Source organism: Phyllobates terribilis, unplaced genomic scaffold (genome assembly GCF_046119375.1).
Source record: "Phyllobates terribilis strain yellow unplaced genomic scaffold, ASM4611937v1 Scaffold_5__5_contigs__length_657084704, whole genome shotgun sequence".
Taxonomy (NCBI): Eukaryota; Metazoa; Chordata; class Amphibia; order Anura; family Dendrobatidae; genus Phyllobates; species Phyllobates terribilis.
In genome coordinates, this window is record NW_027362765.1 from 335,793,163 (window position 1) to 336,081,520 (window position 288,358).

The window sequence follows — 288,358 nt, forward strand, 5'->3', positions numbered from 1 at the left end:
TTCCAAGGTGAATTTAAACCGTCTTGTTAAGCCACTGCGACCTGCAAGTCTCTTCCAAGGGTCATTTAAACCGTCTTTTTAAGCTGCTGCGACCTGCATGTCTCTTCCAATGGCATTTAAACCGTCTTCTTCAACTACTACGACCTCCACCGCTCTTCCAAGGGGCATTTAAACCATCTTGGTAAACTACTGCGACCTGCAAGACTATTCCAAGGAGCATTTAAACCCTCTTGTTAAGCTACTGCAACCTGCACGTCTCTTCCAAGGGGGACTTAAACTGTCTTGTTAAGCTACTGAGACCTGCACGTTTCTTCCAGGGGCATTTAAACCGTCTTGGTAAGCTACTGCGACCTGCAAGACTATTCCAAGGGGCATTTAAACCCTCTTGTTAAGCTACTGCAACCTGCGCGTCTCTTCCAAGGGGGATTTAAACTGTCTTGTTAAGCTACTGCGACCTGCACGTCTCTTCCAAGGGGCATTTAAACCGTCTTGTTAAGCTACTGCGAACTGCACGTCTCTTCCAAGGGGCATTTAAACCTTCTTATTAAGCTACTGCGACCTGCACGTCTCTTCAAAGAGGTATTTAAACTGTCTTGTTAAGCTACAGCGACCTGCACGTCTCTTCCAAGGGGCATTTAAACCGTCTTGTTAAGCTACTGCGACCTGCACGTCTCTTCCAAGGGGCATTTAAACCTTCTTATTAAGCTACTGCGACCTGCACGTCTCTTGCAAAAGGTATTTAAACCGTCTTGTTAAGCTACTGCGACCTGCACTTCCCTTCCAAGTGGCATTTAAACCGTGTTGTTAAGCTACTGCAACCTGCACGTCTCTTCCAAGGGGGACTTAAACTGTCTTGTTAAGCTACTGCGACCTGCACGTTTCTTCCAAGGGGCATTTAAACCGTCTTGGTAAGCTACTGCGACCTGCAAGACTATTCCAAGGGGCATTTAAACCCTCTTGTTAAGCTACTGCAACCTGCACGTCTCTTCCAAGGGGGATTTAAACTGTCTTGTTAAGCTACTGCGACCTGCACGTCTCTTCCAAGGAGCATTTAAACCGTCTTGTTAAGCTACTGCGACCTGCACGTCTCTTCCAAGGGGCATTTAAACCTTCTTATTAAGCTACTGCGACCTGCACGTCTCTTTAAAGAGGTATTTAAACTGTCTTGTTAAGCTACTGCGACCTGCACGTCTCTTCCAAGGGGCATTTAAACCGTCTAGTTTAGCTACTGCGACCTGTACGTCTCTTCCAAGGGGCATTTAAACCTTCTTATTAAGCTACTGCGACCTGCACGTCTCTTGCAAAAGGTATTTAAACCGTCGTGTTAAGCTACTGTGACCTGCACTTCCCTTCCAAGTGGCATTTAAACCGTGTTGTTAAGCTACTGCGACCTGCACGTCTCTTCCAAGGGACATTTAAACCGTCTTATTAACCTACTGCGACCTGCACTTCTCTTCCAAGGGGTATTTAAACTTTCTTGTTAAGCTACTGTGACCTCCACCGCTCTTCCAAGGGGCATTTAAACCATCTCGTTAAGCTACTGCGACCTGCACGTCTCTTTCAAGGGGCATTTAAACCGTCTTGTTAAGCTACTGCGACCTGCACGTCTCTTCCAAGGGGCATTTAAACCGTCTTGTTAAGCTACTGCGACATGCACGTCTCTTCCAAGGGGCATTTCAACCGTCTTGTTAAGCTACTGTAACCTCCACCACTTTTCCAAGGGGCATTTAAACCGTTTTGTTAAGCTACTGCGACCTGCATGTGTCTTCCAAGGGGCATTTAAACCGTCTTTTTAAGCTACTGGGACCTGCTCGTCTCTTCCAAGGGGCATTTAAACCGTCTTGTTAAGCTACTGCGACTTGAACGTCTCTTCCAAGGGGCATTTAAACCATCTTGTTAAGCTACTGCGACCTGCACGTCTCTTCCAAGGCACATTTAAACCGTCTTTTTAAGCTACTGCGACTTGCACGTCTCTTCCAAGGGGCATTTAAATTGTCTTTTTAAGCTACTGCGACCTGCACGTCTCTTCCAAGGGGCATTTAAACCGTCTTATTAAGCTACTGCGACCTGCACGTCTCTTCCAAGGGGTATTTAAACTGTCTTGTTAAGCTACTGCAACCTCCACCTCTCTTCCAAGGGGCATTTAAACCATCTTGTTAAGCTACTGCGACCTGCATGTCTCTACCAAGGGGCATTTAAACCATCTTGTTAAGCTACTGCTACCTGCACGTCTCTTCCAAGTGGCATTTAAACTGTCTTATTAAGCTACTGCGACCTGCACGTCTCTTCCAAGGGGCATTTAAACTGTCTTGTTAAGCTACTGCGACCTGCACGTCTCTTCCAAGGGGCATTTAAACCGTCTTGTTAAGCTACTGCGACCTGCACCTCTCTTCCAAGGGGCATTTAAACCGTCATTTTAAGCTATTGTAACCGCCACCACTTTTCCAAGGGGCATTTAAATAGTATTGTTAATCTACTGCGACCTGCATGTCTCTTCCAAGAGGCATTTAAACCGTCTTGTTAAGCTTCTGCTACCTGCATGTCTCTTCCAAGGGGCATTTAAACCGTCTTGTTAAGATACTGCGAACTCCACCGCTCTTCCAAGGGGCATTTAAGCTGTCTTGTTAAGCTACTGCGACCTGCATGTCTCTTCCAAGGGCCATTTAAACCGTCTTGGTAAGCTACTGCGACCTGCACGTCTTTTCCAAGAGGCATTTAAACCATCTTGTTAAGCTACTGCGACCTGCACGTCTTTTCCACGGGCATTTAAACCGTCTTGTTAAGCTACTGCGACCTGCACGTCTCTTCCAAGGGGCATTTAAACCGTGTTATTAAGCTACTGCGACCTGCAATTCTCTTCCAAGGGGCATTTAAACTGTCTTGTTAAGCTACTGCGACCTCCACCGCTCTTTCAAGGGGCATTTAAACCGTCTTGTTAAGCTAATGCTACCTGCACGTCTCTTCCAAGGGGCAATTAAACTGTCTTGTTAAGCTGCTGCGACCTCAACCGCTCTTCCAAGGGGCATTTAAACCGTCTTGTTAAGCTACTGCGACCTGCTCGTCTCTTCCAAGGGGCATTTAAACCATCTTGTTAAGCTACTGCGACCTGCATGTCTCTTCAAAGGCGCATTTAAACCGTCTTTTTAAGCAACTGCGACTTGCACGTCTCTTCCAAGGGGCATTTAAACCGTCTTGTTAAGCTACTGTAACCTCCACCACTTTTCCAAGGAGCATTTAAACCGTGTTGTTAAGCTACTGCGACCTGCACGTCTCTTCCAAGGGGCATTTAAACCGTCTTGTTAAGCCACTGCGACCTGCACGTCTCTTCCAAGGGGCATTTAAACCGTCTATTTAAGCGGCTGCGACCTGCATGTCTCTTCCAATGGGCATTTAAACCGTCTTGTTAAGCTACTGTGACCTCCACCGCTCTTTCAAGTGGCATTTAAACCACCTTGTTAAGCTACTGCGACCTGCACGTCTCTTCCAAGCGGCATTTAAACCGTCTTGGTAAGCTACTGCAACCTGCAAGCCTATTCCAAGGGGCATTTAAACCCTCATGTTAAGCTACTGCAACCTGCACGTCTCTTCCAAGGGGGATTTAAACTGTCTTTTTAAGCTACTGCTATCTGCACGTCTCTTACAAGGGGCATTTAAACCGTCTTGTTAAGCTACTGCGACCTGCACGTCTCTTCCAAGGGGCATTTAAACCGTCTTTTTAAGCTACTGCGACCTGCACATCTCCTCCAAGGGGCATTTAAACCGTCTTATTAAGCTACTGCGACCTACACGTCTCTTCCAAGGGGCATTTAAACCTTCTTTTAAAGCTACTGTGACTTGCACGTCTCTTCCAAGGGGCATTTAAATCGTCTTGTTAAGCTACTGTAACCTCCACCTCTTTTCCAAGGAGCATTTAAACCGTCTTGTTAAGCTACTGCGACCTGCACGTCTCTTCCAAGGGGCATTTAAACCGTCTTGTTAAGCTTCTGCGACCTGCATGTCTCTTCCAAGGGGCATTTAAACTGTCTTGTTAAGCCACTGCGACCTGCACGTCTCTTCCAAGGGGCATTTAAACCGTCTGTTTAAGCGGCTGCGACCTGCATGTCTCTTCCAATGGGCATTTAAACCGTCTTGTTAAGCTACTGCGACCTCCACCGCTCTTCCAAGGGGCATTTAAACCATCTTGTTAAGCTACTGCGACCTGCACGTCTCTTCGAAGTGGCATTTAAACCGTCTTGGTAAGCTAATGCGACCTGCAAGCCTATTCCAAGGGGCATTTAAACCCTCATGTTAAGTTACTGCAACCTGCATGTCTCTTCCAAGGGGGATTTAAACTGTCTTGTTAAGCTACTGTGACCTGCACGTCTCTTCCAAGGGGCATTTAAACCTTCTTTTAAAGTTACTGTGACTTGCACGTCTCTTCCAAGGGGCATTTAAACCATCTTTTTAAGCTACTGTAACCTCCACCACTTTTCCAAGGGGCATTTAAACCATCTTGTTAAGCTACTGCGACCTGCACTTCTCTTGCAAGGTGCACTTAAACTGTCTTATTAAGCTACTGCGACCTGCACTTCTCTTCCAAGGGGCATTTAAACTGTCTTGTTAAGCTACTGCGACCTGCACGTCTCTTCCAAGGGGCATTTAAACTGTCTTGTTAAGCTACTGCGACCTCCACTGCTCTGTCAAGAGGCATTTGAACCTTCTTGTTAAGCTACTGCTACCTGCACGTCTCATCCAAGGGGCATTTAAACCGTCTTGTTAAGCTCCTGCAACCTGCTCGTCTCTTCCAAGGGGCATTTAAACCGTCTTGTTAAGCTACTGCGACCTGCACGTCTCTTCCAAGGGTCATTTAAACCGTCTTTTTAAGCTACTGCGACTTGCACGTCTCTTCCAAGGGGCATTTTAACCGTCTTATTAAGCTACTGTAACCTCCACCACTTTTCCAAGGGGCATTTAAACCACCTTGTAAGGTACTGCGACCTGCATATCTCTTCCAAGGTGAATTTAAACCGTCTTGTTAAGCCACTGCGACCTGCACGTCTCTTCCAAGGGGCATTTAAACCGTCTTTTTAAGCTGCTGCGATCTGCATGTCTCTTCCAATGGCATTTAAACCGTCTTCTTAAGCTACTACGACCTCCACCGCTCTTCCAAGGGGCATTTAAACCATCTTGGTAAACTACTACGACCTGCAAGACTATTCCAAGGGGCATTTAAACACTCTTGTTAAGCTACTGCAACCTGCACGTCTCTTCCAAGGGGTACTTAAACTGTCTTGTTAAGCTACTGCGACCTGCACGTCTCTTCCAAGGGGGATTTAAACTGTCTTGTTAAGCTACTGCGACCTGCACGTCTCTTCCAAGGGGCATTTAAACCTTCTTGTTAAGCTACTGCGACCTGCACGTCTATTCCAAGGGGCATTTAAACCTTCTTATTAAGCTACTGCGACCTGCACGTCTCTTCAAAGAGGTATTTAAACTGTCTTGTTAAGCTACTGCGACCTGCACGTCTCTTCCAAGGGGCATTTAAACCGTCTTGTTAAGCTACTGCGACCTGCACGTCTCTTCCAAGGGGCATTTAAACCTTCTTATTAAGCTACTGCGACGTGCACGTCTCTTGCAAAAGGTATTTAAACCGTCTTGTTAAGCTACTGCGACCTGCACTTCCCTTCCAAGTGGCATTTAAACCGTGTTGTTAAGCTACTGCGACCTGCACGTCTCTTCCAAGGGACATTTAAACCGTCTTATTAAGCTACTGCGACCTGCACTTCTCTTCCAAGGGGTATTTAAACTGTCTTGTTAAGCTACTGTGACCTCCACCGCTCTTCCAAGGGGCATTTAAACGATCTTGTTAAGCTACTGCGACCTGCACGTCTCTTTCAAGGGGCATTTAAACCGTCTTGTTAAGCTACTGCGACCTGCACGTCTCTTCCAAGGGGCATTTAAACCGTCTTGTTAAGCTACTGCGACATGCACGTCTCTTCCAAGGGGCATTTCAACCGTCTTGTTAAGCTACTGTAACCTCCACCACTTTTCCAAGGGGCATTTAAACCGTCTTGTTAAGCTACTGCGACCTGCATGTCGCTTCCAAGGGGCATTTAAACCGTCTTTTTAAGCTACTGCGACCTGCTCGTCTCTTCCAAGGAGCATTTAAACCGACTTGTTAAGCTACTGCGACTTGCACGTCTCTTCCAAGGGGCATTTATACCATCTTGTTAAGCTACTGCGACCTGCACGTCTCTTCCAAGGCGCATTTAAACCGTCTTTTTAAGCTACTGCGACTTGCACGTCTCTTCCAAGGGGCATTTAAACTGTCTTTTTAAGCTACTGTAACCTTCACCACTTTTCCAAGCGGCATTTAAACCGTCTTGTTAAGCTACTGCGACCTGCACGTCTCTTCCAAGGGGCATTTAAACCGTCTTATTAGGCTACTGCGACCTGCACGTCTCTTCCAAGGGGTATTTAAACTGTCTTGTTAAGCTACTGCAACCTCCACCTCTCTTCCAAGGGGCATTTAAACCATCTTGTTAAGCTACTGCGACCTGCATGTCTCTACCAAGGGGCATTTAAACCATCTTGTTAAGCTACTGCTACTTGCACGTCTCTTCCAAGGGGCATTTAAACTGTCTTATTAAGCTACTGCGACCTGCACGTCTCTTCCAACGGGCATTTAAACTGTCTTGTTAAGCTACTGCGACCTGCACGTCTCTTCCAAGGGGCATTTAAACCGTCTTGTTAAGCTACTGCAACCTGCACCTCTCTTCCAAGGGGCATTTAAACCGTCATTTTAAGCTATTGTAACCTCCACCACTTTTCCAAGGGGCATTTAAACGGTATTGTTAATCTACTGCGACCTGCATGTCTCTTCCAAGGGGCATTTAAACCGTCTTGTTAAGCTTCTGCGACCTGCATGTCTCTTCCAAGGGGCATTAAAACCGTCTTGTTAAGATACTGCGAACTCCACCGCTCTTCCAAGGGGCATTTAAGCTGTCTTGTTAAGCTACTGCGACCTGCACGTCTCTTCCAAGGGCCATTTAAACCGTCTTGGTAAGCTACTGCGACCTGCAAGCCTCTTCCAAGAGGAATTTAACCCGTCTTATTAAGCTACTGTGACCTGCACGTCTTTTCCAAGAGGCATTTAAACCATCTTGTTAAGCTACTGCGACCTGCACGTCTTTTCCACGGGCATTTAAACCGTCTTGATAAGCTACTGCGACCTGCACGTCTCTTCCAAGGGGCATTTAAACCGTCTTATTAAGCTACTGCGACCTGCAATTCTCTTCCAAGGGGCATTTAAACTGTCTTGTTAAGCTACTGCGACCTCCACCGCTCTTTCAAGGGGCATTTAAACCATCTTGTTAAGCTACTGCTACCTGCACGTCTCTTCCAAGGGGCATTTAAACTGTCTTGTTAAGCTGCTGCGACCTCAACCGCTCTTCCAAGGGGCATTTAAACCGTCTTGTTAAGCTACTGCGACCTGCTCGTCTCTTCCAAGGGGCATTTAAACCATCTTGTTAAGCTACTGCGACCTGCATGTCTCTTCAAAGGCGCATTTAAACCGTCTTTTTAAGCAACTGCGACTTGCACGTCTCTTCCAAGGGGCATTTAAACCGTCTTGTTAAGCTACTGTAACCTCCACCACTTTTCCAAGGAGCATTTAAAACGTCTTGTTAAGCTACTGCGACCTGCACGTCTCTTCCAAGGGGCATTTAAACCGTCTTGTTAAGCTACTGCGACCTGCATGTCTCTTCCAAGGGGCATTTAAACTGTCTTGTTAAGCCACTGCGACCTGTACGTCTCTTCCAAGCGGCATTTAAACCGTCTGTTTAAGCGGCTGCGACCTGCATGTCTCTTCCAATGGGCATTTAAACCGTCTTGTTAAGCTACTGCGACCTCCACCGCTCTTCCAAGTGGCATTTAAACCACCTTGTTAAGCTACTGCGACCTGCACGTCTCTTCCAAGCGGCATTTAAACCGTCTTGGTAAGCTACTGCAACCTGCAAGCCTATTCCAAGGGGCATTTAAACCCTCATGTTAAGCTACTGCAACCTGCACGTCTCTTCCAAGGGGGATTTAAACTGTCTTGTTAAGCTACTGCGACCTGCACGTCTCTTCCAAGTGGCATTTAAACCGTCTTTTTAAGCTACTGCGACCTACACGTCTCTTCCAAGGGGCATTTAAACCGTCTTGTTAAGCTACTGCGAACTGCACGTCTCTTCCAAGGGGCATTTAAACCTTCTTTTAAAGCTACTGTGACTTGCACGTCTCTTCCAAGGGGCATTTAAACCATCTTGTTAAGCTACTGTAATCTCCACCACTTTTCCAAGGGGCATTTAAACCGTCTTGTTAAGCTACTGCGACCTGCACTTCTCTTCCTAGGTGCACTTAAACCGTCTTATTAAGCTACTGCGACCTGCACTTCTCTTCCAAGGGGCATTTAAACTGTCTTGTTAAGCTACTGCGACCTGCACGTCTCTTCCAAGGGGCATTTAAACTGTCTTGTTAAGCTACTGCGACCTCCACCGCACTTCCAAGGGGCATTTAAACCGTCTTGTTAAGCTACTGCAACCTGCTCGTCTCTTCCAAGGGGCATTTAAACCGTCTTGTTAAGCTACTGCGACCTGCACGTCTCTTCCAAGGGGCATTTAAACCGTCTTTTTAAGCTACTGCGACTTGCACTTCTCTTCCAAGGGACATTTTAACCGTCTCATTAAGCTACTGTAACCTCCACCACTTTTCCAAGGGGCATTTAAACCATCTTGTTAAGCTACTGCGACCTGCATATCTCTTCCAAGGTGCATTTAAACCGTCTTGTTAAGCCACTGCGACCTGCACGTCTCTTCCAAGGGGCATTTAAACCATCTTGTAGGTACTGCGACCTGCATATCTCTTCCAAGGTGAATTTAAACCGTCTTGTTAAGCCACTGCGACCTGCATGTCTCTTCCAATGGCATTTAAACCGACTTCTTAAGCTACTACGACCTCCACCGCTCTTCCAAGGGGCATTTAAACCATCTTGGTAAACTACTGCGACCTGCAAGACTATTCCAAGGGGCATTTAAACCCTCTTGTTAAGCTACTGCAACCTGCACGTCTCTTCCAAGAGGGACTTAAACTGAATTGTTAAGCTACTGCGACCTGCACATTTCTTCCAAGGGGCATTTAAACCGTCTTGGTAAGCTACTGCGACCTGCAAGACTATTCCAAGGGGCATTTAAACCCTCTTGTTAAGCTACTGCAACCTGCACGTCTCTTCCAAGGGTGATTTAAACTGTCTTGTTAAGCTACTGCGACCTGCACGTCTCTTCCAAGGGGCATTTAAACCGTCTTGTTAAGCTACTGCGACCTGCACGTCTCTTCCAAGGGGCATTTAAAACTTCTTATTAAGCTACTGCGACCTGCACGCCTCTTCAAAGAGGTATTTAAACTGTCTTGTTAAGCTACTGCGACCTGCACGTCTCTTCCAAGGGGCATTTAAACCGTTTGTTAAGCTACTGCGACCTGCACGTCTCTTCCAAGGGGCATTTAAACCTTCTTATTAAGCTACTGCGACCTGCACGTCTCTTGCAAAAGGTATTTAAACCGTCTTGTTAAGCTACTGCGACCTGCACTTCCCTTCCAAGTGGCATTTAAACCGTGTTGTTAAGCTACTGCGACCTGCACGTCTCTTCCAAGGGACATTTAAACCGTCTTATTAAGCTACTGCGACCTGCACTTCTCTTCCAAGGGGTATTTAAACTGTCTTGTTAAGCTACTGTGACCTCCACCGCTCTTCCAAGGGGCATTTAAACCATCTTGTTAAGCTACTGCGACCTGCACGTCTCTTTCAAGGGGCATTTAAACCGTCTTGTTAAGCTACTGCTACCTGCACGTCTCTTCCAAGGAGCATTTAAACCGTCTTGTTAAGCTACTGCGACATGCACGTCTCTTCCAAGGGGCATTTCAACCGTCTTGTTAAGCTACTGTAACCTCCACCACTTTTCCAAGCTGCATTTAAACCGTCTTGTTAAGCTACTGCGACCTGAATGTCTCTTCCAAGGGGCATTTAAACCGTCTTTTTAAGCTACTACGACCTGCTCGTCTCTTCCAAGGGGCATTTAAACCGTCCTGTTAAGCTACCGCGACTTGCACTTCTCTTCCAAGGGGCATTTAAACCATCTTGTTAAGCTACTGCGACCTGCACGTCTCTTCCAAGGCGCATTTAAACCGTATTTTTAAGCTACTGCGACTTGCACGTCTCTTCCAAGGGGCATTTAAACTGTCTTTTTAAGCTACTGTAACCTCCACCACTTTTCCAAGCGGCATTTAAACCGTCTTGTTAAGCTACTGCGACCTGCACGTCTCTTCCAAGGGGCATTGAAAGCGTCTTATTAAGCTACTGCGACCTGCACGTCTCTTCCAAGGGGTATTTAAACTGTCTTGTTAAGCTACTGCAACCTCCACCTCTCTTCCAAGGGGCATTTAAACCATCTTGTTAAGCTACTGCGACCTGCATGTCTCTACCAAGGGGCATTTAAACCATCTTGTTAAGCTACTGCTACCTGCACGTCTCTTCCAAGGGGCATTTAAACTGTCTTATTAAGCTACTGCGACCTGCACGTCTCTTCCAAGGGGCATTTAAACTGTCTTGTTAAGCTACTGCGACCTGCACGTCTCTTCCAAGGGGCATTTAAACCGTCTTGTTAAGCTACTGCAACTTGCACCTCTCTTCCAAGGGGCATTTAAACCGTCATTTTAAGCTATTGTAACCGCCACCACTTTTCCAAGGAGCATTTAAACAGTATTGTTAATCTACTGCGACCTGCATGTCTCTTCCAAGGGGCATTTAAGCCGTCTTGTTAAGCTTCTGCGACCTGCACGTCTCTTCCAAGGGGCATTTAAACCGTCTTGTTAAGATACTGCGAACTCCACCGCTCTTCCAAGGGGCATTTAAGCTGTCTTGTTAAGCTACTGCGACCTGCACGTCTCTTCCAAGGGCCATTTAAACCGTCTTGGTAAGCTACTGCAACCTGCAAGCCTCTTCCAAGGGGCATTTAACCCGTCTTATTAAGCTACTGCGACCTGCACGTCTTTTCCAAGAGGCATTTAAACCATCTTGTTAAGCTACTGCGACCTGCACTTTTTTTCCACGGGCTTTAAACCGTCTTGTTAAGCTACTGCGACCTGCACGTCTCTTCCAAGGGGCATTTAAACCGTTTTATTAAGCTACTGCGACCTGAAATTCTCTTCCAAGGGGCATTTAAACTGTCTTGTTAAGCTACTGCGACCTCCACCGCTCTTTCAAGGGGCATTTAAACCGTCTTGTTAAGCTACTGCTACCTGCACGTCTCTTCCAAGGGGCATTTAAACTGTCTTGTTAAGCTGCTGCGACCTCAACCGCTCTTCCAAGGGGCATTTAAAGCGTCTTGTTAAGCTACTGCGACCTGCTCGTCTCTTCCAAGGGGCATTTAAACCATCTTGTTAAGCTACTGCGACCTGCATGTCTCTTCAAAGGGGCATTTAAACCGTCTTGTTAAGCTACTGCGACCTGCTCGTCTCTTCCAAGGGGCATTTAAACCGTCTTGTTAAGCTACTGCGACCAGCTCGTCTCTTCCAAGGGGCATTTAAACCGTATTTTTAAGCAACTGCGACTTGCACGTCTCTTTCAAGGGGCATTTAAACCATCTTGTTAAGCTACTGTAACCTCCACCACTTTTCCAAGGAGCATTTAAACCGTCTTGTTAAGCTACTGCGACCTGCACGTCTCTTCCAAGGGGCATTTAAACCGTCTTCTTAAGCTACTGCGACCTGCATGTCTCTTCCAAGGGGCATTTAAACTGTCTTGTTAAGCCACTGCGACCTGCACGTCTCTTCCAAGGGGCATTTAAACCGTCTGTTTAAGCGGCTGCGACCTGCATGTCTCTTCCAATGGGCATTTAAACCGTCTTGTTAAGCTACTGCGACCTCCACCGCTCTTCCAAGTGGCATTTAAACCAACTTGTTAAGCTACTGCGACCTGCACATCTCTTCGAAGCGGCATTTAAACCGTCTTGGTAAGCTACTGCAACCTGCAAGCCTATTCCAAGGGGCATTTAAACCCTCATGTTAAGCTACTGCAACCTGCACGTCTCTTCCAAGGGGGATTTAAACTGTCTTGTTAAGCTACTGCGACCTGCACGTCTCTTCCAAGGGGCATTTAAACCATCTTGTTAAGCTGCTGCTATCTGCACGTCTCTTACAAGGGGCATTTAAACCGTCTTGTTAAGCTACTGCGACCTGCACGTCTCTTCCAAGGGGCATTTAAACCGTCTTTTTAAGCTACTGCGACCTGCACGTCTCTTCCAAGGGGCATTTAAACCGTCTTGTTAAGCTACTGCGACATGCACGTCTCTTCCAAGGGGCATTTAAACCTTCTTTTAAAGCTACTGTGACTTGCACGTCTCTTCCAAGGGGCATTTAAACCATCTTGTTAAGCTACTGTAACCTCCACCACTTTTCCAAGGGGCATTTAAACCGTCTTGTTAAGCTACTGCAACCTGCACTTCTCTTCCTAGGTGCACTTAAACCGTCTTATTAAGCTACTGCGACCTGCACTTCTCTTCCAAGGGGCATTTAAACTGTCTTGTTAAGCTACTGCGACCTGCACGTCTCTTCCAAGCGGCATTTAAACTGTCTTGTTAAGCTACTGCGACCTCCACCGCACTTCCAAGGGGCATTTAAACCGTCTTGTTAAGCTACTGCAACCTGCTCGTCTCTTCCAAGGGGCATTTAAACCGTCTTGTTAAGCTACTGCGACCTGCACGTCTCTTCCAAGGGGCAGTTAAACCGTCTTTTTAAGCTACTGCGACTTGCACGTCTCTTCCAAGGGGCATTTAAACCGTTTTATTAAGCTACTGCGACCTGAAATTCTCTTCCAAGGGGCATTTAAACTGTCTTGTTAAGCTACTGCGACCTCCACCGCTCTTTCAAGGGGCATTTAAACCGTCTTGTTAAGCTACTGCTACCTGCACGTCTCTTCCAAGGGGCATTTAAACTGTCTTGTTAAGCTGCTGCGACCTCAACCGCTCTTCCAAGGGGCATTTAAATCGTCTTGTTAAGCTACTGCGACCTGCTCGTCTCTTCCAAGGGGCATTTAAACCATCTTGTTAAGCTACTGCGACCTGCATGTCTCTTCAAAGGGGCATTTAAACCGTCTTGTTAAGCTACTGCGACCTGCTCGTCTCTTCCAAGGGGCATTTAAACCGTCTTGTTAAGCTACTGCGACCAGCTCGTCTCTTCCAAGGGGCATTTAAACCGTATTTTTAAGCAACTGCGACTTGCACGTCTCTTTCAAGGGGCATTTAAACCATCTTGTTAAGCTACTGTAACCTCCACCACTTTTCCAAGGAGCATTTAAACCGTCTTGTTAAGCTACTGCGACCTGCACGTCTCTTCCAAGGGGCATTTAAACCGTCTTCTTAAGCTACTGCGACCTGCATGTCTCTTCCAAGGGGCATTTAAACTGTCTTGTTAAGCCACTGCGACCTGCACGTCTCTTCCAAGGGGCATTTAAACCGTCTGTTTAAGCGGCTGCGACCTGCATGTCTCTTCCAATGGGCATTTAAACCGTCTTGTTAAGCTACTGCGACCTCCACCGCTCTTCCAAGTGGGATTTAAACCATCTTGTTAAGCTACTGCGACCTGCACATCTCTTCGAAGCGGCATTTAAACCGTCTTGGTAAGCTACTGCAACCTGCAAGCCTATTCCAAGGGGCATTTAAACCCTCATGTTAAGCTACTGCAACCTGCACGTCTCTTCCAAGGGGGATTTAAACTGTCTTGTTAAGCTACTGCGACCTGCACGTCTCTTCCAAGGGGCATTTAAACCATCTTGTTAAGCTGCTGCTATCTGCACGTCTCTTACAAGGGGCATTTAAACCGTCTTGTTAAGCTACTGCGACCTGCACGTCTCTTCCAAGGGGCATTTAAACCGTCTTTTTAAGCTACTGCGACCTGCACGTCTCTTCCAAGGGGCATTTAAACCGTCTTGTTAAGCTACTGCGACATGCACGTCTCTTCCAAGGGGCATTTAAACCTTCTTTTAAAGCTACTGTGACTTGCACGTCTCTTCCAAGGGGCATTTAAACCATCTTGTTAAGCTACTGTAACCTCCACCACTTTTCCAAGGGGCATTTAAACCGTCTTGTTAAGCTACTGCAACCTGCACTTCTCTTCCTAGGTGCACTTAAACCGTCTTATTAAGCTACTGCGACCTGCACTTCTCTTCCAAGGGGCATTTAAACTGTCTTGTTAAGCTACTGCGACCTGCACGTCTCTTCCAAGCGGCATTTAAACTGTCTTGTTAAGCTACTGCGACCTCCACCGCACTTCCAAGGGGCATTTAAACCGTCTTGTTAAGCTACTGCAACCTGCTCGTCTCTTCCAAGGGGCATTTAAACCGTCTTGTTAAGCTACTGCGACCTGCACGTCTCTTCCAAGGGGCAGTTAAACCGTCTTTTTAAGCTACTGCGACTTGCACGTCTCTTCCAAGGGGCATTTTAACTGTCTTATTAAGCTACTGTAACCTCCACCACTTTTCCAAGGGGCATTTAAACCATCTTGTTAAGCTACTGCGACCTGCATATCTCTTCCAAGGGGCATTTAAACCGTCTTGTTAAGCTACTGCGACATGCACGTCTCTTCCAAGGGGCATTTAAACCATCCTGTTAAGCTACTGCTACCTGCATGTCTCTACCAAGGGGCATTTAAACCGTCTTTTTAAGCTACTGCGACCTGCACATCTCTTCCAAGGAGCATTTAAACCGTCTTTTTAAGCTACTGCGACCTGCACGTCTCTTCCAAGGGGCATTTAAACCGTCTTGTTAAGCTATTGTAACCTCCACCACTTTTCCAAGGGGCATTTAAACCGTCTTGTTAAGCTACTGCGACCTGCACGTCTCTTCCAAGGGGCATTTAAACCGTCTTATTAAGCTACTGCGACCTGCACTTCTCTTCCAAGGGGTATTTAAACTGTCTTGTTAAGCTACTGCGACCTCCACCGCTCTTCCAAGGGGCATTTAAACCATCTTGTTAAGCTACTGCGACCTGCACGTCTCTTTCAAGGGGCATTTAAACCGTCTTGTTAAGCTACTGCGGCCGGCACGTCTCTTCCAAGGGGCATTTAAACCGTCTTGTTAAGCTACTGCGACATGCACGTCTCTTCCAAGGGGGATTTCAACAGTCTTGTTAAGCTCCTGCTACCTGCATGTCTCTACCAATGGGCATTTAAACCGTCTTTTTAATCTACTGCGACCTGCACATCTCTTCCAAGGAGCATATAAACCGTCTTTTTAAGCTACTGCGACCTGCACGTCTCTTCCAATGGGCATTTAAACCGTCTTGTTAAGCTATTGTAACCTCCACCACTTTTCCAAGGGGCATTTAAACCGTCTTGTTAAGCTACTGCGACATGCTCGTCTCTTCCAAGGGGCATTTTAATCGTCTTATTAAGCTACTGCGACCTGCACGTCTTTTCCAAGCGGTATTTAAACTATATTGTTAAGCTACTGCGACCTCCACCTCTCTTCCAAGGGACATTTAAACCGTCTTGTTAAGCTACTGCGACCTGCACGTCTCTTCCAAGGGGCATTTAAACCGTCTTGTTAAGCTACTGCGACCTGCACGTCTTTTCCAAGGGGCATTTAAACTGTCATGTTAAGCTACTGCGACCTGAACGTCTCTTCCAAGGCGGATTTAAACTGTCTTATTAAGCTACTGTGACATGCACGTCTCTTCCAAGGGGCATTTAAACCATCTTGTTAAGCTACTGTAACCTCCACCACTTTTCCAAGGGGCATTTAAACCGTCTTGTTAAGCTACTGCGACCTGCTCGTCTCTTCCAAGGGACATTTAAACCGTCTTGTTAAGCTACTGCGACCTGCACGTCTCTTCCAAGGGGTATTTAAACTATATTGTTAAGCTACTGTGACCTCCACCTCTCTTACAAGGGACATTTAAACCGTGTTGTTAAGCTACTGCGACCTGCACGTCTCTTCCAAGGGGCATTTAAACCGTCTTGTTAAGCTACTGCGACCTGCACTTCTCTTCCAAGGGGCATTTAAACTGTCTTGTTAAGCAACTGCGACCTCCAACGCTCTTTCAAGGGGCATTTAAACCTTCTTGTTAAGCTACTGCTACCTGCACTTCTCTTCCAAGGGGCATTTAAACTGTCTTGTTAAGCTACTGCGACCTCCACCGCTCTTCCAAGGGGCATTTAAACCGTCTTGTTAAGCTACTGCGACATGCACGTCTCTTCCAAGAGGCATTTTAACCGTCTTGTTAAGCTACTGCTACCTGCATGTCTCTACCAAGGGGCATTTAAACTGTCTTTTTAAGCTACTGCGACCTGCACGTCTCTTCCAAGGAGCATTTAAACCGTCTTTTTAAGCTACTGCGACCTGCACGTCTCTTCCAAGGGGCATTTAAACCGTCTTGTTAAGCTATTGTAACCTCCACCACTTTTCCAAGGGGCATTTAAACCGTCTTGTTAAGCAACTGCGACATGCTCGTCTCTTCCAAGGGGCATTTTAATCGTCTTATTAAGCTACTGCGACCTGCACGTCTCTTCCAAGGGGTATTTAAACTATATTGTTAAGCTACTGCGACCTCCACCTCTCTTCCAAGGGACATTTAAACCGTCTTGTTAAGCTACTGCGACCTGCACGTCTCTTCCAAGGGGCATTTAAACCGTTTTGTTAAGCTACTGCGACCTGCACGTGTCTTCCAAGGGGCATTTAAACTGTCTTGTTAAGCTTCTGCGACCTCCACCGCACTTCCAAGGGGCATTTAAACCATCTTGTTAAGCTACTGCAACCTGCTCGTCTCTTCCAAGGGGCATTTAAACCGTCTTGTTAAGCTACTGCGACCTGCACGTCTCTTCCAAGGGGCATTTAAACCGTCTTTTTAAGCTACTGCGACTTGAACGTCTCTTCCAAGGGGCATTTTAACCGTCTTATTAAGCTACTGTAACCTCCACCACTTTTCCAAGGGGCATTTAAACCATCTTGTTAAGCTACTGCGACCTGCATATCTCTTCCAAGGTGCATTTAAACCGTCTTGTTAAGCCACTGCGACCTGCACGTCTCTTCCAAGGGGCATTTAAACCGTCTTGTTAATCTGCTGCGACCTGCATGTCTCTTCCAATGGGCTTTAAACCGTCTTCTTAAGCTACTACGACCTCCACCGCTCTTCCAAGGGGCATTTAAACCATCTTGGTAAACTACTGCGACCTGCAAGACTATTCCAAGTGGCATTTAAACCCTCTTGTTAAGCTACTGCAACCTGCACGTCTCTTCCAAGGGGGACTTAAACTGTCTTGTTAAGCTACTGCGACCTGCACGTTTCTTCCAAGGGGCATTTAAACCGTCTTGGTAAGCTACTGCGACCTGCAAGACTATTCCAAGGGGCATTTAAACCCTCTTGTTAAGCTACTGCAACCTGCACGTCTCTTCCAAGGGGGATTTAAAATGTCTTGTTAAGCTACTGGGACCTGCACGTCTCTTCCAAGGGGCATTTAAACCGTGTTGTTAAGCTACTGCGACCTGCACGTCTCTTCCAAGGGACATCTAAACAGTCTTATTAAGCTACTGCGACCTGCACTTCTCTTCCAAGGGGTATTTAAACTGTCTTGTTAAGCTACTGCGACCTCCACCGCGCTTCCAAGGGGCATTTAAACCATCTTGTTAAGCTACTGAGACCTGCACGCCTCTTTCAAGGGGCATTTAAACCGTCTTGTTAAGCTACTGCGGCCGGCGCGTCTCTTCCAAGGGGCATTTAAACCGTCTTGTTAAGCTACTGCGACATGCACGTCTCTTCCAAGGGGCATTTCAACCGTCTTGTTAAGCTACTGCTACCTGCATGTCTCTACCAAGGGGCATTTAAACCGTCTTTTTAAGCTACTGCGACCTGCACATCTCTTCCAAGGAGCATTTAAACCGTCTTTTTAAGCTACTGCGACCTGCACGTCTCTTCCAAGGGGCATTTAAACAGTCTTGTTAAGCTATTGTAACCTCCACCACTTTTCCAAGGGGCATTTAAAACATCTTGTTAAGCTACTGCGACCTGCACGTCTCTTCCAAGGGGCATTTAAACCTTCTTATTAAGCTACTGCGACCTGCACGTCTCTTCCAAGAGGTATTTAAACTGTCTTGTTAAGCTACTGCGACCTCCACCGCTCTTCCAAGTGGCATTCACACCGTCTTGTTAAGCTACTGCGACCTGCACTTCTCTTCCAAGTGGCATTTAAACCGTGTTGTTAAGCTACTGCGACCTGCACTTCTCTTCCAAGGGACATTTAAACCGTCTTATTAAGCTACTGCGACCTGCACTTCTCTTCCAAGGGGTATTTAAACTGTCTTGTTAAGCTACTGCGACCTCCACCGCTCTTCCAAGGGGCATTTAAACCATCTTGCTAAGCTACTGCGACCTGCACGTCTCTTTCAAGGGGCATTTAAACCGTCTTGTTAAGCTACTGCCGCCGGCACGTCTCTTCCAAGGGGCATTTAAACCGTCTTGTTAAGCTACTGCGACATGCACGTCTCTTCCAAGGGGGATTTCAACCGTCTTGTTAAGCTACTGTTACCTGCATGTCTCTACCAAGGGGCATTTAAACCGTCTTTTTAATCTACTGCGACCTGCACATCTCTTCCAAGGAGCATTTAAACCGTCTTTTTAAGCTACTGCGACCTGCACGTCTCTTCCAAGGGGCATTTAAACCGTCTTGTTAAGCTATTGTAACCTCCACCACTTTTCCAGGGGGCATTTAAACCGTCTTGTTAAGCTACTGCGACATGCTCGTCTCTTCCAAGGGGCATTTTAATCGTCTTATTAAGCTACTGCGACCTGCACGTCTCTTCCAAGGGGTATTTAAACTATATTGTTAAGCTACTGCGACCTCCACCTCTCTTCCAAGGGACATTTAAACCGTCTTGTTAAGCTACTGCGACCTGCACGTCTCTTCCAAGGGGCATTTAAACCGTCTTGTTAAGCTACTGCGACCTGCACGTCTTTTCCAAGGGGCATTTAAACTGTCATGTTAAGCTACTGCGACCTGAACGTCTCTTCCAAGGTGGATTTAAACTGTCTTATTAAGCTACTGCGACCTGCACGTCTCTTCCAAGGGGCTTTGAAACCGTCTTGTTAAGCTACTGCGACCTGCACGTCTTTTCCAAGGGGCATTTAAACTGTCATGTTAAGCTAATGCGACCTGCACGTCTCTTCCAAGGCGGATTTAAACTGTCTTTTTAAGCTACTGTGACTTGCACGTCTCTTCCAAGGGGCATTTAAACCGTCTTGTTAAGCTACTGTAACCTCCACCACTTTTCCAAGGGGCATTTAAACCGTCTTGTTAAGCTACTGCGACCTGCTCGTCTCTTCCAAGCGGCATTTAAACCGTCTTGTTAAGCTACTGCAACCTGCACATCTCTTCCAAGGGGATTTAAACTGTCTTGTTAAGCTACTGCGACCTGCACGTCTCTTCCAAGGGGCATTTAAACCGTCTTGTTAAGCTACTGCAACTTGCACCTCTCTTCCAAGGGGCATTTAAACCGTCATTTTAAGCTATTGTAACCGCCACCACTTTTCCAAGGAGCATTTAAACAGTATTGTTAATCTACTGCGACCTGCATGTCTCTTCCAAGGGGCATTTAAGCCGTCTTGTTAAGCTTCTGCGACCTGCACGTCTCTTCCAAGGGGCATTTAAACCGTCTTGTTAAGATACTGCGAACTCCACCGCTCTTCCAAGGGGCATTTAAGCTGTCTTGTTAAGCTACTGCGACCTGCACGTCTCTTCCAAGGGCCATTTAAACCGTCTTGGTAAGCTACTGCAACCTGCAAGCCTCTTCCAAGGGGCATTTAACCCGTCTTATTAAGCTACTGCGACCTGCACGTCTTTTCCAAGAGGCATTTAAACCATCTTGTTAAGCTACTGCGACCTGCACTTTTTTTCCACGGGCTTTAAACCGTCTTGTTAAGCTACTGCGACCTGCACGTCTCTTCCAAGGGGCATTTAAACCGTTTTATTAAGCTACTGCGACCTGAAATTCTCTTCCAAGGGGCATTTAAACTGTCTTGTTAAGCTACTGCGACCTCCACCGCTCTTTCAAGGGGCATTTAAACCGTCTTGTTAAGCTACTGCTACCTGCACGTCTCTTCCAAGGGGCATTTAAACTGTCTTGTTAAGCTGCTGCGACCTCAACCGCTCTTCCAAGGGGCATTTAAAGCGTCTTGTTAAGCTACTGCGACCTGCTCGTCTCTTCCAAGGGGCATTTAAACCATTTTGTTAAGCTACTGCGACCTGCATGTCTCTTCAAAGGGGCATTTAAACCGTCTTGTTAAGCTACTGCGACCTGCTCGTCTCTTCCAAGGGGCATTTAAACCGTCTTGTTAAGCTACTGCGACCAGCTCGTCTCTTCCAAGGGGCATTTAAACCGTATTTTTAAGCAACTGCGACTTGCACGTCTCTTTCAAGGGGCATTTAAACCATCTTGTTAAGCTACTGTAACCTCCACCACTTTTCCAAGAAGCATTTAAACCGTCTTGTTAAGCTACTGCGACCTGCACGTCTCTTCCAAGGGGCATTTAAACCGTCTTCTTAAGCTACTGCGACCTGCATGTCTCTTCCAAGGGGCATTTAAACTGTCTTGTTAAGCCACTGCGACCTGCACGTCTCTTCCAAGGGGCATTTAAACCGTCTGTTTAAGCGGCTGCGACCTGCATGTCTCTTCCAATGGGCATTTAAACCGTCTTGTTAAGCTACTGCGACCTCCACCGCTCTTCCAAGTGGCATTTAAACCAACTTGTTAAGCTACTGCGACCTGCACATCTCTTCGAAGCGGCATTTAAACCGTCTTGGTAAGCTACTGCAACCTGCAAGCCTATTCCAAGGGGCATTTAAACCCTCATGTTAAGCTACTGCAACCTGCACGTCTCTTCCAAGGGGGATTTAAACTGTCTTGTTAAGCTACTGCGACCTGCACGTCTCTTCCAAGGGGCATTTAAACCATCTTGTTAAGCTGCTGCTATCTGCACGTCTCTTACAAGGGGCATTTAAACCGTCTTGTTAAGCTACTGCGACCTGCACGTCTCTTCCAAGGGGCATTTAAACCGTCTTTTTAAGCTACTGCGACCTGCACGTCTCTTCCAAGGGGCATTTAAACCGTCTTGTTAAGCTACTGCGACATGCACGTCTCTTCCAAGGGGCATTTAAACCTTCTTTTAAAGCTACTGTGACTTGCACGTCTCTTCCAAGGGGCATTTAAACCATCTTGTTAAGCTACTGTAACCTCCACCACTTTTCCAAGGGGCATTTAAACCGTCTTGTTAAGCTACTGCAACCTGCACTTCTCTTCCTAGGTGCACTTAAACCGTCTTATTAAGCTACTGCGACCTGCACTTCTCTTCCAAGGGGCATTTAAACTGTCTTGTTAAGCTACTGCGACCTGCACGTCTCTTCCAAGCGGCATTTAAACTGTCTTGTTAAGCTACTGCGACCTCCACCGCACTTCCAAGGGGCATTTAAACCGTCTTGTTAAGCTACTGCAACCTGCTCGTCTCTTCCAAGGGGCATTTAAACCGTCTTGTTAAGCTACTGCGACCTGCACGTCTCTTCCAAGGGGCAGTTAAACCGTCTTTTTAAGCTACTGCGACTTGCACGTCTCTTCCAAGGGGCATTTTAACTGTCTTATTAAGCTACTGTAACCTCCACCACTTTTCCAAGGGGCATTTAAACCATCTTGTTAAGCTACTGCGACCTGCATATCTCTTCCAAGGGGCATTTAAACCGTCTTGTTAAGCTACTGCGACATGCACGTCTCTTCCAAGGGGCATTTAAACCATCCTGTTAAGCTACTGCTACCTGCATGTCTCTACCAAGGGGCATTTAAACCGTCTTTTTAAGCTACTGCGACCTGCACATCTCTTCCAAGGAGCATTTAAACCGTCTTTTTAAGCTACTGCGACCTGCACGTCTCTTCCAAGGGGCATTTAAACCGTCTTGTTAAGCTATTGTAACCTCCACCACTTTTCCAAGGGGCATTTAAACCGTCTTGTTAAGCTACTGCGACCTGCACGTCTCTTCCAAGGGGCATTTAAACCGTCTTATTAAGCTACTGCGACCTGCACTTCTCTTCCAAGGGGTATTTAAACTGTCTTGTTAAGCTACTGCGACCTCCACCGCTCTTCCAAGGGGCATTTAAACCATCTTGTTAAGCTACTGCGACCTGCACGTCTCTTTCAAGGGGCATTTAAACCGTCTTGTTAAGCTACTGCGGCCGGCACGTCTCTTCCAAGGGGCATTTAAACCGTCTTGTTAAGCTACTGCGACATGCACGTCTCTTCCAAGGGGGATTTCAACCGTCTTGTTAAGCTCCTGCTACCTGCATGTCTCTACCAATGGGCATTTAAACCGTCTTTTTAATCTACTGCGACCTGCACATCTCTTCCAAGGAGCATATAAACCGTCTTTTTAAGCTACCTCGACCTGCACGTCTCTTCCAATGGGCATTTAAACCGTCTTGTTAAGCTATTGTAACCTCCACCACTTTTCCAAGGGGCATTTAAACCGTCTTGTTAAGCTACTGCGACATGCTCGTCTCTTCCAAGGGGCATTTTAATCGTCTTATTAAGCTAGTGCGACCTGCACGTCTTTTCCAAGCGGTATTTAAACTATATTGTTAAGCTACTGCGACCTCCACCTCTCTTCCAAGGGACATTTAAACCGTCTTGTTAAGCTACTGCGACCTGCACGTCTTTTCCAAGGGGCATTTAAACTGTCATGTTAAGCTACTGCGACCTGAACGTCTCTTCCAAGGCGGATTTAAACTGTCTTATTAAGCTACTGTGACATGCACGTCTCTTCCAAGGGGCATTTAAACCATCTTGTTAAGCTACTGTAACCTCCACCACTTTTCCAAGGGGCATTTAAACCGTCTTGTTAAGCTACTGCGACCTGCTCGTCTCTTCCAAGGGACATTTAAACCGTCTTGTTAAGCTACTGCGACCTGCACGTCTCTTCCAAGGGGTATTTAAACTATATTGTTAAGCTACTGTGACCTCCACCTCTCTTACAAGGGACATTTAAACCGTGTTGTTAAGCTACTGCGACCTGCACGTCTCTTCCAAGGGGCATTTAAACCGTCTTGTTAAGCTACTGCGACCTGCACTTCTCTTCCAAGGGGCATTTAAACTGTCTTGTTAAGCAACTGCGACCTCCAACGCTCTTTCAAGGGGCATTTAAACCTTCTTGTTAAGCTACTGCTACCTGCACTTCTCTTCCAAGGGGCATTTAAACTGTCTTGTTAAGCTACTGCGACCTCCACCGCTCTTCCAAGGGGCATTTAAACCGTCTTGTTAAGCTACTGCGACATGCACGTCTCTTCCAAGAGGCATTTTAACCGTCTTGTTAAGCTACTGCTACCTGCATGTCTCTACCAAGGGGCATTTAAACTGTCTTTTTAAGCTACTGCGACCTGCACGTCTCTTCCAAGGAGCATTTAAACCGTCTTTTTAAGCTACTGCGACCTGCACGTCTCTTCCAAGGGGCATTTAAACCGTCTTGTTAAGCTATTGTAACCTCCACCACTTTTCCAAGGGGCATTTAAACCGTCTTGTTAAGCAACTGCGACATGCTCGTCTCTTCCAAGGGGCATTTTAATCGTCTTATTAAGCTACTGCGACCTGCACGTCTCTTCCAAGGGGTATTTAAACTATATTGTTAAGCTACTGCGACCTCCACCTCTCTTCCAAGGGACATTTAAACCGTCTTGTTAAGCTACTGCGACCTGCACGTCTCTTCCAAGGGGCATTTAAACCGTTTTGTTAAGCTACTGCGACCTGCACGTGTCTTCCAAGGGGCATTTAAACTGTCTTGTTAAGCTTCTGCGACCTCCACCGCACTTACAAGGGGCATTTAAACCGTCTTGTTAAGCTACTGCAACCTGCTCGTCTCTTCCAAGGGGCATTTAAACCGTCTTGTTAAGCTACTGCGACCTGCACGTCTCTTCCAAGGGGCATTTAAACCGTCTTTTTAAGCTACTGCGACTTGCACGTCTCTTCCAAGGGGCATTTTAACCGTCTTATTAAGCTACTGTAACCTCCACCACTTTTCCAAGGGGCATTTAAACCATCTTGTTAAGCTACTGCGACCTGCATATCTCTTCCAAGGTGCATTTAAACCGTCTTGTTAAGCCACTGCGACCTGCACGTCTCTTCCAAGGGGCATTTAAACCGTCTTGTTAATCTGCTGCGACCTGCATGTCTCTTCCAATGGGCTTTAAACCGTCTTCTTAAGCTACTACGACCTCCACCGCTCTTCCAAGGGGCATTTAAACCATCTTGGTAAACTACTGCGACCTGCAAGACTATTCCAAGGGGCATTTAAACCCTCTTGTTAAGCTACTGCAACCTGCACGTCTCTTCCAAGGGGGACTTAAACTGTCTTGTTAAGCTACTGCGACCTGCACGTTTCTTCCAAGGGGCATTTAAACCGTCTTGGTAAGCTACTGCGACCTGCAAGACTATTCCAAGGGGCATTTAAACCCTCTTGTTAAGCTACTGCAACCTGCACGTCTCTTCCAAGGGGGATTTAAAATGTCTTGTTAAGCTACTGGGACCTGCACGTCTCTTCCAAGGGGCATTTAAACCGTGTTGTTAAGCTACTGCGACCTGCACGTCTCTTCCAAGGGACATCTAAACAGTCTTATTAAGCTACTGCGACCTGCACTTCTCTTCCAAGGGGTATTTAAACTGTCTTGTTAAGCTACTGCGACCTCCACCGCGCTTCCAAGGGGCATTTAAACCATCTTGTTAAGCTACTGAGACCTGCACGCCTCTTTCAAGGGGCATTTAAACCGTCTTGTTAAGCTACTGCGGCCGGCGCGTCTCTTCCAAGGGGCATTTAAACCGTCTTGTTAAGCTACTGCGACATGCACGTCTCTTCCAAGGGGCATTTCAACCGTCTTGTTAAGCTACTGCTACCTGCATGTCTCTACCAAGGGGCATTTAAACCGTCTTTTTAAGCTACTGCGACCTGCACATCTCTTCCAAGGAGCATTTAAACCGTCTTTTTAAGCTACTGCGACCTGCACGTCTCTTCCAAGGGGCATTTAAACAGTCTTGTTAAGCTATTGTAACCTCCACCACTTTTCCAAGGGGCATTTAAAACATCTTGTTAAGCTACTGCGACCTGCACGTCTCTTCCAAGGGGCATTTAAACCTTCTTATTAAGCTACTGCGACCTGCACGTCTCTTCCAAGAGGTATTTAAACTGTCTTGTTAAGCTACTGCGACCTCCACCGCTCTTCCAAGTGGCATTCACACCGTCTTGTTAAGCTACTGCGACCTGCACTTCTCTTCCAAGTGGCATTTAAACCGTGTTGTTAAGCTACTGCGACCTGCACTTCTCTTCCAAGGGACATTTAAACCGTCTTATTAAGCTACTGCGACCTGCACTTCTCTTCCAAGGGGTATTTAAACTGTCTTGTTAAGCTACTGCGACCTCCACCGCTCTTCCAAGGGGCATTTAAACCATCTTGCTAAGCTACTGCGACCTGCACGTCTCTTTCAAGGGGCATTTAAACCGTCTTGTTAAGCTACTGCCGCCGGCACGTCTCTTCCAAGGGGCATTTAAACCGTCTTGTTAAGCTACTGCGACATGCACGTCTCTTCCAAGGGGGATTTCAACCGTCTTGTTAAGCTACTGTTACCTGCATGTCTCTACCAAGGGGCATTTAAACCGTCTTTTTAATCTACTGCGACCTGCACATCTCTTCCAAGGAGCATTTAAACCGTCTTTTTAAGCTACTGCGACCTGCACGTCTCTTCCAAGGGGCATTTAAACCGTCTTGTTAAGCTATTGTAACCTCCACCACTTTTCCAGGGGGCATTTAAACCGTCTTGTTAAGCTACTGCGACATGCTCGTCTCTTCCAAGGGGCATTTTAATCGTCTTATTAAGCTACTGCGACCTGCACGTCTCTTCCAAGGGGTATTTAAACTATATTGTTAAGCTACTGCGACCTCCACCTCTCTTCCAAGGGACATTTAAACCGTCTTGTTAAGCTACTGCGACCTGCACGTCTCTTCCAAGGGGCATTTAAACCGTCTTGTTAAGCTACTGCGACCTGCACGTCTTTTCCAAGGGGCATTTAAACTGTCATGTTAAGCTACTGCGACCTGAACGTCTCTTCCAAGGTGGATTTAAACTGTCTTATTAAGCTACTGCGACCTGCACGTCTCTTCCAAGGGGCTTTGAAACCGTCTTGTTAAGCTACTGCGACCTGCACGTCTTTTCCAAGGGGCATTTAAACTGTCATGTTAAGCTAATGCGACCTGCACGTCTCTTCCAAGGCGGATTTAAACTGTCTTTTTAAGCTACTGTGACTTGCACGTCTCTTCCAAGGGGCATTTAAACCGTCTTGTTAAGCTACTGTAACCTCCACCACTTTTCCAAGGGGCATTTAAACCGTCTTGTTAAGCTACTGCGACCTGCTCGTCTCTTCCAAGCGGCATTTAAACCGTCTTGTTAAGCTACTGCAACCTGCACATCTCTTCCAAGGGGATTTAAACTGTCTTGTTAAGCTACTGCGACCTGCACGTCTCTTCCAAGGGGCATTTAAACCGTCTTGTTAAGCTACTCCGACCTGCATGTCTCTTCCAAAGGGCATTTAAACCTTCTTATTAAGCTACTGCGACCTGCACGTCTCTTCCAAAGGGCATTTAAACTGTCTGGTTAAGCAACTGCGACCTGCACCGCTCTTCCAAGTGGCATTCAAACCGTCTTATTAAGCTACTGCGACCTGCACGTCTCTTCCAAGGGACATTTAAACCGTCTTATTAAGCTAATGTGACCTGCACGTCTCTTCCAAGGGGTATTTAAACTGTCTTGTTAAGCTACTGAGACCTCCACCGCTCTTCCAAGGGGCATTTAAACCATCTTGTTAAGCTACTGCGACCTGCACGTCTCTTCCAAGGGGCATTTAAACCTTCTTGTTAAGCTACTGCGACTGGCACGTCTCTTCCAAGGGGCATGTAAACCGTCTTGTTAAACTACTGCGACATGCACGTCTCTTCCAAGGGGCATTTAAACCGTCTTGCTAAGCTACTGTAACCTCGACCACTTTTCCAAGGGGCATTTCAACCGTCTTGTTAAGCTACTGCGACCTGCATGTCTCTAACAAGGGGCATTTAAACCGTCTTTTTAAGCTACTGCGACCTGCACGTCTCTTCCAAGGGGCATTTCAACCGTATTGTCAACCGTATTGTTAAGCTACTGCTACCTGCATGTCTCTACCAATGGGCATTTAAACCGTCCTTTTAAGCTACTGCGACCTGCACGTCTCTTCCAAGGAGCATTTAAACCGTCTTGTTAAGCTACTGCGACATGCACGTCTCTTCCAAGGGGCATTTTAACCGTCTTATTAAGCTACTGCGACCTGCACGTCTCTTCCAAGGGGTATTTAAACTATATTGTTAAGCTACTGCGACCTCCACCTCTCTTCCAAGGGACATTTAAACCATCTTGTTAAGCTACTGCGACCTGCACGTCTCTTCCAAGGGGCATTTAAACCGACTTGTTAAGCTACTGCGACCTGCACGTCTTTTCCAAGGGGCATTTAAACTGTCATGTTAAGCTAATGCGACCTGCACGTCTCTTCCAACGCGCATTTAAACTGTCTTTTTAAGCTACTGTGACTTGCACGTCTCTTCCAAGGGGCATTTAAACCGTCTTGTTAAGCTACTGTAACATCCACCACTTTTCCAAGGGGCATTTAAACCGTCTTGTTAAGCTACTGCGGCCGCCACGTCTCTTCCAAGGGGCATTTAAACCGTCTTGTTAAGCTACTGCGACATGCACGTCTATTCCAAGAGTCAATTCAACCGTCTTGTTAAGCTACTGCTACCTGCATGTCTCTACCAAGGGGCATTTAAACTGTCTTTTTAAGCTACTGCGACCTGCACGTCTCTTCCAAGGAGCATTTAAACCGTCTTTTTAAGCTACTGCGACCTGCACGTCTCTTCCAAGGGGCATTTAAACCATCTTGTTAAGCTATTGTAACCTCCACCACTTTTCCAAGGGGCATTTAAACCGTCTTCTTAAGCTACTGCGACCTGCATGTCTCTTCCAAGGGGCATTTAAACTGTCTTGTTAAGCCACTGCGACCTGCACGTCTCTTCCAAGGGGCATTTAAACCGTCTGTTTAAGCGGCTGCGACCTGCATGTCTCTTCCAATGGGCATTTAAACCGTCTTGTTAAGCTACTGCGACCTCCACCGCTCTTCCAAGTGGCATTTAAACCACCTTGTTAAGCTACTGCGACCTGCACGTTTCTTCCAAGCGGCATTTAAACCGTCTTGGTAAGCTACTGCAACCTGCAAGCCTATTCCAAGGGGCATTTAAACCCTCATGTTAAGCTACTGCAACCTGCACGTCTCTTCCAAGGGGGATTTAAACTGTCTTGTTAAGCTACTGCGACCTGCACGTCTCTTCCAAGGGGCATTTAAACCATCTTGTTAAGCTGCTGCTATCTGCACGTCTCTTACAAGGGGCATTTAAACCGTCTTGTTAAGCTACTGCGACCTGCACGTCTCTTCCAAGGGGCATTTAAACCGTCTTTTTAAGCTACTGCGACCTGCAAGTCTCTTCCAAGGGGCATTTAAACCGTCTTGTTAAGCTACTGCGACATGCACGTCTCTTCCAAGGGGCATTTAAACCTTCTTTTAAAGCTACTGTGACTTGCACGTCTCTACCAAGGGGCATTTAAACCATCTTGTCAAGCTACTGTAACCTCCACCACTTTTCCAAGGGGCATTTAAACCGTCTTGTTAAGCTACTGCAACCTGCACTTCTCTTCCTAGGTGCACTTAAACCGTCTTATTAAGCTACTGCGACCTGCACTTCTCTTCCAAGGGGCATTTAAACTGTCTTGTTAAGCTACTGCGACCTGCACGTCTCTTCCAAGCGGCATTTAAACTGTCTTGTTAAGCTACTGCGACCTCCACCGCACTTCCAAGGGGCATTTAAACCGTCTTGTTAAGCTACTGCAACCTGCTCGTCTTTTCCAAGGGGCATTTAAACCGTCTTGTTAAGCTACTGCGACCTGCACGTCTCTTCCAAGGGGCAGTTAAACCGTCTTTTTAAGCTACTGCGACTTGCACGTCTCTTCCAAGGGGCATTTTAACTGTCTTATTAAGCTACTGTAACCTCCACCACTTTTCCAAGGGGCATTTAAACCATCTTGTTAAGCTACTGCGACCTGCATATCTCTTCCAAGGGGCATTTAAACCGTCTTGTTAAGCTACTGCGACATGCACGTCTCTTCCAAGGGGCATTTAAACCGTCCTGTTAAGCTACTGCTACCTGCACGTCTCTACCAAGGGGCATTTAAACCGTCTTTTTAAGCTACTGCGACCTGCACATCTCTTCCAAGGAGCATTTAAACCGTCTTTTTAAGCTACTGCGACCTGCACGTCTCTTCCAAGGGGCATTTAAACCATCTTGTTAAGCTATTGTAACCTCCACCACTTTTCCAAGGGGCATTTAAACCGTCTTGTTAAGCTACTGCGACCTGCACGTCTCTTCCAAGGGGCATTTAAACCTTCTTATTAAGCTACTGCGACCTGCACGTCTCTTCCAAGAGGTATTTAAACTGTCTTGTTAAGCTACTGCGACCTCCACCGCTCTTCCAAGTGGCATTCACACCGTCTTGTTAAGCTACTGCGACCTGCACTTCTCTTCCAAGTGGCATTTAAACCGTGTTGTTAAGCTACTGCGACCTGCACGTCTCTTCCAAGGGACATTTAAACCGTCTTATTAAGCTACTGCGACCTGCACTTCTCTTCCAAGGGGTATTTAAACTGTCTTGTTAAGCTACTGCGACCTCCACCGCTCTTCCAAGGGGCATTTAAACCATCTTGTTAAGCTACTGCGACCTGCACGTCTCTTTCAAGGGGCATTTAAACCGTCTTGTTAAGCTACTGCGGCGGGCACGTCTCTTCCAAGGGGCATTTAAACCGTCTTGTTAAGCTACTGCGACATGCACGTCTCTTCCAAGGGGGATTTCAACCGTCTTGTTAAGCTCCTGCTACCTGCATGTCTCTACCAATGGGCATTTAAACCGTCTTTTTAATCTACTGCGACCTGCACATCTCTTCCAAGGAGCATATAAACCGTCTTTTTAAGCTACTGCGACCTGCACGTCTCTTCCAATGGGCATTTAAACCGTCTTGTTAAGCTATTGTAACCTCCACCACTTTTCCAAGGGGCATTTAAACCGTCTTGTTAAGCTACTGCGACATGCTCGTCTCTTCCAAGGGGCATTTTAATCGTCTTATTAAGCTACTGCGACCTGCACGTCTCTTCCAAGCGGTATTTAAACTATATTGTTAAGCTACTGCGACCTCCACCTCTCTTCCAAGGGACATTTAAACCGTCTTGTTAAGCTACTGCGACCTGCACGTCTCTTCCAAGGGGCATTTAAACCGTCTTGTTAAGCTACTGCGACCTGCACGTCTTTTCCAAGGGGCATTTAAACTGTCATGTTAAGCTACTGCGACCTGAACGTCTCTTCCAAGGCGGATTTAAACTGTCTTATTAAGCTACTGTGACATGCACGTCTCTTCCAAGGGGCATTTAAACCATCTTGTTAAGCTACTGTAACCTCCACCACTTTTCCAAGGGGCATTTAAACCGTCTTGTTAAGCTACTGCGACCTGCTCTTCTCTTCCAAGGGGCATTTAAACCGTCTTGTTAAGCTACTGCGACCTGCACGTCTCTTCCAAGGGGTATTTAAACTATATTGTTCAGCTACTGTGACCTCCACCTCTCTTACAAGGGACATTTAAACCGTGTTGTTAAGCTACTGCGACCTGCACGTCTCTTCCAAGGGGCATTTAAACCGTCTTGTTAAGCTACTGCGACCTGCACTTCTCTTCCAAGGGGCATTTAAACTGTCTTGTTAAGCAACTGCGACCTCCACCGCTCTTTCAAGAGGCATTTAAACCTTCTTGTTAAGCTACTGCTACCTGCACTTCTCTTCCAAGGGGCATTTAAACTGTCTTGTTAAGCTACTGCGACCTCCACCGCTCTTCCAAGGGGCATTTAAACCGTCTTGTTAAGCTACTGCGACATGCACGTCTCTTCAAAGAGGCATTTTAACCGTCTTGTTAAGCTACTGCTACCTGCATGTCTCTACCAAGGGGCATTTAAACTGTCTTTTTAAGCTACTGCGACCTGCACGTCTCTTCCAAGGAGCATTTAAACCGTCTTTTTAAGCTACTGCGACCTGCACGTCTCTTCCAAGGGGCATTTAAACCGTCTTGTTAAGCTATTGTAACCTCCACCACTTTTCCAAGGGGCATTTAAACCGTCTTGTTAAGCAACTGCGACATGCTCGTCTCTTCCAAGGGGCATTTTAATCGTCTTATTAAGCTACTGCGACCTGCACGTCTCTTCCAAGGGGTATTTAAACTATATTGTTAAGCTACTGCGACCTCCACCTCTCTTCCAAGGGACATTTAAACCGTCTTGTTAAGCTACTGCGACCTGCACGTCTCTTCCAAGGGACATTTAAACCGTTTTGTTAAGCTACTGCGACCTGCACGTGTCTTCCAAGGGGCATTTAAACTGTCTTGTTAAGCTTCTGCGACCTCCACCGCACTTCCAAGGGGCATTTAAACCGCCTTGTTAAGCTACTGCAACCTGCTCGTCTCTTCCAAGGGGCATTTAAACCGTCTTGTTAAGCTACTGCGACCTGCACGTCTCTTCCAAGGGGCATTTAAACCGTCTTTTTAAGCTACTGCGACTTGCACGTCTCTTCCAAGGGGCATTTTAACCGTCTTATTAAGCTACTGTAACCTCCACCACTTTTCCAATTGGCATTTAAACCATCTTGTTAAGCTACTGCGACCTGCATATCTCTTCCAAGGTGCATTTAAACCGTCTTGTTAAGCCACTGCGACCTGCACGTCTCTTCCAAGGGGCATTTAAACCATCTTGTTAAGCTGCTGCGACCTGCATGTCTCTTCCAATGGGCTTTAAACCGTCTTCTTAAGCTACTACGACCTCCACCGCTCTTCCAAGGGGCATTTAAACCATCTTGGTAAACTACTGCGACCTGCAAGACTATTCCAAGGGGCATTTAAACCCTCTTTTTAAGCTACTGCAACCTGCACGTCTCTTCCAAGGGGGACTTAAACTGTCTTGTTAAGCTACTGCGACCTGCACGTTTCTTCCAAGGGGCATTTAAACCGTCTTGGTAAGCTACTGCGACCTGCAAGACTATTCCAAGGGGCATTTAAACCCTCTTGTTAAGCTACTGCAACCTGCACGTCTCTTCCAAGGGGGATTTAAAATGTCTTGTTAAGCTACTGCGACCTGCACGTCTCTTCCAAGGGGCATTTAAACCGTCTTGTTAAGCTAGTGCGACCTGCACGTCTCTTCCAAGGGGCAGTTAAACCTTCTTATTAAGCTACTGCGACCTGCACGTCTCTTCCAAGAGGTATTTAAACTGTCTTGTTAAGCTACTGCGACCTCCACCGCTCTTCCCAGTGGCATTCACACCGTCTTGTTAAGCTACTGCGACCTGCACTTCTCTTCCAAGGGGCATTTAAACCGTCTTGTTAAGCTACTGCGACCTGCACGTCTCTTCCAAGGGGCATTTAAACCGTCTTTTTAAGCTACTGCAACTTGCACGTCTCTTCCAAGGGGCATTTTAACCGTCTTATTAAGCTACTGTAACCTCCACCACTTTTCCAAGGGGCATTTAAACCATCTTGTTAAGCTACTGCGACCTGCATATCTCTTCCAAGGTGCATTTAAACCGTCTTGTTAAGCCACTGCGACCTGCACGTCTCTTCCAAGGGGCATTTAAACCGTCTTGTTAATCTGCTGCGACCTGCATGTCTCTTCCAATGGGCTTTAAACCGTCTTCTTAAGCTACTACGACCTCCACCGCTCTTCCAAGGGGCATTTAAACCATCTTGGTAAACTACTGCGACCTGCAAGACTATTCCAAGGGGCATTTAAACCCTCTTGTTAAGCTACTGCAACCTGCATGTCTCTTCCAAGGGGGACTTAAACTGTCTTGTTAAGCTACTGCGACCTGCACGTTTCTTCCAAGGGGCATTTAAACCGTCTTGGTAAGCTACTGCGACCTGCAAGACTATTCCAAGGGGCATTTAAACCCTCTTGTTAAGCTACTGCAACCTGCACGTCTCTTCCAAGGGGGATTTAAAATGTCTTGTTAAGCTACTGGGACCTGCACGTCTCTTCCAAGGGGCATTTAAACCGTGTTGTTAAGCTACTGCGACCTGCACGTCTCTTCCAAGGGACATCTAAACAGTCTTATTAAGCTACTGCGACCTGCACTTCTCTTCCAAGGGGTATTTAAACTGTCTTTTTAAGCTACTGCGACCTCCACCGCGCTTCCAAGGGGCATTTAAACCATCTTGTTAAGCTACTGAGACCTGCACGTCTCTTTCAAGGGGCATTTAAACCGTCTTGTTAAGCTACTGCGGCCGGCACGTCTCTTCCAAGGGGCATTTAAACCGTCTTGTTAAGCTACTGCGACATGCACGTCTCTTCCAAGGGGCATTTCAACCGTCTTGTTAAGCTACTGCTACCTGCATGTCTCTACCAAGGGGCATTTAAACCGTCTTTTTAAGCTACTGCGACCTGCACATCTCTTCCAAGGAGCATTTAAACCGTCTTTTTAAGCTACTGCGAGCTGCACGTCTCTTCCAAGGGGCATTTAAACAGTCTTGTTAAGCTATTGTAACCTCCACCACTTTTCCAAGGGGCATTTAAAACATCTTGTTAAGCTACTGCGACCTGCATGTCTCTTCCAAGGGGCATTTAAACCTTCTTATTAAGCTACTGCGACCTGCACGTCTCTTCCAAGAGGTATTTAAACTGTCTTTTTAAGCTACTGCGACATGCTCGTCTCTTCCAAGGGGCATTTTAATCGTCTTATTAAGCTACTGCGACCTGCACGTCTCTTCCAAGGGGTATTTAAACTATATTGTTAAGCTACTGCGACCTCCACCTCTCTTCCAAGGGACATTTAAACCGTCTTGTTAAGCTACTGCGACCTGCACGTCTCTTCCAAGGGGCATTTAAACCGTCTTGTTAAGCTACTGCGACCTGCACGTCTTTTCCAAGGGGCATTTAAACTGTCATGTTAAGCTACTGCGACCTGAACGTCTCTTCCAAGGTGGATTTAAACTGTCTTATTAAGCTACTGCGACCTGCACGTCTCTTCCAAGGGGCTTTTAAACCGTCTTGTTAAGCTACTGCGACCTGCACGTCTTTTCCAAGGGGCATTTAAACTGTCATGTTAAGCTAATGCGACCTGCACGTCTCTTCCAAGGCGGATTTAAACTGTCTTTTTAAGCTACTGTGACTTGCACGTCTCTTCCAAGGGGCATTTAAACCGTCTTGTTAAGCTACTGTAACCTCCACCACTTTTCCAAGGGGCATTTAAACCGTCTTGTTAAGCTACTGCGACCTGCTCGTCTCTTCCAAGTGGCATTTAAACCGTCTTGTTAAGCTACTGCAACCTGCACATCTCTTCCAAGGGGGATTTAAACTGTCTTGTTAAGCTACTGCGACCTGCACGTCTCTTCCAAGGGGCATTTAAACCGTCTTGTTAAGCTACTCCGACCTGCATGTCTCTTCCAAGGGGCATTTAAACCTTCTTATTAAGCTACTGCGACCTGCACGTCTCTTCCAAAGGGCATTTAAAGTGTCTTGTTAAGCAACTGCGACCTGCACCTCTCTTCCAAGTGGCATTCAAACCGTCTTATTAAGCTACTGCGACCTGCACGTCTCTTCCAAGGGACATTTAAACCGTCTTATTAAGCTAATGTGACCTGCACGTCTCTTCCAAGGGGTATTTAAACTGTCTTGTTAAGCTACTGAGACCTCCACCGCTCTTCCAAGGGGCATTTAAACCATCTTGTTAAGCTACTGCGACCTGCACGTCTCTTCCAAGGGGCATTTAAACCTTCTTGTTAAGCTACTGCGACTGGCACGTCTCTTCCAAGGGGCATTTAATCCGTCTTGTTAAACTACTGCGACATGCTCGTCTCTTCCAAGGGGCATTTAAACCGTCTTGCTAAGCTACTGTAACCTCGACCACTTTTCCAAGGGGCATTTCAACCGTCTTGTTAAGCTACTGCGACCTGCATGTCTCTAACAAGGGGCATTTAAACCGTCTTTTTAAGCTACTGCGACCTGCACGTCTCTTCCAAGGGGCATTTCAACCGTATTGTCAACCGTATTGTTAAGCTACTGCTACCTGCATGTCTCTACCAATGGGCATTTAAACCGTCCTTTTAAGCTACTGCGACCTGCACGTCTCTTCCAAGGAGCATTTAAACCGTCTTGTTAAGCTACTGCGACATGCACGTCTCTTCCAAGGGGCATTTTAACCGTCTTATTAAGCTACTGCGACCTGCACGTCTCTTCCAAGGGGTATTTAAACTATATTGTTAAGCTACTGCGACCTCCACCTCTCTTCCAAGGGACATTTAAACCGTCTTGTTAAGCTACTGCGACCTGCACGTCTCTTCCAAGGGGCATTTAAACCGACTTGTTAAGCTACTGCTACCTGCACGTCTTTTCCAAGGGGCATTTAAACTGTCATGTTAAGCTAATGCGACCTGCACGTCTCTTCCAACGCGCATTTAAACTGTCTTTTTAAGCTACTGTGACTTGCACGTCTCTTCCAAGGGGCATTTAAACCGTCTTGTTAAGCTACTGTAACATCCACCACTTTTCCAAGGGGCATTTAAACCGTCTTGTTAAGCTACTGCGGCCGCCACGTCTCTTCCAAGGGGCATTTAAACCGTCTTGTTAAGCTACTGCGACATGCACGTCTATTCCAAGAGTCATTTCAACCGTCTTGTTAAGCTACTGCTACCTGCATGTCTCTACCAAGGGGCATTTAAACTGTCTTTTTAAGCTACTGCGACCTGCACGTCTCTTCCAAGGAGCATTTAAACCGTCTTTTTAAGCTACTGCGACCTGCACGTCTCTTCCAAGGGGCATTTAAACCATCTTGTTAAGCTATTGTAACCTCCACCACTTTTCCAAGGGGCATTTAAACCGTCTTGTTAAGCTACTGCGACATGCTCGTCTCTTCCAAGGGGCATTTTAATCGTCTTATTAAGCTACTGCGACCTGCACGTCTCTTCCAAGGGGTATTTAAACTATATTGTTAAGCTACTGCGACCTCCACCTCTCTTCCAAGGGACATTTAAACCATCTTGTTAAGCTACTGCGACCTGCACGTCTCTTCCAAGGGGCATTTAAACCGTCTTGTTAAGCTACTGCGACCTGCACGTCTTTTCCAAGGGGCATTTAAACTGTCATGTTAAGCTACTGCGACCTGCACGTCTCTTCCAAGGCGGATTTAAACTGTCTTTTAAAGCTACTGTGACTTGCACGTCTCTTCCAAGGGGCATTTAAACCGTCTTGTTAAGCTACTGTAACCTCCACCACTTTTCCAAGGGGCATTTAAACCGTTATGTTAAGCTACTGCGACCTGCTCGTCTCTTCCAAGGGGCATTTAAACCGTCTTGTTAAGCTACTGCGACCTGCACGTCTCATCCAAGGTGCACATAAACCATCTTATTAAGCTACTGCGACCTGCACTTCTCTTCCAAGGGGCATTTAAACTGTCTTGTTAAGCAACTGCGACCTCCACCGCTCTTTCAAGGGGCATTTAAACCTTCTTGTTAAGCTACTGCTACCTGCACGTCTCTTCCAAGGGGCATTTAAACTGTCTTGTTAAGCTACTGCGACCTCCACAGCTCTTCCAAGGGGCATTTACACCGTCTTGTTAAGCTACGGCAACCTGCTCGTCTCTTCCAAGGGGCATTTAAACCGTCTTGTTAAGCTCCTGCGACCTGCACGTCTCTTCCAAGGCGCATTTAAACCGTCTTTTTAAGCTACTGCGACTTGCACGTCTCTTTCAAGGGGCATTTTAACCGTCTTATTAAGCTACTGTAACCTCCACCACTTTTCCAAGGGGCATTTAAACCGTCTTGTTAAGCTACTGCGACCTACATGTCTCTTCCAAGGTGCATTTAAACTGTCTTGTTAAGCCACTGCGACCTGCACGTCTCTTCCAAGGGGCATTTAAACCATCTTTTTAAGCTTCTGCGACCTCCACCTCTCTTCCAATGGGCATTTAAACCGTCTTCTTAAGGTACTGCGACCTCCACCGCTCTTCCAAGGGGCATTTAAACCATCTTGTTAAGCTACTGCGACCTGCACGTTTCTTCCAAGGGGCATTTAAACCGTCTTGGTAAGCTACTGAGACCTGCAAGACTATTCCAAGGGGCATTTAAACCTTCTTGTTAAGCTACTGCAACCTGCACATCTCTTCCAAGGGGGATTTAAACTGTCTTGTTAAGCTACTGCGACCTGCACGTCTCTTCCAAGGGGCATTTAAACCGTCTTGTTAAGCTACTCCGACCTGCACGTCTCTTCCAAGGGGCATTTAAACCTTCTTATTAAGCTACTGCGACCTGCACGTCTCTTTCAAAGGGCATTTAAACTGTCTTGTTAAGCAACTGCGACCTCCACCGCTCTTCCAAGTGGCATTCAAACCGTCTTATTAAGCTACTGCGACCTGCACGTCTCTTCCAAGGGACATTTAAACCGTCTTATTAAGCTACTGTGACCTGCACGTCTCTTATAAGGGGTATTTAAACTGTCTTGTTAAGCTACTGCGACCTCCACCGCTCTTCCAAGGGGCATTTAAACCATCTTGTTAAGCTTCTGCGACCTGCACGTCTCTTCCAAGGGGCATTTAAACCTTCTTGTTAAGCTACTGCGACTGGCACGTCTCTTCCAAGGGGCATTTAAACCGTCTTGTTAAACTACTGCGACATGCACGTCTCTTCCAAGGGGCATTTAAACCGCCTTGCTAAGCTACTGTAACCTCGACCACTTTTCCAAGGGGCATTTCAACCGTCTTGTTAAGCTACTGCGACCTGCATGTCTCTAACAAGGGGCATTTAAACCGTCTTTTTAAGCTACTGCGACCTGCACGTCTCTTCCAAGGGTCATTTCAACCGTCTTGTTAAGCTACTGCTACCTGCATGTCTCTACCAAGGGGCATTTAAACCGTCCTTTTAAGCTACTGCGACCTGCACGTCTCTTCCAAGGAGCATTTAAACCGTCTTGTTAAGCTACTGCGACTTGCACGTCTCTTCCAAGGGGCATTTAAACCGTCTTGTTAAGCTACTGCGACATGCACGTCTCTTCCAAGGGGCATTTTAACCGTCTTATTAAGCTACTGCCACCTGCACGTCTCTTCCAAGGGGTATTTAAACTATATTGTTAAGCTACTGCGACCTCCACCTCTCTTCCAAGGGACAATTAAACCGTCTTGTTAAGCTACTGCGACCTGCACGTCTCTTCCAAGGGGCATTTAAACCGTCTTGTTAATCTACTGCGACCTGCACGTCTTTTCCAAGGGGCATTTAAACTGTCATGTTAAGCTAATGCGACCTGCATGTCTCTTCCATCGCGCATTTAAACTGTCTTTTTAAGCTACTGTGACTTGCACGTCTCTTCCAAGGGGCATTTAAACCATCTTGTTAAGCTACTGTAACATCCACCACTTTTCCAAGGGACATTTAAACCGTCTTGTTAAGCTACTGCGACCTGCTTGCCTCTTCCAAGGGGCATTTAAACCGTCTTGTTAAGCTACTGCGACCTGCACGTCTCTTCCAAGGTGCACTTAAACCATCTTATTAAGCTACTGCGACCTGCACTTCTCTTCCAAGGTTCATTTAAACTGTCTTGTTAAGCAACTGCGACCTCCACCGCTCTTTCAAGGGGCATTTAAACCTTCTTGTTAAGCTACTGCTACCTGCACGTCTCTTCCAAGGGGCATTTAAACTGTCTTGTTAAGCTACTGCGACCTCCACCGCTCTTCCAAGGGGCATTTAAACCATCTTGTTAAGCTACTGCGACCTGCATGTCTCTTCCAAGGGGCATTTAAACCTTCTTGGTAAGCTACTGCGACCTGCACGTCTCTTCCAAGGGGCATTTAAACCATCTTATTAAGCTACTGCGACCTGCACTTCTCTTCCAAGGGGCATTTAAACTGTCTTGTTAAGCTACTGCGACCTCCACCGCTCTTTCAAGGGGCATTTAAACTGTCTTTTTAAGCTACTGTAACCTCCACCACTTTTCCAAGGGGCATTTAAACTGTCTTGTTAAGCTACTGCGACCTGCACGTCTCTTCCAAGGGGCATTTAAACCGTCTTATTAAGCTACTGCGACCTGCACGTCTCTTCCAAGGGTCATTAAACTCTCTTGTTAAGCTACTGCAACCTCCACCTCTCTTCCAAGGGGCATTTAAACCGTCTTGTTAAGCTAATGCGACCTGCATGTGACGCGCCCCCTGGGCCTGTGTTGTGTAGCGTTGCGCACGCGGGGAATTCCCGGAGCCGGATCTGTTGGGGTTAGTATGCCTCGTGGCGGTGACCCGGTCCGTGCCCAGGGTGTCAAACCAAGTGGCGGAATTTAGTAGAAGATGTTATAGTGTTCGACTACGCCACCCGTTGAATGCGGTTATGAAGCCGCCGCTGCAGGGCAGACCGCTGAGGCCGGTGGTACGGTTGTTCAGCGTGGATAGTATAACCCCCAACGGGAGGGGTATGGCCTCAGGGCAGCGGACGTGGATGATGGGGATAGCAGAATTGCACGCAGGCACCAGGAACCACTCAGAGACGGTGCGGTGTAGTTCAGGGTCTTTACTGGTGGCAAAGGTAGACCCTCCCGGGAGTACTGGCTAGCGATTGGGGCCTGGTCAGTCCGTGAGCAAATAGGATCTCCCTTGGCCAGGCGAAGTTGTAGGCCTCCCCAACTAATTGTACTCTTCCTGGCTACCTTGCTAGAAGCGGTTAAAAGTAGCCCACGTCCCTAAGTGTACCGTGTGGTGCTCACCCGTATGGCCGGCGACTCGGGGCCTTCTGGTAGCCTCCGCTCCACGACGGCGGTGCTGGTCCCTTTGCGTGTGACCGTGCCTTCGGGTTTCTTGGCCAGAGGACCTGAAATCCCCTGCCGGTCGGTTTCTGCTTCTGGGTATGGATCAGTCCCCACAGCCTCGGACTCCGTGTCCGGTGAGATCTCTTTAGTCAGGATGAGCTCTACAGCTTCCAGTCCCTGACCCCTTTTATCACTGCTCCCACAGAGCTCCTGATCTTGCTCTCCCTGTATCTGCTCCACTCCAGACCAGACTGTGTCTCTGTCTGGGACTCCTCTTCTTCTCCTTAACCCCGCCTCAGCCCCAGTTTATATAGGGGAAGTTCTTCCCCTCCCAGGACTGGGCAGGAGGTGGTGCATGCTTAGGGTTCCTGACCAGGAGACCTCCCACCTGCTCTCAGACGTAATATTGCTATTACTGTGGTAACCAGACCCCTGGGGTGCCACATTCCCCCCTAGTAAAATTTAGTACTCCGGGACTAAACATATTTTTGAAAACATAACAGGGTATAAACAGGAACAATACAATAAGGAAAACACGTTAGGGTGGTCACGGCGTGTCCGCAACCGGGTGCAGTTTTTGAAGCAATAAGGGTGTCCATTTCACCAAAGAACGGGGAGCCGTAACCAGGTAGGGGTCTGTCCTGCCCCGAGTCTTTAACAGTCTTTAGTCCGTTCCTGGGTTACGCTCCAAACATATATACAACAGAGTTCCGGTTAATCCACAAAAGACACCTATAAAATAACTGGAAAAACATAATTATTTACAAGCAACAGTAAACAGGTAAATACCAATAAAACAGTCCGAACACTTTAGATCCTCCAACGTACGGGCAACTGGCCTCTAGTGGTCTTAGTAGACCTACGGAGTTTACTGACCGGTCCTGAGCTACAGGGTGTAGGAGCTGTCAAAGGTAAGCTGGGCAGCTGTCTACGGGCTCTTTGGCTCACTAGGGGCACGGCAGGCTCACTATAAGCAGAGGGTCGATTCTCCTGGTCTGCTTGTGTGGGGTCTTCTGCCTCCTGGACCGGCTGCTCTTCCAGCTCTACCTGTTTTTCCGTAGGCACTTGGAATGCTGGTTGGAGGAAGGTGAGGACGGGTACCACAACAGCGCCATTTACTTGTGTCCAAGACCGAGGAAAGTCTCCGAGTACAGTACTGACCATCTCTTCCCTTTCCTCTGTGGGTCGAGGGTTTTCTTGATCTTCTTCAGGGTTTCGTAGCTGCTCGGGACACTTCTTCAGGTGATCTCGGGAGACAATGGCTGTGGTTTCTCCTCCATCCTTACTGATTGTGCAGATTTTTGTGTTTTCATGGCTTGATGGCAGTACGGTGTACGGGTTCTTCTCCCACTGGTCGTCCAACTTGTGGCGCCGTCTTTTCCTCTTCAAGACCTGCTCTCCAGGTACCAGGGGAACAGCGGGAGCATACTGGTTGTAAGTCTTCTCCTGTCTTTCTCTTGCTTGACAGAGACTTCGCTCAACGCTCTCCTGTACTTTCCGGTACTGCTGCTGCCTCTCTGTGTCCCAATCTGCTTCTGGTGAAGTGTCCTCGGGTGTCAGGACTCCCATATCCAGATCAACAGGCAGCTTACCAGGTCTTGCTCTCATTAGGTAAGCCGGGGTACAGTTGGTAGAACCTACCGGGATGTGGTTGTATAGGTCCACCAGATCAGGCAGTTTCTCAGGCCACAGACTGCGTTCTTCCAGGGGCAATGTTTTCAGAAGGTCTATCACCACCTGGTTCATCTTCTCGCAGAGTCCATTGGTTTGCGGATGATAGGGTGTTGTTCTTATCTTCCGGCAGCCATACAGAGTGCAGAACTCCTGGAAGACTTTCGCTTCAAAGGCAGGTCCTTGGTCCGTCAGCACCTGCTCTGGGTATCCATGTGGACGGCAGAAGTGCTGCTGGAAGGCTCTAGCTGCTGTTTGAGCCGTTAAGTCCTTGACGGGGACTACAACCAAGAACCGGGAGTAGTGATCCACGATGGTTAACGCATAGACGTAGCCACTTCTGCTGGGGGTCAGTTTTACATGGTCCAAGGCTACCAGTTCCAACGGCTGCCTGGTGACGATGGACTGCAGGGGAGTCTTCTGGCTGGCACGGTCCTTCCTTCTTAGGCTGCATGGGCCACAGTCTCTGCACCACCTCTCGATGGTTCCTCTCATGCCTACCCAGTGGAACCGCCCGCGCAGCAGGAACTCCAGCTTCTTCCATCCGAAGTGCCCAGCTCCGTCGTGGTATGCCTCCAGTACCATAGCCGCTTCTCTTCTTGGCACCACTACTTGCCAGATCAGTTCATGCGTCCGAGAGTTAACCATTCTGCGGCACAACTTCCCCTTGTAAAGGAACAGTCGACTCTTCTCAGCCCACAGTTGCTTGGTCTCCTCCGGAGCGTCTGGGTCAAGGCGGGCATCTGGCTGAGTCAGCATCTCCTTCACCAGTCGGACGGCAGGGTCACTGTCTTGCGTTTCCGCCCAGTTGTAATGAGGTAAGGGGTTGAACGTAGCGGATTGCTTACCCCTTACACGGTGGGAATACTGGGTAGTCCCATGACGGTGGAACGCGGGGAGTTCAACTTCTTCCAGTTCCTCTGGATCTTCCCCTACGTCCGGTAGGTTTGGCATTCTGGACAAGGCATCCGCGTTGGTATTGGAGCGTCCTGCCCGGTATTTGATCGTGAACTCATAGTTGGACAAGCGGGCCATCCATCTCTGCTCCAGGGCATCGAGTCTTGCAGTGTCCAGGTGTGTCAACGGGTTGTTATCCGTGTACACGGTGAACCGGGAAGAGGCGAGGTAGTGCCTAAAGCGTTCGGTGACTGCCCACACCACTGCCAGGAACTCTAGCTTGAATGAGCTGTAATTCTCAGGGTTTCTTTCGGTGGGTCGCAGTTTTCGGCTGGCGTAAGCAATTACCCGTTCTCTCCCCTGCTGGATCTGGGACAGTACGGCTCCTAGCCCGATGTTACTTGCGTCGGTGTAGAGGATAAAGGGCTGGCTGTAATCAGGGTACGCCAGGATTTCATCCCCCGTGAGGGCCATCTTCAGCTGGCGGAAGGACTCTTCTTCCAGCTTCTCCCATCTGAAGGGCGGCTTCTGGTTCTTGGCCTTCCTGGACTGGCCTATCAGGAGGTCCTGCATAGGAGCTGCCTTTTTGGTGAAACCGGGAATGAATCTTCGGTAGTAGCCTACCAACCCGAGGAACTGCCGCACTTCCTTTACGCTGGAGGGTCTTGGCCATTCCTTAATCGCGGTGATCTTATCAGGGTCGGGAGCCACTCCGTCAGCACTCACCACGTGTCCCAGGTACTGCACTTTTGGTTTTAGCAGGTGACACTTCGACGGTTTCACCTTCAGACCGTAGTTTGCCAGGGCTTCAAACACTTCCGCCAGGTGTTTCAGGTGGTCCTCGTAGGTTTTGGAATAAACTATAACATCGTCCAGGTACAGCAGGACCGTCTCAAAGTTCCGGTGTCCCAGACAGCATTCCATCAATCGTTGGAAGGTTCCTGGTGCGTTGCAGAGTCCGAACGGCATGCAGGTAAACTCGCTAAGTCCCATCGGGGTGGTGAATGCGGTCTTCTCCCGGTCCGCCTCTGCTACAGGAACCTGCCAGTACCCGCTAGTGAGATCCAAAGTGGAGAAGAAGTTAGCAGATTTTAAAGCAGCCAAAGACTCCTCTATCCTTGGTAAGGGGTACGCATCTTTGTGTGTGATACGGTTGATTTTCCGGTAATCTACACACATTCTCATGGTGTTGTCTTTCTTTTTAACCAAGACTAGTGGAGCTGCCCAGGGGCTACAGCTATCCCTGATTACCCCAGCCTCCTTCATGTCTCTAAGCATCCCCTTGGCGTGTTGGTAGTGTGAAGGGGGTACGGGACGATACCTCTCCTTTATGGGAGGATGGTCTCCCGTGGGGATGTGATGTTCCACTCCCTTTACTCGCCCGAAGTCTAGCGGGTGTTTACTGAACACTCTCTCGTATTCCTGGATCACCCGGTAGACTCCCTGCTTTTGGTGAGCGGGTGTGGAGTCAGTACCCAAATGCAGTTGCTGACACCAGTCCTCCATTTGTTGCTTAGAGCCGTTACCTTCCTCTGGATGAGATGGAGGCAAGGGTTCCACGGACTGTACAGAATTTTGGTTGATGGTATACAATTTGGCTAGCGTAGCATACCGGGGCAGGTACACTTCCCTCTTCCCGATATTTATTATGCGAACGGGCACCCTCCCATGGCGTACATCAACCACCCCCCGTGCCGTCAAAATGGTGGGCCTACTGTCTGAGTAGACTGGTTCCACCATTGCCTGGTAATCTCTACCTCTCAGACCAATAGCTGCCCGGCACCAAATCATCATTTCACTTTTCGGGGGCATGGCAATAGGGAAAGGGTCACACATTCTCACTCTACCAATCTCACCACCGGAGAGTTCCACCTGTTGCCGTCGCATCAGTGCCCGGATCTCTTTTTGGAGCACTCGCTGCTGGCCGGAGCTGGCGTTCTTGGCAACCTGCTGTAAAATGAGAATCACCTCTGCAAGACAATTTTCAATCACATTAGTTCCTAGAGTTATCTTTGGGTGACTCTCGCGCTTGTCAATGTCCACAATGATCAGTCCCTGTGCTGCCAGTTCGACTTTACCGATTTTAATGGTCACCTCTTTAAATCCGATCTGTGGCACGGGCTGACCATTGCTGGCGATGATACTCAAGTCGTCGTCTGGGTAGCGGGTTATATCCGAGTCATTCCAGTACTGCTTGAAGAGCACGTACGGGATGGTGGTGACCTGTGACCCGGTGTCAAGTAGGGCACTCATAGGAATGCCATCCAGTACCACAGGCAAGACTGGACGTCCTCCCACATATTTGTCATGCCAGTTCGATGGGCCTGGTGATCTTATTCCTAGGGGTTGGCCCTCTACCCCAGGTTGTGCCAGTTTAAAGGACAGTACCTTGCCATATGTCCGGTGTTATGTTCTGCTACCAAAGCTAAGGAAAGAGAGGAGATCTGTCCCTACTATAAGACTCAGCTGAATCCCTACGATGTAACAGGGAACCTGATCCTGCGATCAGACCTGCTAAAGTCCTAATCTAGTCTGTACGGAGACCTATAGATTTGGGGAGGGAATCCCTACAAGTACTAAGGACTGGGAGGAATATGGGACACCTCCTAACAGAAATAGCAGCAGACAGAAGAACAAACAAAATAGATAGAACCTAGAGGTCCGTAGACCAAGCAAACTAACAGAGTTAGATACAGAGCACAGGCTAGCTAGAAAGTAGATATACAATGAAGTCCAGCAAAGCCAGAAGGGCGGAGCAGGATTAAATAGGCCAACAAGGTCATGTGACCAGCAAAGGAAAAAAAACCTAACAGCAAGGTTCTAACAGTACCCCCCCTTCTAAGAGGATCCTCCGGATCCCCTAGGACCAGGCTTATCAGGAAATCTCCTGTGAAACGCTCTGATAAGTCTGGACGCGGAAACATCATCTGACCTCACCCAAGAGTTATCCTCGGGTCCGAAACCTTTCCAGGCCACAAGATACTGCAAACTACCTCTATACCGTCTAGAGTCAAGGATGCGAGAAATTTCATATTCCCCGTCCTCCACCACCGGAGGAACAGAGGCAGAGGCGTCACCATCCGACACAACAGCTTTTTTTAACAGAGAGACATGAAAGACCGGATTAATTCTCCAGGAGGTAGGAACCTCCAACCTAACAGCAGATTGGTTGACAACCTGAAGCACCTTAAAGGGCCCTACAAACTTGGGACCCAATTTCTTAGAAGGAATCCTCAACCGCAGATTCCTAGAGGACAACCAAACCATGTCACCAACAGCGAACAAAACCTCCTGTCGTTTCCTATCAAAGTAGTCTTTAGATTTTCTGTTGGCCTCCTGAAGATTACCACGCACATCCGTCCAAACTCTTTCCAAATCACCGGAAAAATTCTCCTCCTCAGGCACGGCAGATCCCAACTTGGAGAACGACCCAAACGACGGATGTCTCCCAGAACAACAAAAAAAAGGCGAACAACCAGCAGAAGAAGATGTATGATTGTTCAGAGCAAATTCGGCAAGTGGCAGAAACTCAGACCACCCCTCTTGATTGTCTGCCACAAAACAACGCAAGAACTGCTCAACATCCTGGTTTTTCCTTTCTGTCTGGCCATTAGATTCAGGATGATATCCGGACGAAAACGACAAATGAATTCCCAACCTGTCACAAAAGGCACGCCAAAAACGAGCCACGAACTGAGGACCCCTATCAGAAACAATGTCAGTAGGAACGCCATGAAGTCTGACAATTTCCTTGACAAAGGCCTTAGCGAGAGTTTTAGCGCAGGGCAGTTTGACGAAGGGAACCAAGTGACACATCTTGCTAAAACGGTCCACGACCACCCAGATGACAGTAAAACCCTCAGAGGGGGGAAGGTCAGTTATAAAGTCCATAGCCAAATGTGTCCAAGGAGCACTGGGGACCTCCAAAGGACAAAGCAACCCCGCAGCAGGAGTATGTGAGGACTTAGATCTAGCACATATAGTACATTGGCGCACCCACTTAATGACTTCCTTCTGCCATCCAGGCCACCAAAAACTGCGACCCACCAGTCTCTTGGTCTCAGAGATTCCGGGATGACCTGCCAACCGAGATTCGTGACACTCAACAAACAAATCTCTCCTAAAGGTCCCAGGCACAAACAACCTCCCATGAGGAGTGTTAGATGGGGCATTCTCCTGAGCTTTAAGAATCTCATCTTCCAAAACGGAGTCTAAAGCAGCTATCACAACACCTTCTTGTAAAATGTTTTCCTCTTTCTCAGCACCGACTATGGGAGAAAAACTGCGAGACAAGGCATCCGCCTTAACATTCTTAGTACCAGGGATGTAAGTAACGGAGAAATTAAACTGCGAGAAAAACAGTGCCCACCTAGCCTGACGGGCATTCAGGCGCTTGGCAGCGTCAAGATATATCAGATTTTTATGATCCGTAAGAACCTGAACGGGAAATTCCGCACCTTCCAAGAAGTGGCGCCAGTGTTCAAATGCGAGTTTAATAGCCAATAATTCCCGATTACCAATATCGTAATTCAATTCAGTCTCCGAAAATTTTTTTGAAAAAAATGCACAGGGATGTAATCCATCCCCGTTATCCTGAGACAATACTGCGCCAACCCCCACAGAGGAAGCATCAACCTCAACCAAAAACGGCCTAGTAACATCAGGCTGCATAAGGATGGGAGCAGAGGTGAACCTCTCCTTGAGATACACAAAAGCTTCAATGGCCTCAGAAGACCACTGAACCGCATCAGCACCTTTCCTGGTGAGATCAGTCAGAGGTTTGACAATACTAGAAAAATTTTTTATGAATTTTCTATAGTAATTGGCGAAACCCAAAAACCTCTGTATTGATTTCAAACCAATAGGCCTAGGCCATTCCTGCACAGCCTGAACCTTAACCGGATCCATCTCAAAACCTTTGCTGGAGATAATGTAGCCCAAAAAACTAATTCTCTGTACAGCGAACTCACATTTCTCCAGCTTAGCAAAAAGCGAATTGTCCATTAATAACTGTAATACCTCACGCACGCTCCGCCAATGAGACTCCAGATCTGGCGAATAAATCAAAATGTCATCCAAATACACAACCACATTTTTACCGATCAAAGGTCTAAGGATGTCATTAATCAGATTCTGAAAAAATGCAGGAGCATTAGTAAGACCAAAAGGCATAACCAGATTCTCAAAATGACCCACAGGAGTGTTAAAAGCAGTCTTCCATTCATCACCCTCCTTCATGCGCAACAGATTGTATGCCCCCTTAAGGTCAATTTTAGAGAACCACTTGGCCCCCAATAACTGGTTAAACAGATCAGGAATCAATGGCAGTGGGTAAGGATTGCGTACCGTAATTTTGTTAATCTCACGAAAATCCAGACAAGGACGTAAACCGCCGTCCTTTTTTTTTACAAAAAAAAATCCAACCGCCACAGGAGACTTAGAGGGCCTAATGTGACCGGCGGCCAAACTTGTCTGTATGTATTCCTCCAAAGCCTTCCTCTCAGGAATAGTAAGGTTAAATAAACGACTTTTAGGAAGAGTCGCTCCAGGGACAAATTCAATAGAACAATCATAGTCTCTATGGGGAGGCAAAACCTGCGATTCTTTCTCAGAAAAAACTCTCCAAAAATCCTGAATAGGAACAGGCAATTCTCCCCTATCCAAAGCTGCAATACGCCCGTTACAACACTTGTCATAACATTTATGGCTCCAGGATTTAATTTCACTGGTAGACCAATCCAGTACAGGATTGTGAAATTTTAACCAGGGCAAACCCAATATTACTGGAGAAGGCAAGTTATTCAACACTACCAAATCCAATTTCTCATGGTGAACACCATTAATAGTGAGAGGAAATTCACTGACCTTGAGAGTAATATTCTTCAAAGGGGAGCCATCCACAGAAACCACAGCAATGGGGGATGATAAAGGTTCAGGTTTTAAATTGAGTTTTTCCACGAATCCCCCATCAATAACATTCAGTGTAGACCCGCAATCAACAAACACCCGAAATTCCATTAATTTTTCCTGAGCAATCGTGGAAGCAGCTAAAAATATACCCTTGGAATTTAAACAGGCAATACGGGCGTGACTGACCATTTTTTTTTCTTTCTTCATACGAAGCTCACAGCCTTTAATCAAATGACCAGATTTTCCACAATAGAAACACAAGCCTTCTGAAAAACGACGGTGTTTTTCTTGAGAGCGAGGTGCCACCGATCCAATCTCCATCGGTTCACCACTGTTAGTACACACATTATCATAACCAGAAACTGACATAGCAGAGGATTTGCTCTCATTAACCCTAGCACGCAGTCTTCTGTCCACCCGTATAGCTAATTGCATAGCCTGTTGCAAATCCTCAGGTGTAGGATAAGCAATTAGCAGGTCTTTAACCTTTTCACTGAGCCCAGCAAGAAATAGACTTTTCAGAGCAGAATCGTTCCACCCTGTTTGAGTGGACCAACGACGAAAATGTGTACAATATTTTTCCATATTACCTGATCCTTGTTTTAAACATCTCAACTCAGTCTCAGCTGATGCCACACGGTCAGGATCATCATATAATAGTCCTAAAGCAGAAAAAAAACTATCCACTGATCTGAAGCATGTATCACTAGGTTGCAAAGAAAAGGCCCACTCCTGAGGCTCTTTGCGCAAAAGTGACATTATGAACCCTACGCGCTGGGATTCATCCCCAGAGGACTTGGGTCTCAAACGAAAATACAATAAGCAAGCATTTTTAAATGAAAAAAATTCTCGATGTTCACCAAAAAATAAATCCGGCAAACATACCTTAGGCTCCAAGAAATATGCCCCAGGACAGTTACTCACGTGCTGACGGAGCTCGGCCACTTCCAGAGAGAGTCCCTGCAGGTGTTTAGCCAAATCCTGAACCGACACCATGATGGAACAAAAAAAAATCTTTCCTTAGAGAATTTACAGGCTGGACTTACTGTTATGTTCTGCTACCAAAGCTAAGGAAAGAGAGGAGATCTGTCCCTACTATAAGACTCAGCTGAATCCCTACGATGTAACAGGGAACCTGATCCTGCGATCAGACCTGCTAAAGTCCTAATCTAGTCTGTACGGAGACCTATAGATTTGGGGAGGGAATCCCTACAAGTACTAAGGACTGGGAGGAATATGGGACACCTCCTAACAGAAATAGCAGCAGACAGAAGAACAAACAAAATAGATAGAACCTAGAGGTCCGTAGACCAAGCAAACTAACAGAGTTAGATACAGAGCACAGGCTAGCTAGAAAGTAGATATACAATGAAGTCCAGCAAAGCCAGAAGGGCGGAGCAGGATTAAATAGGCCAACAAGGTCATGTGACCAGCAAAGGAAAAAAAACCTAACAGCAAGGTTCTAACATCCGGGTTGATTGCAGCGGCAGCAGATGGGTTGTCCGTCCTCGTTGTATCGGTCGCTGGGTCTTCCTCTGGCCGGTTGGGTCCTCCTTGGTCGGCGCCACGGGATGTCCTCCGGTCCGGATGCCAGCTGGATCTTCCCTGGAGTAGAAACCTGTAAAGACTGCACAGTTCGGGTTAGCGCGGCAACGCTTTTAGTTAGCTCTTGGACCTGATGGTGCAGGTCTGTAGCCGGGTCATTGTTTAAAGCCTGCGCATCAGCTCCCACAGGCCCTGCCGACAAGGGCGCCGTCTCCTGGTGATAAGTGGTAGCAGGGCGTCTGTGGGTCACAGCGCCACCTGGTGCCGGTTCTCGGAGCACCCGGATGGCTCTGTCCTTGAACTGTGCAAAGTCCAGATGAGGGTCCTGTAAGGCCATTGCCCGCAACTGGGTTCGGTGGGCATTGCAATGTAGACCCTCTATAAATTGTTCAGTCAGCAGCTTGTCTTCGTTTCCCACGCCATCAGGGTCGGCCTGCTTAATGGCTCTCAGGGCCTCTTGTAGGTTTAGTGCATAGTCCCTTATATTCTCATGTGCTCGCTGCTTGCACCCGTAGAATCTAAGCTTGATCTCGGCTGAGGTACGGGTATCAAAGGTGTCCTTCAGCCGGGCTAGTATCTCTGCGACAGTCCTCCTCCTCCCAAGTGGCCAGGACTTTACCTCCCTTTGGGCTGCCCCTGTTAATTGAGCCACCAGGATGCTCACTTTTTGCTCTTCTGTGAGGGGGTACACCTGGAAGAGGCTATCCAGCCTTTCTCTGAAGTCATTTACGGTATGTGACTCCCCTGAGTACTGGGGTAGCCAGGCTGCCCCCGGGATATAGGGCATGGTGAAAGGCATGACCGCAGCAGCGGTGGCGCTGGCGGTGGCTGTGGCAGTGAAGCTCTCCTCCGTATCCGACATCCTCCTCCCCCCTAGTGAACCGTGGCCTACCTTGCGATGATCCTCTTTCGTAGGCCGCGGCTCCGCAGTGGATCGTCAGGGTTGAGGACCTTCCGTCGCGCTCCTGTGACGTCGGCGTCTGCTGGGCTCCTTCCAGGACCTTACGCAACGTCTGGACGGGAGGCGGAGCTTCAGTTCTCGCGCGCTTTCGGAGTCCACGCCCCTCTTCTTCCCGCGCGGCGTCCTCAAGATGGCATCCAATGGCGGGAAAACTCCACGGATGGCGGGAAGAAGGCAGAAGATGTCGTCGGATGGCGGGAAAACTCCACGGATGGCGGGAAGAAGGCAGAAGATGACGTCGGATGGCGGGAATCTTCACCACAGGTAAGTTTAACAGTCTTTTTCAGGCACGCAGTACCCGGTGGTTGCGGGCACGGGATCCTGCCGACTACGCCAAAGTTGACGCGCCCCCTGGGCCTGTGTTGTGTAGCGTTGCGCATGCGGGGAATACCCGGAGCCGGATCTGTTGGGGTTAGTAGGCCTCGTGGCGGTGACCCGGTCCGTGCCCAGGGTGTCAAACCAAGTGGCGGAATTTAGTAGAAGATGTTATAGTGTTCGACTACGCCACCCGTTGAATGCGGTTATGAAGCCGCCGCTGCAGGGCAGACCGCTGAGGCCGGTGGTACGGTTGTGCAGCGTGGATAGTATAACCCCCAACGGGAGGGGTATGGCCTCAGGGCAGCGGACGTGGATGATAGGGATAGCAGAATTGCACGCAGGCACCAGGAACCACTCAGAGACGGTGCGGTGTAGTTCAGGGTCTTTACTGGTGGCAAAGGTAGACCCTCCCGGGAGTACTGGCTAGCGATTGGGGCCTGGTCAGTCCGTGAGCAAATAGGATCTCCCCTGGCCAGGCGAAGTTGTAGGCCTCCCCAACTAATTGTACTCTTCCTGGCTACCTTGCTAGAAGCGGGTAAAAGTAGCCCACGTCCCTAAGCTCCACGACGGCGGTGCTGGTCCCTTGCGTGTGACCGTGCCTTCGGGTTTCTTGGCCAGAGGACCTGAAATCCCCTGCCGGTCGGTTTCTGCTGCTGGGTATGGATCAGTCCCCACAGCCTCGGACTCCGTGTCCGGTGAGATCTCTTCAGTCAGGATGAGCTCTACAGCTTCCAGTCCCTGACCCCTTTTATCACTGCTCCCACAGAGCTCCTGATCTTGCTCTCCCTGTATCTGCTCCACTCCAGACCAAACTGTGTCTCTGTCTGGGACTCCTCTTCTTCTCCTTAACCCCGCCTCAGCCCCAGTTTATATAGGGGAAGTTCTTCCCCTCCCAGGACTGGGCAGGAGGTGGTGCATGCTTAGGGTTCCTGACCAGGAGACCTCCCACCTGCTCTCAGATGTAATATTGCTATTACTGTGGTAACCAGACCTCTGGGGTGCCACACATGTCTCTTCCAAGGGGCATTTAAACTGTCTTGTTAAGCTACTGCTACCTGCACGTCTCTTCCTAGGGGCATTTAAACCGTCTTGTTAAGCTACTGCGACCTGCATGTCTCTTCCAAGGGGCATTTAAACCGTCTTGCTAAGCTACTGCGAACTCCACCGCTCTTCCAAGGGGCATTTAAACCGCCTTGTTAAGCTACTGCGACCTGCAAGTCTCTTCCAAGGGTCATTTAAACCGTCTTTGTAAGCTACTGCGACCTGCAAGCCTCTTCCAAGGGGAATTTAAACCATCTTATTAAGCTACTGCGACCTGCACGTCTTTTCCAAGAGGCATTTAAACCATCTTGATAAGCTCCTGCGACCTGCACGTCTTTTCCAAGGGGCATTTAAACCGTCTTGTTAAGCTACTGCGACCTGCACGTCTCTTCCAAGGGGCATTTAAACCGTCTTATTAAGCTACTGCGACCTGCACTTCTCTTCCAAGGGGCATTTAAACTGTCTTGTTAAGCTACTGCGACCTCCACCGCTCTTTCAAGGGGCATTTAAACCGTCTTGTTAAGCGACTGCTACCTGCACGTCTCTTCCAAGGGGCATTTCAACTGTCTTGTTAAGCTACTGCGACCTCCACCGCTCTTCCAAGGGGCATTTAAACCATCTTGTTAAGCTACTTCGACCTGCTCGTCTCTTCCAAGGGGCATTTAAACCGTCTTGTTAAGCTACTGTAACCTCCACCACTTTTCCAAGGGGCATTTAAAACGTCTTGTTAAGCTACTGCGACCTGCACGTCTCTTCCAAGGGGCATTTAAACCGTCTTGTTAAGCTACTGCGACCTGCATGTCTCTTCCAAGGGGCATTTAAACTGTCTTGTTAAGCCACTTCGACCTGCACGTCTCTTCCAAGGGGCATTTAAACCGTCTTTTTAAGCTGCTGCGACCTGCATGTCTCTTCCAATGGGAATTTAAACCGTCTTGTTAAGCTACTGCGACCTCCACCGCTCTTCCAAGGGGCATTTAAACCATCTTGTTAAGCTACTGCGACCTGCACGTCTCTTCCAAGGGTCATTTAAACCGTCTTGGTAAGGTACTGCGACCTGCAAGCCTATTCTAAGGTTCATTTAAACCCTCTTGTTAATCTATTATAACCTGCATGTCTCCTACAAGGGGGATTTAAACTGTCTTGTTAAGCTAATGCGACCTGCACGTCTCTTCCAAGGGGCATTTAAACCGTCTTGTTAAGCTACTGCTATCTGCATGTCTCTTCCAAGGGGCATTTAAACCTTCTTATTAAGCTACTGCGACCTGCACGTCTCTTCCAAGGGGCATTTAAACTGTCTTGTTAAGCTACTGCGACCTCCACTGCTCTCCCAAGTGGCATTTAAACCGTCTTGTTAAGCTACTGCGAACTGCACTTCTCTTCCAAGGGGAATTTAAACCGTCTTGTTAAGCTACTGCGACCTGCACGTCTCTTCCAAGGGACATTTAAACCATCTTATTAAGCTACTGCGAACTGCACGTCTCTTCCAAGGGGTATTTAAACTGTCTTGTTAAGCTACTGCGACCTGTACGTCTCTTCCAAAGGGCAATTAAACTGTCTTGTTTAGCTACTGCGACCTGCACGTCTCTTCCAAGGGGCATTTAAACCGTCCTGTTAAGCTACTGAGACTTGCACGTCTCTTCCAAGGGGCATTTAAACCATCTTGTTAAGCTACTGTAACCTCCACCACTTTTCCCAGGGGCATTTAAACCGTCTTGTTAAGCTACTGCGACCTGCTCGTCTCTTCCAAGGGGCATTTAAACTGTCTTGTTAAGCTACTGCGACCTGCACGTCTCTTCCAAGGTGCACTTAAACCGTCTTATTAAGCTACTGCGACCTGCACTTCTCTAACAAGGGGCATTTAAACTGTATTGTTAAGCTACTTCGAATTCCACCGCTCTTTCAAGGGGCATTTAAACCTTCTTGTTAAGCTACTGCTACCTGCACGTCTCTTCCAAGGGGCATTTAAACTGTCTTGTTAAGCTACTTCGACCTGCACGTCTCTTCCAAGTCGCATTTAAACCGTCTTTTTAAGCTACTGCGACTTGCACATCTTTTCCAAGGGGCATTTTAACCATCTTATTAAGCTACTGTAACCTCCACCACTTTTCCAAGGGGCATTTCAAGCGACTTGTTAAGATACTGCTACCTGCACGTCTCTTCCAAGGGGCATTTAAACTGTCTTATTAAGTTACTGCGACCTGCACGTCTCTTCCAAGGGGCATTCAAACTCTCTTGTTAAGCTACTGCGACCTGCACGTCTCTTCCAAGGGGCATTTAAACCGTGTTGTTAAGCTACTGCGACCTCCACCGTTCTTCCAAGGGGCATTTAAACCGTATTGTTAAGCTACTGCAACCTGCACGTCTCTTCCAAGGGGCATTTAAACAGTCTTGTTAAGCTACTGCGACCTGCACGTCTTTTCCAAGGGGCATTTAAACTGTCTTGTTAAGTTACTGCAACCTGCACGTCTCTTCCAAGGGGCATTTAAAACGTCAAATTAAGCTACTGCGACCTGCATGTCTCTTCCAAGGGGCATTTAAACAGTCTTGTTAAGCTACTGCGACTTGCACGTCTCTTCCAAGGGGCATTTAAACCGTCTTGTTAAGCTACTTTAACCTCCACCACTTTTCCAAGGGGCATTTAAACCGTCTTGTTAAGCTACTGCGACCTGCATCTCTCTTCCAAGGGGCATTTAAACTGTCTTTTTAAGCTACTGCTACCTGCTCGTCTCTTCCAAGGGGCATTTAAACCGTCTTGTTAAGCTTCTGCGACTTGCTCGTCTCTTCCAAGGGGCATTTAAACCGTCTTGTTAAGCTATTGTAACCTCCACCACTTTTCCAAGGGGCATTTGAACCGTCTTGTTAAGCTACAGCGATATGCACGTCTCTTCCAAGGGGCATTTTAACCGTCTTATTAAGCTACTGCGACCTGCACGTCTCTTCCAAGGGGTATTTAAACTATATTGTTAAGCTACTGCGACCTCCACCTCTCTTCCAAGGGACATTTAAACCGTCTTGTTAAGCTACTGCGACCTGCACGTCTCTTCCAAGAGGCATGTAAACCGTCTTGTTAAGCTACTGCGACTTCACGTCTTTTCCAAGGGGCATTTAAACTGTCATGTTAAGCTAATGCGACCTGCATGTCTCTTTCAAGGCGCATTTAAACTGTCTTTTTAAGCTACTGTGACTTACACGTCTCTTCCAATGGGCATTTAAACCGTCTTGTTAAGCTACTGTAACCTCCACCACTTTTCCAAGGGGCATTTAAACCGTCTTGTTAAGCTACTGCGACCTGCACGTCTCTTCCAAGGTGCACTTAAACCATCTTATTAAGCTACTGCGACCTGCTCTTCCCTTCCAAGGTTCATTTAAACTGTCTTGTTAAGCAACTGCGACCTCCACCGCTCTTTCAAGGGGCATTTAAACCTTCTTGTTAAGCTACTGCTACCTGCACGTCTCTTCCAAGGGGCATTTAAACTGTCTTGTTAAGCTACTGCGACCTCCAACGCTCTTCCAAGGGACATTTAAACCATCTTGTTAAGCTACTGCGACCTGCATGTCTCTTCCAAGGGGCATTTAAACCTTCTTGGTAAGCTACTTCGACCTGCAAGCCTATTCCAAGGGGCATTTAAACCGTCATGTTAAGCTACTGCAACCTGCATGTCTCTTCCAAGGGGGATTTAAACTGTCATGTTAAGCTACGGCTATCTACACGTCTCTTCCAAGGAGCATTTAAACCTTCTTTTAAAGCTACTGTGACTTGCACGTCTCTTCCAAGGGGCATTTAAACCATCTTGTTAAGCTACTGTAACCTCCACCACTTTTCCAAGGGGCATTTAAACCGCCTTGTTAAGTTACTGCGACCTGCTCGTCTCTTCCAAGGGGCATTTAAACCGTCTTGTTAAGCTACTGCGACCTGCACATCTCTTCCAAGGTGCACTTAAACCGTCTTATTAAGCTACTGCGACCTGCACGTCTCTTCCAAGGGGCATTTAAACTGTCTTGTTAAGCTACTGCGACCGGCACGTCTCTTCCAAGGGGCATTTAAACCGTCTTGTTAAGCTACTGCGACTTGCACGTCTCTTCCAAGGGACATTTAAACCGTCTTGTTAAGCTACTGTAACCTCCACCACTTTTCCAAGGGGCATTTCAACTGTCTTGTTAAGCTACTGCGACCTGCACGTCTCTTCCAAGGGGCATTTAAACCATCTTATTAAGCTACTGCGACCTGCACTTCTCTTCCAAGGGACATTTAAACTGTCTTGTTAAGCTACTGCGACCTCCACCGCTCTTTCAAGGGGCATTTAAACTGTCTTTTTAAGCTACTGTAACCTCCACCACTTTTCCAAGGGGCATTTAAATCGTCTTGTTAAGCTACTGCGACCTGCACGTCTCTTCCAAGGGGCATTTAAACCGTCTTATTAAGCTACTGCGACCTGCACGTTTCTTCTAAGGGGCATTAAACTGTCTTGTTAAGCTACTGCAACCTCCACCTCTTTTCCAAGGGGCATTTAAACTGTCTTGTTAAGCTACTGCGACCTGCATGTCTCTTCCAAGGGGCATTTAAACTGTCTTGTTAAGCTACTGCGACTTGCACATCTCTTCCAAGGGGCATTTAAACCGTCATTTTAAGCTACTGTAACCGCCACCACTTTTCCAAGGGGCATTTAAACAGTCTTGTTAAGCTACTGCGACCTGCTCGTCTCTTCCAAGGGGCATTTAAACCGTCTTGTTAAGCTACTGCGACCTGCATGTCTCTTCCAAGGGGCATTTAAACCGTCTTGCTAAGCTACTGCGAACTCCACCGCTCTTTCAAGGGGCATTTAAACTGTCTTGTTAAGCTACTGCTACCTGCACGTCTCTTCCAAGGGGCATTTAAACTGTCTTGTTAAGCTACTGCGACCTCCACCGCTCTTCCAAGGGGCATTTAAACCATTTTGTTAAGCTACTGCGACCTGCTCGTCTCTTCCAAGGGGCATTTAAACCATCTTGTTAAGCTTCTGCTACCTGCACGTCTCTTCCAAGGGGCATTTAAACTGTCTTATTAAGCTAATGCGACCTGCACTTCTCTTCCAAGGGGCATTTAAACTGTCTTGTTAAGCTACTGCGATCTGCACGTCTCTTCCAAGGGGCATTTAAACCGTCTTGTTAAGCTACTGCGACTTGCACCTCTCTTCCAAGGGGCATTTAAACATTCATTTTAAGCTACTCTAATAACCGCCACCACTTTTCCAAGGGGCATTTAAACAGTCTTGTTAAGCTACTGCGACCTGCACGTCTCTTCCAAGGGGCATTTAAACCGTCTTGTTAAGCTACTACGACCTGTATGTCTCTTCCAAGGGGCATTTAAATCGTCTTGCTAAGCTACTGCGAACTCCACCGCTCTTCCAAGGGGCATTTAAACCGTCTTGTTAATCTACTGCGACCTGCACGTCTCTTCCAAGGGTCATTTAAACCGTCTTGGTAAGCTACTGCGACCTGCAAGCCTCTTCCACGGGGCATTTAAACCGTCTTATTAAGCTACTGCGACGTGCACGTCATTTCCAAGGGGCATTTAAACCATCTTGTTAAGCTCCTGCGACCTGCACGTCTTTTCCAAGGGGCATTTAAACCGTCTTGTTAAGCTACTGCGACCTGCACGTCTCTTCCAAGGGGCATTTAAACCGTCTTATTAAGCTACTGCGACCTGCACTTCTCTTCCAAGGGGCATTTAAACTGTCTTGTTAAGCTACTGCGACCTCCACCGCTCTTCCATTGGGCATTTATACCGTCTTGTTAAGCTACTGTAACCTCCACCACTTTTCCAAGGGGCATTTAAACCGTCTTGTCAAGCTACTGCGACCTGCACGTTTCTTCCAAGGGCATTTAAACCGTCTTATTAAGCTACTGCGACCTGCATGTCTCTTCCAAGGGGCATTTAAACTGTCCTGTTAAGCCACTTCGACCTGCACGTCTCTTCCAAGGGGCATTTAAACAGTCTTTTTAAGCTGCTGCGACCTGCATGTCTCTTCCAATGGGCATTTAAGCCGTCTTGTTAAGCTACTGCGACCTCCACCGCTCTTCCAAGGGGCATTTAAATCATCTTGTTAAGCTACTGCGACCTGCACGTCTCTTCCAAGGGGCATTTAAACCATCTTGGTAAGCTACTTCGACCTGCAAGCCTATTCCAAGGTTCATTTAAACCCTCTTGTTAAGCTATTGTAACCTGCATGTCTCCTACAAGGGGGATTTAAACTGTCTTGTTAAGCTACTGCGACCTGCACTTCTCTTCCAAGGGGCATTTAAACCATTTTATTAAGCTACTGCGACCTGCACGTCTCTTCCAACGGGTATTTAAACTGTCTTGCTAAGCTATTGCGTACTCCACCGCTCTTCCAAGGGGCATTTAAACCATTTTGTTAAGCTACTGCGACCTGCACGTCTCTTCCAAAGGGTATTTAAACTGTCTTGTTAAGCTACTGCGACCTGCACGTCTCTTCCAAGGGGCATTTAAACCGTCCTGTTAAGCTACTGCGACTTGCACGTCTCTTCCAAGGGGCATTTAAACCGTCTTGTTAAGCTACTGTAACCTCCACCACTTTTCCAAGGGGCATTTCAACCGTCTTGTTAAGCTACTGCGACCTGCACATCTCTTCCAAGGGGCATTTAAACCGTCTTATTAAGCTACTGCGACCTGCACTTCTCTTCCAAGGGGCATTTAAACTGTCTTCTTAAGCTACCGCGACCTCCACCGCTCTTTCAAGGGGCATTTAAACTGTCTTTTTAAGCTACTGTATCCTCCACCACTTTTCCAAGGGGCATTTAAACCGTCTTGTTAAGCTACTGCGACATGCACGTCTCTTCCAAGGGGCATTTAAACCGTCTTGTTAAGCTACTGCGACCTGCACGTTTCTTCCAAGGGACATTTAAACCATCTTATTAAGCTACTGCGACCTGCACGTCTCTTCCAAGGGTCATTTAAACCGTCTTGGTAAGCTACTGCGACATGCAAGTCTCTTCCAACGGGTATTTAAACTGTCTTATTAAGCTCCTGCGAACTCCACCGCTCTTCAAAGGGGCATTTAAACTATCTTGTTAAGCTACTGCGACCTCCACCGCTCTTCCAAGGGGCATTTAAACCGTCTTGTTAAGCTACTGCGACCTGCACGTCTCTTCCAAGGGTCATTTAAACCGTCTTGGTAAGCTACTGCGACATGCATGCCTCTTCCAAGGGGCATTTAAACCGTCTTATTAAGCTACTGCGACCTGCATGTCTTTTCCAAGGGGAATTTAAACCATCTTGTTAAGCTCCTGCGACCTGCACATCTCTTCCAAGGGTCATTTAAACCGTCTTGGTAAGCTACTGCGACCTGCAAGCCTCTTCCAATGGGCATTTAAACCGTCTTGTTAAGCTACTGCGACTTGCACGTCTCTTCCAAGGGGCATTTAAACCGTCTTGTTAAGCTACTGTAACCTCCACCACTTTTCCAAGGGGCATTTAAACCGTCTTGTTAAGCTACTGCGACCTGCATGTCTCTTCCAAGGGGCATTTAAACCGTCTTTTTAAGCTACTGCGACCTGCACGTCTCTTCCAATGGGCATTTAAACCGTCTTGTTAAGCTACTGCGATTTGCACGTCTCTTCCAAGGGGCATTTAAACCATCTTGTTAAGCTACTGTAACCTCCACCACTTTTCCAAGGGGCATTTCAACCGTCTTGTTAAGCTACTGCGACCTGCACATCTCTTCCAAGGGGCATTTAAACCGTCTTATTAAGCTACTGCGACCTGCACTTCTCTTCCAAGGGGCATTTAAACTGTCTTGTTAAGCTACTGCGACCTCCACCGCTCTTTCAAGGGGCATTTAAACCGTCTTTTTAAGCTACTGTATTCTCCACCACTTTTCCAAGGGGCATTTAAACCGTCTTGTTAAGCTACTGCGACATGCACGTCTCTTCCAAGGGGCATTTAAACCGTCTTGTTAAGCTACTGCGACCTGCACTTCTCTTCCAAGGGGCATTTAAACCGTCTTGTTGAGCTACTGCGACCTGCATGTCTCTTCCAAGGGACATTTAAACCATTTTATTAAGCTACTGCGACCTGCACGTCTCTTCCAACGGGTATTTAAACTGTCTTGCTAAGCTACTGCGTACTCCACCGCTCTTCCAAGGGGCATTTAAACCATTTTGTTAAGCTACTGCGACCTGCACGTCTCTTCCAAAGGGTATTTAAACTGTCTTGTTAAGCTACTGCGACCTGCACGTCTCTTCCAAGGGGCATTTAAACCGTCCTGTTAAGCTACTGCGACTTGCACGTCTCTTCCAAGGGGCATTTAAACCGTCTTGTTAAGCTACTGTAACCTCCACCACTTTTCCAAGGGGCATTTCAACCGTCTTGTTAAGCTACTGCGACCTGCACATCTCTTCCAAGGGGCATTTAAACCGTCTTATTAAGCTACTGCGACCTGCACTTCTCTTCCAAGGGGCATTTAAACTGTCTTCTTAAGCTACCGCGACCTCCACCGCTCTTTCAAGGGGCATTTAAACTGTCTTTTTAAGCTACTGTATCCTCCACCACTTTTCCAAGGGGCATTTAAACCGTCTTGTTAAGCTACTGCGACATGCACGTCTCTTCCAAGGGGCATTTAAACCGTCTTGTTAAGCTACTGCGACCTGCACGTTTCTTCCAAGGGACATTTAAACCATCTTATTAAGCTACTGCGACCTGCACGTCTCTTCCAAGGGTCATTTAAACCGTCTTGGTAAGCTACTGCGACATGCAAGTCTCTTCCAACGGGTATTTAAACTGTCTTATTAAGCTCCTGCGAACTCCACCGCTCTTCAAAGGGGCATTTAAACTATCTTGTTAAGCTACTGCGACCTCCACCGCTCTTCCAAGGGGCATTTAAACCGTCTTGTTAAGCTACTGCGACCTGCACGTCTCTTCCAAGGGTCATTTAAACCGTCTTGGTAAGCTACTGCGACATGCATGCCTCTTCCAAGGGGCATTTAAACCGTCTTATTAAGCTACTGCGACCTGCATGTCTTTTCCAAGGGGAATTTAAACCATCTTGTTAAGCTCCTGCGACCTGCACATCTCTTCCAAGGGTCATTTAAACCGTCTTGGTAAGCTACTGCGACCTGCAAGCCTCTTCCAATGGGCATTTAAACCGTCTTGTTAAGCTACTGCGACTTGCACGTCTCTTCCAAGGGGCATTTAAACCGTCTTGTTAAGCTACTGTAACCTCCACCACTTTTCCAAGGGGCATTTAAACCGTCTTGTTAAGCTACTGCGACCTGCATGTCTCTTCCAAGGGGCATTTAAACCGTCTTTTTAAGCTACTGCGACCTGCACGTCTCTTCCAATGGGCATTTAAACCGTCTTGTTAAGCTACTGCGATTTGCACGTCTCTTCCAAGGGGCATTTAAACCATCTTGTTAAGCTACTGTAACCTCCACCACTTTTCCAAGGGGCATTTCAACCGTCTTGTTAAGCTACTGCGACCTGCACATCTCTTCCAAGGGGCATTTAAACCGTCTTATTAAGCTACTGCGACCTGCACTTCTCTTCCAAGGGGCATTTAAACTGTCTTGTTAAGCTACTGCGACCTCTACCGCTCTTTCAAGGGGCATTTAAACCGTCTTTTTAAGCTACTGTATTCTCCACCACTTTTCCAAGGGGCATTTAAACCGTCTTGTTAAGCTACTGCGACATGCACGTCTCTTCCAAGGGGCATTTAAACCGTCTTGTTAAGCTACTGCGACCCGCTCGTCTCTTCCAAGGGACATTTAAACCATCTTATTAAGCTACTGCGACCTGCACGTCTCTTCCAACGGGTATTTAAACTGTCTTGTTAAGCTACTGCGAACTCCACCGCTCTTCAAAGGGGCATTTAAACTCTCTTGTTAAGCTACTGCGACCTGCACGTCTTTTCCAAAGGGCATTTAAACTGTCTTGTTAAGCTACTGCGACCTGCACGTCTCTTCCAAGGTGCATTTAAACCGTCTTGTTAAGCTACTGTAATCAACACCACTTTTCCAAGGGGCATTTAAACCGTCTTGTTAAGCTACTGCGACCTGCATGTCTCTTCCAAGGGGCATTTAAACCGTCTTTTTAAGCTACTGCGACCTGCACGTCTCTTCCAATGGGCATTTAAACCGTCTTGTTAAGCTACTGCGACTTGCACGTCTCTTCCAAGGGGCATTTAAACCTTCTTGTTTAGCTACTGTAACCTCCACCACTTTTCCAATGGTCATTTAAACCGTCTTGTTAAGCTACTGCGACCTGCATGTCTCTTCCAAGGGGCATTTAAACCGTGTTCTTATTCTACTGGGACCTGCACGTCTCTTCCAAGGAGCATTTAAAGCGTCTTGCTAAGCTACTGCGACCTGCACTACTTTACCAAAGGGTATTTAAACCATCTTGTTAATCTACTGCGACCTGTACGTCTTTTCCAAGGGGCATTTAAACCATCTTGTTAAGCTACTGCGACCTCCACCGCTCTTCCAAGGGGCATTTAAACTGTCTTGTTAAGCTACTGCGACCTGCATGTCTCTTCCAAGGGGCATTTAAACCGTCTTGTTAAGCTACTGCGACTTGCACGTCTCTTCCAAGGGGCATTTAAACCTTCTTGTTTAGCTACTGTAACCTCCATGACTTTTCCAAGGGGCATTTAAACCATGTTGTAAAGCTACTGCGACCTGCACGTCTCTTCCAAGGCGCATTTCAACCGTCTTTTTAAGCTACTGCGACTTGCACGTCTCTTCCAAGGGGCATTTAAACCGTGTTTTTAAGCTACTGTATCCTCCACCACTTTTCCAAGGGGAATTTAAACCGTCTTGTTAAGCTACTGCGACATGCACTTCTCTTCCAAGGGTCATTTAAACCGTCTTGTTAAGCTACTGCGACCTGCACATCTCTTACAAGGGGCATTTAAACCGTCTTATTAAGGTACTGCGACCTGCACGTCTCTTCCAAGGGGCATTTAAACTGTCTTGTTAAGCTTCTGCGACCTCCACCTCTCTTCCAAGGTTCATTTAAACCGTCTTGTTAAGATACTGCGACCTGCATGTCTCTTCCAAGGGGCATTTAAACCGTCTTGTTAAGCTACTGCGACCTGCACTTCTCTTCCAAGGGGCATTTAATCCGTCTAATTAAGCTACTGCGACCTGCACGTCTCTTCCAAGAGGCATTTAAACTGTCTTGTTAAGCTACTGAGACCTGCACGTCTCTTCCAAGGGGCATTTAAACTGTCTTGTTAAGCTACTGCGACCTGCATGTCTCTTCCAAGGGGCATTTAAACCGTCCTCTTAAGCTACTGCAACCTCCACCGCTCTTCATTGGGGCATTTGAACCGTCTAGTTAAGCTACTGCGACCTGCACGTCTCTTCCAAGGGCCATTTAAAAAGTCTTGTTAAGCTACTGCGACCTGCAAGCCTCTTCCAACGGGCATTTCAACCGTCTTATTAAGCTACTGCGACCTGCACGTCTTTTCCAAGAAGCATTTAAACCATCTTGTTAAGCTACTGCGAACTGCACGTCTCTTCCAAGGGCCATTTAAACCGTCTTGTTAAGCTACTGCGATCTGCACGTCTCTTCCAAGGGGCATTTAAACCGTTTTATTAAGCTACTGCGACATGCACTTCTCTTCCAAGGGGCATTTAAACTGTCTTGTTAAGCTACTGCGACCTCCACCGCTCTTCAATGGGCATTTAAATCGTCTTGTTAAGCTACTGCTACCTGCACGTCTCTTCCAAGGGGCATTTAAACTGTCTTGTTAAGCTACTGCGACCTCCACCACTCTTCCAAGGGGCATTTAAACCGTCTTGTTAAGATACTGCGACCTGCTCGTCTCTTCCAAGGGGCATTTAAACTGTCTTGTTAAGCAACTGCGACCTGCATGTCTCTTCCAAGGCGCATTTAAACCGTCTTTTTAAGCTACTGCGACTTGCAAGACTCTTCCAAGGGGCATTTAAACCGTCTTTTAAGCTACTGTAACCTCCACCACTTTTCCAAAGGGCATTTAAACCATCTTGTTAAGCTACTGCGACCTGCACGTCTCTTCCAAGGGGCATTTAAACATTCTTGTTAAGCTACTGCGACCTGCATGTCTCTTCCAAGGGGCATTTAAACTGTCTTGCTAAGCCACTGCGACCTGCACGTCTCTTCCAAGGGGCATTTAAACCGTCTTTTTAAGCTGCTGCAACCTGCATGTGTCTTCCAATGGGCATTTAAACCGTCTTGTTAAGCTACTGCGACTTCCACCGCTCTTCCAAGGGGCAGTTAAATCATCTTGTTAAGCTACTGCGTCCTGCATGTCTCTTCCAAGGGGCATTTAAACCGTCTTGGTAAGCTACTGCGACCTGCAAGCCTATTCCAAGGGGCATTTAAATCCTCATGTTGAGCTACTGCAACCTGCATGTCTCTTCCAAGGGGGGTTTAAACTGTCTTGTTAAGCTACTGCGACCTGCACGTCTCTTCCAAGGGGCATTTAAACCGTCTTATTAAGCTACTGCGACCTGCACTTCTCTTCCAAGGGGCATTTAAACTGTCTTGTTAAGCTACTGCGACCTTCACCGCTCTTTCAAGGGGCATTTAAACCGTCTTTTTAAGCTACTGTATACTCCACCACTTTTCCAAGGGGCATTTAAACCGTCTTGTTAAGCTACTGCGACATGCACGTCTCTTCCAAGGGGCATTTAAACCGTCTTGTTAAGCTACTGCTACCTGCACGTCTCTTCCAAGGGACATTTAAACATCTTATTAAGCTACTGCGACCTGCACGTCTCTTCCAACGGGTATTTAAACTGTCTTGTTAAGCTACTGTGAACTCCACCCCTCTTCAAAGGGGCATTTAAACTATCTTGTTAAGCTACTGCGACCTGCACGTCTTTTCCAAAGGGCATTTAAACTGTCTTGTTAAGCTACTGCGACCTGCACGTCTCTTCCAAAGTGCATTTAAACCGTCTTGTTAAGCTACTGTAATCTACACCACTTTTCCAAGGGGCATTTAAACCGTCTTGTTAAGCTACTGCGACCTGCATGTCTCTTCCAAGGGGCATTTAAACCGTCTTTTTAAGCTACTGCGAACTGCACGTCTCTTCCAATGGGCATTTGAATCGTCTTGTTAAGCTTTTGCGACTTGCACGTCTCTTCCAAGGGGCATTTAAACCGTGTTCTTATTCTACTGGGACCTGCACGTCTCTTCCAAGGAGCATTTAAACCGTCTTGTTAAGCTACTGGGACCTACACTACTTTACCAAAGGGTATTTAAACCATCTTGTTAATCTACTGCGACCTGCACGTCTCTTCCAAGGGGCATTTAAACCGTCTTGTTAAGCTACTGCGACCCCCACCGCTCTTCCAAGGGGCATTTAAACTGTCTTGTTAAGCTACTGCGACCTGCACGTCTCTTCCAATGGGCATTTAAACCATCTTGTTAATCTACTGTGACCTCCACCGCTTTTCCAAGGGGCATTTAAACCGTCTTGTTAAGCTACTGCGACCTGCATGTCTCTTCCAAGGGGCATTTAAACCGCCTTTTTAAGCTTCTGCGACCTGCACGTCTCTTCCAAGGGACATTTAAACCATCTTATTAAGCTACTGCGACCTGCACGTCTCTTCCAACGGGTATTTAAACTGTCTTGTTAAGCTACTGCGAACTCCACCGCTCTTCAAAGGGGCATTTAAACTATCTTGTTAAGCTACTGCGACCTGCACGTCTTTTCCAAAGGGCATTTAAACTGTCTTGTTAAGCTACTGCGACCTGCACTTCTCTTCCAAGGTGCATTTAAACCGTCTTGTTAAGCTACTGTAATCTACACCACTTTTCCAAGGGGCATTTTAACCATCTTGTTAAGCTACTGCGACCTGCATGTCTCTTCCAAGGGGCATTTAAACCATCTTTTTAAGCTACTGCGACCTGCACGTCTCTTCCAATGGGCATTTAAACCGTCTTGTTAAGCTACTGCGACTTGCACGTCTCTTCCAAGGGGCATTTAAACCTTCTTGTTTAGCTACTGTAACCTCCACCACTTTTCCAATGGTCATTTAAACCGTCTTGTTAAGCTACTGCGACCTGCATGTCTCTTCCAAGGGGCATTTAAACCGTGTTCTTATTCTACTGGGACCTGCACGTCTCTTCCAAGGAGCATTTCAACCGTCTTGTTAAGCTACTGCGACCTGCACTACTTTACCAAAGGGTATTTAAACCATCTTGTTAATCTACTGCGACCTGCACGTCTCTTCCAATGGGCATTTAAACCGTCTTGTTAATCTACTGTGACCTCCACCGCTTTTCCAAGGGGCATTTAAACCATCTTGTTAAGCTACTGCGACCTGCATGTCTCTTCCAAGGGGCATTTAAACCGCCTTTTTAAGCTTCTGCGACCTGCATGTCTCTTCCAAGGGGCATTTAAACTGTCTTGTTAAGCTACTGCGACTTGCACGTCTCTTCCAAGGGGCATTTAAACCTTCTTTTTTAGCTACTGTAACCTCCACGACTTTTCCAAGGGGCATTTAAACCATCTTGTAAAGCTACTGTGACCTGCACGTCTCTACCAAGGGGCATTTAAACCGTCTTATTAAGGTACTGCGACCTGCACTTCTCTTCCAAGGGGCATTTAAACCGTCTTGTTAAGCTACTGCGACTTGCACGTCTCTTCCAAGGGGCATTTAAACCGTCTTGTTAAGCTACTGTAACCTCCACCACTTTTCCAAGGGGCATTTAAACCGTCTTGTTAAGCTACTGCGACCTGCATGTCTCTTCCAAGGGGCATTTAAACCGTCTTTTTAAGCTACTGCGACCTGCACGTCTCTTCCAATGGGCATTTAAACCGTCTTGTTAAGCTACTGCGATTTGCACGTCTCTTCCAAGGGGCATTTAAACCATCTTGTTAAGCTACTGTAACCTCCACCACTTTTCCAAGGGGCATTTCAACCGTCTTGTTAAGCTACTGCGACCTGCACATCTCTTCCAAGGGGCATTTAAACCGTCTTATTAAGCTACTGCGACCTGCACTTCTCTTCCAAGGGGCATTTAAACTGTCTTGTTAAGCTACTGCGACCTCCACCGCTCTTTCAAGGGGCATTTAAACCGTCTTTTTAAGCTACTGTATTCTCCACCACTTTTCCAAGGGGCATTTAAACCGTCTTGTTAAGCTACTGCGACATGCACGTCTCTTCCAAGGGGCATTTAAACCGTCTTGTTAAGCTACTGCGACCCGCTCGTCTCTTCCAAGGGACATTTAAACCATCTTATTAAGCTACTGCGACCTGCACGTCTCTTCCAACGGGTATTTAAACTGTCTTGTTAAGCTACTGCGAACTCCACCGCTCTTCAAAGGGGCATTTAAACTCTCTTGTTAAGCTACTGCGACCTGCACGTCTTTTCCAAAGGGCATTTAAACTGTCTTGTTAAGCTACTGCGACCTGCACGTCTCTTCCAAGGTGCATTTAAACCGTCTTGTTAAGCTACTGTAATCAACACCACTTTTCCAAGGGGCATTTAAACCGTCTTGTTAAGCTACTGCGACCTGCATGTCTCTTCCAAGGGGCATTTAAACCGTCTTTTTAAGCTACTGCGACCTGCACGTCTCTTCCAATGGGCATTTAAACCGTCTTGTTAAGCTACTGCGACTTGCACGTCTCTTCCAAGGGGCATTTAAACCTTCTTGTTTAGCTACTGTAACCTCCACCACTTTTCCAATGGTCATTTAAACCGTCTTGTTAAGCTACTGCGACCTGCATGTCTCTTCCAAGGGGCATTTAAACCGTGTTCTTATTCTACTGGGACCTGCACGTCTCTTCCAAGGAGCATTTAAAGCGTCTTGCTAAGCTACTGCGACCTGCACTACTTTACCAAAGGGTATTTAAACCATCTTGTTAATCTACTGCGACCTGTACGTCTTTTCCAAGGGGCATTTAAACCATCTTGTTAAGCTACTGCGACCTCCACCGCTCTTCCAAGGGGCATTTAAACTGTCTTGTTAAGCTACTGCGACCTGCATGTCTCTTCCAAGGGGCATTTAAACCGTCTTGTTAAGCTACTGCGACTTGCACGTCTCTTCCAAGGGGCATTTAAACCTTCTTGTTTAGCTACTGTAACCTCCATGACTTTTCCAAGGGGCATTTAAACCATGTTGTAAAGCTACTGCGACCTGCACGTCTCTTCCAAGGCGCATTTCAACCGTCTTTTTAAGCTACTGCGACTTGCACGTCTCTTCCAAGGGGCATTTAAACCGTGTTTTTAAGCTACTGTATCCTCCACCACTTTTCCAAGGGGAATTTAAACCGTCTTGTTAAGCTACTGCGACATGCACTTCTCTTCCAAGGGTCATTTAAACCGTCTTGTTAAGCTACTGCGACCTGCACATCTCTTACAAGGGGCATTTAAACCGTCTTATTAAGGTACTGCGACCTGCACGTCTCTTCCAAGGGGCATTTAAACTGTCTTGTTAAGCTTCTGCGACCTCCACCTCTCTTCCAAGGTTCATTTAAACCGTCTTGTTAAGATACTGCGACCTGCATGTCTCTTCCAAGGGGCATTTAAACCGTCTTGTTAAGCTACTGCGACCTGCACTTCTCTTCCAAGGGGCATTTAATCCGTCTAATTAAGCTACTGCGACCTGCACGTCTCTTCCAAGAGGCATTTAAACTGTCTTGTTAAGCTACTGAGACCTGCACGTCTCTTCCAAGGGGCATTTAAACTGTCTTGTTAAGCTACTGCGACCTGCATGTCTCTTCCAAGGGGCATTTAAACCGTCCTCTTAAGCTACTGCAACCTCCACCGCTCTTCCTTGGGGCATTTGAACCGTCTAGTTAAGCTACTGCGACCTGCACGTCTCTTCCAAGGGCCATTTAAAAAGTCTTGTTAAGCTACTGCGACCTGCAAGCCTCTTCCAACGGGCATTTCAACCGTCTTATTAAGCTACTGCGACCTGCACGTCTTTTCCAAGAAGCATTTAAACCATCTTGTTAAGCTACTGCGAACTGCACGTCTCTTCCAAGGGCCATTTAAACCGTCTTGTTAAGCTACTGCGATCTGCACGTCTCTTCCAAGGGGCATTTAAACCGTTTTATTAAGCTACTGCGACATGCACTTCTCTTCCAAGGGGCATTTAAACTGTCTTGTTAAGCTACTGCGACCTCCACCGCTCTTCAATGGGCATTTAAATCATCTTGTTAAGCTACTGCTACCTGCACGTCTCTTCCAAGGGGCATTTAAACTGTCTTGTTAAGCTACTGCGACCTCCACCACTCTTCCAAGGGGCATTTAAACCGTCTTGTTAAGATACTGCGACCTGCTCGTCTCTTCCAAGGGGCATTTAAACTGTCTTGTTAAGCAACTGCGACCTGCATGTCTCTTCCAAGGCGCATTTAAACCGTCTTTTTAAGCTACTGCGACTTGCAAGTCTCTTCCAAGGGGCATTTAAACCGTCTTTTAAGCTACTGTAACCTCCACCACTTTTCCAAAGGGCATTTAAACCATCTTGTTAAGCTACTGCGACCTGCACGTCTCTTCCAAGGGGCATTTAAACATTCTTGTTAAGCTACTGCGACCTGCATGTCTCTTCCAAGGGGCATTTAAACTGTCTTGCTAAGCCACTGCGACCTGCACGTCTCTTCCAAGGGGCATTTAAACCGTCTTTTTAAGCTGCTGCAACCTGCATGTGTCTTCCAATGGGCATTTAAACCGTCTTGTTAAGCTACTGCGACTTCCACCGCTCTTCCAAGGGGCAGTTAAATCATCTTGTTAAGCTACTGCGTCCTGCATGTCTCTTCCAAGGGGCATTTAAACCGTCTTGGTAAGCTACTGCGACCTGCAAGCCTATTCCAAGGGGCATTTAAATCCTCATGTTGAGCTACTGCAACCTGCATGTCTCTTCCAAGGGGGGTTTAAACTGTCTTGTTAAGCTACTGCGACCTGCACGTCTCTTCCAAGGGGCATTTAAACCGTCTTATTAAGCTACTGCGACCTGCACTTCTCTTCCAAGGGGCATTTAAACTGTCTTGTTAAGCTACTGCGACCTTCACCGCTCTTTCAAGGGGCATTTAAACCGTCTTTTTAAGCTACTGTATACTCCACCACTTTTCCAAGGGGCATTTAAACCGTCTTGTTAAGCTACTGCGACATGCACGTCTCTTCCAAGGGGCATTTAAACCGTCTTGTTAAGCTACTGCTACCTGCACGTCTCTTCCAAGGGACATTTAAACATCTTATTAAGCTACTGCGACCTGCACGTCTCTTCCAACGGGTATTTAAACTGTCTTGTTAAGCTACTGTGAACTCCACCCCTCTTCAAAGGGGCATTTAAACTATCTTGTTAAGCTACTGCGACCTGCACGTCTTTTCCAAAGGGCATTTAAACTGTCTTGTTAAGCTACTGCGACCTGCACGTCTCTTCCAAAGTGCATTTAAACCGTCTTGTTAAGCTACTGTAATCTACACCACTTTTCCAAGGGGCATTTAAACCGTCTTGTTAAGCTACTGCGACCTGCATGTCTCTTCCAAGGGGCATTTAAACCGTCTTTTTAAGCTACTGCGAACTGCACGTCTCTTCCAATGGGCATTTGAATCGTCTTGTTAAGCTTTTGCGACTTGCACGTCTCTTCCAAGGGGCATTTAAACCGTGTTCTTATTCTACTGGGACCTGCACGTCTCTTCCAAGGAGCATTTAAACCGTCTTGTTAAGCTACTGGGACCTACACTACTTTACCAAAGGGTATTTAAACCATCTTGTTAATCTACTGCGACCTGCACGTCTCTTCCAAGGGGCATTTAAACCGTCTTGTTAAGCTACTGCGACCCCCACCGCTCTTCCAAGGGGCATTTAAACTGTCTTGTTAAGCTACTGCGACCTGCACGTCTCTTCCAATGGGCATTTAAACCATCTTGTTAATCTACTGTGACCTCCACCGCTTTACCAAGGGGCATTTAAACCGTCTTGTTAAGCTACTGCGACCTGCATGTCTCTTCCAAGGGGCATTTAAACCGCCTTTTTAAGCTTCTGCGACCTGCACGTCTCTTCCAAGGGACATTTAAACCATCTTATTAAGCTACTGCGACCTGCACGTCTCTTCCAACGGGTATTTAAACTGTCTTGTTAAGCTACTGCGAACTCCACCGCTCTTCAAAGGGGCATTTAAACTATCTTGTTAAGCTACTGCGACCTGCACGTCTTTTCCAAAGGGCATTTAAACTGTCTTGTTAAGCTACTGCGACCTGCACTTCTCTTCCAAGGTGCATTTAAACCGTCTTGTTAAGCTACTGTAATCTACACCACTTTTCCAAGGGGCATTTAAACTGTCTTGTTAAGCTACTGCGACCTGCATGTCTCTTCCAAGGGGCATTTAAACCGTCTTGTTAAGCTACTGCGACTTGCACGTCTCTTCCAAGGGGCATTTAAACCTTCTTGTTTAGCTACTGTAACCTCCATGACTTTTCCAAGGGGCATTTAAACCATGTTGTAAAGCTACTGCGACCTGCACGTCTCTTCCAAGGCGCATTTCAACCGTCTTTTTAAGCTACTGCGACTTGCACGTCTCTTCCAAGGGGCATTTAAACCGTGTTTTTAAGCTACTGTATCCTCCACCACTTTTCCAAGGGGAATTTAAACCGTCTTGTTAAGCTACTGCGACATGCACTTCTCTTCCAAGGGTCATTTAAACCGTCTTGTTAAGCTACTGCGACCTGCACATCTCTTACAAGGGGCATTTAAACCGTCTTATTAAGGTACTGCGACCTGCACGTCTCTTCCAAGGGGCATTTAAACTGTCTTGTTAAGCTTCTGCGACCTCCACCTCTCTTCCAAGGTTCATTTAAACCGTCTTGTTAAGATACTGCGACCTGCATGTCTCTTCCAAGGGGCATTTAAACCGTCTTGTTAAGCTACTGCGACCTGCACTTCTCTTCCAAGGGGCATTTAATCCGTCTAATTAAGCTACTGCGACCTGCACGTCTCTTCCAAGAGGCATTTAAACTGTCTTGTTAAGCTACTGAGACCTGCACGTCTCTTCCAAGGGGCATTTAAACTGTCTTGTTAAGCTACTGCGACCTGCATGTCTCTTCCAAGGGGCATTTAAACCGTCCTCTTAAGCTACTGCAACCTCCACCGCTCTTCATTGGGGCATTTGAACCGTCTAGTTAAGCTACTGCGACCTGCACGTCTCTTCCAAGGGCCATTTAAAAAGTCTTGTTAAGCTACTGCGACCTGCAAGCCTCTTCCAACGGGCATTTCAACCGTCTTATTAAGCTACTGCGACCTGCACGTCTTTTCCAAGAAGCATTTAAACCATCTTGTTAAGCTACTGCGAACTGCACGTCTCTTCCAAGGGCCATTTAAACCGTCTTGTTAAGCTACTGCGATCTGCACGTCTCTTCCAAGGGGCATTTAAACCGTTTTATTAAGCTACTGCGACATGCACTTCTCTTCCACGGGGCATTTAAACTGTCTTGTTAAGCTACTGCGACCTCCACCGCTCTTCAATGGGCATTTAAATCGTCTTGTTAAGCTACTGCTACCTGCACGTCTCTTCCAAGGGGCATTTAAACTGTCTTGTTAAGCTACTGCGACCTCCACCACTCTTCCAAGGGGCATTTAAACCGTCTTGTTAAGATACTGCGACCTGCTCGTCTCTTCCAAGGGGCATTTAAACTGTCTTGTTAAGCAACTGCGACCTGCATGTCTCTTCCAAGGCGCATTTAAACCGTCTTTTTAAGCTACTGCGACTTGCAAGTCTCTTCCAAGGGGCATTTAAACCGTCTTTTAAGCTACTGTAACCTCCACCACTTTTCCAAAGGGCATTTAAACCATCTTGTTAAGCTACTGCGACCTGCACGTCTCTTCCAAGGGGCATTTAAACATTCTTGTTAAGCTACTGCGACCTGCATGTCTCTTCCAAGGGGCATTTAAACTGTCTTGCTAAGCCACTGCGACCTGCACGTCTCTTCCAAGGGGCATTTAAACCGTCTTTTTAAGCTGCTGCAACCTGCATGTGTCTTCCAATGGGCATTTAAACCGTCTTGTTAAGCTACTGCGACTTCCACCGCTCTTCCAAGGGGCAGTTAAATCATCTTGTTAAGCTACTGCGTCCTGCATGTCTCTTCCAAGGGGCATTTAAACCGTCTTGGTAAGCTACTGCGACCTGCAAGCCTATTCCAAGGGGCATTTAAATCCTCATGTTGAGCTACTGCAACCTGCATGTCTCTTCCAAGGGGGGTTTAAACTGTCTTGTTAAGCTACTGCGACCTGCACGTCTCTTCCAAGGGGCATTTAAACCGTCTTATTAAGCTACTGCGACCTGCACTTCTCTTCCAAGGGGCATTTAAACTGTCTTGTTAAGCTACTGCGACCTTCACCGCTCTTTCAAGGGGCATTTAAACCGTCTTTTTAAGCTACTGTATACTCCACCACTTTTCCAAGGGGCATTTAAACCGTCTTGTTAAGCTACTGCGACATGCACGTCTCTTCCAAGGGGCATTTAAACCGTCTTGTTAAGCTACTGCTACCTGCACGTCTCTTCCAAGGGACATTTAAACATCTTATTAAGCTACTGCGACCTGCACGTCTCTTCCAACGGGTATTTAAACTGTCTTGTTAAGCTACTGTGAACTCCACCCCTCTTCAAAGGGGCATTTAAACTATCTTGTTAAGCTACTGCGACCTGAACGTCTTTTCCAAAGGGCATTTAAACTGTCTTGTTAAGCTACTGCGACCTGCACGTCTCTTCCAAAGTGCATTTAAACCGTCTTGTTAAGCTACTGTAATCTACACCACTTTTCCAAGGGGCATTTAAACCGTCTTGTTAAGCTACTGCGACCTGCATGTCTCTTCCAAGGGGCATTTAAACCGTCTTTTTAAGCTACTGCGAACTGCACGTCTCTTCCAATGGGCATTTGAATCGTCTTGTTAAGCTTTTGCGACTTGCACGTCTCTTCCAAGGGGCATTTAAACCGTGTTCTTATTCTACTGGGACCTGCACGTCTCTTCCAAGGAGCATTTAAACCGTCTTGTTAAGCTACTGGGACCTACACTACTTTACCAAAGGGTATTTAAACCATCTTGTTAATCTACTGCGACCTGCACGTCTCTTCCAAGGGGCATTTAAACCGTCTTGTTAAGCTACTGCGACCCCCACCGCTCTTCCAAGGGGCATTTAAACTGTCTTGTTAAGCTACTGCGACCTGCACGTCTCTTCCAATGGGCATTTAAACCATCTTGTTAATCTACTGTGACCTCCACCGCTTTTCCAAGGGGCATTTAAACCGTCTTGTTAAGCTACTGCGACCTGCATGTCTCTTCCAAGGGGCATTTAAACCGCCTTTTTAAGCTTCTGCGACCTGCACGTCTCTTCCAAGGGACATTTAAACCATCTTATTAAGCTACTGCGACCTGCACGTCTCTTCCAACGGGTATTTAAACTGTCTTGTTAAGCTACTGCGAACTCCACCGCTCTTCAAAGGGGCATTTAAACTATCTTGTTAAGCTACTGCGACCTGCACGTCTTTTCCAAAGGGCATTTAAACTGTCTTGTTAAGCTACTGCGACCTGCACTTCTCTTCCAAGGTGCATTTAAACCGTCTTGTTAAGCTACTGTAATCTACACCACTTTTCCAAGGGGCATTTTAACCATCTTGTTAAGCTACTGCGACCTGCATGTCTCTTCCAAGGGGCATTTAAACCATCTTTTTAAGCTACTGCGACCTGCACGTCTCTTCCAATGGGCATTTAAACCGTCTTGTTAAGCTACTGCGACTTGCACGTCTCTTCCAAGGGGCATTTAAACCTTCTTGTTTAGCTACTGTAACCTCCACCACTTTTCCAATGGTCATTTAAACCGTCTTGTTAAGCTACTGCGACCTGCATGTCTCTTCCAAGGGGCATTTAAACCGTGTTCTTATTCTACTGGGACCTGCACGTCTCTTCCAAGGAGCATTTCAACCGTCTTGTTAAGCTACTGCGACCTGCACTACTTTACCAAAGGGTATTTAAACCATCTTGTTAATCTACTGCGACCTGCACGTCTCTTCCAATGGGCATTTAAACCGTCTTGTTAATCTACTGTGACCTCCACCGCTTTTCCAAGGGGCATTTAAACCATCTTGTTAAGCTACTGCGACCTGCATGTCTCTTCCAAGGGGCATTTAAACCGCCTTTTTAAGCTTCTGCGACCTGCATGTCTCTTCCAAGGGGCATTTAAACTGTCTTGTTAAGCTACTGCGACTTGCACGTCTCTTCCAAGGGGCATTTAAACCTTCTTTTTTAGCTACTGTAACCTCCACGACTTTTCCAAGGGGCATTTAAACCATCTTGTAAAGCTACTGTGACCTGCACGTCTCTACCAAGGGGCATTTAAACCGTCTTATTAAGGTACTGCGACCTGCACTTCTCTTCCAAGGGGCATTTAAACTGTCTTGTTAAGCTTCTGCGACCTCCACCCCTCTTCCAAGGTTCATTTAAACCGTCTTGTTAAGATACTGCGACCTGCATGTCTCTTCCAAGGGGCATTTAAACCGTCCTCTTAAGCTACTGCAACCTCCACCGCTCTTCCAAGGGGCATTTGAACCGTCTTGTTAAGCTACTGCGACCTGCACGTCTCTTCCAAGGGCCATTTAAAAAGTCTTGTTAAGCTACTGCGACCTGCAAGCCTCTTCCAACGGGCATTTAAACCGTCTAATTAAGCTACTGCGACCTGCACGTCTTTTCCAAGAGGCATTTAAACCATCTTGTTAAGCTACTGCGAACTGCACGTCTCTTCCAAGGGCCATTTATACCGTCTTGTTATGCTACTGCGATCTGCACGTCTCTTCCAAGGGGCATTTAAACCGTCTTATTAAGCTTCTGCGACCTGCACTTCTCTTCCAAGGGGCATTTAAACTGTCTTGTTAAGCTACTGCGACCTCCACCACTCTTCAATGGGCATTTAAACCGTCTTGTTAGGCTACTGCTACCTGCACGTCTCTTCCAAGGGGCATTTAAACTGTCTAGTTAAGCTACTGCGACCTCCAACACTCGTCCAAGGGGCATTTAAACCGTATTGTTAATATACTGCGACCTGCTCGTCTCTTCCAAGGGGCATTTAAACCGTCTTGTTAAGCTACTGCGAACTGCATGTCTCTTCCAAGGCGCATTTAAACCGTCTTTTTAAGCTACTGCGACTTGCACGTCTCTTCCAAGGGGCATTTAAACATTCTTGTTAAGGTACTGCGACCTGCATGTCTTTTCCAAGGGGCATTTAAACTGTCTTGCTAAGCCACTGCGACCTCCACGTCTCTTCCAAGGGGCATTTAAACCGTCTTTTTAAGCTGCTGCGACCTGCATGTGTCTTCCAATGGGCATTTAAACCGTCTTGTTAAGCTACTGCGACTTCCACCGCTCTTCCAAGGGGCAGTTAAACCATCTTGTTAAGCTACTGCGACCTGCATGTCTCTTCCAAGGGGCATTTAAACCGTCTTGGTAATCTACTGCGACCTGCAAGCCTATTCCAAGGGGCATTTAAACCCTCATGTTGAGCTACTGCAACCTGCATGTCTCTTCAAGGGGGATTTAAACTGTCTTGTTAAGCTACTGCGACCTGCGCGTCTCTTCCAATTGGCATTTAAACCGTCTTATTAAGCTACTGCGACCTGCACTTCTCTTCCAAGGGGCATTTAAACTGTCTTGTTAAGCTACTGCGACCTCCACCGCTCTTTCAAGGGGCATTTAAACCATCTTTTTAAGCTACTGTATCCTCCACCACTTTTCCAAGGGGCATTTAAACCGTCTTGTTAAGCTACTGCGACCTGCACGTCTCTTCCAACGGGCATTTAAACCGTCTTGTTAAGCTACTGCGACCTGCACGTCTCTTCCAACGGGTATTTAAACTGTCTTGTTAAGCTACTGCGAACTCCACCGCTCTTCAAAGGGGCATTTAAACTGTCTTGTTTAGCTACTGCGACCTGCACGTCTTTTCCAAAGGGCATTTAAACTGTCTTGTTAAGCTACTGCGACCTGCACGTCTCTTCCAAGGTGCATTTAAACCGTCTTGTTTAGCTACTGTAATCTACACCACTTTTCCAAAGGGCTTTTAAACCGTCTTGTTAAGCTACTGCAACCTGCATGTCTCTTCCAAGGGGCATTTAAACCGTCTTTTTAAGCTACTGCGACCTGCACGTCTCTTCCAATGGGCATTTAAACCGTCTTGTTAAGCTACTGCGACTTGCACGTCTCTTCCAAGGGGCATTTAAACCTTCTTGTTTAGCTACTGTAACCTCCACCACTTTTCCAAGGGTCATTTAAACCGTCTTGTTAAGCTACTGCGACCTGCATGTCTCTTCCAAGGGGCATTTAAACCGTGTTCTTATTCTACTGGGACCTGCACGTCTCTTCCAAGGAGCATTTAAATCGTCTTGTTAAGCTACTGCGACCTGCACTACTTTACCAAAAGGTATTTAAACAATATTGTTAAGCTACTGCGACCAGCACGTCTCTTCCAAGGGGCATTTAAACCGTCTTGTTAAGATACTGCGACCTCCACCGCTCTTCCAAGGGGCATTTAAAATGTCTTGTTAAGCTACTGCGACCTCCACCGCTCTTCCAAGGGGCATTTAAACTGTCTTGTTAAGCTACTGCGACCTGCACGTCTCTTCCAAGAGGCATTTAAACCATCTTGTTAATCTACTGCGACCTCCACCGCTCTTCTAAGGGGCATTTAAACCGTCTTTTTAAGCTTCTGCGACCTGCACGTCTCTTCCAAGCGGCATTTAAACCGTCTTGTTAAGCTACTGCGACTTGCACGTCTCTTCCAAGGGGCATTTAAACCTTCTTGTTTAGCTACTGTAACCTCCACGACTTTTCGAATAGGCATTTAAACCATCTTGTAAAGCTACTGCGACCTGCATGTCTCTTCCAAGTCGCATTTAAACTGTCTTTTTAAGCTACTGCGACTTGCACGTCTCTTCCAAGGGGCATTTAAACCGTCTTGTTTAGCTACTGTAATCTACACCACTTTTCCAAAGGGCATTTAAACCGTCTTGTTAAGCTACTGCAACCTGCATGTCTCTTCCAAGGGGCATTTAAACCGTCTTTTTAAGCTACTGCGACCTGCACGTCTCTTCCAATGGGAATTTAAACCGTCTTGTTAAGCTACTGCGACTTGCACGTCTCTTCCAAGGGGCATTTAAACCTTCTTGTTTAGCTACTGTAACCTCAACCACTTTTCCAAGGGTCATTTAAACCGTCTTGTTAAGCTACTGCGACCTGCATGTCTCTTCCAAGGGGCATTTAAACCGTGTTCTTATTCTACTGGGACCTGCACGTCTCCTCCAAGGAGCATTTAAATCGTCTTGTTAAGCTACTGCGACCTGCACTACTTTACAAAAAGGTATTTAAACAATATTGTTAAGCTACTGCGACCAGCACGTCTCTTCCAAGGGGCATTTAAACCGTCTTGTTAAGATACTGCGACCTCCACCGCTCTTCCAAGGGGCATGTAAACTGTCTTGTTAAGCTACTGCGACCTCCACCGCTCTTCCAAGGGGCATTTAAACTGTCTTGTTAAGCTACTGCGACCTGCACGTCTCTTCCAAGAGGCATTTAAACCATCTTGTTAATCTACTGCGACCTCCACCGCTCTTCTAAGGGGCATTTAAACCATCTTTTTAAGCTTCTGCGACCTGCACGTCTCTTCCTAGCGGCATTTAAACCGTCTTGTTAAGCTACTGCGACTTGCACGTCTCTTCCAAGGGGCATTTAAACCTTCTTGTTTAGCTACTGTAACCTCCACGACTTTTCGAATAGGCATTTAAACTATCTTGTAAAGCTACTGCGACCTGCACGTCTCTTCCAAGTCGCATTTAAACTGTCTTTTTAAGCTACTGCGACTTGCACGTCTCTTCCAAGGGGCATTTAAACCGTGTTTTTAAGCTACTGTATCCTCCACCACTTTTCCAAGGGGCAATTAAACCGTCTTGTTAAGCTACTGCGACATGCACTTCTCTTCCAAGGGTCATTTAAACCGTCTTTTTAAGCTACTGCGACCTGCACGTCTCTTCCAAGGGGCATTTAAACCGTATAATTAAGGTACTGCGACCTGCATGTCTCTTCCAAGGGGCATTTAAACTGTCTTGTTAAGCTTCTGCGACCTTCACCTCTCTTCCAAGGTTCATTTAAACGTCTTGTTAAGCTACTGCGACCTGCATGTCTCTTCCATGGGGCATTTAAACCGTCTTGTTAAGCTACTGCGACCTGCACGTCTCTTCCAAGGGGCATTTAAACCGTCTAATTAAGCTACTGCGACCTGCACGTCTCTTCCAAGAGGCATTTAAACTGTCTTGTTAAGCTACTGCGACCTGCACGTCTCTTCCAAGGGGCATTTAAACCGTCTTGTTAAGCTTCTGCGACCTGCATGTCTCTTCCAAGGGGCATTTAAACCGTCCTCTTAAGCTACTGCGACCTCCACCGCTCTTCCAAGGGGCATTTAAACCGTCTTGTTAAGCTACTGCGACCTGCACGTCTCTTCCAAGGGCCATTTAAACCGTCTTGTTAAGCTACTGCGACCTGCAAGCCTCTTCCATGGGGCATTTAAACCGTCTTATTAAGCTACGCGACCTGCAAGTGTTTTCCAAGAGGCATTTAAACCATCTTGTTAAGCTACTGCGAACTGCACGTCTCTTCGAAGGGCCATTTAAACCGTCTTGTTAAGCTACTGCGACCTGCACGTCTCTTCCAAGGGGCATTTAAACCGTCTTATTAAGCTACTGCGACCTGCACTTCTCTTCCAAGGGGCATTTAAACTGTCTTGTTAAGCTACTGCGACCTCCACCGCTCTTCAATGGGCATTTAAACCGTCTTGTTAAGCTACTACTACCTGCACGTCTCTTCCAAGGGGCATTTAAACTGTCTTGTTAAGCTACTGCACCCTCCACCACTCTTCCAAGGGGCATTTAAACCGTCTTGTTAAGAAACTGCGACCTGCTCGTCTCTTCCAAGGGGCATTTAAACCGTCTTGTTGAGCTACTGCGACCTGCATGTCTCTTCCAAGGCGCATTTAAACCGTCTTTTTAAGCTACTGCGACTTGCACGTCTCTTCCAAGGGGCATTTAAACCGTCTTTTAAGCTACTGTAACCTCCACCACTTTTTCAAAGGGCATTTAAACAATCTTGTTAAGCTACTGCGACCTGCACGTCTCTTCCAAGGGGCATTTAAACATTCTTGTTAAGGTACTGCGACCTGCATGTCTCTTCCAAGGGGCATTTAAACTGTCTTGCTAAGCCATTGCGACCTGCACGTCTCTTCCAAGGGGCATTTAAACCGTCTTTTTAAGCTGCTGCGACCTGCATGTTTCTTCCAATGGGCATTTAAACCGTCTTGTTAAGCTACTGCGACTTCCACCGCTCTTCCAAGGGGCAGTTAAACCATCTTGTTAAGCTACTGCGACCTGCACGTCTCTTCCAAGGGGCATTTAAACCGTCTTGGTAAGCTACTGCGACCTGCAAGCCTATTCCAAGGGGCATTTAAACCCTCATGTTAAGCTACTGCAACCTGCATGTCTCTTCCAAGGGGTATTTAAACTGTCTTGTTAAGCTACTGCGACCTGCACGTCTCTTCCAAGGGGCATTTAAACCGTCTTGTTAAGCTACTGCTACGTGCAGGTCTCTTCCAAGGGGCATGTAAACCGGCTTGTTAAGCTACTGTAACCTCCACCACTTTTCCATGGGGCATTTCAACCGTCTTGTTAAGCTACTGCGACCTGCACATCTCTTCCAAGGGGCATTTAAACTGTCTTATTGAGCTACTGCGACCTGCACTTCTCTTCCAAGGGGCATTTAAACTGTCTTGTTAAGCTACTGCGACCTCCTCCGCTCTTTCAAGGGGCATTTAAACCGTCTTTTTAAGCTACTGTATCCTCCACCACTTTTCCAAGGGGCATTTAAACCGTCTTGTTAAGCTACTGCGACATGCACGTCTCTTCCAAGGGGCATTTAAACCGTCTTGTTAAGCTACTGCGACCTGCACGTCTCTTCCAAGGGACATTTAAACCATCTTATTAAGCAACTGCGACCTGTACGTCTCTTCCATCGGGTATTTAAACTGTCTTGTTAATCTACTGCGAACTCCACCGCTCTTCAAAGGGGCATTTAAACTATCTTGTTAAGCTACTGCGACCTGCACGCCTTTTCCAAAGGGCATTTAAACTGTCTTGTTAAGCTACTGCGACCTCCACGTCTCTTCCAAGGTGCATTTAAACCGTCTTGTTAAGCTACTGTAATCTACACCACTTTTCCAAGGGGCATTTAAACCGTCTTGTTAAGCTACTGCGACCTGCATGTCTCTTCCAAGGGGCATTTAAACCGTGTTCTTATTCTACTGGGACCTGCACGTCTCTTCCAAGGAGCATTTAAACCGTCTTGTTAAGCTACTGCGACCTGCACTACTTTACCAAAGGGTATTTAAACCATCTTGTTAATCTACTGCGACCTGCACGTCTCTTCCAAGGGGCATTTAAACTGTCTTGTTAAGCTACTGCGACCTCCACCGCTCTTCCAAGGGGCAATTAAACTGTCTTGTTAAGCTACTGCGACCTGCACGTCTCTTCCAATGGGCATTTAAACCATCTTGTTAATCTACTGTGACCTCCACCGCTTTTCCAAGGGGCATTTAACCCTCATGTTAAGCTACTGCAACCTGCATGTCTCTTCCAAGGGGTAATTAAACTGTCTTGTTAAGCTACTGCGACCTGCACGTCTCTTCCAAGGGGCATTTAAACCGTCTTGTTAAGCTACTGCTACGTGCAGGTCTCTTCCAAGGGGCATGTAAACTGTCTTGTTAAGCTACTGTAACCTCCACCACTTTTCCATGGGGCATTTCAACCGTCTTGTTAAGCTACTGCGACCTGCACATCTCTTCCAAGGGGCATTTAAACCGTCTTATTAAGCTACTGCGACCTGCACTTCTCTTCCAAGGGGCATTTAAACTGTCTTGTTAAGCTACTGCGACCTCCTCCGCTCTTTCAAGGGGCATTTAAACCGTCTTTTTAAGCTACTGTATCCTCCACCACTTTTCCAAGGGGCATTTAAACCGTCTTGTTAAGCTACTGCGACATGCACGTCTCTTCCAAGGGGCATTTAAACCGTCTTGTTAAGCTACTGCGACCTGCACGTCTCTTCCAAGGGACATTTAAACCATCTTATTAAGCTACTGCGACCTGTACGTCTCTTCCATCGGGTATTTAAACTGTCTTGTTAAGCTACTGCGAACTCCACCGCTCTTCAAAGGGGCATTTAAACTATCTTGTTAAGCTACTGCGACCTGCACGTCTTTTCCAAAGGGCATTTAAACTGTCTTGTTAAGCTACTGCCACCTCCACGTCTCTTCCAAGGTGCATTTAAACCGTCTTGTTAAGCTACTGTAATCTACACCACTTTTCCAAGGGGCATTTAAACTGTCTTGTTAAGCTACTGCGACCTGCATGTCTCTTCCGAGGGGCATTTAAACCGTCTTTTTAAGCTACTGCGACTTGCACGTTTCTTCCAAGGGGCATTTAAACCTTCTTGTTTAGCTACTGTAACCTCCACCACTTTTCCAATGGTCATTTAAACCGTCTTGTTAAGCTACTGCGACCTGCATGTCTCTTCCAAGGGGCATTTAAACCGTGTTCTTATTCTACTGGGACCTGCACGTCTCTTCCAAGGAGCATTTAAACCGTCTTGTTAAGCTACTGCGACCTGCACTACTTTACCAAAGGGTATTTAAACCATCTTGTTAATCTACTGCGACCTGCACGTCTCTTCCAAGGGGCATTTAAACTGTCTTGTTAAGCTACTGCGACCTCCACCGCTCTTCCAAGGGGCAATTAAACTGTCTTATTAAGCTACTGCGACCTGCACGTCTCTTCCAATGGGCATTTAAACGATCTTGTTAATCTACTGTGACCTCCACCGCTTTTCCAAGGGGCATTTAAACCGTCTTGTTAAGCTACTGCGACCTGCATGTCTCTTCCAAGGGGCATTTAAACCGTCTTTTTAAGCTTCTGCGACCTGCACGTCTCTTCCAAGGGGCATTTAAACCGTCTTGTTAAGCTACTGCGACTTGCATGTCTCTTCCAAGGGGCATTTAAACCTTCTTATTTAGCTACTGTAACCTCCACGACTTTTAAAAGGTGCATTTAAACCATCTTGTAAAGCTACTGCGACCTGCACTTCTCTTCCAAAGCGCATTTAAACCGTCTTTTTAAGCTACTGCGACTTGCACGTCTCTTCCAAGGGGCATTTAAACCGTCTTGTTAAGCTACTGCGACCTGCATGTCTCTTCCAAGGGGCATTTAAACCGTCCTCTTAAGCTACTGCGACCCCCACCGCTCTTCCAAGGGGCATTTAAACCGTCTTGTTAAGCTACTGCGACCTGCACGTCTCTTCCAAGGGCCATTTAAACCGTCTTGTTAAGCTACTGCGACCTGCAAGCCTCTTCCAAGGGGCATTTAAACCATCTTATTAAGCTACTGCGACCTGCAAATGTTTTCCAAGAGGCATTTAAACCATCTTGTTAAGCTACTGCGAACTGCACGTCTCTTCCAAGGGCCATTTAAACCGTCTTGTTAAGCTACTGCGACCTGCACGTCTCTTCCAACGGGCATTTAAACCGTCTTATTAAGATACTGCGACCTGCACTTCTCTTCCAAGGGGCATTTAAACTGTCTTGTTAAGCTACTGCGACCTCCACCGCTCTTCAATGGGCATTTAAACCGTCTTGTTAAGATACTGCGACCTGCTCGTCTCTTCCAAGGGGCATTTAAACTGTCTTGTTAAGCTACTGCAACCTCCACCACTCTTACAAGGGGCATTTAAACCGTCTTGTTAAGATACTGCGACCTGCTCGTCTCTTCCAAGGGGCATTTAAACTGTCTTGTTAAGCTACTGCAACCTCCACCACTCTTCCAAGGGGCATTTAAACCGTCTTGTTAAGATACTGCGACCTGCTCGTCTCTTCCAAGGGGCATTTAAACCGTCTTGTTAAGCTACTGCGACCTGCATGTCTCTTCCAAGGCGCATTTAAACCGTCTCTTTAAGCTACTGCGACTTGCAAGTCTCTTCCAAGGGGCATTTAAACCGTCTTTTAAGCTACTGTAACCTCCACCACTTTTCCAAAGGGCATTTAAACCATCTTGTTAAGCTACTGCGACCTGCACGTCACTTCCAAGGGACATTTAAACATTCTTGTTAAGCTACTGCGACCTGCATGTCTCTTCCAAGGGGCATTTAAACTGTCTTGCTAAGCCACTGCGACCTGCACGTCTCTTCCAAGGGGCATTTAAACCGTCTTTTTAAGCTGCTGCGACCTGCATGTGTCTTCCAATGGGCATTTAAACCGTCTTGTTAAGCTACTGCGACTTCCACCGCTCTTCCAAGGGGCAGTTAAACCATCTTGTTAAGCTACTGCGACCTGCACGTCTCTTCCAAGGGGCATTTAAACCGTCTTGGTAAGCTACTGCGACCTGCAAGCCTATTCCAAGGGGCATTTAAACCCTCATGTTAAGCTACTGCAACCTGCATGTCTCTTCCAAGGGGGATTTAAACTGTCTTGTTAAGCTACTGCGACCTGCACGTCTCTTCCAAGGGGCATTTAAACCGTCTTGTTAAGCTACTGCTACGTGCACGTCTCTTCCAAGGGGCATTTAAACCTTCTTATTAAGCTACTGCGACCTGCACGTCTCTTCCAAGGGGCATTTAAACTGTCTTGTTAAGCTACTGCGACGTCCACCGCTCTCCCAAGTGGCATTTAAACCGTCTTGTTAAGCTACTGCGACCTGCACTACTCTTCCAAGGGGCATTTAAACCGTCTTGTTAAGCTACTGCGACCTGCTCGTCTCTTAAAGGGGGCATTTAAACCGTCTTGTTAAGCTACTGCGACATGCATGTCTCTTCCAAGGCGCATTTAAACCGTATTTTTAAGCTACTGCGACTTGCACGTCTCTTCCAAGGGGCATTTAAACCGTCTTGTTAAGCTACTGTAACCTCCACCACTTTTCCAAAAGGCATTTAAACATTCTTGTTAAGCTACTGCGACCTGCACGTCTCTTCCAAGGGGCATTTAAACATTCTTGTTAAGCTACTGCAACCTGCATGTCTCTTCCAAGGGGCATTTAAACTGTCTTTTTAAGCCACTGCGACCTGCACGTCTGTTCGAAGGGGCATTTAAACCGTCTTTTTAAGCTGCTGCGACCTGCATGTCTCTTCCAATGGGCAATTAAACCGTCTTGTTAAGCTACTGCGACTTCCACTGCTCTTCCAAGGGGCATTTAAACCATCTTGTTAAGCTACTGCGACCTGCACGTCTCTTCCAAGGGGCATTTAAACCGTCTTGGTAAGCTATTGCGACCTGGAAGCCTATTCCAAGGGACATTTAAACCCTCATGTTAAGCTACTGCAAACTGCATGTCTCTTCCAAGGGGGATTTAAACTGTCTTGTTAAGCTACTGCGACCTGCACGTCTCTTCCAAGGGGCATTTAAACCGTCATGTTAAGCTACTGCTACGTGCACGTCTCTTCCTAGGGACATTTAAACCTTCTTATTAAGCTACTGCGACCTGCACGTCTCTTCCAAGGGGCATTTAAACTGTCTTGCTAAGCTACTGCGACCTCCACCGCTCTCCCAAATGGCATTTAAACCGTCTTGTTAAGCTACTGCGACCTGCACTTCTCTTCCAAGGGGCATTTAAACCGTCTTGTTAAGCTACTGCGACCTGCACGTCTCTTCCAAAGGACATTTAAACCGTCTTGTTAAGCTATTGTAACCTCCACCACTTTTCCAAGGGGCATTTAAACTGTCTTGTTAAGCTACTGCGACCTGCATGTCTTTTCCAAGGGGCATTTAAACTGTCTTATTAAGCTACTGCGACCTGCACGTCTCTACCAAGGGGCATTTAAACCGTCTTGTTAAGCTACTGCGAACTCCACCTCTCTTCCAAGGGGCATTTAAACCATCTTTTTAAGCTACTGCGACCTGCACGTCTCTTCCAAGGGGCATTTAAACCGTCTTGTTAAGCTACTGCGACTTGCACGTCTCTTCCAAGGGTCATTTAAACCGTCTTGTTAAGCTACTGTAACCTCCACCACTTTTCCAAGGGGCATTTAAACTGTCTTGTTAAGCTACTGCGACCTGCATGTCTTTTCCAAGGGGCATTTAAACTGTCTTTTTAAGCTACTGCGACCTGCACGTCTCTTCCAATGGGCATTTAAACCGTCTTGTTAAGCTACTGCGACTTGCACGTCTCTTCCAAGGGGCATTTAAACCGTCTTGTTAAGCTACTGCGACCTGCATATCTCTTCCAAGGGGCATTTAAACCGTCTTGTTAAGCTACTGGGACCTGCACGTCTCTTCCAAGGGGCATTTAAACCGTCTTGTTAAGCTACTGCGACCTCCACCGCTCTACCAAGGAGCATTTAAACCGTCTTGTTAGCTACTGCGACCTGCACTACTCTACCAAAGGGTATTTAAACCATCTTGATAAGCTACTGCGACCTGTACGTCTCTTCCAAGAGGCATTTAAACCGTCTTGTTAAGCTACTGCGACCTCCACGGCTCTTCCAAGGGGCATTTAAATCGTCTTTTTAAGCTACTGCGACCTGCACGTCTCTTCCAAGGGGCATTTAAACCATCTTGTTAATGTACTGTGACCTCCACCGCTTTCAAGGGGCATTTAAACCCTCTTGTTAAGCTACTGCGAACAGCACGTCTCTTCCAACGGGCATTTAAACCGTCTTGTAAAGCTACTGTGCCCTGCACGTCTCTTCCAAGGGGCATTTAAACCGTCTTGTTAAGCTGCTGCGACCTGCACTTCTCTACCAAGGGTCATTTAATCCGTCTTGTTAAGCTACTATGACCTCCAACGCTCTTCCGAGGGGCATTTAAACCGTCTTGTTAAACTACTGCAACCTGCAAGTCTCTTCCAAGCGACATTTAAACCGTCTTATAAAGCTACTGCGACCTGAACATTTCTTCCAAGGGGCATTAAAACCGTCTTGTCAAGCTACTGCGACCTGAACATCTCCTGCAAGGGGTATTTAAACCGTTTTGTTAAGCTACTGCGACCTGCAAGTCTCTTCCAAGGGGCATTTAAACCGTCTTGTTAAGCTACTGTGACCTCCACCGCTCTTCCAAAATGCATTTTCACTGTCTTGTTAAGCTACTGCGACCTCCACTGCTCTTCCAAGGGGCATTTAATCTGTCTTGTTAAGCTACTGCGACCTGTACGTCTCTTCCAAGGGGCATTTAAACCGTCTTGTTAAGCTACTGCCAACTGCACGTCTCTTCCAAGGGGAATTTTAACCGTCTTGTTAAGCTACTGCGACCTTCACGTCTCTTCCAAGGGGCATTTAAACTGTCTTGTTAAGCTACTGCGACCTGCACGTCTCTTCCAAGGGGCATTTAAACCGTCTTGTTAAGCTTCTGTGACCTGCAAGTCTCTTCCAAGGGGCATTTAAGCCATCTTGTTAAGCTACTGCGACTTGCATGTCTCTTCCAAGGGGCATTTAAAAAGCTTTGTTAAGCTACTGCGACCTTCATGTCTCTTCCAAGGGGCATTTAAACCGTCTTGTTAAACTGCTGCGACTTGCATGTCTCTTCCAAGGATCATTTAAACCGTGTTGTTAAGCTACTGTAACCTCCACCACTTTTCCATGGGGCATTTATACCGTCTTGTTAAGCTACTGCGACCTGCACATCTCTTCCAAGGGGCATTTTAAAAGCTTTGTTAAGCTACTGCGACCTGCATGTCTCTTCCAAGGGTCATTTAAACCGTCTTGTTAAGCTACTGTAACCTCCACCACTTTTCCAAGGGGCATTTAAACTGTCTTGTTAAGCTACTGCGACCTGCATGTCTTTTCCAAGGGGCATTTAAACTGTCTTTTTAAGCTACTGCGACCTGCACGTCTCTTCCAATGGGCATTTAAACCGTCTTGTTAAGCTACTGCGACTTGCACGTCTCTTCCAAGGGGCATTTAAACCGTCTTGTTAAGCTACTGCGACCTGCATATCTCTTCCAAGGGGCATTTAAACCGTCTTGTTAAGCTACTGGGACCTGCACGTCTCTTCCAAGGGGCATTTAAACCGTCTTGTTAAGCTATTGCGACCTCCACCGCTCTACCAAGGAGCATTTAAACCGTCTTGTTAGCTACTGCGACCTGCACTACTCTACCAAAGGGTATTTAAACCATCTTGATAAGCTACTGCGACCTGTACGTCTCTTCCAAGAGGCATTTAAACCGTCTTGTTAAGCTACTGCGACCTCCACGGCTCTTCCAAGGGGCATTTAAATCGTCTTTTTAAGCTACTGCGACCTGCACGTCTCTTCCAAGGGGCATTTAAACCATCTTGTTAATGTACTGTGACCTCCACCGCTTTTTCAAGGGGCATTTAAACCCTCTTGTTAAGCTACTGCGAACAGCACGTCTCTTCCAACGGGCATTTAAACCGTCTTGTAAAGCTACTGTGCCCTGCACGTCTCTTCCAAGGGGCATTTAAACCGTCTTGTTAAGCTGCTGCGACCTGCACTTCTCTACCAAGGGTCATTTAATCCGTCTTGTTAAGCTACTATGACCTCCAACGCTCTTCCGAGGGGCATTTAAACCGTCTTGTTAAACTACTGCAACCTGCAAGTCTCTTCCAAGCGACATTTAAACCGTCTTATAAAGCTACTGCGACCTGAACATTTCTTCCAAGGGGCATTAAAACCGTCTTGTCAAGCTACTGCGACCTGAACATCTCCTGCAAGGGGTATTTAAACCGTTTTGTTAAGCTACTGCGACCTGCAAGTCTCTTCCAAGGGGCATTTAAACCGTCTTGTTAAGCTACTGTGACCTCCACCGCTCTTCCAAAATGCATTTTCACTGTCTTGTTAAGCTACTGCGACCTCCACTGCTCTTCCAAGGGGCATTTAATCTGTCTTGTTAAGCTACTGCGACCTGTACGTCTCTTCCAAGGGGCATTTAAACCGTCTTGTTAAGCTACTGCCAACTGCACGTCTCTTCCAAGGGGCATTTAAACCGTCTTGTTAAGCTTCTGCGACCTGCACGTCTCTTCCAAGGGGAATTTTAACCGTCTTGTTAAGCTACTGCGACCTTCACGTCTCTTCCAAGGGGCATTTAAACTGTCTTGTTAAGCTACTGCGACCTCCACCGCTCTTCCAAGGGGCATTTAAACCGTCTTTTTAAGCTACTGCGACCTGCACGTCTCTTCCAAGGGGCATTTAAACCGTCTTGTTAAGCTTCTGTGACCTGCAAGTCTCTTCCAAGGGGCATTTAAGCCATCTTGTTAAGCTACTGCGACTTGCATGTCTCTTCCAAGGGGCATTTAAAAAGCTTTGTTAAGCTACTGCGACCTGCATGTCTCTTCCAAGGGGCATTTAAACCGTCTTGTTAAACTGCTGCGACTTGCATGTCTCTTCCAAGGATCATTTAAACCGTGTTGTTAAGCTACTGTAACCTCCACCACTTTTCCATGGGGCATTTATACCGTCTTGTTAAGCTACTGCGACCTGCACATCTCTTCCAAGGGGCATTTTAAAAGCTTTGTTAAGCTACTGCGACCTGCATGTCTCTTCCAAGGGACATTTAATCCGTCTTGTTAAGCTGCTGCGACCGGCATGTCTCTTTCAAGGGGCATTTAAATCGTCTTGTTAACCTACTGCGACCTCCACCGCACTTCCAAGGGGCATTTAAACCGTCTTGTTAAGCTACTGCGACCTGCACGTCTCTTTCAAGGGGCATTTGAACTGTCTTGTTAAGCTACTGCGACCTCCACCGCTCTTCTAAGGAGCATTTAAACCGTGTTTTTAAGCTACTGCGACCTGCACGTCTCTTCCAAGGGGCATTTAAACCGTCTTGTTAAGCTACTGTGACCTGCAGGTCTCTTCCAAGTTGCATTTAAACCGTCTTATTAAGCTACTGCGACCTCCACGTCTCTTCCAATGGGCATTTAAACTGTCTTTTTAAGCTATTGTGACCTCCACCGCTCTTCCAAGGGGCATTTAAACCATTTTGTTAAGCTACTGCGACCTGCACTTCTCTTGCAAGGGGTATTTAAACCGTCTTGTTAAGCTACTGAGACCTGCACATCTCTTCCAAGGGGCATTTAAACTGTCTCGTTAAGCTACTGCGACCTGCACGTCTCTTCCAATGGGCATTTAAACCGTCTTGTTAAGCTGCTGCGACCTGCACGTCTCTTACAAGGGGCATTTAAACCGTCTTGTTAAGCTACTGCGACCTCCACCGATCTTCCAAGGGGCATGTAAACCGTCTTGTTAAGCTACTGCGATGAGCACGTCTCTTACAAGGGGCATTTAAACCGTCTTGTTAAGCTACTGCGACCTGCACGTCTCTTCCAAGGGACATTTAAACCGTCTTTTTAAGCTACTGCGACCACCACCGCTCTTCCAAGGGGCATTTAAACCGTCTTGTTAAGCTACTGTGACCTGCACGTCTCTACCAAGGGGCATTTAAACCTTCTTGTTAAGCTACTGCGACCTGCACGTCTTTTTCAAGGGGCATTTAAACCGTCTTTTTAAGCTACTGCGACCTCCACCGCTCTTCCAAGGGGCATTTAAACCATCTTGTTAAGCTACTGCGACCTGCACTTCTCTTCTAAGGGACATTTAAACCGTCTTTTTAAGCTAATGCGACCTGCACGTCTCTTCCAAGGGTCATTTAAACCGTTTTGTTAAGCTACTGCGACCTGCATTTCTCTTCCAAAAGGCATTTAAACCGTCTTGTTAAGCTACTGCGAACTGCCTGTCTCTTCCAAGGGTCATTTAAACTGTCTTGTTAAGCTACTGCGATCTGCACGTCTCTTCAAAGGGGCATTTAAACTGTCTTGTTAAGCTACTGCGACCTCCACCTCTCTTCCAGGGGGCAATTAAACCGTCTTGTTAAGCTACTGCGACCTGCTCGTCTCTTCCAAGGGGCATTTAAACCGTCTTGTTAAGCCACTGCGACCTGCACGTCTCTTCCAATGCGCATTTAAACCGTCTATTTAAGCTACTGCGACTTGCACGTCTCTTCCAAGGGGGTTTAAACCATCTAATTAAGCTACTGTAACCTCCACCACTTTTCCAAGGGGCATTTAAACCGTCTTGTTAAGCTACTGCGACCTGAATGTCTCTTCCAAGGGGCATTTAAACCGTCTTGTTCAGCCACTGCTACCTGCACGTCACTTCCAAGGGGAATTTAAACCATCTTGTTACGCTACTGCAACCTCCACCGCTCTTCCAAGGGGCATTTAAACCATTTGTTAAGCTACTGCGACCTGCTCGTTTCTTCCAAGCGACATTTAAACCGTCTTGGTAAGCTACTGCGACCTGCAAGCCTATTCCAAGGGGCATTTAAACCCTCTTGTTAAGCTATTGCAACCTGCACGTCTCTTCCAAGGGGGATTTAAACCGTCTTGTTAAGCTACTGTGACCTGCTCGTCTCTTCCAATTGGCATTTAAACCGTCTTGTTAAGCTACTGCGACATGCACGTCTCTTCCAAGGGGCATTTAAACCGTCTTGTTAAGCTACTGCGACCTCCACCACTTTTCAAAGGGGCATTTAAACCGTCTTGTTAAGCTACTTGTACCTGCACGTCTCTTCCAAGGGGCATTTAAACCGTCTTATTAAGCTACTGTGAACTGCACGTCTCTACCAAGGGGCATTTAAACCGTCTTGGTAATCTCCTGCGACCTGCAAGCCTATTCCAAGGGGCATTTAAACTCTGTTGTTAAGCTATTGCAACCTGCACGTCTCTTCCAAGGGGGATTTAAACGTCTTGTTAAGCTACTGCGACCTTCTCGTCTCTTCCAAGGGACATTTAAACCGCCTTGTTAAGCTACTGTGACCTGCACGTCTCTTCCAAGGGGCATTTAAACCGTCTTGTTTAGCTACTGCGACCTGCACGTCTCTTCCAAGGGGCATTTAAACCGTCTTGTTTAGCTACTGCGACCTGCACGTCTCTACCAAGGGGCATTTAAACCGTCTTGTTAAGCTACTGTGACCTCCACCGCTCTTCCCAAGGGCATTTTCACTGTCTTGTTAAGCTACTGTGACCTGCACGTCTCTCCCAAGGGGCATTTAATCTGCCTTGTTAAGCTACTGCGACCTGTACGTCTCTTCCAAGGGGCATTTAAACCGTCTTATTAAGCTACTGCCAACTTCACGTCTCTTCCAAGGGGCATTTAAACCGTCTTGTTAAGCTTCTGCGACCTGCACGTCTCTTCCAAGGGGCATTTTAACCGTCTTTTTAAGCTACTGCGACCTTCACGTCTCTTCCAAGGGGCATTTAAACTGTCTTGTTAAGCTACTGCGTCCTCCACCGCTCTTCCAAGGGGCATTTAAACCGTCTTTTTAAGCTACTGCGACCTGCACGTCTCTTCCAAGGGGCATTTAAACCGTCTTGTTAAGCTACTGCGACCTGCACGTCTCTTCCAAGGGGCATTTAAGCCGTATTGTTAAGCTACTGCGACTTACATGTCTCTTCCAAGGGGCATTTAAACCGTCTTGTTAAGCTACTGTAACCTCCACCACTTTTCCAAGGGGCATTTAAACCATCTTGTTAAGCTACTGCGACCTGCACGTCTCTTCCAAGGGGCATTTAAACCGTCTTGTTAAGCTACTGCGACCTCCACCGCTCTTCTAAAGGGCATTTTCACCATCTTGTTAAGCTACTGTGACCTGCACGTCTCTACCAAGGGGCTTTTAAACCGTCTTGTTAAGCTACTGCGACCTCCACTGCTCTTCCAAGGGGCATTTAATCCGTCTTGTTAAGCTACTGCGACCTGCACGTCTCTTCCAAGGGGCATTTAAACCGTCTTGTTAAACTTCTGCGACCTGCACGTCTCTTCCAAGGGGCATTTTAAACGTCTTGTTAAGCTACTGCGACCTTCACGTTTCTTCCAAGGGGCATTTAAACCGTCTTGTTAAGCTACTGCGACCTCCACCGCTCTTCCAAGGGGCATTTAAACCGTCTTTTTAAGCTACTGCGACCTGCACTTCTCTTTCAAGGGGCATTTAAACCGTCTTGTTAAGCTACTGCGACCTGCACATCTCTTCCAAGGGGCATTTAAAAAGCTTTGTTAAGCTACTGCGACCTGCATGTCTCTTCCAAGGGGCATTTAATCCGCCTTGTTAAGCTGCTGCGACCTGCATGTCTCTTTCAAGGGGCATTTAAATCATCTTGTTAACCTACTGCGACCTCCACCGCACTTCCAAGGGGCATTTAAACCGTCTTGTTAAGCTACTGCGACCTGCACGTCTCTTTCAAGGGGCATTTGAACTGTCTTGTTAAGCTACTGCGACCTCCACCGCTCTTCCAAGGGGCATTTAAACAGTCTTTTTAAGCTACTGCGACCTGCACGTCTCTTCCAAGGGGCATTTAAACCGTCTTGTTAAGCTACTGAGACCTGCAGGTCTCTTCCAAGTTGCATTTAAACCGTCTTATTAAGCTACTGCGACCTCCACGTCTCTTCCAATGGGCATTTAAACCGTCTTTTTAAGCTACTGTGACCTCCACCGCTCTTCCAAGGGGCATTTAAACCGTCTTTTTAAGCTACTGCGACCTGAACTTCTCTTCCAAGGGGCATTTAAACCGTCTTGTTAAGCTACTGTGACCTGTACGTTTCTACCAAGGGGCATTTAAACCGTCTTAAAAAGTTACTGCGACCTGCACGTCTCTTGCAAGGGGTATTTAAACCGTCTTGTTAAGCTACTGAGACCTGCACGTCTCTTCCAAGGGGCATTTAAACTGTCTCCTTAAGCTACTGCGACCTGCACGTCTCTTCCAAGGGGCATTTAAACTGTCTTGTTAAGCTACTGCGACCTGCACGTCTCTTCCAATGGGCATTTAAACCGTCTTGTTAAGCTGCTGCGACCTGCACGTCTCTTACAAGGGGCATTTAAACCGGTCTTGTTAAGCTACTGCGACCTCCACCGAACCCCAAGGGGCATTTAAACCGTCTTGTTAAGCTACTGCGATGAGCACGTCTCTTACAAGTGGCATTTAAACTGTCTTGTTAAGCTACTGCGACCTGCACGTCTCTTCCAAGGGGCATTTAAACTGTCTTGTTAAGCTACTGCGACCTGCATGTCTCTTGCAATGGGCATTTAAACCGTCTTGTTAAGCTACTGCGACCTGCACGTCTCTTCCAAGGGGCATTTAAACCATTTTGTCTAGCTACTGCGACCTCCACGTCTCTTACAGGGGGCACTTAAACCGTCTTATTAAGCTGCTGCGACCTACATGTCTCTTCCAAAAGGCATTTAAACCGTCTTATTAAGCTACTGCGACCTGCACGTCTCTTCCAAGGGGCATTTAAACCGTCTTGTTAAGCTACTGCGACCTGCACGTCTCTTCCAAGGGGCATTTAAGCCGTCTTGTTAAACTACTGCGACTTGCATGTCTCTTCCAAGGATCATTTAAACCGTGTTGTTAAGCTACTGTAACCTCCACCACTTTTCCATGGGGTATTTATACCGTGTTGTTAAGCTACTGCGACCTGCACATCTCTTCCAAGGGTCATTTCAAAAGCTTTGTTAAGCTACTGCGACCTGCATGTCTCTTCCAAGGGGCATTGAATCCGTCTTGTTAAGCTGCTGCGACCTGCACGTCTCTTCCAAGGGGCATTTAAGCCGTCTTGTTAAGCTACTGCGACTTGCATGTCTCTTCCAAGGGGCATTTAAACCGTCTTGTTAAGCTACTGTAACCTCCAGCACTTTTCCAAGGGGCATTTAAACCATCTTGTTAAGCTACTGTGACCTACACGTCTCTTACAAGGGGCATTTAAACCGTCTCGTTAAGCTACTGCGACCTCAACCGCTCTTCTAAAGGGCATTTTCACCATCTTGTTAAGCTACTGTGACCTGCACGTCTCTATCAAGGGGCTTTTAAACCGTCTTATTAAGCTACTGCGACCTCCACTGCTCTTCCAAGGGGCATTTAATCCGTCTTGTTAAGCTACTGCGACCTGCACGTCTCTTCCAAGGGGCATTTAAACCGTCTTGTTAAGCTACTGCGAACTGCACGTCTCTTCCAAGGGGCATTTAAACCATCTTGTTAAGCTGTTGCGACCTTCATGTCTCTTCCAAGGGGCATTTAATCCGTCTTGTTAAGCTACTGCGACCTCCACCGCTCTTCCAAGGGGCATTTAAACCGTCTTGTTAAGCTACTGCCACCTGCTTGTTTCTTCCAAGCGGCATTTAAACCGTCTTGGTAAGCTACTGCGACCTGCAAGCCTATTCCAAGGGGCATTTAAACCCTCTTGTTAAGCTATTGCAACCTGCACGTCTCTTCCAAGAGGGATTTAAACCGTCTTGTTAAGCTACTGCGACCTGCTCGTCTCTAATTTAAACCGTCTTCTTAAGCTACTGGGACCTGCACGTCTCTTCCAAGGGGCATTTAAACTGTCTCCTTAAGCTACTGAGACCTGCACGTCTCTTCCAAGGGGCATTTAAACTGTCTTGTTAAGCTACTGCGACCTGCACGTCTCTTCCAATGGGCATTTAAACCGTCTTGTTAAGCTGCTGCGACCTGCACGTCTCTTACAAGGGGCATTTAAACCGTCTTGTTAAGCTACTGCGACCCGCACGTCTTTTCCAAGGGGCATTTTAACCGTCTTGTTAAGCTACTGCGACCTTCACGTCTCTTCCAAGCGGCATTTAAACTGTCTTGTTAAGCTACTGCGACCTCCACCTCTCTTCCAAGGGGCATTTAAACCGTCTTTTTAAGCTACTGCGACCTGCACGTCTCTTCCAAGAGGCATGTAAACCGTCTTGTTAAGCTAGTGCGACCTGCACTTCTCTTCCAAGGGGCACTTAAGCCGTCTTGTTAAGCTACTGCGACTTGCATGTCTCTTCCAAGGGGCATTTAAAACGTCTTGTTAAGCTACTGTAACCTCCACCACTTTTCCAAGGGGCATTTAAACCGTCTTGTTAAGCTTCTGCGACCTGCACGTCTCTTCCAAGGGGCATTTTAACCGTCTTGTTAAGCTACTGCGACCTGCACGTCTCTTTCAAGGGGCATTTAAACTGTCTTGTTAAGCTACTGCGACCTGCACGTCTCTATCAAGGGGCATTTAAACCGTCTTGTTAAGCTACTGCGACCTGCACGTCTCTATCAAGGGGCTTTTAAACCGTCTTCTTAAGCTACTGCGACCTGCACGTCTCTTCCAATGGGCATTTAAACCGTCTTGTTAAGCTACTGCGACCTGCAATTCTCTTCCAAATGGCATTTAAACCGTCTTGTTAAGCTACTGTGACCTGTACGTTTCTACCAAGGGGCATTTAAACCATCTTATTAAGCTACTGTGACCTGCACGTCTCTTGCAAGGGGCATTTAAACCGTCTTGTTAAGCTACTGCGACCTGCAGGTCTCTTCCAATGGGCATTTAAACCGTCTTATTAAGCTACTGCGACTTGCACGTCTCTATCAAGTTGCATTTAAACCATCTTATTAAGCTACTGCGACCTGCACGTCTCTTCCAATGGCATTTAAACCGTCTTGTTAAGCTACTGCGACCTGCACTTCTCTTCGAAGTGGCATTTAAACCGTCTTGTTAAGCTACTGTGACCTGTACGTTTCTACCAAGGGGCATTTAATCCGTCTTATTAAGCTACTGCGACCTGCACGTCTCTTCAAAGGGGCATTTAAACCGTCTTGTTAAGCTACTGCGACCTGCACTTCTCTTCCAATGGGCATTTAAACCATCTTGTTAAGCTGCTGCGACTTGCACGTCTCTTCCAAGGGGCATTTAAACCGTCTTGTTAAGCTACTGCGACCTCCACCGCTCTTCCAAGGGGCATTTAAACCGTCTTTTTAAGCTACTGCGTCGAGCACGTCTCTTCCAAGGAGCATTTAAACCGTCTTGTTAAGCTACTGCGACCTCCACGTCTCTTCCAATGGGCATTTAAACCGTCTTTTTAAGCTACTGCGACCTGAACTTCTCTTCCAAGGGTCATTTAAACCGTCTTGTTAAGCTACTGTGACCTGTACGTTTCTACCAAGGGGCATTTAAACCGTCTTAAAAAGTTACTGCGACCTGCACGTCTCTTGCAAGGGGTATTTAAACCGTCTTGTTAAGCTACTGAGACCTGCACGTCTCTTCCAAGGGGCATTTAAACTGTCTCCTTAAGCTACTGCGACCTGCACGTCTCTTCCAAGGGGCATTTAAACTGTCTTGTTAAGCTACTGCGACCTGCACGTCTCTTCCAATGGGCATTTAAACCGTCTTGTTAAGCTGCTGCGACCTGCTCGTCTCTTCCAAGGGGCATTTAAACCGTCTTGTTAAGCCACTGCGACCTGCACGTCTCTTCCAATGCGCATTTAAACCGTCTATTTAAGCTACTGCGACTTGCACGTCTCTTCCAAGGGGCATTTAAACCATCTAATTAAGCTACTGTAGCCTCCACCACTTTTCCAAGGGGCATTTAAACCGTCTTGTTAAGCTACTGCGACCTGAATGTCTCTTCCAAGGGGCATTTAAACCGTCTTGTTAAGCCACTGCGACCTGCACGTCACTTCCAAGGGGCATTTAAACCGTCTTGTTAAGCTACTGCGACCTGCACGTCTCTTCCAAGGGACATTTAAACCTTCTTATTAAGCTACCGCGACCTGCACGTCTCTTCCAAGGGGCATTTAAACCGTCTTGTTAAGCTACTGCGACCACCACCGCTTTTCCAAGGGGCATTTAAACCGTCTTGTTAAGCTACTGTGACCTGCACGTCTCTACCAAGGGGCATTTAAACCTTCTTGTTAAGCTACTGCGACCTGCACGTCTTTTCCAAGGGGCATTTAAACCGTCTTTTTAAGCTACTGCGACCTCCTCCGCTCTTCCAAGGGGCATTTAAACCATCTTGTTAAGCTACTGCGACCTGCACTTCTCTTCTAAGGGACATTTAAACCGTCTTTTTAAGCTAATGCGACCTGCACGTCTCTTCCAAGGGTCATTTAAACCGTCTTGTTAAGCTACTGCGACCAGCATTTCTCTTCCAAGGGGCATTTAAACCGTCTTGTTAAGCTACTGCGAACTGCACGTCTCTTCCAAGGGTCATTTAAACCGTCTTATTAAGCTACTGCGATCTGCACGTCTCTTCAAAGGGACATTTAAACTGTCTTGTTAAGCTACTGCGACCTCCACCTCTCTTCCAGGGGGCAATTAAACCGTCTTGTTAAGCTACTGCGACCTGCTCGTCTCTTCCAAGGGGCATTTAAACCGTCTTGTTAAGCCACTGCGACCTGCACGTCTCTTCCAATGCGCATTTAAACCATCTATCTAAGCTACTGCGACTTGCACGTCTCTTCCAAGGGGCATTTAAACCGTCTAATTAAGCTACTGTAGCCTCCACCACTTTTCCAAGGGGCATTTAAACCGTCTTGCTAAGCTACTGCGACCTGAATGTCTTTTCCAAGGGGCATTTAAACCGTCTTGTTAAGCCACTGCGACCTGCACGTCACTTCCAAGGGGCATTTAAACAGTCTTTTAAGCTGCTGCGACCTGCATGTCTCTTCCAAGGGGCATTTAAACCGTCTTGTTACGCTACTGCAACCTCCACCGCTCTTCCAAGGGGCATTTAAACCATCTTGTTAAGCTACTGCGACCTGCTCGTTTCTTCCAAGCGGCATTTAAACCGTCTTGGTAAGCTACTGCGACCTGCAAGCCTATTCCAAGGGGCATTTAAACCCTCTTGTTAAGCTTCTGCGACCCGCACGTCTTTTCCAAGGGGCATTTTAACCGTCTTGTTAAGCTACTGCGACCTTCACGTCTCTTCCAAGGGGCATTAAAACTGTCTTGTTAAGCTACTGCGACCTCCACCTCTCTTCCAAGGGGCATTTAAACCGTCTTTTTAAGCTACTGCGACCTGCACGTCTCTTCTAAGAGGCATGTAAACCGTCTTGTTAAGCTAGTGCGACCTGCACTTCTCTTCCAAGGGGCACTTAAGCCGTCTTGTTAAGCTACTGCGACTTGCATGTCTGTTCCAAGGGGCATTTAAACCGTCTTGTTAAGCTACTGTAACCTCCAAAACTTTTCCAAGGGGCATTTAAACCGTCTTGTTAAGCTTCTGCGACCTGCACGTCTCTTCCAAGGGGCATTTTAACCGTCTTGTTAAGCTACTGCGACCTGCACCACTCTTTCAAGGGGCATTTAAACTGTCTTGTTAAGCTACTGCGACCTGCACGTCTCTATCAAGGGGCATTTAAACCGTCTTGTTAAGCTACTGCGACCTGCACGTCTCTTCCAAGGGGCATTTTAACCGTCTTGTTAAGCTACTGCGACCTGCACGTCTCTTTCAAGGGGCAATTAAACTGTCTTGTTAAGCTACTGCGACCTGCACGTCTCTTCCAAGGGGCATTTAAACCGTCTTTTTAAGCTACTGCGACCTGCACGTCTCTATCAAGGGGCTTTTAAACCGTCTTCTTAAGCTACTGCGACCTGCACGTCTCTTCCAATGGGCATTTAAACCGTCTTGTTAAGCTACTGCGACCTGCACTTCTCTTCCAAATGGAATTTAAACCGTCTTGTTAAGCTACTGTGACCTGTACGTTTCTACCAAGGGGCATTTAAACCATCTTATTAAGCTACTGTGACCTGCACGTCTCTTGCAAGGGGCATTTAAACCGTCTTGTTAAGCTACTGCGACCTGCAGGTCTCTTCCAATGGGCATTTAAACCGTCTTATTAAGCTACTGCGACTTGCACGTCTCTATCAAGTTGCATTTAAACCATCTTATTAAGCTACTGCGACCTGCACGTCTCTTCCAATGGGCATTTAAACCGTCTTGTTAAGCTACTGCGACCTGCACTTCTCTTCCAAGTGGCATTTAAACCGTCTTGTTAAGCTACTGTGACCTGTACGTTTCTACCAAGGGGCATTTAATCCGTCTTATTAAGCTACTGCGACCTGCACGTCTCTTCAAAGGGGCATTTAAACCGTCTTGTTAAGCTACTGCGACCTGCACTTCTCTTCCAATGGGCATTTAAACCATCTTGTTAAGCTGCTGCGACTTGCACGTCTCTTCCAAGGGGCATTTAAACCATCTTGTTAAGCTACTGCGACCTCCACCGCTCTTCCAAGGGGCATTTAAACCGTCTTGTTAAGCTACTGTGACGCGCCCCCTGGGACATATTCCTTTTGAGGGGAATACCCGGCACCGGATCAGATGGGGGTTGTAGTCTCCGAGTGGCTGTGACCCGGCCCGTGCCCAGGGTGTCAAACTCAGTGTTATGTGGCAGTCCTACAGATGTTATTTAAAGTTCTTTTGTGTCGACTACGCCACCCGTTGTGTTGCGGTCACGGTGGCCGCCGCTGCAGCAGGGTCCACTGAGGCTGATGGTGTGGTGCAGCTTGGTAGAATAACCCCCAACGGGAGGGGTATAGCCTCAGAGGGGACAGGTGCAGAGGATGGGGGTTGTGGTGGTGCAATGCAGACGGCAAATTAACGACAGAGTCGGGTTGTGCAGTTTAGGGTATTTTACTCACTGCTGATATTCCTGGTCACTCCAGCTCCGAGTGACCGCCCGAGCCGTGCTGCGTCCACCAGGTCCTGGATCCGGCCAACCCCCAAACAAGTCCGGAGCATGGCCCTGAGCTCTCCCTCTGTCCTTTCTTCCGCCGTCCCCACCAGTGATCCACCTAGGTCCGGCTCCCTCGGGCCTTCTGTTGGGCAACCCTTGGCCTTAGGTTCCCTGACCCTCCATGTGGTATGCCTTCAGGGTGGATGTAGTGGGTGGCCGTGGCAGATGCTGCCCACGGCCTCCGGTCTCTGGCTAGGGATGTTTTTGCCCCCACCAGCTTGGGTTCCGGTACCCTTGTGCTGACTCCTCACCCGGTGCTCTAATTTGGGTTCTTGGGTCCCTTCTGCTTTCCCCCTCTGGGTCTTTCTTCACTGCTCCTCTCTCTCTCTCTCCAGGGCCACTCTTTCCTTCAGCTTCTTCTCTCTGCTTGCTGTCTGCTCCTCTCTTGCTGACTTGTTCTCTGCATCTGACCCTGATTCTAGTTGGTGCCCTCCTTATATAGCCCTCTATGTGTGAGCTCAGGTGACCAGCACCCAATGAGCTCCTATCACTACCCAGACTGCTCCCCCTATCTGCCCCTACACTACTGGGATGTACCAACCCCCTCCCACTCCAGCCAGAGACAGACTCGGTCGTACCTGCACATTTCTAAGTGGGAGTACCGTCGGCCTGCCTCTCGGAAATGGGATGTATGTAGTGCATGCAGTCTATCTGAGCTCAGTTCCACACTCCATCCTTACCCGGGAGTGGAATATCACACCTCTGGGTTGAGGTGCAATACTCCTGTAGCAGCCGAATCCTCAGGGTGCTACATTCCCCCCTGGTAAATCACAGCACGTCCTCGGGCTGTAAGACAAAAACACCACAAAAACATACATTTTTTTTTTTCCAATATAACCATATAAAACATATAAAATACTATATAAATATATATATATATATATAAACTTTTTTATGTAAACAACATTCTCGTCGTCTCTTTCCTTCTTCTCCTCCGGTCACCGTGCAACTCGTGACCAGGTTAAGTGTGACAGTCTTTTGAAAAACAGTTTCTCATAAAACCAGTAGGGGGCGCCTTAGGAAGCGCAACTATTTACAGGGAATATGGCCGCTCCCAGTCCTCGGCCAGGTTTGGGTAAGGGACACACGGGTTAAACTGTTCACTGGTCCCAACGGGGACTAAACTTCTCAGTAGTCACGGCTACTTGGGTACCCCGACGGGTAACTATATACAGTTTTTCTTTACTACTGTTCTCAATCGTAGTACCTTCTAGCCTTGAACCCGTCCGGGTCTTCTGGCTCTTCCTCCCTACACCGCAGCTCCTCCTCCGTCAGGCGGTGTACGTGGAGGGCGTAAGGTCCCTTGGCACACTTGTGCCGGGTGAACGTGACCTCGTCACCGACGTAGAGGTCACGGCCTTTGTGACCCTCTGGCAGGTGGGACTCGACGTCCCGTCGGGTAACAAAGACGTCACCGAGGTGGTTACGGTCCTTTATGAAGCCCCACCCATGCTGCGCGTTGAACTTTATTACCGTCCCGATGGTACGGGGACGATCTGCGGCACGGGGGTCCCTCCTGGTCCGGCTCTTCTGCTCCGCGCTGCGGGTCTGGGCCCATTGCTCTCTGACCCGCCTCTCCTCCCGCTCCTTGGCGAATTGCGCTAGCTGCTGACGGCAGATCTCACTGCGCTCTTCTGCGGCCGCCCGGCTCTTTTCAGTGAACCCCATCAAATCCTCCCCCGTGGGGTCCCACGCGAATTGAGCCTCTTCAAGAGGAGGCGAGACCCGAGTCACGGGCTTTGGAGCCGGAATCAGGGGCTCACACAAGGGTCCTAGTTGCTTCTGCCGCTCCAGCTCCAAAAACTCTTCGGGCCAGATGAAAGGCCGCCCGTCCGGCCATGTGTGCTGGCTGAAGGGGTCCTCTCCCAGATGTGGCACCCTTGGTGTTACGGGTGCGGGCGCGATGGTGGGGGCGCCCAGGTTACCCAGGCCTTGCGGCCAGGCCGGGGGCATCTGGAAGGTGAACGGAACTGTTAGTACGGCGGCGCCCTGGGCTACCTGGCCTTGCGACCAGGCCGGGGGCTCCGCAAAGGTAGATGGCGCTGTTGGTGACGCGGCGCCCGGAAACGCTAGGCCTTGCGACCAGGCCGGAGGCTCTTCCTGCTTAGTCACGCTCCGGGTCGAGGCGTGTGACGTCACGGGGGTCGCAGCGGCGGCTTCCGGTCGGGGCCTAGTTGGTGGCGGTGTCATGGCGGTTTCGGGTACGGCAGGGGGACTTTCGGGCTCTGCGACGGGGAGCTGGGGCAGGTGGGCGGTTTCCCGGTATGGGGTATAGGCGTCCCCTTTACCTGCCTCCTTGCGTCCGGCTCCCTTCTCTGCGCCGTCTCCGGCCTTGGGTCCTCCCGCGCCATCCTCGGAGGTGGTCTGCTTCTTCTTCCAGGGCAGCGTGCTCTGCGGACGGGTCTTAGTTTTCTGGGCCATCTCCCGGCTCCACTCCGCCAAGATCTCACGCTGCACCCGGGCCATCCTCCTTGCGAGGCCCTCCAGGGCATTTTGTGCGCACTCCCGGTCTCGGGGGAGCTGCGCCAGAACCTCCGCTAAGCCTAGCGGGGTGGTGGATTCCAGCAGGCTCCTGACCATCGGGTCGGTGCTGCGCTGCTCCTCTCCTGGCAGGCTCCTGGCCTGCGGGCCGGTGCTGCTCTGCCCTCCTTCTTCTTCCTCTAGCAGGCTCCTGGCCAGCGGGCCGGTGCTGCTCTGCTGCCTCTCCATTCCCGGGTCAACTCTTCCTCTCCTCGACTCCGGGTGCTCTCGCTCTAGACACCTTGCCTCCGGGTGCGCTCGTTCCAGACTGCACCAGGCGACACCCATCTTTTCTCTTTTCTTTAGTCTCCTCCTACTTCGAGGGCGGTCCCGGGGCAACTTGGTGACTGTCAGCTCCAGGGGCAGTTCTTTCATGCTGACAGACACCTCCAGCATCACAGTCTCTGTTGGTGGGGGCGGTTTACACTTTTGGCGCCATTTTCTGTCCTGGCCCACGATGGGAGGCGGCCTCTTGCCCTCCTTTGGCACGCCCATAATGGCGTCCGCGGCTCTTCCATGGCGGGAAAAAGCTGGAATTGGCGGGAATCGTCTCCCAGTGGCGGGAAACTCGGCAGATGGCGGGAACAAGCTGTTAATGGCGGACAACCGGCGGGAAACAACTGGTGATGGAGTCCGATGGCGTGGACCCTCCGGAACCGGCGGGAGACTTCTTTTTGAGGTAACGGTGTTCTTTCCCTCAGGCACGCAGTACCCGGGTGTTGCGGGCACGTAATCCTGCCGACTACGCCAAAGTTGACGCGCCCCCTGGGACATATTCCTTTTGAGGGGAATACCCGGCACCGGATCAGATGGGGGTTGTAGTCTCCGAGTGGCTGTGACCCGGCCCGTGCCCAGGGTGTCAAACTCAGTGTTATGTGGCAGTCCTACAGATGTTATTTAAAGTTCTTTTGTGTCGACTACGCCACCCGTTGTGTTGCGGTCACGGTGGCCGCCGCTGCAGCAGGGTCCACTGAGGCTGATGGTGTGGTGCAGCTTGGTAGAATAACCCCCAACGGGAGGGGTATAGCCTCAGAGGGGACAGGTGCAGAGGATGGGGGTTGTGGTGGTGCAATGCAGACGGCAAATTAACGACAGAGTCGGGTTGTGCAGTTTAGGGTATTTTACTCACTGCTGATATTCCTGGTCACTCCAGCTCCGAGTGACCGCCCGAGCCGTGCTGCGTCCACCAGGTCCTGGATCCGGCCAACCCCCAAACAAGTCCGGAGCATGGCCCTGAGCTCTCCCTCTGTCCTTTCTTCCGCCGTCCCCACCAGTGATCCACCTAGGTCCGGCTCCCTCGGGCCTTCTGTTGGGCAACCCTTGGCCTTAGGTTCCCTGACCCTCCATGTGGTATGCCTTCAGGGTGGATGTAGTGGGTGGCCGTGGCAGATGCTGCCCACGGCCTCCGGTCTCTGGCTAGGGATGTTTTTGCCCCCACCAGCTTGGGTTCCGGTACCCTTGTGCTGACTCCTCACCCGGTGCTCTAATTTGGGTTCTTGGGTCCCTTCTGCTTTCCCCCTCTGGGTCTTTCTTCACTGCTCCTCTCTCTCTCTCTCCAGGGCCACTCTTTCCTTCAGCTTCTTCTCTCTGCTTGCTGTCTGCTCCTCTCTTGCTGACTTGTTCTCTGCATCTGACCCTGATTCTAGTTGGTGCCCTCCTTATATAGCCCTCTATGTGTGAGCTCAGGTGACCAGCACCCAATGAGCTCCTATCACTACCCAGACTGCTCCCCCTATCTGCCCCTACACTACTGGGATGTACCAACCCCCTCCCACTCCAGCCAGAGACAGACTCGGTCGTACCTGCACATTTCTAAGTGGGAGTACCGTCGGCCTGCCTCTCGGAAATGGGATGTATGTAGTGCATGCAGTCTATCTGAGCTCAGTTCCACACTCCATCCTTACCCGGGAGTGGAATATCACACCTCTGGGTTGAGGTGCAATACTCCTGTAGCAGCCGAATCCTCAGGGTGCTACAACTGCGTCGAGCACGTCTCTTACAAGGTGAATTTAAACCGTCTTGTTAAGCTACTGCGACCTTCACGTCTCTTCCAAGGGGCATTTAAACCGTCTTGTTAAGCTACTGCGACCTCCACCGCTCTTCCAAGGGGCATTTAAACCGTCTTTTTAAGCTACTGCGACCTGCACTTCTCTTCCAAGGGGCATTTAAACCGTCTTGTTAAGCTACTGCGACCTGCACGTCTCTTCCAAGGGGCATTTAAGCTGTCTTGTTAAACTACTGCGACTTGCATGTCTCTTCCAAGGATCATTTAAACCGTGTTGTTAAGCTACTGTAACCTCCACCACTTTTCCATGGGGTATTTATACCGTCTTGTTAAGCTACTGCGACCTGCACATCTCTTCCAAGGGGCATTTCAAAAGCTTTGTTAAGCTACTGCGACCTGCATGTCTCTTCCAAGGGGCATTGAATCCGTCTTGTTAAGCTGCTGCGACCTGCACGTCTCTTCCAAGGGGCATTTAAGCCGTCTTGTTAAGCTACTGCGACTTGCATGTCTCTTCCAAGGGGCATTTAAACCGTCTTGTTAAGCTACTGTAACCTCCAGCACTTTTCCAATGGGCATTTAAACCATCTTGTTAAGCTACTGCGACCTGCACGTCTCTTCCAAGGGGCATTTAAACCGTCTTGTTAAGCTACTGCGACCTCAACCGCTCTTCTAAAGGGCATTTTCACCATCTTGTTAAGCTACTGTGACCTGCAAGTCTCTACCAAGGGGCTTTTAAACCGTCTTATTAAGCTACTGCGACCTCCACTGCTCTTCCAAGGGGCATTTAATCCGTCTTGTTAAGCTACTGCGACCTGCACGTCTCTTCCAAGGGGCATTTAAACCGTCTTGTTAAGCTACTGCGAACTGCATGTCTCTTCCAAGGGGCATTTAAACCGTCTTGTTAAACTTCTGCGACCTGCACGTCTCTTCCAAGGGGCATTTTATCCGTCTTGTTAAGCTACTGCGACCTTCACGTTTCTTCCAAGGGGCATTTAAACCGTCTTGTTAAGCTACTGCGACCTCCAGCGCTCTTCCAAGGGGCATTTAAACCGTCTTTTTAAGCTACTGCGACCTGCACTTCTCTTCCAAGGGGCATTTAAACCGTCTTGTTAAGCTACTGCGACCTACAAGTCTCTTCCAAGGGTCATTTAAGCCGTCTTGTTAAACTACTGCGACTTGCATGTCTCTTCCAAGGATCATTTAAACCGTTTTGTTAAGCTACTGTAACCTCCACCACTTTTCCATGGGGTATTTATACCGTCTTGTTAAGATACGTGAACTGCACATCTCTTCCAAGGGGCATTTTAAAAGTTTTGTTAAGCTACTGCGACCTGCATGTCTCTTCCAAGGGGCATTTAATCCGTCTTGTTAAGCTGCTGCGACCTGCATGTCTCTTCCAAGGGGCATATAAATCGTCTTGTTAACCTACTGCGACCTCCACCGCACTTCCAAGGGGCATTTAAACCGTCTTGTTAAGCTACTGCGACCTGCACGTCTCTTTCAAGGGGCATTTGAACTGTCTTGTTAAGCTACTGCGACCTCCACCGCTCTTCCAAGGAGCATTTAAACCGTCTTTTTAAGCTGCTGCGACCTGCACGTCTCTTCCACGGGGCATTTAAACCGTCTTGTTAAGCTACTGCGACCTGTAGGTCTCTTCCAAGTTGCATTTAAACCGTCTTATTAAGCTACTGCGACCTCCACGTCTCTTCCAATGGGCATTTAAACTGTCTTTTTAAGCTACTGTGACCTCCACCGCTCTTCCAAGGGGCATTTAAACCGTTTTGTTAAGCTACTGCGACCTGCACTTCTCTTCCAAGGGGCATTTAAACCGTCTTGTTAAGCTACTGCGACCTGCACGTCTCTTCCAAGGGACATTTAAACCTTCTTTTTAAGCTAGCGCGACCTGCACGTCTCTTCCAAGGGGCATTTAAACCGTCTTGTTAAGCTACTGCGACCACCACCGCTCTTCCAAGGGGCATTTAAACCGTCTTGTTAAGCTACTGTGACCTGCACGTCTCTACCAAGGGGCATTTAAACCTTCTTGTTAAGCTACTGCGACCTGCACGTCTTTTCCAAGGGGCATTTAAACCGTCTTTTTAAGCTACTGCGATCTCCACCGCTCTTCCAAGGGGCATTTAAACCATCTTGTTAAGTTACTGCGACCTGCACTTCTCTTCTAAGGGACATTTAAACCGTCTTTTTAAGCTAATGCGACCTGCACGTGTCTTCCAAGGGTCATTTAAACCGTCTTGTTAAGCTACTGCGACCTGCATTTCTCTTCCAAGGGGCATTTAAACCGTCTTGTTAAGCTACTGCGAACTGCACGTCTCTTCCAAGGGTCATTTAAACCGTCTTATTAAGCTACTGCGTCCTGCATGTCTCTTCCAAGGGGCATTTAAACTGTCTTGATAAGCTACTGCGATCTGCACGTCTCTTCAAAGAGGCATTTAAACTGTCTTGTTAAGCTACTGCGACCTCCACCTCTCTTCCAGTTGGCAATTAAACCGTCTAGTTAAGCTACTGCGACCTGCTCGTCTCTTCCAAGGGGCATTTAAACCGTCTTGTTAAGCCACTGCGACCTGCACGTCTCTTCCAATGCGCATTTAAACCGTCTATTTAAGCTACTGCGACTTGCACGTCTCTTCCAAGGGGCATTTAAACCATCTAATTAAGCTACTGTAGCCTCCACCACTTTTCCAAGGGGCATTTAAACCGTCTTGTTAAGCTACTGCGACCTGAATGTCTCTTCCAAGGGGCATTTAAACCGTCTTGTTAAGCCACTGCGACCTGCACGTCACTTCAAAGGGGCATTTAAACCGTCTTGTTAAGCTACTGCGACCTGCACGTCTCTTCCAAGGGACATTTAAACCTTCTTATTAAGCTACCGCGACCTGCACGTCTCTTCCAAGGGGCATTTAAACCGTCTTGTTAAGCTACTGCGACCACCACCGCTTTTCCAAGGGGCATTTAAACCGTCTTGTTAAGCTACTGTGACCTGCACGTCTCTACCAAGGGGCATTTAAACCTTCTTGTTAAGCTACTGCGACCTGCACGTCTTTTCCAAGGGGCATTTAAACCGTCTTTTTAAGCTACTGCGACCTCCACCGCTCTTCCAAGGGGCATTTAAACCGTCTTGTTAAGCTACTGTAACCTCCAGCACTTTTCCAATGGGCATTTAAACCATCTTGTTAAGCTACTGCGACCTGCACGTCTCTTCCAAGGGGCATTTAAACCGTCTTGTTAAGCTACTGCGACCTCAACCGCTCTTCTAAAGGGCATTTTCACCATCTTGTTAAGCTACTGTGACCTGCAAGTCTCTACCAAGGGGCTTTTAAACCGTCTTATTAAGCTACTGCGACCTCCACTGCTCTTCCAAGGGGCATTTAATCCGTCTTGTTAAGCTACTGCGACCTGCACGTCTCTTCCAAGGGGCATTTAAACCGTCTTGTTAAGCTACTGCGAACTGCATGTCTCTTCCAAGGGGCATTTAAACCGTCTTGTTAAACTTCTGCGACCTGCACGTCTCTTCCAAGGGGCATTTTATCCGTCTTGTTAAGCTACTGCGACCTTCACGTTTCTTCCAAGGGGCATTTAAACCGTCTTGTTAAGCTACTGCGACCTCCAGCGCTCTTCCAAGGGGCATTTAAACCGTCTTTTTAAGCTACTGCGACCTGCACTTCTCTTCCAAGGGGCATTTAAACCGTCTTGTTAAGCTACTGCGACCTACAAGTCTCTTCCAAGGGTCATTTAAGCCGTCTTGTTAAACTACTGCGACTTGCATGTCTCTTCCAAGGATCATTTAAACCGTTTTGTTAAGCTACTGTAACCTCCACCACTTTTCCATGGGGTATTTATACCGTCTTGTTAAGATACGTGAACTGCACATCTCTTCCAAGGGGCATTTTAAAAGCTTTGTTAAGCTACTGCGACCTGCATGTCTCTTCCAAGGGGCATTTAATCCGTCTTGTTAAGCTGCTGCGACCTGCATGTCTCTTCCAAGGGGCATATAAATCGTCTTGTTAACCTACTGCGACCTCCACCGCACTTCCAAGGGGCATTTAAACCGTCTTGTTAAGCTACTGCGACCTGCACGTCTCTTTCAAGGGGCATTTGAACTGTCTTGTTAAGCTACTGCGACCTCCACCGCTCTTCCAAGGAGCATTTAAACCGTCTTTTTAAGCTGCTGCGACCTGCACGTCTCTTCCACGGGGCATTTAAACCGTCTTGTTAAGCTACTGCGACCTGTAGGTCTCTTCCAAGTTGCATTTAAACCGTCTTATTAAGCTACTGCGACCTCCACGTCTCTTCCAATGGGCATTTAAACTGTCTTTTTAAGCTACTGTGACCTCCACCGCTCTTCCAAGGGGCATTTAAACCGTTTTGTTAAGCTACTGCGACCTGCACTTCTCTTCCAAGGGGCATTTAAACCGTCTTGTTAAGCTACTGCGACCTGCACGTCTCTTCCAAGGGACATTTAAACCTTCTTTTTAAGCTAGCGCGACCTGCACGTCTCTTCCAAGGGGCATTTAAACCGTCTTGTTAAGCTACTGCGACCACCACCGCTCTTCCAAGGGGCATTTAAACCGTCTTGTTAAGCTACTGTGACCTGCACGTCTCTACCAAGGGGCATTTAAACCTTCTTGTTAAGCTACTGCGACCTGCACGTCTTTTCCAAGGGGCATTTAAACCGTCTTTTTAAGCTACTGCGATCTCCACCGCTCTTCCAAGGGGCATTTAAACCATCTTGTTAAGTTACTGCGACCTGCACTTCTCTTCTAAGGGACATTTAAACCGTCTTTTTAAGCTAATGCGACCTGCACGTGTCTTCCAAGGGTCATTTAAACCGTCTTGTTAAGCTACTGCGACCTGCATTTCTCTTCCAAGGGGCATTTAAACCGTCTTGTTAAGCTACTGCGAACTGCACGTCTCTTCCAAGGGTCATTTAAACCGTCTTATTAAGCTACTGCGTCCTGCATGTCTCTTCCAAGGGGCATTTAAACTGTCTTGATAAGCTACTGCGATCTGCACGTCTCTTCAAAGAGGCATTTAAACTGTCTTGTTAAGCTACTGCGACCTCCACCTCTCTTCCAGTTGGCAATTAAACCGTCTAGTTAAGCTACTGCGACCTGCTCGTCTCTTCCAAGGGGCATTTAAACCGTCTTGTTAAGCCACTGCGACCTGCACGTCTCTTCCAATGCGCATTTAAACCATCTATTTAAGCTACTGCGACTTGCACGTCTCTTCCAAGGGGCATTTAAACCATCTAATTAAGCTACTGTAGCCTCCACCACTTTTCCAAGGGGCATTTAAACCGTCTTGTTAAGCTACTGCGACCTGAATGTCTCTTCCAAGGGGCATTTAAACCGTCTTGTTAAGCCACTGCGACCTGCACGTCACTTCAAAGGGGCATTTAAACCGTCTTGTTAAGCTACTGCGACCTGCACGTCTCTTCCAAGGGACATTTAAACCTTCTTATTAAGCTACCGCGACCTGCACGTCTCTTCCAAGGGGCATTTAAACCGTCTTGTTAAGCTACTGCGACCACCACCGCTTTTCCAAGGGGCATTTAAACCGTCTTGTTAAGCTACTGTGACCTGCACGTCTCTACCAAGGGGCATTTAAACCTTCTTGTTAAGCTACTGCGACCTGCACGTCTTTTCCAAGGGGCATTTAAACCGTCTTTTTAAGCTACTGCGACCTCCACCGCTCTTCCAAGGGGCATTTAAACCATCTTGTTAAGCTACTGCGACCTGCACTTCTCTTCTAAGGGACATTTAAACCGTCTTTTTAAGCTAATGCGACCTGCACGTCTCTTCCAAGGGTCATTTAAACCGTCTTGTTAAGCTACTGCGACCTGCATTTCTCTTCCAAGGGGCAATTAAACCGTCTTGTTAAGCTACTGCGAACTGCACGTCTCTTCCAAGGGTCATTTAAACCGTCTTATTAAGTTACTGCGTCCTGCATGTCTCTTCCAAGGGGCATTTAAACTGTCTTGATAAGCTACTGCGATCTGCACGTCTCTTCAAAGGGGCATTTAAACTGTCTTGTTAAGCTACTGCGACCTCCACCTCTCTTCCAGGGGGCAATTAAACCGTCTTGTTAAGCTACTGCGACCTGCTCGTCTCTTCCAAGGGGCATTTAAACCGTCTTGTTAAGCCACTGCGACCTGCAGGTCTCTTCCAATGCGCATTTAAACCATCTATCTAAGCTACTGCGACTTGCAATTCTCTTCCAAGGGGCATTTAAACCGTCTAATTAAGCTACTGTAGCCTCCACCACTTTTCCAAGGGGCATTTAAACCGTCTTGTTAAGCTACTGCGACCTGAATGTCTCTTCCAAGGGGCATTTAAACCGTCTTGTTAAGCCACTGCGACCTGAATGTCTCTTCCAAGGGGCATTTAAACCGTCTTGTTAAGCCACTGCGACCTGCACGTCACTTCCAAGTTGCATTTAAACAGTCTTTTTAAGCTGCTGCGACCTGGATGTCTCTTCCAAGGGGCATTTAAACCGTCTTGTTACGCTACTGCAACCTCCACCGCTCTTCCAAGGGGCATTTAAACCATCTTGTTAAGCTACTGCGACCTGCTCGTTTCTTCCAAGCGGCATTTAAACCGTCTTGGTAAGCTACTGCGACCTGCAAGCCTATTCCAAGGGGCATTTAAACCCTCTTGTTAAGCTACTGCAACCTGCACGTCTCTTCCAAGAGGGATTTAAACCGTCTTGTTAAGCTACTGCGACCTGCTCGTCTCTTTCAAGGGGCATTTAAACCGTCTTGTTAAGCTACTGGGACCTGCACGTCTCTTCCAAGGGGCATTTAAACCGTCTTGTTAAGCTTCTGCGACCCGCACGTCTTTTCCAAGGGGCATTTTAACCGTCTTGTTAAGCTACTGCGACCTTCATGTCTCTTCCAAGGGGCATTTAAACTGTCTTGTTAAGCTACTGCGACCTCCACCTCTCTTCCAAGGGGCATTTAAACCGTCTTTTTAAGCTACTGCGACCTGCACGTCTCTTCCAAGAGGCATGTAAACCGTCTTGTTAAGCTAGTGCGACCTGCACTTCTCTTCCAAGGGGCACTTAAGCCGTCTTTTTAAGCTACTGCTACTTGTATGTCTGTTCCAAGGGGCATTTAAACCGTCTTGTTAAGCTACTGTAACCTCCACCACTTTTCCAAGGGGCATTTAAACCGTCTTGTTAAGCTTCTGCGACCTGCACGTCTCTTCCAAGGGGCATTTTAACCGTCTTGTTAAGCTACTGCGACCTGCACCTCTCTTTCAAGGGGCATTTAAACTGTCTTGTTAAGCTACTGCGACCTGCACGTCTCTATCAAGGGGCATTTAAACCGTCTTGTTAAGCTACTGCGACCTGCACGTCTCTTCCAAGGGGCATTTTAACCGTCTTGTTAAGCTACTGCGACCTGCACGTCTCTTTCAAGGGGCAATTAAACTGTCTTGTTAAGCTACTGCGACCTGCACGTCTCTTCCAAGGGGCATTTAAACCGTCTTGTTAAGCTACTGCGACCTGCATGTCTCTATCAAGGGGCTTTTAAACCGTCCTCTTAAGCTACTGCGACCTGCACGTCTCTTCCAATGGGCATTTAAACCGTCTTGTTAAGCTACTGCGACCTGCACTTCTCTTCCAAATGACATTTAAACCGTCTTGTTAAGCTACTGTGACCTGTACGTTTCTACCAAGGGGCATTTAAACCATCTTATTAAGGTACTGCGACCTGCACGTCTCTTCCAATGGGCATTTAAACCGTCTTGTTAAGCTACTGCGACCTGCACGTCTCTTCCAATGGGCATTTAAACCGTCTTGTTAAGCTACTGTGACCTGTACGTTTCTACCAAGGGGCATTTAATCCGTCTTATTAAGCTACTGCGACCTGCACGTCTCTTCAAAGGGGCAATTAAACCGTCTTGTTAAGCTACTGCGACCTGCACTTCTCTTCCAATGGGCATTTAAACCATCTTGTTAAGCTGCTGCGACTTGCACGTCTCTTCCAAGGGGCATTTAAACCGTCTTGTTAAGCTACTGCGACCTCCACCGCTCTTCCAAGGGGCATTTAAACCGTCTTGTTAAGCTACTGCGTTGAGCACGTCTCTTACAAGGGGCATTTAAACCGTCTTGTTAAGCTACTGCGACCTTCACGTCTCTTCCAAGGGGCATTTAAACCGTCTTGTTAAGCTACTGCGACCTCCACCGCTCTTCCAAGGGGCATTTAAACCGTCTTTTTAAGCTACTGCGACCTGCACTTCTCTTCCAAGGGGCATTTAAACCGTCTTGTTAAGCTACTGCGACCTGCACGTCTCTTCCAAGGGGCATTTAAGCCGTCTTGTTAAACTACTGCGACTTGCATGTCTCTTCCAAGGATCATTTAAACCGTGTTGTTAAGCTACTGTAACCTCCACCACTTTTCCATGGGGTATTTATACCGTCTTGTTAAGCTACTGCGACCTGCACATCTCTTCCAAGGGGCATTTCAAATGCTTTGTTAAGCTACTGCGACCTGCATGTCTCTTCCAAGGGGCATTGAATCCGTCTTGTTAAGCTGCTGCGACCTGCACGTCTCTTCCAAGGGGCTTTTAAGCCGTCTTGTTAAGCTACTGCGACTTGCATGTCTCTTCCAAGGGGCATTTAAACCGTCTTGTTAAGCTACTGTAACCTCCAGCACTTTTCCAAGGGGCATTTAAACCATCTTGTTAAGCTACTGCGACCTGCACGTCTCTTCCAAGGGGCATTTAAACCGTCTTGTTAAGCTACTGCGACCTCAACCGCTCTTCAAAAGGGCATTTTCACCATCTTGTTAAGCTACTGTGACCTGCACGTCTCTACCAAGGGGCTTTTAAACCATCTTATTAAGCTACTGCGACCTCCACTGCTCTTCCAAGGGGCATTTAATCCGTCTTGTTAAGCTACTGCGACCTGCACGTCTCTTCCAAGGGGCATTTAAACCGTATTGGTAAGCTCCTGCGACCTGCAAGCCTATTCCAAGGGGCATTTAAACCCTGTTGTTAAGCTATTGCAACCTGCACGTCTCTTCCAAGGGGGATTTAAACGTCTTGTTAAGCTACTGCGACCTGCTCGTCTCTTCCAAGGGGCATTTAAACCGTCTTGTTAAGCTACTGTGACCTGCACGTCTCTTCCAAGGGGCATTTAAACCGTCTTGTTTAGCTACTGCGACCTGCACGTCTCTACCATGGGGCATTTAAACCGTCTTGTTAATGTACTGCGACATGCACGTCTCTTCCAAGGGGCATTTAAACCGTCTTGTTAAGCTACTGTGACCTCCACCGCTCTTCCAAAGGGCATTTTCACTGTCTTGTTAAGCTACTGTGACCTGCACGTCTCTCCCAAGGGGCATTTAAACTGTCTTGTTAAGCTACTGCGTCCTCCACTGCTCTTCCAAGGGGCATTTAATCTGTCTTGTTAAGCTACTGCGACCTGCACGTCTCTTCCAAGGGGCATTTAAACCGTCTTGTTAAGCTACTGTGACCTGCACGTCTCTACCAAGGGGCATTTAAACCTTCTTGTTAAGCTACTGCGACCTGCACGTCTTTTCCAAGGGGCATTTCAACCGTCTTTTTAAGCTACTGCGACCTCCACCGCTCTTCCAAGGGGCATTTAAACCATCTTGTTAAGCTACTGCGACCTGCACTTCTCTTCTAAGGGACATTTAAACAGTCTTTTTAAGCTAATGCGACCTGCACGTCTCTTCCAAGGGTCATTTAACCTTTTGTTAAGCTACTGCGACCTGCATTTCTCTTCCAAGGGGCATTTAAACCGTCTTGTTAAGCTACTGCGACCTGCACGTCTCTTCCAAGGGACATTTAAACCTTCTTATTAAGCTACCGCGACCTGCACGTCTCTTCCAAGGGGCATTTAAACCGTCTTGTTAAGCTACTGCGACCACCACCGCTTTTCCAAGGGGCATTTAAACCGTCTTGTTAAGCTACTGTGACCTGCACGTCTCTACCAAGGGGCATTTAAACCTTCTTGTTAAGCTACTGCGACCTGCACGTCTTTCCCAAGGGGCATTTAAACCGTCTTATTAAGCTACTTGGACCTGCACGTCTCTTCCAAGGGGCATATAAACCGTCTTATTAAGCTACTGTGAACTGCACGTCTCTACCAAGGGGCATTTAAACCGTCTTGGTAAGCTCCTGCGACCTGCAAGCCTATTCCAAGGGGCATTTAAACCCTGTTGTTAAGCTATTGCAACCTGCACGTCTCTTCCAAGGGGGATTTAAACGTCTTCTTAAGCTACTGCGACCTGCTCGTCTCTTCCAAGGGGCATTTAAACCGTCTTGTTAAGCCACTGCGACCTGCACGTCTCTTGCAATGCGCATTTAAACCGTCTATTTAAGCTACTGCGACTTGCACGTCTCTTCCAAGAGGATTTAAACCATCTAATTAAGCTACTGTAACCTCCACCACTTTTCCAAGGGGCATTTAAACCGTCTAGTTAAGCTGCTGCGACCTAAATGTCTCTTCCAAGGGGCATTTAAACCGTCTTGTTAAGCCACTGCGACCTGCACGTCACTTCCAAGGGGCATTTAAACCGTCTTGTTACGCTACTGCAACCTCCACCGCTCTTCCAAGGGGCATTTAAACCGTCTTGTTTAGCTATTGCGACCTGCACGTCTCTTCCAAGGGGCATTTAAACCGTCTTGTTTAGCTACTGCGACCTGCACGTCTCTACCAAGGGGCATTTAAACCGTCTTGTTAATGTACTGCGACATGCACTTCTCTTCCAAGGGGCATTTAAACCGTCTTGTTAAGCTACTGTGACCTCCACCGCTCTTCCAAAGGGCATTTTCACTGTCTTGTTAAGCTACTGTGACCTGCACGTCTCTCCCAAGGGGCATTTAAACTGTCTTGTTAAGCTACTGCGACCTCCACTGCTCTTCCAAGTGGCATTTAATCTGTCTTGTTAAGCTACTGCGACCTGTACGTCTCTTCCAAGGGGCATTTAAACCGTCTTTTTAAGCTACTGCCAACTTCACGTCTCTTCCAAGGGGCATTTAAACCGTCTTGTTAAGCTTCTGCGACCTGCACGTCTCTTCCAAGGGGCATTTTAACCGTCTTGTTAAGCTACTGCGACCTTCACGTCTCTTCCAAGGGGCATTTAAACTGTCTTGTTAAGCTACTGCGACCTCCACCGCTCTTCCAAGGGGCATTTAAACCGTCTTTTTAAGCTACTGCGACCTGCACGTCTCTTCCAAGGGGCATTTAAACCGTCTTGTTAAGCTACTGCGACCTGCACGTCTCTTCCAAGGGGCATTTAATCCGTCTTGTAAAGCTACTGCGACTTACATGTCTCTTCCAAGGGGCATTTAAACCGTCTTGTTAAGCTACTGTACCCTCCACCACTTTTCCAAGGGGCATTTAAACCATCTTGTTAAGCTACTGCGACCTGCACGTCTCTTCCAAGGGGCATTTAAACCGTCTTGTTAAGCTACTACGACCTCCACCGCTCTTCTAAAGGGCATTTTCATCATCTTGTTAAGCTACTGTGACCTGCACGTCTCTACCAATGGGCTTTTAAACCGTCTTGTTAAGCTACTGCGACCTCCACTGCTCTTCCAAGGGGCATTTAATCCATCTTGTTAAGCTACTGCGACCTGCACGTCTCTTCCAAGGGGCATTTAAACCGTCTTGTTAAACTTCTGCGACCAGCACGTCTCTTCCAAGGGGCATTTAAAAAGCTTTGTTAAGCTACTGCGACCTGCATGTCTCTTCCAAGGGGCATTTAATCCGTCTTGTTAAGCTGCTGCGACCTGCATGTCTCTTTCAAGGGGCATTTAAATCGTCTTGTTAACCTACTGCGACCTCCACCGCATTTCCAAGGGGCATTTAAACCGTCTTATTAAGCTACTGCGACCTCCATGTCTCTTCCAATGCGCATTTAAACCGTCTTTTTAAGCTACTGTGACCTGCACGTCTCTTCCAAGGGGCATTTAAACTGTCTTGTTAAGCTACTGCGACCTTCACGTCTCTTCCAAGGGGCATTTAAACTGTCTTGTTAAGCTACTGCGACCTCCACCGCTCTTCTAAAGGGCATTTTCACCATCTTGTTAAGCTACTGTGACCTGCACGTCTCTACCAAGGGGCTTTTAAACCGTCTTGTTAAGCTACTGCGAACTCCACTGCTCTTCCAAGGGGCATTTAAACCATCTTGTTAAGCTTCTGCGACCTGCACGTCTCTTCCAAGGGGCATTTTAACCGTCTTGTTAAGCTACTGCGACCTTCACGTCTCTTCCAAGGGGCATTTAAACCGTCTTGTTAAGCTACTGCGACCTCCACCGCTCTTCCAAGGGACATTTAAACCGTCTTTTTAAGCTACTGCGACCTGCACTTCTCTTCCAAGGGGCATTTAAACCGTCTTGTTAAGCTACTGTGACCTGCACGTCTCTTCCAAGGGGCATTTAAGCCGTCTTGTTAAACTACTGCGACTTGCATGTCTCTTCCAAGGATCATTTAAGCCGTGTTGTTAAGCTACTGTAACCTCCACCACTTTTCCATGGGGCATTTATACCGTCTTGTTAAGCTACTGCGACCTGCACATCTCTTCCAAGGGGCATTTAAAAAGCTTTGTTAAGCTACTGCAACGTGCATGTCTCTTCCAAGGGGCATTTAATCCGTCTTGTTAAGCTGCTGCGACCTGCATGTCTCTTCCAAGGGGCATTTAAATCGTCTTGTTAACCTACTGCGACCTCCACCGCACTTCCAAGGGGCATTTAAACTGTCTTTTTAAGCTACTGCGACCTGCACGTCTCTTCCAAGGGGCATTTAAACTGTCTTTTTAAGCTACTGCGACCTGCACGTCTCTTCCAAGGGGCATTTAAACTGTCTTGTTAAGCTAATGCGACCTGCACGTCTCTTCCAAGTTGCATTTAAACCGTCTTATTAAGCTACTGCGACCTCCACGTCTCTTCCAATGGGCATTTAAACCGTCTTTTTAAGCTACTGCGACCTCCACCGCTCTTCCAAGGGGCATTTAAACCGTATTGTTAAGCTACTGCGACCTGCACTTCTCTTCCAAGGGGCATTTAAATCGTCTTGTGAAGCTACTGTGACCTGTACGTTTCTACCAAGGGGCAATTAAAACGTCTTAAAAAGTTACTTCGACCTGCACGTCTCTTGCAAGGGGTATTTAAACCGTCTTGTTAAGCTACTGAGATCTGCACGTCTCTTCCAAGGGGCATTTAAACTGTCTCATTAAGCTACTGCGACCTGCACGTCTCTTTCAAGGGGCATTTAAACTGTCTTGTTAAGCTACTGCGACCTGCACGTCTCTTCAGAGGGGCATTTAAACCATCTTGTTAAGCTACTGCGAACTGCACGTCTCTTCCAATGGGCATTTAAACCGTCTTGTTAAGCTGCTGCGACCTGCAAGTCTCTTACAAGGGGAATTTAAACCGTCTTGTTAAGCTACTGCGACCTCCACCGATCTTCCAAGGGGCATTTAAACCGTCTTGTTAAGCTACTGCGCCTTGCACGTCTTTTCCAAGGGGCATTTAAACCGTCTTGTTAAGCTACTGCGACCTTTACCGCTCTTCCAAGGGGCATTTAAACCATCTTGTTAAGATACTGCGACCTGCACGTTTCTTCCAAGGGGCATTTAAACAGTCTTGTTAAGCTACTGCGACCTCCACCGCTCTTCCAAGGGGCATTTAACCCGTCTTGTTAAGCTACTGCAACCTGCTCGTCTCTTCCATGGGCCATTTAAACCAACTTGGTAAGCTACTGCGTCCTGCAAGCCTCTATCAAGCGGCATTTAAACCGTCTTATTAAGCTACTGCGACCTGCACGTCTTTTCCAAGAGGCACTTAAACCATCTTGTTAAGCTACTGCGACCTGCACGTCTTTTCCAAGTGGCATTTAAACCATCTTGTTAAGCTACGGCGACCCGCACGTCTCTTCCAAGGGGCATTAAAACCGTATTATTAAGCTACTGAGACCTGCACTTCTCTTCCAAGGGGCATTTAAACTGTCTTGTTAAGCTTCTGCGACCTCCACCGCTCTTTCAAGGGGCATTTAAACCGTCTTGCTAAGCTACTGCTACCTGCACGTCTCTTCCAAGGGGCATTTAAACTGTTTGTTAAGCTACTGTGACCTCCACCGCTCTTCCAAGGGGCATTTAAACCGTCTTGTTAAGCTACTGCGAACTGCTCGTCTCTTCCAAGGGGCATTTAAACCGTCTTGTTAAGCTACTGCGACCTGCACGTCTCTTTCAAGGCACATTTAAACCGTCTTTTTAAGCTGCTGTGACCTGCACGTCTCTTCGAAGGCGCATTTAAACCGTCTTTTTAAGCTACTGCGACTTGCACGTCTCTTCCAAGGGGCATTTAAACTGTCTTGTTAAGCTACTGCGACCTGCATGCCTCTTCCAAGGGGCATTTAAACCGTCTTGTTATGCTACTGCGACCTCCACCGCTCTTCCAAGGGGCATTTAAACCATCTTGTTAAGCTACTGCGACCTGCACGTTTCTTCCAAGGGGCATTTAAACTGTCTTGTTAAGCTACTGCGACCTGCACGTCTCTTCCAAGGGGCATTTAAACCGTCTTGTTAAGCTTCTGCGACCTGCATGTCTCTTCCAAGGGGCATTTTAACCATCTTGTTAAGCTACAGCGACCTTCACGTCTCTTCCAAGGGGCATTTCAACTGTCTTGTTAAGCTACTGCGACCTCCACCGCTCTTCCAAGGGGCATTTAAACCGTCTTTTTAAGCTACTGCGACCTGCACGTGTCTTCCAAGGGGCATTTAAACCGTATTATTAAGCTACTGAGACCTGCACTTCTCTTCCAAGGGGCATTTAAGCCGTCTTTTTAAGCTACTGTGACTTGCATGTCTCTTCCAAGGGGCATTTAAACAGTGTTGTTAAGCTACTGTAACCATCCACCACTTTTCAAAGGGGCATTTAAACCGTCTTGTTAAGCTACTGCGACCTGCACGCCTCTTCCAAGGGGCATTTAAAAAGCTTTGTTAAGCTACTGCGACCTGCATGTCTCTTCTAATGGGCATTTAATCCATCTTGTTAAGCTGTTGCGACCTGCATGTCTCTTCCAAGGGGCATTTAAACCATCTTGTTAACCTACTGCGACCTCCACCGCACTTCCAAGGGGCATTTAAACCTTCTTGTTAAGCTACTGCGATCTGCACGTCTCCTTCAAGGGGCATTTAAACTGTCTTGTTAAGCTACTGCGACTTCCACCGATCTTCCAAGGGTCATTTAAACCGTCTTTTTAAGCTACTACGACCTGCACGTCTCTTCCAAGAGACATTTAAACCGTCTTGTTAAGCTACTGCGACCTGCATGTCTCTTCCAAGGGGCATTTAAACCGTCTTATTAAGCTACTGCGACCTGCACGTCTCTTTCAATGGGCATTTAAACCGTCTTGTTAAGCTACTGCGACCTGCACTTCTCTTCCAAGTGGCATTTAAACCGTCTTGTTAAGCTACTGTGACCTGTACGTTTCTACCAATGGACATTTAAACCGTCTTATTAAGCTACTGCGACCAGCACATCTCTTGCAAGGGGCATTTAAACCGTCTCGTTAAGCTACTGAAACCTGCACGTCTCTTCCAAGGGGCATTTAAACTGTCTTGTTAAGCTACTGCGACCTGCACGTCTCTTCCAAGGGGCATTTAAACAGTCTTGTTAAGCTACTGCGACCTGCACGTCTCTTCCAAGGGGCATTTAAACCGTCTTGTTAAGCTACTGCGACCAGCACTTCTCTTCCAATGGGCATTTAAACCATCTTCTTAGGCTGCTGCGACCTGCACGTCTCTTCCAAGGGGCATTTAAACCGCCTTGTTAAGCTACTGCGACCTCCACCGCTCTTCCAAGGGGCATTTAAACCATCTTGTTAAGCTACTGCGACAAGCACGTCTCTTACAAGGGGCATTTAAACCGTTTTATTAAGCTACTGCGACCTGCACGTTTCTTCCAAGGGGCATTTAAACCGTCTTGTTAAGCTTCTGCAACCTGCATGTCTCTTGCAATGGGCATTTAAACCGTCTTGTTAAGCTACTGCGACCTCCACGTCTCTTACAAGGGGCATTTAAAACGTCTTGTTAAGCTACTGCGACCTGCATGTCTCTTCCAAAAGGCATTTAAACCGTCTTATTAAGCTACTGCAACCTGCGCGTCTCTTCCAAGGGGCATTTAAACCATCTTGTTAAACTACTGCCACCTACACGTCTCTTCCAAGGGGCATTTAAACCTTCTTATTAAACTACCGTGACCTGCACTTCTCTTCCAAGGGGCATTTAAACCGTCTTGTTAAGCTACTGCGACTACCACCGCTCTTCCAAGTGGCATTTAAACCGTCTTGCTAAGATACTGTGACCTGCAATTCTCTACCAAGGGGCATTTAAACCATTAAACCATCTTGTTAAGCTACTGCGTCCTGCACGTTACTTCCAAGGGGCATTTAAACCGTCTTTTAAAGCTACTTCGACCTCCACCGCTCTTCCAATCGGCATTTCAACAGTCTTTTTAAGCTACTGCGACCTGCACGTCTCCTCCAAGGGTCATTTAAACCGTATTATTAAGCTACAGCGTCCTACATGTCTCTTCCAAGGGGCATTTAAACTCTCTTGTTAAGCTACTGCGACCTCCACCGCTCTTCCAAGGGGCATTTAAACCATCTTGCTATGCTACTGCGACCTGCACGTCTCTTCAAAGGGGCATTTAAACTGTCTTGTTAAGCTACTGCGACCTCCACCTCTTTTCCAGGGGGCATTTCAACCGTCTTGTTAAGCTACTGCGACCTGCTCGTCTTTTCCAAGGGGCATTGAAACCGTCTTGTTAAGCTACTGCGACCTGCATGTCTCTTCCAACGTGCTTTTAAACCGTCTATTTAAGCTACTGCGACTTGCACGTCTCTTCCAAGGGGCATTTATACCGTCTTATTAAGCTACTGTAACCTCCACCACTTTTCCAAGGGGCATTTAAACCGTCTTGTTAAGCTACTGCGACCTGCACGTCCCTTTCAAGGGGCATTTAAACCGTCTTGTTAAGCTACTGCGACCTGCATGTCTCTTCCAAGGGGAATTTAAACCGTCTTGTGACGCTACTGCGACCTCCACCGCTCTTCCAAGGGACATTTTAACCATCTTGTTAAGCTACTGCGACCTGCACGTTTCTTCCAAGGGGCATTTAAACCGTCTTATTAAGCTACTGTGACCTGCAAGCCTTTTCCAAGGGGCATTTAAACCCTCTTGTTAAGCTGCTGCAACCTGCACGTCTCTTCTAAGAGGGATTTAAACTGTCTTCTTAAGCTACTGCGACCTGCACGTCTCTTCCAAGGGGCATTTAAACCGTCTTGTTAAGCTACTGCGACCTGCACGTCTCTTCCAAGGGGCATTTAAACCGTCTTGTCAAGCTACTGCGACCTGCACGTCTCTTCCAAGGGGCATATAAACCGTCTTTTTAAGCTACTGCGACCTACACATCGCTTCCAAGGGTCATTTAAACTGTCTTGTTAAGCTACTCTGACCTCCAACGCTCTTCCAAGGGGCATTTAAAGCGTCTTGTTAAGCTACTGCGACCTGCACGTCTCTTCCAAGGGGCATATAAACCTTCTTGTAAAGCTACTGCGACATGCACGTCTCTTCCAGGGGGCATTTAAACCGTCTTGTTAAGCTACTGCGACTTACACCTCTCTTCCAAGGGGCATTTAAACCGTCATGTTAAGCTACTGTAACCTCCACCACTTTTCCAAGGGGCACTTAAACCGTCTTGTTAAGCTACTGCGACCTGCATGTCTCTTCCAAGGGGCATTTAAACCGTCTTGTTAAGCTAATGCGACTTGAACCTCTCTTCCAAGGGGCATTTAAAGCGTCATGTTAAGCTACTGTTACCTCCACCACTTTTCCAAGGGGCATTTAAACCATCTTGTTAAGCTACTGCGACCTGCACGTCTCTACCAAGGGGCATTTAAACCATCTTGTTAAGCTACTGCGACTTGCACGTCTCTTCCAAGGGGCATTTAAACTGTCTTGTTAAGCTACTGCGACCTGCATGTCTCTTCCAAGGGGCATTTAAACCGTCTTGTTAAGCTACTGCGTCCTCCACCGCTCTTCCAAGGGGCATTTAGACCGTGTTTTTAAGCTACTGCGACCTGCTCGTCTCTTCCAAGGGCCATTTAAAACATCTTGGTAACCTACTGCGACCTGCAAGCCTCTTCCAAGGGGAATTTAAACCGTCTTATTAAGCTACTGCGACCTGCATGTTTTTTCCAAGAGGCATTTAAACCATCTTGTTAAGCTACTGTGACCTGCACGTCTATTCCAAGTGGCATTTAAACCGTCTTGTTAAGTTACTGCGACCCGCACGTCTCTTCCAAGGGGCATTTAAACAGTATTATTAAGCTACTGGGACCTGCACTTCTCTTCCAAAGGCATTTAAACTGTCTTTTTAAGCTACTGTGACCTCCACCGCTCTTCCAAGGGGCATTTAAACTGTCTTGTTAAGCTACTGCGACCTGCTCGTCCCTTCCAAGGGGCATTTAAACCGTCTTGTCAAGCTACTGTGACCTGCAAGGCTTTTCCAAGGGGCATTTAAACCCTCTTGTTAAGCTGCTGCAACCTGCACGTCTTTTCTAAGGGGGATTTAAACCGTCTTCTTAAGCTACTGCGACCTGCACGTCTCTTCCAAGGGGCATTTAAACCGTCTTGTTAAGCTACTGCGACCTGCACGTCTCTTCCAAGGGGCATTTAAACTGTCTTGTCAAGCTACTGCGACCTGCACGTCTCTTCCAAGGGGCATATAAACCGTCTTTTTAAGCAACTGCGACCTGCACATCTCTTCCAAGGGTCATTTAAACTGTCTTGTTAAGCTACTCCGACCTCCACCGCTCTTCCAAGGGGCATTTAAAGCGTCTTGTTATGCTACTGCGACCTGCACGTCTCTTCCAAGGGGCATATAAACCGTCTTGTAAAGCTACTGCGACATGCACGTCTCTTCCAGGGGGCATTTAAACCGTCTTGTTAAGCTACTGCGACTTGCACCTCTCTTCCAAGGGGCATTTAAACCGTCATGTTAAGCTACTGTAACCTCCACCACTTTTCCAAGGGGCATTTAAACCGTCTTGTTAAGCTACTGCGAACTGCACGTCTCTTCCAAGGGGCATTTAAACTGTCTTGTTAAGCTACTGCGACCTGCACGTCTCTTCCAAGGGGAATTTAAACAGTCTTGCTAAGCTGCTGCGACCTGCATATCTCTTCCAAGGGGCATTTAAACTGTCGTATTAAGCTACTGCGACCTCCACCGCTCTTCCAAGGGACATTTAAACCGTCTTGTTAAGCTACTGCGACCTGCATGTCTCTTCCAAGGGGCATTTAAACCGTCTTGTTAAGCTAATGCGACTTGCACCTCTCTTCCAAGGGACATTTAAACCGTCATGTTAAGCTACTGTTACCTCCATCTCTTTTCCAAGGGGCATTTAAACCATCTTGTTAAGCTACTGCGACCTGCACGTCTCTACCAAGGGGCATTTAAACCATCTTGTTAAGCTACTGTGACCTGCACGTCCCTTCCAAGGGGCATTTAAACTGTCTTGTTAAGCTACTGCGACCTGCATGTCTCTTCCAAGGGGCATTTAAACCGTCTTGTTAAGCTACTGCGTCCTCCACCGCTCTTCCAAGGGGCATTTAAACCGTCTTGTTAAGCTTCTGCGACCTGCTCGTCTCTTCCAAGGGCCATTTAAAACATCTTGGTAACCTACTGCGACCTGCAAGACTCTTCCAAGGGGCATTTAAACCGTCTTATTAAGCTACTGCGACCTGCATGTTTTTTCCAAGAGGCATTTAAACCATCTTGTTAAGCTACTGTGACCTGCACGTCTATTCCAAGTGGCATTTAAACCATCTTGTTAAGCTACTGCGACCTGCACGTTTCTTACAAGGGGCATTTAAACCGTCTTATTTAGCTACTGTGACCTGCAAGCCTTTTCCAAGGGGCATTTAAACCCTCTTGTTAAGCTGCTGCAACCTGCACGTCTCTTCTAAGGGGGATTTAAACCGTCTTCTTAAGCTACTGCGACCTGCACGTCTCTTCCAAGGGGCATTTAAACCGTCTTGTTAAGCTACTGCGACCTGCACTTCTCTTCCAAGGGGCATTTAAACCGTCTTGTCAAGCTACTGCGACCTGCACGTCTCTTAAAAGGGGCATATAAACCGTTTTTTTAAGCTACTGCGACCTGCACATCTCTTCCAAGGGTCATTTTAACTGTCTTGTTAAGCTAGTCCGACCTCCACCGCTCTTCCAAGGGGCATTTAAAGCGTCTTGTTAAGCTACTGCGACCTGCACGTCTCTTCCAAGGGGCATATAAACCGTCTTGTAAAGCTACTGCGACATGCACGTCTCTTCCAGGGGGCATTTAAACCATCTTGTTAAGCTACTGCGACTTGCACCTCTCTTCCAAGGGGCATTTAAACCGTCATGTTAAGCTACTGTAACCTCAACCACTTTTCCAAGGGGCATTTAAACCGTCTTGTTAAGCTACTGCGAACTGCACGTCTCTTCCAAGGGGCATTTAAACCGTCTTGTTAACCTACTGCGACCTGGAAGTCTCTTCCAAGGGGAATTTAAACAGTCTTGCTAAGCTGCTGCGACCTGCATATCTCTTCCAAGGGGCATTTAAACCGTCTTGTTAAGCTACTGCGACTTGCACCTCTCTTCCAAGGGGCATTTAAACCGTCATGTTAAGCTACTGTTACCTCCACCACTTTTCCAAAGGGCATTTAAACCATCTTGTTAAGCTACTGCGACCTGCACGTCTCTACCAAGGGGCATTTAAACCATCTTGTTAAGCTACTGCGACCTGCACGTCTCTTCCAAGGGGCATTTAAACTGTCTTGTTAAGCTACTGCGACCTGCATGTCTCTTCCAAGGGGCATTTAAACCGTCTTGTTAAGCTACTGCGTCCTCCACCGCTCTTCCAAGGGGCATTTAAACTGTCTTGTTAAGCTACTGCGACCTGCTCGTCTCTTCCAAGGGCCATTTAAAACATCTTGGTAACCTACTGCGACCTGCAAGCCTCTTCCAAAGGGCATTTAAACCGTCTTATTAAGCTACTGCGACCTGCATGTTTTTTCCAAGAGGCATTTAAACCATCTTGTTAAGCTACTGTGACCTGCACGTCTATTCCAAGTGGCATTTAAACCGTCTTGTTAAGTTACTGCGACCCGCACGTCTCTTCCATGGGGCATTTAAACCGTATTATTAAGCTACTGAGACCTGCATTTCTCTTCCAATGGGCATTTAAACTGCCTTTTTAAGCTACTGCGACCTCCACCGCTCTTTCAAGGGGCATTTAAACCATCTTGTTAAGCTACTGCTACCTGCAATTCTCTTCCAAGGGGCATTTAAACTGTCTTGCTAAGCTACTGTGACCTCCACCGCTCTTCCAAGGGGCATTTAAACTGCCTTGTTAAGCTACTGCGACCTGCTCGTCCCTTCCAAGGGGCATTTAAACCATCTTGTTAAGCTACTGCGACCTGCACGTCTCTTCCAAGGCACATTTAAACCGTCTTTTTAAGCTACTGCGACCTGCACGTCTCTTCCAAGGCGCATTTAAACCGTCTTTTTAAGCTACTGCGACTTGCACGTCTCTTCCAAGGGGCATTTAAACTGTCTTGTTAAGCTACTGTAACCTCCACCACTTTTCCAAGGGGCATTTCAACCATCTTGTTAAGCTACTGTGACCTGCTCGTCTCTTCCAAGAGGCATTTAAACCGTCTTGGTAAGCTACTGCGACCTGCACGTCTCTTCCAAGGGGCATTTAAACCGTCTTGTTAAGCTTCTGCGACCTGCATGTCTCTACCTAGGGGCAGTTAAACCGTCTTGTTAAGCTACTGCGACCTGCATCTATCTTCCAAGGGGCATTTAAACAGTCTTGTTAAGCTACTGCGACCTGCATGTCTCTTCCAAGGGGCATTTAAACCGTCTTGTTAAGCTACTGCGACCTCCACCGCTCTTCCAAGGGGCATTTAAACCGTCGTGTTAAGCTACTGCGACCTGCTCGTCTCTTCCAAGGGCCATTTAAACCATCTTGGTAAGCTACTGCGACCTGCGACCTGCACGTCTTTTCCAAGGGGCATTTAAACTGTCTTGTTAAGCTACTGCGACCCGCACGCCTCTTCCAAGGGGCATTTAAACTGTCTTATTAAGTTACTGAGACCTGCACTTCTCTTCCAAGAGGCATTTAAACTGTTTTGTTAAACTACTGCGACCTCCACTGCTCTTCCAAGGGGCATTTAAACCATCTTGTTAAGCTACTGCGACCTGCAAGTTTCTTCCAAGGGGCATTTAAACCGTCTTATTAAGCTACTGCGACCTGCAAGCCTATTCCAAGGGGCATTTAAACAATCTTGTTAAGCTTCTGCGACCTGCACGTTTCTTCCAAGGGGCATTTAAACCGTCTTATTAAGCTACTGCGACCTGCAAGCCTATTCCAAGGGGCATTTAAACTCTCTTGTTAAGCTACTGCAACCTGCACGTCTCTTCCAAGGGCGATTTAAACCGTCTTGTTAAGCTACTGCGACCTGCACGTCTCTTCCAAGGGGCATTTAAACCGTCTTGTTAAGCTACTGCGACCTGCACGTCTCTTCCAAGGGGCATATAAACCATGTTTTTAAGCTACTGCGACCTGCACATCTCTTCCAAGGGGCATTTAAACTGTCTTGTTAAGCTACTCCGACCTCCACCGCTCTTCCAAGGGGCATTTAAACAGTCTTGTTAAGCTACTGCTACCTGCACGTCTCTTCCAAGGGGCATATAAACCGTCTTGTAAAGGTTCTGCGACCTGCACGTCTCTTCCAGGGGGCATTTAAACCGTCTTGTAAAGGTTCTGCAACCTGCATGTCTCTTCCAAGGGGCATTTAAACCGTCATGTTAAGCTACTGTAACCTCCACCACATTTCCAAGGGGCATTTAAACCGTCTTGTTAAGCTACTGCGACCTGCACGTCTCTTCCAAGGGGCATTTAAACCGTCTTGTTAAGCTACTGCGACCTGCATGTCTCTACCAAGGGGCATTTAAACCGTCTTGTTAAGCTACTGCGACCTGCACGTCTCTTCCAAGGGGCATTTAAACAGTCTTGTTAAGCTGCTGCGACCTGCATGTCTCTTCCAAGGGGCATTTAAGCAGTGTTGTTAAGCTACTGTAACCTCCACCACTTTTCCAAGGGGCATTTATACCGTCTTGTTAAGCTACTGCGACCTGCACGTCTCTTCCAAGGGGCATTTAAAATGCTTTGTTAAGCTACTGCGACCTGCATGTCTCTTCTAATGGGCATTTAATCCATCTTGTTAAGCTGCTGCGACCTGCATGTCTCTTCCAAGGGGCATTTAAACCATCTTGTTAACCTACTGCAACCTCCACCGCACTTCCAAGGGGCATTTAAACTGTCTTGTTAAGCTACTGCTACTTCCACCGCTCTTCCAAGGGTCATTTAAACCGTCTTTTTAAGCTACTGCGACCTGCATGTCTCTTCCAAGGGACATTTAAACCGTCTTGTTAAGCTACTGCGACCTGCACGTCTCTTCCAAGGGGCATTTAAACCGTCTTGTTAAGCTACTGCGACCTGCATGTCTCTTCCAAGGGGCATTTAAACCGTCTTGTTAAGCTACTGCGACCTCCACCGCTCTGCCAAGGGGCATTTAAACTGTCTTGTTAAGCTACTGCGACCTGCTCGTCTCTTCCAAGGGCCATTTAAACCATCTTTGTAAGCTACTGCGACCTGCAAGCCTTTTCCAAGGGGCATTTAAACCGTCTTATTAAGCTACTGCGACCTGCACGTCTTTTCCAAGAGGCATTTAAACCATCTTGTTAAGCTACTGTGACTTGCACGTCTTTTCCAAGGGGCATTTAAACCGTCTTGTTAAGCTAGTGCGACCAGCACGTCTCTTCCAAGGGGCATTTAAACCGTCTTGTTAAGCTTCTGCGACCTGCATGTCTCTTCCAAGGGGCATTTTAACCATCTTGTTAAGCTACAGCGACCTTCACGTCTCTTCCAAGGGGCATTTAAACTGTCTTGTTAAGCTACTGCGACCTCCACCGCTTTTCCAAGGGGCATTTAAACCGTCTTTTTAAGCTACTGCGACCTGCACGTGTCTTCCAAGGGGCATTTAAACCGTCTTGTTAAGCTACTGCGACCTGCACTTCTCTTCCAAGGGGCATTTAAGCCGTCTTTTTAAGCTACTGTGACTTGCATGACTCTTCCAAGGGGCATTTAAATAGTGTTGTTAAGCTACTGTAACCTCCACCACTTTTCCAAGGGGCATTTATACCGTCTTGTTAAGCTACTGCGACCTGCACGTCTCTTCCAAGGGGCATTTAAAAAGCTTTGTTAAGCTACTGCGACCTGCATGTCTCTTCTAATGGGCATTTCATCCATCTTGTTAAGCTGCTGCGACCTGCATGTCTCTTCCAAGGGGCATTTAAACCATCTTGTTAACCTACTGCGACCTCCACCGCACTTCCAAGGGGCATTTAAACCGTCTTGTTAAGCTACTGCGATCTGCACTTCTCCTTCAAGGGGCATTTAAACTGTCTTGTTAAGCTACTGCGACTTCCACCGATCTTCCAAGGGTCATTTAAACCGTCTTTTTAAGCTACTGCGACCTGCATGTCTCTTCCAAGGGACATTTAAACCGTCTTGTTAAGCTACTGCGACCTGCACGTCTCTTCCAAGGGGCATTTAAACCGTCTTATTAAGCTACTGCGACCTGCACGTCTCTTCCAATGGGCATTTATACCGTCTTGTTAAGCTACTGCGACCTGCACTTCTCTTCCAAGTGGCATTTAAACCGTCTTGTTAAGCTACTGTGACCTGTACGTTTCTACCAATGGGCATTTAAACCGTCTTATTAAGCTACTGCGACCAGCACGTCTCTTGCAAGGGGCATTTAAACCGTCTCGTTAAGCTACTGATACCTGCACGTCTCTTCCAAGGGGCATTTAAACTGTCTTGTTAAGCTACTGCGACCTGCACGTCTCTTCCAAGGGGCATTTAAACAGTCTTGTTAAGCTACTGCGACCTGCACGTCTCTTCCAAGGGGCATTTAAACCGTCTTGTTAAGCTACTGCGACCAGCTCTTCTCTTCCAATGGGCATTTAAACCATCTTGTTAGGCTGCTGCGAACTGCATGTCTCTTCCAAGGGGCATTTAAACCGCCTTGTTAAGCTACTGCGACCTCCACCGCTCTTCCAAGGGGCATTTAAACCATCGTGTTAAGCTACTGCGACCTGCTCGTCTCTTCCAAGGGCCATTTAAACCATCTTGGTAAGCTACTGCGACCTGCAAGCCTCTTCCAAGGGGCATATAAACCGTCTTATTAAGCTACTGCGACCTGCACGTCTTTTCCAAGGGGCATTTATACCGTCTTGTTAAGCTACTGCGACCTGCACGTCTCTTCCAAGGGGCATTTAAAAAGCTTTGTTAAGCTACTGCGACCTGCATGTCTCTTCTAATGGGCATTTCATCCATCTTGTTAAGCTGCTGCGACCTGCATGTCTCTTCCAAGGGGCATTTAAACCATCTTGTTAACCTACTGCGACCTCCACCGCACTTCCAAGGGGCATTTAAACCGTCTTGTTAAGCTACTGCGATCTGCACTTCTCCTTCAAGGGGCATTTAAACTGTCTTGTTAAGCTACTGCGACTTCCACCGATCTTCCAAGGGTCATTTAAACCGTCTTTTTAAGCTACTGCGACCTGCATGTCTCTTCCAAGGGACATTTAAACCGTCTTGTTAAGCTACTGCGACCTGCACGTCTCTTCCAAGGGGCATTTAAACCGTCTTATTAAGCTACTGCGACCTGCACGTCTCTTCCAATGGGCATTTATACCTTCTTGTTAAGCTACTGCGACCTGCACTTCTCTTCCAAGTGGCATTTAAACCGTCTTCTTAAGCTACTGTGACCTGTACGTTTCTACCAATGGGCATTTAAACCGTCTTATTAAGCTACTGCGACCAGCACGTCTCTTGCAAGGGGCATTTAAACCGTCTCGTTAAGCTACTGATACCTGCACGTCTCTTCCAAGGGGCATTTAAACTGTCTTGTTAAGCTACTGCGAGCTGCACGTCTCTTCCAAGGGGCATTTAAACAGTCTTGTTAAGCTACTGCGACCTGCACGTCTCTTCCAAGGGGCATTTAAACCGTCTTGTTAAGCTACTGCGACCAGCTCTTCTCTTCCAATGGGCATTTAAACCATCCTGTTAGGCTGCTGCGAACTGCACGTCTCTTCCAAGGGGCATTTAAACCGCCTTGTTAAGCTACTGCGACCTCCACCGCTCTTCCAAGGGGCATTTAAACCATCGTGTTAAGCTACTGCGACCTGCTCGTCTCTTCCAAGGGCCATTTAAACCATCTTGGTAAGCTACTGCGACCTGCAAGCCTCTTCCAAGGGGCATATAAACCGTCTTATTAAGCTACTGCGACCTGCACGTCTTTTCCAAGAGGCATTTAAACCATCTTGTTAAGCTACTGCGACCTGCACGTCTTTTCCAAGGGGCATTTAAACTGACTTGTTAAGCTACTGCGACCCGCACGCCTCTTACAAGGGGCATTTAAACCGTCTTATTAAGCTACTGAGACCTGCACTTCTCTTCCAAGGGGCATTTAAACTGTTTTGTTAAACTACTGCGACCTCCACTGCTCTTCCAAGGGGCATTTAAACCATCTTGTTAAGCTACTGCGACCTGCAAGTTTCTTCCAAGGGGCATTTAAACCTTCTTATTAAGCTACTCCGACCTGCAAGCCTATTCCAAGGGGCATTTAAACAATCTTGTTAAGCTTCTGCGACCTGTACGTTTCTTCCAAGGGGCATTTAAACCGTCTTATTAAGCTACTGCGACCTGCAAGCCTATTCCAAGGGGCATTTAAACTCTCTTGTTAAGCTACTGCAACCTGCACGTCTCTTCCAAGGGCGATTTAAACCGTCTTGTTAAGCTACTGCGACCTGCACGTCTCTTCCAAGGGGCATTTAAACTGTCTTGTTAAGCTACTGCGACCTGCACGTCTCTTCCAAGGGGCATATAAACCGTCTTTTTAAGCTACTGCGACCTGCACATCTCTTCCAAGGGGCATTTAAACTGTCTTGTTAAGCTACTCCGACCTCCACCGCTCTTCCAAGGGGCATTTAAACAGTCTTGTTAAGCTACTGCTACCTGCACGTCTCTTCCAAGGGGCATATAAACCATCTTGTAAAGGTTCTGCGACCTGCACGTCTCTTCCAGGGGGCATTTAAACCGTCTTGTAAAGGTTCTGCGACCTGCATGTCTCTTCCAAGGGGCATTTAAACCATCATGTTAAGCTACTGTAACCGCCACCACATTTCCAAGGGGCATTTAAACCGTCTTGTTAAGCTACTGCGACCTGCACGTCTCTTCCAAGGGGCATATAAACCATCTTTTTAAGCTACTGCGACCTGCACATCTCTTCCAAGGGGCATTTAAACTGTCTTGTTAAGCTACTCCGACCTCCACCGCTCTTCCAAGGGGCATTTAAACAGTCTTGTTAAGCTACTGCTACCTGCACGTCTCTTCCAAGGGGCATATAAACCGTCTTGTAAAGGTTCTGCGACCTGCACGTCTCTTCCAGGGGGCATTTAAACCGTCTTGTAAAGGTTCTGCGACCTGCATGTCTCTTCCAAGGGGCATTTAAACCGTCATGTTAAGCTACTCTAACCTCCACCACATTTCCAAGGGGCATTTAAACCGTCTTCTTAAGCTACTGCGACCTGCACGTCTCTTCCAGGGGGCATTTAAACCGTCTTGTTAAGCTACTGCGACCTGCATGTCTCTACCAAGGGGCATTTAAACCATCTTGTTAAGCTACTGCGACCTGCACGTCTCTTCCAAGGGGCATTTAAACAGTCTTGTTAAGCTGCTGCGACCTGCATGTCTCTTCCAAGGGGCAATTAAACCGTCTTGTTAAGCTACTGCGACCTCCACCACTCTTCCAAGGGGCATTTAAACCGTCTTGTTAAGCTACTGCGACCTGCACGTCTCTTCCAAGGGGCATTTAAACCGTCTTGTTAAGCTACTGCGACTTGCACCTCTCTTCCAAGGGGCATTTAAACCATCATGTTAAGCTACTGTTACCTCCACCACTTTTCCAGGGGGCATTTAAACCGTCTTGTTAAGCTACTGCGACCAGCATGTCTCTACCAAGGGGCATTTATACCATCTTGTTAAGCTACTGAGACCTGCACGTCTCTCCAAGGGGCATTTAAACAGTCTTGTTAAGCTACTGCGACCTGCATGTCTCTTCCAAGGGGCATTTAAACCTTCTTGTTAAGCTACTGCGACCTGCTCGTCTCTTCCAAGGACCATTTAAACCATCTTTGTAAGCTACTGCGACCTGCAAGCCTTTTCCAAGGGGCATTTAAACCGTCTTATTAAGCTACTGCGACCTGCACGTCTTTTCCAAGGGGCATTTAAACCATCTTGTTAAGCTACTGCGACTTGCACGTCTTTTCCAAGGGGCATTTAAACCGTCTTGTTAAGCTAGTGGGAAAAGCACGTCTCTTCCAAGGGGCATTTAAACCGTCTTGTTAAGCTTCTGCGACATGCATGTCTCTTCCAAGGGGCATTTTAACCATCTTGTTAAGCTACAGCGACCTTCACGTCTCTTCCAAGGGGCATTTAAACTGTCTTGTTAAGCTGCTGCGACCTCCACCGCTTTTCCAAGGGGCATTTAAACCGTCTTTTTAAGCTACTGTGACCTGCACGTGTCTTCCAAGGCTCATTTAAACCGTCTTGTTAAGCTACTGCGACCTGCGCTTCTCTTCCAAGGGGCATTTAAGCCATCTTTTTAAGCTACTGTGACTTGCATGTCTCTTCCAAGGGGCATTTAAACAGTGTTGTTAAGCTACTGTAACCTCCACCACTTTTCCAAGGGGCATTTATACCATCTTGTTAAGCTACTGTGACCTGCACGTCCCTTCCAAGGGGCATTTAAAAAGCTTTGTTAAGCTACTGCGACCTGCATGTCTCTTCTAATGGGCATTTAATCCATCTTGTTAAGCTGCTGCGACCTGCATGTCTCTTCCAAGGGGCATTTAAACCATCTTGTAAACCTACTGCGCCCTCCACAGCACTTCCAAGGGGCATTTAAACCGTCTTGTTAAGCTACTGCGATCTGCACGTCTCCTTCAAGGGGCATTTAAACTGTCTTGTTAAGCTACTGCGACTTCCACCAATCTTCCAAGGGTCATTTAAACCGTCTTTTTAAGCTACTGCGACCTGCATGTCTCTTCCAAGGGACATTTAAACCGTCTTGTTAAGCTACTGCGACCTGCACGTCTCTTCCAAGGGGCATTTAAACCGTCTTATTAAGCTACTGCGACATGCACGTCTCTTCCAATGGGCATTTATACCGTCTTGTTAAGCTACTGCGACCTGCACTTCTCTTCCAAGTGGCATTTAAACCGTCTTGTTAAGCTACTGTGACCTGTACGTTTCTACCAATGGGCATTTAAACCGTCTTATTAAGCTACTGCGACCAGCACGTCTCTTGCAAGGGGCATTTAAACCGTCTCGTTAAGCTACTGAGACCTGCACGTCTCTTCCAAGGGGCATTTAAACTGTCTTGTTAAGCTACTGCGACCTGCACGTCTCTTCCAAGGGGCATTTAAACAGTCTTGTTAAGCTACTGCGACCTGCACGTCTCTTCCAAGGGGCATTTAAACCGTCTTGTTAAGCTACTGCGACCAGCACTTCTCTTCCAATGGGCATTTAAACCATCTTGTTAGGCTGCTGCGACCTGCACGTCTCTTCCAAGGGGCATTTAAACCGCCTTGTTAAGCTACTGCGACCTCCACCGCTCTTCCAAGGGGCATTTAAACCGTCTTGTTAAGCTACTGCGACGAGCACGTCTCTTACAAGGGGCATTTAATCCGTCTTATTAAGCTTCTGCGACCTGCACGTTTCTTCCAAGGGGCATTTAAAACGTCTTGTTAAGCTTATGCAAGCTGCATGTCTCTTGCAATGGGCATTTAAACCGTCTTGTTAAGCTACTGCGACCTCCACGTCTCTTACAAGGGACATTTAAAACGTCTTGTTAAGCTACTGCGACCTGCATGTCTCTTCCAAAAGGCATTTAAACCGTCTTATTAAGCTACTGCAACCTGCGCGTCTCTTACAAGGGGCATTTAAACCATCTTGTTAAACTACTGCGACCTGCACGTCTCTTCCAAGGGGCATTTAAACCTTCTTATTAAGCTACCGTGACCTGCACTTCTCTTCCAAGGGGCATTTAAACCGTCTTGTTAAGCTACTGCGACTACCACCGCTCTTCCAAGGGGCATTTAAACCGTCTTGCTAAGATACTGTGACCTGCAACTCTCTACCAAGGGGCATTTAAACCATCTTGTTAAGCTACTGTGTCCTGCACGTTACTTCCAAGGGGCATTTAAACCGTCTTTTAAAGCTACTGCGACCTCCACCGCTTTTCCAAGCAGCATTTCAACAGTCTTGTTAAGCTTCTGCGACCTGCACGTCTCCTCCAAGGGTCATTTAAACCATATTATTAAGCTACAGCATCCTTCATGTCTCTTCCAAGGGGCATTTAAACTCTTTTGTTAAGCTACTGCGACCTCCACCGCTCTTCCAAGGGGCATTTAAACCATCTTGCTATGCTACTGCGACCTGCACGTCTCTTCCAAGGCGCATTTAAACCGTCTATTTAAGCTACTGCGACTTGCACGTCTCTTCCAAGGGGCATTTATACCGTCTTATTAAGCTACTGTAACCTCCACCACTTTTCCAAGGGGCATTTAAACCGTCTTGTTAAGCTACTGCGACCTGCACGTCTCTTTCAAGGGGCATTTAAACCGTCTTGTTAAGCTACTGCGACCTGCATGTCTCTTCCAAGGGGCATTTAAACCGTCTTGTGATGCTACTGCGACCTCCACCGCTCTTCCAAGGGGCATTTAAACCATCTTGTTAAGCTACTGCGACCTGCACGTTTCTTCCAAGGGGCATTTAAACCGTCTTATTAAGCTACTGCGACCTGCAAGCCTATTCCAAGGGGCATTTAAACCATCTTGTTAAGCTACTGTGACCTTCACGTTTCTTCCAAGGGGCATTTAAACCGTCTTATTAAGCTACTGTGACCTGCAAGCCTTTTCCAAGGGGCATTTAAACCCTCTTGTTAAGCTGCTGCAACCTGCATGTCTCTTCTAAGGGGGATTTAAACCGTCTTCTTAAGCTACTGCGACCTGCACGTCTCTTCCAAGGGGCATTTAAACCGTCTTGTCAAGCTATTGCGACCTGCACCTCTCTTCCAAGGGGCATTTAAACCGTCTTTTTAGGCTACTGCGACCTACACATCTCTTCCAAGGGTCATTTAAACTGTCTTGTTAAACTACTCCGACCTCCACCGCTCTTCCAAGGGGCATTTAAAGCGTCTTGTTAAGCTTCTGCGACCTGCACGTCTCTTCCAAGGGGCATATAAACCGTCTTGTAAAGCTAGTGCGACATGCACGTCTCTTCCAGGGGGCATTTAAACCGTCTTGTTAAGCTACTGCGACTTGCACCTCTCTTCCAAGGGGCATTTAAACCGTCATGTTAAGCTACTGTAACCTCCACCACTTTTCCAAGGGGCATTTAAACCGTCTTGTTAAGCTACTGCGAACTGCACGTCTCTTCCAAGGGGTATTTAAACCGTCTTGTTAAGCTACTGCGACCTGTACGTCTGGTCCAAGGGGAATTTAAACAGTCTTGCTAAGCTGCTGCGACCTGCATATCTCTTCCAAGGGGCATTTAAATCGTCTTATTAAGCTACTGCGACCTCCACCGCTCTTCCAAGGGACATTTAAACCGTCTTGTTAAGCTACTGCGATCTGCACGTCTCTTCCAAGGGGCATTTAAACCGTCTTGTTAAGCTACTGCGACTTGCACCTCTCTTCCAAGGGGCATTTAAACCATCATGTTAAGCTACTGTTACCTCCACCACTTTTCCAAGGGGCATTTAAACCATCTTGTTAAGCTACTCCGACCTGCACGTCTCTACCAAGGGGCATTTAAACCATCTTGTTAAGCTACTGCGACCTGCACGTCTCTTCCAAGGGGCATTTAAACTGTCTTGTTAAGCTACTGCGACCTGCATGTCTCTTCCAAGGGGCATTTAAACTGTCTTGTTAAGCTACTTCGTCCTCCACCGCTCTTCCAAGGGGCATTTAAACCGTCTTATTAAGCTACTGCGACCTGCATGTTTTTTCCAAGAGGCATTTAAACCGTATTATTAAGCTACTGCTACCTGCACTTCTCTTCCAAGGGGCATTTAAAATGTCTTGCTAAGCTACTGCGACCTCCACCGCTCTTTCAAGGGGCATTTAAACCATCTTGTTAAGCTACTGCTACCTGCACTTCTCTTTCAAGGGGCATTTAAACTGTCTTGCTAAGCTACTGTGACCTCCACCGCTCTTCCAAGGGGCATTTAAACTGTCTTGTTAAGCTACTGCGACCTGCTCGTCCCTTCCAAGGGGCATTTAAACCGTCTTGTTAAGCTACTGCGACCTGCACGTCTCTTCCAAGGCACATTTAAACCGTCTTTTTAAGCTACTGCGACCTGCACGTCTCTTCCAAGGCGCATTTAAACCGTCTTTTTAAGCTACTGCGACTTGCACGTCTCTTCCAAGGGGCATTTAAACTGTCTTGTTAAGATACTGTAACCTCCACCACTTTTCCAAGGGGCATTTCAACCGTCTTGTTAAGCTACTGTGACCTGCTCGTCTCTTCCAAGAGGCATTTAAACCGTCTTGGTAAGCTACTGCGACCTGCTCGTCTCTTCCAAGGGGCATTTAAACCGTCTTGTTAAGCTGATGCGACCTGCACGTCTCTTCCAAGAGGCATTTAAACCGTCTTGTTGAGCTACTGCGACCTGCATGTCTCTATCTAGGGGCCTTTAAACCGTCTTGTTAAGCTACTGCGACCTGCATGTCTCTTCCAAGGGGCATTTAAACAGTTTTGTTAAGCTACTGCGACCTGCATGTCTCTTCCAAGGGGCATTTAAACCGTCTTGTTAAGCTACTGCGACCTCCACCGCTCTTCCAAGGGGCATTTAAACCGTCGTGTTAAGCTACTGCGACCTGCTCGTCTCTTCCAAGGGCCATTTAAACCATCTTGGTAAGCTACTGCGACCTGCAAGCCTCTTCCAAGGGGCATTTAAACCGTCTTATTAAGCTACTGCGACTTGCACGTCTTTTCCAAGAGGCATTTAAACCATCTTGTTAAGCTACTGCGACCTGCACGTCTTTTCCAAGGGGCATTTAAACTGTCTTGTTAAGCTACTGCGACCCGCACTCCTCTTCCAAGGGGCATTTAAACCGTCTTATTAAGCTACAGAGACCTGCACTTCTCTTCCAAGGGGCATTTAAACTGTTTTGTTAAACTACTGCGACCTCCACCGCTCTTCCAAGGGGCATTTAAACCATCTTGTTAAGCTACCGCGAACTGCAAGTTTCTTCCAAGGGGCATTTAAACCGTCTTATTAAGCTACTGAGACCTGAAAGCCTATTCCAAGGGGCATTTAAACAATCTTGTTAAGCTTCTGCGACCTGCACGTTTCTTCCAAGGGGCATTTAAACCATCTTGTTAAGCTACTGCGACCTGCAAGCCTATTCCAAGGGGCATTTAAACTCTCTTGTTAAGCTACTGCAACCTGCACGTCTCTTCCAAGGGCGATTTAAACCGTCTTGTTAAGCTACTGCGACCTGCACGTCTCTTCCAAGGGGCATTTAAACCGTCTTGTTAAGCTAATGCGACCTGTACGTCTCTTCCAAGGGGCATTTAAACCGTCTTGTTAAGCTACTGCGACCTGCACGTCTTTTCCAAGGCACAGTTAAACCGCCTTTTTAAGCTACTGCGACCTGCACGTCTCTTCCAAGGCGCATTTAAACCGCCTTTTTAAGCTACTGCGACTTGCACGTCTATTCCAAGGGGCATTTAAACTGTCTTGTTAAGATACTGTAACCTCCACCACTTTTCCAAGGGGCATTTCAACCGTCTTGTTAAGCTACTGTGACCTACTCGTCTCTTCCAAGAGGCATTTAAACCGTCTTGGTAAGCTACCGCGACCTGCTCGTCTCTTCCAAGGGGCATTTAAACCGTCTTGTTAAGCTGATGCGACCTGCACGTCTCTTCCAAGGGGCATTTAAACTGTCTTGTTAAGCTACTGCGACCTGCATGTCTCTACCTAGGGGCCTTTAAACCGTCTTGTTAAGGTACTGCGACCTGCATGTCTCTTCCAAGGGGCATTTAAACAGTCTTGTTAAGCTACTGCAACCTGCATGTCTCTTCCAAGGGGCATTTAATCCGTCTTGTTAAGCTACTGCGACCTCCACCGCTCTTCCAAGGGGCATTTAAACCGCCGTGTTAATCTACTGCGACCTGCTCGTATCATCCAAGGGCCATTTAAACCATCTTGGTAAGCTACTGCGACCTGCAAGCCTCTTCCAAGGAGCATTTAAACCGTCTTATTAAGCTACTGCGACCTGCACGTCTTTTCCAAGAGGCATTTAAACCATCTTGTTAATCTACTGCGACCTGCACGTCTTTTCCAAGGGGCATTTAAACTGTCTTGTTAAGCTACTGCGACCCGCACTCCTCTTCCAAGGGGCATTTAAACCGTCTTATTAAGCTACTGAGACCTGCACTTCTCTTCCAAGGGGCATTTAAACTGTTTTGTTAAACTACTGCGACCTCCACCGCTCTTCCAAGGGGCATTTAAACCATCTTGTTAAGCTACTGCGACCTGCAAGTTTCTTCCAAGGGGCATTTAAACCGTCTTATTAAGCTACTGCGACCTGCAAGCCTATTCCAAGGGGCATTTAAACAATTTTGTTAAGCTTCTGCGACCTGCACGTTTCTTCCAAGGGGCATTTAAACCATCTTATTAAGCTACTGCGACCTGCAAGCCTATTCCAAGGGGCATTTAAACTCTCTTGTTAAGCTACTGCAACCTGCACGTCTCTTTCAAGGGCGATTTAAACCGTCTTGTTAAGCTACTGCGACCTGCACGTCTCTTCCAAGGCGCATTTAAACCTTCTTTTTAAGCTACTGCGACTTGCACGTCTCTTCCAAGGGGCATTTAAACCATCTTGTTAAGCTAATGTAACCTCCACCACTTTTCCAAGGGGCATTTAAACCGTCTTGTTAAGCTACAGTGACCTGCACGTCTCTTCCAAGTGGCATTTAAACCGCCTTGGTAAGCTACTGCGACCTGCTCATCTCTTCCAAGGGGCATTTAAACCGTCTAGTTAAGCTACTGCGACCTGTACGTCTCTTCCAAGGGGCATTTAAGCCGTCTTGTTAAACTACTGCGACCTGCATGTCTCTTCTAAGGGGCATTTAAACCGTCTTGTTAAGCTACTGCGACCTGCATGTCTCTTCCAAGGGGCATTTAAGCCGTCTTGTTAAACTACTGCGACCTGCATGTCTCTTCTAAGGGGCATTTAAACCGTCTTGTTAAGCTACTGCGACCTGCATGTCTCTTCCAAGGGGCATTTAAACCCTCTTGTTAAGCTACTGCGACCTCCACCGCTCTGCCAAGGGGCATTTAAACTGTCTTGTTAAGCTACTGCGACCTGCTCGTCTCTTCCAAGGGCCATTTAAACCATCTTGGTAAGCTACTGCGACCTGCAAGCCTTTTCCAAGGGGCATTTAAACCGTCTTATTAAGCTGCTGCGACCTGCATGTCTTTTCCAAGAGGCATTTAAACCATCTTGTTAAGCTACTGCGACCTGCACGTCTTTTCCAAGGGGCATTTAAACCGTCTTGTTAAGCTAGTGCGACCAGCACGTCTCTTCCAAGGGGCATTAAAACCGTCTTGTTAAGCTACTGCTACCTGCACTTCTCTTCCAAGGGGCATTTAAACTGTCTTGTTAAGCTACTGTGACATCCACCGCTCTTCCAAGGGGCATTTAAACCATCTTGTAAAGCTACTGCGACCTGCTCGTTTCTTCCAAGGGGCATTTAAACCGTCTTGTTAAGCTACTGTGACCTGCACGTCTCTTCCAAGGCAAATTTAAACCGTCTTTTTAAGCTACTGCGACCTGCATTTCTCTTCCAAGGCGCATTTAAACCGTCTTTTTAAGCTACTGCGACTTGCACGTCACTTCCAAGGGGCATTTAAACCGTCTTGTTAAGCTACTGTAACCTCCACCTCTTTTCCAAGGGGCATTTAAACAGTCTTGTTAAGCTACTGTGACCTGCACGTCTCTTCCAAGAGGCATTTAAACCCTCTTGTTAAGCTACTGCAACCTGCACGTCTCTACTAAGGGGGATTTAAACTGTCTTGTGAAGCTACTGCGACCTGCACGTCTCTTCCAAGGGGCATTTAAACCGTCTTTTTAAGCTACTGCGACCTGCACGTCTCTTCCAAGGGCCATTAAAACCATCTTGTTAAGCTACTGCGACTTGCACGTCTCTTCCAAGGGGCATTTAAAACCGTCTTGTTAAGCTACTGTAACCTCCACCACTTTTCCAAGGGGCATTTAAACCGTCTTGTTAAGCTACTGCGACCTGCATGTCTCTTCCAAGGGGCATTTAAATCATCCTTTTAAGCTACTGCGACCTGCACGTCTCTTCCAAGGGGCATTTAAACCGTCTTGTTTAGCTAATATAACCTCCACCACTTTTCCAAGGGGCATTTAAACCGTCTTGTTAAGCTACTGCGACCTGCTCTACTCAACCAAAGGGTATTTAAACCGTCTTGTTAAGCTACTGCGACGTGCACGTCTCTTCCAAGGGGCATTTAAACCGTCTTGTTAAGCTACTGCGACCTCCACCGCTCTTCCAAGGGGCATTTAAACAGTTTTGTTAACCTACTGCGACCGCCACCGCTCTTCTAAAGGGCATTTTAACCATCTTGTTAAGCTTCTGTGACCTGCACGTCTCTACCAAGGAGCATTTAAACCGTCTTGTTAAGCTACTGCAGTAAATACAAAAAAATCACTGCACACCCTAAAGTGGTGCTCAAGAAGGGACAGTGCCCTGTCACATGCGAAAATAATCTTGGCACTCGAAAAAATTCTGCTTAAGAAAATTTATTGCAGTCCATATTGATATACAGTGAACAATACGTTAACGTTTCGGTCTACACGACCTTCTTCAGTTGACTGAAAAATGGACAAATAAAGAAAATATAAACAAAGGAATACAGAAAATCTCTGTTGAAAAACCGTATATAAACATATGCAAAAGACATACAATATTACAAATCTACGGAGGACAGGGTAATGGGGTATAGGGGAACAGGGAGACAAATAGAGGGCAACACAAAAGGAGGGAGGAAGAGGGAAAGGCCATTTTAAGTGTAGGACCTACCCGTATATTCGTATCAATGATATAAGGAAAGATAAGCTGGAGGAGTCAACTAGGACAGCCTGGAGGGAGAGCAGTAAATATGTGTGATACTAGGGTAAAAGCCATGTTGGAGGCAGCGCGATAAAACATATATATAGAGAAAGCATATAAAGCAAATGGCCAGTTTAGGAAGAAAGACCCGGGCATGTACCTGCTAAGGAGCTCAAAAGGGACTCAGGACCGGCAGCGCGGCATCCACCGCTAGATGCTGTGGTTTGGAGCGGGAGGGAGGGCATTTAAATATGGAGGGGGATGATTGAAGAGCCAATCATCTACGAGAGCGCTAAATTCCGCGATTGCGCATGTCCGGAAGTAACCTGAGTCACGTGACCGGAAGGAACGGAGAACAGGTCACGTGTGCGTTCCATTGGACTAAAGCTTGCGTTCCACACTAGGAACGAGCGGAGCAAGGCTAGTAACGGAGTGTGAACCGTTCAGATAAGGTGCTGGAGGGGTACAGGAGCAGGAGGGGAAGACGGGGGAGGACCAGGCAATAGGCAAATCAGCAAAAAAGGAGAAGGCATATGTGAATGAGTTGAACAGGCATGAGTATGATAACAAGACAATATGATAAATAGAATTACAGATAATAATATAATACAGCAACACCTGAATAGGTTACAGAACTAGGCATAGATGACAAAGTATTGCATAAAAGATCCACAGAAAAAGACAACAAGTTAACAATGGCAAGGTACTGTGGGGTAAGTCTTCAGATAAAGGACATTAAGTCATATTCCCTGTTCAAGCCCCTTGGGGAAAGGGAATCCAACTCATGGATCCAAAATGCCTCTCGTTGTTTAAGGAGGCGGATACGATCGCCACCCCGCCGGGGTGGTGGAACCTGTTCAAGCACCTGAAACCTAAGTTGGGAGATGTTGTGGCCTGTTGATATGAAGTGGTGGGGTATTGGCAAGAGAAGGTTCTTGCAACGGATTGTGGACTTATGTTTGGAAATTCTGTCACGTATAGGTTGGGTAGTTTCACCCACATATAGGAGTCCACAAGGGCATTTAATTAAATACACTACATACGAGCTCTCACAGGTGAAGAAACCTTTGATGTTGTATTTCCGTCCAGAATGGGGATGGTGTATGAGGTTACCTTTTAAGACATTGTCACACTGCCTACACTGTAGACACGGGAAAGTACCCATTTTGGGGTTCTGAAGAAAACGTTGGGTGGATTTGGGTCGACTTGTGCCAATATCAGCTCGGATGAGTGAATCTCTGAGATTGGGGGCTCGTTTAAAGCAGGGCATGAAAGGATTTCGGAAGCTAGTGATGGATGGGTAGCCCGTACGTAAGATATTCCAGTGCTTACAGATAGTCTTGTGGAGTGTATAAGCAAACGGGTGGAAGGTGTGTACAAAAGGGATTCGATTCGAATTGTCAGGACGTGTATCTGGAGAAGCAGCCCTTGGGGGCTGTAGGGAGGGGGAAGGGTAGCCCCTTTCTGCGAATTTCCGATGCATTTCTTGTAGTCTCAGTTTACGGGTGTCGGGGTTGTATACAATCCGCTCGACCCTCTTGAGTTGAGACCGGGGAATGGATTTTTTGATGTGTAAAGGATGATTGCTAGAATAGTGAAGGAGGCTATTCCGATCCGTGGGTTTGGTATATAGGTCTGTGGAGAGAGAGCCAGTATTGTTCTTGATGACCACTGTGTCTAGGTAGCTGATCTGATTTGAATCATGGGTCATGGTAAATTTTAAGTCAGGCCATGCAGTATTGAGATCAGTAAAGAATGTCTCAAGAGAAGACAGAGGGCCATCCCAGATACAAAAAATATCATCTATATACCTCTTCCAAATCATAGAGTGTGATTGGAAGAGGGGATGGGTGTAGACGATCTGTGTTTCAAATGCCGCCATATAGCAGTTAGCGTAGGGTGGCGCAACATTAGAACCCATAGCCGTGCCCTTAGTCTGTAGGAAATATGTATCTTGGAACATAAAGTAATTCTTTTTGAGTATTAAAGATAGTAAATCCACAACTAGGTCAACAATCTGATGATTGGTCTGGGCCTCTAACAAAAGTGTTCTGACTGCGTGTATACCTTGATCGTGCGGGATGGAGGTATAGAGATCCTTGACGTCAAAAGAGACTAGCCATGCGGAAGATGGAACCTGTTTGAGATCCGCAAGGATATTGAGGAATGAGCCTGTGTCTAACAGAAAGGAAGTGCTCTTCTGTACAAGGGGTGTGATGATTTTTTCTACGAAAATCGAGAGGGGGAAAGGAGCGAATCAGTAGAGGCCACGATAGGACGTCCAGGGGGTTCGGTCAAATTTTTATGTATCTTGGGTAGGATATATAGAACAGGGGTGATGGGATGTGTCTTGGTGAGATACTCACCCGTTTTAATATCAATCGTCCCTGCTCTAATGTGTCGGTCAATGGTGTCTCTAATAAGAGTTTGGAACTGGGAGGTGGGGTCCTGGGGAAGTTGTCGGTATGTGGTTTTATCACTAAGTTGACGCTCCACCTCATTAGTGTATAGGGCCTTGTCCATAACGACTATAGCACCCCCTTTGTCTGCTGGTTTTATAACTAGGTCATGGTCCTCTCGAAGACTATTAAGGGCTTGGAAGTCGAGAGCAGTCTGGTTTGGTTCATAATGGAGTTTACCTTTGTCAGCCTTAGAGCGTAAATCCCTAAAGGCCGAGTTGACAAAGCCAATAAATGTTTCAAGGGCATGAGAGCCCTGAGGGGGTCTATAGGTACTCTTAGTGTACAAGCCTAAACCTTTGGCAGTAATGACCGCCCTATCCAAAGTGTTGGGGAGTGGTGGTGTGACGTGGGTCTGGTCAAAGTGGACTTTTAACCTCAATGAGCGATAAAAACGCTGCAACTCCATTTCGAGCCTGAAAGTATTATATCTAGTAGTGGGACTGAAAGAAAGTCCCTTCTGTAGGACCGAGAGTTGGGCCATATTGAGAGTCTTAGAAGAGATATTTACCACCAAGCGGGGCGAGTCTGGGACCGGGTTACTCTCTGGTAGTCTGTGTTGCCTCCGGCGTTGGCCGCCCCTCCTCGTCTTCTTCTTGATTAATAACGTCGTGGTTGACCTAAAAAACGAGATGTGTTAGAAAAGTAGTCTCCTCTGTCTGGTTCAGAACCCGAGGATGAAGTGTCTGCAGAGGAACGGGTGAATCTAGGAGGATTCCCACTTGGCTGATATCTCTCTTGCCAGCGGTATACTTTATTAGACTCGTAATCCTCAGTGTCTCTTTGAAATTTGTTTCTCTTTCTGGATTCAGTATCCCTTCTGTGTAGATCAATATTGGATTGGATTTTCGTTTTGAGGTTAGACCATGCGTCTGGACTCAGGGAGGAGACGAGTTGTGCTTCCGTATTACTGATCAGCTCCTTGGTGGATGCTATGGCCTTATGTAGAAAGTCTATAGTAAGGACCATAAGGTCAAAGGAGCACTTATTAAGAATTTGTTCAAATTTGTTATTGTAGTCAGGCAGATCAGAAAAAAGCGTGGGTCTAAGGGGGACCCTGAGACCCCTAGGGATTCTCTGTACTCGCAGGTACTCAGTAAGCGTTGTACAGTGCAGTTTCAGATTTACCAATTGTCGATGGTCCTTCTCCAAATTCCGTCCTCTCACCTCGCCTGGAGGAAGTCGCTAGAAATGCAGGTACGAGCCAAGATAGAATTGGTTTCCTCTGCATTATAGGAGAATGTGGAAGAGGACATATCTCCTTAGGGGTGCCAGCGGACCGGTATAGCAGTAAATACAAAAAAATCACTGCACACCCTAAAGTGGTGCTCAAGAAGGGACCGTGCCCTGTCACATGCGAAAATAACCTTGGCACTCGAAAAAATTCTGCTTAAGAAAATTTATTGCAGTCCATATTAATATACAGTGAACAATACGTTAACGTTTCGGTCTACACGACCTTCTTCAGTTGACTGAAAAATGGACAAATAAAGAAAATATAAACAAAAGAATACAGAAAATCTCTGTTGAAAAACCGTATATAAACATATGCAAAAGACATACAATGTTACAAATCTACGGAGGACAGGGTAATGGGGTATAGGGGAACAGGGAGACAAATAGAGGGCAACACAAAAGGAGGGAGGAAGAGGGAAAGGCCATTTTAAGTGTAGGACCTACCCGTATATTCGTATCAATGATATAAGGAAAGATAAGCTGGAGGAGTCAACTAGGACAGCCTGGAGGGAGAACTGTAAACATGTGTGATACTAGGGTAAAAGCTATGTTGGAGGCAGCGCGATAAAACATATATATAGAGAAAGCATATAAAGCAAATGGCCAGTTTAGGAAGAAAGACCCGGGCATGTACCTGCTAAGGAGCTCAAAAGGGACTCAGGACCGGCAGCGCGGCATCCACCGCTAGATGCTGTGGTTTGGAGCGGGAGGGAGGGCATTTAAATATGGAGGGGGATGATTGAAGAGCCAATCATCTACGAGAGCGCTAAATTCCGCGATTGCGCATGTCCGGAATAGTGTTGAGCCACCCCCGTAGTGTTCGATTTCGGTTCGGTTCGTCGAACACCCGTGTGTTCGCCGAACTGTTCGTCTAACTGTTCGTCGAACACCTTCGAACACCGTTAAAACCAATGGCAGGCAAACAAAAACACATAGAAACACATAGAAAACACCTTCAAAGGTGTTCAAAAGCTGACAAACTGCTTAGAAGACACAACTAACACATGGAAAAGTGACAAGTACATATAGTCATGCGAAAAGAAAAGAGGTGGAGGAGTAAAAGGAGGGGGAGACACGGATATAGGCATGTCATGCCCTTCTAAAATCCAAAAAGTGAGAAGCCGACACGGCCAGTCCGTTCCTGCCTGTGCCACCTCTGTGTCGCCGGGTTTGTGCCAGAGCCGCGGTGGACCCTGACAGCCAGCCCCCCTATCCCAATACTGGTGCCTGTCCGCCGGTGGATCGAGGCCCCCCACGGTGGGGGGGGGAGTAACATCTGCAGAAGAAAGACCATCTTCCAGCCAAACTAAGATGTCGACTTCTTTTCGTGGACAATGTGATACGATCCCATTCTTACGGACACGCCCATCGCTACAAATTCTAGATGAGGCACAAAAACAGCAGGTGCTTCAACGGATATCAAGTGCTCCTTCAAGTGGGCTCTCCATCACCTCAATTTCAACATCACAAATACTCCAGTCCTCAGAGGTGTCACCCCAATCGCACTTGCTTCCTCACAGCTCCCAAGTCTCCAGCTGCCCGTCTGAGTATGGGGTAACACAGATGGCTGAGTCTGCCCAGCTGTTTACTCATACTATAGCCTGGGAAACGGAGGTCTGCTCCAGAGCTTCTGTTAATCCAGATGAGGAAATGATCTGATCCGATGCCCAGAATCTTTATAAGTTGGATCCAGGACCAGATGAAGAAGGTTCTGAGCATAATGTAGACCCTTTTTCCCAAACTGTAACTCCTGTTGGTGGAGACAATGATGAAGATGATGATGAGACTCAAATACCTGATTGGAGCGACAACTTGACTTTTCGGTCAGGGCAGGAAGAGGTTGGCTCTGAGGGCGACGGGTGTGATAACACACAGGGTGATGATGACGAGGTTGGAGATCCCACTTACTGTCAACCCACAGTCAGACAGTCGATGAGGTCAGCAGAGGAGGTGGAGGAGGATGTGACTAGCCCTGGGGATGGGGATGACTCGGTACCCGGGCATTTGCCTGGCCTTGGGGATGTCACGGTGGTCGGCTCCCTGGCCCGTACCCTGGGGTCTCTCTTTAAAAGGGTGGATAATTGTAAATTTTATAAGAGTTCATGACGCCACCTGTGGTATCTGGTGACAAGCACCAGCGCTGCAGCAGACCACTGAGGCCGGTGATAAGGCAGCTCGATGGTATAGCTCCCCACAGGTGGAGCTAGGTCTCAGGGCAGCGTATGCAGGGGGAATGCAGGACAGGCGAGACCCAGCTGGGTCAGAGCAAGAACGGGAACGGACACGGTAGTCACTTCAGTACCTTTTACTGGTGGAAATTCAGGCACATCCCGGAGCACTGTAGGGTGAAGGGTGCATATCAGGATCCTCCCCAATGAGCGGGTGTAGGGCCTCCTGTTTCTTGCCTCTGCGTAGTAAGTTTCTGACCTGCCTGGAGCTAGGCCTAACTTTGTCTCTATCCTGCGCTGGCTGACCTTGTGGTAGGGCCTTCTCTTGGAGTTCACGCTCCCAGTATGCGGGGCCTAAGCGTCTCTTGGCTCTGTTACATATCAGCACCTTAGCGATCCTGGGACTTGTAGTTCTCCAGGGATTCCGGTTATGCCTTACTGGGTCATAGAGATACCGGTAAGCTCGGATCCTGTGTCCGGTAAATGCTTCGGGGTGAGCTGGTTAAGCTCCTCTGCCCCTTATGTACTAACTCGCCGCTCGCCTTCGGCCTACTCGGGCCCTCACTAGGCTATATACACTAACGGCAGCTTGCCGCGCTTCACTGATCTTACGGCACCGGCACACCTTAAGCTCTATCTGGGCTCCCTGAATCTAGCAAGCAGGAGCCTCGTGCTCCACTGCTGAACTATTAACTGCGTTCTCTAGACTAGACTGAGCTCCACTGCAGACTGACCTCTCTTAGGCTTCTCTACTGCAGGAACTCTTCAGAGGAACTGAACTGCCTAGCTCCACCTTCCCTATTTATATCCCTAACGGGCTCCCTCTGCTGGTCTGAGGTGGAAGGTGGAGATGTGTGAATGTTTATGGGGGCCTCTTGTGGAGGATTCCATCAATGCACTCTTGTAGGATCTGTGATACCAAGCGCAGCGGGGCATCACAGATGCTATTGACGACGAGGTTAGGTTGCGCCTTCCTAAACAGAGACGGAGTACTGAAAGCACGTCAACAACTGCACCCTCAACCACAACTCTGCCTCTGACCACAAGTCGTAGTGGCTCCTCAGGTCACATGGGCTCTAAGCCTTGCATAGCCTGGGCATTTATTCAGATCGATAAGGATGACCCAACTCGTGTTATCTGTAATATTTGTCAGCAAAAGCTAAGTAGAGGCCAAAAAATACATAGTTTGAGTACTTCATGCATGTACCGTCACATGGATATGAAGCATAAGTTGCAGTGGGAAGCTCACTGTGCTACAATGCGGCCTAGCCGGCTGGGCCAACCACCGTCTGCCCCATCTTGTGCATCCGCAGCCTCTTCATCCTCTGTGACTGGGGGGACAGCAGTCACACATATTTTTTGACGCAGACCTGCCACCTCTTTACCCGCAACAGCCAGTGTGATTGGCAGGTCGTCAGTTCATTGGGAAGTGGAAACACCTGCTAGTGTTGAGCGCTCTCCGACATCGAGAGCACCACCTTTGGATCAAGGCAACCTAACATGTCCGCCTGCATCTTCCTCACAGACCGGCAGTTGCCGGGGACACCCTACTCAACACCGTCTAAGCACAACAGCCAGCCCTCGGTCCCTCAGATGTGGAAAAGTAAAAGACCATTTCCTCCTAGCCATGAGAAAGCTAAGAGGTTGAATTTCACCATCTGCAAGCTGTTGGCTACAGAAATGCTGCCTTTCCACCTGGAGGACACAGAGGATTTTCAAGACCTTATGTCCGTCACAGTGCCCCAGTACCAGATGCCCAGTCGGCACTACTTCTCAAAGAAAGGTGTGCCTGCGCTCCACTAGCATGTCGCACCACACAACATCACCGCTTCTTTGAGAAACTCTGTGTGTGACAGGGTGCACTTCACCACAGACACTTGGACGAGAAGGCATGGACAGGGGCGTTACATGTCGCTGACTGGGCACTGGGTAACTATGGTGACAGCAGGACAAGGGGCTGCTGTCCAGGTCTTACCGTCCCCACGAGTTGTGTGTTAATCCTCTTTATCTCGAACTTCCTCCACTGCTTCTGCCTCCTCAACCTCCTCTCGGTCCTCCACCTGCACCCAAAGCCTGTCTGGTAATGCCACCTGCTTTCTAACTGCGCAGAAGGAATCCTGCACACCTCCTTACTATGCTGGCAGCAGGGCTCAATGCATCAGTGTTTACTTTGAAATGTCTGGGAAATGTGAGTCACACAGCTGAGAAGTTTTGGTCAGCTCTGGAGACCCAGTTTCATGAAAGGTTGTCTCCACTGGACCTGCAACCAGGGAAGGCCATGTGCGACAATGCTGCAAACCTGGGTGCGGCACTTCGCCGGGGCAATGTCACACACGTGCCTTGTATGGCTCACGTGTTGAACCTGGTTGTCCAGCAATTTTTAGCCCACTATCCCGGACTAGATGGCCTTCCGCCGTTCGCATCCCGCAGTTCAACGACTTACATCTCTACAGAAGTCGTTGGGCCTGCCAGTTCACCGGCTGAAATGCGATGTGCCGACACGGTGGAATTCAACTCTGCACATGTTGCAGCGACTGTGGCAGCACCGACAAGCCCTGGTGCAATACGTTCTGGCGTATAGCCTGGGCCAACGAGATCCAGAGGTAGGGCAAATCACGCTGGAGGAGTGGTCTCAGATCAGGGACCTATGCACCCTTCTGCACAGTCTTGAAATGGCGACGAAGATGTTTAGTGCTGACGATGCCATTATCAGCATGACTATTACGGTGATTTACATGCTGGAGCACATGTTAAACAGAATTCGGAGTCAGGTGGTGGGACAAGAGGAGGTGGAGGAAGTAGAGGAGGAGTCGTATGCGGAAGGGATAACATCTCCAAGGTCCAGACGGTTGGCAGCACCAAGGCGGCAGGCATGGGAGGGTGGGGGAGAGGGATTAACCAGGGCGCATGGTAGCAGCCAAACTGTTGAGGAAGGTGCAGGAGCCGAGGAAGAAGTGGAGGACGAACTGGCAATGGGCATGGAAGACTCATCAGATGAGGGAGACCTTGATCACATTTCTGTTGTGCGAGGTTGGAGGGAGAGGGCAGAGGAAGGAAGCATGATTCTTACCTCGCTACCAACACAACAAGGACTTGGTCCTTCTGGATGCGCAAGACACATGAGTGCCTTCTTGCTGCACTACCTGCAACATGACCCCCGGATTGTCAGAATTCAAAGTAATCCCGACTACTGGGTTGCCACACTCTTAGATCCCCGGTACAAAAGTATATTTGCCGAAATAATTCCTGCCATAAAAAGGTATTGACGAATGCAGGAGTATCTGTTGCAGAATCTTACATGTGCTTTTCCACAAAACACCAGTGGTGCACGTAGTGAATCTCACAGTTCTAACTTGCCAACGGTGGGACTGTCGAGTCTTCATCACTCAAACAGTAACAGTAACACAGTATCTGCTGGTAACAGCAATTTTGTGGAATCGTTTCACCACTTTTTTAGACCATCCTTTGCAAGGCCACAGGAGACAAGAAGTCTGACACATAGTCAATGCCTAGAGAGGATGGTACAGGAGAATCTCCAAGTGAACATCGAAGCCATGACTGTGTCACTGGACCCTTGCTCATTTTGGTATTCCAATCTTGAAAAATCGCCGGAGCTCGCCACTCACGCCTTGGAGATCTTGTCATGCCATGCAGCCAGCGTTCTCTCTGAACGTGTGTTCAGCGCTGCTGGTAGTGTGCTGACAGATAAGCGCACGCGGCTGTCCACTGAGAATGTAGACAGACTCACGTTCATAAAGATGATCAAATCATGGATTCGCAAGGACATTTCTACCCCTGTGTCATCCTTGGGAGAGTAAAAGCTTGGGGATTTGGTAAAATCACCTCACCAACCGTTTTAAGCAACAGTGGGGCAATTGATGCCACTTAACCCTAGAACGCATGACCATAAAAATCTACACTTTCACATACCTGGGGCCCTTTAGGCCCGTGTGCAAATAACATGGAATAACTCAAACTCAAATGACAAACAACTATATACATGAAGAATACCTAGAGTTTCAAAATTCTAACTAAAGCAATCTTGCAGAAAATAGAAAACAATTAACTGGGCGGGCCTGCAAGGCCACAGGTATGCGTTCTAGGGTTAAGTGGTGTCTGTGCCACAATTTTGGGAGTCCCCTTGCTGTGTCTTACGTGACGTTGGCATCGTCAGTTCCAGGTGGGTTGGGTCGCACCCCCCCTTTTAACTGTAAGAAACTACATACACTATGGCTTGGGGTAACACAGATGGTTGAGTCTGAAGAGCTGTTTACTCAGAGGTCTGCTCCAAATCTTCAGTGTCTGCTAGTTAGCGTAGAATTTTTAACTGCATCTAGCCTAGGCAATACTTTGGGCGTAGTAGCCCAGCTGCGAAGCAAGCTACACCGCCTGTGTATCTAATAAGAATTTTTAAATTAATCTAGCCTAGGCAGACTGTGGGGACCGCCAACCAAACCCAGATGCTCAGCCCCCCTACCGCCCCCCTTTCATGGACAACCCAATAATGTAACTCTTACAACTGGATGGGTGAGGATCGGTCACAGCTTTATTAACTCTTTATACTCATTCCATTAGAAAGGCATTTTATTTCTAAAATAATTCAGCTTGTTGCAGCATGCCCTGGGTCCCCACTCCGGCAAGTTGGCCAACAAGTGTAACTCTCCAACATGTCCTTTCTATTTCCAGGCGTACTCGTATGCAGGACTCTGACCCCCACCCATCACTCTTAACGCTTGTTCCACTCCGTCCTGGAGCCCTGACAGGAATATGTCCAGTCCAATATCTATTAAGTGAACACCGTCGGGCCGTATGAGGCCTGCTTTATCTCCTTCCAGTTGTCGGTGTCGTATCACTACACCGCCTCTGTCTCTTCTAAATTTTGCCATCCGAATATTTATTACCCGCCTTGTCCATTCGATGGCCGTGATGTCTCGCGCACCTTGCCATACCGCTATCGGCACAATCTCTGACCATACTATAGCTAATTTTGTGAAAAATTCTCTGAAGCGCTCAGTGTCTAGTTTCATTATTGCCATTAGTTATGCGCTCTTGTGATGACCTAGGTTGTTTCCCCCGGCCTGTATAACTAAGATGACCGGACCTCTTGCCTCTCTCCCTACCTTGATTACCTCCATTAGTACCTGTGGCCATAGCAGGCCTCTAATACCTCTCCAGTTGAAATATGTGTTATGAAACTCTAATTTCCTCCCGCCTGGGCGGACTTTCGCCCTTTTTTGTGCCCAATATATATACGAGTGGCCTATCACTCACACTGTTGGCTTAGCGTCACCTGTAAAAGAAACAAACCATGTTAGGATAACAAGTCCGGTCTTATGTATCTCGCCAAACACGTGGATCGCCATCTCCCTATCCTCTGAACTTCCGTTTCTGACAGTCCTGCTCTTGCTGCTTCCGTGGCCGCACCTATGCGGAATGAGTGTGTCCCGTAATCTTTGGGGTGGTTCCCTGCCGATGTTATGCATTTATTAAATATAGCTTGAAACAGGTATCTTGATAATGGCGTTCCATCAATGTGTGATACGAAGAAATTACTTTGTGATCTGATGGTTAGATATGTTTTTACTATTGTTACCCGACTCAGTGTACCGTTTGTGGGTTGTAGAAGTACCCAAGTACCCCTGCCCGCTGGAACCGTTTTCGATTGGTGTATGCGTACACATATTGCATTATTGGCTATGACTACTTCCTGGTGTAATAAGCGTCCACTGGTGGTAATTTTGGATTGAGGGACTAATTCGCTTATACATAGCGCCCCGAAGAAGGCGATCACAAATGCAGTAGACATTAGTGTTGCTTCAAATTGTGAGTGTCATGTTAATGGTGTTAGGGATAAGATGTGAGAAATCAGTTTTAGTGACACGGGACGGGACGTCTACATTCCTGACTTGGCTGACCCCTTTTCCACCCTTTCATGGATTGTCTGATGATGAATCTTTGTCACATCTCCCCAATTCAGTAGTTGGAAGTGAAATGCTACTCCGGTCAGACACCGCTGCGCTGATGCCCCTGATATGCCCCTCATCATTAGCTGGTGGAGAAATTCTATGGTGACTTGTGATCTGGCTTGTTCACATTGGTCAACCCGTCTGCCTGCTACTAGTCGTGTCCACTCTTCTCATGCCTTACCGTATGCTTGCCACGTTGACGGGGCAACTGACGCTCTGATTAATGGCATCAACTATTCGCCACTAGATCCCATAGGGAAGGTGGGCAACTGTTGCCCGATGAGTGGGCGTTGTGGAAGAGCTCTGTGAAAATCTGCCAATTGAATTGTTATAAACCCATACATTGTGTTTTAGGCACAGGAATACTAGAATGCGTAGTAGGCCTAGCACTGGGAGAAACGATGATGTCATCTTATTAATGCAGTGCGCTAGGCTGGTGTTTTGTGTTATGAAGCGTATATTTTTGTTAGCCAGGCGCGCGCCCCATATTTCTATTGCTACCACTATTGGGAAAAATTATTTTCAGGGCTAGATGCAGCTAAAAATTATTATTAATTTCAAAGCTGGTGGAGCTTGGTATAGATGGCCTAATACAATGAGTCCCACACACTGCTAGAAGCCCAAATATTTTTTCAGAGGTAGATGCAGATAAAAATTATTTTTAATTTGCAACCTGATGGAGGTCAGAATAGATGGACTAATAGAGAAAGTCCCACACACTGCTAGAAGGCCAAATATTTTTTCAGAGCTAGATGCAGATAAAAATTATATTCAATTTGCAACCTGATGGAGGTCAGAATAGATGGACTAATAGAGAAAGTCCCACACACTGCTAGAAGGCCAAATATTTTTTCAGAGCTAGATGCAGATTAAAATTATATTCATTTTGCAACCTGATGGAGGTCAGTATAGATGGACTAATAGAGAAAGTCCCACACACTGCTAGAAGGCCAAATATTTTTTCAGAGCTAGATGAAGATAAAAATTATATTCAATTTGCAACCTGATGGAGGTCAGTATAGATGGGCTAATAGAACAAGTCCCACACACAGCTAGAAGCCCAAATATTTTTTCAGAGGTACTGTAGATGCAGATAAAAATTATTTTTAATTTGCAACCTGATGGAGGTCAGTATAGATGGACTAATACAACAAGTCCCACACACAGCTAGAAGCCCAATATTTTTTCAGAGCTAGATGCAGAAAAAAAATTATTTTGAATTTGCAACCTGATGGAGGTCAGTATAGATGGACTAATAGAGAAAGTCCCACACACTGCAAGAAGGCCCAATATTTTTTCAGAGGTAGATGCAGAAAAAAATATATTCAGTTTGCAACCTGATGGAGGTCAGTATAGATGGACTAATACAACAAGTCCCACACACAGCTAGAAGCCCAATATTTTTTCAGAGGTAGATGCAGAAAAAATATATTCAGTTTGCAACCGAATGGAGGTCTGTATAGATGGATTAATAGAACAAGTCCCACACACAGCTAGAAGCCCAATATTTTTTCAGAGGTAGATGCAGAAAAAAATATATTCAGTTTGCAACCTGATGGAGGTCTGTATAGATGGATTAATAGAACAAGTCCCACACACAGCTAGAAGCCCAATATTTTTTCAGAGGTAGATGCAGAAAAAAATATATTCAGTTTGCAACCTGATGGAGGTCAGTATAGATGGACTAATACAACAAGTCCCACACACAGCTAGAAGCCCAATATTTTTTCAGAGCTAGATGCAGACAAAAAATTATTTTGAATTTGCAACCTGATGGAGGTCAGTATAGATGGACTAATAGAGAAAGTCCCACACACTGCTAGAAGGCCCAATATTTTTTCAGAGGTAGATGCAGAAAAAAATATATTCAGTTTGCAACCTGATGGAGGTCAGTATAGATGGACTAATACAACAAGTCCCACACACAGCTAGAAGCCCAATATTTTTTCAGCGGTAGATGCAGAAAAAAATATATTCAGTTTGCAACCTGATGGAGGTCTGTATAGATGGATTAATAGAACAAGTCCCACACACAGCTAGAAGCCCAATATTTTTTCAGAGGTAGATGCAGAAAAAAATATATTCAGTTTGCAACCTGATGGAAGTCTGTATAGATGGATTAATAGAACAAGTCCCACACACAGCTAGAAGCCCAATATTTTTTCAGAGGTAGATGCAGAAAAAAATATATTCAGTTTGCAACCTGATGGAGGTCAGTATAGATGGACTAATACAACAAGTCCCACACACAGCTAGAAGCCCAATATTTTTTCAGAGCTAGATGCAGACAAAAAATTATTTTGAATTTGCAACCTGATGGAGGTCAGTATAGATGGACTAATAGAGAAAGTCCCACACACTGCTAGAAAGCCACATATTTTTTCAGAGCTAGATGCAGATAAAAATTATATTCAATTTGCAACCTGATGGAGGTAAGTATAGATGGCCTAATACAACAAGTCCCACACACAGCTAGAAGCCCAAATATTTTTTCAGAGGTAGATGCAGATAAAAATTATTTTTAATTTGCAACCTGATGGAGGTCAGTATAGATGGACTAATAGAGAAAGTCCCACACACTGCTAGAAGGCCAAATATTTTTTCAGAGCTAGATGCAGATAAAAATTATATTCAATTTGCAACCTGATGGAGGTCAGTATAGATGGACTAATAGAACAAGTCCCACACACAGCTAGAAGCCCAAATATTTTTTCAGAGGTAGATGCAGATAAAAATTATTTTTAATTTGCAACCTGATGGAGGTCAGTATAGATGGACTAATAGAGAAAGTCCCACACACTGCTAGAAGGCCAAATATTTTTTCAGAGCTAGATGCAGATAAAAATTATATTCAATTTGCAACCTGATGGAGGTCAGTATAGATGGACTAATAGAACAAGTCCCACACACAGCTAGAAGCCCAAATATTTTTTCAGAGGTACTGTAGATGCAGATAAAAATTATTTTTAATTTGCAACCTGATGGAGGTCAGTATAGATGGACTAATACAACAAGTCCCACACACAGCTAGAAGCCCAATATTTTTTCAGAGCTAGATGCAGACAAAAAATTATTTTGAATTTGCAACCTGATGGAGGTCAGTATAGATGGACTAATAGAGAAAGTCCCACACACAGCTAGAAGCCCAATATTTTGTCAGAGGTAGATGCAGAAAAAAATATATTCAGTTTGCAACCTGATGGAGGCCTGTATAGATGGATTAATAGAACAAGTCCCACACACAGCTAGAAGCCCAATATTTTTTCAGAGGTAGATGCAGAAAAAAATATATTCAGTTTGCAACCTGATGGAGGTCAGTATAGATGGACTAATACAACAAGTCCCACACACAGCTAGAAGCCCAATATTTTTTCAGAGCTAGATGCAGACAAAAAATTATTTTGAATTTGCAACCTGATGGAGGTCAGTATAGATGGACTAATAGAGAAAGTCCCACACACTGCTAGAAGGCCCAATATTTTTTCAGAGGTAGATGGAGAAAAAAATATATTCAGTTTGCAACCTGATGGAGGTCAGTATAGATGGACTAATACAACAAGTCCCACACACAGCTAGAAGCCCAATATTTTTTCAGAGGTAGATGCAGAAAAAAATATATTCAGTTTGCAACCTGATGGAGGTCTGTATAGATGGATTAATAGAACAAGTCCCACACACAGCTAGAAGCCCAATATTTTTTCAGAGATAGATGCAGAAAAAAATATATTCAGTTTGCAACCTGATGGAGGTCTGTATAGATGGATTAATAGAACAAGTCCCACACACAGCTAGAAGCCCAATATTTTTTCAGAGGTAGATGCAGAAAAAAATATATTCAGTTTGCAACCTGATGGAGGTCAGTATAGATGGACTAATACAAGTCCCACACACAGCTAGAAGCCCAATATTTTTTCAGAGCTAGATGCAGACAAAAAATTATTTTGAATTTGCAACCTGATGGAGGTCAGTATAGATGGACTAATAGAGAAAGTCCCACACACTGCAAGAAGGCCCAATATTTTTTCAGAGGTAGATGCAGAAAAAAATATATTCAGTTTGCAACCTGATGGAGGTCAGTATAGATGGACTAATACAACAAGTCCCACACACAGCTAGAAGCCCAATATTTTTTCAGAGGTAGATGCAGAAAAAATATATTCAGTTTGCAACCGAATGGAGGTCTGTATAGATGGATTAATAGAACAAGTCCCACACACAGCTAGAAGCCCAATATTTTTTCAGAGGTAGATGCAGAAAAAAATATATTCAGTTTGCAACCTGATGGAGGTCTGTATAGATGGATTAATAGAACAAGTCCCACACACAGCTAGAAGCCCAATATTTTTTCAGAGGTAGATGCAGAAAAAAATATATTCAGTTTGCAACCTGATGGAGGTCAGTATAGATGGACTAATACAACAAGTCCCACACACAGCTAGAAGCCCAATATTTTTTCAGAGCTAGATGCAGACAAAAAATTATTTTGAATTTGCAACCTGATGGAGGTCAGTTTAGATGGACTAATAGAGAAAGTCCCACACACTGCTAGAAGGCCCAATATTTTTTCAGAGGTAGATGCAGAAAAAAATATATTCAGTTTGCAACCTGATGGAGGTCAGTATAGATGGACTAATACAACAAGTCCCACACACAGCTAGAAGCCCAATATTTTTTCAGCGGTAGATGCAGAAAAAAATATATTCAGTTTGCAACCTGATGGAGGTCTGTATAGATGGATTAATAGAACAAGTCCCACACACAGCTAGAAGCCCAATATTTTTTCAGAGGTAGATGCAGAAAAAAATATATTCAGTTTGCAACCTGATGGAAGTCTGTATAGATGGATTAATAGAACAAGTCCCACACACAGCTAGAAGCCCAATATTTTTTCAGAGGTAGATGCAGAAAAAAATATATTCAGTTTGCAACCTGATGGAGGTCAGTATAGATGGACTAATACAACAAGTCCCACACACAGCTAGAAGCCCAATATTTTTTCAGAGCTAGATGCAGACAAAAAATTATTTTGAATTTGCAACCTGATGGAGGTCAGTATAGATGGACTAATAGAGAAAGTCCCACACACTGCTAGAAAGCCACATATTTTTTCAGAGCTAGATGCAGATAAAAATTATATTCAATTTGCAACCTGATGGAGGTCAGTATAGATGGCCTAATACAACAAGTCCCACACACAGCTAGAAGCCCAAATATTTTTTCAGAGGTAGATGCAGATAAAAATTATTTTTAATTTGCAACCTGATGGAGGTCAGTATAGATGGACTAATAGAGAAAGTCCCACACACTGCTAGAAGGCCAAATATTTTTTCAGAGCTAGATGCAGATAAAAATTATATTCAATTTGCAACCTGATGGAGGTCAGTATAGATGGACTAATAGAACAAGTCCCACACACAGCTAGAAGCCCAAATATTTTTTCAGAGGTAGATGCAGATAAAAATTATTTTTAATTTGCAACCTGATGGAGGTCAGTATAGATGGACTAATAGAGAAAGTCCCACACACTGCTAGAAGGCCAAATATTTTTTCAGAGCTAGATGCAGATAAAAATTATATTCAATTTGCAACCTGATGGAGGTCAGTATAGATGGACTAATAGAACAAGTCCCACACACAGCTAGAAGCCCAAATATTTTTTCAGAGGTACTGTAGATGCAGATAAAAATTATTTTTAATTTGCAACCTGATGGAGGTCAGAATAGATGGACTAATAGAGAAAGTCCCACACACTGCTAGAAGGCCAAATATTTTTTCAGAGCTAGATGCAGATAAAAATTATATTCAATTTGCAACCTGATGGAGGTCAGAATAGATGGACTAATAGAGAAAGTCCCACACACTGCTAGAAGGCCAAATATTTTTTCAGAGCTAGATGCAGATTAAAATTATATTCATTTTGCAACCTGATGGAGGTCAGTATAGATGGACTAATAGAGAAAGTCCCACACACTGCTAGAAGGCCAAATATTTTTTCAGAGCTAGATGAAGATAAAAATTATATTCAATTTGCAACCTGATGGAGGTCAGTATAGATGGGCTAATAGAACAAGTCCCACACACAGCTAGAAGCCCAAATATTTTTTCAGAGGTACTGTAGATGCAGATAAAAATTATTTTTAATTTGCAACCTGATGGAGGTCAGTATAGATGGACTAATACAACAAGTCCCACACACAGCTAGAAGCCCAATATTTTTTCAGAGCTAGATGCAGAAAAAAAATTATTTTGAATTTGCAACCTGATGGAGGTCAGTATAGATGGACTAATAGAGAAAGTCCCACACACTGCAAGAAGGCCCAATATTTTTTCAGAGGTAGATGCAGAAAAAAATATATTCAGTTTGCAACCTGATGGAGGTCAGTATAGATGGACTAATACAACAAGTCCCACACACAGCTAGAAGCCCAATATTTTTTCAGAGGTAGATGCAGAAAAAATATATTCAGTTTGCAACCGAATGGAGGTCTGTATAGATGGATTAATAGAACAAGTCCCACACACAGCTAGAAGCCCAATATTTTTTCAGAGGTAGATGCAGAAAAAAATATATTCAGTTTGCAACCTGATGGAGGTCTGTATAGATGGATTAATAGAACAAGTCCCACACACAGCTAGAAGCCCAATATTTTTTCAGAGGTAGATGCAGAAAAAAATATATTCAGTTTGCAACCTGATGGAGGTCAGTATAGATGGACTAATACAACAAGTCCCACACACAGCTAGAAGCCCAATATTTTTTCAGAGCTAGATGCAGACAAAAAATTATTTTGAATTTGCAACCTGATGGAGGTCAGTATAGATGGACTAATAGAGAAAGTCCCACACACTGCTAGAAGGCCCAATATTTTTTCAGAGGTAGATGCAGAAAAAAATATATTCAGTTTGCAACCTGATGGAGGTCAGTATAGATGGACTAATACAACAAGTCCCACACACAGCTAGAAGCCCAATATTTTTTCAGCGGTAGATGCAGAAAAAAATATATTCAGTTTGCAACCTGATGGAGGTCTGTATAGATGGATTAATAGAACAAGTCCCACACACAGCTAGAAGCCCAATATTTTTTCAGAGGTAGATGCAGAAAAAAATATATTCAGTTTGCAACCTGATGGAAGTCTGTATAGATGGATTAATAGAACAAGTCCCACACACAGCTAGAAGCACAATATTTTTTCAGAGGTAGATGCAGAAAAAAATATATTCAGTTTGCAACCTGATGGAGGTCAGTATAGATGGACTAATACAACAAGTCCCACACACAGCTAGAAGCCCAATATTTTTTCAGAGCTAGATGCAGACAAAAAATTATTTTGAATTTGCAACCTGATGGAGGTCAGTATAGATGGACTAATAGAGAAAGTCCCACACACTGCTAGAAAGCCACATATTTTTTCAGAGCTAGATGCAGATAAAAATTATATTCAATTTGCAACCTGATGGAGGTAAGTATAGATGGCCTAATACAACAAGTCCCACACACAGCTAGAAGCCCAAATATTTTTTCAGAGGTAGATGCAGATAAAAATTATTTTTAATTTGCAACCTGATGGAGGTCAGTATAGATGGACTAATAGAGAAAGTCCCACACACTGCTAGAAGGCCAAATATTTTTTCAGAGCTAGATGCAGATAAAAATTATATTCAATTTGCAACCTGATGGAGGTCAGTATAGATGGACTAATAGAACAAGTCCCACACACAGCTAGAAGCCCAAATATTTTTTCAGAGGTAGATGCAGATAAAAATTATTTTTAATTTGCAACCTGATGGAGGTCAGTATAGATGGACTAATAGAGAAAGTCCCACACACTGCTAGAAGGCCAAATATTTTTTCAGAGCTAGATGCAGATAAAAATTATATTCAATTTGCAACCTGATGGAGGTCAGTATAGATGGACTAATAGAACAAGTCCCACACACAGCTAGAAGCCCAAATATTTTTTCAGAGGTACTGTAGATGCAGATAAAAATTATTTTTAATTTGCAACCTGATGGAGGTCAGTATAGATGGACTAATACAACAAGTCCCACACACAGCTAGAAGCCCAATATTTTTTCAGAGCTAGATGCAGACAAAAAATTATTTTGAATTTGCAACCTGATGGAGGTCAGTATAGATGGACTAATAGAGAAAGTCCCACACACAGCTAGAAGCCCAATATTTTGTCAGAGGTAGATGCAGAAAAAAATATATTCAGTTTGCAACCTGATGGAGGCCTGTATAGATGGATTAATAGAACAAGTCCCACACACAGCTAGAAGCCCAATATTTTTTCAGAGGTAGATGCAGAAAAAAATATATTCAGTTTGCAACCTGATGGAGGTCAGTATAGATGGACTAATACAACAAGTCCCACACACAGCTAGAAGCCCAATATTTTTTCAGAGCTAGATGCAGACAAAAAATTATTTTGAATTTGCAACCTGATGGAGGTCAGTATAGATGGACTAATAGAGAAAGTCCCACACACTGCTAGAAGGCCCAATATTTTTTCAGAGGTAGATGGAGAAAAAAATATATTCAGTTTGCAACCTGATGGAGGTCAGTATAGATGGACTAATACAACAAGTCCCACACACAGCTAGAAGCCCAATATTTTTTCAGAGGTAGATGCAGAAAAAAATATATTCAGTTTGCAACCTGATGGAGGTCTGTATAGATGGATTAATAGAACAAGTCCCACACACAGCTAGAAGCCCAATATTTTTTCAGAGATAGATGCAGAAAAAAATATATTCAGTTTGCAACCTGATGGAGGTCTGTATAGATGGATTAATAGAACAAGTCCCACACACAGCTAGAAGCCCAATATTTTTTCAGAGGTAGATGCAGAAAAAAATATATTCAGTTTGCAACCTGATGGAGGTCAGTATAGATGGACTAATACAAGTCCCACACACAGCTAGAAGCCCAATATTTTTTCAGAGCTAGATGCAGACAAAAAATTATTTTGAATTTGCAACCTGATGGAGGTCAGTATAGATGGACTAATAGAGAAAGTCCCACACACTGCAAGAAGGCCCAATATTTTTTCAGAGGTAGATGCAGAAAAAAATATATTCAGTTTGCAACCTGATGGAGGTCAGTATAGATGGACTAATACAACAAGTCCCACACACAGCTAGAAGCCCAATATTTTTTCAGAGGTAGATGCAGAAAAAATATATTCAGTTTGCAACCGAATGGAGGTCTGTATAGATGGATTAATAGAACAAGTCCCACACACAGCTAGAAGCCCAATATTTTTTCAGAGGTAGATGCAGAAAAAAATATATTCAGTTTGCAACCTGATGGAGGTCTGTATAGATGGATTAATAGAACAAGTCCCACACACAGCTAGAAGCCCAATATTTTTTCAGAGGTAGATGCAGAAAAAAATATATTCAGTTTGCAACCTGATGGAGGTCAGTATAGATGGACTAATACAACAAGTCCCACACACAGCTAGAAGCCCAATATTTTTTCAGAGCTAGATGCAGACAAAAAATTATTTTGAATTTGCAACCTGATGGAGGTCAGTTTAGATGGACTAATAGAGAAAGTCCCACACACTGCTAGAAGGCCCAATATTTTTTCAGAGGTAGATGCAGAAAAAAATATATTCAGTTTGCAACCTGATGGAGGTCAGTATAGATGGACTAATACAACAAGTCCCACACACAGCTAGAAGCCCAATATTTTTTCAGCGGTAGATGCAGAAAAAAATATATTCAGTTTGCAACCTGATGGAGGTCTGTATAGATGGATTAATAGAACAAGTCCCACACACAGCTAGAAGCCCAATATTTTTTCAGAGGTAGATGCAGAAAAAAATATATTCAGTTTGCAACCTGATGGAAGTCTGTATAGATGGATTAATAGAACAAGTCCCACACACAGCTAGAAGCCCAATATTTTTTCAGAGGTAGATGCAGAAAAAAATATATTCAGTTTGCAACCTGATGGAGGTCAGTATAGATGGACTAATACAACAAGTCCCACACACAGCTAGAAGCCCAATATTTTTTCAGAGCTAGATGCAGACAAAAAATTATTTTGAATTTGCAACCTGATGGAGGTCAGTATAGATGGACTAATAGAGAAAGTCCCACACACTGCTAGAAAGCCACATATTTTTTCAGAGCTAGATGCAGATAAAAATTATATTCAATTTGCAACCTGATGGAGGTCAGTATAGATGGCCTAATACAACAAGTCCCACACACAGCTAGAAGCCCAAATATTTTTTCAGAGGTAGATGCAGATAAAAATTATTTTTAATTTGCAACCTGATGGAGGTCAGTATAGATGGACTAATAGAGAAAGTCCCACACACTGCTAGAAGGCCAAATATTTTTTCAGAGCTAGATGCAGATAAAAATTATATTCAATTTGCAACCTGATGGAGGTCAGTATAGATGGACTAATAGAACAAGTCCCACACACAGCTAGAAGCCCAAATATTTTTTCAGAGGTAGATGCAGATAAAAATTATTTTTAATTTGCAACCTGATGGAGGTCAGTATAGATGGACTAATAGAGAAAGTCCCACACACTGCTAGAAGGCCAAATATTTTTTCAGAGCTAGATGCAGATAAAAATTATATTCAATTTGCAACCTGATGGAGGTCAGTATAGATGGACTAATAGAACAAGTCCCACACACAGCTAGAAGCCCAAATATTTTTTCAGAGGTACTGTAGATGCAGATAAAAATTATTTTTAATTTGCAACCTGATGGAGGTCAGTATAGATGGACTAATACAACAAGTCCCACACACAGCTAGAAGCCCAATATTTTTTCAGAGCTAGATGCAGACAAAAAATTATTTTGAATTTGCAACCTGATGGAGGTCAGTATAGATGGACTAATAGAGAAAGTCCCACACACAGCTAGAAGCCCAATATTTTGTCAGAGGTAGATGCAGAAAAAAATATATTCAGTTTGCAACCTGATGGAGGCCTGTATAGATGGATTAATAGAACAAGTCCCACACACAGCTAGAAGCCCAATATTTTTTCAGAGGTAGATGCAGAAAAAAATATATTCAGTTTGCAACCTGATGGAGGTCAGTATAGATGGACTAATACAACAAGTCCCACACACAGCTAGAAGCCCAATATTTTTTCAGAGCTAGATGCAGACAAAAAATTATTTTGAATTTGCAACCTGATGGAGGTCAGTATAGATGGACTAATAGAGAAAGTCCCACACACTGCTAGAAGGCCCAATATTTTTTCAGAGGTAGATGGAGAAAAAAATATATTCAGTTTGCAACCTGATGGAGGTCAGTATAGATGGACTAATACAACAAGTCCCACACACAGCTAGAAGCCCAATATTTTTTCAGAGGTAGATGCAGAAAAAAATATATTCAGTTTGCAACCTGATGGAGGTCTGTATAGATGGATTAATAGAACAAGTCCCACACACAGCTAGAAGCCCAATATTTTTTCAGAGATAGATGCAGAAAAAAATATATTCAGTTTGCAACCTGATGGAGGTCTGTATAGATGGATTAATAGAACAAGTCCCACACACAGCTAGAAGCCCAATATTTTTTCAGAGGTAAATGCAGAAAAAAATATATTCAGTTTGCAACCTGATGGAGGTCAGTATAGATGGACTAATACAACAAGTCCCACACACAGCTAGAAGCCCAATATTTTTTCAGAGCTAGATGCAGACAAAAAATTATTTTGAATTTGCAACCTGATGGAGGTCAGTATAGATGGACTAATAGAGAAAGTCTCACACACTGCTAGAAGGCCACATATTTTTTCAGAGGTAGATGCAGAAAAAAATATATTCAGTTTGCAACCTGATGGAGTTCTGTATAGATGGATTAATAGAACAAGTCCCACACACAGCTAGAATCCCAAATATTTTTTCAGAGGTAGATGCAGATAAAAATTATTTTTAATTTGCAACCTGATGGAGGTCAGTATAGATGGACTAATAGAGAAAGTCCCACACACTGCTAGAAGGCCAAATATTTTTTCAGAGCTAGATGCAGATAAAAATTATATTCAATTTGCAACCTGATGGAGGTCAGTATAGATGGACTAATAGAACTAGTCCCACACACAGCTAGAAGCCCAAATATTTTTTCAGAGGTAGATGCAGATAAAAATTATTTTTAATTTGCAACCTGATGGAGGTCAGTATAGATGGACTAATAGAGAAAGTCCCACACACTGCTAGAAGGCCAAATATTTTTTCAGAGCTAGATGCAGATAAAAATTATATACAATTTGCAACCTGATGGAGGTCAGTATAGATGGACTAATACAACAAGTCCCACACACAGCTAGAAGCCCAATATTTTTTCAGAGCTAGATGCAGAAAAACATATATTCAGTTTGCAACCTGATGGAGGTCTGTATAGATGGATTAATAGAACAAGTCCCACACACAGCTAGAAGCCCAAATATTTTTTCAGAGGTAGATGCAGATAAAAATTATTTTTAATTTGCAACCTGATGGAGGTCAGTATAGATGGACTAATAGAGAAAGTCCCACACACTGCTAGAAGGCCAAATATTTTTTCAGAGCTAGATGCAGATAAAAATTATATTCAATTTGCAACCTGATGGAGGTCAGTATAGATGGACTAATAGAGAAAGTCCCACACACAGCTAGAAGCCCAAATATTTTTTCAGAGGTAGATGCAGATAAAAATTATTTTTAATTTGCAACCTGATGGAGGTCAGTATAGATGGACTAATAGAGAAAGTCCCACACACTGCTAGAAGGCCAAATATTTTTTCAGAGCTAGATGCAGATAAAAATTATATTCAATTTGAAACCTGATGGAGGTCAGTATAGATGGACTAATAGAACAAGTCCCACACACAGCTAGAATCCCAAATATTTTTTCAGAGGTACAGTAGATGCAGATAAAAATTATTTTTAATTTGAAACCTGATGGAGGTCAGTATAGATGGACTATTACAACAAGTCCCACACACAGCTAGAAGCCCAATACTTTTTCAGAGCTAGATGCAGACAAAAAATTATTTTGAATTTGCAACCTGATGGAGGTCAGTATAGATGGACTAACAGAGAAAGTCCCACACACAGCTAGAAGCCCAATATTTTTTCAGAGGTAGATGCAGAAAAAAATATATTCAGTTTGCAACCTGATGGAGGTCTGTATAGATGGATTAATAGAACAAGTCCCACACACAGCTAGAAGCCCAAATATTTTTTCAGAGGTAGATGCAGATAAAAATTATTTTTAATTTGCAACCTGATGGAGGTCAGTATAGATGGACTAATAGAGAAAGTCCCACACACTGCTAGAAGGCCAAATATTTTTTCAGAGCTAGATGCAGATAAAAATTATATTCAATTTGCAACCTGATGGAGGTCAGTATAGATGGACTAATAGAACAAGTCCCACACACAGCTAGAAGCCCAAATATTTTTTCAGAGGTAGATGCAGATAAAAATTATTTTTAATTTGCAACCTGATGGAGGTCAGTATAGATGGACTAATACAACAAGTCCCACACACAGCTAGAAGCCCAATATTTTTTCAGAGCTAGATGCAGACAAAAAATTATTTTGAATTTGCAACCTGATGGAGGTCAGTATAGATGGACTAATAGAGAAATTCCCACACACAGCTAGAAGCCCAATATTTTTTCAGAGGTAGATGCAGAAAAAAATATAATCAGTTTGCAACCTGATGGAGGTCTGTATAGATGGATAAATAGAACAAGTCCCACACACAGCTGGAAGCCCAAATATTTTTTCAGAGGTAGATGCAGATAAAAATTATTTTTAATTTGCAACCTGATGGAGGTCAGTATAGATGGACTAATACAACAAGTCCCACACACAGCTAGAAGCCCAATATTTTTTCAGAGCTAGATGCAGACAAAAAATTATTTTGAATTTGCAACCTGATGGAGGTCAGTGTAGATGGACTAATAGAGAAAGTCCCACACACAGCTAGAAGCCCAATATTTTTTCAGAGGTAGATGCAGATAAAAATTATATTCAATTTGAAACCTGATGGAGGTCAGTATAGATGGACTAATAGAACAAGTCCCACACACAACTAGAAGCCCAAATGTTTTTCAGAGGTAGATGCAGATAAAAATTATTTTTAATTTGCAACCTGATGGAGGTCAGTATAGATGGACTAATAGAGAAAGTCCCACACACTGCTAGAAGGCCAAATATTTTTTCAGAGCTAGATGCAGATAAAAATTATATTCAATTTGAAACCTGATGGAGGTCAGTATAGATGGACTAATAGAACAAGTCCCACACACAGCTAGAAGCCCAAATATTTTTTCAGAGGTACTGTAGATGCAGATAAAAATTATTTTTAATTTGCAACCTGATGGAGGTCAGTATAGATGGACTAATACAACAAGTCCCACACACAGCTAGAAGCCCAATATTTTTTCAGAGCTAGATGCAGACAAAAAATTATTTTGAATTTGCAACCTGATGGAGGTCAGTATAGATGGACTAATAGAGAAAGTCCCACACACAGCTAGAAGCCCAATATTTTTTCAGAGGTAGATGCAGAAAAAAATATATTCAGTTTGCAAGCTGACGGAGGTCTGTATAGATGGATTAATAGAACAAGTCCCACACACAGCTAGAAGCCCAAATATTTTTTCAGAGGTAGATGCAGATAAAAATTATTTTTAATTTGCAACCTGATGGAGGTCAGTATAGATGGACTAATAGAGAAAGTCCCACACACTGCTAGAAGGCCAAATATTTTTTCAGAGCTAGATGCAGATAAAAATTATATTCAATTTGCAACCTGATGGAGGTCAGTATAGATGGACTAATAGAACAAGTCCCACACACAGCTAGAAGCCCAAATATTTTTTCAGAGGTAGATGCAGATAAAAATTATTTTTAATTTGCAACCTGATGGAGGTCAGTATAGATGGACTAATAGATAAAGTCCCACACACTGCTAGAAGGCCAAATATTTTTCAGAGCTAGATGCAGATAAAAATTATATTCAATTTGCAACCTGATGGAGGTCGGTATAGATGGACTAATAGAACAAGTCCCACACACAGCTAGAAGCCCAAATATTTTTTCAGAGGTACTGTAGATGCAGATAAAAATTATTTTTAATTTGCAACCTGATGGAGGTCAGTATAGATGGACTAATACAACAAGTCCCACACACAGCTAGAAGCCCAATATTTTTTCAGAGCTAGATGCAGACAAAAAATTATTTTGAATTTGCAACCTGATGGAGGTCAGTATAGATGGACTAATAGAGAAAGGCCCACACACTGCTAGAAGGCCAAATATTTTTTCAGAGCTAGATGCTGTGAAAAAAATTATATTTAGTTTGCAACCTGATGGAGGTCAGTATAGATGGACTAATAGAGAAAGTCCCACACACTGCTAGAAGGCCACATATTTTTTCAGAGGTAGATGCAGAAAAAAATATATTCAGTTTGCAACCTGTTGGAGGTCTGTATAGATGGATTAATAGAACAAGTCCCACACACAGCTAGAAGCCCAATATTTCTTCAGAGGTAGATGCAGAAAAAAATATATTCAGTTTGCAACCTGATGGAGGTCAGTATAGATGGACTAATACAACAAGTCCCACACACAGCTAGAAGCCCAATATTTTTTCAGAGGTAGATGCAGAAAAAAATATATTCAGTTTGCAACCTGATGGAGGTCAGTATAGATGGACTAATACAACAAGTCCCACACACAGCTAGAAGCCCAAATATTTTTTCAGAGGTAGATGCAGATAAAAATTATTTTTAATTTGCAACCTGATGGAGGTCAGTATAGATGGACTAATACAACAAGTCCCACACACAGCTAGAAGCCCAATATTTTTTCAGAGCTAGATGCAGACAAAAAATTATTTTGAATTTGCAACCTGATGGAGGTCAGTATAGATGGACTAATAGAGAAAGTCCCACACACAGCTAGAAGCCCAATATTTTTTCAGAGGTAGATGCAGAAAAAAATATATTCAGTTTGCAACCTGATGGAGGTCAGTATAGATGGACTAATACAAGTCCCACACACAGCTAGAAGCCCAAATATTTTTTCAGAGGTAGATGCAGATAAAAAATTTTTTTAATTTGCAACCTGATGGAGGTCAGTATAGATGGACTAATAGAGAAAGTCCCACACACTGCTAGAAGGCCAAATATTTTTTCAGAGCTAGATGCAGATAAAAATTATATTCAATTTGCAACCTGATGGAGGTCAGTATAGATGGACTAATAGAGAAAGTCCCACACACTGCTAGAAGGCCAAATATTTTTTCAGAGCTAGATGCAGATAAAAATTATATTCAATTTGCAACCTGATGGAGGTCAGTATAGATGGACTAATAGAACAAGTCCCACACACAGCTAGAAGCCCAAATATTTTTTCAGAGGTACTGTAGATGCAGATAAAAATTATTTTTAATTTGCAACCTGATGGAGGTCAGTATAGATGGACTAATACAACAAGTCCCACACACAGCTAGAAGCCCAATATTTTTTCAGAGCTAGATGCAGACAAAAAATTATTTTGAATTTGCAACCTGATGGAGGTCAGTATAGATGGACTAATAGAGAAAGTCCCACACACTGCTAGAAGGCCAAATATTTTTTCAGAGCTAGATGCAGAAAAAAATTATATTCAGTTTGCAACCTGATGGAGGTCAGTATAGATGAACTAATAGAGAAAGTCCCACACACTGCTAGAAGGCCACATATTTTTTCAGAGGTAGATGCAGAAAAAAATATATTCAGTTTGCAACCTGATGGAGGTCAGTATAGATGGACTAATACAACAAGTCCCACACACAGCTAGAAGCCCAATATTTTTTCAGAGGTAGATGCAGAAAAAAAAATATTCAGTTTGCAACCTGATGGAGGTCTGTATAGATGGATTAATAGAACAAGTCCCACACACAGCTAGAAGCCCAAATATTTTTTCAGAGGTAGATGCAGATAAAAATTATTTTTAATTTGCAACCTGATGGAGGTCAGTATAGATGGACTAATAGAGAAACTCCCACACACTGCTAGAAGGCCAAATATTTTTTCAGAGCTAGATGCAGATAAAAATTATATTCAATTTGCAACCTGATGGAGGTCAGTATAGATGGACTAATACAACAAGTCCCACACACAGCTAGAAGCCCAAATATTTTTTCAGAGGTAGATGCAGATAAAAATTATTTTTAATTTGCAACCTGATGGAGGTCAGTATAGATGGACTAATACAACAAGTCCCACACACAGCTAGAAGCCCAATATTTTTTCAGAGGTAGATGCAGAAAAAAATATATTCAGTTTGCAACCTGATGGAGGTCTGTATAGATGGATTAATAGAACACGTCCCACACACAGCTAGAAGCCCAATATTTTTTCAGAGGTAGATGCAGAAAAAAATATATTCAGTTTGCAACCTGATGGAGGTCAGTATAGATGGACTAATACAACAAGTCCCACACACAGCTAGAAGCCCAATATTTTTTCAGAGCTAGATGCAGAAAAAAATTATATTCAATTTGCAACCTTATGGAGGTCAGTATAGATGGACTAATAGAATGATGCTATGCCCAAAAGATTTTACTTCACTAGGTGCAGTAAAAAAATTGGTATTCTATACACAGGTGGTATATCTTGCAACACAGATAGGCTACTCCACTGACTAACACACTCTGCAATAGGCCAAAAAGGATTAGCTTTGCTAGATTCAGCCAAATGCTGTGAAAAAAACTTGCACAGCACTGGCACAGACCTGCCTGGCAAAAACTGATAGGAACTGATGTAACCTAGTCCTGAAAAGGACTCCAATTACAATTAGTCTTTACTCCCACAACCTATCTATTTAAGAGCACAGACCTGCCTGATAAAAGTCATAGGAAATGCTGTAACCTAGTCCTTAAAAGGACTGCAATCACAACTATTCCCTACTCCCAAGCTATCTGTAGATTTGTGCGAAAATTGGCTTGAATTTAACAAGGTATAGCGCACACAGCAACAGTGGTGCCGTCTAACACGCAGCTGCAGCAGTGAGAAAATGGTGGCGACGGGGAAAATGGCTTGGTCTTATAGGGCAAGGACATGTGACATACACTGCCAATGACACATGCCCTTGCTTGTGTGAAAAAAAGCACTTCGCTCCGTGTGTGCGCTGCTGATAGGCTGACAGATTGCACCTCCCCACTGTAAATGCGGGAAAGAGAAAAAAAAAATGGAGATCTTCATTATTCCTGCAGAGATCCATCCCCTGCCCCTCCCCCCACCCCGCTGTACACTCAAACTGCGTATTAACATTAATTTTCATCATTACTGAGAAAAAATCCAGTTATGATTTTGGTGCACGAACAGTTATCGAACATAACCTCGAACAGCCGAATTTTTCTCAAATTGTTCGTGTTCGCCGAACGGCTCGAACACCGCCCAAAACAGCTCGAATTTGAGATTGGCGAACAGTTCGAGTAGAACAACGCTCATCTCTAGTCCAGAAGTAACCTGAGTAACCTGAGAACCTTCTCTTGCCAATACCCCACCACTTCATATCAACAGGCCACAACATCTCCCAACTTAGGTTTCAGGTGCTTGAACAGGTTCCACCACCCCGGCGGGGTGGCGATCGTATCCGCCTCCTTAAACAACGAGAGGCATTTTGGATCCATGAGTTGGATTCCCTTTCCCCAAGGGGCTTGAACAGGGATTATGACTTAATGTCCTTTATCTGAAGACTTACCCCACAGTACCTTGCCATTGTTAACTTGTTGTCTTTTTCTGTGGATCTCTTATGCAATACTTTGTCATCTATGCCTAATTCTGTAACCTATTCAGGTGTTGCTGTATTATATTATTATCTGTAATTCTATTTATCATATTGTCTTGTTATCATACTCATGCCTGTTCATCTCATTGACATATGCCTTCTCCTTTTTTGCAGATTTGCCTATTGCCTGGTCCTTCCCCGTCTTCCCCTCCTGCTTCTGTACCCCTCCAGCACCTTATCTGAATGGTTCACACTCCGTTACTAGCCTTGCGCCGCTCGTTCCTAGTGTGGAACGCAAGCTTTAGTCCAATGGAACGCACACGTGACCTGTTCTCCGTTCCTTCCGGTCACGTGACTCAGGTTACTTCCGGACATGCGCAATCGCGGAATTTAGCGCTCTCGTAGATGATTGGCTCTTCAATCATCCCCCTCCATATTTAAATGCCCTCCCTCCCGCTCCAAACCACAGCATCTAGCGGTGGATGCCGCGCTGCCGGTCCTGAATCCCTTTTGAGCTCCTTAGCAGGTACATGCCCGGGTCTTTCTTCCTAAACTGGCCATTTGCTTTATATGCTTTCTCTATATATATATGTTTCATCGCGCTGCCTCCAACATGGCTTTTACCCTAGTATCACACATATTTACTGTTCTCCCTCCAGGCTGTCCTAGTTGACTCCTCCAGCTTATCTTTCCTTATATCATTGATACGAATATACGGGTAGGTCCTACACTTAAAATGGCCTTTCCCTCTTCCTCCCTCCTTTTGTGTTGCCCTCTATTTGTCTAACTGTTCCCCTATACCCCATTACCCCTTCCTCCGTAGATTTGTAACATTGTATGTCTTTTGCATATGTTTAAATACGGTTTTTCAACAGAGATTTTCTGTATTCTTTTGTTTATATTTTCTTTATTTGTCCATTTTTCAGTCAACTGAAGAAGGTCGTGTAGACCGAAACGTTAACGTATTGTTCACTGTATATTAATATGGACTGCAATAAATTTTCTTAAGCAGAATTTTTTCGAGTGCCAAGGTTATTTTCGCTTGTTAAGCTACTGTGACCTCCACTGCTCTTCAAAGGGGCATTTAATCCGTCTTGTTAAGCTACTGCGACCTGCACGTCTCTTCCAAGGGGCATTTAAACCATCTTGTTAAGCGACTGCGAACTGCACGTCTCTTCCAAGGGGCATTTAAACAGTCTTGTTAAGCTTCTGAGACCTGCACGTCTCTTCCAAGGGGCATTTTAACCATCTTGTTAAGCTACTGCGACCTTCACTTCTCTTCCAAGGGGCATTTAAACGGTCTTGTTAAGCTACTGCGAACTCCACCGATCTTCCAAGGGGCATTTAAACCGTCTTTTTAAGCTACTGCGACCTCCACCGCTCTTCCAAAGGGCATTTTAACCGTCTTGTTAAGCTACTGTGACCTGCACGTCTCTACCAAGGGGCATTTAAACCGTCTTGTTAAGCTACTGCGACCTCCACTGCTCTTCCAAGGGGCATTTAATCCGTCTTGTTAAGCTACTGCGAACTGCACGTCTCTTCCATGGGGCATTTAAACCGTCTTGTTAAGCTACTGCGAACTGCACGTCTCTTCTAAGGGGTATTTAAACCGTCTTGTTAAGCTTCTGCGACCTGCATGTCACTTCCAAGGGGCATTTAAACTGTCTTGTTAAGCTACTGCGACCTCCACCGCTCTGCCAAGTGGCATTTAAACTGACTTGTTAAGCTCCTGCGACCTGCAAGTCTCTTCCAAGGGGCATTTAAACCGTCTTGTTAAGCTACTGCGACTTGCCCGTCTCTTCCAAGGGGCATTTAAACCGTCTTGTTAAGCTACTGTAACCTCCACCAATTTTCCAAGGGGCATTTAAACCGTCTTGTTAAGCTACTGCGACCTCCACTGCTCTTCCAAGGGGCATTTAATCGGTCTTGTTAAGCTACTGCGAACTTCACGTCTCTTCCAACGGGTATTTAAACCGTCTTGTTAAGCTACTGCGAACTGCACGTCTCTTCCAAGTGGCATTTAAACCGACTTGTTAAGCTTCTGCGACCTGCACTTCTCTTCCAAGGGGCATTTAAACCGTCTTGTTAAGCTAATGGGACCTGCATGTCTCTTCCAAGGGGCATTTAAACTGTCTTGTTAAGCTACTGCGACCTCCACCGTTCTGCCAAGGGGCATTTAAACCGACTTGTTAAGCTCCTGCAACCTGCACGTCTCTTCCAAGTGGCATTTAAGCCGTCTTGTTAAGCTACTCTGACCTGCACGTTTCTTCCAAGGGGCATTTAAATCGTCATGTTTAGCTACTGCGACCTGCATGTCTCTTGCAAGGGGCATTTAAACCGTCTTGTTAAGCTACTGCGACCTGCACGTCTCTTCCAAGGGGCATTTAAACCGTTTTGTTAAGCTACAGCGACCTGCACTTCTCTTCCAAGGGGCATTTAAAGCGTCTTGTTAAGCTGCTGCGACCTGCATGTCTCTTCCAAAAGGGATTTAAACCGTCTTATTAAGCTACTGCGACCTGCACGTCTCTTCCAGGGGAATTTAAACCGTCTTGTTAAGCTACTGAGATCTGCACGTCTCTTCCAAGGGGCATTTAAACCTTCTTATTAAGCTACTGCGACCTGCACGTCTCTTCCAAGGAGCGTGTAAACCGTCTTGTTAAGCTACTGCGACCACCACCGCTCTTCCAAGGGGCATTTAAACCATCTTGTAAGCTACTGGGACCTGCACATCTCTACCAAGGGGAGTTTAAACCATCTTGTTAAGCTTCTGCGACCTGCACGTCTCTTCCAAGGGGCATTTAAACCGTCTTTTTAAGCTACTGCGACCTCCACCGCTCTTCCAAGGGGCTTTTAAACAGTCTTGTTAAGCTACTGAGACCTGCACGTCTCTTCCAAGGGGCATTTAAACCGTCTTTTTAAGCTAATGCGACCTGCATTTCTCTTCCAAGGGGCATTTCAACCGTCTTGTTAAGCTACTGCGACCTGCACGCCTCTTCCAAGGGTCATTTAAACCTTCTTAATAAGCTACTGCGTCCTGCATGTCTCTTCCAAGTGGCATTTAAACTGTCTTGTTAAGTTACTGCGACGTCCACCGCTCTTCCAAGGGGCATTTAAACCGTCTTGTTAAGCTACTGCGACCTGCACGTCTCTTCCAAGGGGCATTTAAAACCGTCTTGTTAAGCTACCGTAACCTCCACCACTTTTCCAAGGGGCATTTAAACCCTCTTGTTAAGCTACTGCGACCTGCATGTCTCTTCCAAGGGGCATTTAAACCGTCTTTTTAAGCTACTGCGACCTGCACGTCTCTTCCAAGGGGCATTTAAACAGTCTTGTTAAGCTACTGCGACTTGCAAGTCTCTTCCAAGGGGCATTTAAACCTTCTTGTTTAGCTACTGTAACCTCCACCAGTTTTCCAAGGGGCATTTAAACCTTCTTGTTAAGCTACTGCGACTTCCACTGCTCTTCCAAGGGGCATTTAATCCGTCTTGTTAAGCTACTGCGACCTGCACGTCTCTTCCAAGGGGCATTTAAACAGTCTTGTTAAGCTACTGCGACCTCCACCGCTCTTCCAAAGGGCATTTTAACCATCTTGTTAAACTTCTGTGACCTGCACGTCTCTACCAAGGGGTATTTAAACAGTGTTGTTAAGCTACTGCGACCTGCACGTCTCTTCCAAGGGGCATTTAATCCGTCTTGTTAAGCTACGGCGACCTGCACTTCTCTTCCAAGGGGTATTTAAACCGTCTTGTTAAGCTGCTGCGACCTGCATGTCTCTTCCAAGGGGCATTTAAACTGTCTTATTTAGCTACTGCGACCTCCACCGCTCTGCCAAGGGGCATTTAAACCGACTTGTTAAGCTCCTGCGACCTGCACGTCTCTTCCAAGGGGCATTTAAGCCGTCTTGTTAAGCTACTGCGACTTGCACGTCTCTTCCAAGGGGCATTTAAACCGTCTTTTTAAGCTACTGTAACCTCCACCAATTTTCCAAGGGGCATTTAAACCGTCCTGTTAAGGTACTGCGACCTGCACGTCTCTTCCAGGGGGCATTTAAAAAGCTTTGTTAAGCTACTGCGACCTGCACGTCTCTTCCAAGGGGCATTTAATCCGTCTTGTTAAGCTACGGCGACCTGCACTTCTCTTCCAAGGGGTATTTAAACCGTCTTGTTAAGCTGCTGCGACCTGCATGTCTCTTTCAAGGGGCATTTAAACTGTCTTGTTAAGCTACTGCGACCTCCACCGCTCTTCCAAGGGGCATTTAAACTGTTTTGTTAAGCTACTGCGACCTGCACGTCTTTTCCAAGGGGCATTTAAACCGTCTTGTTAAGCTACTGCAACCTGCACGTCTCTTCCAAGTGGCATTTAAGCCAGCTTGTTAAGCTACTGCGACCTGCACGTCTCTTCCAAGGGGCATTTAAACCGTCTTGTTAAGCGACTGCGAACTGCACGTCTCTTCCAAGGGGCATTTAAACAGTCTTGTTAAGCTTCTGCGACCTGCACGTCTCTTCCAAGTGGCATTTTAACCATCTTGTTAAGCTACTGCGACCTTCACTTCTCTTCCAAAGGGCATTTAAACCGTCTTGTTAAGCTACTGCGACGTCCACCGATCTTCCAAGGGGCATTTAAACCGTCTTTTTAAGCTACTGCGACCTCCACCGCTCTTCCAAAGGGCATTTTAACCGTCTTGTTAAGCTACTGTGACCTGCACGTCTCTACCAAGGGGCATTTAAACCATCTTGTTAAGCTACTGCGACCTCCACTGCTCTTCCAAGGGGCATTTAATCCGTCTTGTTAAGCTACTGCGACTTGCCCGTCTCTTCCAAGGGGCATTTAAACCGTCTTGTTAAGCTACTGTAACCTCCACCACTTTTCCAAGGGGCATTTAAACCGTCTTGTTAAGCTACTGCGACCTCCACTGCTCTTCCAAGGGGCATTTAATCGGTCTTGTTAAGCTACTGCGAACTTCACGTCTCTTCCAACGGGTATTTAAAGCGTCTTGTTAAGCTACTGCGAACTGCATGTCTCTTCCAAGTGGCATTTAAACCGTCTTGTTAAGCTTCTGCGACCTGCAATTCTCTTCCAAGAGGCATTTAAACCGTCTTGTTAAGCTAATGGGACCTGCATGTCTCTTCCAAGGGGCATTTAAACAGTCTTGTTAAGCTACTGCGACCTCCACCGCTCTTCCAAAGGGCATTTTAACCATCTTGTTAAACTTCTGTGACCTGCACGTCTCTACCAAGGGGCATTTAAACAGTCTTGTTAAGCTACTGCGACCACCACTGCTTTTCCAAGGGGCATCTAATCCGTCTTGTTAAGCTACTGCGACCGGCACGTCTCTACCAAGGGGCATTTAAACCGTCTTGTTAAGCTACTGCGACCTCCACTGCTTTTCCAAGGGGCATTTAATCCATCTTGTTAAGCTACTGTGACCTGCACGTCTCTTCCAAGGGGCATTTAAACCGTCTTGATAAGCTACTGCGAACTGCACGTCTCTTCCAAGGGGCATTTAAACTGTTTTGTTAAGCTACTGCGACCTGCACGTCTTTTCCAAGGGGCATTTAAACCGTCTTGTTAAGCTACTGCGACCTGCACGTCTCTTCCAAGTGGCATTTAAACCAGCTTGTTAAGCTACTGCGACCTGCACGTCTCTTCCAAGGGGCATTTAAACCGTCTTGTTAAGCGACTGCGAACTGCACGTCTCTTCCAACGGGTATTTAAACCGTCTTGTTAAGCTACTGCGAACTGCACGTCTTTTCCAAGTGGCATTTAAACCGACTTGTTAAGCTTCTGCGACCTGCACTTCTCTTCCAAGGGGCATTTAAACCGTCTTGTTAAGCTAATGGGACCTGCATGTCTCTTCCAAGGGGCATTTAAACTGTCTTGTTAAGCTACTGCGACCTCCACCGTTCTGCCAAGGGGCATTTAAACCGACTTGTTAAGCTCCTGCAACCTGCACGTCTCTTCCAAGTGGCATTTAAGCCGTCTTGTTAAGCTACTCTGACCTGCACGTTTCTTCCAAGGGGCATTTAAATCGTCATGTTTAGCTACTGCGACCTGCATGTCTCTTGCAAGGGGCATTTAAACCGTCTTGTTAAGCTACTGCGACCTGCACGTCTCTTCCAAGGGGCATTTAATCCGTTTTGTTAAGCTACTGCGACCTGCACGTCTCTTCCAAGTGGCATTTAAACCGTCTTGTTAAGCTTCTGCGACCTGCACTTCTCTTCCAAGGGGCATTTAAACCGTCTTGTTAAGCTAATGGGACCTGCATGTCTCTTCCAAGGGGCATTTAATCTGTCTTGTTAAGCTACTGCGACCTCCACCGTTCTGACAAGGGGCATTTAAACCGACTTGTTAAGCTCCTGCAACCTGCACGTCTCTTCCAAGTGGCATTTAAGCCGTCTTGTTAAGCTACTCTGACCTGCACGTTTCTTCCAAGGGGCATTTAAATCGTCATGTTTAGCTACTGCGACCTGCATGTCTCTTGCAAGGGGCATTTAAACCGTCTTGTTAAGCTACTGCGACCTGCACGTCTCTTCCAAGGGGCATTTAAACCGTTTTGTTAAGCTACTGCGACCTGCACGTCTCTTCCAAGGGGCATTTAAAGCGTCTTGTTAAGCTGCTGCGACCTGCATGTCTCTTCCAAAAGGGATTTAAACCGTCTTATTAAGCTACTGCGACCTGCACGTCTCTTCCAGGGGAATTTAAACCGTCTTGTTAAGCTACTGAGATCTGCACGTCTCTTCCAAGGGGCATTTAAACCTTCTTATTAAGCTACTGCGACCTGCACGTCTCTTCCAAGGAGCGTGTAAACCGTCTTGTTAAGCTACTGCGACCACCACCGCTCTTCCAAGGGGCATTTAAACCATCTTGTAAGCTACTGGGACCTGCACATCTCTACCAAGGGGAGTTTAAACCATCTTGTTAAGCTCCTGCGACCTGCACGTCTCTTCCAAGGGGCATTTAAACCGTCTTTTTAAGCTACTGCGACCTCCACCGCTCTTCCAAGGGGCTTTTAAACAGTCTTGTTAAGCTACTGAGACCTGCACGTCTCTTCCAAGGGGCATTTAAACCGTCTTTTTAAGCTAATGCGACCTGCATTTCTCTTCCAAGGGGCATTTCAACCGTCTTGTTAAGCTACTGCGACCTGCACGCCTCTTCCAAGGGTCATTTAAACCTTCTTATTAAGCTACTGCGTCCTGCATGTCTCTTCCAAGTGGCATTTAAACTGTCTTGTTAAGTTACTGCGACGTCCACCGCTCTTCCAAGGGGCATTTAAACCGTCTTGTTAAGCTACTGCGACCTGCACGTCTCTTCCAAGGGGCATTTAAAACCGTCTTGTTAAGCTACCGTAACCTCCACCACTTTTCCAAGGGGCATTTAAACCCTCTTGTTAAGCTACTGCGACCTGCATGTCTCTTCCAAGGGGCATTTAAACCGTCTTTTTAAGCTACTGCGACCTGCACGTCTCTTCCAAGGGGCATTTAAACAGTCTTGTTAAGCTACTGCGACTTGCAAATCTCTTCCAAGGGGCATTTAAACCTTCTTGTTTAGCTACTGTAACCTCCACCAGTTTTCCAAGGGGCATTTAAACCTTCTTGTTAAGCTACTGCGACCTCCACTGCTCTTCCAAGGGGCATTTAATCCGTCTTGTTAAGCTACTGCGACCTGCACGTCTCTTCCAAGGGGCATTTAAACAGTCTTGTTAAGCTACTGCGACCTCCACCGCTCTTCCAAAGGGCATTTTAACCATCTTGTTAAACTTCTGTGACCTGCACGTCTCTACCAAGGGGTATTTAAACAGTGTTGTTAAGCTACTGCGACCTGCACGTCTCTTCCAAGGGGCATTTAATCCGTCTTGTTAAGCTACCGGCGACCTGCACTTCTCTTCCAAGGGGTATTTAAACCGTCTTGTTAAGCTGCTGCGACCTGCATGTCTCTTTCAAGGGGCATTTAAACTGTCTTGTTAAGCTACTGCGACCTCCACCGCTCTTCCAAGGGGCATTTAAACCGTCTTATTAAGCTACTGCGACCTCCGCCGCACTTCCAAGGGACATTTAAAACGTCTTGTTAAGCTACTGCGACCTGCACGTCTCTTTCAAGGGGCATTTAAACTGTCTTGTTAAGCTACTGCGACCTCCACCGCTCTTCCAAGGGGCATTTAAACCGTCTTGTTAAGCTACTGCGACCTGCACGTCTCTTCCAAGGGGCATTTAAAGTATATTGTTAAGCTACTGCGACCTGCACGTCTCTTCCAAGGGGCATTTAAACAGTCTTGTTAAGCTACTGCGACCTGCACGTCTCTTCCAAGTGGCATTTAAACCATGTTGTTAAGCTACTGCGACCTGCACGTCTCTTCCAATGGGCATTTAAACCATCTTGTTAAGCTGCTGTGACCTGCACGTCTCTTCCAAGTGGCATTTAAACCGTCTTGTTAAGCTACTGCGACCTCCACCGCTCTTCCAAGGGGCATTTAAACCGTCTTGTTAAGCTACTACGACCTCCACCGCTCTTCCAAGGGGCATTTAAACCGTCTTGTTAAGCTACAGCGACCTTATCTTCTCTTACAAGGGGCATTTAAACGGTCTTGTTAAGCTACTGCGACCTGCACGTTTCTTCCAAGGGGCATTTAAATCGTCATGTTAAGCTACTGCGACCTGCTTGTCTCTTGCAAGGGGCATTTAAACCGTCTTGTTAAGCTACTGCGACCTGCACGTCTCTTCCAAGGGACATTTAAAGCTTCTTGTTAAGCTGCTGCGACCTGCATGTCTCTTCCAAAAGGGATTTAAACCGTTTTTTTAAGCTACTACGACCTGCACGTCTCTTCCAAGGGGCATTTAAATCGTCTTGTTAAGCTACTGCTACCTGCATGTCTCTTCCAAGGGGCATTTAAACCTTCTTATTAAGCTACTGCGACCTGCACGTCTCTTCAAAGGGGCTTTTAAACAGTCTTGTTAAGCCACTGAGACCTGCACGTCTCTTCCAAGGGGCATTTAAACCGTCTTTTTAAGCTAATGCGACCTGCATTTCTCTTAAAAGGGGCAATTAAACCTTCTTATTAAGCTACTGCGTCCTGCATGTCTCCTCCAAGAGGCATTTAAACTGACTTGTTAAGCTACTGCGACGTCCACTGCTCTTCCAAGGGGCATTTAAACCGTCTTGTTAAGCTACTGCGACCTGCACGTCTGTACAAAGGGGCATTTAAACTGTCTTGTTAAGTTACTGCCACCTCCACCTCGCTTCCAGGGGGCATTTAAACCATCTTGTTAGCCTACTGCGACCTGCTCGTCACTTCCAAGGGGCATTTAGACCGTCTTTTATAGCTAGTGCGACCTGCACGTCTTTTCCAAGGCGCATTTAAACCGTCTTTTTAAGCTACTGCCACTTGCATGTCTCTTCCAAGGGGCATTTAAACCGTCTTATTAAGCTACTGTAACTTCCACCACTTTTCCAAGGGGCATTTAAACTGTCTTGTTAATTTACTTCGACATCCACCGCTCTTCCATGTGGCATTTAAACTGTCTTGTTAAGCTACTGCGACCTGCACTTCTCTTCCAAGGGGCATTTAAACGGTCTAGTTAAGCTACTACGACGTGCACGTCTCTTCCAAGGGACATTTAAACCGTCTTATTAAGCTACAGCGACCTCCACCGCTCTTCCAAGGGGAATTTAAACCATATTGTTAAGCTACTGCGACTTGCACGTCTCTTCCAAGGGGCATTTAAACCGTCTTGTTAAGCTACTGTAACCTCCACCACTTTTCCAAGGGGCATTTAAACCGTCTTGTTAAGCTACTGCGACCTGCATGTCTCTTCCAAGGGGCATTTAAACCATCTTTTTAAGCTACTGCGACCTGCACGTCTCTTCCAAGGGGCATTTAAACCGTCTTGTTAAGCTACTGCGAATTGCACGTCTCTTCCAAGGGGCATTTAAACCTTCTTGTTTAGCTACTGTAACCTCCACCACTTTTCCAAGGGGCATTTAAACCGTCTTGTTAAGCTACTGCGACCTGCACGTCCCTTCCAAGGGGCATTTAAACCGTCTTGTTAAGCTACTGGGACCTGCACGTCTCTTCCAAGGGGCATTTAAACCTTCTTGTTTAGCTACTGTAACCTCCACCACTTTTCCAAGGGGCATTTAAACCGTCTTGTTAAGCTACTGCGACCTGCATGTCTCTTCCAAAGGGCATTTAAACCGTCTTGTTAAGCTACTGGGACCTGCACGTCTTTTCCAAGGGGCATTTAAAACGTCTTGTTAAGCTGCTGCGACCTGCATGTCTCTTCCAGGGGGCATTTAAAACGTCTTGTTAATCTACTGCGACCAGCACGTCTCTTTCAAGGGGCATTTAAACTGTCTAGTAAAGCTACTGCGACCTGCACGTCTCTTCCAATGGGCATTTAAACCATCATGTTAAGCTGCTGTGACCTGCACGTCTCTTCCAAGTGGCATTTAAAGCGTCTTGTTAAGCTACTGTGACCTCCACCGCTCTTCCAAGGGGCATTTAAACCGTCTTGTTAAGCTACTGCGACCTCCACCGCTCTTCCAAGGGGCATTTAAACCGTCTTGTTAAGCTCCTGCAACCTGCACGTCTCTTCCAAGTGGCATTTAAGCCGTCTTGTTAAGCTACTCTGACCTGCACGTTTCTTCCAAGGGGCATTTAAATCGTCATGTTTAGCTACTGCGACCTGCATGTCTCTTGCAAGGGGCATTTAAACCGTCTTGTTAAGCTACTGCGACCTGCACGTCTCTTCCAAGGGGCATTTAAACCGTTTTGTTAAGCTACTGCGACCTGCACGTCTCTTCCAAGGGGCATTTAAAGCGTCTTGTTAAGCTGCTGCGACCTGCATGTCTCTTCCAAAAGGGATTTAAACCGTCTTATTAAGCTACTGCGACCTGCACGTCTCTTCCAGGGGAATTTAAACCGTCTTGTTAAGCTACTGAGATCTGCACGTCTCTTCCAAGGGGCATTTAAACCTTCTTATTAAGCTACTGCGACCTGCACGTCTCTTCCAAGGAGCGTGTAAACCGTCTTGTTAAGCTACTGCGACCACCACCGCTCTTCCAAGGGGCATTTAAACCATCTTGTAAGCTACTGGGACCTGCACATCTCTACCAAGGGGAGTTTAAACCATCTTGTTAAGCTTCTGCGACCTGCACGTCTCTTCCAAGGGGCATTTAAACCGTCTTTTTAAGCTACTGCGACCTCCACCGCTCTTCCAAGGGGCTTTTAAACAGTCTTGTTAAGCTACTGAGACCTGCACGTCTCTTCCAAGGGGCATTTAAACCGTCTTTTTAAGCTAATGCGACCTGCATTTCTCTTCCAAGGGGCATTTCAACCGTCTTGTTAAGCTACTGCGACCTGCACGCCTCTTCCAAGGGTCATTTAAACCTTCTTATTAAGCTACTGCGTCCTGCATGTCTCTTCCAAGTGGCATTTAAACTGTCTTGTTAAGTTACTGCGACGTCCACCGCTCTTCCAAGGGGCATTTAAACCGTCTTGTTAAGCTACTGCGACCTGCACGTCTCTTCCAAGGGGCATTTAAAACCGTCTTGTTAAGCTACCGTAACCTCCACCACTTTTCCAAGGGGCATTTAAACCCTCTTGTTAAGCTACTGCGACCTGCATGTCTCTTCCAAGGGGCATTTAAACCGTCTTTTTAAGCTACTGCGACCTGCACGTCTCTTCCAAGGGGCATTTAAACAGTCTTGTTAAGCTACTGCGACTTGCAAGTCTCTTCCAAGGGGCATTTAAACCTTCTTGTTTAGCTACTGTAACCTCCACCAGTTTTCCAAGGGGCATTTAAACCTTCTTGTTAAGCTACTGCGACCTCCACTGCTCTTCCAAGGGGCATTTAATCCGTCTTGTTAAGCTACTGCGACCTGCACGTCTCTTCCAAGGGGCATTTAAACAGTCTTGTTAAGCTACTGCGACCTCCACCGCTCTTCCAAAGGGCATTTTAACCATCTTGTTAAACATCTGTGACCTGCACGTCTCTACCAAGGGGTATTTAAACAGTGTTGTTAAGCTACTGCGACCTGCACGTCTCTTCCAAGGGGCATTTAATCCGTCTTGTTAAGCTACCGGCGACCTGCACTTCTCTTCCAAGGGGTATTTAAACCGTCTTGTTAAGCTGCTGCGACCTGCATGTCTCTTTCAAGGGGCATTTAAACTGTCTTGTTAAGCTACTGCGACCTCCACCGCTCTTCCAAGGGGCATTTAAACCGTCTTATTAAGCTACTGCGACCTCCACCGCACTTCCAAGGGACATTTAAAACGTCTTGTTAAGCTACTGCGACCTGCACGTCTCTTTCAAGGGGCATTTAAACTGTCTTGTTAAGCTACTGCGACCTCCACCGCTCTTCCAAGGGGCATTTAAACCGTCTTGTTAAGCTACTGCGACCTGCACGTCTCTTCCAAGGGGCATTTAAAGTATATTGTTAAGCTACTGCGACCTGCACGTCTCTTCCAAGGGGCATTTAAACAGTCTTGTTAAGCTACTGCGACCTGCACGTCTCTTCCAAGTGGCATTTAAACCATGTTGTTAAGCTACTGCGACCTGCACGTCTCTTCCAATGGGCATTTAAACCATCTTGTTAAGCTGCTGTGACCTGCACGTCTCTTCCAAGTGGCATTTAAACCGTCTTGTTAAGCTACTGCGACCTCCACCGCTCTTCCAAGGGGCATTTAAACCGTCTTGTTAAGCTACTACGACCTCCACCGCTCTTCCAAGGGGCATTTAAACCGTCTTGTTAAGCTACAGCGACCTTATCGTCTCTTACAAGGGGCATTTAAACGGTCTTGTTAAGCTACTGCGACCTGCACGTTTCTTCCAAGGGGCATTTAAATCGTCATGTTAAGCTACTGCGACCTGCTTGTCTCTTGCAAGGGGCATTTAAACCGTCTTGTTAAGCTACTGCGACCTGCACGTCTCTTCCAAGGGACATTTAAAGCTTCTTGTTAAGCTGCTGCGACCTGCATGTCTCTTCCAAAAGGGATTTAAACCGTTTTTTTAAGCTACTACGACCTGCACGTCTCTTCCAAGGGGCATTTAAATCGTCTTGTTAAGCTACTGCTACCTGCATGTCTCTTCCAAGGGGCATTTAAACCTTCTTATTAAGCTACTGCGACCTGCACGTCTCTTCAAAGGGGCTTTTAAACAGTCTTGTTAAGCCACTGAGACCTGCACGTCTCTTCCAAGGGGCATTTAAACCGTCTTTTTAAGCTAATGCGACCTGCATTTCTCTTAAAAGGGGCAATTAAACCTTCTTATTAAGCTACTGCGTCCTGCATGTCTCCTCCAAGAGGCATTTAAACTGACTTGTTAAGCTACTGCGACGTCCACTGCTCTTCCAAGGGGCATTTAAACCGTCTTGTTAAGCTACTGCGACCTGCACGTCTGTACAAAGGGGCATTTAAACTGTCTTGTTAAGTTACTGCCACCTCCACCTCGCTTCCAGGGGGCATTTAAACCATCTTGTTAGCCTACTGCGACCTGCTCGTCACTTCCAAGGGGCATTTAGACCGTCTTTTATAGCTAGTGCGACCTGCACGTCTTTTCCAAGGCGCATTTAAACCGTCTTTTTAAGCTACTGCCACTTGCATGTCTCTTCCAAGGGGCATTTAAACCGTCTTATTAAGCTACTGTAACTTCCACCACTTTTCCAAGGGGCATTTAAACTGTCTTGTTAATTTACTTCGACATCCACCGCTCTTCCATGTGGCATTTAAACTGTCTTGTTAAGCTACTGCGACCTGCACTTCTCTTCCAAGGGGCATTTAAACGGTCTAGTTAAGCTACTACGACCTGCACGTCTCTTCCAAGGGACATTTAAACCGTCTTATTAAGCTACAGCGACCTCCACCGCTCTTCCAAGGGGAATTTAAACCATATTGTTAAGCTACTGCGACTTGCACGTCTCTTCCAAGGGGCATTTAAACCGTCTTGTTAAGCTACTGTAACCTCCACCACTTTTCCAAGGGGCATTTAAACCGTCTTGTTAAGCTACTGCGACCTGCATGTCTCTTCCAAGGGGCATTTAAACCATCTTTTTAAGCTACTGCGACCTGCACGTCTCTTCCAAGGGGCATTTAAACCGTCTTGTTAAGCTACTGCGAATTGCACGTCTCTTCCAAGGGGCATTTAAACCTTCTTGTTTAGCTACTGTAACCTCCACCACTTTTCCAAGGGGCATTTAAACCGTCTTCTTAAGCTACTGCGACCTGCACGTCCCTTCCAAGGGGCATTTAAACCGTCTTGTTAAGCTACTGGGACCTGCACGTCTCTTCCAAGGGGCATTTAAACCTTCTTGTTTAGCTACTGTAACCTCCACCACTTTTCCAAGGGGCATTTAAACCGTCTTGTTAAGCTACTGCGACCTGCATGTCTCTTCCAAAGGGCATTTAAACCGTCTTGTTAAGCTACTGGGACCTGCACGTCTTTTCCAAGGGGCATTTAAAACGTCTTGTTAAGCTGCTGCGACCTGCATGTCTCTTCCAGGGGGCATTTAAAACGTCTTGTTAATCTACTGCGACCAGCACGTCTCTTTCAAGGGGCATTTAAACTGTCTAGTAAAGCTACTGCGACCTGCACGTCTCTTCCAATGGGCATTTAAACCATCATGTTAAGCTGCTGTGACCTGCACGTCTCTTCCAAGTGGCATTTAAAGCGTCTTGTTAAGCTACTGTGACCTCCACCGCTCTTCCAAGGGGCATTTAAACCGTCTTGTTAAGCTACTGCGACCTCCACCGCTCTTCCAAGGGGCATTTAAACCGTCTTGTTAAGCTACAGCGACCTTATCGTCTCTTACAAGGGGCATTTAAACGGTCTTGTTAATCTACTGCGACCTGCACGTTTCTTCCAAGGGGCATTTAAATCGTTATGTTAAGCTACTGCGACCTGCACGTCTCTTCCAAGGGGCATTTAAACCGTTTTGTTAAGCTACTGCGACCTGCACGTCTCTTCCAAGGGGCATTTAAAGCGTTTTGTTAAGCTGCTGCGACCTGCATGTCTCTTCCAAAAGGGATTTAAACCGTCTTATTAAGCTACTGCGATCTGCACGTCTCTTCCAAGGGGCATGTAAACCGTCTTGTTAAGCTACTGCGACCTGCACGCCTCTTCCAAGGGGAATTTAAACCGTCTTGTTAAGCTACTGCGACCTGCATGTCTCTTCCAAGGGGCATTTAAACCTTCTTATTAAGCTACTGCGACCTGCACGTCTCTTCCAAGGAGCATGTAAACCGTCTTGTTAAGCTAATTCGACCACCACCGCTCTTCCAAGGGGCATTTAAAGCGTCTTGTTAAGCTAGTGCGACCTGCACGTCTCTTCCAAGGGGCATTTAAACTGTCTTTTTAAGCGACTGCGACCTCCACCGCTCTTCCAAGGGGCTTTTAAACAGTCTTGTTAAGCTACTGAGACCTGCACGTCTCTTCCAAGGGGCATTTAAACCGTCTTTTTAAGCTAATGCGACCTGCACGTCTTTTCCAAGGGGCATTTAAACCGTCTTGTTAAGCTACTGCGACCTGCACGTCTCTTCCAAGTGGCATTTAAGCCAGCTTGTTAAGCTACTGCGACCTGCACGTCTCTTCCAAGGGGCATTTAAACCGTCTTGTTAAGCGACTGCGAACTGCACGTCTCTTCCAAGGGGCATTTAAACAGTCTTGTTAAGCTTCTGCGACCTGCACGTCTCTTCCAAGTGGCATTTTAACCATCTTGTTAAGCTACTGCGACCTTCACTTCTCTTCCAAAGGGCATTTAAACCGTCTTGTTAAGCTACTGCGACGTCCACCGATCTTCCAAGGGGCATTTAAACCGTCTTTTTAAGCTACTGCGACCTCCACCGCTCTTCCAAAGGGCATTTTAACCGTCTTGTTAAGCTACTGTGACCTGCACGTCTCTACCAAGGGGCATTTAAACCGTCTTGTTAAGCTACTGCGACCTCCACTGCTCTTCCAAGGGGCATTTAATCCGTCTTGTTAAGCTACTGCGACTTGCCCGTCTCTTCCAAGGGGCATTTAAACCGTCTTGTTAAGCTACTGTAACCTCCACCACTTTTCCAAGGGGCATTTAAACCGTCTTGTTAAGCTACTGCGACCTCCACTGCTCTTCCAAGGGGCATTTAATCGGTCTTGTTAAGCTACTGCGAACTTCACGTCTCTTCCAACGGGTATTTAAAGCGTCTTGTTAAGCTACTGCGAACTGCATGTCTCTTCCAAGTGGCATTTAAACCGTCTTGTTAAGCTTCTGCGACCTGCAATTCTCTTCCAAGAGGCATTTAAACCGTCTTGTTAAGCTAATGGGACCTGCATGTCTCTTCCAAGGGGCATTTAAACAGTCTTGTTAAGCTACTGCGACCTCCACCGCTCTTCCAAAGGGCATTTTAACCATCTTGTTAAACTTCTGTGACCTGCACGTCTCTACCAAGGGGCATTTAAACAGTCTTGTTAAGCTACTGCGACCACCACTGCTTTTCCAAGGGGCATCTAATCCGTCTTGTTAAGCTACTGCGACCGGCACGTCTCTACCAAGGGGCATTTAAACCGTCTTGTTAAGCTACTGCGACCTCCACTGCTTTTCCAAGGGGCATTTAATCCATCTTGTTAAGCTACTGTGACCTGCACGTCTCTTCCAAGGGGCATTTAAACCGTCTTGATAAGCTACTGCGAACTGCACGTCTCTTCCAAGGGGCATTTAAACTGTTTTGTTAACCTACTGCGACCTGCACGTCTTTTCCAAGGGGCATTTAAACCGTCTTGTTAAGCTACTGCGACCTGCACGTCTCTTCCAAGTGGCATTTAAACCAGCTTGTTAAGCTACTGCGACCTGCACGTCTCTTCCAAGGGGCATTTAAACCGTCTTGTTAAGCCACTGCGAACTGCACGTCTCTTCCAAGGGGCATTTAGACAGTCTTGTTAAGCTTCTGCGACCTGCACGTCTCTTCCAAGGGGCATTTTAACCATCTTGTTAAGCTACTGCGACCTTCACTTCTCTTCCAAGGGGCATTTAAACTGTCTTGTTAAGCTACTGCGACCTCCACCGATCTTCCAAGGGGCATTTAAACCGTCTTTTTAAGCTACTGCGACCTCCACCGCTCTTCCAAAGGGCATTTTAACCGTCTTGTTAAGCTACTGTGACCTGCACGTCTCTACCAAGGGGCATTTAAACCGTCTTGTTAAGCTACTGCGACCTCCACTGCTCTTCCAAGGGGCATTTAATCCGTCTTGTTAAGCTACTGCGAACTGCACGTCTCTTCCATGGGGCATTTAAACCGTCTTGTTAAGCTACTGCGAACTGCACGTCTCTTCCAAGGGGTATTTAAACCGACTTGTTAAGCTTCTGCGACCTGCATGTCTCTTCCAAGGGGCATTTAAACTGTCTTGTTAAGCTACTGCGACCTCCACCGATCTGCCAAGGGGCATTTAAACCGACTTGTTAAGCTCCTGCGACCTGCAAGTCTCTTCCAAGGGGCATTTAAGCCGTCTTGTTAAGCTACTGCGACTTGCCCGTCTCTTCCAAGGGGCATTTAAACCGTCTTGTTAAGCTACTGTAACCTCCATCACTTTTCCAAGGGGCATTTAAACCGTCTTGTTAAGCTACTGCGACCTCCACTGCTCTTCCAAGGGGCATTTAATCGGTCTTGTTAAGCTACTGCGAACTTCACGTCTCTTCCAACGGGTATTTAAACCGTCTTGTTAAGCTACTGCGAACTGCACGTCTCTTCCAAGTGGTATTTAAATCGTCTTGTTAAGCTTCTGCGACCTGCAATTCTCTTCCAAGAGGCATTTAAACCGTCTTGTTAAGCTAATGGGACCTGCATGTCTCTTCCAAGGGGCATTTAAACTGTCTTGTTAAGCTACTGCGACCTCCACCGTTCTGCCAAAGGGCATTTAAACCGACTTGTTAAGCTCCTGCAACCTTCACGTCTCTTCCAAGTGGCATTTAAGCCGTCTTGTTAAGCTACTCTGATCTGCACGTTTCTTCCAAGGGGCATTTAAATCGTCATGTTTAGCTACTGCGACCTGCATGTCTCTTGCAAGGGGCATTTAAACCGTTTTGTTAAGCTACTGCGAACTGCACGTCTCTTCCATGGGGCATTTAAACCGTCTTGTTAAGCTACTGCGAACTGCACGTCTCTTCCAAGGGGTATTTAAACCGACTTGTTAAGCTTCTGCGACCTGCATGTCTCTTCCAAGGGGCATTTAAACTGTCTTGTTAAGCTACTGCGACCTCCACCGATCTGCCAAGGGGCATTTAAACCGACTTGTTAAGCTCCTGCGACCTGCAAGTCTCTTCCAAGGGGCATTTAAGCCGTCTTGTTAAGCTACTGCGACTTGCCCGTCTCTTCCAAGGGGCATTTAAACCGTCTTGTTAAGCTACTGTAACCTCCATCACTTTTCCAAGGGGCATTTAAACCGTCTTGTTAAGCTACTGCGACCTCCACTGCTCTTCCAAGGGGCATTTAATCGGTCTTGTTAAGCTACTGCGAACTTCACGTCTCTTCCAACGGGTATTTAAACCGTCTTGTTAAGCTACTGCGAACTGCACGTCTCTTCCAAGTGGTATTTAAATCGTCTTGTTAAGCTTCTGCGACCTGCAATTCTCTTCCAAGAGGCATTTAAACCGTCTTGTTAAGCTAATGGGACCTGCATGTCTCTTCCAAGGGGCATTTAAACTGTCTTGTTAAGCTACTGCGACCTCCACCGTTCTGCCAAAGGGCATTTAAACCGACTTGTTAAGCTCCTGCAACCTTCACGTCTCTTCCAAGTGGCATTTAAGCCGTCTTGTTAAGCTACTCTGATCTGCACGTTTCTTCCAAGGGGCATTTAAATCGTCATGTTTAGCTACTGCGACCTGCATGTCTCTTGCAAGGGGCATTTAAACTGTCTTGTTAAGCTACTGCGACCTGCACGTCTCTTCCAAGGGGCATTTAAACCGTTTTGTTAAGCTATTGCGACCTGCACGTCTCTTCCAAGGGGCATTTAAAGCGTCTTGTTAAGCTGCTGCTATCTGCATGTCTCTTCCAAAAGGGATTTAAACCGTCTTATTAAGCTACTGCGACCTGCACGTCTCTTCCAAGGGGCATTTAAACCGTCTTGTTAAGCTACTGCGACCTGCACGTCTCTTCCAAGGGGAATTTAAACCGTCTTGTTAAGCTACTGCGACCTGCACGTCTCTTCCAAGGGGCATTAAAACCTTGTTATTAAGCTACTGCGACCTGCACGTCTCTTCCAAGGAGCGTGTAAACCGTCTTGTTAAGCTACTGCGACCACCACCGCTCTTCCAAGGGGCATTTAAACCATCTTGTTAAGCTACTGGGACCTGCACGTCTCTACCAAGGGGAGTTTAAACCATCTTGTTAAGCTTCTGCAACCTGCACGTCTCTTCCAAGGGGCATTTAAACCGTCTTTTTAAGCTACTGCGACCTCCACCGCTCTTACAAGGGGCTTTTAAACAGTCTTGTTAAGCTACTGAGACATGCACGTCTCTTCCAAGGGGCATTTAAACCGTCTTTTTAAGCTAATGCGACCTGCATTTCTCTTCCAAGGGGCATTTAAACCGTCTTGTTAAGCTACTGCGACCTGCACGCCTCTTCCAAGGGTCATTTAAACCTTCTTCTTAAGCTACTGCGTCCTGCATGTCTCTTCCAAGTGGCATTTAAACTGTCTTGTTAAGCTACTGCGACGTCCACCGCTCTTCCAAGGGGCATTTAAACCGTCTTGTTAAGCTACTGTGACCTGCATGTCTCTTCCAAGGGGCATTTAAAACCGTCTTGTTAAGCTACTGTAACCTCCACCACTTTTCCAAGGGGCATTTAAACCGTCTTGTTAAGCTACTGCGACCTGCATGTCTCTTCCAAGGGGCATTTAAACCGTCTTTTTAAGCTACTGCGACCTGCACGTCTCTTCCAAGGGGCATTTAAACAGTCTTGTTAAGCTACTGCGACTTGCAAGTCTCTTCCAAGGGGCATTTAAACCTTCTTGTTTAACTACTGTAACCTCCACCAGTTTTCCAAGGGGCATTTAAACCGTCTTGTTAAGCTACTGCGACCTGCTCTACTCAACCAAAGGGTATTTAAACAGTCTTGTTAAGCTACTGCGACGTGCACGTCTCTTCCAAGGGGCATTTAAACCGTCTTGTTAAGCTACTGCGACTTGCACGTCTCTTCCACGGGGCATTTAAACAGTCTTGTTAAGCTACTGCGACCTCTAAGGCTCTTCCAAAGGGCATTTTAACCATCTTATTAAGCTTCTGTGACCTGCACGTCTTTACCAAGGGGCATTTAAACTGTCTTGTTAAGCTACTGCGACCTCCACTGCTTTTCCAAGGGGCATTTAATCCGTCTTGTTAAGCTACTGCGACCTGCACGTCTCTTCCAAGGGGCATTTAAACCGTCTTGTTAAGCTACTGCGAACTGCACATCTCTTCCAAGGGGCATTTAAACAGTCTTGTTAAGCTTCTGCGACCTGCACGTCTCTACCAAGGGGTCATTTAAACCGTCTAGTTAAGCTACTGCGACCTCCACTGCTCTTCCAAGGGGCATTTAATCCGTCTTGTTAAGCTACTGCGACCTGCACGTCTCTTCCAAGGGGCATTTAAACCGTCTTGTTAAGCTACTGCGAACTGCACGTCTCTTCCAAGGGCATTTAAACAGTCTTGTTAAGCTTTTGCGACCTGCACGTCTCTTCCAAGGGGCATTTAAACAGTCTTGTTAAGCTACTGCGACCTCCACCGCTCTTCCAAAGGGCATTTTAACCATCTTGTTAAACTTCTGTGACCTGCACGTCTCTACCTAGGGGCATTTAAACAGTCTTGTTAAGCTACTGCTACCACCACTGCTTTTCCAAGGGGCATCTAATCCGTCTTGTTAAGCTACTGCGACCGGCACGTCTCTACCAAGGGGCATTTAAACCGTCTTGTTAAGCTACTGCGACCTCCACTGCTTTTCCAAGGGGCATTTAATCCATCTTGTTAAGCTACTGTGACCTGCACGTTTCTTCCAAGGGGCATTTAAACCGTCTTGATAAGCTACTGCGAACTGCACGTCTCTTCCAAGGGGCATTTAAACTGTTTTGTTAAGCTACTGCGACCTGCACGTCTTTTCCAAGGGGCATTTAAACCGTCTTGTTAAGCTACTGCGACCTGCACGTCTCTTACAAGTGGCATTTAAACCAGCTTGTTAAGCTACTGCGACCTGCACGTCTCTTCCAAGGGGCATTTAAACCGTCTTGTTAAGCCACTGTGAACTGCACGTCTCTTCCAAGGGGCATTTAAACAGTCTTGTTAAGCTTCTGCGACCTGCACGTCTCTTCCAAGGGGCATTTTAACCATCTTGTTAAGCTACTGCGACCTTCACTTCTCTTTCAAGGGGCATTTAAACGGTCTTGTTAAGCTACTGCGACCTCCACCGATCTTCCAATGGGCATTTAAACCGTCTTGTTAAGCTACTGCGACCTGCACGCCTCTTCCAAGGGTCATTTAAACCTTCTTCTTAAGCTACTGCGTCCTGCATGTCTCTTCCAAGTGGCATTTAAACTGTCTTGTTAAGCTACTGCGACGTCCACCGCTCTTCCAAGGGGCATTTAAACCGTCTTGTTAAGCTACTGTGACCTGCATGTCTCTTCCAAGGGGCATTTAAAACCGTCTTGTTAAGCTACTGTAACCTCCACCACTTTTCCAAGGGGCATTTAAACCGTCTTGTTAAGCTACTGCGACCTGCATGTCTCTTCCAAGGGGCATTTAAACCGTCTTTTTAAGCTACTGCGACCTGCACGTCTCTTCCAAGGGGCATTTAAACAGTCTTGTTAAGCTACTGCGACTTGCAAGTCTCTTCCAAGGGGCATTTAAACCTTCTTGTTTAACTACTGTAACCTCCACCAGTTTTCCAAGGGGCATTTAAACCGTCTTGTTAAGCTACTGCGACCTGCTCTACTCAACCAAAGGGTATTTAAACAGTCTTGTTAAGCTACTGCGACGTGCACGTCTCTTCCAAGGGGCATTTAAACCGTCTTGTTAAGCTACTGCGACTTGCACGTCTCTTCCACGGGGCATTTAAACAGTCTTGTTAAGCTACTGCGACCTCTAAGGCTCTTCCAAAGGGCATTTTAACCATCTTATTAAGCTTCTGTGACCTGCACGTCTTTACCAAGGGGCATTTAAACTGTCTTGTTAAGCTACTGCGACCTCCACTGCTTTTCCAAGGGGCATTTAATCCGTCTTGTTAAGCTACTGCGACCTGCACGTCTCTTCCAAGGGGCATTTAAACCGTCTTGTTAAGCTACTGCGAACTGCACATCTCTTCCAAGGGGCATTTAAACAGTCTTGTTAAGCTTCTGCGACCTGCACGTCTCTACCAAGGGGTCATTTAAACCGTGTAGTTAAGCTACTGCGACCTCCACTGCTCTTCCAAGGGGCATTTAATCCGTCTTGTTAAGCTACTGCGACCTGCACGTCTCTTCCAAGGGGCATTTAAACCGTCTTGTTAAGCTACTGCGAACTGCACGTCTCTTCCAAGGGCATTTAAACAGTCTTGTTAAGCTTTTGCGACCTGCACGTCTCTTCCAAGGGGCATTTAAACAGTCTTGTTAAGCTACTGCGACCTCCACCGCTCTTCCAAAGGGCATTTTAACCATCTTGTTAAACTTCTGTGACCTGCACGTCTCTACCTAGGGGCATTTAAACAGTCTTGTTAAGCTACTGCTACCACCACTGCTTTTCCAAGGGGCATCTAATCCGTCTTGTTAAGCTACTGCGACCGGCACGTCTCTACCAAGGGGCATTTAAACCGTCTTGTTAAGCTACTGCGACCTCCACTGCTTTTCCAAGGGGCATTTAATCCATCTTGTTAAGCTACTGTGACCTGCACGTTTCTTCCAAGGGGCATTTAAACCGTCTTGATAAGCTACTGCGAACTGCACGTCTCTTCCAAGGGGCATTTAAACTGTTTTGTTAAGCTACTGCGACCTGCACGTCTTTTCCAAGGGGCATTTAAACCGTCTTGTTAAGCTACTGCGACCTGCACGTCTCTTACAAGTGGCATTTAAACCAGCTTGTTAAGCTACTGCGACCTGCACGTCTCTTCCAAGGGGCATTTAAACCGTCTTGTTAAGCGACTGTGAACTGCACGTCTCTTCCAAGGGGCATTTAAACAGTCTTGTTAAGCTTCTGCGACCTGCACGTCTCTTCCAAGGGGCATTTTAACCATCTTGTTAAGCTACTGCGACCTTCACTTCTCTTTCAAGGGGCATTTAAACGGTCTTGTTAAGCTACTGCGACCTCCACCGATCTTCCAATGGGCATTTAAACTGTCTTTTTAAGCTACTGCGACCTCCACCGCTCTTCCAAAGGGCATTTTAACCGTCTTGTTAAGCTACTGTGACCTGCACGTCTCTACCAAGGGGCATTTAAACCGTCTTGTTAAGCTACTGCGACCTCCACTGCTCTTCCAAGGGGCATTTAATCCGTCTTGTTAAGCTACTGCGAACTGCACGTCTCTTCCATGGGGCATTTAAACCGTCTTGTTAAGCTACTGCGAACTGCACGTCTCTTCCAAGGGGTATTTAAACCGACTTGTTAAGCTTCTGCGACCTGCATGTCTCTTCCAAGGGGCATTTAAACTGTCTTGTTAAGCTACTGCGACCTCCACCGATCTGCCAAGGGGCATTTAAACCGACTTGTTAAGCTCCTGCGACCTGCAAGTCTCTTCCAAGGGGCATTTAAGCCGTCTTGTTAAGCTACTGCGACTTGCCCGTCTCTTCCAAGGGGCATTTAAACCGTCTTGTTAAGCTACTGTAACCTCCACCACTTTTCCAAGGGGCATTTAAACCGTCTTGTTAAGCTACTGCGACCTCCACTGCTCTTCCAAGGGGCATTTAATCGGTCTTGTTAAGCTACTGCGAACTTCACGTCTCTTCCAACGGGTATTTAAAGCGTCTTGTTAAGCTACTGCGAACTGCACGTCTCTTCCAAGTGGCATTTAAACCGTCTTGTTAAGCTTCTGCGACCTGCAATTCTCTTCAAAGAGGCATTTAAACCGTCTTGTTAAGCTAATGGGACCTGCATGTCTCTTCCAAGGGGCATTTAAACAGTCTTGTTAAGCTACTGCGACCTCCACCGCTCTTCCAAAGGGCATTTTAACCATCTTGTTAAACTTCTGTGACCTGCACGTCTCTACCAAGGGGCATTTAAACAGTCTTGTTAAGCTACTGCGACCACCACTGCTTTTCCAAGGGGCATCTAATCCGTCTTGTTAAGCTACTGCGACCGGCACGTCTCTACCAAGGGGCATTTAAACCGTCTTGTTAAGCTACTGCGACCTCCACTGCTTTTCCAAGGGGCATTTAATCCATCTTGTTAAGCTACTGTGACCTGCACGTCTCTTCCAAGGGGCATTTAAACCGTCTTGATAAGCTACTGCGAACTGCACGTCTCTTCCAAGGGGCATTTAAACTGTTTTGTTAAGCTACTGCGACCTGCACGTCTTTTCCAAGGGGCATTTAAACCGTCTTGTTAAGCTACTGCGACCTGCACGTCTCTTCCAAGTGGCATTTAAACCAGCTTGTTAAGCTACTGCGACCTGCACGTCTCTTCCAAGGGGCATTTAAACCGTCTTGTTAAGCGACTGCGAACTGAACGTCTCTTCCAAGGGGCATTTAGACAGTCTTGTTAAGCTTCTGCGACCTGCACGTCTCTTCCAAGGGGCATTTTAACCATCTTGTTAAGCTACTGCGACCTTCACTTCTCTTCCAAGGGGCATTTAAACGGACTTGTTAAGCTACTGCGACCTCCACCGATCTTCCAAGGGGCATTTAAACCGTCTTTTTAAGCTACTGCGACCTCCACCGCTCTTCCAAAGGGCATTTTAACCGTCTTGTTAAGCTACTGTGACCTGCACGTCTCTACCAAGGGGCATTTAAACCGTCTTGTTAAGCTACTGCGACCTCCACTGCTCTTCCAAGGGGCATTTAATCCGTCTTGTTAAGCTACTGCGAACTGCACGTCTCTTCCATGGGGCATTTAAACCGTCTTGTTAAGCTACTGCAAACTGCACGTCTCTTCCAAGGGGTATTTAAACCGACTTGTTAAGCTTCTGCGACCTGCATGTCTCTTCCAAGGGGCATTTAAACTGTCTTGTTAAGCTACTGCGACCTCCACCGATCTGCCAAGGGGCATTTAAACCGACTTGTTAAGCTCCTGCGACCTGCAAGTCTCTTCCAAGGGGCATTTAAGCCGTCTTGTTAAGCTACTGCGACTTGCCCGTCTCTTCCAAGGGGCATTTAAACCGTCTTGTTAAGCTACTGTAACCTCCACCACTTTTCCAAGGGGCATTTAAACCGTCTTGTTAAGCTACTGCGACCTCCACTGCTCTTCCAAGGGGCATTTAATCGGTCTTGTTAAGCTACTGCGAACTTCACGTCTCTTCCAACGGGTATTTAAACCGTCTTGTTAAGCTACTGCGAACTGCACGTCTCTTCCAAGTGGTATTTAAACCGTCTTGTTAAGCTTCTGCGACCTGCAATTCTCTTCCAAGAGGCATTTAAACCGTCTTGTTAAGCTAATGGGACCTGCATGTCTCTTCCAAGGGGCATTTAAACTGTCTTGTTAAGCTACTGCGACCTCCACCGTTCTGCCAAAGGGCATTTAAACCGACTTGTTAAGCTCCTGCAACCTGCACGTCTCTTCCAAGAGGCATTTAAGCCGTCTTGTTAAGCTACTCTGACCTGCACGTGTCTTCCAAGGGGCATTTAAATCGTCATGTTTAGCTACTGCGACCTGCATATCTCTTGCAAGGGGCATTTAAAGCGTCTTGTTAAGCTACTGCGACCTGCACGTCTCTTCCAAGGGGCATTTAAACCGTTTTGTTAAGCTATTGCGACCTGCACGTCTCTTCCAAGGGGCATTTAAAGCGTCTTGTTAAGCTGCTGCGATCTGCAAGTCTCTTCCAAAAGGGATTTAAACCGTCTTATTAAGCTACTGCGACCTGCACGTCTCTTCCAAGGGGCATTTAATCCGTCTTGTTAAGCTACTGCGACCTGCACGTCTCTTCCAAGGGGCATTTAAACCGTCTTGTTAAGCTACTGCGACCTGCACGTCTCTTCCCAGGGGCATTTAAACCGTCTTGTTAAGCTACTGCGACCTGCACGTCTCATCCAAGGGGAATTTAAACCGTCTTGTTAAGCTACTGCGATCTGCACGTCTCTTGCAAGGGGCATTTAAACCTTCTTATTAAGCTACTGCGACCTGCACGTCTCTTCCAAGGAGCGTGTAAACCGTCTTGTTAAGCTACTGCGACCACCACCGCTCTTCCAAGGGGCATTTAAACCATCTTGTTAAGCTACTGGGACCTGCGCGTCTCTACCAAGGGGCGTTTAAACCATCTTGTTAAGCTTCTGCGACCTGCACGTCTCTTCCAAGGGGCATTTAAACCGTCTTTTTAAGCTACTGCGAGCTCCACCGCTCTTACAAGGGACTTTTAAACAGTCTTGTTAAGCTACTGAGACCTGCACGTCTCTTCCAAGGGGCATTTAAACCGTCTTTTTAAGCTAATGCGACCTGCATTTCTCTTCCAAGGGGCATTTAAACCGTCTTGTTAAGCTACTGCGACCTGCACGCCTCTTCCAAGGGTCATTTAAACCTTCTTATTAAGCTACTGCGTCCTGCATGTCTCTTCCAAGTGGCATTTAAACTGTCTTGTTAAGCTACTGCGACGTCCACCGCTCTTCCAAGGGGCATTTAAACCGTCTTGTTAAGCTACTGCGACCTGCACGTCTCTTCCAAGGGGCATTTAAAACCGTCTTGTTAAGCTACTGCAACCTCCACCACTTTTCCAAGGGGCATTTAAACCGTCTTGTTAAGCTACTGCGACCTGCATGTCTCTTCCAAGGGGCATTTAAACCGTCTTTTTAAGCTACTGCGACCTGCACGTCTCTTCCAAGGGGCATTTAAACAGTCTTGTTAAGCTACTGCGACTTGCAAGTCTCTTCCAAGGGGCATTTAAACCTTCTTGTTTAACTACTGTAACCTCCACCAGTTTTCCAAGGGGCATTTAAACCGTCTTGTTAAGCTACTGCGACCTGCTCTACTCAACCAAAGGGTATTTAAACCGTCTTGTTAAGCTACTGCGACGTGCACGTCTCTCCCAAGGGGCATTTAAACCGTCTTGTTAAGCTACTCCGACCTCCACCGCTCTTCCAAGGGGCATTTAAACCGACTTGTTAAGCTACTGCGACCTGCACGTCTCTTCCACGGGGCATTTAAACAGTCTTGTTAAGCTACTGCGACCTCCACTGCTTTTCCAAGGGGCATTTAATCCGTCTTGTTAAGCTACTGCGACCTGCACGTCTCTTCCAAGGGGCATTTAAACCGTCTTGTTAAGCTACTGCAAACTGCACGTCTCTTCCAAGGGGCATTTAAACAGTCTTGTTAAGCTTCTGCGACCTGCACGTCTCTACCAAGGGGTTATTTAAACCGTTTTGTTAAGCTACTGCGACCTCCACTGCTCTTCCAAGGGGCAGTTAATCCGTCTTGTTAAGCTACTGCGACCTGCACGTCTCTTCCAAGGGGCATTTAAACCGTCTTGTTAAGCTACTGCGAACTGCACGTCTCTTCCAAGGGGCATTTAAACAGTCTTGTTAAGCTTTTGCGACCTGCACGTCTCTTCCAAGGGGCATTTAAACAGTCTTGTTAAGCTACTGCGACCTCCACCGCTCTTCCAAAGGGCATTTTAACCATCTTGTTAAACTTCTGTGACCTGCACGTCTCTACCAAGGGGCATTTAAACAGTCTTGTTAAGCTACTGCGACCACCACTGCTTTTCCAAGGGGCATCTAATCCGTCTTGTTAAGCTACTGCGACCGGCACGTCTCTACCAAGGGGCATTTAAACCGTCTTGTTAAGCTACTGCGACCTCCACTGCTTTTCCAAGGGGCATTTAATTCGTCTTTTTAAGCTACTGCGACCTGCACGTCTCTTCCAAGGGGCATTTAAACCGTCTTGTTAAGCTACTGCAAACTGCACGTCTCTTCCAAGGGGCATTTAAACAGTCTTGTTAAGCTTCTGCGACCTGCACGTCTCTACCAAGGGGTTATTTAAACCGTTTTGTTAAGCTACTGCGACCTCCACTGCTCTTCCAAGGGGCAGTTAATCCGTCTTGTTAAGCTACTGCGACCTGCACGTCTCTTCCAAGGGGCATTTAAACCGTCTTGTTAAGCTACTGCGAACTGCACGTCTCTTCCAAGGGGCATTTAAACAGTCTTGTTAAGCTTTTGCGACCTGCACGTCTCTTCCAAGGGGCATTTAAACAGTCTTGTTAAGCTACTGCGACCTCCACCGCTCTTCCAAAGGGCATTTTAACCATCTTGTTAAACTTCTGTGACCTGCACGTCTCTACCAAGGGGCATTTAAACAGTCTTGTTAAGCTACTGCGACCACCACTGCTTTTCCAAGGGGCATCTAATCCGTCTTGTTAAGCTACTGCGACCGGCACGTCTCTACCAAGGGGCATTTAAACCGTCTTGTTAAGCTACTGCGACCTCCACTGCTTTTCCAAGGGGCATTTAATTCGTCTTTTTAAGCTACTGCGACCTGCACGTCTCTTCCAAGGGGCATTTAAACCGTCTTGTTAAGCGACTGCGAACTGCACGTCTCTTCCAAGGGGAATTTAAACAGTCTTGTTAAGCTTCTGCGACCTGCACGTCTCTTCCAAGGGGCATTTTAACCATCTTGTTAAGCTACAGCGACCTTCACTTCTCTTCCAAGGGGCATTTAAACGGTCTTGTTAAGCTACTGCGACGTCCACCGATCTTCCAAGGGGCATTTAAACCGTCTTTTTAAGCTACTGCGACCTCCATCGCTCTTCCAAAGGGCATTTTAACCATCTTGTTAAGCTACTGTGACCTGCACGTCTCTACCAAGGGGCATTTAAACCGTCTTGTTAAGCTACTGCGACCTCCACTGCTCTTCCAAGGGGCATTTAATCCGTCTTGTTAAGCTACTGCGAACTGCACGTCTCTTCCATTGGGCATTTAAACCGTCTTGTTAAGCTACTGCGAAGTGCACGTCTCTTCCAAGGGGTATTTAAACCGACTTGTTAAGCTTCTGCGACCTGCATTTCTCTTCCAAGGGGCATTTAAACTGTCTTGTTAAGCTACTGCGACCTCCACCGCTCTGCCAAGGGGCATTTAAACCGACTTGTTAAGCTCCTGCGACCTGCAAGTCTCTTCCAAGGGGCATTTAAGCCGTCTTGTTAAGCTACTGCGACTTGCCCGTCTCTTCCAAGGGGCATTTAAACCGTCTTGTTAAGCTACTGTAACCTCCACCACTTTTCCAAGGGGCATTTAAACCGTCTTGTTACGCTACTGCGACCTCCACTGCTCTTCCAAGGGGCATTTAATCGCTCTTGTTAAGCTACTGCGAACTTCACGTCTCTTCCAACGGGTATTTAAACCGTCTTGTTAAGCTACTGCGAACTGCAAGTCTCTTCCAAGTGGCATTTAAACCGTCTTGTTAAGCTTCTGCGACCTGCAATTCTCTTCCAAGAGGCATTTAAACCGTCTTGTTAAGCTAATGGGACCTGCATGTCTCTTCCAAGGGGCATTTAAACTGTCTTGTTAAGCTACTGCGACCTCCACCGTTCTGCCAAAGGGCATTTAAACCGACTTGTTAAGCTCCTGCAACCTGCACGTCTCTTCCAAGTGGCATTTAAGCCGTCTTGTTAAGCTACTCTGACCTGCACGTTTCTTCCAAGGGGCATTTAAATCGTCATGTTTAGCTACTGCGACCTGCATGTCTCTTGCAAGGGGCATTTAAACCGTTTTGTTAAGCTATTGCGACCTGCACGTCTCTTCCAAGAGGCATTTAAAGCGTCTTGTTAAGCTGCTGCGATCTGCATGTCTCTTCCAAAAGGGATTTAAACCGTCTTATTAAGCTACTGCGACCTGCACGTCTCTTCCAAGGGGCATTTAAACCGTCTTGTTAAGCTACTGCGACCTGCACGTCTCTTCCAAGGGGAATTTAAACCGTCTTGTTAAGCTACTGCGACCACCACCGCTCTTCCAAGGGGCATTTAAATCATCTTGTTAAGCTACTGGGACCTGCACGTCTCTACCAAGGGGCGTTTAAACCATCTTGTTAAGCTTCTGCGACCTGCACGTCTCTTCCAAGGGGCATTTAAACCGTCTTTTTAAGCTACTGCGACCTCCACCGCTCTTACAAGGGGCTTTTAAACAGTCTTGTTAAGCTACTGAGACCTGCACGTCTCTTCCAAGGGGCATTTAAACCGTCTTTTTAAGCTAATGCGACCTGCATTTCTCTTCCAAGGGGCATTTAAACCGTCTTGTTAAGCTACTGCGACCTGCACGCCTCTTCCAAGGGTCATTTAAACCTTCTTATTAAGCTACTGCGTCCTGCATGTCTCTTCCAAGTGGCATTTAAACTGTCTTGTTAAGCTACTGTAACCTCCAGCACTTTTCCAAGGGGCATTTAAACCGTCTTGTTAAGCTACTGCGACCTCCACTGCTCTTCCAAGGGGCATTTAATCGGTCTTGTTAAGCTACTGCGAACTTCACGTCTCTTCCAACGGGTATTTAAACCGTCTTGTTAAGCTACTGCGAACTGCACGTCTCTTCCAAGTGGCATTTAAACCGTCTTGTTAAGCTTCTGCGACCTGCAATTCTCTTCCAAGAGGCATTTAAACCGTCTTGTTAAGCTAATGGGACCTGCATGTCTCTTCCAAGGGGCATTTAAACTGTCTTGTTAAGCTACTGCGACCACCACCGTTCTGCCAAAGGGCATTTAACCCGACTTGTTAAGCTCCTGCAACCTGCACGTCTCTTCCAAGTGGCATTTAAGCCGTCTTGTTAAGCTACTCTGACCTGCACGTTTCTTCCAAGGGGCATTTAAATCGTCATGTTTAGCTACTGCGACCTGCATGTCTCTTGCAAGGGGCATTTAAACAGTTTTGTTAAGCTATTGCGACCTGCACGTCTCTTCCAAGGGGCATTTAAAGCGTCTTGTTAAGCTGCTGCGATCTGCATGTCTCTTCCAAAAGGGATTTAAACCGTCTTATTAAGCTACTGCGACCTGCACGTCTCTTCCAAGGGGCATTTAAACCGTCTTGTTAAGCTACTGCGACCTGCACGTCTCTTCCAAGGGGAATTTAAACCGTCTTGTTAAGCTACTGCGACCTGCACGTCTCTTCCAAGGGGCATTTAAACCTTCTTATTAAGCTACTGCGACCTGCACGTCTCTTCCAAGGAGCGTGTAAACCGTCTTGTTAAGCTACTGCGACCACCACCGCTCTTCCAAGGGGCATTTAAACCATCTTGTTAAGCTACTGGGACCTGCACGTCTCTACCAAGGGGCGTTTAAACCATCTTGTTAAGCTTCTGCGACCTGCACGTCTCTTCCAAGGGGCATTTAAACCGTCTTTTTAAGCTACTGCGACCTCCACCGCTCTTACAAGGGGCTTTTAAACAGTTTTGGTAAGCTACTGAGACCTGCACGTCTCTTCCAAGAGGCATTTAAACCGTCTTTTTAAGCTAATGCGACCTGCATTTCTCTTCCAAGGGGCATTTAAACCGTCTTGTTAAGCTACTGCGACCTGCACGCCTCTTCCAAGGGTCATTTAAACCTTCTTCTTAAGCTACTGCGTCCTGCATGTCTCTTCCAAGTGGCATTTAAACTGTCTTGTTAAGCTACTGCGACGTCCACCGCTCTTCCAAGGGGCATTTAAACCGTCTTGTTAAGCTACTGCGACCTGCACGTCTCTTCCAAGGGGCATTTAAAACCGTCTTGTTAAGCTACTGTAACCTCCACCACTTTTCCAAGGGGCATTTAAACCGTCTTGTTAAGCTACTGCGACCTGCATATCTCTTCCAAGGGGCATTTAAACCGTCTTTTTAAGCTACTGCGACCTGCATTTCTCTTCCAAGGGGCATTTAAACCGTCTTGTTAAGCTACTGCGACCTGCACGCCTCTTCCAAGGGTCATTTAAACCTTCTTCTTAAGCTACTGCGTCCTGCATGTCTCTTCCAAGTGGCATTTAAACTGTCTTGTTAAGCTACTGCGACGTCCACCGCTCTTCCAAGGGGCATTTAAACAGTCTTGTTAAGCTACTGCGACTTGCAAGTCTCTTCCAAGGGGCATTTAAACCTTCTTGTTTAACTACTGTAACCTCCACCAGTTTTCCAAGGGGCATTTAAACCGTCTTGTTAAGCTACTGCGACGTGCACGTCTCTTCCAAGGGGCATTTAAACCGTCTTGTTAAGCTACTGCGACTTGCACGTCTCTTCCACGGGGCATTTAAACAGTCTTGTTAAGCTACTGCGACCTCTACCGCTCTTCCAAAGGGCATTTTAACCATCTTGTTAAGCTTCTGTGACCTGCACGTCTCTACCAAGGGGCATTTAAACTGTCTTGTTAAGCTACTGCGACCTCCACTGCTTTTCCAAGGGGCATTTAATCCGTCTTGTTAAGCTACTGCGACCTGCACGTCTCTTCCAAGGGGCATTTAAACCGTCTTGTTAAGCCACTGCGAACTGCACGTCTCTTCCAAGGGGCATTTAAACAGTCTTGTTAAGCTTCTGCGACCTGCACGTCTCTACCAAGGGGTCATTTAAACCGTCTTGTTAAGCTACTGCGACCTCCACTGCTCTTCCAAGGGGCATTTAATCCGTCTTGTTAAGCTACTGCGACCTGCACGTCTCTTCCAAGGGGCATTTAAACCGTCTTGTTAAGCTACTGCGAACTGCACGTCTCTTCCAAGGGGCATTTAAACAGTCTTGTTAAGCTTTTGCGATCTGCACGTCTCTTCCAAGGGGCATTTAAACAGTCTTGTTAAGCTACTGCGACCTCCACCGCTCTTCCAAAGGGCATTTTAACCATCTTGTTAAACTTCTGTGACCTGCACGTCTCTACCAAGGGGCATTTAAACAGTCTTGTTAAGCTACTGCGACCACCACTGCTTTTCCAAGGGGCATCTAATCCGTCTTGTTAACCTACTGCGACCGGCACGTCTCTACCAAGGGGCATTTAAACCGTCTTGCTAAGCTACTGCGACCTCCACTGCTTTTCCAAGGGGCATTTAATCCGTCTTGTTAAGCTACTGCGACCTGCACGTCTCTTCCAAGGGGCATTTAAACCGCCTTGATAAGCTACTGCGAACTGCACGTCTCTTCCAAGGGGCATTTAAACAGTCTTGTTAAGCTTCTTCGACCTGCACGTCTCCTCCAAGGGGCATTTTAACCGTCTTGTTAAGCTACTGCGACCTGCACGTCTCTTCCATGGGGCATTTAAACCATCTTGTTAAGCTACTGCGAACTGCACGTCTCTACCAAGGGGCATTTAAACCGTCTTGTTAAGCTTCTGCGACCTGTACTTCTTTTCCAAGGGGCATTTAAACCGTATTGTTAAGCTAATGCGACCTGCATGTCTCTTCCAAGGGGCATTTAAACTGTCTTATTTAGCTACTGCGACCTCCACCGCTCTGCCAAGGGGCATTTAAACCGACTTGTTAAGCTCCTGCGACCTGCACGTCTCTTCCAAGGGGCATTTAAGCCGTCTTGTTAAGCTACTGCGACTTGCACGTCTCTTCCAAGGGGCATTTAAACCGTCTTGTTAAGCTACTGTAACCTCCACCAATTTTCCAAGGGGCATTTAAACCGTCCTGTTAAGGTACTGCGACCTGCACGTCTCTTCCAGGCGGCATTTAAAAAGCTTTGTTAAGCTACTGCGACCTGCACGTCTCTTCCAAGGGGCATTTAATCCGTCTTGTTAAGCTACGGCGACCTGCACTTCTCTTCCAAGGGGTATTTAAACCGTCTTGTTAAGCTGCTGCGACCTGCATGTCTCTTTCAAGGGGCATTTAAACTGTCTTGTTAAGCTACTGCTACCTCCACCGCTCTTCCAAGGGGCATTTAAACCGTCTTGTTAAGCTACTGCGACCTGCACGTCTCTTCCAAGGGGCATTTAAACTGTTTTGTTAAGCTACTGCGACCTGCACGTCTTTTCCAAGGGGCATTTAAACCGTCTTGTTAAGCTACTGCGACCTGCACGTCTCTTCCAAGTGGCATTTAAACCAGCTTGTTAAGCTACTGCGACCTGCACGTCTCTTCCAAGGGGCATTTAAACCGTCTTGTTAAGCGACTGCGAACTGCACGTCTCTTCCAAGGGGCATTTAAACAGTCTTGTTAAGCTTCTGCGACCTGCACGTCTCTTCCAAGGGGCATTTTAACCATCTTGTTAAGCTACTGCGACCTTCACTTCTCTTCCAAGGGGCATTTAAACGGTCTTGTTAAGCTACTGCGACGTCCACCGATCTTCCAAGGGGCATTTAAACCGTCTTTTTAAGCTACTGCGACCTCCACCGCTCTTCCAAAGGGCATTTTAACCGTCTTGTTAAGCTACTGTGACCTGCACGTCTCTACCAAGGGGCATTTAAACCGTCTTGTTAAGCTACTGCGACCTCCACTGCTCTTCCAAGGGGCATTTAATCCGTCTTGTTAAGCTACTGCGAACTGCACGTCTCATCCATGGGGCATTTAAACCGTCTTGTTCAGCTACTGCGAACTGCACGTCTCTTCCAAGGGGTATTTAAACCGACTTGTTAAGCTTCTGCGACCTGCATGTCTCTTCCAAGGGGCATTTAAACTGTCTTGTTAAGCTACTGCGACCTCCACCGCTCTGCCAAGGGGCATTTAAACCGACTTGTTAAGCTCCTGCGACCTGCAAGTCTCTTCCAAGGGGCATTTAAGCCGTCTTGTTAAGCTACTGCGACTTGCCCGTCTCTTCCAAGGGGCATTTAAACCGTCTTGTTAAGCTACTGTAACCTCCACCACTTTTCCAAGGGGCATTTAAACCGTCTTGTTAAGCTACTGCGACCTCCACTGCTCTTCCAAGGGGCATTTAATCGGTCTTGTTAAGCTACTGCGAACTTCACGTCTCTTCCAACGGGTATTTAAGCCGTCTTGTTAAGCTACTGCGAACTGCACGTCTCTTCCAAGTGGCATTTAAACCGTCTTGTTAAGCTTCTGCGACCTTCAATTCTCTTCCAAGAGGCATTTAAACTGTCTTGTTAAGCTAATGGGACCTGCATGTCTCTTCCAAGGGGCATTTAAACTGTCTTGTTAAGCTACTGCGACCTCCACCGTTCTGCCAAAGGGCATTTAAACCGACTTGTTAAGCTTATGCGACCTGCACGTCTCTTCAATGGGGCATTTAAACCGTCTTGTTAAGCTACTCTGACCTGCACGTTTCTTCCAAGGGGCATTTAAATCATCACGTTTAGCTACTGCGACCTGCACGTCTCTTCCAAGGGGCATTTAAAGCGTCTTGTTAAGCTGCTGCGATCTGCATGTCTCTTCCAAAAGGGATTTAAATCGTCTTATTAAGCTACTGCGACCTGCACGTCTCTTCCAAGGGGCATTTAAACCGTCTTGTTAAGCTACTGCGACCTGCACGTCTCTTCCAAGGGGAATTTAAACCGTCTTGTTAAGCTACTGCGACCTGCACGTCTCTTCCAAGGGGCATTTAAACCTTCTTATTAAGCTACTGCGACCTGCACGTCTCTTCCAAGGAGCGTGTAAACCGTCTTGTTAAGCTACTGCGACCACCACCGCTCTTCCAAGGGGCATTTAAACCATCTTGTTAAGCTACTGGGACCTGCACGTCTCTACCAAGGGGCGTTTAAACCATCTTGTTAAGCTTCTGCGACCTGCACGTCTCTTCCAAGGGGCATTTAAACCGTCTTTTTAAGCTACTGCGACCTCCACCGCTCTTACAAGGGGCTTTTAAACAGTTTTGGTAAGCTACTGAGACCTGCACGTCTCTTCCAAGAGGCATTTAAACCGTCTTTTTAAGCTAATGCGACCTGCATTTCTCTTCCAAGGGGCATTTAAACCGTCTTGTTAAGCTACTGCGACCTGCACGCCTCTTCCAAGGGTCATTTAAACCTTCTTCTTAAGCTACTGCGTCCTGCATGTCTCTTCCAAGTGGCATTTAAACTGTCTTGTTAAGCTACTGCGACGTCCACCGCTCTTCCAAGGGGCATTTAAACCGTCTTGTTAAGCTACTGCGACCTGCACGTCTCTTCCAAGGGGCATTTAAAACCGTCTTGTTAAGCTACTGTAACCTCCACCACTTTTCCAAGGGGCATTTAAACCGTCTTGTTAAGCTACTGCGACCTGCATGTCTCTTCCAAGGGGCATTTAAACCGTCTTTTTAAGCTACTGCGACCTGCACTTCTCTTCCAAGGGGCATTTAAACAGTCTTGTTAAGCTACTGCGACTTGCAAGTCTCTTCCAAGGGGCATTTAAACCTTCTTGTTTAACTACTGTAACCTCCACCAGTTTTCCAAGGGGCAATTAAACCGTCTTGTTAAGCTACTGCGACGTGCACATCTCTTCCAAGGGGCATTTAAACCGTCTTGTTAAGCTACTGCGACTTGCACGTCTCTTCCACGGGGCATTTAAACAGTCTTGTTAAGCTACTGCGACCTCTACCGCTCTTCCAAAGGGCATTTTAACCATCTTGTTAAGCTTCTGTGACCTGCACGTCTCTACCAAGGGGCATTTAAACTGTCTTGTTAAGCTACTGCGACCTCCACTGCTTTTCCAAGGGGCATTTAATCCGTCTTGTTAAGCTACTGCGACCTGCACGTCTCTTCCAAGGGGCATTTAAACCGTCTTGTTAAGCCACTGCGAACTGCACGTCTCTTCCAAGGGGCATTTAAACAGTCTTGTTAAGCTTCTGCGACCTGCACGTCTCTACCAAGGGGTCATTTAAACCGTCTTGTTAAGCTACTGCGACCTCCACTGCTCTTCCAAGGGGCATTTAATCCGTCTTGTTAAGCTACTGCGACCTGCACGTCTCTTCCAAGGGGCATTTAAACCGTCTTGTTAAGCTACTGCGAACTGCACGTCTCTTCCAAGGGGCATTTAAACAGTCTTGTTAAGCTTTTGCGATCTGCACGTCTCTTCCAAGGGGCATTTAAACAGTCTTGTTAAGCTACTGCGACCTCCACCGCTCTTCCAAAGGGCATTTTAACCATCTTGTTAAACTTCTGTGACCTGCACGTCTCTACCAAGGGGCATTTAAACAGTCTTGTTAAGCTACTGCGACCACCACTGCTTTTCCAAGGGGCATCTAATCCGTCTTGTTAACCTACTGCGACCGGCACGTCTCTACCAAGGGGCATTTAAACCGTCTTGTTAAGCTACTGCGACCTCCACTGCTTTTCCAAGGGGCATTTAATCCGTCTTGTTAAGCTACTGCGACCTGCACGTCTCTTCCAAGGGGCATTTAAACCGTCTTGATAAGCTACTGCGAACTGCACGTCTCTTCCAAGGGGCATTTAAACAGTCTTGTTAAGCTTCTTCGACCTGCACGTCTCCTCCAAGGGGCATTTTAACCGTCTTGTTAAGCTACTGCGACCTGCACGTCTCTTCCATGGGGCATTTAAACCATCTTGTTAAGCTACTGCGAACTGCACGTCTCTACCAAGGGGCATTTAAACCGTCTTGTTAAGCTTCTGCGACCTGTACTTCTTTTCCAAGGGGCATTTAAACCGTATTGTTAAGCTAATGCGACCTGCATGTCTCTTCCAAGGGGCATTTAAACTGTCTTATTTAGCTACTGCGACCTCCACCGCTCTGCCAAGGGGCATTTAAACCGACTTGTTAAGCTCCTGCGACCTGCACGTCTCTTCCAAGGGGCATTTAAGCCGTCTTGTTAAGCTACTGCGACTTGCACGTCTCTTCCAAGGGGCATTTAAACCGTCTTGTTAAGCTACTGTAACCTCCACCAATTTTCCAAGGGGCATTTAAACCGTCCTGTTAAGGTACTGCGACCTGCACGTCTCTTCCAGGCGGCATTTAAAAAGCTTTGTTAAGCTACTGCGACCTGCACGTCTCTTCCAAGGGGCATTTAATCCGTCTTGTTAAGCTACGGCGACCTGCACTTCTCTTCCAAGGGGTATTTAAACCGTCTTGTTAAGCTGCTGCGACCTGCATGTCTCTTTCAAGGGGCATTTAAACTGTCTTGTTAAGCTACTGCTACCTCCACCGCTCTTCCAAGGGGCATTTAAACCGTCTTGTTAAGCTACTGCGACCTGCACGTCTCTTCCAAGGGGCATTTAAACTGTTTTGTTAAGCTACTGCGACCTGCACGTCTTTTCCAAGGGGCATTTAAACCGTCTTGTTAAGCTACTGCGACCTGCACGTCTCTTCCAAGTGGCATTTAAACCAGCTTGTTAAGCTACTGCGACCTGCACGTCTCTTCCAAGGGGCATTTAAACCGTCTTGTTAAGCGACTGCGAACTGCACGTCTCTTCCAAGGGGCATTTAAACAGTCTTGTTAAGCTTCTGCGACCTGCACGTCTCTTCCAAGGGGCATTTTAACCATCTTGTTAAGCTACTGCGACCTTCACTTCTCTTCCAAGGGGCATTTAAACGGTCTTGTTAAGCTACTGCGACGTCCACCGATCTTCCAAGGGGCATTTAAACCATCTTTTTAAGCTACTGCGACCTCCACCGCTCTTCCAAAGGGCATTTTAACCGTCTTGTTAAGCTACTGTGACCTGCACGTCTCTACCAAGGGGCATTTAAACCGTCTTGTTAAGCTACTGCGACCTCCACTGCTCTTCCAAGGGGCATTTAATCCGTCTTGTTAAGCTACTGCGAACTGCACGTCTCTTCCATGGGGCATTTAAACCGTCTTGTTAAGCTACTGCGAACTGCACGTCTCTTCCAAGGGGTATTTAAACCGACTTGTTAAGCTTCTGCGACCTGCATGTCTCTTCCAAGGGGCATTTAAACTGTCTTGTTAAGCTACTGCGACCTCCACCGCTCTGCCAAGGGGCATTTAAACCGACTTGTTAAGCTCCTGCGACCTGCAAGTCTCTTCCAAGGGGCATTTAAGCCGTCTTGTTAAGCTACTGCGACTTGCCCGTCTCTTCCAAGGGGCATTTAAACCGTCTTGTTAAGCTACTGTAACCTCCACCACTTTTCCAAGGGGCATTTAAACCGTCTTGTTAAGCTACTGCGACCTCCACTGCTCTTCCAAGGGGCATTTAATCGGTCTTGTTAAGCTACTGCGAACTTCACGTCTCTTCCAACGGGTATTTAAGCCGTCTTGTTAAGCTACTGCGAACTGCACGTCTCTTCCAAGTGGCATTTAAACCGTCTTGTTAAGCTTCTGCGACCTTCAATTCTCTTCCAAGAGGCATTTAAACTGTCTTGTTAAGCTAATGGGACCTGCATGTCTCTTCCAAGGGGCATTTAAACTGTCTTGTTAAGCTACTGCGACCTCCACCGTTCTGCCAAAGGGCATTTAAACCGACTTGTTAAGCTTATGCGACCTGCACGTCTCTTCAATGGGGCATTTAATCCGTCTTGTTAAGCTACTCTGACCTGCACGTTTCTTCCAAGGGGCATTTAAATCATCACGTTTAGCTACTGCGACCTGCACGTCTCTTCCAAGGGGCATTTAAAGCGTCTTGTTAAGCTGCTGCGATCTGCATGTCTCTTCCAAAAGGGATTTAAATCGTCTTATTAAGCTACTGCGACCTGCACGTCTCTTCCAAGGGGCATTTAAACCGTCTTGTTAAGCTACTGCGACCTGCACGTCTCTTCCAAGGGGAATTTAAACCGTCTTGTTAAGCTACTGCGACCTGCACGTCTCTTCCAAGGGGCATTTAAACCTTCTTATTATGCTACTGCGACCTGCACGTCTCTTCCAAGGAGCGTGTAAACCGTCTTGTTAAGCTACTGCGACCACCACCGCTCTTCCAAGGGGCATTTAAACCATCTTGTTAAGCTACTGGGACCTGCACGTCTCTACCAAGGGGCGTTTAAACCATCTTGTTAAGCTTCTGCGACCTGCACGTCTCTTCCAAGGGGCATTTAAACCGTCTTTTTAAGCTACTGCGACCTCCACCGCTCTTACAAGGGGCTTTTAAACAGTCTTGTTAAGCTACTGAGACCTGCACGTCTCTTCCAAGGGGCATTTAAACTGTCTTTTTAAGCTAATGCGACCTGCATTTCTCTTCCAAGGGGCATTTAAACCGTCTTGTTAAGCTACTGCGACCTGCACGCCTCTTCCAAGGGTCATTTAAACCTTCTTATTAAGCTACAGCGTCCTGCATGTCTCTTCCAAGTGGCATTTAAACTGTCTTGGTAAGCTACTGCGACGTCCACCGCTCTTCCAAGGGGCATTTAAACCGTCTTGTTAAGCTACTGCGACCTGCACGTCTCTTCCAAGGGGCATTTAAAACCGTCTTGTTAAGCTACTGTAACCTCCACCACTTTTCCAAGGGGCATTTAAACCGTCTTGTTAAGCTACTGCGACCTGCATGTCTCTTCCAAGGGGCTTTTAAACCGTCTTTTTAAGCTACTGCGACCTGCACGTCTCTTCCAAGGGGCATTTAAACAGTTTTGTTAAGCTACTGCGACTTGCAAGTCTCTTCCAAGGGGCATTTAAACCTTCTTGTTTAACTACTGTAACCTCCACCAGTTTTCCAAGGGGCATTTAAACCGTCTTGTTAAGCTACTGCGACCTGCTCTACTCAACCAAAGGGTATTTAAACCGTCTTGTTAAGCTACTGCGACGTGCACGTCTCTTCCAAGGGGCATTTAAACCGTCTTGTTAAGCTACTGCGACTTGCACGTCTCTTCCACGGGGCATTTAAACAGTCTTGTAAAGCTACTGCGACCTCTACCGCTCTTCCAAAGGGCATTTTAACCATCTTGTTAAGCTTCTGTGACCTGCACGTCTCTACCAAGGGGCATTTAAACTGTCTTGTTAAGCTACTGCGACCTCCACTGCTTTTCCAAGGGGCATTTAATCCGTCTTGTTAAGCTACTGCGACCTGCACGTCTCTTCCAAGGGGCATTTAAACCGTCTTGTTAAGCCACTGCGAACTGCATGTCTCTTCCAAGGGGCATTTAAACAGTCTTGTTAAGCTTCTGCGACCTGCACGTCTCTACCAAGGGGTCATTTAAACCGTCTTGTTAAGCTACTGCGACCTCCACTGCTCTTCCAAGGGGCATTTAATCCGTCTTGTTAAGCTACTGCGACCTGCACGTCTCTTCCAAGGGGCATTTAAACCGTCTTGTTAAGCTACTGCGAACTGCACGTCTCTTCCAAGGGGCATTTAAACAGTCTTGTTATGCTTTTGCGACCTGCACGTCTCTTCCAAGGGGCATTTAAACAGTCTTGTTAAGTTACTGCGACCTCCACCGCTCTTCCAAAGGGCATTTTAACCATCTTGTTAAACTTCTGTGACCTGCATGTCTCTACCAAGGGGCATTTAAACAGTCTTGTTAAGCTACTGCGACCACCACTGCTTTTCCAAGGGGCATCTAATCCGTCTTGTTAAGCTACTGCGACCGGCACGTCTCTACCAAGGGGCATTTAAACCGTCTTGTTAAGCTACTGCGACCTCCACTGCTTTTCCAAGGGGCATTTAATCCATCTTGTTAAGCTACTGTGACCTGCACGTCTCTTCCAAGGGGCATTTAAACCGTCTTGAAAAGCTACTGCGAACTGCACGTCTCTTCCAAGGGGCATTTAAACTGTTTTGTTAAGCTACTGCGACCTGCACGTCTTTTCCAAGGGGCATTTAAACCGTCTTGTTAAGCTACTGCGACCTGCACGTCTCTTCCAAGTGGCATTTAAACCAGCTTGTTAAGCTACTGCGACCTGCACGTCTCTTCCAAGGGGCATTTAAACCGTCTTGTTAAGCGACTGCGAACTGCACGTCTCTTCCAAGGGGCATTTAAACCGTCTTGTTAAGCTTCTGCGACCTGCACGTCTCTTCCAAGGGACATTTTAACCATCTTGTTAAGCTACTGCGACCTTCACTTCTCTTCCAAGGGGCATTTAAACGGTCTTGTTAAGCTACTGCGACCTCCACCGATCTTCCAAGTGGCATTTAAACCGTCTTTTTAAGCTACTGCGACCTCCACCGCTCTTCCAAAGGGCATTTTAACCGTCTTGTTAAGCTACTGTGACCTGCACGTCTCTACCAAGGGGCATTTAAACCGTCTTGTTAAGCTACTGCGACCTCCACTGCTCTTCCAAGGGGCATTTAATCCGTCTTGTTAAGCTACTGCGAACTGCACGTCTCTTCCATGGGGCATTTAAACCGTCTTGTTAAGCTACTGCGAACTGCACGTCTCTTCCAAGGGGTATTTAAACCGACTTGTTAAGCTTCTGCGACCTGCATGTCTCTTCCAAGGGGCATTTAAACTGTCTTGTTAAGCTACTGCGACCTCCACCGCTCTGCCAAGGGGCATTTAAACCGACTTGTTAAGCTCCTGCGACCTGCAAGTCTCTTCCAAGGGGCATTTAAGCCATCTTGTTAAGCTACTGCGACTTGCCCGTCTCTTCCAAGGGGCATTTAAACCGTCTTGTTAAGCTACTGTAACCTCCACCACTTTTCCAAGGGGCATTTAAACCGTCTTGTTAAGCTACTGCGACCTCCACTACTCTTCCAAGGGGCATTTAATCGGTCTTGTTAAGCTACTGCGAACTTCATGTCTCTTCCAACGGGTATTTAAACCGTCTTGTTAAGCAACTGCGAACTGCACGTCTCTTCCAAGTGGCATTTAAACTGTCTTGTTAAGCTTCTGCGACCTGCAATTCTCTTCCAAGAGGCATTTAAACCGTCTTGTTAAGCTAATGGGACCTGCATGTCTCTTCCAAGGGGCATTTAAACTGTCTTGTTAAGCTACTGCGACCTCCACCGTTCTGCCAAAGGGCATTTAAACCGACTTGTTAAGCTCCTGCAACCTGCACGTCTCTTCCAAGTGGCATTTAAGCCGTCTTGTTAAGCTACTCTGACCTGCACGTTTCTTCCAAGGGGCATTTAAATCGTCATGTTTAGCTACTGCGACCTGAATGTCTCTTGCAAGGGTCATTTAAACCTTCTTATTAAGCTACAGCGTCCTGCATGTCTCTTCCAAGTGGCATTTAAACTGTCTTGTTAAGCTACTGCGACGTCCACCGCTCTTCCAAGGGGCATTTAAACCGTCTTGTTAAGCTACTGCGACCTGCACGTCTCTTCCAAGGGGCATTTAAAACCGTCTTGTTAAGCTACTGTAACCTCCACCACTTTTCCAAGGGGCATTTAAACCGTCTTGTTAAGCTACTGCGACCTGCATGTCTCTTCCAAGGGGCTTTTAAACCGTCTTTTTAAGCTACTGCGACCTGCACGTCTCTTCCAAGGGGCATTTAAACAGTCTTGTTAAGCTACTGCGACTTGCAAGTCTCTTCCAAGGGGCATTTAATCCTTCTTGTTTAACTACTGTAACCTCCACCAGTTTTCCAAGGGGCATTTAAACCGTCTTGTTAAGCTACTGCGACCTGCTCTACTAAACCAAAGGGTATTTAAACCGTCTTGTTAAGCTACTGCGACGTGCACGTCTCTTCCAAGGGGCATTTAAACCGTCTTGTTAAGCTACTGCGACTTGCACGTCTCTTCCACGGGGCATTTAAACAGTCTTGTTAAGCTACTGCGACCTCTACCGCTCTTCCAAAGGGCATTTTAACCATCTTGTTAAGCTTCTGTGACCTGCACGTCTCTACCAAGGGGCATTTAAACTGTCTTGTTAAGCTACTGCGACCTCCACTGCTTTTCCAAGGGGCATTTAATCCTTCTTGTTAAGCTACTGCGACCTGCACGTCTCTTCCAAGGGGCATTTACACCGTCTTGTTAAGCCACTGCGAACTGCATGTCTCTTCCAAGGGGCATTTAAACAGTCTTGTTAAGCTTCTGCGACCTGCACGTCTCTACCAAGGGGTCATTTAAACCGTCTTGTTAAGCTACTGCGACCTCCACTGCTCTTCCAAGGGGCATTTAATCCGTCTTGTTAAGCTACTGCGACCTGCACGTCTCTTCCAAGGGGCATTTAAACCGTCTTGTTAAGCTACTGCGAACTGCACGTCTCTTCCAAGGGGCATTTAAACAGTCTTGTTATGCTTTTGCGACCTGCACGTCTCTTCCAAGGGGCATTTAAACAGTCTTGTTAAGCTACTGCGACCTCCACCGCTCTTCCAAAGGGCATTTTAACCATCTTGTTAAACTTCTGTGACCTGCACGTCTCTACCAAGGGGCATTTAAACAGTCTTGTTAAGCTACTGCGACCACCACTGCTTTTCCAAGGGGCATCTAATCCGTCTTGTTAAGCTACTGCGACCGGCACGTCTCTACCAAGGGGCATTTAAACCGTCTTGTTAAGCTACTGCGACCTCCACTGCTTTTTCAAGGGGCATTTAATCCATCTTGTTAAGCTACTGTGACCTGCACGTCTCTTCCAAGGGGCATTTAAACCGTCTTGAAAAGCTACTGCGAACTGCACGTCTCTTCCAAGGGGCATTTAAACTGTTTTGTTAAGCTACTGCGACCTGCACGTCTTTTCCAAGGGGCATTTAAACCGTCTTGTTAAGCTACTGCGACCTCCACCGATCTTCCAAGGGGCATTTAAACCATCTTTTTAAGCTACTGCGACCTCCACCGCTCTTCCAAGGGGCATTTAAACCGTCTTGTTAAGCGACTGCGAACTGCACGTCTCTTCCAAGGGGCATTTAAACCGTCTTGTTAAGCTTCTGCGACCTGCACGTCTCTTCCAAGGGTCATTTTAACCGTCTTGTTAAGCTACTGTGACCTGCACGTCTCTACCAAGGGGCATTTAAACCGTCTTGTTAAGCTACTGCGACCTCCACTGCTCTTCCAAGGGGCATTTAATCCGTCTTGTTAAGCTACTGCGCACTGCACGTCTCTTCCATGGGGCATTTAAACCGTCTTGTTAAACTACTGTGAACTGCACGTCTCTTCCAAGGGGTATTTAAACCGAATTGTTAAGCTTCTGCGACCTGCATGTCTCTTCCAAGGGGCATTTAAACTGTCTTGTTAAGCTACTGCGACCTCCACCGCTCTGCCAAGGGGCATTTAAACCGACTTGTTAAGCTCCTGCGACCTGCAAGTCTCTTCCAAGGGGCATTTAAGCCGTCTTGTTAAGCTACTGCGACTTGCCCGTCTCTTCCAAGGGGCATTTAAACCGTCTTGTTAAGCTACTGTAACCTCCACCACTTTTCCAAGGGGCATTTAAACCGTCTTGTTAAGCTACTGCGACCTCCACTGCTCTTCCAAGGGGCATTTAATCGGTCTTGTTAAGCTACTGCGAACTTCATGTCTCTTCCAACGGGTATTTAAACCGTCTTGTTAAGCAACTGCGAACTGCACGTCTCTTCCAAGTGGCATTTAAACTGTCTTGTTAAGCTTCTGCGACCTGCAATTCTCTTCCAAGAGGCATTTAAACCGTCTTGTTAAGCTAATGGGACCTGCATGTCTCTTCCAAGGGGCATTTAAACTGTCTTGTTAAGCTACTGCGACCTCCACCGTTCTGCCAAAGGGCATTTAAACCGACTTGTTAAGATCCTGCAACCTGCACGTCTCTTCCAAGTGGCATTTAAGCCGTCTTGTTAAGCTACTCTGACCTGCACGTTTCTTCCAAGGGGCATTTAAATCGTCATGTTTAGCTAGTGCGACCTGCATGTCTCTTGCAAGGGGCATTTAAACCATCTTGTTAAGCTACTGCGACCTGCACGTCTCTTCCAAGGGGCATTTAAACCGTTTTGTTAAGCTATTGCGACCTGCACGTCTCTTCCAAGGGGCATTTAAAGCATCTTGTTAAGCTGCTGCGATCTGCATGTCTCTTCCAAAAGGGATTTAAACCGTCTTATTAAGCTACTGCGACCTGCACGTCTCTTCCAAGGGGCATTTAAACCGTCTTGTTAAGCTATTGCGACCTGCACGTCTCTTCCAAGGGGCATTTAAACCATCTTGTTAAGCTACTGCGACCTGCACGTCTCTTCCAAGGGGAATTTAAACCGTCTTGTTAAGCTACTGCGACCTGCACGTCTCTTCCAAGGGGCATTTAAACCTTCTTATTAAGCTACTGCGACCTCCACCGCTCTTCCAAGGGGCATTTAAACCATCTTGTTAAGCTTCTGCGACCTGCACGTCTCTTCCAAGGGGCATTTAAACCGTCTTTTTAAGCTACTGCGACCTCCACCGCTCTTACAAGGGGCTTTTAAAAAGTCTTGTTAAGCTACTGAGACCTGCACGTCTCTTCCAAGGGGCATTTAAACCGTCTTTTTAAGCTAATGCGACCTGCATTTCTCTTCCAAGGGGCATTTAAACCGTCTTGTTAAGCTACTGCGACCTGCACGCCTCTTCCAAGGGTCATTTAATCCTTCTTATTAAGCTACTGCGTCCTGCATGTCTCTTCCAAGTGGCATTTAAACTGTCTTGTTAAGCTACTGCGACGTCCACCGCTCTTCCAAGGGGCATTTAAACCGTCTTGTTAAGCTACTGCGACCTGCACGTCTCTTCCAAGGGGCATTTAAAACCGTCTTGTTAAGCTACTGTAACCTCCACCACTTTTCCAAGGGGCATTTAAACCGTCTTGTTAAGCTACTGCGACCTGCATGTCTCTTCCAAGGGGCATTTAAACCGTCTTTTTAAGCTACTGCGACCTGCACGTCTCTTCCAAGGGGCATTTAAACAGTCTTGTTAAGCTACTGTGACTTGCAAGTCTCTTCCAAGGAGCATTTAAACCCTATTGTTTAACTACTGTAACCTCCACCAGTTTTCCAAGGGGCATTTAAACCGTCTTGTTAAGCTACTGCGACGTGCACGTCTCTTCCAAGGGGCATTTAAACCGTCTTGTTAAGCTACTGCGACCTCCACCGCTCTTCCAAGGGGCATTTAAACCGACTTGTTAAGCTACTGCGACCTGCACGTCTCTTCCACGGGGCATTTAAACAGTCTTGTTAAGCTACTGCGACCTCTACCGCTCTTCCAAAGGGCATTTTAACCATCTTGTTAAGCTTCTGTGACCTGCACGTCTCTACCAAGGGGCATTTAAACTGTCTTGTTAAGCTACTGCGACCTCCACTGCTTTTCCAAGCGGCATTTAATCCGTCTTGTTAAGCTGCTGTAACCTCCACCAATTTTCCAAGGGGCATTTAAACCGTCCTGTTAAGGTACTGCGACCTGCACGTCTCTTCCAAGGGGCATTTAAAAAGCTTTGTTAAGCTACTGCGACCTGCACGTCTCTTCCAAGGGGCATTTAATCCGTCTTGTTGAGCTACGGCGACCTGCACTTCTCTTCCAAGGGGTATTTAACCGTCTTGTTAAGCTGCTGCGACCTGCATGTCTCTTTCAAGGGGCATTTAAACTGTCTTGATAAGCTACTGCGACCTGCACGTCTCTTCCAAGGGGCATTTAAACCGTCTTGTTAAGCTATTGCAAACTGCACGTCTCTTCCAAGGGGCATTTAATCTGTCTTGTTAAGCTTCTGCGACCTGCACGTCTCTACCAAGGGGTCTTTTAAACCGTCTTGTTAAGCTACTGCGACCTCCACTGCTCTTCCAAGGGGCATTTAATCCGTCTTTTTAAGCTACTGCGACCTGCACGTCTCTTCCAAGGGGCATTTAAACCGTCTTGTTAAGCTACTGTGAACTGCACGTCTCTTCCAAGGGGCATTTAAACAGTCTTGTTAAGCTTTTGCGACCTGCACGTCTCTTCCAAGGGGCATTTAAACAGTCTTGTTAAGATACTGCGACTTACACCGCTCTTCCAAAGGGCATTTTAACCATCTTGTTAAACTTCTGTGACCTGCACGTCTCTACCAAGGGGCATTTAAACAGTCTTGTTAAGCTACTGCGACCACCACTGCTTTTCCAAGGGGCATCTAATCCGTCTTGTTAAGCTACTGCGACCGGCACGTCTCTACCAAGGGGCATTTAAACCGTCTTGTTAAGCTACTGCGACCTCCACTGCTTTTCCAAGGGGCATTTAATCCGACTTGTTAAGCTACTGCGACCTGCACGTCTCTTCCAAGGGGCATTTAAAACGTCTTGATAAGCTACTGCGAACTGCACGTCTCTTCCAAGGGGCATTTAAACAGTCTTGTTAAGCTTCTTCGACCTGCACGTCTCCTCCAAGGGGCATTTTAACCGTCTTGTTAAGCTACTGCGACCTGCACGTCTCTTCCATGGGGCATTTAAACCATCTTGTTAAGCTACTGCGAACTGCACGTCTCTACCAAGGGGCATTTAAACCGTCTTGTTAAGCTTCTGCGACCTGTACTTCTCTTCCAAGGGGCATTTAAACCGTATTGTTAAGCTAATGCGACCTGCATGTCTCTTCCAAGGGGCATTTAAACTGTCTTGTTTAGCTACTGCGACCTCCACCGCTCTGCCAAGGGGCATTTAAACCGACTTGTTAAGCTCCTGCGACCTGCACGTTTCTTCCAAGGGGCATTTAAGCCGTCTTGTTAAGCTACTGCGACTTGCACGTCTCTTCCAGGGGGCATTTAAACCGTCTTGTTAAGCTGCTGTAACCTCCACCAATTTTCCAAGCGGCATTTAAACCGTCCTGTTAAGGTACTGCGACCTGCACCTCTCTTCCAAGGGGCATTTAAAAAGCTTTGTTAAGCTACTGCGACCTGCACGTCTCTTCCAAGGGGCATTTAATCCGTCTTGTTAAGCTACGGCGACCTGCACTTCTCTTCCAAGGGGTATTTAAACCGTCTTGTTAAGCTGCTGCGACCTGCATGTCTCTTTCAAGGGGCATTTAAACTGTCTTGATAAGCTACTGCGAACTGCACGTCTCTTCCAAGGGGCATTTAAACAGTCTTGTTAAGCTTCTGCGACCTGCACGTCTCCTCCAAGGGGCATTTTAACCGTCTTGTTAAGCTACTGCGACCTGCACGTCTCTTCCATGGGGCATTTAAACCATCTTGTTAAGCTACTGCGACCAGCATATCTCTTTCAAGGGACATTTAAACTGTCTTGTTAAGGTACTGCGACCTCCACCGCTCTCCCAAGGGGCATTTAAACCGTCTTATTAACTACTGCGACCTCCGCCGCACTTCCAAGGGACATTTAAAACGTCTTGTTAAGCTACTGCGACCTGCACGTCTCTTTCAAGGGGCATTTAAACTGCCTTGTTAAGCTACTGCGACCTCCGCCGCTCTTCCAAGGGGCATTTAAACCGTCTTGTTAAGCTACTGCGACCTGCACGTCTCTTCCAAGGGGCATTTAAACTGTATTGTTAAGCTACTGCGACCTGCACGTCTCTTCCAAGGGGCATTTAAACCGTCTTGTTAAGCTACTGCGACCTACACGTCTCTTCCAAGTGGCATTTAAACCATCTTGTTAAGCTACTGCGACCTGCACGTCTCTTCCAATGAGCATTTAAACCATCTTGTTAAGCTGCTGTGACCTGCACGTCTCTTCCAAGTGGCATTTAAACCGTCTTGTTAAGCTACTGCGACCTCCACCGCTCTTCCAAGGGGCATTTAAACCGTCTTCTTAAGCTACAGCGACCTTATCGTCTCTTACAAGGGGCATTTAAACGGTCTTGTTAAGCTACTGCGACCTGCACGTTTCTTCCAAGGGGCATTTAAATCGTCATGTTAAGCTACTGCGACCTGCTTGTCTCTTGCAAGGGGCATTTAAACCGTCTTGTTAAGCTACTGCGACCTGCACGTCTCTTCCAAGGGATATTTAAACCGTTTTGTTAAGCTATTGCGACCTGCACGTCTCTTCCAAGGGGCATTTAAAGCTTCTTGTTAAGCTGCTGCGACCTGCATGTCTCTTCCAAAAGGGATTTAAACCGTCTTATTAAGCTACTACGCCCTGCACGTCTCTTCCAAGGGGTATTTAAACCGTCTTGTTAAGCTACTGCGACCTGCACGTCTCTTCCAAGGGGAATTTAAACCGTCTTGTTAAGCTACTGCGACCTGCATGTCTCTTCCAAGGGGCATTTAAACCTTCTTATTAAGCTACTGCGACCTGCACGTCTCTTCAATGGGGCATTTAAACTGTCTTGTTAAGTTACTGCAACCTCCACCTCTCTTCCAGGGGGCATTTAAACCGTCTTGTTAAGCTACTGCGACCTGCACGTCTCTTCCAAGGAGCGTGTAAACCGTCTTGTTAAGCTACTGCGACCACCACCGTTCTTCCAAGGGGCATTTAAACCATCTTGTTAAGCTACTGGGACCTGCATGTCTTTACCAAGGGGCATTTAAATCGTTATGTTAAGCTACTGCGACCTGCACGTCTCTTCCAAGGGATATTTAAACCGTTTTGTTAAGCTATTGCGACCTGCACGTCTCTTAAAAGGGGCATTTAAAGCTTCTTGTTAAGCTGCTGCGACCTGCATGTCTCTTCCAAAAGGGATTTAAACCGTCTTATTAAGCTACTACGCCATGCACGTCTCTTCCAAGGGGTATTTAAACCGTCTTGTTAAGCTACTGCGACCTGCACGTCTCTTCCAAGGGGAATTTAAACCGTCTTGTTAAGCTACTGCGACCTGCATGTCTCTTCCAAGTGGCATTTAAACCTTCTTATTAAGCTACTGCGACCTGCACGTCTCTTCAATGGGGCATTTAAACTGTCTTGTTAAGTTACTGCAACCTCCACCTCTCTTCCAGGGGGCATTTAAACCGTCTTGTTAAGCTACTGCGACCTGCACGTCTCTTCCAAGGAGCGTGTAAACCGTCTTGTTAAGCTACTGCGACCACCACCGTTCTTCCAAGGGGCATTTAAACCATCTTGTTAAGGTACTGGGACCTGCATGTCTCTACCAAGGGGCATTTAAATCGTTATGTTAAGCTACTGCGACCTGCACGTCTCTTCCAAGGGGCATTTAAACCGTTTTGTTAAGCTACTGCGACCTGCACGTCTCTTCCAAGGGGCATTTAAAGCGTTTTGTTAAGCTACTGCGACCTGCACGTCTCTTCCAAGGGGCATTTAAACCGTCTTGTTAAGCTACTGCGACCTACACGTCTCTTCCATGTGGCATTTAAACCATCTTGTTAAGCTACTGCGACCTGCACGTCTCTTCCAATGAGCATTTAAACCATCTTGTTAAGCTGCTGTGACCTGCACGTCTCTTCCAAGTGGCATTTAAAACGTCTTGTTAAGCTACTGCGACCTCCACCGCTCTTCCAAGGGGCATTTAAACCGTCTTCTTAAGCTACAGCGACCTTATCGTCTCTTACAAGGGGCATTTAAACGGGCTTGTTAAGCTACTGCGACCTGCACGTTTCTTCCAAGGGGCATTTAAATCGTCATGTTAAGCTACTGCGACCTGCTTGTCTCTTGCAAGGGGCATTTAAACCGTCTTGTTAAGCTACTGCGACCTGCACGTCTCTTCCAAGGGATATTTAAACCGTTTTGTTAAGCTATTGCGACCTGCACGTCTCTTCCAAGGGGCATTTAAAGCTTCTTGTTAAGCTGCTGCGACCTGCATGTCTCTTCCAAAAGGGATTTAAACCGTCTTATTAAGCTACTACGCCCTGCACGTCTCTTCCAAGGGGTATTTAAACCGTCTTGTTAAGCTACTGCGACCTGCACGTCTCTTCCAAGGGGAATTTAAACCGTCTTGTTAAGCTACTGCGACCTGCATGTCTCTTCCAAGGGGCATTTATACCTTCTTATTAAGCTACTGCGACCTGCACGTCTCTTCAATGGGGCATTTAAACTGTCTTGTTAAGTTACTGCAACCTCCACCTCTCTTCCAGGGGGCATTTAAACCGTCTTGTTAAGCTACTGCGACCTGCACGTCTCTTCCAAGGAGCGTGTAAACCGTCTTGTTAAGCTACTGCGACCACCACCGTTCTTCCAAGGGGCATTTAAACCATCTTGTTAAGCTACTGGGACCTGCATGTCTCTACCAAGGGGCATTTAAATCGTTATGTTAAGCTACTGCGACCTGCACGTCTCTTCCAAGGGGCATTTAAACCGTTTTGTTAAGCTACTGCGACCTGCACGTCTCTTCCAAGGGGCATTTAAAGCGTTTTGTTAAGCTACTGCGACCTGCACGTCTCTTCCAAGGGGCATTTAAACCGTCTTGTTAAGCTACTGCGACCTACACGTCTCTTCCAAGTGGCATTTAAACCATCTTGTTAAGCTACTGCGACCTGCACGTCTCTTCCAATGAGCATTTAAACCATCTTGTTAAGCTGCTGTGACCTGCACGTCTCTTCCAAGTGGCATTTAAACCGTCTTGTTAAGCTACTGCGACCTCCACCGCTCTTCCAAGGGGCATTTAAACCGTCTTCTTAAGCTACAGCGACCTTATCGTCTCTTACAAGGGGCATTTAAACGGTCTTGTTAAGCTACTGCGACCTGCACGTTTCTTCCAAGGGGCATTTAAATCGTCATGTTAAGCTACTGCGACCTGCTTGTCTCTTGCAAGGGGCATTTAAACCGTCTTGTTAAGCTACTGCGACCTGCACGTCTCTTCCAAGGGATATTTAAACCGTTTTGTTAAGCTATTGCGACCTGCACGTCTCTTCCAAGGGGCATTTAAAGCTTCTTGTTAAGCTGCTGCGACCTGCATGTCTCTTCCAAAAGGGATTTAAACCGTCTTATTAAGCTAATACGCCCTGCACGTCTCTTCCAAGGGGTATTTAAACCGTCTTGTTAAGCTACTGCGACCTGCACGTCTCTTCCAAGGGGAATTTAAACCGTCTTGTTAAGCTACTGCGACCTGCATGTCTCTTCCAAGGGGCATTTAAACCTTCTTATTAAGCTACTGCGACCTGCACGTCTCTTCAATGGGGCATTTAAACTGTCTTGTTAAGTTACTGCAACCTCCACCTCTCTTCCAGGGGGCATTTAAACCGTCTTGTTAAGCTACTGCGACCTGCACGTCTCTTCCAAGGAGCGTGTAAACAGTCTTGTTAAGCTACTGCGACCACCACCGTTCTTCCAAGGGGCATTTAAACCATCTTGTTAGGCTACTGGGACCTGCATGTCTCTACCAAGGGGCATTTAAATCGTTATGTTAAGCTACTGCGACCTGCACGTCTCTTCCAAGGGGCATTTAAACCGTTTTGTTAAGCTACTGCGACCTGCACGTCTCTTCCAAGGGGCATTTAAAGCGTTTTGTTAAGCTGCTGCGACCTGCATGTCTCTTCCAAAAGGGATTTAAACCGTCTTATTAAGCTACTGCGATCTGCACGTCTCTTCCAAGGGGCATTTAAACCGACTTGTTAAGCTACTGCGACCTGCACGTCTCTTCCAAGGGGAATTTAAACCGTCTTGTTAAGCTACTGCGACCTGCATGTCTCTTCCAAGGGCCATTTAAACCTTCTTATTAAGCTACTGCGACCTGCACGTCTCTTCCAAGGAGCATGTAAACCGTCTTGTTAAGCTACTGCAACCACCACCGCTCTTCCAAGGGGCATTTAAACCGTCTTGTTAAGCTACTGCGACCTGCACGTCTCTACCAAGGGGCGTTTAAACCATCTTGTTAAGCTTCTGCGACCTGCACGTCTCTTCCAAGGGGCATTTAAACTGTCTTTTTAAGCTACTGCGACCTCCACCGCTCTTCCAAGGGGCTTTTAAACAGTCTTTTTAAGCTACTGACACCTGCACGTCTCTTCCAAGGGGCATTTAAACCGTCTTTTTAAGCTAATGCGACCTGCATTTCTCTTCCAAGGGGCATTTAAACTGTCTTGTTAAGTTACTGCGACCTGCACGCCTCTTCCAAGGGTCATTTAAACCTTCTTATTAAGCTACTGCGACCTGCATGTCTCTTCCAAGTGGCATTTAAACTGTCTTGTTAAGCTACTGTAACCTCCACCACTTTTCCAAGGGGCATTTGAACTGTCTTGTTAAGCTACTGCGACCTGCATGTCTCTTCCAAGGGGCATTGAAACCGTCTTTTTAAGCTACTGCGACCTGCACGTCTCTTCCAAGGGGCATTTAAACAGTCTTGTTAAGCTACTGCGACTTGCAAGTCTCTTCCAAGGGGCATTTAAACCTTCTTGTTTAGCTACTGTAACCTCCACCAGTTTTCCAAGGGGCATTTAAACCGTCTTGTTAAGCTACTGCGACCTGCTCTACTCAACCAAAGGGTATTTAAACTGTCTTGTTAAGCTACTGCGACGTGCACGTCTCTTCCAAGGGGCATTTAAACCGTCTTGTTAAGCTACTGCGACCTGCACGTCTCTTCCAAGGGATATTTAAACCGTTTTGTTAAGCTATTGCGACCTGCACGTCTCTTCCAAGGGGCATTTAAAGCTTCTTGTTAAGCTGCTGCGACCTGCATGTCTCTTCCAAAAGGGATTTAAACCGTCTTATTAAGCTACTACGCCCTGCACGTCTCTTCCAAGGGGTATTTAAACCGTCTTGTTAAGCTACTGCGACCTGCACGTCTCTTCCAAGGGGAATTTAAACCGTCTTGTTAAGCTACTGCGACCTGCATGTCTCTTCCAAGGGGCATTTAAACCTTCTTATTAAGCTACTGCGACCTGCACGTCTCTTCAATGGGGCATTTAAACTGTCTTGTTAAGTTACTGCAACCTCCACCTCTCTTCCAGGGGGCATTTAAACCGTCTTGTTAAGCTACTGCGACCTGCACGTCTCTTCCAAGGAGCGTGTAAACAGTCTTGTTAAGCTACTGCGACCACCACCGTTCTTCCAAGGGGCATTTAAACCATCTTGTTAAGCTACTGGGACCTGCATGTCTCTACCAAGGGGCATTTAAATCGTTATGTTAAGCTACTGCGACCTGCACGTCTCTTCCAAGGGGCATTTAAACCGTTTTGTTAAGCTACTGCGACCTGCACGTCTCTTCCAAGGGGCATTTAAAGCGTTTTGTTAAGCTGCTGCGACCTGCATGTCTCTTCCAAAAGGGATTTAAACCGTCTTATTAAGCTACTGCGATCTGCACGTCTCTTCCAAGGGGCATTTAAACCGACTTGTTAAGCTACTGCGACCTGCACGTCTCTTCCAATGGGAATTTAAACCGTCTTGTTAAGCTACTGCGACCTGCATGTCTCTTCCAAGGGCCATTTAAACCTTCTTATTAAGCTACTGCGACCTGCACGTCTCTTCCAAGGAGCATGTAAACCGTCTTGTTAAGCTACTGCAACCACCACCGCTCTTCCAAGGGGCATTTAAACCGTCTTGTTAAGCTACTGCGACCTGCACGTCTCTACCAAGGGGCGTTTAAACCATCTTGTTAAGCTTCTGCGACCTGCACGTCTCTTCCAAGGGGCATTTAAACTGTCTTTTTAAGCTACTGCGACCTCCACCGCTCTTCAAAGGGGCTTTTAAACAGTCTTTTTAAGCTACTGACACCTGCACGTCTCTTCCAAGGGGCATTTAAACCGTCTTTTTAAGCTAATGCGACCTGCATTTCTCTTCCAAGGGGCATTTAAACTGTCTTGTTAAGTTACTGCGACCTGCACGCCTCTTCCAAGGGTCATTTAAACCTTCTTATTAAGCTACTGCGACCTGCATGTCTCTTCCAAGTGGCATTTAAACTGTCTTGTTAAGCTACTGTAACCTCCACCACTTTTCCAAGGGGCATTTAAACTGTCTTGTTAAGCTACTGCGACCTGCATGTCTCTTCCAAGGGGCATTGAAACCGTCTTTTTAAGCTACTGCGACCTGCACGTCTCTTCCAAGGGGCATTTAAACAGTCTTGTTAAGCTACTGCGACTTGCAAGTCTCTTCCAAGGGGCATTTAAACCTTCTTGTTTAGCTACTGTAACCTCCACCAGTTTTCCAAGGGGCATTTAAACCGTCTTGTTAAGCTACTGCGACCTGCTCTACTCAACCAAAGGGTATTTAAACCGTCTTGTTAAGCTACTGCGACGTGCACGTCTCTTCCAAGGGGCATTTAAACCGTCTTGTTAAGCTACTGCGACCTCCACCGCTCTTCCAAGGGGCATTTAAACCGACTTGTTAAGCTACTGCGACCTCCACCGCTCTTCCAAGGGGCTTTTAAACAGTCTTTTTAAGCTACTGACACCTGCACGTCTCTTCCAAGGGGCATTTAAACCGTCTTTTTAAGCTAATGCGACCTGCATTTCTCTTCCAAGGGGCATTTAAACTGTCTTGTTAAGTTACTGCGACCTGCACGCCTCTTCCAAGGGTCATTTAAACCTTCTTATTAAGCTACTGCGACCTGCATGTCTCTTCCAAGTGGCATTTAAACTGTCTTGTTAAGCTACTGTAACCTCCACCACTTTTCCAAGGGGCATTTGAACTGTCTTGTTAAGCTACTGCGACCTGCATGTCTCTTCCAAGGGGCATTGAAACCGTCTTTTTAAGCTACTGCGACCTGCACGTCTCTTCCAAGGGGCATTTAAACAGTCTTGTTAAGCTACTGCGACTTGCAAGTCTCTTCCAAGGGGCATTTAAACCTTCTTGTTTAGCTACTGTAACCTCCACCAGTTTTCCAAGGGGCATTTAAACCGTCTTGTTAAGCTACTGCGACCTGCTCTACTCAACCAAAGGGTATTTAAACTGTCTTGTTAAGCTACTGCGACGTGCACGTCTCTTCCAAGGGGCATTTAAACCGTCTTGTTAAGCTACTGCGACCTGCACGTCTCTTCCAAGGGATATTTAAACCGTTTTGTTAAGCTATTGCGACCTGCACGTCTCTTCCAAGGGGCATTTAAAGCTTCTTGTTAAGCTGCTGCGACCTGCATGTCTCTTCCAAAAGGGATTTAAACCGTCTTATTAAGCTACTACGCCCTGCACGTCTCTTCCAAGGGGTATTTAAACCGTCTTGTTAAGCTACTGCGACCTGCACGTCTCTTCCAAGGGGAATTTAAACCGTCTTGTTAAGCTACTGCGACCTGCATGTCTCTTCCAAGGGGCATTTAAACCTTCTTATTAAGCTACTGCGACCTGCACGTCTCTTCAATGGGGCATTTAAACTGTCTTGTTAAGTTACTGCAACCTCCACCTCTCTTCCAGGGGGCATTTAAACCGTCTTGTTAAGCTACTGCGACCTGCACGTCTCTTCCAAGGAGCGTGTAAACAGTCTTGTTAAGCTACTGCGACCACCACCGTTCTTCCAAGGGGCATTTAAACCATCTTGTTAAGCTACTGGGACCTGCATGTCTCTACCAAGGGGCATTTAAATCGTTATGTTAAGCTACTGCGACCTGCACGTCTCTTCCAAGGGGCATTTAAACCGTTTTGTTAAGCTACTGCGACCTGCACGTCTCTTCCAAGGGGCATTTAAAGCGTTTTGTTAAGCTGCTGCGACCTGCATGTCTCTTCCAAAAGGGATTTAAACCGTCTTATTAAGCTACTGCGATCTGCACGTCTCTTCCAAGGGGCATTTAAACCGACTTGTTAAGCTACTGCGACCTGCACGTCTCTTCCAAGGGGAATTTAAACCGTCTTGTTAAGCTACTGCGACCTGCATGTCTCTTCCAAGGGCCATTTAAACCTTCTTATTAAGCTACTGCGACCTGCACGTCTCTTCCAAGGAGCATGTAAACCGTCTTGTTAAGCTACTGCAACCACCACCGCTCTTCCAAGGGGCATTTAAACCGTCTTGTTAAGCTACTGCGACCTGCACGTCTCTACCAAGGGGCGTTTAAACCATCTTGTTAAGCTTCTGCGACCTGCACGTCTCTTCCAAGGGGCATTTAAACTGTCTTTTTAAGCTACTGCGACCTCCACCGCTCTTCAAAGGGGCTTTTAAACAGTCTTTTTAAGCTACTGACACCTGCACGTCTCTTCCAAGGGGCATTTAAACCGTCTTTTTAAGCTAATGCGACCTGCATTTCTCTTCCAAGGGGCATTTAAACTGTCTTGTTAAGTTACTGCGACCTGCACGCCTCTTCCAAGGGTCATTTAAACCTTCTTATTAAGCTACTGCGACCTGCATGTCTCTTCCAAGTGGCATTTAAACTGTCTTGTTAAGCTACTGTAACCTCCACCACTTTTCCAAGGGGCATTTAAACTGTCTTGTTAAGCTACTGCGACCTGCATGTCTCTTCCAAGGGGCATTGAAACCGTCTTTTTAAGCTACTGCGACCTGCACGTCTCTTCCAAGGGGCATTTAAACAGTCTTGTTAAGCTACTGCGACTTGCAAGTCTCTTCCAAGGGGCATTTAAACCTTCTTGTTTAGCTACTGTAACCTCCACCAGTTTTCCAAGGGGCATTTAAACCGTCTTGTTAAGCTACTGCGACCTGCTCTACTCAACCAAAGGGTATTTAAACCGTCTTGTTAAGCTACTGCGACGTGCACGTCTCTTCCAAGGGGCATTTAAACCGTCTTGTTAAGCTACTGCGACCTCCACCGCTCTTCCAAGGGGCATTTAAACCGACTTGTTAAGCTACTGCGACCTCCACCGCTCTTCCAAGGGGCTTTTAAACAGTCTTTTTAAGCTACTGACACCTGCACGTCTCTTCCAAGGGGCATTTAAACCGTCTTTTTAAGCTAATGCGACCTGCATTTCTCTTCCAAGGGGCATTTAAACTGTCTTGTTAAGTTACTGCGACCTGCACGCCTCTTCCAAGGGTCATTTAAACCTTCTTATTAAGCTACTGCGACCTGCATGTCTCTTCCAAGTGGCATTTAAACTGTCTTGTTAAGCTACTGTAACCTCCACCACTTTTCCAAGGGGCATTTGAACTGTCTTGTTAAGCTACTGCGACCTGCATGTCTCTTCCAAGGGGCATTGAAACCGTCTTTTTAAGCTACTGCGACCTGCACGTCTCTTCCAAGGGGCATTTAAACAGTCTTGTTAAGCTACTGCGACTTGCAAGTCTCTTCCAAGGGGCATTTAAACCTTCTTGTTTAGCTACTGTAACCTCCACCAGTTTTCCAAGGGGCATTTAAACCGTCTTGTTAAGCTACTGCGACCTGCTCTACTCAACCAAAGGGTATTTAAACTGTCTTGTTAAGCTACTGCGACGTGCACGTCTCTTCCAAGGGGCATTTAAACCGTCTTGTTAAGCTACTGCGACCTGCACGTCTCTTCCAAGGGATATTTAAACCGTTTTGTTAAGCTATTGCGACCTGCACGTCTCTTCCAAGGGGCATTTAAAGCTTCTTGTTAAGCTGCTGCGACCTGCATGTCTCTTCCAAAAGGGATTTAAACCGTCTTATTAAGCTACTACGCCCTGCACGTCTCTTCCAAGGGGTATTTAAACCGTCTTGTTAAGCTACTGCGACCTGCACGTCTCTTCCAAGGGGAATTTAAACCGTCTTGTTAAGCTACTGCGACCTGCATGTCTCTTCCAAGGGGCATTTAAACCTTCTTATTAAGCTACTGCGACCTGCACGTCTCTTCAATGGGGCATTTAAACTGTCTTGTTAAGTTACTGCAACCTCCACCTCTCTTCCAGGGGGCATTTAAACCGTCTTGTTAAGCTACTGCGACCTGCACGTCTCTTCCAAGGAGCGTGTAAACAGTCTTGTTAAGCTACTGCGACCACCACCGTTCTTCCAAGGGGCATTTAAACCATCTTGTTAAGCTACTGGGACCTGCATGTCTCTACCAAGGGGCATTTAAATCGTTATGTTAAGCTACTGCGACCTGCACGTCTCTTCCAAGGGGCATTTAAACCGTTTTGTTAAGCTACTGCGACCTGCACGTCTCTTCCAAGGGGCATTTAAAGCGTTTTGTTAAGCTGCTGCGACCTGCATGTCTCTTCCAAAAGGGATTTAAACCGTCTTATTAAGCTACTGCGATCTGCACGTCTCTTCCAAGGGGCATTTAAACCGACTTGTTAAGCTACTGCGACCTGCACGTCTCTTCCAAGGGGAATTTAAACCGTCTTGTTAAGCTACTGCGACCTGCATGTCTCTTCCAAGGGCCATTTAAACCTTCTTATTAAGCTACTGCGACCTTCACGTCTCTTCCAAGGAGCATGTAAACCGTCTTGTTAAGCTACTGCAACCACCACCGCTCTTCCAAGGGGCATTTAAACCGTCTTGTTAAGCTACTGCGACCTGCACGTCTCTACCAAGGGGCGTTTAAACCATCTTGTTAAGCTTCTGCGACCTGCACGTCTCTTCCAAGGGGCATTTAAACTGTCTTTTTAAGCTACTGCGACCTCCACCGCTCTTCAAAGGGGCTTTTAAACAGTCTTTTTAAGCTACTGACACCTGCACGTCTCTTCCAAGGGGCATTTAAACCGTCTTTTTAAGCTAATGCGACCTGCATTTCTCTTCCAAGGGGCATTTAAACTGTCTTGTTAAGTTACTGCGACCTGCACGCCTCTTCCAAGGGTCATTTAAACCTTCTTATTAAGCTACTGCGACCTGCATGTCTCTTCCAAGTGGCATTTAAACTGTCTTGTTAAGCTACTGTAACCTCCACCACTTTTCCAAGGGGCATTTAAACTGTCTTGTTAAGCTACTGCGACCTGCATGTCTCTTCCAAGGGGCATTGAAACCGTCTTTTTAAGCTACTGCGACCTGCACGTCTCTTCCAAGGGGCATTTAAACAGTCTTGTTAAGCTACTGCGACTTGCAAGTCTCTTCCAAGGGGCATTTAAACCTTCTTGTTTAGCTACTGTAACCTCCACCAGTTTTCCAAGGGGCATTTAAACCGTCTTGTTAAGCTACTGCGACCTGCTCTACTCAACCAAAGGGTATTTAAACCGTCTTGTTAAGCTACTGCGACGTGCACGTCTCTTCCAAGGGGCATTTAAACCGTCTTGTTAAGCTACTGCGACCTCCACCGCTCTTCCAAGGGGCATTTAAACCGACTTGTTAAGATACTGCGACCTGCACGTCTCTTCCAAGGGGCATTTAAACAGTCTTGTTAAGCTACTGCGACCTCCACCGCTCTTCCATGGGGCATTTTAACCATCTTGTTAAGCTTCTGTGACCTGCACGTCTCTACCAAGGGGCATTTAAACCGTCTTGTTAAGCTACTGCGACCTCCACTGCTTTTCCAAGGGGCATTTAATCCGTCTTGTTAAGCTACTGCGACCTGCACGTCTCTTCCAAGGGGCATTTAAACCTTCTTGTTAAGCTACTGCGAACTGCACGTCTCTTCCAAGGGGCATTTAAACAGTCTTGTTAAGCTTCTGCGACCTGCACGTCTCTTCCAAGGGGCATTTAAACAGTCTTGTTAAGCTACTGCGACCTCCACCGCTCTTCCAAAGGGCATTTTAACCATCTTGTTAAACTTCTGTGACCTGCACGTCTCTACCAAGGGGCATTTAAACAGTCTTGTTAAGCTACTGCGACCTCCACTGCTTTTCCAAGGGGCATCTAATTCGTCTTGTTAAGCTACTGCGACCTGCACGTCTCTACCAAGTGGCATTTAAACCGTCTTGTTAAGCTACTGCTACCTCCACTGCTTTTCCAAGTGGCATTTAATCCGTCTTGTTAAGCTACTGCGACCTGCACGTCTCTTCCAAGGGGCATTTAAACCGTCTTGATAAGCTACTGCGAACTCCACGTCTCTTCCAAGGGGCATTTAAACCGTTTTGTTAAGCTCATGCGACCTGCATGTCTCTTCCAAGGGGCATTTAAACCGACTTGTTAAGCTCCTGCGACCTGCACGTCTCTTCCAAGGGGCATTTAAGCCGTCTTGTTAAGCTACTGCGACTTGCACGTCTCTTCCAAGGGGCATTTAAACCATCTTGTTAAGCTACTGTAACCTCCACCACTTTTCCAAGGGGCATTTAAATTGTCCTGTTAAGCTACTGCGACCTGCATGTCTCTTCCAAGGGGCATTGAAACCGTCTTTTTAAGCTACTGCGACCTGCACTTCTCTTCCAAGGGGCATTTAAACTGTCTAGTTAAGCTACTGCGACCTACACCGCTCTTCCAAGGGACATTTAAACCGACTTATTAAACTACTGCGACCGGCACGTCTCTTGCAAGGGGCATTTAAACCGTCTTGTTAAGCTACTGCGACCTGTACGTCTCTTCCAAGGGGCATTTAAACCATCTTGTTAAGCTACTGTGACCTGCACGTCTCTTCCAATGGGCATTTAAACCATCTTGTTAAGCTGCTGTGACCTGCACGTCTCTTCCAAGTGGCATTTAAAGCGTCTTGTTAAGCTACTGTGACCTCCACAGCTCTTCAAAGGGGCATTTAAACCGTCTTGTTAAGCTACAGCGACCTTATCGTCTCTTACAAGGGGCATTTAAACGGACTTGTTAAGCTACTGCGACCTGCACGTTTCTTCCAAGGGGCATTTAAATCGTCATGTTAAGCTACTGAGACCTGCTTGTCTCTTGCAAGGGGCATTTAAACCGTCTTGTTAAGCTACTGCGACCTGCACGTCTCTTCCAAGGGACATTTAAACCGCTTTGTTAAGCTATTGCGACCTGCACGTCTCTTCCAAGGGGCATTTAAAGCTTCTTGTTAAGCTGCTGCGACCTGCATGTCTCTTCCAAAAGGGATTTAAACCGTTTTATTAAGCTACTACGACCTGCACGTCTCTTCCAAAGGGCATTTAAATCGTCTTGTTAAGCTACTGCGACCTGCACGTCTCTTCCAAGGGGAATTTAAACCGTCTTGTTAAGCTACTGCGACCTGCATGTCTCTTCCAAGGGGCATTCAAACCTTCTTATTAAGCTACTGCGACCTGCACGTCTCTTCAAAGGGGCTTTTAAACAGTCTTGTTAAGCTACTGAGACCTGCACGTCTCTTCCAAGGGGCATTTAAACCGTCTTTTTAAGCTAATGCGACCTGCATTTCTCTTCCAAGGCGCATTTAAACCTTCTTATTAAGCTACTGCGTCCTGCATGTCTCTTCCAAGGGGCATTTAAACTGTCTTGTTAAGCTACTGCGACGTCCACTGCTCTTCCAAGGGGCATTTAAACCGTCTTGTTAAGCTACTGCGACCTGCACGTCTGTTCAAAGGGGCATTTAAACTGTCTTGTTAAGTTACTGCCACCTCCACCTCGCTTCCAGGGGGCATTTAAACCGTCTTGTTAGCCTACTGCGACCTGCTCGTCACTTCCAAGGGGCATTTAAACCGTCTTTTATAGCTAGTGCGACCTGCACGTCTTTTCCAAGGCGCATTTAAACCGTCTTTTTAAGCTACTGCCACTTGCATGTCTCTTCCAAGGGGCATTAAAACCGTCTTATTAAGCTACTGTAACCTCAACCACTTTTCCAAGGGGCATTTAAACTGTCTTGTTAATTTACTTCGACATCCACTGCTCTTCCATTGTGGCATTTAAACTGTCTTGTTAAGCTACTGCGACCTGCACTTCTCTTCCAAGGGGCATTTAAACGGTCTAGTTAAGCTACTATGACCTGCACGTCTCTTCCAAGGGACATTTAAACCGTCTTATTAAGCTACAGCGACCTCCACCGCTCTTCCAAGGGGAATTTAAACCATATTGTTAAGCTACTGCGACTTGCACGTCTCTTCCAAGGGGCATTTAAACCGTCTTGTTAAGCTACTGTAACCTCCACCACTTTTCCAAGGGGCATTTAAACCGTCTTGTTAAGCTACTGCGACCTGCATGTCTCTTCCAAGGGGCATTTAAACCATCTTTTTAAGCTACTGCGACCTGCACGTCTCTTCCAAGGGGCATTTAAACCGTCTTGCTAAGCTACTGCGAATTGCACGTCTCTTCCAAGGGGCATTTAAACCTTCTTGTTTAGCTACTGTAACCTCCACCACTTTTCCAAGGGGCATTTAAACCGTCTTGTTAAGCTACTCCGACCTGCACGTCTCTTCCAAGGGGCATTTAAACCGTCTTGTTAAGCTACTGGGACCTGCACGTCTCTTCCAAGGGGCATTTAAACCTTCTTGTTTAGCTACTGTAACCTCCACCACTTTTCCAAGGGGCATTTAAACCGTCTTGTTAAGCTACTGCGACCTGCATGTCTCTTCCAAAGGACATTTAAACCGTCTTGTTAAGCTACTGGGACCTGCACGTCTCTTCCAAGGGGAATTTAAAACGTCTTGTTAAGCTGCTGCGACCTGCATGTCTCTTCCAGGGGGCATTTAAACTGTCTAGTTAAGCTACTGCGACCTGCACGTCTCTTCCAATGGGCATTTAAACCATCATGTTAAGCTGCTGTGACCTGCACGTCTCTTCCAATTGGCATTTAAAACGTCTTATTAAGCTACTGTGACCTCCACCGCTCTTCCAAGGGGCATTTAAACCGTCTTGTTAAGCTACTGCGACCTCCACCGCTCTTCCAAGGGGCATTTAAACCGTCTTGTTAAGCTACAGCGACCTTATCGTCTCTTACAAGGGGCATTTAAACGGTCTTGTTAATCTACTGCGACCTGCACGTTTCTTCCAAGGGGAATTTAAATCGTTATGTTAAGCTACTGCGACGTGCACGTCTCTTCCAAGGGGCATTTAAACCGTTTTGTTAAGCTACTGCGACCTGCACGTCTCTTCCAAGGGGCATTTAAAGCGTTTTGTTAAGCTGCTGCGACCTGCATGTCTCTTCCAAAAGGGATTTAAACCGTCTTATTAAGCTACTGCGATCTGCACGTCTCTTCCAAGGGGCATGTAAACCGTCTTGTTAAGCTACTGCGACCTGCACGTCTCTTCCAAGGGGAATTTAAACCGTCTTGTTAAGCTACTCCGACCTGCATGTCTCTTCCAAGGGGCATTTAAACCTTCTTATTAAGCTACTGCGACCTGCACGTCTCTTCCAAGGAGCATGTAAACCGTCTTGTTAAGCTACTGCGACCACCACCGCTCTTCCAAGAGGCATTTAAACCGTCTTGTTAAGCTAGTGCGACCTGCACGTCTCTTCCAAGGGGCATTTAAACTGTCTTTTTAAGCGACTGCGACCTCCACCGCTCTTCCAAGGGGCTTTTAAACAGTCTTGTTAAGCTACTGAGACCTGCACGTCTCTTCCAAGGGGCATTTAAACTGTCTTTTTAAGCTAATGCGACCTGCATTTCTCTTCCAAAGGGCATTTAAACCGTCTTGTTAAGCTACTGCGACCTGCACGTCTCTTCCAAGGGTCATTTAAACCTTCTTATTAAGCTACTGCGTCCTGCATGTCTCTTCCAAGGGGCATTTAAACTGTCTTGTTAAGCTACTGCGACGTCCACCGCTCTTCCAAGGGGCATTTAAACCGTCTTGTTAAGCTACTGCGACCTGCATGTCTCTTCAAAGGGGCATATAAACTGTCTTGTTAAGTTACTGCCACCTCCACCTCTCTTCCAGGGGGCATTTAAACCGTCTTGTTAAGCTACTGCGACCTGCATGTCTCTACCAAGGGGCATTTAAACCATCTTGTTAAGCTACTGCGACCTCCACTGCTTTTGCAAGGGGCATTTAATCCGTCTTGTTAAGCTACTGCGACCTGCACGTCTCTTCCAAGGGGCATTTAAACCGTCTTGATAAGCTACTGCGAACTGCACGTCTCTTCCAAGGGGCATTTAAACAGTCTTGTTAAGCTTCTGCGACCTACACGTCTCTACCAAGGGGTCATTTAAACCGTCTTGTTAAGCTACTGCGACCTCCACTGCTCTTCCAAGGGGCATTTAATCCTTCTTGTTAAGCTACTGCGGCCTGCACGTCTCTTCCAAGGGGCATTTAAACCGTCTTGTTAAGCTACTGCGAACTGCACGTCTCTTCCAAGGGGCATTTAAACAGTCTTGTTAAGCTTCTGCGACCTGCACGTCTCCTCCAAGGGGCATTTTAACCGTCTTGTTAAGCTACTGCGACCTGCACGTCTCTTCCATGGGGCATTTAAACCATCTTGTTAAGCTACTGCGAACTGCACGTCTCTACCATGGGGCATTTAGAACGTCTTGTTAAGCTTCTGCGACCTGTACTTCTCATCCAAGGGGCATTTAAAACGTATTGTTAAGCTAATGCGACCTGCATGTCTCTTCCAAGGGGCATTTAAACTGTCTTATTTAGCTACTGCGACCTCCACCGCTCTGCCAAGGGGCATTTAAACCGACTTGTTAAGCTCCTGCGACCTGCACGTCTCTTCCAAGGGGCATTTAAGCCATCTTGTTAAGCTACTGCGACTTGCACGTCTCTTCCAAGGGGCATTTAAACCGTCTTGTTAAGCTACTGTAACCTCCACCAATTTTCCAAGGGGCATTTAAACCGTCCTGTTAAGGTACTGCGACCTGCACGTCTCTTCCAGGGGGCATTTAAAAAGCTTTGTTAAGCTACTGCGACCTGCACGTCTCTTCCAAGGGGCATTTAATCCGTCTTGTTAAGCTACGGCGACCTGCACTTCTCTTCCAAGGGGTATTTAAACCGTCTTGTTAAGCTGCTGCGACCTGCATGTCTCTTTCAAGGGGCATTTAAACTGTCTTGTTAAGCTACTGCGACCTCCACCGCTCTTCCAAGGGGCATTTAAACCGTCTTGTTAAGCTACTGCGACCTGCTTGTCTCTTCCAAGGGGCATTTAAACTGTTTTGTTAAGCTACTGCGACCTGCACGTCTTTTCCAAGGGGCATTTAAACCGTCTTGTTAAGCTACTGCGACCTGCACGTCTCTTCCAAGTGGCATTTAAACCAGCTTGTTAAGCTACTGCGACCTGCACGTCTCTTCCAAGGGGCATTTAAACCGTCTTGTTAAGCGACTGCGAACTGCACGTCTCTTCCAAGGGGCATTTAAACAGTCTTGTTAAGCTTCTGCGACCTGCACGTCTCTTCCAAGGGGCATTTAAACGGTCTTGTTAAGCTACTGCGACCTCCACCGATCTTCCAAGGGGCATTTAAACCGTCTTTTTAAGCTACTGCGACCTCCACCACTCTTCCAAAGGGCATTTTAACCGTCTTGTTAAGCTACTGTGACCTGCACGTCTCTACCAAGGGGCATTTAAACCGTCTTCTTAAGCTACTGCGACCTCCACTGCTCTTCCAAGGGGCATTTAATCCGTCTTGTTAAGCTACTGCGAACTGCACGTCTCTTCCATGGGGCATTTAAACCGTCTTGTTAAGCTACTGCGAACTGCACGTCTCTTCCAAGGGGTATTTAAACCGACTTGTTAAGCTTCTGCGACCTGCATGTCTCTTCCAAGGGGCATTTAAACTGTCTTGTTAAGCTACTGCGACCTCCACCGCTCTGCCAAGGGGCATTTAAACCGACTTGTTAAGCTCCTGCGAACTGCAAGTCTCTTCCAAGGGGCATTTAAGCCGTCTTGTTAAGCTACTGCGACTTGCCCGTCTCTTCCAAGGGGCATTTAAACCGTCTTGTTAAGCTACTGTAACCTCCACCACTTTTCCAAGGGGCATTTAAACCGTCTTGTTAAGCTACTGCGACCTCCACTGCTCTTCCAAGGGGCATTTAATCGGTCTTGTTAAGCTACTGCGAACTTCACGTCTCTACCAACGGGTATTTAAACCGTCTTGTTAAGCTACTGCGAACTGCACGTCTCTTCCAAGTGGCATTTAAACCGTCTTGTTTAGCTTCTGCGACCTGCAATTCTCTTCCAAGAGGCATTTAAACCGTCTTGTTAAGCTAATGGGACCTGCATGACTCTTCCAAGGGGCATTTAAACTGTCTTGTTAAGCTACTGCGACCTCCACCGTTCTGCCAAAGGGCATTTAAACTGACTTGTTAAGCTCCTGCAACCTGCACGTCTCTTCCAAGTGGCATTTAAGCCGTCTTGTTAACCTACTCTGACCTGCACGTTTCTTCCAAGGGGCATTTAAATCGTCTTGTTAAGCTACTGCGACCTGCACGTCTCTTCCAAGGGGCATTTAAACCGTTTTTTTAAGCTATTGCGACCTGCACGTCTCTTCCAAGGGGCATTTAAAGCGTTTTGTTAAGCTGCTGCGATATGCATGTCTCTTCCAAAAGGGATTTAAACCGTCTTATTAAGCTACTGCGACCTGCACGTCTCTTCCAAGGGGAATTTAAACCGTCTTGTTAAGCTACTGCGACCTGCACGTCTCTTCCAAGGGGCATTTAAACCTTCTTATTAAGCTACTGCGACCTGCACGTCTCTTCCAAGGAGCGTGTAAACCGTCTTGTTAAGCTACTGCGAACACCACCGCTCTTCCAAGGGGCATTAAAACCATCTTGTTAAGCTACTGGGACCTGCACGTCTCTAACAAGGGGCGTTTAAACCATCTTGTTAAGCTTCTGCGACCTGCACGTCTCTTCCAAGGGGCATTTAAACCGTCTTTTTAAGCTACTGCGACCTCCACCGCTCTTACAAGGGGCTTTTAAACAGTCTTGTTAAGCTACTGAGACCTGCACGTCTCTTCCAAGGGGCATTTAAACCGTCTTTTTAAGCTAATGCGACCTGCATTTCTCTTCCAAGGGGCATTTAAACCGTCTTGTTAAGCTACTGCGACCTGCACGCCTCTTCCAAGGGTCATTTAAACCTTCTTATTAAGCTACTGCGTCCTGCATGTCTCTTCCAAATGGCATTTAAACTGTCTTGTTAAGCTACTGCGACGTCCACCGCTCTTCCAAGGGGCATTTAAACCGACTTGTTAAGCTACTGCGACCTGCACGTCTCTTCCAAGGGGCATTTAAAACCGTCTTGTTAAGCTACTGTAACCTCCACCACTTTTCCAAGGGGCATTTAAACCGTCTTGTTAAGTTACTGCGACCTGCATGTCTCTTCCAAGGGGCATTTAAACCGTCTTTTTAAGCTACTGCGACCTGCACGTCTCTTCCAAGGGGCATTTAAACAGTCTTGTTAAGCTACTGCGACTTGCAAGTCTCTTCCAAGGGGCATTTAAACCTTCTTGTTTAACTACTGTAACCTCCACCAGTTTTCCAAGGGGCATTTAAACCGTCTTGTTAAGCTACTGCGACCTGCTCTACTCAACCAAAGGGTATTTAAACCGTCTTTTTAAGCTACTGCGACGTGCACGTATCTTCCAAGGGGCATTTAAACCGTCTTGTTAAGCTACTGCGACTTGCACGTCTCTTCCACGCGGCATTTAAACAGTCTTGTTAAGCTACTGCGACCTCTACCGCTCTTCCAAAGGGTATTTTAACCATCTTGTTAAGCTTCTGTGACCTGCACATCTCTACCAAGGGGCATTTAAACTGTCTTGTTAAGCTACTGCGACCTCCACTGCTTTTCCAAGGGGCATTTAATCCGTCTTGTTAAGCTACTGCGACCTGCACGTCTCTTCCAAGGGGCATTTAAACCATCTTGTTAAGCTACTGCGAACTGCACGTCTCTTCCAAGGGGCATTTAAACAGTCTTGTTAAGCTTCTGAGACCTGCACGTCTCTACCAAGGGGTCATTTAAACCGTCTTGTTAAGCTACTGCGACCTCCACTGCTCTTCCAAGGGGCATTTAATCCGTCTTGTTAAGCTACTGCGACCTGCACGTCTCTTCCAAGGGGCATTTAAATCGTCTTGTTAAGCTACTGCGAACTGCACGTCTCTTCCAAGGGGCATTTAAACAGTCTTGTTAAGCTTTTGCGACCTGCACGTCTCTTCCAAGGGGCATTTAAACAGTCTTGTTAAGCTACTGCGACCTCCACCGCTCTTCCAAAGGGCATTTTAACCATCTTGTTAAACTTCTGTGACCTGCACGTCTCTACCAAGGGGCATTTAAACAGTCTTGTTAAGCTACTGCGACCACCACTGCTTTTCCAAGTGGCATCTAATCCGTCTTATTAAGCTACTGCGACCGGCACGTCTCTACCAAGGGGCATTTAAACCGTCTTGTTAAGCTACTGCGACCTCCACTGCTTTTCCAAGGGGCATTTAATCCATCCTGTTAAGCTACTGTGACCTGCACGTCTCTTCCAAGGGGCATTTAAACCGTCTTGATAAGCTACTGCGAACTGCACGTCTCTTCCAAGGGGCATTTAAACTGTTTTGTTAGGCTACTGCGACCTGCACGTCTTTTTCAAGGGGCATTTAAACCGTCTTGTTAAGCTACTGCGACCTGCACGTCTCTTCCAAGTGGCATTTAAACCAGCTTGTTAAGCTACTGCGAACTGCATGTCTCTTCCAAGGGGCATTTAAACTGTTTTGTTAAGCTACTGCGACCTGCACGGCTCTTCCAAGGGGCATTTAAACCGTTTTGTTAAGCTATTGCGACCTGCACGTCTCTTCCAAGGGGCATTTAAAGCGTCTTGTTAAGCAGCTGCGATCTGCATGTCTCTTCCAAAAGGGATTTAAACCGTCTTATTAAGCTACTGCGACCTGCACGTCTCTTCCAAGGGGCATTTAAACCGTCTTGTTAAGCTACTGCGACCTGCACGTCTCTTCCAAGGGGAATTTAAACCGTCTTGTTAAGCTACTGCGACCTGCACGTCTCTTCCAAGGGGCATTTAAACCTTCTTATTAAGCTACTGCGACCTGCACGTCTCTTCCAAGGAGCGTGTAAACCGTCTTGTTAAGCTACTGCGACCACCACCGCCCCTCCAAGGGGCATTTAAACCATCTTGTTAAGCTACTGGGACCTGCATGTCTCTACCAAGGGGCGTTTAAACCATCTTGTTAAGCTTCTGCGACCTGCACGTCTCTTCCAAGGGGCATTTAAACCGTCTTTTTAAGCTACTGCGACCTCCACCGCTCTTACAAGGGGCTTTTAAACAGTCTTGTTAAGCTGCTGAGACCTGCACGTCTCTTCCAAGGGGCATTTAAACCGTCTTTTTAAGCTAATGCGACCTGCATTTCTCTTCCAAGGGGCATTTAAACCGTCTTGTTAAGCTACTGCGACCTGCACGCCTCTTCCAAGGGTCATTTAAACCTTCTTATTAAGCTACTGCGTCCTGCATGTCTCTTCCAAGTGGGATTTAAACTGTCTTGTTAAGCTACTGCGACGTCCACCGCTCTTCCAAGGGGCATTTAAACCGTCTGGTTAAGCTACTGCGACCTGCACGTCTCTTCCAAGGGGCATTTAAAACCGTCCTGTTAAGCTACTGTAACCTCCACCACTTTTCCAAGGGGCATTTAAACCGTCTTGTTAAGCTACTGCGACCTGCATGTCTCTTCCAAGGGGCATTTAAACCGTCTTTTTAAGCTACTGCGACCTGCACGTCTCTTCCAAGGGGCATTTAAACAGTCTTGTTAAGCTACTGCGACTTGCAAGTCTCTTCCAAGGGGCATTTAAACCTTCTTGTTTAACTACTGTAACCTCCACCAGTTTTCCAAGGGGCATTTAAACCGTCTTGTTAAGCTACTGCGACCTGCTCTACTCAACCAAAGGGTATTTAAACCGTCTTGTTAAGCTACTGCGACGTGCACGTCTGTTTTAAGGGGCATTTAAACCGTCTTGTTAAGCTACTGCGACCGCCACCGCTCTTCCAAGGGGCATTTAAACCGACTTGTTAAGCTACTGCGGCCTGCACGTCTCTTCCACGGGGCATTTAAACAGTCTTGTTAAGCTACTGCGACCTCTACCGCTCTTCCAAAGGGCATTTTAACCATCTTGTTAAGCTTCTGTGACCTGCACGTCTCTACCAAGGGGCATTTAAACTGTCTTGTTAAGCTACTGCGACCTCCACTGCTTTTCCAAGGGGCATTTAATCCGTCTTGTTAAGCTACTGCGACCTGCACGTCTCTTCCAAGGGGCATTTAAACCGTCTTGTTAAGCTACTGCAAACTGCACGTTTCTTCCAAGGGGCATTTAATCAGTCTTGTTAAGCTTCTGCGACCTGCACGTCTCTTCCAAGGGGCATTTAAACCGTCTTGATAAGCTACTGCGAACTGCACGTCTCTTCCAAGGGGCATTTAAATAGTCTTGTTAAGCTTCTTCGACCTGCACGTCTCCTCCAAGGGGCATTTTAACCGTCTTGTTAAGCTACTGCGACCTGCACGTCTCTTCCATGGGGCATTTAAACCATCTTGTTAAGCTACTGCGAACTGCACGTCTCTACCAAGGGGCATTTAAACCGTCTTGTTAAGCTTCTGCGACCTGTACTTCTCTTCCAAGGGGCATTTAAACCGTGTTGTTAAGCTAATGCGACCTGCATGTCTCTTCGAAGGGGCATTTAAACTGTCTTGTTTAGCTACTGCGACCTCCACCGCTCTGCCAAGGGGCATTTAAACCGACTTGTTAAGCTCCTGCGACCTGCACGTTTCTTCCAAGGGGCATTTAAGCCGTCTTGTTAAGCTACTGCGACTTGCACGTCTCTTCCAGGGGGCATTTAAACCGTCTTGTTAAGCTGCTGTAACCTCCACCAATTTTCCAAGGGGCATTTAAACCGTCCTGTTAAGGTACTGCGACCTGCACGTCTCTTCCAAGGGGCATTTAAAAAGCTTTGTTAAGCTACTGCGACCTGCACGTCTCTTCCAAGGGGCATTTAATCCGTCTTGTTAAGCTACGGCGACCTGCACTTCTCTTCCAAGGGGTATTTAAACCGTCTTGTTAAGCTGCTGCGACCTGCATGTCTCTTTCAAGGGACATTTAAACTGTCTTGATAAGCTACTGCGAACTGCACGTCTCTTCCAAGGGGCATTTAAACAGTCTTGTTAAGCTTCTGCGACCTGCACGTCTCCTCCAAGGGGCATTTTAACCGTCTTGTTAAGCTACTGCGACCTGCACGTCTCTTCCATGGGGCATTTAAACCATCTTGTTAAGCTACTTCGCACTGCACGTCTCTACCAAGGGGCATTTAAACCGTCTTGTTAAGCTTCTGCGACCTGTACTTCTCTTCCAAGGGGCATTTAAACCGTATTGTTAAGCTAATGCGACCTGCATGTCTCTTCCAAGGGGCATTTAAACTGTCTTGTTTAGCAACTGCGACCTCCACCGCTCTGACAAGGGGCATTTAAACCGTCTTGTTAAGCTACTGCGACCTGCAAGTCTCTTCCAAGGGATATTTAAACCGTTTTGTTAAGCTATTGCGACCTGCACATCTCTTCCAAGGGGCATTTAAAGCTTCTTGTTAAGCTGCTGCGACCTGCATGTCTCTTCCAAAAGGGATTTAAACCGTCTTATTAAGCTACTACGCCCTGCACGTCTCTTCCAAGGGGCATTTAAACCGTCTTGTTAAGCTACTGCGACCTGCACGTCTCTTCCAAGGGGAATTTAAACCGTCTTGTTAAGCTACTCCGACCTGCATGTCTCTTCCAAGGGGCATTTAAACCTTCTTATTAAGCTACTGCGACCTGCACGTCTCTTCAAAGGGGCATTTAAACTGTCTTGTTAAGTTACTGCATCCTCCACCTCTCTTCCAGGGGGCATTTAAACAGTCTTGTTAAGCTACTGCGACCACCACCGTTCTTCCAAGGGGCATTTAAACCATCTTGTTAAGCTACTGGGACCTGCATGTCTCTACCAAGGGGCATTTAAACGGTCTTGTTAAGTTACTGCGACCTGCACGTTTCTTCCAAGGGGCATTTAAATCGTTATGTTAAGCTACTGCGACCTGCACGTCTCTTCCAAGGGGCATTTAAACCGTTTTGTTAAGCTACTGCGACCTGCACGTCTCTTCCAAGGGGCATTTAAAGCGTTTTGTTAAGCTGCTGCGACCTGCATGTCTCTTCCAAAAGGGATTTAAACCGTCTTATTAAGCTACTGCGATCTGCACGTCTCTTCCAAGGGGCATTTAAACCGTCTTGTTAAGCTACTGCGACCTGCACGTCTCTTCCAAGGGGAATTTAAACCGTCTTGTTAAGCTACTGTGACCTGCATGTCTCTTCCAAGGGCCATTTAAACCTTCTTATTAAGCTACTGCGACCTGCACGTCTCTTCCAAGGAGCATGTAAACCGTCTTGTTAAGCTACTGCAACCACCACCGCTCTTCCAAGGGGCATTTAAACCGTCTTGTTAAGCTACTGCGACCTGCACGTCTCTACCAAGGGGCGCTTAAACCATCTTGTTAAGCTTCTGCGACCTGCACGTCTCTTCCAAGGGGCATTTAAACTGTCTTTTTAAGCTACTGCGACCTCCACCGCTCTTCCAAGGGGCATTTAAACCGACTTGTTAAGCTCCTGCGACCTGCACGTTTCTTCCAAGGGGCATTTAAGCCGTCTTGTTAAGCTACTGCGACTTGCACGTCTCTTCCAGGGGGCATTTAAACCGTCTTGTTAAGCTGCTGTAACCTCCACCAATATTCCAAGGGGCATTTAAACTGTCCTGTTAAGGTACTGCGACCTGCACGTCTCTTCCAAGGGGCATTTAAAAAGCTTTGTTAAGCTACTGCGACCTGCACGTCTCTTCCAATGGGTATTTAAACCGTCTTGTTAAGCTACTGCGACCTGCACTTCTCTTCCAAGGGGTATTTAAACCGTCTTGTTAAGCTGCTGCGACCTGCATATCTCTTTCAAGGGGCATTTAAACTGTCTTGTTAAGCTACTGCGACCTCCACCGCTCTTCCAAGGGGCATTTAAACCGTCTTATTAACTACTGCGACCTGCGCCGCACTTCCAAGGGACATTTAAAACGTCTTGTTAAGCTACTGGGACCTGCATGTCTCTACCAAGGGGCATTTAAGCGGTCTTGTTAAGTTACTGCGACCTGCACGTTTCTTCCAAGGGGCATTTAAATCGTTATGTTAAGCTACTGCGACCTGCACGTCTCTTCCAAGGGGCATTTAAACCGTTTTGTTAAGCTACTGCGACCTGCACGTCTCTTCCAAGGGGCATTTAAAGCGTTTTGTTAAGCTGCTGCGACCTGCATGTCTCTTCCAAAAGGGATTTAAACCGTCTTATTAAGCTACTGCGATCTGCACGTCTCTTCCAAGGGGCATTTAAACCGTCTTGTTAAGCTACTGCGACCTGCACGTCTCTTCCAAGGGGAATTTAAACCGTCTTGTTAAGCTACTGCGACCTGCATGTCTCTTCCAAGGGCCATTTAAACCTTCTTATTAAGCTACTGCGACCTGCACGTCTCTTCCAAGGAGCATGTAAACCGTCTTGTTAAGCTACTTCAACCACCACCGCTCTTCCAAGGGGCATTTAAACCGTCTTGTTAAGCTACTGCGACCTGCACGTCTCTACCAAGGGGCGTTTAAACCATCTTGTTAAGCTTCTGCGACCTGCACGTCTCTTCCAAGGGGCATTTAAACTGTCTTTTTAAGCTACTGCGACCTCCACCGCTCTTCCAAGGGGCTTTTAAACAGTCTTGTTAAGCTACTGACACCTGCACGTCTCTTCCAAGGGGCATTTAAACCGTCTTTTTAAGCTAATGCGACCTGCTTTTCTCTTACAAGGGGCATTTAAACAGTCTTGTTAAGCTACTGCGACCTGCACGTCTCTTCCAAGGGTCATTTAAACCTTCTTATTAAGCTACTGCGTCCTGTATGTCTCTTACAAGGGGCATTTAAACTGTCTTGTTAAGCTACTGCGACGTCCACCGCTCTTCAAAGGGGCATTTAAACCGTCTTGTTAAGCTACTGCGACCTGCACGTCTCTTCAAAGGGGCATTTAAACTGTCTTGTTAAGTTACTGCCACCTCCACCTCTCTTCCAGGGGGCATTTAAACCGTCTTGTTAAGCTACTGCGACCTGCACGTCTCTTCCAAGGAGCGTGTAAACTGTCTTGTTAAGCTACTGCAACCACCACCGCTCTTCCAAGGGGCATTTAAACCATCTTGTTAAGCTACTGGGACCTGTATGTCTCTACCAAGGGGCGTTTAAACCATCTTGTTAAGCTTCTGCGACCTACACGTCTCTTCCAAGGGGCATTTAAACCGTCTTTATAAGCTACTGCGACCTCCACCGCTCTTCCAAGGGGCTTTTAAACTGTCTTGTTAAGCCACTGAGACCTGCACGTCTCTTCCAAGGGGCATTTAAACCGTCTTTTTAAGCTAATGCGACCTGCATTTCTCTTCCAAGGGGCATTTAAACCGTCTTGTTAAGTTACTGCGACCTGCACGCCTCTTCCAAGGGTCATTTAAACCTTCTTATTAAGCTACTGCGTCCTGCATGTCTCTTCCAAGTGGCATTTAAACTGTCTTGTTAAGCTACTGCGACGTCCACCTCTCTTCCAAGGAGCATTTAAACCGTCTTGTTAAGCTACTGAGCCTGCACGTCTCTTCCAAAGGGCATTTAAAACCATCTTGTTAAGCTACTGTAACCTCCACCACTTTTCCAAGGGGCATTTAAACTGTCTTGTTAAACTACTGCGACCTGCATGTCTCTTCCAAGGGGCATTGAAACCGTCTTTTTAAGCTACTGCGACCTGCACGTCTCTTCCAAGGGGCATTTAAACAGTCTTGTTAAGCTACTGCGACTTGCAAGTCTCTTCCAAGGGGCATTTAAACCTTCTTGTTTAGCTACTGTAACCTCCACCAGTTTTCCAAGGGGCATTTAAACCGTCTTGTTAAGCTGCTGCGACCTGCTATACTCAACCAAAGGGTATTTAAACCGTCTTGTTAAGCTACTGCGACGTGCACGTCTCTTCCAAGGGGCATTTAAACCGTCTTGTTAAGCTACTGCGACCTCCACCGCTCTTCCAAGGGACATTTAAACCGACTTGTTAAGATACTGCGACCTGCACGTCTCTTCCAAGGGGCATTTAAACAGTCTTGTTAAGCTACTGCGACCTCCACCGCTCTTCCAAGGGGCATTTTAACCATCTTGTTAAGCTTCTGTGACCTGCACGTCTCTACCAAGGGGCATTTAAACCGTCTTGTTAAGCTACTGCGACCTCCCTGCTTTTCCAAGGGGCATTTAATCCGTCTTGTTAAGCTACTGCGACCTGCACGTCTCTTCCAAGGGGCATTTAAACCGTCTTGTTAAGCTACTGCGAACTGCACGTCTCTTCCAAGGGGCATTTAAACAGTCTTGTTAAGCTTCTGCGACCTGCACGTCTCTTCCAAGGGGCATTTAAACAGTCTTGTTAAGCTACTGCGACCTCCACCGCTCTTCCAAAGGGCATTTTAACCATCTTGTTAAACTTCTGTGACCTGCACGTCTCTACCAAGGGGCATTTAAACAGTCCTGTTAAGCTACTGCGACCTCCACTGCTTTTCCAAGGGGCATCTAATTCGTCTTGTTAAGCTACTGCGACCTGCACGCCTCTACCAAGTGGCATTTAAACCGTCTTGTTAAGCTACTGCGACCTCCACTGCTTTTCCAAGTGGCATTTAATCCGTCTTGTTAAGCTACTGCGACCTGCACGTCTCTTCCAAGGGGCATTTAAACCGTCTTGATAAGCTACTGCGAACTCCACGTCTCTTCCAAGGGGCATTTAAACCGTATTGTTAAGCTAATGCGACCTGCATGTCTCTTCCAAGGGGCATTTAAACCGACTTGTTAAGCTACTGCGACCTGCACGTCTCTTCCAAGGGGCATTTAAGCCGTCTTGTTAAGCTACTGCGACTTGCACGTCTCTTCCAAGGGGCATTTAAACTGTCTTGTTAAGCTACTGTAACCTCCACCACTTTTCCAAGGGGCATTTAAATTGTCCTGTTAAGCTACTGCGACCTGCATGTCTCTTCCAAGGGGCATTGAAACCGTCTTTTTAAGCTACTGCGACCTGCACTTCTCTTCCAAGGGGCATTTAAACAGTCTTGTTAAGCTACTGCGACTTGCAAGTCTCTTCCAACGGGCATTTACACCTTCTTGGTTAGCTACTGTAACCTCCAACAGTTTTCCAAGGGGCATTTAAACCGTCTTGTTAAGCTACGGCGACCTGCTCTACTCAACCAAAGGGTATTTAAACCGTCTTGTTAAGCTACTGCGACGTGCACGTCTCTTCCAAGGGGCATTTAAACCATCTTGTTAAGCTACTGCGACCTCCACCGCTCTTCCAAGGGGCATTTAAACCGACTTGTTAAGAAACTGCGACCTGCACGTCTCTTCCAAGGGGCATTTAAACCGTCTTGTTAAGCTACTGCGACCTCCACTGCTTTTCCAAGGGGCATTTAATCCGTCTTGTTAAGCTACTGCGACCTGCACGTCTCTTCCAAGGGGCATTTAAACCGTCTTGTTAAGCTACTGCGACCTGCACGTCTCTTCCATGGGCATTTAAACAGTCTTGTTAAGCTACTGCGAACTGCACGTCTCCTCCAAGGGGCATTTAAACAGTCTTGTTAAGCTTCTGCGACCTGCACGTCTCTTCCAAGGGGCATTTAAACAGTCTTGTTAAGCTACTGCGACCTCCACCGCTCTTCCAAAGGGCATTTTAACCATCTTGTTAAACTTCTGTGACCTGCGCGTCTCTACCAAGGGGCATTTAAACAGTCTTGTTAAGCTACTGCGACCTCCACTGCTTTTCCAAGGGGCATCTAATCCGTCTTGTTAAGCTACTGCGACCTGCACGTCTCTACCAAGTGGCATTTAAACCGTCTTGTTAAGCTACTGCGACCTCCACTGCTTTTCCAAGGGACATTTAATCCGTCTTGTTAAGCTACTGCGACCTGCACGTCTCTTCCAAGGGGCATTTAAACCGTCTTGATAAGCTACTGCGAACTCCACGTCTCTTCCAAGCGGCATTTAAACAGTCTTGTTAAGCTTCTGCGACCTGCACGTCTCTACCAAGGGGTCATTTAAACCGTCTTGTTAAGCTACTGCGACCTCCACCGCTCTTCCAAGGGGCATTTAATCCGTCTTGTTAAGCTACTGCGACCTGCACGTCTCTTCCAAGGGGCATTTAAACCATCTTGTTAAGCTACTGCGACCTGCACGTCTCTTCCATGGGGCATTTAAACCATCTTGTTAAGCTACTGCGAACTGCACGTCTCTACCAAGGGGAATTTAAACCGTCTTGTTAAGCTTCTGCGACCTGTACTTCTCTTCCAAGGGGCATTTAAACCGTATTGTTAAGCTAATGCGACCTGCATGTCTCTTCCAAGGGGCATTTAAACCGACTTGTTAAGCTACTGCGACCTGCATGTCTCTTCCAAGGGGCATTGAAACAGTCTTTTTAAGCTACTGCGACCTGCACGTCTCTTCCAAGGGGCATAAAAACAGTCTTGTTAAGCTACTGCGACTTGCAAGTCTCTTCCAAGGGGCATTTAAACCTTCTTGTTTAGCTACTGTAACCTCCACCAGTTTTCCAAGGGGCATTTAAACCGTCTTGTTAAGCTACTGCGACCTGCTATACTCAACCAAAGGGTATTTAAACCGTCTTGTTAAGCTACTGCGACGTGCACGTCTCTTCCAAGGGGCATTTAAACCGTCTTGTTAAGCTACTGCGACCTCCAACGCTCTTCCAAGGGGCATTTAAACCGTCTTGTTAAGATACTGCGACCTGCACGTCTCTTCCAAGGGGCATTTAAACAGTCTTGTTAAGCTACTGCGACCTCCACCGCTCTTCCAAGGGGCATTTTAACCATCTTGTTAAGCTTCTGTAACCTGCACGTCTCTACCAAGGGGCATTTAAACCGTCTTGTTAAGCTCCTGCGACCTGCTCGTCTCTTCCATGGGGCATTTAAGCCGTCTTGTTAAGCTACTGCGACTTGCATGTCTCTTCCAAGGGGCATTTAAACCGTCTTGTTAAGCTACTGTAACCTCCACCACTTTTCCAAGGGGCATTTAAATTGTCCTGTTAAGGTACTGGGACCTGCACGTCTCTTCCAAGGGGCATTTAAAAAGCTTTGTTAAGCTACTGCGACCTGCACGTCTCTTCCAAGGGGCATTTAATCTGTCTTGTTAAGCTACGGCGACCTGCACGTCTCTTCCAAGGGGCATTTAATCCTTCTTGTTAAGCTGCTGCGACCTGCATGTCTCTTTCAAGGGGCATTTAAACTGTCTTGTTAAGCTACTGCGACCTCCACGGCTCTTCCAAGGGGCATTTAAACCGTCTTATTAAGCTACTGCGACCTCCGCCGCACTTCCAAGGGACATTTAAAACGTCTTGTTAAGCTGCTGCGACCTGCACGTCTCTTTCAAGGGGCATTTAAACTGTCTTGTTAAGCTACTGCGACCTCCACCGCTCTTCCAAGGGGCATTTAAACCGTCTTGTTAAGCTACTGCGACCTGCACGTCTCTTCCAAGGGGCATTTGAACTGTATTGTTAAGCTACTGCGACCTGCACGTCTCTTCCAAGGGGCATTTAAACCATCTTGTTAAGCTGCTGCGACCTGCACGTCTCTTCCAAGTGTCATTTAAACCATCTTGTTAATCTACTGTGACCTGCACGTCTCTTCCAATGGGCATTTAAACCATATTGTTAAGCTGCTGTGACCTGCACGTCTCTTCCAAGTGGCATTTAAACCGTCTTGTTAAGCTACTGCGACCTCCACCGCTCTTCCAAGGGGCATTTAAACCGTCTTGTTAAGCTACTGCGACCTCCACCGCTCTTCCAAGGGGCATTTAAACCGTCTTGTTAAGCTACAGCGACCTTATAGTCTCTTACAAGGGGCATTTAAACGGTCTTGTTAAGCTACTGCGACCTGCACGTTTCTTCCAAGGGGCATTTAAATCGTCATGTTAAGCTACTGCGACCTGCTTGTCTCTTGCAAGGGGCATTTAAACCGTCTTGTTAAGCTACTGCGACCTGCACGTCTCTTCCAAGGGGCATTTAAACCGTTTTGTTAAGCTATTGCGACCTGCACGTCTCTTCCAAGGGTCATTTAAAGCTTCTTGTTAAGCTGCTGCGACCTGCATGTCTCTTCCAAAAGGGATTTAAACCATCTTATTAAGCTACTACGACCTGCACGTCTCTTCCAAGGTGTATTTAAACCGTCTTGTTAAGCTACTGCGACCTGCACGTCTCTTCCAAGGGGAATTTAAACCGTCTTGTTAAGCTACTGCGACCTGCATGTCTCTTCCAAGGGGCATTTAAACCTTCTTATAAAGCTACTGCGACCTGCACGTCTCTTCAAAGGGGCTTTTAAACAGTCTTGTTAAGCTACTGAGACCTGCACGTCTCTTCCAAGGGGCATTTAAACCGTCTTTTTAAGCTACTGCGACCTGCACGTCTCTTCCAAGGGTCATTTAAACCTTCTTATTAAACTACTGCGTCCTGCATGTCTCTTCCAAAGGACATTTAAACTGTCTTGTTAAGCTACTGCGACGTCCACTGCTCTTCCAAGGGGCATTTAAACCGTCTTGTTAAGCTACTGCGACCTGCACGTCTCTTCAAAGGGGCATTTAAACTGTCTTGTTAAGTTACTGCCACCTCCACGTCGCTTCCAGGGGGCATTTAAACCGTCTTGTTAACCTACTGCGACCTGCTCGTCACCTCCAAGGGGCATTTAAACCGTCTTTTATAGCAAGTGCGACCTGCACGTCTTTTCCAAGGCGCATTTAAACCGTCTTTTTAAGCTACTGCCACTTGCATGTCTCTTCCAAGGGGCATTTAAACCGTCTTGTTAAGCTACTGTAACCTCCACCACTTTTCCAAGGGGCATTTAAACTGTCTTGTTAATTTACTTCGACATCCACCGCTCTTCCATGTGGCATTTAAACTGTCTGGTTAAGCTACTGACACCTGCACTTCTCTTCCAAGGGGCATTTAAACCGTCTTGTTAAGCTACTGCGACCTGCACGTCTCTTCCAAGGGACATTTAACCTGTCTTATTAAGCTACTACGACCTGCACGTCTCTTCCAAGGGGTATTTATACTGTCTTGTTAAGCTACAGCGACCTCCACCGCTCTTCCAAGGGGCATTTAAACCGTCTTGTTAAGCTACTGTAACCTCCACCACTTTTCCAAGGGGCATTTAAACCGTCTTGTTAAGCTACTGCGACCTGCATGTCTCTTCCAAGGTGCATTTAAACCGTCTTTTTAAGCTACTGCGACCTGCACGTCTCTTCCAAGGGGCATTTAAACGGTCTTGTTAAGCTACTGCGACTTGCACGTCTCTTCCAAGGGGCATTTAAACCTTCTTGTTTAGCTACTGTAACCTCCACCACTTTTCCAAGGGGCATTTAAACCGTCTTGTTAAGCTACTGCGACCTGCATGTCTCTTCCAAAGGGCATTTAAACCGTCTTGTTAAGCTACTGGGACCTGCACATCTCTTCCAAGGGGCATTTAAACCGTCTTGTTAAGCTGCTGCGACCGGCATGTCTCTTCAGGGGGCATTTAAAACGTCTTGTTAATCTACTGCGACCAGCACGTCTCTTTCAAGGGGCATTTAAACTGTCTTGGTAAGCTACTGCGACCGGCACGTCTCTTGCAAGGGGCATTTAAACTGTCTTGTTAAGCTACTGCGACCTCCACCGCTCTTCCAAGGGGCATTTAAACCGTCTTGTTAAGCTACAGCGACCTTATCGTCTCTTACAAGGGGCATTTAAACGGTCTTGTTAAGCTACTGCGACCTGCACGTTTCTTCCAAGGGGCATTTAAATCGTTATGTTAAGCTACTGCGACCTGCACGTCTCTTCCAAAAGGGATTTAAACCGTCTTATTAAGCTACTGCGATCTGCACGTCTCTTCCAAGGGGCATTTAAACCGTCTTGTTAAGCTACTGCGACCTGCACGTCTCTTCCAAGGGGAATTTAAACCGTCTTGTTAAGCTACTGCGACCTGCATGTCTCTTCCAATGGGCATATAAACCTTCTTATTAAGCTACTGCGACCTGCACGTCTCTTCCAAGGAGCATGTAAAACATCTTGTTAAGCTACTGCGACCACCACCGCTCTTCCAAGGAGCATTTAAACCGTCTTGTTAAGCTACTGCGACCTGCACGTCTCTACCAAGGGGCGTTTAAACCATCTTGTTAAGCTTCTGCGACCTGCACGTCTCTTCCAAGGGGCATTTAAACTGTCTTTTTAAGCTACTGTGACCTCCACCGCTCTTCCAAGGGGCTTTTAAACAGTCTTGTTAAGCTACTGAGACCTGCACGTCTCTTCCAAAGGGCATTTAAACCGTCTTTTTAAGCTAATGCGACCTGCATTTCTCCTCCACGGGGCATTTAAACCGTCTTGTTAAGCTACTGCGACCTGCACGTCTCTTCCAAGGGTCATTTAAACCTTCTTATTAAGCCACTGCGTCCTGCATGTCTCTTCCAAGGGGCATTTAAACTGTCTTGTTAAGCTACTGCGACGTCCACCGCTCTTCCAAGGGGCATTTAAACCATCTTGTTAAGCTACTGCGACCTGCACGTCTCTTCAAAGGGGCATTTAAACTGTCTTGTTAAGTAACTGCCACCTCCACCTCTCTTCCAGGGGGCATTTAAACCGTCTTTTTAAGCTACTGCGACCTGCACGTCTCTTCCAAGGGGAATTTAAACCGTCTTGTTAAGCTACTGCGACCTGCACGTCTCTTCCAAGGGGCATTTAAACCTTCTTATTAAGCTACTGCGACCTGCACGTCTCTTCCAAGGAGCGTGTAAACCGTCTTGTTAAGCTACTGCGACCACCACCGCTCTTCCAAGGGGCATTTAAACCATCTTGTTAAGCTACTGGGACCTGCATGTCTCTACCAAGGGGCGTTTAAACCATCTTGTTAAGCTTCTGCGACCTGCACGTCTCTTCCAAGGGGCATTTAAACCGTCTTTTTAAGCTACTGCGACCTCCACCGCTCTTCCAAGGGGCTTTTAAACAGTCTTGTTAAGCTACTGAGACCTGCACGTCTTTTCCAAGGGGCATTTAAACCGTCTTTTTAAGCTAATGCGATCTGCATTTCTCTTCCAAGGGGCATTTAAACCGTCTTGTTAAGCTACTGTGACCTGCACGCCTCTTCCAAGGGTCATTTAAACCTTCTTATTAAGCTACTGCGTCCTACATGTCTCTTCCAAGTGGCATTTAAACTGTCTTGCTAAGCTACTGCGACGTCCACCGCTCTTCCAAGGGGCATTTAAACCGTCTTGTTAAGCTACTGCGACCTGCACGTCTCTTCCAAGGGGCATTTAAAACCGTCTTGTTAAGCTACTGTAACCTCCACCACTTTTCCAAGGGGCATTTAAACTGTCTTGTTAAGCTGCTGCGACCTACATGTCTCTTCCAAGGGGTATTGAAACCGTCTTTTTAAGCTACTGCGACCTGCACGTCTCTTCCAAGGGGAATTTAAACCGTCTTGTTAAGCTACTGCGACCTGCACGTCTCTTCCAAGGGGCATTTAAACCTTCTTATTAAGCTACTGCGACCTGCACGTCTCTTCCAAGGAGCGTGTAAACCGTCTTGTTAAGCTGCTGCGACCACCACCGCTCTTCCAAGGGGCATTTAAACCATCTTGTTAAGCTACTGGGACCTGCCTGTCTCTACCAAGGGGCGTTTAAACCATCTTGTTAAGCTTCTGCGACCTGCACGTCTCTTCCAAGGGGCATTTAAACCATCTTTTTAAGCTACTGCGACCTCCACCGCTCTTCCAAGGGGCTTTTAAACAGTCTTGTTAAGCTACTGAGACCTGCACGTCTTTTCCAAGGGGCATTTAAACCGTCTTTTTAAGCTAATGCGACCTGCATTTCTCTTCCAAGGGGCATTTAAACCGTCTTGTTAAGCTACTGCGACCTGCACGCCTCTTCCAAGGGTCATTTAAACCTTCTTATTAAGCTACTGCGTCCTGCATGTCTCTTCCAAGTTTCATTTAAACTGTCTTGCTAAGCTACTGCGACGTCCACCGCTCTTCCAAGGGGCATTTAAACCGTCTTGTTAAGCTACTGCGACCTGCACGTCTCTTCCAAGGGGCATTTAAAACCGTCTTGTTAAGCTACTGTAACCTCCACCACTTTTCCAAGGGGCATTTAAACTGTCTTGTTAAGCTGCTGCGACCTACATGTCTCTTCCAAGGGGCATTGAAACCGTCTTTTTAAGCTACTGCGACCTGCACGTCTCTTTCAAGGGGCATTTAAACAGTCTTGTTAAGCTACTGCGACTTGCAATTCTCTTCCAAGGGGCATTTAAACCTTCTTGTTTAGCTACTGTAACCTCCACCAGTTTTCCAAGGGGCATTTAAACCGTCTTGTTAAGCTACTGCGACCTGCTCTACTCAACCAAAGGGTATTTAAACCGTCTTGTTAAGCTACTGCGACCTCCACCGCTCTTCCAAGGGGCATTTAAACCGTCTTCTTAAGCTACTGCGACCTGCACGTCTCTTCCATGGGGCATTTAAACTGTATTGTTAAGCTACTGCGACCTGCACGTCTCTTCCAAGGGGCATTTAAACCGTCTTGTTAAGCTACTGCGACCTGCACGTCTCTTCCAAGTGGCATTTAAAACATCTTGTTAAGCTACTGCGACCTGCACGTCTCTTCCAATGGGCATTTAAACCATCTTGTTAAGCTGCTGTGACCTGCACGTCTCTTCCAAGTGGCATTTAAACCGTCTTGTTAAGCTACTGTGACCTCCACCGCTCTTCCAAGGGGCATTTAAACCGTCTTGTTAAGCTACTGCGATCTCCACCGCTCTTCCACCTTATCGTCTCTTACAAGGGGCATTTAAACGGTCTTGTTAAGCTACTGCGACCTGCACGTTTCTTCCAAGGGGCATTTAAATCGTCATGTTAAGCTACTGCGACCTGCTTGTCTCTTGCAAGGGGCATTTAAACCGTCTTGTTAAGCTACTGCGACCTGCACGTCTCTTCCAAGGGACATTTAAACCATTTTGTTAAGCTATTGCGACCTGCACGTCTCTTCCAAGGGGCATTTAAAGCTTCTTGTTAAGCTGCTGCGACCTGCATGTCTCTTCCAAAAGGGATTTAAACCATCTTATTAAGCTACTACGACCTGCACGTCTCTTCCAAGGTGCATTTAAACCGTCTTGTTAAGCTACTGCGACCTGCACGTCTCTTCCAAGGGGAATTTAAACCGTCTTGTTAAGCTACTGCGACCTGCATGTCTCTTCCAAGGGGCATTTAAACCTTCTTATTAAGCTACTGCGACCTGCACGTCTCTTCAAAGGGGCTTTTAAACAGTCTTGTTAAGTTACTGAGACCTGCACGTCTCTTCCAAGGGGCATTTAAACCGTCTTTTTAAGCTCCTGCGACCTGCACGTCTCTTCCAAGGGTCATTTAAACCTTCTTATTAAGCTACTGCGTCCTGCATGTCTCTTCCAAGGGGCATTTAAACCGTCTTGTTAAGCTACTGCGACCTGCACGTCTCTTCAAAGGGGCATTTAAACTGTCTTGTTAAGTTACTGCCACCTCCACCTCGCTTCCAGGGGGCATTTAAACCGTCTTGTTAACCTACTGCGACCTGCTCGTCACTTCCAAGGGGCATTTAAACCGTCTTTTATAGCTAGTTCGACCTGCACGTCTTTTCCAAGGCGCATTTAAACCGTCTTTTTAAGCTACTGCCACTTGCATGTCTCTTCCAAGGGGCATTTAAACCGTCTTGTTAAGCTACTGTAACCTCCACCACTTTACCAAGGAGCATTTAAACTGACTTGTTAATTTACTTCGACATCCACCGCTCTTCCATGTGGCATTTAAACTGTCTGGTTAAGCTACTGACACCTGCACTTCTCTTCCAAGGGGCATTTAAACCATCTTGTTAAGCTACTGCGACCTGCACGTCTCTTCCAAGGGACATTTAAACCGTCTTATTAAGCTACTACGACCTGCACGTCTCTTACAAGGGGTATTTAAACTGTCTTGTTAAGCTACAGCGACCTCCACCGCTCTTCCAAGGGGAATTTAAACCATCTTGTTAAGCTACTGCGACTTGCACGTCTCTTCCAAGGGGCATTTAAACCGTCTTGTTAAGCTACTGTAACCTCCACCACCTTTCCAAGGGGCATTTAAACCGTCTTGTTAAGCTACTGCGACCTGCATGTCTCTTCCAAGGTGCATTTAAACCGTCATTTTAAGCTACTGCGACCTGCACGTCTCTTCCAAGTGGCATTTAAACCGTCTTGTTAAGCTACAGCGACTTGCACGTCTCTTCCAAGGGGCATTTAAACCTTCTTGTTTAGCTACTGTAACCTCCACCACTTTTCCAAGGGGCATTTAAACCGTCTTGTTAAGCTACTGCGACCTGCATGTCTCTTCCAAAGGGCATTTAAACCGTCTTGTTAAGCTACTGGGACCTGCAAGTCTCTTCCAAGGGGCATTTAAACCTTCTTGTTAAGCTGCTGCGACCTGCATGTCTCTTCCAGGGGGCATTTAAAACGTCTTGTTAATCTACTGCGACCAGCACGTCTCTTTCAAAGGGCATTTAAACTGTCTAGTTAAGCTACTGCGACCTACACCGCTCTTCCAAGGGACATTTAAACCGTCTTATTAAACTACTGCGACCGGCACGTCTCTTGCAAGGGGCATTTAAACCGTCTTGTTAAGATACTGCGACCTGTACGTCTCTTCCAAGGGGCATTTAAACCGTCTTGTTAAGCTACTGCGACCTGCACGTCTCTTCCAAGGGGCATTTAAACCATCTTGTTAAGCTACTGTGACCTGCACGTCTCTTCCAATGGGCATTTAAACCATCTTGTTAAGCTGCTGTGACCTGCACGTCTCTTCCAAGTGGCATTTAAAGCGTCTTGTTAAGCTACTGTGACCTCCACCGCTCTTCCAAGGGGCATTTAAACTGTGTTGTTAAGCTACTGCGACCTCCACCGCTCTTCCAAGGGGCATTTAAACCGTCTTGTTAAGCTACAGCGACCTTATCATCTCTTACAAGGGGCATTTAAACGGTCTTGTTAAGCTACTGCGACCTGCTCGTTTCTTCCAAGGGCCATTTAAATCGTTATGTTAAGCTACTGCGACTTGCACGTCTCTTCTAAGGGGCATTTAAACCGTTTTGTTAAGCTACTGCGACCTGCACGTCTATTCCAAGGGGCATTTAAAGCGTTTTGTTAAGCTGCTGCGACCTGCATGTCTCTTCCAAAAGGGATTTAAACCGTCTTATTAAGCTACTGCGATCTGCACGTCTCTTCCAAGGGGCATTTAAACCGTCTTGTTAAGCTACTGCGACCTGCACGTCTCTTCCAAGGGGAATTTAAACCGTCTTGTTAAGCTACTGCGACCTGCATGTCTCTTCCAAGGGTGATTTAAACCTTCTTATTAAGCTACTGCGACCTGCACGTCTCTTCCAAGAAGCATGAAAACCGTCTTGTTAAGCTACTGCGACCACCACCGCTCTTCCAAGGAGCATTTAAACCGTCTTGTTAAGCTACTGCGACCTGCACGTCTCTACCAAGGGGCGTTTAAACCATCTTGTTAAGCTTCTGCGACCTGCACGTCTCTTCCAAGGGGCATTTAAACTGTCTTTTTAAGCTACTGCGACCTCCACCGCTCTTCCAAGGGGCTTTTAAACAGTCTTGTTAAGCTACTGAGACCTGCACGTCTCTTCCAAGGGGCATTTAAACCGTCTTTTTAAGCTAATGCGACCTGCATTTCTCTTCCACGGGGCATTTTAACCGTCTTGTTAAGCTACTGCGACCTGCACGTCTCTTCCAAAGGTCATTTAAACCTTCTTAATAAGCTACTGCGTCCTGCATGTCTCTTCCAAGGGGCATTTAAACTGTCTTGTTAAGCTACTGCGACGTCCACCGCTCTTCCAAGGGGCATTTAAACCGTCTTGTTAAGCTACTGCGACCTGCACGTCTCTTCAAAGGGGCATTTAAACTGTCTTGTTAAGTTACTGCCACCTCCACCTCTCTTCCAGGGGGCATTTAAACCGTCTTATTAAGCTAATGCGACCTGCACGTCTCTTCCAAGGGGAATTTAAACCGTCTTGTTAAGCTACTGCGACCTGCACGTCTCTTCCAAGGGGCATTTAAACCTTCTTATTAAGCTACTGCGACCTGCACGTCTCTTCCAAGGAGCGTGTAAACCGTCTTGTTAAGCTACTGCGACCACCACCGCTCTTCCAAGGGGCTTTTAAACCATCTTGTTAAGCTACTGGGACCTGCATGTCTCTACCAAGGGGCGTTTAAACCATCTTGTTAAGCTTCTGCGACCTGCACGTCTCTTCCAAGGGGCATTTAAACCGTCTTTTTAAGCTATTGAGACCTGCACGTCTCTTCCAAGGGGCATTTAAACCGTCTTGTTAAGCTACTGCGACCTGCATTTCTCTTCCAAGGGGCATTTAAACCGTCTTGTTAAGCTACTGCGACCTGCACGTCTCTTCCAAGGGGAATTTAAACCGTCTTGTTAAGCTACTGCGACCTGCATGTCTCTTCCAAGGGTCATTTAAACCTTCTTATTAAGCTACTGCGACCTGCACGTCTCTTCCAAGGAGCATGAAAACCGTCTTGTTAAGCTACTGCGACCACCACCGCTCTTCCAAGGAGCATTTAAACCGTCTTGTTAAGCTACTGCGACCTGCACGTCTCTACCAAGGGGCGTTTAAACCATCTTGTTAAGCTTCTGCGACCTGCACGTCTCTTCCAAGGGGCATTTAAACTGTCTTTTTAAGCTACTGCGACCTCCACCGCTCTTCCAAGGGGCTTTTAAACAGTCTTATTAAGCTACTGCGACCTGCACGTCTCTTCCAAGGAGCGTGTAAACCGTCTTGTTAAGCTACTGCGACCACCACCGCTCTTCCAAGGGGCATTTAAACCATCTTGTTAAGCTACTGGGACCTGCATGTCTCTACCAAGGGGCGTTTAAACCATCTTGTTAAGCTTCTGCGACCTGCACGTCTCTTCCAAGGGGCATTTAAACCGTCTTTTTAAGCTACTGAGACCTGCACGTCTCTTCCAAGGGGCATTTAAACCGTCTTTTTAAGCTAATGCGACCTGCATTTCTCTTCCAAGGGGCATTTAAACCGTCTTGTTAAGCTACTGCGACCTGCACGCCTCTTCCAAGGGTCATTTAAACCTTCTTATTAAGCTACTGCGTCCTGCATGTCTCTTCCAAGGGGCATTTAAACTGTCTTGTTAAGCTACTGCAACCTGCACGTCTCTTCAAAGGGGCATTTAAACAGTCTTGTTAAGTTTCTGCCACCTCCACCTCTCTTCCAGGGGGCATTTAAACCGTCTTGTTAAGCTACTGCGACCTGCACGTCTCTTCCAAGGGGAATTTAAACCGTCTTGTTAAGCTACTGCGACCTGCACGTCTCTTCCAAGGGGCATTTAAACCTTCTTATTAAGCTACTGCGACCTGCACGTCTCTTCCAAGGAGCGTGTAAACCGTCTTGTTAAGCTACTGCGACCACCACCGCTCTTCCAAGGGGCATTTAAACCATCTTGTTAAGCTACTGGGACCTGCATGTCTCTACCAAGGGGCATTTAAACCGTCTTGTTAAGCTACTGCAACCTGCACGTCTCTTCAAAGGGGCATTTAAACCGTCTTGTTAAGCTACTGCGACCTGCACGTCTCTTCCAAGGGGCATTTGAACTGTATTGTTAAGCTACTGCGACCTGCACGTCTCTTCCAAGGGGCATTTAAACCGTCTTGTTAAGCTGCTGCGACCTGCACGTCTCTTCCAAGTGTCATTTAAACCATCTTGTTAAGCTACTGTGACCTGCACGTCTCTTCCAATGGGCATTTAAACCATATTGTTAAGCTGCTGTGACCTGCACGTCTCTTCCAAGTGGCATTTAAACCGTCTTGTTAAGCTACTGCGACCTCCACCGCTCTTCCAAGGGGCATTTAAACCGTCTTGTTAAGCTACTGCGACCTCCACCGCTCTTCCAAGGGGCATTTAAACCGTCTTGTTAAGCTACAGCGACCTTATCGTCTCTTACAAGGGGCATTTAAACGGTCTTGTTAAGCTACTGCGACCTGCACATTTCTTCCAAGGGGCATTTAAATCGTCATGTTAAGCTACTGCGACCTGCTTGTCTCTTGCAAGGGGCATTTAAACCGTCTTGTTAAGCTACTGCGACCTGCACGTCTCTTCCAAGGGGCATTTAAACCGTTTTGTTAAGCTATTGCGACCTGCACGTCTCTTCCAAGGGTCATTTAAAGCTTCTTGTTAAGCTGCTGCGACCTGCATGTCTCTTCCAAAAGGGATTTAAACCATCTTATTAAGCTACTACGACCTGCACGTCTCTTCCAAGGTGTATTTAAACCGTCTTGTTAAGCTACTGCGACCTGCACGTCTCTTCCAAGGGGAATTTAAACCGTCTTGTTAAGCTACTGCGACCTGCATGTCTCTTCCAAGGGGCATTTAAAACTTCTTATTAAGCTACTGCGACCTGCACGTCTCTTCAAAGGGGCTTTTAAACAGTCTTGTTAAGCTACTGAGACCTGCACGTCTCTTCCAAGGGGCATTTAAACCGTCTTTTTAAGCTACTGCGACCTGCACGTCTCTTCCAAGGGTCATTTAAACCTTCTTATTAAACTACTGCGTCCTGCATGTCTCTTCCAAAGGACATTTAAACTGTCTTGTTAAGCTACTGCGACGTCCACTGCTCTTCCAAGGGGCATTTAAACCGTCTTGTTAAGCTACTGCGACCTGCATGTCTCTTCAAAGGGCATTTAAACTGTCTTGTTAAGTTACTGCCACCTCCACGTCGCTTCCAGGGGGCATTTAAACCGTCTTGTTAACCTACTGCGACCTGCTCGTCACCTCCAAGGGGCATTTAAACCGTCTTTTATAGCAAGTGCGACCTGCACGTCTTTTCCAAGGCGCATTTAAACCGTCTTTTTAAGCTACTGCCACTTGCATGTCTCTTCCAAGGGGCATTTAAACCATCTTGTTAAGCTACTGTAACCTCCACCACTTTTCCAAGGGGCATTTAAACTGTCTTGTTAATTTACTTCGACATCCACCGCTCTTCCATGTGGCATTTAAACTGTCTGGTTAAGCTACTGACACCTGCACTTCTCTTCCAAGGGGCATTTAAACCGTCTTGTTAAGCTACTGCGACCTGCACGTCTCTTCCAAGGAACATTTAACCTGTCTTATTAAGCTACTACGACCTGCACGTCTCTTCCAAGGGGTATTTATACTGTCTTGTTAAGCTACAGCGACCTCCACCGCTCTTCCAAGGGGCATTTAAACCGTCTTATTAAGCTACTGTAACCTCCACCACTTTTCCAAGGGGCATTTAAACCGTCTTGTTAAGCTACTGCGACCTGCATGTCTCTTCCAAGATGCATTTAAACCGTCTTTTTAAGCTACTGCGACCTGCACGTCTCTTCCAAGGGGCATTTAAACGGTCTTGTTAAGCTACTGCGACATGCACGTCTCTTCCAAGGGACATTTAAACCTTCTTGTTTAGCTACTGTAACCTCCACCATTTTTCCAAGGGGCATTTAAACCGTCTTGTTAAGCTACTGCGACCTGCATGTCTCTTCCAAAGGGCATTTAAACCGTCTTGTTAAGCTACTGGGACCTGCACATCTCTTCCAAGGGGCATTTAAACCGTCTTGTTAAGCTGCTGCGACCGGCATGTCTCTTCCAGGGGGCATTTAAAACGTCTTGTTAATCTACTGCGACCAGCACGTCTCTTTCAAGGGGCACTTAAACTGTCTAGTTAAGCTACTGCGACCTCCACCGCTCTTCCAAGGGGCATTTAAACTGTCTTGGTAAGCTACTGCGACCGGCACGTCTCTTGCAAGGGGCATTTAAACTGTCTTGTTAAGCTACTGCGACCTCCACCGCTCTTCCAAGGGGCATTTAAACCGTCTTGTTAAGCTACAGCGACCTTATCGTCTCTTACAAGGGGCATTTAAACGGTCTTGTTAAGCTACTGCGACCTGCACGTTTCTTCCAAGGGGCATTTAAATCGTTATATTAAGCTACTGCGACCTGCACGTCTGTTCCAAGGGGCATTTAAACCGTTTTGTTAAGCTACTGCGACCTGCACGTCTCTTTCAAGGGGCACTTAAAGCGTTTTGTTAAGCTGCTGCGACCTGCATGTCTCTTCCAAAAGGGATTTAAACCGTCTTATTAAGCTACTGCGATCTGCACGTCTCTTCCAAGGGGCATTTAAACCGTCTTGTTAAGCTACTGCGACCTGCACGTCTCTTCCAAGGGGAATTTAAACCGTCTTGTTAAGCTACTGCGACCTGCATGTCTCTTCCAATGGGCATATAAACCTTCTTATTAAGCTACTGCGACCTGCACGTCTCTTCCAAGGAGCATGTAAAACATCTTGTTAAGCTACTGCGACCACCACCGCTCTTCCAAGGAGCATTTAAACCATCTTGTTAAGCTACTGCGACCTGCACGTCTCTACCAAGGGGCGTTTAAACCATCTTGTTAAGCTTCTGCGACCTGCACGTCTCTTCCAAGGGGCATTTAAACTGTCTTTTTAAGCTACTGTGACCTCCACCGCTCTTCCAAGGGGCTTTTAAACAGTCTTGTTAAGCTACTGAGACCTGCACGTCTCTTCCAAAGGTCATTTAAACCGTCTTTTTAAGCTAATGCGACCTGCATTTCTCCTCCACGGGGCATTTAAACCGTCTTGTTAAGCTACTGCGACCTGCACGTCTCTTCCAAAGGTCATTTAAACCTTCTTATTAAGCCACTGCGTCCTGCATGTCTCTTCCAAGGGGCATTTAAACTGTCTTGTTAAACTACTGCGACGTCCACCGCTCTTCCAAGGGGCATTTAAACCATCTTGTTAAGCTACTGCGACCTGCACGTCTCTTCAAAGGGGCATTTAAACTGTCTTGTTAAGTTACTGCCACCTCCACCTCTCTTCCAGGGGGCATTTAAACCGTCTTTTTAAGCTACTGCGACCTGCACGTCTCTTCCAAGGGGAATTTAAACCGTCTTGTTAAGCTACTGCGACCTGCACGTCTCTTCCAAGGGGCATTTAAACCTTCTTATTAAGCTACTGCGATCTGCACGTCTCTTCCAAGGAGCGTGTAAACCGTCTTGTTAAGCTACTGCGACCACCACCGCTCTTCCAAGGGGCATTTAAACCATCTTGTTAAGCTACTGGGACCTGCATGTCTCTACCAAGGGGCGTTTAAACCATCTTGTTAAGCTTCTGCGACCTGCACGTCTCTTCCAAGGGGCATTTAAACCGTCTTTTTAAGCTACTGCGACCTCCACCGCTCTTCCAAGGGGCTTTTAAACAGTCTTGTTAAGCTACTGAGACCTGCACGTCTTTTCCAAGGGGCATTTAAACCGTCTTTTTAAGCTAATGCGATCTGCATTTCTCTTCCAAGGGGCATTTAAACCGTCTTGTTAAGCTACTGTGACCTGCACGCCTCTTCCAAGGGTCATTTAAACCTTCTTATTAAGCTACTGCGTCCTGCATGTCTCTTCCAAGTGGCATTTAAACTGTCTTGCTAAGCTACTGCGACGTCCACCGCTCTTCCAAGGGGCATTTAAACCGTCTTGTTAAGCTACTGCGACCTGCACGTCTCTTCCAAGGGCATTTAAAACCGTCTTGTTAAGCTACTGTAACCTCCACCACTTTTCCAAGGGGCATTTAAACTGTCTTGTTAAGCTGCTGCGACCTACATGTCTCTTCCAAGGGGCATTGAAACCGTCTTTTTAAGCTACTGCGACCTGCACGTCTCTTCCAAGGGGAATTTAAACCGTCTTGTTAAGCTACTGCGACCTGCACGTCTCTTCCAAGGGGCATTTAAACCTTCTTATTAAGCTACTGCGACCTGCACGTCTCTTCCAAGGAGCGTGTAAACCGTCTTGTTAAGCTGCTGCGACCACCACCGCTCTTCCAAGGGGCATTTAAACCATCTTGTTAAGCTACTGGGACCTGCCTGTCTCTACCAAGGGGCGTTTAAACCATCTTGTTAAGCTTCTGCGACCTGCACGTCTCTTCCAAGGGGCATTTAAACCGTCTTTTTAAGCTACTGCGACCTCCACCGCTCTTCCAAGGGGCTTTTAAACAGTCTTGTTAAGCTACTGAGACCTGCACGTCTTTTCCAAGGGGCATTTAAACCGTCTTTTTAAGCTAATGCGACCTGCATTTCTCTTCCAAGGGGCATTTAAACCGTCTTGTTAAGCTACTGCGACCTGCACGCCTCTTCCAAGGGTCATTTAAACCTTCTTATTAAGCTACTGCGTCCTGCATGTCTCTTCCAAGTTTCATTTAAACTGTCTTGCTAAGCTACTGCGACGTCCACCGCTCTTCCAAGGGGCATTTAAACCGTCTTGTTAAGCTACTGCGACCTGCACGTCTCTTCCAAGGGGCATTTAAAACCGTCTTGTTAAGCTACTGTAACCTCCACCACTTTTCCAAGGGGCATTTAAACTGTCTTGTTAAGCTGCTGCGACCTACATGTCTCTTCCAAGGGGCATTGAAACCGTCTTTTTAAGCTACTGCGACCTGCACGTCTCTTCCAAGGGGCATTTAAACAGTCTTGTTAAGCTACTGCGACTTGCAATTCTCTTCCAAGGGGCATTTAAACCTTCTTGTTTAGCTACTCTAACCTCCACCAGTTTTCCAAGGGGCATTTAAACCGTCTTGTTAAGCTACTGCGACCTGCTCTACTCAACCAAAGGGTATTTAAACCGTCTTGTTAAGCTACTGCGACCTCCACCGCTCTTCCAAGGGGCATTTAAACCGTCTTGTTAAGCTACTGCGACCTGCACGTCTCTTCCATGGGGCATTTAAACTGTATTGTTAAGCTACTGCGACCTGCACGTCTCTTCCAAGGGGCATTTAAACCGTCTTGTTAAGCTACTGCGACCTGCACGTCTCTTCCAAGTGGCATTTAAAACATCTTGTTAAGCTACTGCGACCTGCACGTCTTTTCCAATGGGCATTTAAACCATCTTGTTAAGCTGCTGTGACCTGCACGTCTCTTCCAAGTGGCATTTACACCGTCTTGTTAAGCTTCTGCGACCTCCACCGCTCTTCCAAGGGGCATTTAAACCGTCTTGTTAAGCTACTGCGACCTCCACCGCTCTTCCACCTTATCGTCTCTTACAAGGGGCATTTAAACGGTCTTGTTAAGCTACTGCGACCTGCACGTTTCTTCCAAGGGGCATTTAAATCGTCATGTTAAGCTACTGTGACCTGCTTGTCTCTTGCAAGGGGCATTTAAACCGTCTTGTTAAGCTACTGCGACCTGCACGTCTCTTCCAAGGGACATTTAAACCATTTTGTTAAGCTATTGCGACCTGCACGTCTCTTCCAAGGGGCATTTAAAGCTTCTTGTTAAGCTGCTGCGACCTGCATGTCTCTTCCAAAAGGGATTTAAACCATCTTATTAAGCTACTACGACCTGCACGTCTCTTCCAAGGTGCATTTAAACCGTCTTGTTAAGCTACTGCGACCTGCACGTCTCTTCCAAGGGGAATTTAAACCGTCTTGTTAAGCTACTGCGTCCTGCATGTCTCTTCCAAGGGGCATTTAAACCGTCTTGTTAAGCTACTGCGACCTGCACGTCTCTTCAAAGGGGCATTTAAACTGTCTTGTTAAGTTACTGCCACCTCCACCTCGCTTCCAGGGGGCATTTAAACCGTCTTGTTAACCTACTGCGACCTGCTCGTCACTTCCAAGGGGCATTTAAACCGTCTTTTATAGCTAGTTCGACCTGCACGTCTTTTCCAAGGCGCATTTAAACCGTCTTTTTAAGCTACTGCCACTTGCATGTCTCTTCCAAGGGGCATTTAAACCGTCTTGTTAAGCTACTGTAACCTCCACCACTTTTCCAAGGAGCATTTAAACTGACTTGTTAATTTACTTCGACATCCACCGCTCTTCCATGTGGCATTTAAACTGTCTGGTTAAGCTACAGACACCTGCACTTCTCTTCCAAGGGGCATTTAAACCATCTTGTTAAGCTACTGCGACCTGCACGTCTCTTCCAAGGGACATTTAAACCGTCTTATTAAGCTACTACGACCTGCACGTCTCTTACAAGGGGTATTTAAACTGTCTTGTTAAGCTACAGCGACCTCCACCGCTCTTCCAAGGGGAATTTAAACCATCTTGTTAAGCTACAGCGACTTGCACGTCTCTTCCAAGGGGCATTTAAACCTTCTTGTTTAGCTACTGTAACCTCCACCACTTTTCCAAGGGGCATTTAAACCGTCTTGTTAAGCTACTGCGACCTGCATGTCTCTTCCAAAGGGCATTTAAACCGTCTTGTTAAGCTACTGGGACCTGCAAGTCTCTTCCAAGGGGCATTTAAACCTTCTTGTTAAGCTGCTGCGACCTGCATGTCTCTTCCAGGGGGCATTTAAAACGTCTTGTTAATCTACTGCGACCAGCACGTCTCTTTCAAGGGGCATTTAAACTGTCTAGTTAAGCTACTGCGACCTACACCGCTCTTCCAAGGGACATTTAAACCGTCTTATTAAACTCCTGCAACCGGCACGTCTCTTGCAAGGGGCATTTAAACCGTCTTGTTAAGATACTGCGACCTGTATGTCTCTTCCAAGGGGCATTTAAACCGTCTTGTTAAGCTACTGCGACCTGCACGTCTCTTCCAAGGGGCATTTAAACCATCTTGTTAAGCTACTGTGACCTGCACGTCTCTTCCAATGGGCATTTAAACCATCTTGTTAAGCTGCTGTGACCTGCACGTCTCTTCCAAGTGGCATTTAAAGCGTCTTGTTAAGCTACTGTGACCTCCACCGCTCTTCCAAGGGGCATTTAAACTGTGTTGTTAAGCTACTGCGACCTCCACCGCTCTTCCAAGGGGCATTTAAACCGTCTTGTTAAGCTACAGCGACCTTATCATCTCTTACAAGGGGCATTTAAACGGTCTTGTTAAGCTACTGCGACCTGCTCGTTTCTTCCAAGGGCCATTTAAATCGTTATGTTAAGCTACTGCGACTTGCACGTCTCTTCTAAGGGGCATTTAAACCGTTTTGTTAAGCTACTGCGACCTGCACGTCTATTCCAAGGGGCATTTAAAGCGTTTTGTTAAGCTGCTGCGACCTGCATGTCTCTTCCAAAAGGGATTTAAACCGTCTTATTAAGCTACTGCGATCTGCACGTCTCTTCCAAGGGGCATTTAAACCGTCTTGTTAAGCTACTGCGACCTGCACGTCTCTTCCAAGGGGAATTTAAACCGTCTTGTTAAGCTACTGCGACCTGCATGTCTCTTCCAAGGGTCATTTAAACCTTCTTATTAAGCTACTGCGACCTGCACGTCTCTTCCAAGGAGCATGAAAACCGTCTTGTTAAGCTACTGCGACCACCACCGCTCTTCCAAGGAGCATTTAAACCGTCTTGTTAAGCTACTGCGACCTGCACGTCTCTACCAAGGGGCGTTTAAACCATCTTGTTAAGCTTCTGCGACCTGCACGTCTCTTCCAAGGGGCATTTAAACTGTCTTTTTAAGCTACTGCGACCTCCACCGCTCTTCCAAGGGGCTTTTAAACAGTCTTGTTAAGCTACTGAGACCTGCACGTCTCTTCCAAGGGGCATTTAAACCGTCTTTTTAAGCTAATGCGACCTGCATTTCTCTTCCACGGGGCATTTAAACCGTCTTGTTAAGCTACTGCGACCTGCACGTCTCTTCCAATGGTCATTTAAACCTTCTTAATAAGCTACTGCGTCCTGCATGTCTCTTCCAAGGGGCATTTAAACTGTCTTGTTAAGCTACTGCGACGTCCACCGCTCTTCCAAGGGGCATTTAAACCGTCTTGTTAAGCTACTGCGACCTGCACGTCTCTTCAAAGGGGCATTTAAACTGTCTTGTTAAGTTACTGCCACCTCCACCTCTCTTCCAGGGGGCATTTAAACCGTCTTATTAAGCTACTGCGACCTGCACGTCTCTTCCAAGGGGAATTTAAACCGTCTTGTTAAGCTACTGCGACCTGCACGTCTCTTCCAAGGGGCATTTAAACCTTCTTATTAATCTACTGCGACCTGCACGTCTCTTCCAAGGAGCGTGTAAACCGTCTTGTTAAGCTACTGCGACCACCACCGCTCTTCCAAGGGGCATTTAAACCATCTTGTTAAGCTACTGGGACCTGCATGTCTCTACCAAGGGGAGTTTAAACCATCTTGTTAAGCTTCTGCGACCTGCACGTCTCTTCCAAGGGGCATCTAAACCGTCTTTTTAAGCTATTGAGACCTGCACGTCTCTTCCAAGGGGCATTTAAACCGTCTTGTTAAGCTACTGCGACCTGCACGTCTCTTCCAAGGGGCATTTAAACCGTCTTGTTAAGCTACTGCGACCTGCACGTCTCTTCCAAGGGGAATTTAAAGCGTCTTGTTAAGCTACTGCGACCTGCATGTCTCTTCCAAGGGTCATTTAAACCTTCTTATTAAGCTACTGCGACCTGCACGTCTCTTCCAAGGAGCATGAAAACCGTCTTGTTAAGCTACTGCGACCACCACCGCTCTTCCAAGGAGCATTTAAACCGTCTTGTTAAGCTACTGCGACCTGCACGTCTCTACCAAGGGGCGTTTAAACCATCTTGTTAAGCTTCTGCGACCTGCACGTCTCTTCCAAGGGGCATTTAAACTGTCTTTTTAAGCTACTGCGACCTCCACCGCTCTTCCAAGGGGCTTTTAAACAGTCTTGTTAAGCTACTGAGACCTGCACGTCTCTTCCAAGGGGCATTTAAACCGTCTTTTTAAGCTAATGCGACCTGCATTTCTCTTCCACGGGGCATTTAAACCGTCTTGTTAAGCTACTGCGACCTGCACGTCTCTTCCAATGGTCATTTAAACCTTCTTAATAAGCTACTGCGTCCTGCATGTCTCTTCCAAGGGGCATTTAAACTGTCTTGTTAAGCTACTGCGACGTCCACCGCTCTTCCAAGGGGCATTTAAACCGTCTTGTTAAGCTACTGCGACCTGCACGTCTCTTCAAAGGGGCATTTAAACTGTCTTGTTAAGTTACTGCCACCTCCACCTCTCTTCCAGGGGGCATTTAAACCGTCTTTTTAAGCTAATGCGACCTGCATTTCTCTTCCAAGGGGCATTTAAACCGTCTTGTTAAGCTACTGCGACCTGCACGCCTCTTCCAAGGGTCATTTAAACCTTCTTATTAAGCTACTGCGTCCTGCATGTCTCTTCCAAAGGGCATTTAAACTGTCTTGTTAAGCTACTGCGACGTCCACCGCTCTTCCAAGGGGCATTTAAACCGTCTTGTTAAGCTACTGCAACCTGCACGTCTCTTCAAATGGGCATTTAAACAGTCTTGTTAAGTTACTGCCACCTCCACCTCTCTTCCAGGGGGCATTTAAACCGTCTTGTTAAGCTACTGCGACCTGCACGTCTCTTCCAAGGGGAATTTAAACCGTCTTGTTAAGCTACTGCGACCTGCACGTCTCTTCCAAGGGGCATTTAAACCTTCTTATTAAGCTACTGCGACCTGCACGTCTCTTCCAAGGAGCGTGTAAACCGTCTTGTTAAGCTACTGCGACCACCACCTCTCTTCCAAGGGGCATTTAAACCATCTTGTTAAGCTACTGGGACCTGCATGTCTCTACCAAGGGGCGTTTAAACCATCTTGTTAAGCTTCTGCGACCTGCACGTCTCTTCCAATGGGCATTTAAACCGTCTTTTTAAGCTACTGAGACCTGCACGTCTCTTCCAAGGGGCATTTAAACCGTCTTTTTAATCTAATGCGACCTGCATTTCTCTTCCAAGGGGCATTTAAACCGTCTTGTTAAGCTACTGCGACCTGCACGCCTCTTCCAAGGGTCATTTAAACCTTCTTATTAAGCTACTGCGTCCTGCATGTCTCTTCCAAGTGGTATTTAAACCGTCTTGTTAAGCTACTGCGACGTGGACGTCTCTTCCAAGGGGCATTTAAACCGTCTTTTTAAGCTACTGCGACCTCCACCGCTCTTCCAAGGGGCATTTAAACCGACTTGTTAAGATACTGCGACCTGCACGTCTCTTCCAAGGGGCATTTAAACAGTCTTGTTAAGCTACTGCGACCTCAACCGCTCTTCCAAAGGGCATTTTAACCATCTTGTTAAACTTCTGTGACCTGCACGTCTCTAGCAAGGGGCATTTAAACCGTCTTGTTAAGCTACTGCGACCTCCACTGCTTTTCCAAGGGGCATCTAATCCGTCTTGTTAAGCTACTGCGAACTGCACGTCTCTACCAAGGGGCATTTAAACTGTCTTGTTAAGCTGCTGCGACCTCCACTGCTTTTCCAAGGGGCATTTAATCCGTCTTGTTAAGCTACTGCGACCTGCACGTCTCTTCCAAGGGGCATTTAAAACCGTCTTGTTAAGCTACTGTAACCTCCACCACTTTTCCAAGGGGCATTTAAACTGTCCTGTTAAGCTACTGCGACCTGCATGTCTCTTCCAAGGGACATTGAAACCGTCTTTTTAAGCTACTGCGACCTGCACGTCTCTTCCAGGGGGCATTTAAACAGTCTTGTTAAGCTACTGCGACTTGCAAGTCTCTTCCAAGGGGCATTTAAACCTTCTTGTTTAGCTACTGTAACCTCCACCAGTTTTCCAAGGGGCATTTAAACCGTCTTGTTAAGCTACTGCGACCTGCTCTACTCAACCAAAGGGTATTTAAACCGTCTTGTTAAGCTACTGCGACGTGGACGTCTCTTCCAAGGGGCATTTAAACCGTCTTTTTAAGCTACTGCGACCTCCACCGCTCTTCCAAGGGGCATTTAAACCGACTTGTTAAGATACTGCGACCTGCACGTCTCTTCCAAGGGGCATTTAAACAGTCTTGTTAAGCTACTGCGACCTCCACCGCTCTTCCAAAGGTCATTTTAACCATCTTGTTAAGCTTCTGTGACATGCAAGTCTCTACCAAGGGGCATTTAAACCATCTTGTTAAGCTACTGCGACCTCCACTGCTTTTCCAAGGGGCATTTAATCCGTCTTGTTAATCTACTGCGACCTCCACCGCTCTTCCAAGGGGCTTTTAAACAGTCTTGTTAAGCTACTGAGACCTGCACGTCTCTTCCAAGGGGCATTTAAACCGTCTTGTTAAGCTAATGCGACCTGCATTTCTCTTCCAAGGGGCATTTAAACCGTCTTGTTAAGCTACTGCGACCTGCACGTCTCTTCCAATGGTCATTTAAACCTTCTTATTAAGCTACTGCGTCCTGCATGTCTCTTCCAAGGGGCATTTAAACTGTCTTGTTAAGCTACTGCGACGTCCACCGCTCTTCCAAGGGGCATTTAAACCGTCTTGTTAAGCTACTGCGACCTGCACGTCTCTTCAAAGGGGCATTTAAACTGTCTTGTTAAGCTACTGCGACCTGCACGTCTCTTCCAAGCGGCATTTAAACCTTCTTATTAAGCTAATGCGACCTGCATGTCTCTTCCAAGTAGCGTGTAAACCGTCTTGTTAAGCTACTGCGACCACCACCGCTCTTCCAAGGGGCATTTAAACCATCTTGTTAAGCTACTGGGACCTGCATGTCTCTAACAAGGGGCGTTTAAACCATCTTGTTAAGCTTCTGCGACCTGCACGTCTCTTCCAAGGGGCATTTAAACCGTCTTTTTAAGCTACTGAGACCTGCACGTCTCTTCCAAGGGGCATTTAAACCGTCTTTTTAGGCTAATGCGACCTGCATTTCTCTTCCAAGGGGCATTTAAACCGTCTTGTTAAGCTACTGCGACCTGCACGCCTCTTCCAAGGGTCATTTAAACCTTCTTATTAAGCTACTGCGTCCTGCATGTCTCTTCCAAGTGGCATTTAAACTGTCTTGTTAAGCTACTGCGACGTCCACCGCTCTTCCAAGGGGCATTGAAACCGTCTTTTTAAGCTACTGCGACCTGCACGTCTCTTCCAAGGGGCATTTAAACAGTCTTGTTAAGCTACTGCGACTTGCAAGTCTCTTCCAAGGGGCATTTAAACCTTCTTGTTTAGCTACTGTAACCTCCACCAGTTTTCCAAGGGGCATTTAAACCGTCTTGTTAAGCTACTGCGACCTGCTCTACTCAACCAAAGGGTATTTAAACCGTCTTGTTAAGCTACTGCGACGTGGACGTCTCTTCCAAGGGGCATTTAAACCGTCTTTTTAAGCTACTGCGACCTCCACCGCTCTTCCAAGGGGCATTTAAACCGACTTGTTAAGATACTGCGACCTGCACGTCTCTTCCAAGGGGCATTTAAACAGTCTTGTTAAGCTACTGCGACCTCAACCGCTCTTCCAAAGGGCATTTTAACCATCTTGTTAAACTTCTGTGACCTGCACGTCTCTAGCAAGGGGCATTTAAACCGTCTTGTTAAGCTACTGCGACCTCCACTGCTTTTCCAAGGGGCATCGAATCCGTCTTGTTAAGCTACTGCGAACTGCACGTCTCTACCAAGGGGCATTTAAACTGTCTTGTTAAGCTGCTGCGACCTCCACTGCTTTTCCAAGGGGCATTTAATCCGTCTTGTTAAGCTACTGCGACCTGCACGTCTCTACCAAGGGGCATTTAAACCGTCTTGTTAAGCTACTGCGACCTCCACTGCTTTTCCAAGGGGCATTTAATCCGTCTTGTTAAGCTACTGCGACCTGCACGGCTCTTCCAAGGGGCATTTAAACCGTCTTGTTAATCTACTGCGAACTGCACGTCTCTTCCAAGGGGCATTTAAACAGTCTTGTTAAGCTTCTGCGACCTGCACGTCTCTACCAAGGGGTCATTTAAACCGTCTTGTTAAGCTACTGCGACCTCCACTGCTCTTCCAAGGGGCATTTAATCCGTCTTGTTAAGCTACTGCGACCTAAACGTCTCTTCCAAGGGGCATTTAAACCGTCTTGTTAAGCTACTGCGAACTGCACGTCTCTTCCAAGGGGCATTTAAACAGTCTTGTTAAGCTTCTGCGACCTGCACGTCTCTAACAAGGGGTCATTTAAACCGTCTTGTTAAGCTACTGCGAACTGCACGTCTCTTCCAAGGGGCATTTATACAGTCTTGTTAAGCTTCTGCGACCTGCACGTCTCCTCCAAGAGGCATTTTTACCGTCTTGTTAAGCTACTGCGACCTGCACGTCTCTTCCATGGGGCATTTAAACCATCTTGTTAAGCTACTGCGAACTGCACGTCTCTAACAAGGGGAATTTAAACCGTCTTGTTAAGCTTCTGCGACCTGTACTTCTCTTCCAAGGGTCATTTAAACCGTATTGTTAAGCTAATGCGACCTGCAGGTCTCTTCCAAGGGGCACTTAAACTGTCTTATTTAGCTACTGCGACCTCCACCGCTCTGCCAAGGGGCATTTCAACCGACTTGTTAAGCTCCTGCGACCTGCACGTCTCTTCCAAGGGGCATTTAAGCCGTCTTGTTAAGCTACTGCGACTTGCACGTCTCTTCCAAGGGGCATTTAAACTGTCTTGTTAAGCTACTGTAACCTCCACCAATTTTCCAAGGGGCATTTAAACCGTCCTGTTAAGGTACTGCGACCTGCACGTCTCTTCCAGGGGGCATTTAAAAAGCTTTGTTAAGCTACTGCGACCTGCACGTCTCTTCCAAGGGGCATTTAATCCGTCTTGTTAAGCTGCTGCGACCTGCATGTCTCTTTCAAGGGGCAATTAAACTGTCTTGTTAAGCTACTGCGACCTCCACCGCTCTTCCAAGGGGCATTTAAACCGTCTTGTTAAGCTACTGCGACCTGCACGTCTCTTCCAAGGGGCATTTAAACCGTCTTGTTAAGCTACTGCGAACTGCACGTCTCTTCCAAGGGGCATTTAAACAGTCTTGTTAAGCTTCTGCGACCTGCACGTCTCTACCAAGGGGTCATGTAAACCATCTTGTTAAGCTACTGCGATCTCCACTGCTCTTCCAAGGGGCATTTAATCCGTCTTTTTAAGCTACTGCGACCTACACGTCTCTTCCAAGGGGCATTTAAACCGTCTTGTTAAGCTACTGCGAACTGCACGTCTCTTCGAAGGGGCATTTAAACAGTCTTGTTAACCTTCTGCAACCTGCTCTTCTCTTCCAAGGGGCATTTAAACAGTCTTGTTAAGCTACTGCGACCTCCACCGCTCTTCCAAAGGGCATTTTAACCATCTTGTTAAACTTCTGTGACCTGCACGTCTCTAGCAAGGGGCATTTAAACCGTCTTGTTAAGCTACTGCGACCTCCACTGCTTTTCCAAGGGGCATCTAATCCGTCTTGTTAAGCTGCTGCGAACTGCACGTCTCTACCAAGGGGCATTTAAACTGTCTTGTTAAGCTGCTGCGACCTCCACTGCTTTTCCAAAGGGCATTTAATCCGTCTTGTTAAGCTACTGCGACCTGCACGTCTCTACCAAGGAGCATTTAAACCGTCTTGTTAAGCTACTGCGACCTCCACTGCTTTTCCAAGGGGCATTTAATCCGTCTTGTTAAGCTACTGCGACCTGCACTTCTCTTCCAAGGGGCATTTAAACCGTCTTGTTAAGCTACTGCGAACTGCACGTCTCTTCCAAGGGGCATTTAAGCAGTCTTGTTAAGCTTCTGCGACCTGCACGTCTCTACCAAGGGGTCATTTAAACCGTCTTGTTAAGCTACTGCGACCTCCACTGCTCTTCCAAGGGGCATTTAATCCGTCTTGTTAAGCTACTGCGACCAAAACGTCTCTTCCAAGGGGCATTTAAACCGTCTTGTTAAGCTACTGCGAACTGCACGTCTCTACCAAGGGGCATTTAAACAGTCTTGTTAAGCTTCTGCGACCTGCACGTCTCTTCCAAGGGGCATTTAAACAGTCTTGTTAAGCTACTGCGACCTCCAACGCTCTTCCAAAGGGCATTTTAACCATCTTGTTCAACTTCTGTGACCTGCACGTCTCTACCAAGGGGCATTTAAACCGTCTTGTTAAGCTACTGCGACCTCCACTGCTTTTCCAAGGGGCATCTAATCCGTCTTGTTAAGCTACTGCGACCTGCACGTCTCTACCAAAGGGCATTTGAACCGTCTTGTTAAGCTACTGCGACCTCCACTGCTTTTCCAAGGGGCATTTAATCCGTCTTGTTAAGCTACTGCGACCTGCACGTCTCTTCCAAGGGGCATTTAAACCGTCTTGATAAGCTACTGCGAACTGCACGTCTCTTCCAAGGGGCATTTAAACAGTCTTGTTAAGCTTCTGCGACCTGCACGTCTCTAACAAGGGGTCATTTAAACCGTCTTGTTAAGCTACTGCGAACTGCACGTCTCTTCCAAGGGGCATTTATACAGTCTTGTTAAGCTTCTGCGACCTGCACGTCTCCTCCAAGAGGCATTTTCACCGTCTTGTTAAGCTATTGCGACCTGCACGTCTCCTCCATGGGGCATTTAAACCATCTTGTTAAGCTTCTGCGAACTGCACGTCTCTAACAAGGGGAATTTAAACCGTCTTGTTAAGCTTCTGCGACCTGTACTTCTCTTCCAAGGGTCATTTAAACCGTATTGTTAAGCTAATGCGACCTGCATGTCTCTTCCAAGGGGCATTTAAACTGTCTTATTTAGCTACTGCGACCTCCACCGCTCTGCCAAGGGGCATTTAAACCGACTTGTTAAGCTCCTGCGACCTGCACGTCTCTTCCAAGGGGCATTTAAGCCGTCTTGTTAAGCTACTGCGACTTGCACGTCTCTTCCAAGGGGCATTTAAACCGTCTTGTTAAGCTACTGTAACCTCCACCAATTTTCCAAGGGGCATTTAAACCGTCCTGTTAAGGTACTGCGACCTGCACGTCTCTTCCAGGGGGCATTTAAAAAGCTTTGTTAAGCTACTGCGACCTGCACGTCTCTTCTAAGGGGCATTTAATCCGTCTTGTTAAGCTGCTGCGACCTGCATGTCTCTTTCAAGTGGCAATTAAACTGTCTTGTTAAGCTACTGCGACCTCCACCGCTCTTCCAAGGGGCATTTAAACCGTCTTGTTAAGCTACTGCGACCTGCACGTCTCTTGCAAGGGGCATTTAAACCGTCTTGTTAAGCTACTGCGACCTGCACGTCTCTTCCAAGGGGCATTTAAACTGTATTGTTAAGCTACTGCGACCTGCACGTCTCTTCCAAGGGGCATTTAAACCGTCTTTTTAAGCTACTGCGACCTGCACGTCTCTTCCAAGTGGCATTTAAACCATCTTGTTAAGCTACTGCGACCTGCACGTCTCTTCCAATGGGCATTTAAACCATCTTGTTAAGCTGCTGTGACCTGCACGTCTCTTCCAAGTGGCATTTAAACCGTCTTGTTAAGCTACTGCGACCTCCTCCGCTCTTCCAAGGGGCATTTAAACCGTCTTGTTAAGCTACTGCGACCTCCACCGCTCTTCCAAGGGGCATTTAAACCGTCTTGTTAAGCTACAGCGACCTTATAGTCTCTTACAAGGGGCATTTAAACGGTCTTGTTAAGCTACTGCGACCTGCACGTTTCTTCCAAGGAGCATTTAAATCGTCATGTTAAGCTTCTGCGACCTGCTTGTCTCTTCCAAGGGACATTTAAACCGTTTTGTTAAGCTATTGCGACCTGCACGTCTCTTCCAAGGGGCATTTAAAGCTTCTTGTTAAGCGGCTGCGACCTGCATGTCTCTTCCAAAAGGGATTTAAACCGTCTTATTAAGCTACTACGACCTGCACGTCTCTTCCAAGGGGCATTTAAACCGTCTTGTTAAGCTACTGCGACCTGCACGTCTCTTCCAAGGGGAATTTAAACCGTCTTGTTAAGGTACTGCGACCTGCATGTCTCTTCCAAGGGGCATTTAAACCTTCTTATTAAGCTACTGCGACCTGCACGTCTCTTCAAAGGGGCTTTTAAACAGTCTTGTTAAGCTACTGAGACCTGCACGTCTCTTCCAACGGTCATTTAAACCGTCTTTTTAAGCTAATGCGACCTGCATTTCTCTTCCAAGGGGCATTTAAACCGTCTTGTTAAGCTACTGCGACCTGCACGTCTCTTCCAAGGGTCATTTAAACCTTCTTATTAAGCTACTGCGTCCTGCATGTCTCTTCCAAGGGGCATTTAAATTGTCTTGTTAAGCTACTGCGACGTCCACTGCTCTTCCAACGGGCATTTAAACCGCCTTGTTAAGCTACTGCGACCTGCACGTCTCTTCAAAGGGGCATGTAAACTGTCTTGTTAAGTTACTGCCACCTCCACCTCGCTTCCAGGGGGCATTTAAACCGTCTTGTTAACCTACTGCGACCTGCTCGTCACTTCCAAGGGGCATTTAAACCGTCTTTTATAGCTAGTGCGACCTGCACGTCTTTTCCAAGGCGAATTTAAACCGTCTTTTTAAGCTACTGCCACTTGCATGTCTCTTCCAAGGGGCATTTAAACCGTCTTGTTAAGCTACTGTAACCTCCACCACTTTTCCAAGGGGCATTTAAACTGTCTTGTTAATTTACTTCGACATCCACCGCTCTTCCATGTGGCATTTAAACTGTCTTGTTAAGCTACTGCGACCTGCACTTTTCTTCCAAGGGGCATTTAAACCGTCTTGTTAAGCTACTGCGACCTGCACTTCTCTTCCAAGGGACATTTAAACCGTCTTATTAAGCTACTACGACCTGCACGTCTCTTCCAAGGGGTATTTAAACTGTCTTGTTAAGCTACAGCGACCTCCACCGCTCTTCCAAGGGGAATTAAAACCATCTTGTTAAGCTACTGCGACTTGCACGTCTCTTCCAAGGGGCATTTAAACCGTCTTGTTAAGCTACTGTAACCTCCACCACTTTTCCAAGGGGCATTTAAACCGTCTTGTTAAGCTACTGCGACCTGCATGTCTCTTCCAAGGGGCATTTAAACCGTCTTTTTAAGCTACTGCGACCTGCACGTCTCTTCCAAGGGGCATTTAAACCGTCTTGTTAAGCTACTGCGACTTGCACGTCTCTTCCAAGGGGCATTTATACCTTCTTGTTTAGCTACTGTAACCTCCACCACTTTTCCAAGGGGCATTTAAACCGTCTTGTTAAGATACTGCAACCTGCATGTCTCTTCCAAAGGGAAATTAAACCGTCTTGTTAAGCTACTGGGACCTGCACGTCTCTTCCAAGGGGCATTTAAACCGTCTTGTTAAGCTGCTGCGACCTGCATGTCTCTTCCAGGGGGCATTTAAAACGTCTTGTTAATCTACTGCGACCAGCACGTCTCTTTCAAGGGGCATTTAAACTGTCTAGTTAAGCTACTGCGACCTCCACCGCTCTTCCAAGGGACATTTAAACCGTCTTATTAAGCTACTGCGACCGGCACGTCTCTTGCAAGGGGCATTTAAACCGTCTTGTTAAGCTACTGCGACCTGCACGTCTCTTCCAAGGGGCATTTAAACTGTCTTGTTAAGCTACTGCGACCTGCACGTCTCTTCCAAGGGGCATTTAAACCGTCTTGTTAAGCTACAGCGACCTGCACGTCTCTTCCAAGGGGCATTTAAACCATCTTGTTAAGCTACTGCGACCTGCACGTCTCTTCCAATGGGCATTTAAACCATCTTGTTAAGCTGCTGTGACCTGCACGTCTCTTCCAAGTGGCATTTAAAGTGTCTTGTTAAGCTACTGTGACCTCCACCGCTCTTCCAAGGGGCATTTAAACCGTCTTGTTAAGCTACTGCGACCTCCACCGCTCTTCCAAGGGGCATTTAAACCGTCTTGTTAAGCTACAGCGACCTTATCGTCTCTTACAAGTGGCATTTAAACCGTCTTGTTAAGCTACTGCGACCTGCACTTTTCTTCCAAGGGACATTTAAATCGTTATGTTAAGCTACTGCGACCTGCACGTCTCTTCCAAGGGGCATTTAAACCGTTTTGTTAAGCTACTGCGACCTGCACGTCTCTTCCAAGGGGCATTTAAAGCATTTTGTTAAGCTGCTGCGACCTGCATGTCTCTTCCAAAAGGGATTTAAACCGTCTTATTAAGCTACTGCGATCTGCACGTCTCTTCCAAGGGGCATTTAAACCGTCTTGTTAAGCTACTGCGACCTGCACGTCTCTTCCAAGGGGAATTTAAACCGTCTTGTTAAGCTACTCCGACCTGCATGTCTCTTCCAAGGGGCATTTAAACCTTCTTATTAAGCTACTGCGACCTGCATGTCTCTTCCAAGGGGCATTTAAACCTTCTTATTAAGCTATGCGACCTGCACGTCTCTTCAAAGGGGCTTTTAAACAGTCTTGTTAAGCTACTGAGACCTGCACGTCTCTTCCAAGGGTCATTTAAACCGTCTTTTTAAGCTAATGCGACCTGCATTTCTCTTCCAAGGGGCATTTAAACCGTCTTGTTAAGCTACTGCGACCTGCACGTCTCTTCCAAGGGTCATTTAAACCTTCTTATTAAGCTACTGCGTCCTGCATGTCTTTTCCAAGGGGCATTTAAATTGTCTTGTTAAGCTACTGCGACGTCCACTGCTCTTCCAAGGGGCATTTAAACCGTCTTGTTAAGCTACTGCGACCTGCACGTCTCTTCAAAGGGGCATGTAAACTGTCTTGTTAAGTTACTGCCACCTCCACCTCGCTTCCAGGGGGCATTTAAACCGTCTTCTTAACCTACTGCGACCTGCTCGTCACTTCCAAGGGGCATTTAAACCGTCTTTTATAGCTAGTGCGACCTGCACGTCTTTTCCAAGGCGAATTTAAACCGTCTTTTTAAGCTACTGCCACTTGCATGTCTCTTCCAAGGGGCATTTAAACCGTCTTGTTAAGCTACTGTAACCTCCACCACTTTTCCAAGGGGCATTTAAACTGTCTTGTTAATTTACTTCGACATCCACCGCTCTTCCATGTGGCATTTAAACTGTCTTGTTAAGCTACTGCGACCTGCACTTCTCTTCCAAGGGGCATTTAAACCATCTTGTTAAGCTACTGCGACCTGCACGTCTCTTCCAAGGGACATTTAAACCGTCTTATTAAGCTACTACGACCTGCACGTCTCTTCCAAGGGGTATTTAAACTGTCTTGTTAAGCTACAGCGATATCCACCGCTCTTCCAAGGGGAATTAAAACCATCTTGTAAAGCTACTGCGACTTGCACGTCTCTTCCAAGGGGCATTTAAACCGTCTTGTTAAGCTACTGTAACCTCCACCACTTTTCCAAGGGGCATTTAAACCGTCTTGTTAAGCTACTGCGACCTGCATGTCTCTTCCAAGGGGCATTTAAACCGTCTTTTTAAGCTACTGCGACCTGCACGTCTCTTCCAAGGGGCATTTAAACCGTCTTGTTAAGCTACTGCGACTTGCACGTCTCTTCCAAGGGGCATTTAAACCTTCTTGTTTAGCCACTGTAACCTCCACCACTTTTCCAAGGGGCATTTAAACTGCTACTGGAAGTGGAAAGGAAGAACAAAGACAAAACAATTTAAATAATAAAAATATGGGAGGAAGAGAAACCAATCACAAACTAAAATGTTTTTATACAAATGCACAAAGCATGGGCAACAAACAAGGAGAATTGGAACTACTAATGCAGGAAAAGGAATATGATGTCATTGGAATCACTGAAACTTGGTGGGACGATACACATGATTGGAATAAAAGGCTAAAAGGATACAACTTATTTGCAAGAAACAGACTTGATAAACGAGGAGGAGGTGTTGCATTGTATGTTAGAAAAGCGTATATCTGCACAGAGATTGAAGCTTCAGAGACTGGGAGTTCTGTGGAAACTGTTTGGGTAAGAATACAAGGAGAGAACAACGGAAAGGACACCATTGTAGGCATTTACTACAGGCCACCTGGGCAAGCTGAAGATATGGATGAACTCTTTATGTATCAAATGACCAAGTTCTCCAAAAAATATGACGTAGTGGTCATGGGAGATTTCAACTATCCAGACATTTGTTGGGAATCTCTCTCAAGTAAAACTAACAGGTCAAGCAAATTCTTATCCTCTCTTGCTGACAACTTTATCTTCCAAAAGGTAGGGGAGAAAACAAGGGGATCTGCTACTTTGGATCTAATCCTTATAAACAGGGAGGAAATGGTTGAGGAGGTAAAGGTGGCTGGGACCCTAGGAGGCAGCGATCATGCTATTATAGAATTTTGGATAGCTAGAGGAGGAAGACATGTGAAGACTCAGACTTCAAGGTTAGATTTTAGAAAGGCAGATTTTAAGAGACTCAGAAAGAGAATAGGAGGGATCCAATGGCTGGATGTCCTTAAGGACAAAAATGTCCAGGAAGGATGGGAAATTTTTAAAAATGAGATTCTCAAAGCACAATCGTTAACAATCCCGAAAAGTAGGAAGAATGGGAAGCATTTAAGGAAACCAGGATGGATGAACACAGAACTTAAACACATGCTAAAAAGAAAGAAAGAAATGTTTATTAAATGGAAAGAGGGAGGCATATCTAAAGAAGATTATAATGCAGTCTGCAGATCCTGTAGGGCACGTATCAGGTTAGCTAAAGCTGACAATGAATTAAGGCTTGCAAGAGATGTCAAAAGCAATAAAAAAGGATTTTGGGGGTATGTCAAAAGTAAAAGAAAAGTCAAAGATGCTATAGGATTTTTACAGGATGAAAATGGAGAAATGGTAAGAGAGGATGTTGAGAAGGCCGAACTTTTTATTTCCTATTTTGCATCTGTTTTCTCTCAGAAAGAAAATGTAACATCAACTGATCTTCACTGTCCTTTTAAAGGAATAGAGGAATCCAAGTTATCTGTAAACAGAAAGATTGTGAGGGAATATTTAGCTAACATAAATGAGTTCAAGTCTCCAGGTCCAGATGAATTACACCCCAGAGTACTGAAGGAGATCGTAGAAGAAATTTTAGAACCACTCTCCATAATCTTTGAAAATTCTTGGAGAACAGGAGAAGTCCCAGAAGACTGGAGAAGAGCAAATGTTGTTCCTATCTTCAAAAAGGGGAAGAAGGTGGACCCAGGGAACTATAGGCCGGTGAGTCTGACTTCTTTACCAGGAAAGATCTTTGAACAAATTATTAAACAACATGTATGTAAATACATGGATAAGAATGAAGTGATTAACCAGAGTCAGCATGGGTTTGTAACTAACAAGTCATGTCAGACTAACTTAATTTCCTTCTATGACAGAATCACTGACTGGGTGGATCAGGGAAATGCTGTAGATATAGTATATCTTGACTTCAGCAAAGCATTTGACAAAGTATCTCACACCATCCTTATTGAAAAAATGACCAAGTATGGAATGGACCAGGCAACTGTTAGGTGGATTCATAACTGGCTTAGTGATCGGACTCAAAGGGTGGTTGTAAATGGCTTCACATCCAGCTGGATGAATGTCTCAAGTGGGGTACCACAGGGCTCCGTCCTGGGACCTGTATTGTTCAACATCTTTATCAATGATTTAGATGAAGGAATTGAGGGTAAACTGATTAAATTTGCTGATGACACAAAGCTAGGAGGGATAGCTAATACTAGAAAAGAGAGAGAGAGGATTCAAAAAGACCTAAATAAACTGGAGCAGTGGGCATCAACCAACAGAATGGTTTTTAACAGGGAAAAATGCAAAGTACTACATCTGGGCAATAAAAATGAAAAAAGCATATACAGAATGGGAGGAATAGAGCTAAGCAACAGTACATGTGAAAAAGACTTAGGTATACTAATAGATCATAGACTGAACATGAGTCAACAGTGTGATGCAGCAGCAAAAAAGGCAAATACAATTCTGGGATGTATTAACAGAAGCATACAGTCTAGATCACGTGAAGTCATTATCGGTCTTTACTCCTCTTTGGTCAGACCTCATCTGGAATACTGTGTACAGTTTTGGGCACCACATTTTAAAAAAGACATAGACAAACTGGAGCAAGTTCAGAGAAGAGCGACCAGAATGGTGACTGGTCTGCAAACCATGTCCTATGAGGAACGGTTGCAGGATTTGGGAATGTTTAGCTTGCAAAAAAGAAGACTGAGAGGAGACTTAATAGCTGTCTACAAATATGTCAAGGGCTGTCACATTGTAGAAGGATCATCTTTATTCTCATTTGCACAAGGAAAGACTAGAAGCAATGGGATGAAACTAAATGGGAGGAGACACAGATTAGATATTAGAAAAAACTTTTTGACAGTTAGGGTGATTAATGAGTGGAACAGGCTGCCACGAGAGGTGGTGAGTTCCCCTTCAATGGACGTCTTCAAACAGAGGCTGGACAGACATCTGTCTGAGATGATCTAGTGAATCCTGCTTTGAGCAGGGGGTTGGACCAGATGACCCAGGAGGTCCCTTCCAACTCTACCATTCTATGATTCTATGATTCTATGATTCTATGATAAACCGTCTTGTTAAGCTACTGCGACCTGCATGTCTCTTCCAAAGGGAAATTAAACCATCTTGTTAAGCTACTGGGACCTGCACGTCTCTTCCAAGGGGCATTTAAACCGTCTTGTTAAGCTGCTGCGACCTGCATGTCTCTTCCAGGGGGCATTTAAAACGTCTTGTTAATCTACTGCGACCAGCACGTCTCTTTCAAGGGGCATTTAAACTGTCTAGTTAAGCTACTGCGACCTCCACCGCTCTTCCAAGGGACATGTAAACCGTCTTATTAAGCTACTGCGACCGGCACGTCTCTTGCAAGGGGCATTTAAACCGTCTTGTTAAGCTACTGCGACCTGCACATCTCTTCCAAGGGGCATTTAAACTGTCTTGTTAAGCTACTGCGACCTGCACGTCTCTTCCAAGGGGCATTTAAACCGTCTTGTTAAGCTACAGCGACCTGCACGTCTCTTCCAAGGGGCATTGAAACCATCTTGTTAAGCTACTGCGACCTGCACGTCTCTTCCAATGGGCATTTAAACCATCTTGTTAAGCTGCTGTGACCTGCACGTCTCTTACAAGTGGCATTTAAAGCATCTTGTTAAGCTACTGTTAACTCCATCTCCATCTCCATCTCCATCTCCGACCTGTACTTCTCTTCCAAGGGACATTTAAACCATCTTATTAAGCTACAACGACCTGCACGTCTCTTCCAAGGGGTATTTAAACTGTCTTGTTAAGCTACAGCGACCTAAACCGCTCTTCCAAGGGGCATTTAAACCGTCTTGTTAAGCTACTGCGACCTCCACCGCTCTTTCAAGGGGCATTTAAACCGTCTTGTTAAGCTACAGCGACCTTATCGTCTCTTACAAGGGGCATTTAAACCGTTATGTTAAGCTACTGCGACCTGCACGTCTCTTCCAAGGGGCATTTAAACCGTTTTGTTAAGCTACTGCGACCTGCACGTCTCTTCCAAGGGGCATTTAAAGCGTTTTGTTAAGCTGCTGCGACCTGCATGTCTCTTCCAAAAGGGATTTAAACCGTCTTATTAAGCTACTGCGATCTGCACGTCTCTTCCAAGGGGCATTTAAACCGTCTTGTTAAGCTACTGCGACCTGCACGTCTCTTCCAAGTGGAATTTAAACCGTCTTGTTAAGCTACTCCGACCTGCATGTCTCTTCCAAGGGGCATTTAAACCTTCTTATTAAGCTACTGCGACCTGCATGTCTCTTCCAAGGAGCATGTAAACCGTCTTGTTAAGCTACTGCGACCACCACCGCTCTTCCAAGGGGCATTTAAACCGTCTTGTTAAGCTACTGCGACCTGTACGTCTCTACCAAGGGGCGTTTAAACCATCTTGTTAAGCTTCTGCGACCTGCAGGTCTCTTCCAAGGGGCATTTAAACTGTCTTTTTAAGCTACTGCGACCTCCACCGCTCTTCCAAGGGGCTTTTAAACAGTCTTGTTAAGCTACTGAGACCTGCACGTCTCTTCCAAGGGGCATTTAAAACGTCTTTTTAAGCTAATGCGACCTGCATTTCTCTTCCAAGGGGCATTTAAACCGTCTTGTTAAGCAACTGCGACCTGCACGTCTCTTCCAAGGGTCATTTAAACCTTCTTATTAAGTACTGCGTCCTGCATGTCTCTTGCAAGGGGCATTTAAACTGTCTTGTTAAGCTACTGCGACGTCCACCGCTCT